The following is a 288,358-nucleotide window of genomic DNA, read 5'->3' on the forward strand; positions in this document are numbered from 1 at the left end:
TATTCTTGAGCATTTCCTATGTTTATGATTTTCTCTGTTGCTTCCTTGCTTCTCCTTGTAATAGGTTTATTCAGCTTGCAAAGATCATTTGGGCTCATGTGGTGTTGTATTTATTAACTCTCACACCCTTGATCTATGTAATCATCTTCTTCCAAGAGGTGATCATTCCTCTTCCCTCTTTCACTCTTTCTCCTTGCACAAAATTCCACCATGTCAGGGCAGCTCCCTACATTTTTGACTTGGCAACCTTCATCTTTTGGTTGTCAGCAATGTCTTCACATTCAAAAAAATTGGTCAAGGACTCTATCCAGTCCATCGCTCCATCAACATCCATCTTCCCACTAAAAATAGAAAGGCTTGATTTCTGATCCATGGTTCTCCTCTCCACAAACTTCAAGGCATTAACCAGGTACCTATGCTAACTTCCTCTTCTTCCTTCCCTTGTGGGTTCTCCTCTTCTCCCACTTCCTTTGAGCCATCAGGTCCTCTCTCTATCCTACCTTCCAAGTTCTCAATCAACTTCCTAAGATGATCATTCTCTTCTCTGTTCTCTTGCACCATTCTGGAAAGTTCCACATTTGTCATCTTTAGAGGCATTCTTCTAGCCTCACCCCCTGACTCTTCTGCTAACATGTACTATTCTTCTTCCCAAAAAGATTCCTCCTTCGCTCTGATACCAATCTAATGTAGAGATCCCGGTGTCAATATAGGATAGGTTCCCCTAATCCAAGAATACACCAAGGAACCTAGCAATCACACAACACTCCAGGGCTTAAGGAACATCAGTTTGACAAGTCCCACATCCCTTTCCCTAAACAAAAGACTACCAGTACAAGGTCTCTTTCATTTACCGTTATAAAGCCTCTATGGTCAGCAATGGTTTGGTCCCTTCTCCAATGAAACAATGGCTAATTAAGGTTTGTTTTTAATTCCCCTATGTCAGGGAGACCTCCTTCAATCATTAAGTTCAAGTTCCCTCTACCGATTTGGATAACTGCTGCAACAAGACCTACAAAACCTAGTAACCATGCGAGACCAGGTTTCTACACTTAACTCTTTATGTCTCCAAAATACTAGACAACAAATCTTGGATTTGGATACCCTTTTTGAGGTCACAAGACATATCCTAAGGGTCCTTACCGGTAGGGAACACAAGAATCCAAACCATACTTTGTTAGGAGACTGATATAGCCCAATTAGGCCTATTTTACAAAAGAGTGTGTAGACACAAACCTTAACTCACCAAAAAAACTCAAGGAATACTCTTAAGCCATTGGAAATACACCAATTCCTAAGTCTTAGGCCATGATCGGACCTTAAACCCCTGATGTGAGACCTGTTTGCTTACACTTGTTGGTGGCCACATGGAGTTGCCCACCTTAATGCATCAAACCCTTGCCTCCAACTGGTCCTAACCTACAAAAGGCCTTTAAAATCCTAAAATACATTGGCCATACTTGCATCCCCTCCAAAGCCATGAACCACCAATGAAGGATCAGCAGGGTAAGGCCATTTCTTTGTAAACCCTAGACAAAACTGTCAAACCTAGAACACTTCCAGAAATTTGCTGATTTCTTCCTTGTCTTGGCGAATTAGGACCTCAGACTTGATGCATCTGAAATGTGATTGGCCACTATAACACATCCCACTAGTTTCCTAATTCAAAAATGATTATGCAGTATGGTATACCGTATAGAATAACGGGATTGCAGGAAATTCTCAGAAATATATTAGTTCAATGATGCCAAAAGTTTACAAATTCATTCTCTCCTACTAATGATGATTGGGGATGACATTTTATATGTTCCTCAATGATTATTAACCACCTTTTGAACCAAGGTGACCGTTGGAAAGAAGTTTCTATTTGCAACCAAAAGTTGTCACTAAAAGTTGTCAAGTTTGAGAAACTTTTGACATTAAATCTTTCTAAGACATCTCCAATACATAAACACCTAGAAAAATATTAAACCAAATTCCCCTAGGCCCATATTCCCATGGTGTCTTATCAATTTTCCAAATAGATGTCATTGGGTAACAAGGTGGGGTTTATTACAAATAAATTAAACATCAAACAAACAAGACTACCCTATTACATAGATTGAAAGGTCACATTCTCATGTGTGTCCTTTAGCCTTTATTGCTCCTGTTATCTTAGTCATGAGGTTCTCCTACACCACATTGTATCCACAAAAATCCTCGTGGGATAGTGGGGAAACTACTTGCTTGTTTCTCTTTACTCCGTGAGGCCAAAATGCTTCCTAGGATCACTGTGACTGCATGGAAAGGTTTGCGGAATGGCGGGATGACTATCTGCCCCTTCACATTATTATCTCATGAACCTTTCTTCCTCCCTGTTTTTCCTATGTGGAGAAATGATATCATAGGCTGAGATCACCATTCTGCTATCCCGTAGTATCATTTGCTAGCATTAGAAAAACTTGTGGGGTAGCAGGGCCAAAAAAATTAAGGGGAAACCACCAACAACCAGTAAGAGGAAAAAGAGGGAAACAGGCCCCGCTAACAACCAAGAGCCCTCTAGTGGTGAGTTTATTGACCGACCCGATCAACTCAAAAATAAATAAAAAATGGAGCTTGAAAGAAAAAGAGCTCCATCATTGCTTCTTAAACTATGCGCATAACATGCAGGTTATCCAGATGTGCATAATATGCGCGTTATGCAAAACAATTAAATTTGCTCAAATTGGATCTACAACATTGTTGATACAAAAAAGGTCAATAGTTTCACACATTTAGCAATATTATTAGTGCATAGGAAATTGAGTCGATAGAATAAAGGGAACAATTTTTTTGAACACCGTATCAATATAATACTAGCGCCTAAGCCAGTTCGAGACCTAGATCCATCAAAATACAATTCCCAAGTTTTGTTGAAATCTAAAGGAAGAACAAGATCATCTAGAAATGAATCTTGGTTAGGTAAAGTAATAGGAAAAGAAGCATCAACCAAATGGTCAATTAAATCTTGTCCTTTAATCACTTTTTGAGAAAGAAACTTAAGGTCAAACTCAATTAACAACATAACCCATTTCACTAACAATATAGAGATCAATTTTAGAGAAGAGATGTTTTAGAGGATCAAATTTGATTATAACATGTGTTTTGGCATTTAAAAGCTAATGCCTTAACTTATGAGTTGTGAAAATAAGATCAAGGCATTGCCCTTTCTATCACAATATATAAAACCTCATAATCGAGTAAAGTATGACTTATGTAATAAACAAGACATTCTTTACCATCACTATTGTGTTGTGCCAATTAAGCTATGAGAGAATGAGAAGAAGCAATATCATAAATAATAAATGGTTAATTAGGAATAGTAAGTTGTAAAACAAGAGGATTAGCCAAACATAATTTCAAATTCTTAAAATCTTTTTAGCAATCTTTATTCCATCAAAAGGTAGCATCTTTCTTAAGTAATTAAGTGAAAGGAAAATTTTGATTTGCAAGTTGTGAAACAAATCTATGAATAGCCTGATTTTTTCATTATAAGCTTTGCAATTGAGAAATATTTCAAGGAGGCAACATGCTCACAATAGAATCTATTTTCTTTGTACCCACCTCAATAGCATGATGTGAAATGATGAATCCTAATAATTTTCCACTATCCACACCAAAAACACATTTTCAGGGATTCAAGTGCATGTTGTATTTACAAATTCATAGATGTGGCAAATAGTGTTGAGATTATCTTGATGAGAGATATACTTGGCCAGAATATCATCAACATAATCATCCAAGATTTTATGTATATAGTCATGAAAGATAAGAGTCATAGAACATTACTAAGTTGCAACAACATTGTTTAATCTAAAAGGCATTCCAACCCAACAAAATATACCTGAAGGAGTTGGGAAAGCAATTTTATATTGATCTTAAGGATTAATGAAGATTTGATTGTATCCAAAAAATATATCCATAAAGGACAATAAATAATGACCAGTAGTAGAATCAACTATCATATCAATGTTCAAAAGAGGAAAATCATCTTTGAAAGAAGCCTTATTGAGATATTGAAAATAAATGCACATGTGAATCTTATTATCAGGTTTAACAATGACAACAATGTTCAAATTACAAGGAGAGTAATCAATAGATAGAATAAAGACAACATCCAAGAGTTTTTTTAATCTTATCTTTAATAAGAAATTCCATCTTGGGATTCATATTCCTAATCTTCTACTTAACAGATTTAGTATCAGGAATTAACACAATGTTATGAGTCACAATCTTAGGATAAAAGCAAGGCATGTATGAATAAGTCCAAGCATAGATTTTAAGAAATTCATGTTAAAGAGAAGAATGAGAATCTTTTTCATCATCTTCTAAGAACTTCCCAATCAAAATGATTTTTTTCACCATTTTAAGGATTCATCTTAATATCAATAGTATCACTCAAAAGAAGATTTCTTTATTGAGTAACATTCATCAACTGAGGAAATTCATGAATGATCTCTTCATTATTATTTTGTAATTCAACATCTTTCCCAAAGTATGCTTCCGCATTTAGACAATAGGGAAATCCATGATTATGATGATATCAAATAAGATTATCATAAACTCCTAAGAACTCAACTAAGGAATAATCAGTAAAAAAGACATCGAGGGAAGGAAAATTAGAATAAGAACCAATTAATTGAGGATTCAATATAGGAAGGGATTTAGAAGAGAATATGAAATTTACATTGAGAGATGGCTTTTTAGATGCTTTGGTGAGCTTGAAGGGATTATACCCATGTCCAAAAGATGTTTCATGAAGATGGTTTTCTATAAGAAATTTGATTCCTTGTTCATTTGTGCCATAACCATTTCCATTATATCCATGTTTAGCTAGGATGTCAAAAGTAGAACCATAGAGGGATGTCATATCCAAAAGAGATGGCAGAGCCTCATATGTCTCAATGTCGTAAGTAGATGAAATAGAAGAAGAACCATGTGAATTTGAAGTAAGCACAAAACTATTACTAATCTATTTGGACAAAGTGGATTTATTCTTAGGTTCCACCATATCATCATCCTTTTTAGTCTTAGGTTCTATTGGGAGGATTTTATATTCTCCTACAAAAGAAGGTGTAAAATCTAAGGACCCCCAATCTTCTTCTAAGGGTACCTCTTCAAATGAAGAAGTATCTTTAGGAGGAGATGGTGTTTCAATTTGAAGAGGAGAAGAAGAAGAAGAATGTGAAGGAGATTTAGGACTAGATGAATTTTACAAATTAACTTGTAAATTAATGTATGCATGTAAAGTACACATCTTATTTTCATAAATGAATTTGACTTGATGATGAAGAGTTGAAGGGACAACTTGCATAGCATGAATCCAAGGTTATCCTAAGAGGAGATTATAAGTAAGGTTATCAAGCATGACTTGGGTAGGTGTACGTAAAATAATAGATCCTTCCTTAAAGGCAAGGTTATAGTACCTAAAGATGCTCTAGAGACATTGTCAAAGCCACGAATAGAAAGAGAATCAGGTCAAATAAGAGAAGTATCCACATTAATAATATGCAACAAATAAATGATACAAACATTAAGGCTAGATCCATTGTCTACTAAGGTTCATCTTATAGCATTACCATTAATAAGGACAATAATTATAAGAGGATCGTATTGATTTTGAATTTCTTTAGGAGGTAACTCATTTTGAGAGAACACAATTTCAACATTAGGTGCCTTGATAAAATCAATCAAAGAAGTCATATTAATGAGTGTTATAGCAATTGGAACATATAATTTCTCTAAGGCATCTTGCATCAATCCTTGATGTGTAGATGAAGGCTGAATAAAATCCCGAAAGGATTGTATTACAGAAAAATTGGGCATAAATAAACTAGATTAAACGGGTCTAATCACCAAGACTCAAATCTAATTACTAAAGTCATAAAGAAAATGAAATAAATAATAAAAAACAATGAAATATGGAAATTAATCTAAAAACCCCCTCATTGATTTCATTCATGGCTTCCATTTATCTTCTCAATTGATATGGTCGATTGGATCTCAATGTTATGTTGTTAACCTGCATAAGAACGACATAATAATTTCGAAGATAGTGGTTGTTGAAATGAGATATGGAAGCTAAATTTATAGATTTTGGGAGGAGATTTTGAATGGTTGAGATTGATTTAGGAACAAAATCGATCAATGGTTGAGATTGCTTGACACAAAATTGATTGATAGATAAACTCATTTGATTGATGAGTTGACTAGATAGATTGATCAATCAAATGAGTTGATTGATCAGTTAACTAATTTTATTGATCTATTAGAAAAAGATGATTGAGGAGTTAACTGAATTGATTTCCCAGTCGGGTTTTGACATGTGTTGTAGGAAATTGACTTTAAATTCAAATCTCAATTGAATTTGATTTGAACTTGGATTTTTAAAATCATGAAATGAAATGCACATTTTATTGAAATTAATCGAAATTAACATTTGGGGAATTTTGGTTGAATTTACCCAAGGTTTAAAAAAAATGGAGAGCTCACGTGGAGGAGTATGTGGCAATGGAAGAATTCAAATTTCAAATTCTCTGCAAGGCAGTAACTCTAGTTCCAATGGAGGTAGTGGCCAGATCGATGGAGTTGGCCAGATGGGGAAGAAGGACAAGCCTCTAGATATTCTGCAGGCTGACGGTACTCTATCAGTAAAGAATGTGGGTCTCAGAAACCCGGTTGGGGGGTCCATCCCATGTGAAGCTATATTGGAGAATGGAAAAGAAATTAGAAGGTGGTCAACCCTCTTTGGAACTAGACCATCTGGGAAATATTCCCTACCTCCTATTCAGAACATATCAGACCCGACTGGTGGTAATTTTTCCATCTCTATTCCTGACTCAGTTTTGGATCATAACATAAGTAGTATGTCAAACTCTTTGGTGGGTAAATTCATGGGACAACGCCCAAATATTGAGGTTGTTAGGGCTTATGTTAAATGGAAATGGGCTTTGAAAGGCAATGTTGAAATTTCAGCTCTGCCCAAAGGCCTTCTCTCCTTTGCCTTTTCTTGTGAAGAAGACAAAATAAGGGTTGTTTTTGGTAGCCCTTGGTTGGTCGAAAAGACAACTCTGGTCCTCCAGAAATGGCACCCAAATCTAAATATGAGTGAATCTCTTCTGGTGCAAATCCCAGTCTACCTCTTGAATACTGGGCAGAAAGTATTTTCTCGGGTATTGCAAGCTCTTTTGGTGATATCCTCTCAATAGATCCGGTCATAGCCTCAAGAAGAAGGCTTACTCATGCTAGATTTTGTGTAGGGGTTGCCCACGATGTAGATATGCCTGAGCAGATAGACATTGTGTCTAAGTTGGGTACTTGGAAACAATAGATCAAATACAAATCCATCCCCTTTTCTTGTTTCCACTATAAAAAAGCAAGCCACTGGGCTAAACATTGCCCTCTAAAGCCCAGAAGTGATAACAAGAAAGCCAAAACTGCAATTAAGAGTAGAAATACTCCAGAGAAAATGGTCTAGCAAGTCAAAAATCCAGAAAACAAGAAAGTTGACCTAGCAAAGATCAACTATTTTGGATCCCTGGGGGAGAACAAGGATGTGTTCTCCTCAGTCTTTGTTTCTAAACATCATTCCCCCCAAGAATCTTTGAGGAAGAAATGTATGGGAGCAGATAATATCCTGGGAGGGCAGATCCCAAGAGAGGAAATAAAAGAACAACATGAATCTTCTAAAGAAACTACCCAGATGGTGATTACTGACACCTTGGCTAGTAAGGAAGCTTCCAATGAAGAGAATTAGAAGGATAAGGATATTAAGGAAGTGGAGCAATCTGAGGAAGGGGAGATCACTAGATCACATGAAGAGAAGGCTGCCTCTTCCCCTCATAAATAGTTCTGATTTTCAAGAGGCCCAAAATTGTGTTATCTTGGGACTGAATCTTTCTAATTTAGATCATGCCTCTAAAATAGTTATTAGCTCTTCACATGACTCTAGATCACCTATCTAGGGTAATGAAGAGGATATTTCTAGAATCCTTAGTGATCCTGAAGCAGGTTTTCAAAAAGAAGCCGAGTGGAAAATACCAAAACACGGGAACAAGAAAAGCTCCACTCCCTCTACTGCCCAAATAAGGAAGTCTAGGAGAATTGCTCAAGTTGATGTAGGGTATGTCTCCTCATCCCTAGGACAAACTTCAAACCACAAAGTCAGAGATCAGGAGGCTAGCAAGAACATAGAAGATGGGACTCAGAGGACTCTAAAGGAGTTAGGAATTGGTAAGTGATAATGAAGATAGTTTCTTGGAACATAAGGGGACTTAATAATCCCCACAAGCATGATATTATTAGGAATATGATTAGGGATAGTAAACCTGACATTTTTCTTATTCAAGAAACTAAGATGAGTAGAGAAAATGTTGAAGATTTGAATTTCTTTAAATCTAGTAGCATCTGTGGTGGTAGCTTTGAAGGTGCCTCTAGAGGCATTGCAATAATTTGGAATCACAATAATATTAGAGGTTAAGTTCTTATTCAAGAGAGCATTTTTTCTTGCATTAAGTTTGAGTATTTAAAGGATGACACCTCTTAGATCCTCACAAACATCTATGATCCCAATACCTTGAAAGACAAAAGCAAGTTTTGGAAAAAACTTATGGAAATAAGGGACAGCTTCAAGAACCTCAGTTGGCTGGTCATGGGAGACTTTAATACCCCGTTGAAAGAGGAGGAAAAATTTGGTGGTTGCCCTTCTCAGCTGGACAATAGACTAGCCCTCATGGATTGTATAAACACTCAGGCCCTTAATGATGTAGAGATGCAGGGTTTCAACTACACTTGGACTAATAGGAGGGCTGGGAATGACCTTATTCAAGTACGCCTTGACATGGCTCTTATATCTGATGATTGCTTCAGACATTATTTCTTCTCTCTATCTGCTCACATTTGTGTTGGGTCTAACCACTACCCTATAACTCTTATTGCTGACCCTATCAATAGGAGAAGGCCTATTCCCTTTAGGTTTGAAAAAATATGGACATTACATCTGGATCTGACTCATAAAATTCAGGAATGGTGGAACATTCAAGTTGAGGGTACTGCCATGTGTAGAGTTGTGAAGAAACTTAAAAGCATAAAAGATAACATAAGGACCTAGAATAAATCTAGCTTTGGGAATATTTTTGAGGCCAAAGGAAAAATTCAAGAAGACCTCAACAAAATTTAGGTCCAAATCCAAAAGGATGGATTCTCCATTATTACAATTGCAGAAGAAAATGAGATCCTCAAAAGATACCATGATATCATTGCAAAAGGAGAAACTTTTTGGAAGCAAATATCTAGATGTATTTGGCTGAAGGAAGGGGATAAGAACACCATATTCTTGCATATGTCAACTACCAAACACAAAGCTGCTAATAGGATCAAAAAACTAATGGTGGACAATGTGGAGCTGCTCAAGGAGGAGGAGATTAGAAATGAGGCAAAAAGTTTCTTCTCTGATCTTCTTTGTAGGGATCAGAGCTTGGATGATGATTCTCAAAATGCCTTCCTCCAGAACATTCCTTGCCTTATTGATGAGCATAAGAATTCTTTTTTGACTTCCATCCCTTCGAACTTGGAGATAAAAAATGTTGTCTTTTCTTTTGAGGGAAATAAAGCTCGTGGTCCTGATGGTTTCCCTATGTTCTTCTTCCAATAGTTCTGGGATATTGTTGGGAAAGATGTCTCCAATGGGGTTAAAGAATTTTTTGGGGCAAGAAGATTACTGAAAGAAATTAATGGCACCTTCATTGTTTTGATCCCCAAAATTCAAGAAGTTGACTCCATGGATAAGTTCAGGCCTATCAGTTTATGCAACTCTTTCTATAAGATTATTTCCAAGGTCCTCACCTCTAGACTGTTGAATGTCCTTCCCTCCCTAATCAGTCTTTAGTAGAATGGTTTTGTGCCAGGAAGACAAATTATTGATTCCATCATTACTATCCATGAGAATATCCATTCCCTTGTTATGGCCAAGAAGCAGGGTTTTTTCTCAAGCTTGATCTCTCCGAGGCTTATGACCAAGTGGACTAGTCCTTCCTCATGAAGGTTCTCTTGGCTTTTGGCTTCTCTAATAGATGTGTGGATCTCTTCAAGTAGCTTCTCTCCTCTACCTCCTTTTTTGTTCTTGTTAACGGCTCCCCCTCCCCTTTTTTGAAAGCCTCTAGAGGTTTGAGGCAAGGGGATCTCATCTCCCCTATTCTCTTCATCATTTTGGCTAAATGCTTTGGCAGGTACATGGGAAGTATGGTAACTAGAGGTATCTTTAAAGGTCTCCAACCCTCTTCTGTTGATCACACCTACTCCCATTGTTGGCATATGCACACTCCAGTGAGACATTGTAGGTGATTGAAGGTTTTGTCATTGATGGCAACCTTGTAATCCTATGGCTCCGGTAAGGCACATTACCGGAAAAGCATTACACTAACAAGTTAGTGCACTGACATTAGCAGATCACACTCTACATCGGCACTCAGGACACCAGCATCGACACAAAGAAAGGAAGTATACCGACACAGAGGCCGAAAAGATTTTGTTATATTATATTTTGTTTATTATTGAAAAACTTTGTAAGCCAACTTGGCATGTTGTAAAATGACTCTTATATATAAAAGAGATCATTGTAGACATTTTGTGAAAAATTAAGGAAGAAAGTGAACAAAGTGATGTATGCAGAATATTAAGGTAGACCTATTATGCGAAATATAGGTTGAAGGGTTTATGTAAGAAGTAGAGCAGCAACCGATACTGGATCAGGCATTATAGATGCTATTGTAAAGCAGTACAAGATATTGGATTTGTATAATCCACATTGTAAGTCAGTGAGAATTTCCATTGAGCAGTGAGCTCTAGGCAGTTGGCCTTCCTGCATGTGCAGGCCCCTATTGTAAGTAATATTCTCTTATTGGTCAGTGAGTGAATATTGTGAGTCACAAATCCCATTGAGGTTTTTCCCACACCGTGTTTCCTTGTTAAATCCTTGTGTTACGGTGTGCTTTTCATGTGGATGTTCTTAATTCTGTTTATTACATTATTTCTTGCATACCGGTACACTGTTATAATATGTTCTCCATGTTTTAAGTTAAGAAATTCTAATTACCGGTTAGATGCTGATTCACCCCCCCATCTCAATATCTGTGGGATTCCTAACAATTGGTATCAGAGCCTGGTCCTCTATTTTCAGAAGCCTAATAGCTTGAGGAAGATCTTAACATCGGTAAAGATGGAAAATCTGATGAAGCAACTTGAAGGAGCTCTTTCAGACTATGATGCAGAGAAATTGAAAAATATCAAACTAGAAGATGATTTAAGGGTAGCTCAGGATATCATTTAGGCACTTCAAGAGAATCTTACTGTTGCAAGAAATAAGAGAAGAGAACTTTGTGAAAAGTTGCAAAATGAGAATGATGAAAAGGAATCACTTAATGATCAGATAAGCAAGCTAAAACAAGAGAACATGACAACAAAGAGTGAGATGCAGGATATGACTATGAGATTTTGTAAAGAGATTGAGGATAGGAAGAAGAATGAAGAATAATTGACCAGAAGACTAAGTGATGCAGCAAATGAAAACACAAGACTTAGCTATGAAAATGACATGTTGAAGACAGATCTGATGCACACTTAGAATGACTCCAATGAACTGATGAGACAGAAAGAGGTCTTAGAAAGAGAACTAGAAACTGCAAATCAACATAAAGAAGAATTCAATAAAAGCTCAGAGGAACTTGGCACCTTGCTAAAGAATCAAAAACCTAAAGGTGACACTCCTGGAATTGGCTTTGAAGTTGGTGAAAGCTTTGGTACTACAAATACTCAGGATCACAGCAAACTGGTAAGACAACCTAATGCTTATAAATTCAATGGAAAATGCTTTAACTGTAATAAGTATGGTCATAGAGAAAATGAATGTAGATCTAGAAATTATCAGAATATCAACACACCCACCGATCAATGTTCAAAATGCAACAAAGTTGGTCACAACTCTGAAAATTGCAGAATGAATGTGAGATGTTATGTTTGTGGAAGATTTGGATATTTATCTAATCAATGCAGAACACAAACCAACATAGGTTATGGGAAAGCTATTCAAAAGAATAATGTGACTTGTTATGCATGTAACAAGATTGGGCATATTGCAAAATTCTATAGAAGTAAAGGATCACCGGTAGACAACAAAAGTTCTAGCTTGAAGGGTAAAGAAAAAGTTGAAGAGGTTAAGCTAGAATTCTCAAAACAATGGATTAGAAAAGTTGATCTAAACATTGGGATTACTCCTCCACTGATAGAACCAGTCAATGCTTCACCGACAGGATAGAGCCTTCACCAACAGGATAGAGCAGTGCTCCACCGATAAGAAGTTCTTCATCTAATTGAAGAAAGTTTCCTTGAGGGTTTGGAAATCTAATGACACATGTGCTATTATTCCCTCGATTAGAGATAAGAAGTTGGAAATTACTTATTATCGGCAGATAATGTTAAGTGAATACTTAACTGGCATGCATTTAATGTGGTAGATGGTGAAAAGACACTATAAATTTGAGGTTTTGGCTCCATTTAATTTCACCGAGATTTCAAACCTACGAAGAGCACAAAGATTCTGAGCTAAGGCATTTCGAGCAAGAGGCAAGAACACTCCAAGAAATCATCCATCCTAAAGGCAGTAAAAGGTATTTTATCATGGCAGCCACCTCTGTAATTGAATATATAGCGAACCCTACTATTGTCGAAGTTATAAAAAGACCTAGGCCCATATTTCAATTAGTTCCCGAGGTAGCAAAGAAAGATGATACCTTAGGTGCTTTTTCTCAAATTCCTAAGGGAGTTGTTTATGCTAAAGACCCCAGAATTTACATTCACTGTAACATTGAGGAACTAGGAGATGAAGAGATTAAAACCATGTTTAAAGCTGTCATATGTGATGAATTTGGCAATGTAAAAGATGAACATAAGATCATTAAAACCCTAGGATTTACAAAGATCCTTAGCATTCCTGAATTTCCCAAAGATGTGATTAGGATAGTCTTAAGCAGGGTACATGGTGAATTTTTCTGGCTAGATGCAATCCACAAAATCACTAAGGAAGCTATGAAAGCTGTCACAGGGTTACCGACCATCGGTAAAAGGCCAGACAAAACTAAGAAGGTTTCCAATGACCTAGTTACTTAGTTAACTGGTGTCACATCCAATAAAAGGTCCTTAAGAGTAAATGATGTAACAGACATTAATGTGAGATTTATCAGCATGATATTAGGTTATAAAGCTACTCATGCAAATAGACTTAATTCAGTTTCAATTTTATGCATTAAGAGTGCTTATGATATGGTCACAGATAATGCAAAGATTGATGTATGTGAGTCGTTAAAGGATGAATTAATTGACAACTTAGGCAAGATTAATAAGGACAAGAAAGGAACTTTTAGGTTTGGAAATCTGCTAGTATGTCTGATGCTACATATAACCAAACAGGTTCCCAGTATAGGCTACAAAGAACTTGGATATGATATATCGGTAGGCAAACAGTTAACATAACTATTCAATAATATGGGAGAAGACAAGGAAAACAATATCCATGATTTCTTTCAAGCACTAAAGGTCAAAATGAAGAAAAGAATCCGACTATCAAAAAATATTGTTGACAAATATAAGGATGAAATATGCTTTATAATCAAGAAGGATGAGATCTGGATGGAAGCGGTCATCCCTAGGATAGTTTGGGTAACAGAGATGGGTTATGAAACAGATGATCATATAATTGAAACATATGCTAAAGCACTTCTGGAAGCCCCTAAAGAACCTAAGGAAGAAGTAATTGGTAGTACAGAAACTATTGAAAGCCAAATACAATCCAAGAAAAGAGTGGAAAAGGTTGAGGCAGTTGTAAGAAAAGGTTCTAGATAGGAAAAAGCCATTAAAGAAGATGTGTTAAAACAAACCGGTATAACAGAGGATGAGTTAGCAGCTCCACAACCTGAAACTCACCTATCACCGGTAGGTACTTCTTCGAAGAGTGACATGCCTGCAACTTTCAAAAGAGTTGTAAGGAAAAGAGATCCCTCACTAGCAACCACACCCTCACCTAGGAGGAGAAGATAAAAACAACAAGCAGTGAGATCTCCAGTAAGACAGGCTACACCAAAGAAGAAGAAACTGACACCCAAAAAGAAGAAGAGGACAAACAAGGACTTGGCCCCTCTTGATATACCGTTGAATGAAATTATAGAGGAAGGCAAATTGAAGAATATAGAGAAAATATATGACACTCTAACAACTGATGAAAAAGAACAAGTAGAAAACAGTGTTATATTACATATGGATATGTATAAGAAATTTTTGACGGAAGTAGTAAATGAAATTCCAAATGAACTATTTAAGAGACTGGAAGCAAGGAGACAAGCAGTAATAGAACTAGAAAAGAAAATAAAGATAGAGAAGCTACTTGTTGTATATCTGGTGACTTCACCGAAATTGATGACTTAATTGCTCAAGCCAACCGGTCAGTATTTTCTACTGCACACTAGCACATTTCTTTAATGGTTGGAAGAGTTAATGATGTGACTGAGGAGACAGAAAATGGATGGGATATATTCCTAGTTGAAAAAGAAAAACAAGAAGAATACATGAGCCACAAACCTATAAAGGTATATCAGAAAGAAAGAGACAAGGGTAAAGGTAAAGTTGGTGGACCACCTAGTATCAAGGTTAAAGACAACTTACCCCCACCTCCTTTGATTACTCCACTGGTAAAAGCAACAGCTACAAAAGATCAACCGAAAGCTGAAAGTATGGATGTAGAGGATGGTAATCCTAATCTTGAAGTCTTATATACTGTGGATGTTGATACTCAAAAGATCAACATTGTGGTAGACAAAGATATAGCTGGTAAGACTGACATGGCTAGTGAGCCTCCGGTAGCTGAGCTAACTGATAACACACAAGAGAAACTGACAGATGACAAAGAGTAAAAGGTAGAGACTCAGACTCAAACTGAGACAATGCAACAAACAGAGAAACAAATAGAGCAAAAGGCTCCTGAATAGAACAACAACAGGAATAAGAACAAAAGGAAACAGTGCCACCAACAACTGGAGAAGTAGAAAAACCATTGCTTAAGGAAATGCAGACACAAACAGACCTACCAGAGGTCAATACAAGCTTGGTTACTTCCACTGGCAGTACTCAGAATATAAGTTCATCATTAGGCTACAAATCAACTAATGTGACTGAGGTATTATTAGACTCAATTAAAAAGATAACAGACTGCAACTCACAAGCTTATAAGGCAATAGATGATACCATACCAATTTTGAAGGTAATTTCTCCTAACTGTAATATAGATAATAAAGATTCTTTAGGACAACTTGATACCTTGTGTAAATGTATCCCAGAAAACATTGAGAAAATAAAGGAAGAGACATTGAAGGATAAAGTAGAAAATGAAAAGCATAAATTCTTTGATGAGCAAATAAAGAAGTGTAACAGAGATTTTGACACACTTCTACCGAAATTGTGTAACTTACTAAAAGAGTACAAGACTCTATACAAAGACACCTATAAGAAAAACTTCTTGATTGTAGATATAGATAAAAAGATGAGCAAGGTACATGATGAAATCAATAATCTTGCAGATAATTTTGTCAACTCACCTGATACACTATCAATTTTTGAGGAGAAGATAACAAATTTTGAAGAAGAATTACTTAAATTGGAAAGAGAAAAAGAGAGAATAGTGAATAAGGAAAAACATCTAAGATTAAAACTAAGTCCAAGATTGGACTATCTAGCATCACTACGGAAGGAAGTATTTGAGGCACTAATATAGGGACAAAAAACACCGGCAGAGCATTTGCAGCATCACACCGGTACAGTTAAGAGAACAGAAACAACAATAAGAGATAGTAAAAAGTTTATGGAGAGTATAAACTTGATTTTGGCGGATCTATTTCAAATTGTAACTACCCAATTACAATGTTGAAACTACAAACTCTACTAACATCTTGAAAACCTTTGTCATTAATGCCAAAGGGGGAGTAGTGGGATGAGAAAATTCAACATCATAGGAATCATATGCTCAGGGGGAGCACACACATTTTTGGTAACATTTTTGGACTTCACATTTTTGGATACACTTTTGAAATTTCTCATGAGTGTTGCCATCAATGCCAAAGGGGGAGATTGTTGGCATATGCACACTCCAATGAGACATTGTAGGTGATTGAAGGTTTTGTCATTGATGGAAACCTTGCAATCCTATGGCTCCAGAAAGGCATTATACCAGCAAAGCATTACATTGACAAGTTAGTGCACTGGCATCAGCAGATCACACTCTACACTGGCACTTAGGACACCGGCACCGGCACAAAGAAAGGAAGTATACCGGCATAGAGGCCGATAGGATTTTGTTATATTATATTTTGTTTATTATTGCAAAACTTTGTAAGCCGACTTGGCATGTTTTAAAATGACTCTTATATATAAAAGAGATCATTGTAGACATTTTGTGAAAAAGTAAGGAAGAAAGTGAACAAAGTTATGTATGCGAAATATTAAGGTAGACCTATTATGCGAAATATAGGTTGAAGGGTTTATGTAAGAAGTAGAGCAGCAACTGGTACTAGATCAAGCATTATAGATGCTATTGTAAAGCAGTACAAGATATTGGATTTGTATAATCCACATTGTAAGTCAGTGAGACTTTCCATTGAGCAATGAGCTCTAAGCAATTGACCTTCCTCCATGTGTAGGCCCCTATTGTAAGTAATATTCTCTTATTGGCCAGTGAGTGAATATTGTGGGTCACAAATCCCACCGAGGTTTTTCCCACACCGGGTTTCCTCATTAAATCCTTGTGTTATGGTGTGTTTTTCATGTGGATGTTCTTAATTCTATTTATTACATTATTTCTTGCATACCGGTACACTGTTATAATATATTTTGCATGTTTTAAGTTAAGAAATTCTAATTACCAATTAGATACTAATTCACCCCCCCCTCTTAGTATCTATGGGATTCCTAACACCCACTAGTAATTTGTCGATGATACCATCATTATGGGGGATTCCCGTATTTTGAAAGCCAAAATATTGAAGGACACCATGTGCAAGTATGCGTCTGCTTCTGGCCAACTTATCAACTGGGTTAAAAGTGAACTGTTTTTCATCAACACTCCTGAGAAAAGACAACATAGAATTAGCAGAATTCTGGAATGTTAGATTGTTGTTCTTCCTACTACCTACCTTGGCCTCCCCCTGGCCATCTCTCCCCCTGATTCCTTTTGGAGTTCTTTGATGGATAAATTTCAGAGAAAGCTTGTTTTGTTGGAAAGGTGCTCTCTTAAGTCAGGTTGGCAAGTTACAACTTCCTAAAGCATCCCTTCAAAGAATTCCTATTTATGCTCTTAGTCTCTTCAGAATCGTTGTTAAGTTTGCTGATGCTATTGAAAAAATCCAAAAAAAAATTCTTTGGTTTGGGGTTGAGGAAAAGAAGAGAATGGCCTTAGTGGCTTGGGACAAGGTTTGTAGATCAAAAATCAAGGGTGGTCTGGGTCTGAGGAGAATTAGGATTCTCAATGAAGTTCTTTTGTCCAAACAGATGTGGAGACTATTCCACTTTGACAATGAATGGTGTGAAATTTGGAGAAGTATCATCTCTTGTCTTCATCTCTTTTCTCTTTCATCAACTCTAATTTCAGCATCAATGGCTCTCACATTTGGAACCATGCTTTAAAGTGTAAAGACAACATAGCTAAAGGGGTTAAATGGAGAGTTGGTAATGGTAGGAAATTCAAATTTTGGGAAGATCCCTAGTTGCTTGATAAGCCTTTTCTAGAAATCCCCGACTGGGCCCCTTTTGCTGCCCCTTGTAAAAGAGTTTTTGGTTCCTTGGTTGAGGGGTACTGGATAGGTGACAAATGGCAAAATATTGAAGGTATACACCCTGGCCTCATCAATCTCAAGAAACACTTGTTTTCTACTTGGCTGAATAATGAAGAAGATATTATTATTTGGAAACTTGAGCCCAAAGGCAACCTTATTGTTTCTTCCATGTATGGAGTGCTGACTCCAGCCCCCTCAAAGAGCCCCTTATTGTCTAAAGCTTGGATCAAGGGTCTTATTCTGAAGATCAATATCTTCTACTGGACTATCCTCTAAAACAAAATTTTGACTCTAGATAACCTGAAGATTAGAGGTTTTAATCTCCCTTATAGGTGTGTTTTGTGTCATGAGGAGGAAGAGTCTGTGGACCACTTGGCTATTCACTATTCTTTCACTGTCTCTATCTAGGAAATCTTTCTTAAGAATTTTTGTATGGTATGGGTGTTCCCTAATTCTATTCAAGACTTGTTCCATTCTTGGAGCTACCATTGGTCTAATCCCTCTTTGAGAACTTTGTGTCATCTCTCTCTTCCTCACATCCTGTGGGGGATTTGGAAAGAAAGGAACATCTGCATCTTCAGGGATACTTCTCTCCCCCATGCTGTTGTTTTTCAAAAAATTCAAAGGGCTATAGTGGAGAACCTCAGGACCATTGGAGAACCTTGCACTCCTGTCATTTTCCTGGAAGCTCACATCCTCAACTCCTAGAACCTGAAGAGTGTTGTTAGGATTGATACTAAACAAAGTAAGAGACTAGAAGCTAAGTGGTACTCTCCCCCTCCTGGATGGCTCAAAATCAACTTTGATGGTGCTTCTAAAGGCAATCCTGGACCAGCGAGATGTGGTGCAATTCTCAGAGATGAAAATAGTATTTGTAAGGAAATTGTTGTTGTTCCTATAAACTGCCAAACTAACCATATGGAGGAAGCTATGGCTGCTCTCCAAGGCATCCTTCTAGATAAAAGGTGGAACTGTCCTTATCTCTAGGTCAAGGGAGACTCTAATAATATCATTAATTGCCTTAAAGGAATTACCAAGCCCTCATGGACTATTAATAATATTATTAAAGCTGTTAGGGATCTTATTAAAACCTTCGATAAATGTTTTATCTCTCACAATTATTGGGAAGCAAATGGCCCCAATGATTGGGAAACTAATGTGGCAATCATTCATGACATAATGATTACCTATAAGAGTGAAGATGATCTTCTTAATGATGCCAGATCGATCATTTTCATGGATCAATATAACTGCACCTCAAAGATTTTAAATGGATTATATAATCATTAATGACATGAATTGGAGGACTAATATTAATTATTATTATGTCAGTACCAATAATGATAAGATGAATGCCACCTTCTCCCACACTTTTTGGGTTTTTGGGGCTGCATCTAGAGATTTCTTTCCATTAGCTATCTGCAACTCTCGAGTTTCTGGTTTGAGCTATGAAATCATGGGAGGTAACAGGTGTCGCTATGAGCCCAGTAATTGTAAAGAATGGAAACAAAAGGAGGAAATCTGGAGTATCTTGCAGAAGGGTGGGCTAATGAAGTACATGGAAAGACTCCATGGGAGGGATGCTAAAATCACTAAGTTTTTCACCAAAAATTGGAGGAAGGGCACCCTAAAAATGGGAGATCAAACTATCACCATTGACAAAGACCTCATTGCTCAGGTGACGGGTCTCTGGAGGGAGGGAAGTAATTTCTACAGGGACAGGAAGCTTAACAAGGAGGCCATCGAGCAATACCCTAAAACTACTAAGGAGAAGAAATGCCTGATTAAGCTTAGCAAGACCTACTACCCTCCTAGGGCCTTTGCTAAGCCTTGGAGGGAGGTTTTATTTGCAATCATGTGCTATATCACTCTGGATGGCAGATTTACCAAAGTCTACGACTACCATTTCGTGTTGTTCAACCACTTCAGGTATGGAGACAAAGTTAACATGCCCTATTTCTTGATTTTCTCGATGAATGCCACTATCAAAGCCCACAAAGAGAACCCTAAGGGAGACATTGATATGCACCAAGTTCTAATGGTTCTAATCTATGAACATATTAAAGCTATTCAAATCACCCACCCCCAGCTTTTTGTCTCTGAATCTAAGGAGGAAGGGTCAGACTGAATTTTGTGTGGGTGAGGATTATGTCGGTGATTCAAAAAGTGAGACTGAGGAGAGCCTAGAGGACTCTAAGGTTGAATTGGGTAAGAAAAGAAAACAAGAGAATAGTAAGACATCCTCTTCCAAGGGTAAGAAAAAAAGCAAAGAGAAGGTCTTACAGATTCACTCTTCCTCCTTAGAGGAGGTCTCTGAGGACTTTGAAAAGGATTACTCTAAATCCCCTTGGAAGAAGAAACCTAAATCTTCTTCTTAGAAAAGGAAAAAGAAAAAAAGGCAGGGCAATTATGAGCCGGAGACGGAGGACAAAGAGTAGAGAAAGGATTCAGATGCGGACCAAAATGTTGAGGAGGAGATTACGGGGAATGGTTTCAACTAGAGTGTTGGTGGTGATGCCAAACAGAATACCGATGGTGAATACCCCAAAACTAATCAGGCCAAGGTTGGTGGAAAAATCCCCCCTTCTAACCCTTTTGTTGAGGGTTTGAAGGGGTTTGTGGACACCCTCGACTAGCTCATAAACAATCACAGAAAGCTTTGGAGGAAAACAAAAACCTGAGTCATAGGATTCAAATTCTAGAGACTATTAGCATCGGTAACAGTAAATCCATGGTTGAGCATGTTGATGATTTGGGAAAGACTATTGCTAGAGTTGAAGAGATTAGGGATGCCTTCAATCCAAGGTTTAAGCAAGTGGAAAAGGCCCTAGAGGAAATAAAAAACAATGACACTATTAGGGACCAGAGAATGGTGGAGAGCGTGGAGGACTCCGAGGTTGAATTGGGTAAGAAAAGAAAACAGGAGAGGAGTAAGCCATCCTCTTCCAAGGGTAAGAAAAAAAGAAAAGAGAAGGTCTTCCAGATTCACTCGTCCTCCTCAGAGGAGGTCTCTGAGGACTTTGAAAAGGATGACTCTTCATCCCCTTAGAAGAAGAAACCTAAATCTTCTTCTCAGAAAAGGAAAAAGAAAAAAAGGCAAGGCAATTATGAGCCAGAGATGGAGGATAAAGAGCAGAGCAAGGATTCAAATGTGGACCAAAACATTAAGGAGTAGATTACAGGGGATGGTTTCAACCAGAGTGTTGATGGTGATGCCAAACTGAATACTGGTGGTGAAGACCCCAAAAATGATCAGGCCAAGGTTGGTGGAAAAAGTACCCCTTCTAACCCTTTTGTTGAGGGTTTGAAGGGGTTTGTGGACACCCTCGACTAGCTCATAAATAGTCACAAGAAAGTTGTGGAGGAAAACAAGAACCTGAGTCATAGGATTCAAATTCTGGAGACTATTAGCATCGGTAACGGTAAATCCATGGCTGAGCATGTTGATGATTTGGGAAAGACTATTGCTAGAGCTGAAGAGATTAGGGACTCCTTCAATCCAAGGTTTGAGCAAGTGGAGAAGGCCCTAGAGAAAATAAAAAATAATAATATTGTTAGGGACCAGAGAATGGTGGATGCTGAAAATAGACTCAACAAAATCGATACCTATCTCAGAAGCATTGTTGAACACAGTTATAGCATTCTGAAGGCCTCCACTAACAACATCAAAATCTTGATCAGTAAGCTAGAGAATGAGAAGGGATCCTTGGAGCAGGAACTTGACATGGAGGGCGCGAAAGGTGTGAAAGGACAACACACGAGGACCAGAGGCAAGATGAGGGAGAAAAATCCAAACAAGGAAATCGAAGAGCTCAAAGTTGCTTCGGCGAATTATGACTTATTGGTCATCAAGGCTGCTGAACTTCTTAAGTATTTGTAGGTGTGGCTAGCTGTCTAGGTCTTTCTTTTTGGTTTTTACTGCTTTGTTGTTCCTAGTTTTGGGTTGTTCATTCGGGTTGTTGGCTTTCTTGCCAGTCTTTTGTATGTTGTCTTTATGCTGGTCTAGTTGATCTTTGCTAATCTTTCTTTTGATGTTTATGTAAAAGGTTTCGGGTCCTTAAAACCTATTTTTGTAATTAATCACAACATTTGGGGAATTTTGGATTTTTAAATTTTGAATTAGAAAAGAATGAATTAGGTAAAAAAATAACTTAAAAAAATATTTAATTATAAGAAATTGAATTTAATTAAATAATAAAGATTATTTAATTAAAGGTAATAATTCTAAAATAATAAAATTAAATATTTAATTAATTTTAAGAAAGGAGGTTAAGTGATTAATTGATTAAGATAGAAATTGAATAATTAGGATATGAAGAAATGTGATGATTAAATTAGTTTAGAATAATAAACATTAGATCAACTAAATAATTAAAAAATTATTTAATTAATAAATAGAAAAAAATTAGCGTGTTAATGATGAGACATTTTTTGGTGTCTACATTTGTCCCTCTTTGAGACAATGTCGAAACGATATTGTTTCAAAGAAAATGAAAAATTTTCCTGCCCTAGTGTGACCCAACAATAACAAGGTGTAATTGTGCACCCTTGGAAAATTTGGTCAAAAAATTATGAAATTGAGACCAATTTAACGATAATATGCTCATGAGTGATAGTTTCCGATTTCACAATTTTTTGAGCTTGTTTGACTGACCTACAAGTTCTTCAAAGTTCAAGGGGTCCATGGTCGTTTTGGAGGGGAAAACCCTAATTTTGGCCTATAAATAGAAATTACAAGGTTTATTGGGTTCATTTGCATTCATTAAGTTTAGAGTATCCACAACACTTTTAGAGATTTCTATGAGCATTTTGAGCATGATGGTAGATGTTGGAGCATGACAACACCTATCAAAGTGAGCTCAATCATATCAACATAGAGATGGCACATGAGGCATGGTAAGTATCTTGAAAATTTTCATCGATTTTTGCTTGATTTTGAAGTTTGTTCAAAATTTTCTGAATTTTCCAACTTTATCAGTTTCACACGCGTAGTTTGATATTTTCGCATTCATCATAAGTTTTTTGCATTTATGATTCTTGTTTTGAATTAGTTTTTTTGCATAGGACTTATCTTTTTTGCATAAGACATGATTTTTCCCATGCATTTCAAGTGTGTCGCATGGGTCGTAACTTTGTCACATATGTTATAAATATTTCACATTAGTGATAAAAAAATTCGCATTAGTGTTATCCTTTTCACATGCATTATGCTAATGAAAATTTTCAATGTTTTAGCTCCAATTTATGTCATAATTTGTTAGTTTTAGTAATGCTCTAATTTTTGTCCTTGCAAGAGATCCTTGATGTGCTAGGTACTCGACAAAATAGCCCTAGTGGCCTATCATTGTGGGATCAATTCACTCTAGTTTATATTGCTTTGTTTCACCATGTTGGACTATACCATGTTCTAAATCTCCCTAAGGTTGGTTATGACCAAAAGGAGTCTCAATACTGCATTGGTTGAGAGGTGGCATTCAAAGACATGCACTTTTCACTTGTTGGTGGGTGAGGCATCAATCACCTTAGACAATTTATGGATGATACAACACATTCTAATCCATGGAGAGAGAGTAGTGTGTGACCAAAAACCAGGTGTTGGATCTCTCTAAAATTTTTACGAGTGCACGAAGTAGGATCTAGGCATGGATGGTCAGTATGAGATTGGATGGGACCATCTACATCAAGAGTATGATGACTTGACTATTGTTATGTGCAACCTTGTAGTGGGACCATTGGTTCCAAATAGACGATGCCATGACTTTCTTGTAGGTTAGGGTTGGGTATTGGTAGGCATGACTGGAGAGAGGCGTGTATATGTTGAATATTCCAGACAACTGAGAGGGGGGGTGAATCAGTTGTATATTAAAAATGAATTTTTCCCACAAAAAAAAATCTAGTACTAAGTAAAATCATATAACATAACCATAAATAGATACATGAAATATGGAAATTAATCTAAAAAACCCCTCATTGATTTCATTCATTGCTTCCATTTCTCTTCTCAATTCATATGGTCGATTGGCTCTCAATGTTGTGTTGTTAACGTGCATAAGAACGACAAAATAATTTTGAAGATAGTGGTTGTTGAAAATGAGATATGGATGCTAAATTTATAGATTTTCGAAGGAGAATTTGAATAGTCGAGATTGATTTAAGAACAAAATCGAACAATGGTTGAGATTTCCTGAGACAAAATTGATTGAAAGATAAACTTATTTGATTGATGAGTTGACTAGATAGATTGATCAGTCAACTGAGTTGATTGATGAGTTAAGTAATTTGATTGATCTATTAGAAAAAGTTGATTGAGGAGTTAACTAAATTAACTGGTGAGATAACAGAATTGATTGCCCAGTCGGGTTTTGACATGTGTTGTAGGAAATGGACTTTAAATTCAAATTTCAATTGCATTTGATTTAAACTTGGATTTTTGAAATCATGAAATGAAATGCACATTTTATTGAAATTATTTGAACTTAACATTTGGGGAATTTTGGATTTTTTAATCTTGAATTAGAAAAGAATGAATTAGACAATTAAATACCTTAAAGAAATTATTTAATTATAAGAAATTTAATTTAATTAAACAATAAAGATTATTTAATTAAAGGTAATAATTCTAAAATAATAAAATTAAATATTTAATTAATTATAAGAAAGGAGGTTAACTGATTAATTGATTAAGATAGAAATTGAATAATTAGGATATGAAGAAATGTGATGATTAAAATAGTTTAGAAGAATAAACAATAGATTAAATAAATAATTAAAAAATTATTTAATTAATAAAGAGAAAAAAATTAGCATGTTAGTGATGAGACATTTTTCGGTGTCTACATTTGTCCCTCTTTGAGACAATGTTGAATTGATATTGTTTCAAAGAAAATGAAAATTTTTCCTACCCTAGTGTGACCCAACAATAACAAGGTGTAATTGTGCCCCCTTGGAAAATTTAATCAAAAAATTATGAAATTGTGACCAATTTAACGATTTTATGGTCATGAGTGATAGTTTCCATTTTCACAAATTTTTGAGCTTATTTGACTGACCTACAAGTGCTTCAAAATTCATGGGGTCCACAGCTGTTTTGGAGGGGAAAACCCTAATTTTGGCATATAAATAGAAATTACAAGGTTTATTTGGCTCATTTGCACTCATTGAGTTTAGAGCATCTAGAGCATTTTTAGAGCTTTCTACGAGCATTTCGAGCATGATGGCAGATGTTGGAGGATGACAACACCTATCTGAGTGAGTTCAATCATATCACCGGTGAGCTGTCACATGAGGCATGGTAAGTGTCTTGAAAATTTTCATCGATTTTTGATTGATTTTGAAGTTTGTTCAAAATTTTCTAAATTTTCCAACTTTATCAGTTTCACAAGCGTAGTTTGATATTTTTGCATTCGTCATAAGTTTTTTGCATTTATGATTCTTGTTTTGAATTAGCTTTTTTGCATAAGACATGATTTTTCGCATGCATTTCTAGTGTGTCGCATGGGTCGTAACTTTGTCACATGCGTTATAATTATTTTACATTAGTGATAAAAAAATTTGCATTAGTGTTATCCTTTTCGCATCCATTATGCTAATGAAAATTTTCAATGTTTTAGCTCCAATTTATGTCATAATTTGTTAGTTTGAGTAATGCTCTAATTTTTGTCCTTGCAAGAGATCCTTGATGTGCTAGGTACTTGACAAAATATCCCTAGTGGCCTATCATTGTGGTATCACTTGACTCTTGTTGATATTGCTTTGTTTCACCATGTTGGACTATATCATGTTCTATATCTCCCTAAGGTTATGACCAAAAGGAGTCTCAATACTGCATCGGTTGGGAGGTGGCATTCAGAGACATGCACTTTTCACTTGCCGATGGGTGAGGCATCAATCACCTTAGAGAATGTATGGATGATACTACACATTCTAATCCATGGAGAGAGAGTAGTGTATGACCACAAAGAAGGTGTTGGATCTCTCTGCAATTTTTACGAGTGGAGGGAGCAGGATCTAGGCATGGATGGTCAGTATGAGATTATGGGACTATCTCAATCAAGAGTATGATGACTTGACTATCATTCTAGATAGATGTGTGTGTGTGTGTGTGTGTGTGTGTGAAAAGTGGAATAAGTCTGTAAGCTGCAAGACACAACACTTCAATTAAGTCATTACATGTATGGTTAGATAGATATAAGAATGAATAATAAAACTATAACAAATTGACCAATTGCCTTCTAAAAGATGCGAGTATAGACTTTCTCTCAGATTTGTATAAGAAATACCAGTGACTAATCTACACCAAGATGAAGGATTTAATCTATATGAGCATGAGATTAAGCTAAATGGATGCAAGATTATGCTAGATGGATGAATAGTAAACTATATGAATTCAAGCAATCATGAAATATGCAAAAAGAAATTAAACTAAGATGCAATAATCTCTAAAGGCAAGAACAATATCTTCAATGACTCCAGAGTAAAAACTTTATAATAACAATAAATCTCCAGGGTGTTTTGAATGAGAGATGAAGGTTGAATTTATAGAGAATCACAAGAGAGATCAAGAAAAAGCACAATTTAGGATAATTGAAATAATTGAGAAATCAGATTCAGTTAACCTTGAGATAGATTCCAATTATACTTTAATTGAAATGCATTCAGAAAAGAAGTTTGAGTTTGCATTAGAGATATAATTCAATTAATTCCATGCACTTGAGATAAAAATAGGTAATTCTTTGATTTATTCAAGAAAAGAGTATTTTCAATGCAATGGAACTTCTTTTCTCAAAAGCTTTGAGTTCCATTTTTAGAGAATGATTAAATTCCTTTTAATTGCTTTTTTGATTTCAAGTTCTCAATTTAGAAGAAAGAAATAATATCTCAAGTTTGATTTCTCTTTCAATTCAATTCTTTTATTTTATTTTCAATTTAACTCTTGCTTTGAGATTAATTCCTCTTTTGTGATAAATTAATTCCATTTTTATGATTAAATGGAAAATTTATTAATTAATTAAATATTCTAAGATATTTAAAAAATTAAATAGGATAATTTATCAAAATGATTTTCTTGGAATGATTTAATTAATTAAATAAATATTTAATTAATATAGAATAATTCCCTTGTCATGTAATATTTGATGATTGAAGAATTAATTAATTGTGTGCTCAAAGTTGATTTAATTGCCTTTGGTTAGGACCTTGGTGATGTTGTTGAGATTAGGGGCCCATGGTTTAGGTGACCAATTTTAGGGTATTACATTTGCCCCTCTTTAAATTAATATGCGAGCAACGCATTGGTTCAAAGAATAGTTGTTGTCTAGGAGATACCAGTTCTAAACTTGATTGATCACGAACCGGATGAAGAGCGAGGTGTTTAGCTTGATTTGAAGCGATGAAGCTAAACAAAGTTGATTAAAGCCAAACCGATCCCGAACTTGATTGAACTAGGACCGATAGAGAGCAAAGATACTGAACTTGAACTTGATTGATCAAGAAGCGGATCTTACTGATCTAGAAATTGATTGAACTAGACACAATGAGAAAAGATAAAATTGATCTTGAACTTGATGGATCAAGACACAATGAGTGAAGATAAACTGTCGAGCTTGATTTGATGCGATGAAACTGAGCACCTGCTTAGATTGAGCGTGTGATCAAAGATACTCTTTAAACTTTTGATTGAGTTTAAATGAATAATCAGCTTGATGAAAAGAAATGAAACTGATTAATGTTAAGAAACTGATTTAGATGAAGACAAATTCAGCTTGAATTGAAGTGATGAAACTGATATTCCCCTAGCGATTGGTTCAATTCAGATGAACGAGAAATATCAACTTGATATGAAGCGATAAAGTTGAGATGCCCCTTAGCAATAAGAATTTGTTTGATTTTCAATTAATTGAAAATATTTTTGCTCAACTTTTGATGAAGATTTGAAAATTTTCTCAACTTTGAAGGTGTAGGTCATGAGGTCACGAGTATGCCCCCTCAGGAGTGAAATCAAAAGATAGCGAGGGTACATGATTTTAGGCAATTGTTGGCGATGATAATGACTTGAGCACAAAAATTTAGTCAGAGGAACATTTGTGAAGATTTAGCATTGATTACTGAGAAATTGAGCGTGAAGTTGATTTGTAGAATAAATTGAGATTCAACATTGATTCATTAGAAAGTGAGTGCAAATTGGAGAAATAATGAGCATTTGATGAAAAGTGCTAAGTGGTCCAAATTGTATTGAAATTGACTAGGAGAATGATCTCGGATTTTGATTTTGATCCCAAAAATGGAATCAGGATGGGCAAATTAGCTAAGGGTACAATTTTCATGTCCATCGGAGCAAGTTGAAAAATTAGGTTTTGGGCTATATAAGGGGTCAAAGTGTCATTTTCAATTCATTTTAACCTCTCCAAGTTTGAAATTTGAAAAGCCTTCTGCAAAGAAAAAATGGTCATTTTGATCCAGGAGCACCGATTTGAGTGCTAGAGATGTCATAATCGACCTCAGAACTACGAGCCAACGATAAGAGTCTAATTTTTAGCCCTTTCATTTCATCAATTTTGAAATTTTTTGTTGATTTTTTTCTTTTTATGGCGTTTAAAAGTCATTCGTTTTTGATTTGTCGTGCGAGATGATATTTTGTCTGGTACGAAAAAATTGTGCTTCTGTGTTTTATCATTTAAAGCCATTAGTTTTGTCATTCCAGACACCCTCTTGTGTCATACAAAAGTTTGCTTGATAGACCGTTTTGTTGTGCGAATGCATGTTTTGTGTCGTATTAGAGTCTTTTGTCATCCTATAGCTATTCCTAACTCGTACAAGTTTCTGCTTACTCTATAAAATGTCGTATGAAAAAAAGTGAGCTTATTTAAGGGTGCAAACATGAAAATTTGATTTTGCAATTAATGTATTTGGATTTGCATGATGTTTAAGTTGTCTTATAGTGAATTTGAATGACTTTCTGATGCTCTATTATTTGATTCTTGCAGGTTTGATTACCACATGTTCTTTTCCAATGCGTCTATCCTCCTACTATGAGGCTAGTTTGTGAGTCATCCGATATAGATAGAGCACATATTGACTTTTGCGGGTTTACCCACCTTCTACAGATGCCAGATATCCATGTGAATCATGGGATGCTCACAACACTTGTGGAGAGATTTCACTCTGAGTATAACATGTTCCATTTACCAGTTGGGGAGATGACCATCACTCCCAAGGATGTTTACAGGATTATCAGGATTCCATTCATTGGGGATAAGGTTGATTAGTATTTTTGCACAACATCCTGGCTTACTAGCTTTGAGATAGGTATTTCACAATGAGAAAATCCTTATGCAAGCTATCAGTTGGGATGATATGATGACCAGGTACAGTAAGCAGTTTCCACTAGCTTGTGTCTTGGTAGGATTTATTGGTTTCTTTGTTATGCCAGATAGGGGACAACAAGGTTTCTTATGCGGCTGGGCTAGGATGTTGCAGAGGCTTGTGGATCACTTTGAGAGATTAGGATGGGGTTTGTGTGTTTTAGCCCACATGTATCATGAGATGCATGAGATTGTATACAAAGAGGGGAAGAGCATGGCTACAGGGGTATTGATTTTACAAATATGGGTCTAGGAGCATATTGCAGTTTGCATACCTATAGTGGATGATGCCAGAGATCCACAACAACCGATTGTTTATAGATATTTTGGATACATTACTTAGTCCCATCTGGGCAAGACAGAGTATTGGAGATGACAACTGGATGACTTGATAGTTGTCGTATGGAGATTGTACAGGGGTCTAGAGCTTTGGGATGACTGGAGAGTTGTGCAGAGAGATATGTTCATTACTCATCCTCTAATGGGTAGATCTGTGACATTCATTGAGTGATTTGTTGTATCTCGGGTTATGAGGCAGTATGGTAGGCCGCAAGGGATTTCATGGGAGTTTACTATGTATGCTCATTATGCAGATGAGGAGAGATGAGGATGGGTCCCTAGGTTATTATATGCATTGAGCATGCAGGAGCTGACAGGGTTACAACAACTTAGGTGGGATTACTTGGATGACATCGCAGATGCAAGGGTATTGCCCCAGTACAGGGATTTGTTCCAACAGCATCCATTCCCTAGATTTATAGATCTAGTGGAGTAGGCGCCTCTCATAGAGAAGATTGAGGATGATGCCCCTACATAGGCACATGGACAGGGATGGAGAGCAGAGGCTCCTAGGTGGGTAGGTGGTGATCCTAGTGTGAGCAAAAATAGGGTACAAGCTGGGGGGAGACAACAACCAAGAGGAGAGGGAGGATCCCTAGGAGCTGTTGGTGTGAGGCTGAGTAGTGTTAGGATAATGAATGGTGGAGGAGAGGAGGAGCGAGTATCTCCTAGACAGGTATGACAAAGGAGGGATGAATAGGGTGGAGCTGGAGGTAGAGATGGAGGTGGAGAGCCTGTGAGGGATCAGGGGGTAGCTGATGCAGCATGGTCGATGAGAGCGAGATTAGCAGGTTTGTAGTCACAATTGATAATGGCTCAGACATAGCTTGCAAAGTGGGATCGACAGTTGGTGGAGTTCAGAGCAGAGCACAATCATCAAGTCATAGAGATGAGGGTAGAGCGAGATCGACAGCTAGTGAAGCTCAGAGAAGAGTGCGATCGTCAGGTTGCAGAGATGAGGGCAAAGCGAGACACTCTTCAGTAGGAGGTTTTGCACTAGACTAGTTGGGCATCATATTATGTGGTAGCGTATAGTGTAGCTATTCTATTAGCATAGCAGTTTTTCCCCTACTCTCAGTACATGGCACAATCTGAGGGAGCTCGGGCACTGAGGCAGGATGTCGGTCAGTAGGCTCCACATCCTCCGCCACCTGGCGATGAGGGAGAGGTAGAGATCTAGATTTATTATAGCTCTTAGATTTTGTTAGATACCCCATTTTTTTGTAGCTCATACGATTCTTGCTCCAATGGGAGATTGTATATGACAATTATATCACTTGTACTCTGAGATATTGATGATTATATATATGAGATCTTGATTTGATTTCATTGTACTTGTGTCAATTGGTTTATGAGATGCTTTCTTCTATATTCTTTGTTCTATATGTATGCATATCTATTCAGTATGGATGTATGTAATGCAAATGAATATGAATGTTTGTTTTTGTTTCTTTTCATATGCAAATAAATGATGAAAATGAGTAACTAGTAATGCAAAAAAAATAAAAATTCTATGCAATAATGTGAATGCAAATGAATGTATGAATCTATATAAGATGTGTATGCAACTAACATCTCAATACACAAGTACTTAATCGGAGAAATGATGAAAAAGAGACCACTTAGCTTAGAAATGATGATAATTCAAACTCTCATTCAGAAGATAAAGAGATCATTGTTACCATACCAAAATCACTATAAATGCACCAAATGAAAAAATTAATGCAACCTAAACTTAGTCACTAGATTTGGAATGCTTAATTTTCATCATTGAGTGTTTACAAACATAACAGGCAGATTAGTGTTCCTTCCTTTTCATGTGCAATATTAATTATCTTGTCTGCAATGACCCTTTTTTCATTCATATCCTTGGATAGATTATGCATGGACCTAGATTGCTCTTTAAAGAAATTCCCTCAAAACAGATAAATAAATGATGAGAACCTCCCTGTAGCATACAAATAAGTGGAGTTGAGGTATGTGTAGCGATTTCACCTTGATGTGAAGGCTCTTATCACAGACAACCAGCTGATTAGATGTTTCCAAATCATCAGAATCATTCCTACAAGCAAAAAACAAAGAAAATATTATGCCCCCAATCCTTGCTCCTCTTAGTCAAGATAGACTTCCTCAAGTTACTCAGAGGGAATAATAATCGAAAACCAATATAAAAGAAAACACACAAAGAAATATTTCATTCATATCTCAAACTGTTTAGTGATTGTTTTCAGTAATGTTGTTTTGCTTGTGTACTCAGTGATAAAACTCTTCAATAGTTAGGAGATAGGTGATTGACTCATATTGGATGATCAGGTATCACTGACAAAATGATGACTTGGTTGATACTGCTTAGGACACGTAAATTGCTCAATCGATTACCCTAAGACTAGGACATTGATCAGTTTCAAGCCATGAGGGTTCTAGAAGAACCAGAATGTCACAAAAGCTACTAAAGTATATGTACAAGTGAAAGAAAAGATGCATGAAAGTAGGAATGCCAACGTTGCATTGATAGATGGAGCGTTTGAGTACAAGAGGTTCTTGTTTGCCAGGTTTTCACCTACTTGGCAAAGGTTTTTTTCTTTTTTTTTTATGACTTTTTATGATTTTTAGATTTTTTCAGGACATTTTTCAGCTGTACAGGTTGTTGGAGTAGAGAATAATAAGTGAAGAACTTTTTCAAGTGGATGGTGTTAATCGATCCACGAAGCTATTCTCCTTTTGATGTTGAGAGGTGATAGGCACCAGAGCTAAAGACTGCAGTAACGATGTAGGGACCTAGCTAGTTGGGTTCAAACTTCCCTTTGTTATCTCAAAACTGTTGATTTTTAGGATTTTCTCTCAAAACAAGGTCACCAACCTAAAATTCTCTTTGTCAAACCTTCTGTTTATATCCTTTAGACATTCTCTTTTGATACACTCTCAAAATATCAAATGCCACTTGCCAACGTTCATCCAGCAACTCGAGCTCTTGCAATCTAGATATTTGGTAGTCTTCATCAATAACAATACCTTGCAAAGAAACTCTCAAAGATGGTATTTCCACTTCAATAGGTAAGACTTCTTTGGATCCATACACCAAACAAAAAGGTGTAGCCCCAGTAGGTGTTCTAATACTTGTTCTATAAGCCCACAGTACAAGATTGAGCTGCAGATGCCAATCCCTCCTAGATTTGTTCACTATTCTGTGTAAGATAGTCAGTAGGTTTTTGTTAGATGCTTCAGCTTGTCCATTTCCTTGAGGGTAATATACAGATGACCAGTTCTATTTGATTTTGAATTTCTCACAGAGCTCATCTAGATCTTTATTCTTGAATTGTCCTCCATTGTTAGTCACAATGGATGAAGGTATCCCATACTTGCAAATGATATAATTAAGTATGAACATAGCTACTTGTTTATTGATTGCTTTGATGAGCGGAACTACTTCTACCCACTTGGTGAAGTACTTAGTGGCAGTTATGATAAACTTGTGTCCATTGGATGATGCAGGATATATTTGACCAATGAGATCAAAGGCCCATTGTTGAAAAGGCCAATGTGTAATGAAGGGTATGAGATCCCTTGCTGGAGCATGTATGAGATTCCCATGTAGCTGACACTTCTCACAAGTTTTAGAAAACTTTATAGCGTCTTTCTCAATGTCTGGCCAATAGTAGCCAACCCTTAGTAGTTTCTGAGCTAAAGTAAGACCATTAGAATGAGATCCATAAATACCTTCATGGACTTCCGATAATGCACGTTGGGACTCTTCAGTTTATAAACACCTAAAAAAAGTACTATCTAAACCTCACCTAAAAAGGTCATTAGCAATGATGACGTATCGTGAAGCATTTTGGATTAGGTTCCTTTTTCTCATTATGGGTAAGATTTTCTAGGATAATTTGGTCTCGTGGATAAGAGTAAATATGGTTGTAATGAGATGAGTCATGTCCAATAATAGAACAGACCATCTAGGACTTAGGAAAATCATAGGTAGGGTAATGTAACTCTTCCACCAGGAATTCAAAGTGAAAATTAGATTCTTGTAATTCTGGTATGGATGCCAAGGTGGCCATAGCATCTGCTGCTCTATCTACAGATCTGGGAATTTGCTAGAATGATACAAAAGTAAAATATTTCTTGAGATCATCCACCATTCTCTTATAAGGCTTCATTTTCTCATCTAGATTTTGATATGTATCATTGATTTGATTGATGATTAGCTGAGAATCTCCATAGATGTGTAATTCCAAAACCTTCCATTCGATAGCCAGCTTGATCCCGTTTACCAAATCTTCATACTCTACAATGTTGTTTATGCAAGGGAAAATAATCTTATAAGCCTTTGGGATTGAATACTTTTGAGGAGTAATAAAAAGTATTCTAGCACTGGCACCATGTTGAGTGAAAGACCCATCAAACAACATCTTCCATGATTGTTGAGTAGGGTGCATTATTGATTCATTTGGAAATTCTATATGTAGCGGTTGAGTGTCTTCAAGTGAAGCATCAGCAAGTTGATCTGCAATTACCTATCCTTTGATGGCTTTGTGTTCCACATATTCAATATCAAACTCTGTAAGAACCATAACCCATTTAGCCAATCTTCCTATAAGTGTTGTTTTGTTGAGAAGATATTTGAGCAGGTCAATCTTAGCTACTAGCTTGATGGAATGTGCTAACATGTAGTGTCTCAATTTTTGTGATGCAAAGACCAATGCCAAGCATGCTTTTTCTATTATAGTATAGTTCATTTCATAAGACACCAATGTTCTACTGATATAATAGATAGCTATCTCTTTTTTATTTTCATCCTGTTGTGCCAGAAGTGCCCCCAATGATGAATAAGTAGCTGATATATATAAGATCAATGGTTTACCTTGAATGTTCTGCTGATATAATAGATAGCTATCTCTTTTTTGATTTTATGAAGGTATTTTTCACATTCTTGATCCTAGTTGTATGTTTCTCCTTTCCTTAATACTTTTGTGAAAGGTTGAGCCTTATCTACTAGCTGAGAAATAAAGTGTCTGATTGACTGGAGACATCCTTGTAGACTTCTCATTTGACTAATATTCTTTGGAGGTGGCTTTTCCATTATAGCTTGGACCTTCTCAGGATCAACCTCAATTCCTTTCTTTGAAATGATGTAGCCAAGTAATTTCCCCGATGTCACTCCAAATGCACACTTTTTAGGATTTAGTCAGAGCTTGAATTTTTCCATTCTATCTAATATAAGGCCTAGCTCTTGAATATGTGTGGATCTCTACATAGTCTTCACTAAAGTGTCATCAACATAATCTCCCATATTCTTATGCATAATATCATGAAAGATAGTAGTTACTGCTCTTTGGTAAGTTTCTTCTGCATTATTTAGCCCAAATGGCATGACGTTCCAATAGAAGGTTCCCCATGCATAGGTGAAAGTTGTCTTTTCTTCATCCCTAGGAGCTATTTTGATCTGGTTATAACCAAAGAATCCATACATTAGTGAGTAAATCTCATATCTAGCAGTCATATCTACTATCATGTCGATGTTAGGCAATGGAAAATTGTCTTTCGGACATGCTTTATTGAGATCCCTGAAGTCTGTGCAAACCCTAATAGATTTGTCTGCCTTTGATACATGTACTATTTTTGAAATCTATTGTACACAATCTACTGCTCTGATAAATCCATCTTTTAGCAATTTTTCTAGCTCAACTTTGACTAACAATTCCACATGAGGGTGCATATTGCAGAGTTTTTGCTTGATTGGTTTAACTTCTAGTGTAATAGAAAGATGGTGCATGATGAGATCAAGATCTAGACTTGACATATCAGATTATGTCCATGTGAAGTTGATCTTCTTTTCTAGGAAGAGATTGCTGAAATATTTAAACTCTTCTGCTGAAATATTTAAACTCTTTTGCTGATAATGATTGAGCTAAGTGGATGATATGTTGTGTCTCTTGACTCCCAATATTTACTGGCTGAGTTGGATCAATCAATATAGAAGACCTTTCCTAAAAATGACTTGGCAGTATATCAAGTATCTCACCTTTAGGTGCCTCAGAGAGGTTTTCACCCTTAGGTACGTCCTTTATTTTTTCTCTTTTTGATTCTGACACCACCACAATGTGGTTTTCGCCATCAGATCTTTTGATTTTCTTCTTTTTTATTTTTGCGACTAAGATACTTGATATATGTTTCATTCATGTTATCACTTTGTTCGCTAGTGGAAGAGTCCATTGGTTCAACTGCATTAAGGTGCTAGGCTAACATATAGTCATTGGAAAAGATAGGTACATTCATAGGTTGGTTTTGGATACTACAGTCAATTAGTTCAGGATGTACCAAAGATAAAGTTTGGATAGGTTCAAGAGAGTTCACGATATTATCATCATAACTTCGGATCGACAAGTCGAGTTCTAGAAAACTACCTTGCGTAAATGTCTCAAGACCAAGAATAGTTACAACATGATTATTGAAGTGCATGTTAATATTTAGTTGACCAAATCCAATAGACCTACTCATAGCATCATTTACTATGCTAGACTAGACTACATAATGTGGTTCGACAGTAACAAGATCAGTAGATAGATTCTCAACATCCATGACAGAGGAGTCAGAGTTTGATGTTGAATAGGTATTATCATCAATAGGACTGTTGTTGGAGTGATCAGAGTCATAAGAGGAAGTTTCTGACTCTTCTTCAAGTGATTGAGTGAATGTATGTATAGTGTCAATACCTGCATCATTTATGTTGCAAGTTCCTTCATGATCAGGTTCATTTATCACTTGTATCTGACATACCTGTTGACATAACCTTGATGGTTCTATGAATTTTTGTCTTCTACTCCATTCAACTTCTTCTAGACTAATGACTGGTTCTATTTTTGTAGCTTCCAATTCTTCTTGTGTAGTGCCATACCTGATTTTTTTGTCCTATTAGAGGGAGACACGGTAGGTAAAGAATTTTCTTGTGTCCTTCCTTCTTTCAACTTTTGTTCATAGTCTGCCTATCTTTTTAGTCTGATTTCTTCTATCTTCATTTATAGTTTTAATTGTATCAGTTCTTGAGTTTCATCTATGATATCATTGGAATCTTCTAGAGTTTCTGCACTAGATGTATTTGAGAGATGATCTGTACCCCATTCATACTCATTTGAGTCAGTTTCTGAATCATCTACTTGTTGTCTACCAATGTATGTGACTAGAATTTTCAGTTGTGCAAACAATTCCCTGATTATTTCAACCTCTTCTCTCATATCCTCTAGGACTTCTACTCCTTGTAATGTTGTAGTTGATATCATTGGGACTTGAGTACTAATTGTTTCCTCTCTTGATTGTCATTTCTTTTTGTTCTTTTTCATACTCTTCTTGAGTTTCTTCGAGCCCCATAGTGGGCGCCAGAAATATGTGTGTCAAAAGTGAAATAAGTCTATAAGCTGCAAGACACAACACTTCAATTAAGTCATTACATGTATGGTTAGATAGATATAAGCATGAATAATAAAACCATAACAAATCGACGATTGCCTTCTAAAAGATGCAAGTATAGACTTGCTCTCAGATTTGTATAAGCAATACCAGTGACTAGACTACACCAAGATGAAGGATTTAATCTATATGAGCATGAGATTAAGCTAAATGGATGCAAGATTATGCTAGATGGGTGAATAGTAAACTATATGAGTTCAAGAAATCATGAAATATGCAAAAAGAAATTAAACTAAAATGCAATAATCTCAAAAGGCAAGCACAATATCTTCAATGACTCCAGAGTAAAAATTGTATAATAACAATAAATCTCCAGGGTATTTTGAATGAGAGATGAAGGCTGAATTTATAAAGAATCACAAGAGAGATCAAGAAAAAGCACAATTTAGGATAATTGAAATAATTGAGAAATCAGATTCAGTTAACCTTGAGATAGATTCCAATTATACTTTAATTGAAATGCATTCAGAAAAGAAGTTTGAGTTTGCATTAGAGATATAATTCAATTAATTCCATGCACTTGAGATAAAAATAGGTAATTCTTTTATTTATTCAAGAAAAGAGTCTTTTCAATGCAACTGAACTTCTTTTCTCATAAGCTTTGAGTTCCATTTTTAGAGAATGATTAAATTCCTTTTAATTGTTTTTCTGATTTCAAGTTCTCAATTTAGAAGAAAGAAATAATATCTCAAGTTTGATTTCTCTTTCAATTCAATTCTTTTATTTTATTTTCAATTTAACTCTTGCTTTGCGATTAATTCCTCTTTTGCGATAAATTAATTCCTTTTTTTATGATTAAATGACAAATTTATTAATTAATTAACTATGCTAAGATATTTAATAAATTAAATAGGATAATTGATCAAAATGATTTTCTTGGAATGATTTAATTAATTAAATAAATATTTAATTAATATAGAATAATTAACTTGTCATATAATATTTGATGATTGAAGAATTAATTAATTGTGTGCTCAAAGGTGATTTAATTGCCTTTGGTTAGGACCTTGGTGATGTTGTCGAGATTAGGGGCCCACGGTTTAGGTGACCAATTTTAGGGTATTACAAGATGATGGAATGACTTTCTTGTGGGTTAGGGTAGGGTATTGGTAGGTATGACTAGTGAGAGGCGAGTATATGTTGAATATTCTGGACAACTGAGAGGGGGGGTGAATCAGTTGTATATTAAAAATGAATTTTTCCAACCAAAAAAAATTAAGTACTAATTAAACTCATATAACATAACCATAAATGAATACATGAAATATGGAAATTAATCTAAAACCCCCTCATTGATTTCAATCATGGCTTCCATTTCTCTTCTCAATTGATATGGTTGATTGGCTCTCAATGTTGTGTTGTTAACCAACATAAGAACGACACAATGATTTCAAAGATAGTGGTTGTTGAAAATGAGATATGGATGCTAAATTTATAGATTTTTGGAAGAGAATTTGAACGGTCGAGATTGATTTAAGAACAAAATCAATCAGTGGTTGAGATTTCTTGAGACAAAATTGATTGAGAGATAAACTCATTTGATTGATGAGTTGACTAGATAGATTGATCAGTCAACTGAGTTGATTGATGAGTTAACTAATTTGATTGATCTATTAGAAAAAGTTGATTGAGGAGTTAACTGAGTTAACTGGTGAGATAACAGAATTGATTGCCCAGTCGAGTTTCGACATGTGTTGTAGGAAATGGACTTTAAATTCAAATTTCAATTGCATTTGATTTGAACTTGGATTTTTGAAATCATGAAATGAAATGCACATTTTATTGAAATTAATTGAGTTTAACATTTGGGGAATTTCGGATTTTTAAATTTTGAATTAGAAAAGAATGAATTAGATAATTAAATAGCTTAAAGAAATTATTTAATTATAAGAAATTTAATTTAATTAAATAATAAAGATTATTCAATTAAAGGTAATAATTCAAAAATAATAAAATTAAATATTTAATTAAATATAAGAAAGGAGGTTAAGTGATCAATTGATTAAGATAGAAATTGAATAATTAGGATATTTAGAAATGTGATGATTAATTTAGTTTAGAAGATAAACATTAGCTTAACTAAATAATTAATAAATTATTTAATTAATAAAGAGAAAAAAATTAGCGTGTTAGTGATGAGACATTTTTCGATGTCTACATTTGTCCCTCTTTGAGATAATGTTGAAACGATATTGTTTCAAAGAAAATGATAAATTTTACTACCCTAGTGTGACCCAACAATAACGAGGCGTAATTGTGCCCCCTTGGAAAATTTGGTCAAAAAACTATGAAATTGAAACCAATTTAACAATAATATGCTCCTGAGTGATAGTTTCCGATTTTACAATTTTTTGAGCTTGTTTGACTGACCTACAAGTTCTTCAAAGTTCAAGGGGTCCACGGCCATTTTGGAAGGGAAAACCCTAATTTTGGCCTATAAATAAAAATTACAATGTTTATTTGGCTCATTTGCATTCATTGAGTTTAGAGCATCTAGATCATTTTTAGAGCTTTCTACGAGCATTTTGAGCATGATGGTAGATGTTGGAGCACGACAACACCTATCAGAGTGAGTTCAATCATATCAGCGTTGAGCTAGCACATGAGGCATGGTAAGTATCTTGAAAATTTGCATCAATTTTTGCTTGATTTTGAATTTTGTTCAAAATTTTCTGAATTTTCCAACTTTATCAGTTTCACATGCATAGTTTGTCATAAGTTTTTCACATTTACGATTCTTGTTTTGAATTAGTTTTTTTGCATAGGACTTATCTTTTTTGCATAAGACATGATTGTTCACATACATTTCTAGTGTGTTGCATGGGTCGTAACTTTGTTACATGCATTATAATTGTTTCACATTAGTGATAAAAAATTTCGCATTAGTGTTATCCTTTTTGCATCCATTATGCTAATGAAAATTTTCAATGTTTTAGCTCCAATTTATGTCATAATTTGTTAGTTTGAGTAATGCTCTAATTTGTGTCCTTGCAAGAGATCCTTGATGTGCTAGGTACTCGACAAAATAGACCTAGTGGCCTATCATTATAGGATCAGTTGACTCTTGTTGATATTGCTTTGTTTCACCATGTTGGACTATACCATGTTCTATATCTCCCTGAGGTTACGACCAAAAGGAGTCTCAATACTGCATTGGTTGAGAGGTGGCATTCAGAGACATGCACTTTTTACTTGACGGCGGGTGAGGCATCAATCACTTTAGAAAATGTATGGATGATACTACACATTCTAATCCATAGAGAGAGAGTAGTGTATGACCACAGAGCAGGTATTGGATCTCTTTGCAATTTTTATGAGTGTAGGGAGCAAGATCTAGGCATGGATGGTCAGTATGAGATTGGATGGGACCATCTCAATCAAGAGTATGATGACTTGACTATTGTTATGTACAACCTTGTAGTGGGACCACTGGTTCCAGATAGATGATACCATTAATTTCTTGTAGGTTAGGGTAGGGTATTAGTAGGCATGGTTGGTGAGAGGCTTGTATATGTTGAATATTCTGGACAACTGAGAGGAGGGGTGAATCAGTTGTATATTAAAATTGATTTTTTCCCACAAAAACAAATCCAATACTAATTAAACTCATATAACATAACCATAAACAGATACATGAAATATGGAAATTAATCTAAAAACCCCCTCATTGATTTCGTTCATGGCTTCCATTTCTCTTCTCAATTGATATGGTCAATTGGCTCTCAATGTTGTGTTGTTAACCTACATAAGAACGACACAATGATTTCAAAGATAGTGGTTTTTGAAAATGAGACATGGATGCTAAATTTATAGATTTTGGAAGGAGAATTTGAACGATTGAGATTGATTTAAGAACAAAATTGATCAATGGTTGAGATTGCTTGAGACAAAATTGATTGAGAGATAAACTCATTTGATTGATGAGTTGACTAGATAGATTGATCAGTCAATTGAGTTGATTGGTGAGTTAACTAATTTGATTGATCTATTAGAAAAAGTTGATTGAGGAGTTAACTGAGTTAACTGGTGAGATAACTGAATTGATTGCCCAATTGGGTTTTGAAATGTGTTGTAGGAAATGGACTTTAAATTCAAATTTCAATTGCATTTGATTTGAACTTGGATTTTTGAAATCATGAAATGAAATGCACATTTTATTGAAATTAATTGAAATTAACATTTGGGGAATTTTGGATTTTTAAATTTTGAATTAGAAAAGAATGAATTAGATAATTAAATAACTTAAAGAAATTATTTAATTATAATAAATTTAATTTAATTAAATAATAAAGATTATTTAATTAAAGGTAATAATTCTAAAATAATAAAATTAAAGATTTAATTAATTATAAGAAAGGAGGTAAGTGATTAATTGATTAAGATAGAAATTGAATAATTAGGATATGAAGAAATGTGATGATTAAATTAATTTAGAAGAATAAACATTAGATTAACTAAATAATTAAAAAATTATTTAATTAATAAAGAGAAAAAAATTAGCGTGTTAGTGATGAGACATTTTTTCGGTGTCTACATTTGTCCCCTTTTGAGACAATGTCAAAACAAAATTATTTCAAAGAAAATGAAAAAATTTCCTGCCCTAGTGTGACCTAACAATAACAAGGTGTAATTGTGCCCCCTTGGAAAATTTGGTCAAAAAACTATGAAATTGAGACCAATTTAATGATAATATGCTCATGAGTGATATTTTCCGATTTCACAATTTTTCGAGCTTGTTTGACTGACCTACAAGTGCTTCAAAGTTCAAGGGGTCCACCAAATAAGGAAAAAACCACAGTCAATGTTAGTTCTCAATATGAAAGCACTTGTTAAGGTGACATCGGTTAAGGTGTTTTTTACAAAGGTGGCTCAGTACTAGAATTGCTCACTGCCTAGCTAAAACTCCCAAAAAAAGGAGGGCTCACTGCCTAGAGGAAGAAAGAAAGAATCCACCACAAAGGCATAACAACCAAACTACTTCAATGCCAAAGGAAACCTTAGGCTCACTACCACTGGTATCAAACAACATCAACAAAAAACCACACTAATCAACCACTTCACATCACCAAACATAGATTTACCTTTTACAATCAATTTCTTTCTTGAATCCTTCCTTGTCATATATTTTATTACAATCATTCTTTATATATACCAATCTCCAAGATAGATTTTTCAAGTTGGCTAAGGAGATAATAAAACATAATTCAAAATAGGTATTAACTAAGAATTCCTATGGTGGAAAGGAATGAGAAGTGGACCATACCACAATGCAACAACATGTTATCCAAACATTGGAATCACCAAACCAAAGAATAGAGCATCTGAGGTTTATCAAACTAGGAAAGATCATGGCCAAAAATACAATTCTGGAGCACACCAACACACCAAATCATAATAATAAATATGTTTGCATGAATAGTATAAATCCAAAGATGCAACAAGAGAAATGAAAATGCAGAGCTTTGCAAACTCTACTAGACAATCATTATCATCACTATATAGACTTCCAGATCATAGCTTTTGGACCTCTAAAACAAGAGAGTAGAATCTCAAGACAATCTTCAAGAGCATACCAATACATCATGAATATATCTACAACAGGTCAAAACATCTAAAGCAAAAACAAACACTAAAATACAGAATTAGTACGTTAACATCACTAACAACCATGATGCAAAAGGACTTATAACTTGTCAAATACACAAAACTTTTGGAGGTTATCACCAACTCCAGCATAGGTGCAAACTAAGTGCTCTACCCTAGACCATTACCATTAGCTTACTTAGGAAAATTCCAACATCCCTCCTCAAATGACACTTACAAATCTTGTCACAAGGCAATAATGGTCATACACAACCCTCATGTAGAGACCTGCAACAATGCAACAACTCCTAGGAAATACCATTCTAATTTTTTTCAATCTAGGGGAGACACTTAATGGACCAACGAAAAACAACCACAAGTTTGTTTCAATGACTCAAACTTTGACTTGGAATATTCTTACTGTTGGCATTATGTGAACCGGTATGTGGACATAATGACATTGTATGTTGTCATTGATGTCAATATGTTGAAGAGGTGTGAACCGGCATATTGAGAACTGGTATAACACTGTGAACCAGCATTTGTGCCAAAGTGAAGCGGTGTGCTTGTTCATGATGAACTGGCATATAGTTATGGGAACCAGCATATGGAAGTATTATATGACTACCAGTTGGTAGTCTCAACTTCAGGGTTTTCGGTTGATGTACTTCAAGCCTGTGTGGCTCAACTAGTGACATTGTGTGATGAGTTAGCATTGTAAAGAAGAACAGATCATGTTGCTATGTAAGAATGTGTGCATGAAGGATCTTGCATGAGGGAGATTGTTCCTATCTACCTTGGGAATGTGCGAAGTCTATAAAATGATGATAACGTGTGATGGGTTATCAGCCGCCATAAAATCAGTGAAAATGGACGATGGAGAATGTCTTGAGTTTGGATCAAGATCTGTTGCATTTAATGCAGTGTGCTCAATGGTCAAGATTGAACCGTTTGAATTCCTTAACCGAATAGGTTTAGGGTTTAGGGTTTATGCTACCGACCTATCTATTTTTTGATAAGGTTGATGTTGTGTCTCTTTTTGAGGTTGTTGGAAAAAGTTGTGTGTGTGTATCCAAGAGAAGGGATACATGATTCTTGCCAGATCAAAAGGAGAGAAGTGATACCTATAGAGTGTAAGTGCAGAAGGTGAAGAGGAGCTTAAGAAGATCTACATTGGCATTGAGTGCCATTACTAGATCATTGTAATACATGTTGATCTCTAACCACCTCAACAGTTGGAAAATCCCTTAACAGGGTAGCCTTAACCAGCTTGCTAAAAATCCCTTAACAGGGTAGCCTTAACCAGCTTGCTAAAAATCCTTTAACAAGGTAATTCAAAGCTACTGAGTTTAGAATCCTTTAGCTATTGAATTCTTGAAATCCTCTAACAAGGTAACCTTTAATAGGGTTTAACCCTTAACCATGTATTGTAGCCATCCCTTAACCAGGTGATCTCTAACAGGATTAGTTACTAGCAGAACCTATTGTAATGTCTGTAATAGGACAAGGCTTCTAATAGATCGGACTTCTAAAGAGTTCAAAAATAGCTTGTGGGTATTCATCCCCACCATGGTTTTTCCCAGTTGGGTTTCCACGTGAAAAACATGTGTGTCATGTGTGATGCTTTGCTATTGTCTATCAAGCATATGATGGTTCTATGTTTTATGCCTGTCAATAAAACATGTTGAACTAACTGTTATTATGATATGATGATAGATTACCTATTTATGCATAAGGGTGAAATGGTAGTATAGTCTTGAGTTGAGTGGAAAGCTAAGTGAGTAACCAGTTAATGCTTGTCTCAAACATTCTTAGCTTTACCAGTTGCACTCTGTTTCAAACCGGTGTTGATGTTTGCCAGTCATTTGGAGTGTCTGCTGTCAAACCGGTTTAGGACTGTATTTTTTGTCTGTACTGATTTACCCCCCCTCTCAGTACTAGTTTGGTACTATTCACTCATCATTGAGTTATCAATTGGTATCAGATCATCCTCCAGGTCCTTTGTGTTTTAAGGTTAACTACTTGAGGTAAAGATCCTAGTCAAATGATGAAGAAGGAAGGCCCAAAGTTTAACAAGGAAAATTTCAGTATATGGAAAGACAAAATGAAGATATTCATTAGAAGCATGGGTGCTCAACATTGGAGCTATGTTGAGACTACCTATGTTTCTCCTACCGGTACCCTTACCGATGACCAAAAGAGAGAGATGTAGGAGAATGGGAAAGTCATGGAAGCCCTAATTAGTAGTTTATCTGACATTGAGTTTATTGATGTTCATGATAAGATAAATCCCAAAGAGGTATGGGATACTCTTGAAAATATCTATGGTGGTGATAAGCATGTAAAACAGGCTAAGGAAGAAAGCCTGAGAGGGAAGTTTGAAGATATGCGGATGGTTGAAGGTGAGACCATTCAACAGTATGGAATAAGAATAAAAACCATTGTTGGAGATATCAAGAGTGCAGGTGGTAAAAAAGAAAGATTCCATTGTGGTAAGCAAAGTCCTGAGATCCCTATTGCCGGTCTATGCAATAAGGGTTGCTGCTATTCAGGAGCTGAGATCAATAGACAAGCCTAAGGTATCCCTGGACTCCATATAGCAAAGTTGACAGCCTATGAGCTAAATAGTTTTGATGGTAGTATTCAAAAGACTAAATCAGCTTTTAAAGCTTCTGTTGTACCATCCAGAAAAGGAAAAGAAGCTAGCACTAGTGGTGAACCAAGACAAAGTAGAGAAATGGATGATGAGGAGATTTTGATGACATTTGAAGCTCTCCTTGCCAGGAAGCTTCCTAAAGGAACCGGCAAATACAAAGCTAAGCTACCTTTGAAATGCTTTTCTTGTAACCGGATATGACATATTGCTGTAAATTGTCCTAATGGCTACAACAAGGACAAATTGGAAAGGTTCAAGAAATTCAAAGGAGGAAACTGGAGAAACTATTTTGTGGCAGTTGATGAAGGTGTCACAGATGAAGAATCAAATGATGAAGAAAATGAAGATATTGTGTTTGTTGCTGTCAAAGAAGATGTGTCAGACAAAAAGGCTCTTGTCTCCCGGTTTGATAATTCCAATGAGTGGATCATTGACAATGGTTGTTCTCACCATATGACTAGTAACCGGAGCAAGTTTCTATCCTTGGAGGAGTATGATGGTGGTGTGGTTTGCTTTGGCAATGATGCACGATGCATGGTCAAAGGCAGAGGGTCCATCTCTCTAAATGGAAAGAGTAGTGTTGACAATGTGTATTGAGTTGATGGTCTGAGACACAACCTTCTGAGTGTTGCCCAGCTGAATGATAGTGGCCTCACTCTGGAATTCAAGAATGGAGTCTGTAGAATCAAAGGAAAGAATGGTGAATTGGTGGCCACTAGCATGAAAACCAAAGGTAACCTATTTCATCTGAATGCAAATATAAGTACATGTCTTATGGCTAAATTTGATGATAGTTGGATATGGCATAGGAGACTCTGCCATGTAAACTTTGATAACATTGTGAAGGCTAGTAAGATCAAGGTAGTTAGAGGGTTGTCAGTGCTAAGAAAACCAGATAATACCTTGTGCAGAGAGTGTCAATTGGGGAAAATGTCTTCCTCAACCTTTAAAGGTAAATCTTTCACTACCAATAACTTGCTTGATCTTGTGCATACTGATTTGTGTGGTCCTATGAAAACTAGAAGTGTGCAAGGTGATAGGTACTTTATGATTCTCACCGATGACTGCTCAAGAATGATGTGGGTCACATTCTTGAAGGACAAGTCTGAAGTCTTTGTAAAGTTCAAAGCTTTCAAAGCATTAGTGGAGAAGGAAAGCAGTAAAAGGATCAAGTGCTTGAGAACTGATCAAGGAGAGGAATTCACTTCCAATGAATTCAACAAGTACTGTGAAGAACATGGCATCAAGAGGCAATTGTCTGCCCCCCAGACTCCACAGCAGAATGGCCTAGCAGAGAGGAATAACTGGACTGTGGTTGAAGCAGCTAGAACCATGTTGATTCAAGGAAAGGTAGCTCACACCTTTTGGAGAGAAGTGGTGAGCACTACAGTCTACACAATGAACCGGGTACTCATCAAGAAAGGTAAGGATAAAACTCCTTATGAGTATTGGACCGGTAAGACACCTGTGGTTAGCTACTTTAGAGTGGTTGGTAGCAAATGTTACATCAAGAGGAGTGAACACCAGAGAAAATTTGATGCGAAATATGATGAGGGAATATTCCTAGGATATTCCACCAAGAGAAAAGCTCTCAAGTGTTTTAACAATAGGACTCAGAGAATTATGGAAAGCATCAATGTAAGAGTTGATGAAACCTCTGAGAAAACTGAGGAAATTGGTAGTGAGCAAGTGATAAGTGTACCTGTTGCAACCTTCTGGGAACCAGTTGTCAGTCAACCAAGTACCAGTAACAGTGTTCCTACACCGGTAGATGTAGATGCTGATACTGATGGAGATGAGGATGAAGAAGAAAAGAAAGAGGAATCTATCAAGACCATTCCTTGGTATGTCAAGCTGAATCATGATCCTAAGAAGATCATAGGAGATAAGGATGCAAAAATCCTTACAAGAAGAAAAGTTAGAGAAAACTCATGTATGATCTCTGAATTTGAGCCGAAAACATTCAAAGAGGCACATAAGGATGAAGACTGGATCAAGGCAATGGAAGAGGAACTTGACCAGATAGAGAAAAATGGTACATGGTCCTTGGTACCCAGACCAGAGCACAAAAATTTTATTGGTACCAAATGGGTCTTCAGAAATAAGCTAAATGAGGATGGCACAATGATTAGAAACAAAGCCAGATTGGTGTGCAAAGGATATGCCCAAGAAGAAGGAGAAGACTATGGAGAAACCTTTGCTCCTGTAGCCAAATTGGAAGGAGTTCATATGCTTCTTGCATATGCAGATTTTAAAGGCTTCAAAGTATATCAAATGGATGTAAAATTTGCATTCCTAAATGGTGTACTTGAAGAAGAGGTGTATATTGAGCAACCAGTTGGGTTTTCCCTATCTGAAGATAGTGACATGGTATGTAGGCTACATAAAGCCTTATATGGGCTAAAGCATGCACCTAGAGCATGGTATGAGCGCCTGCATTCCCATCTTGTGAAGATTGGATTTGAGAGAACAAGTGAAGATTCAAATATCTACTTGAAGTCTGAAGGAGATCAAATCTTGATCTGTGAGGTATTTGTTGATGACATTATCTTTGGTGGAGATGACAAGATGAGTCATGAATTTGCAAATGAGATGAACAAAGAGTTTGAGATGTCACTCATAGGGGAGATTAAGTTCTTCTTTGGACTGCAGATCCAACAGATGAAAGATGGAATCTTTATCACTCAGTCCAAGTATGTCAAAGAGGTGTTGAAGACCTTTGGCATGGAAGATAGAAAACCAGTTGGTACACCGATGGTGACCGGTTGTAAACTATCCAAAGAGGATGACTCTACATTAGTTGATGAGAAGGAATACCAATCAATGATTAGTAAGTTGCATTATGTAGTGCATAGCAGACCGGATATTGCACATGCAGTTGGCATTACTGCAAGGTTTCAGAAAAGTCCAAGAGAATCCCACTTGGTTGTAGTCAAGCAAATTCTTAGGTATCCGAAAGGAACTATTGACTATGGGTTATGGTATCCATACAATAATGATTTTAACCTGAAAGTGTTCATAGATGCTGATTGGGTTGGTAATGTAGATGACCGGAAGAGCACAATCGGTGGTGTATTCTTCCTTGGTGGTAGACTGGTCTCATGGATGAGTAAAAAGAAGAGTTGTATTTCTCAGTCTATAATGGAAGCAGAGTATGTTGCAGCTTTCATGAATTACACTCAGACAATTTGGATGAAGCATGTATTGAATGGATTCAAATTTCCTGTATCTGAACCGGTAAGTATATTTTGTGACAATACTAGTGCAATTAATATCTCCAAGAATCTGGTTTTACATTCTAGAAACAAGAACTTTGAGCTTAAGTATCATTTCTTGAGGGAAAAGGTTCAGAACAATGAGATTACATTGGAGCATGTTTCTAGTAAGGAGCAGTTAGCAGACATATTCACCAAGCCTCTCCCAAAGACTACATTCATATACTTAAGAGGTGAATTAGGGGTACTGCCCCTTCCGAAGGTGAACTAAAGGTATATGCTCCACATCAGTCATGTATTGCATAGTCAAATCTTTCTTCAGGATTGATGTGTGAAGGATGCTACTCCTTAGGGGGAGAAGCATAATGGAAGAGGGAAACTTGTGCCTCCACTTTGGCATTGTTGTCAAGGGGGAGAAGATGTGAAGTAGAGAGATATCTTTGTATATTGCCATCAATGCCAAAGGGGGAGATTGTTGGAATTATGTGAACCAGTATGTGGACATAATGACATTGTATGTTTTCATTGATGTCAATATGTTGAAGAGGTGTGAACCGGCATATGTGAGAACTGGTATAACATTGTGAATTGACATTTGTGCTAAAGTGAAGTGGTGTGCTTGTTCATGATGAACTGGCATATAATTATGGGAAGTGGCATATTGAAGTATTGTATGACTACTGGTTGGTAGTCTCAACTTCAGGGTTTCCGGTTGATGTGCTTCAAGCCTGTGTGGCTCAACTGGTGACATTGTGTGATGAGTTAGCATTGTAAAGAAGAACAGATCATGTTGCCATGTAAGCCTATGTGCGTGAAGGATCTTGCATGAGGGAGATTGTTCCTATCTACCTCGAGAATGTGCGAAGTCTGTAAAATGGTAATAACATGTGATGGGTTATCAACTGCCATAAAATCAGTGAAAATGGATGATGGAAAATGTCTTGAGTTTGGATCAAGATCTGTTGCATTTCATGCAGTTTGCTCAATGTTCAGGATTGAACCGTTTGAATTCCTTAACTGAACAGGTTTAGGGTTTAGGGTTTATGCTACCGACCTATCTATTTTTTGATAAGGTTGATGTTGTGTCTCTTTCTAAGGTTGTTGGCAAAAGTTGTGTGTGTATCCAAGAGAAGGGATACGTGATTCTTGCCAGACCAAAAGGAGAGAAGTGATACCTATAGAGTGTAAGTGCAGAAGGTGAAGAGGAGCTTAAGAAGATCTGCATTGGCATTGAGTGTTGTTACCAGATCATTGTAATACCTACTAGTCTCTAACCACCTCAACAGTTGGAAAATCCCTTAATAGGGTAGCCTTAACTGGCTTGCTGAAAATCCCTTAACCGGGTAGCCTTAACCGACTTGCTGAAAATCCTTTATTAGGGTAATTCAAAGCTACTGAGTTTGGAATCCTTTAGCTATTAAATTCTTGAAATCCTTTAACAAGGTAACCTTTAACAGGGTTTAACCCTTAACCGGGTATTGTAGCCATCCCTTAACTGGGTGATCTCTAACACAATCAGTTCCTAGCAGAACCTATTGTAATGTCTCTAATAGGACAAGGCTTCTAACATAGCAGACTTCTAAAGAGTTCAAAAATAGCTTATGGGTATTCATCCCCACCGTGGTTTTTCCCAGTTGGGTTTCTACGTGAAAAATATGTGTGTCATGTGTGATGCTTTTATCTTGTGATGCTTTTCTATTGTCTGTCAAGCATATGATGGTTTTTTCTTTTATGCCTATCAATAAAACATGTTGAACTAGCTGTTATTATGATCTGATGATAGATTACCTATTTATGCATAATGGTGAAATGTTAGTATAGCCTTGAGTTGAGTGGAAAGCTAAGTGAGTAACCGGTTAATTCTTGTCTCAAACATTCTTAGCTTTACCAGTTGCACTCTGTTTCAAACCGGTGTCGATGTTTGCCAGTCATTTGGAGTGTCTGCTGTCAAACCAGTTTAGGACTGTATTTTTTGTCTATACTGATTCACCCCCCCGTCTCAGTACCAGTTTGGTACTATTTTCTCATCATTGAGTTATCACTTACATCATCTTGTGTAACTTCAAAGAGTGCTCAATCCAAAACATACACCAAATGTTCCAACCTTGCCTTCTACCAATCTCTATCATATATTGTCCTCTCAGAAAAGTCAAGCATTTCTCTTTCCAACCCACACATAATGGTCTGAAACAATATGAGATAGGTTTATAAGACCTTTATACACATTCCTCTTTCATTCTCCTATGATGAAATGACCAAACTATGCACTGTTACATCCAATCTTACCCATTCATTGTCTTCCCAGTCTGATGTGCCAGACAAATTAGACCAACTGTCAATTGGTAGCACATGCAAACCATGTCTTCAATCCCTACAATATTGGTATATTATAAATAATTTCAAAACATACTTTATCACAAAAAATTTTGGATTTTCACCATACCAAATGGAAGATATGATTTTTTTTGTTTTGTTGGAAACCCTAGCTTCATCATAGACCTACTCTCACCAAAAATGACATAACTCATGCAAAACTTTATGAAATTTGATCAACCCAAAATATTATAAAAATAGACTAATGTATCCATATTCTATTATTGGTTACAAGTCCATACTGAAGCATACAAGACCATACCATTCTTTTTTGTAGGCTACAACTTTTTAGAAAACCAAACTTAGAGACCTACCCTCAATGAAATTGCCATTTATCACTCAAAACTCAATGAAATATTCTCAAACCAAAATAAAATGAAAGGCAAGAAAATCCTATATCTATTAAAATTGATTGTTATGTCGTACAAACATGTATAAATCCATACAAAAGCATTTTACAGACTGTAATGTATGAAAAGCAAAAAAAATAATGTGCAAAACAATGAAAATATTCTTCTTCAATCTTCCCCCATCTCGGAATTTGAGTTGAAGGGAAAATTTATTCATTCTCCATAATTCCACAATTTTTCCAACTACCATATAACCATATTTGAACAATTACAACAATTTGACAACTTTGTTAGCAACTTTGACAACTTTTGTTGCAATATTGACAATTTTGTAGCAACTTATACAATTTTTGACAAATGAACCTAAAACTTTCCAAAATGGATCAAAATGATCCTAAATGGTCTCAAAAGACCTTATTAGACCCAAAAGACACCTAAACACACTAAAAACCAAAAATAACATAATGCATGCTTATGAGGTTGTTGATGCCCCTGCATCAAACCATACTGATACATTAATAAACTTCACATTTGCAACAATATTTTCCTTTGTCATTGATGGAAACATTCTTCAAAGACAAACAATTTCTCCAACAAATCAACAAGATTTCCCAAAAATACTTCTCCTAAACATATCAAGCTCAAAACTTCTCAAACTTCTCCCCCTTTGACATCAAGGACAAAGGTAAACAACAACTCAACTCGAAATTCACATAGCTCCCCCTGAGAGGAATCCCAAAACATTAGCCTAGACTGAAATATGCATGAAATATATTGGACTAATGCAATGCCAAATGCACTTAGTACAAACTAGGAAGGAGTATAACCCCCAACATCTATTAGAGATACTCAAAATTATATTTTCACAATGCCTTTGTAAAGACATCTGCAACTTGTTGTTTGGTAGGTACATATTCAAGTTTTACATCATTGTCTAATAATTTTTCTCTCAAGAATGATACCAAATAGAAATATTCTTTGTTATAGAATGCAAAACTAGGTTCTTAGAAATATTGATTGCACTTGTATTATCAAACATAATTGAGTAGGTTCATCAAACAATCCGGAAATATATATCAATGTTTATTTTGTCCAAATTACTTGACTACAACATGAAGCAACTGCAATGTAATCAACTTCTATGGTTGATAGAGATACAAAATCCTAATTCTTACTTAACCATGCAACTAACCAAGAGCCAAATAAAAATACTCCACCACCTGTACTCTTCCTATCACCAACACTTCCATCCCAATCTACATCAGTATAAGATTTTAGAGTAAATTCTAATCCTTTGGGATACCACAGTCCAAAACCTTTTGTTCCTTTTAAGTATTTGAATATCCTCTTCACTGTAGCAACATGTAACTCTTTTGGTTCTTGCTAAAATCTAGCCACAAGACAAACAACATACATGATATTTGGTCTTGTAGAAGTTAGTTATAGCAATCCTCCAATCATTGATATGTACTTTCTTGCATCACTCTTCAGAGATTTATCATCATTAGTTAACTTGCATCTGATAGTCATAGGAGTACATACTAGTTTAAAATTCTCCAATCCAAACTTCTTCAACTCTAACATATTTTTGACTAAGAAATGAAAATGCCTTTACTATTTTGATTCACTTGCAATCCAAGAAAGAAATATAACTCACAAATCATAGACATTTCAAATTCCTTCTACATTTCACCAGCAAACTCCTTGCACATGTAAATGTTGTATCCAAAATTTATGTCATCCACATAAACAACAACAATTAAGATCTTGATTGAATTTTGAAGTAAATATTGTTTCCAGTTGACCCTTTTTGGAAACCTTGATTCAATAGATACTTATCCAATATTCCATACCAAGCTCTAGGAGTTTTTTTCAATCCATACAATACCTTCTTTAATCTGCAAAAAAAATCTGGATCATCTGATAACTTGAATCCTTCTAGTTGTTCAATGTAGACTTCTTCTTTCAAATCTCCATTCAAAAATGTTGACTTCACATCCATTTGATAAACTTTGAAATCCTTATATGCTACAAAAGACAAAAACATCCTAATAGCCTCCATTCTAGCAATAGGAGCATAATTATTTTCAAAAACAATTCCTTCAACCCATGTGTAACCTTTGCATACCAATATTTTTTTGTTTCTCACAACCTAACCACCTTCATCCAACTTATTTGAGAATACCCACTTTGTTCCAATAACATTTTTATTGTTTGGTCTAGGTAATAATTCCCAAGTCTAATTTTTCTCAATCCAATCCAGCTATTCCTTCATCACTTTGATCAAATTTTGATCTTTGTGGGCTTCTTCAATTATCTTAGGTTTGGATTCAAAAAGTAAAGACAGATGAACTTTCTCTTCAACAAATTTGCTTCTTGTAATGACTCCTCTATTTTTATCTCCTATAATTTGATTCTCAAAATGATTTTTCTGTACATACCTTGAGGTTTTGGATATAGTTGTTGGATCAATCTAAGTTTATTTTTGCTTGTATTCATCTTCATTCTTCTCTTCTTCATCATCAAATTCATACCTTGCTTGAATGCCCATTTCTTTTGAAATTTTCTCATCAACCTTCACATTTTCACTTTCAACAATTTTATTCAACCTTTTGTTATAACATCTGTAAGCTTTTCTCTTTGTACAATAACCAATAAATATACCTTCATCTACTCTGCTATCAAACTTTTCAAGATTTTCTTCATCTCTCTAGATATAGCATGTGCTTCCAGAAATTTGAAATACATTACAAGTGGGATCCTTCCATACCGTATGATGTCTTTCCAAACTTCTTCCTGAATAGAAATCTATTAGTGTGTGTAGCTTCTCTCCAGTAAATTTCTAGTAGATTTTCTTCTTTGGTCGTAGTTCTTGTTGCCTCTTGAATAGTCTTGTTCATTCTTTCAACTATGCCATTCAGTTAAGGTGTTTTGGGAGATGATAAATATACTCTAATTCCATATTTCTCACATAAAGTATCAAATTCACCATAAATAAATTATCCTCCTTCTTCATATGTCAAGCATTTAATTCTTCTATCAACTTCATTATCAACTCTACCTTTAATATATTGAATTATTCTAATGCTTCTGACATATGATTTGAACATCGACTATTAATCAACCATTCATTTCTATCTCTCCTAGCATGCAAAAATAAAGAAATTATCTCAGCAATCTTAGAATTATTGGATTTAGGTCTATCCTTATCTACCATGAATAAACAATCACCATCCTCATAATCTGACTCATCATCTAATATACCAATATCATCTCTAACATAGTAGGCTTTCTTATAGAATTTTCCTTTGTTTTCCTTTTTTGTTTTGTTTTGATCCTCTTTCCAGAGATCTAGATGCATAATAACCAATCTTTCCATATTTAAAACATTTAAGAGGTAACATACCTTTATACTTGTCGATTCCTCTCTTTAGTTTTCTCACAAAGTTTGCTTCCATTTCATCTAGGCTCTCTTCAGCATTTGATTCTTTATCTGCATCTTTTGATGCTTTCAAGGTTGTTTCTAATTTTGCTTTGTCTCTACCAAACTTTCTCATCTCAAATGCATTCAAGGTGCCAAACAACTACTCTTTAGTGAATTTTGATGGATCATAGGCTTCCTCAATAGCTGAAATCTTGTCAGTATAACTCTCTAGTAAAGTCCTCATGATCTTCTATATCACATCCTTCTAATCCAAGACACCACCAAAATATCTGATCTCATTTACAACACTGTCAACCTTTTGAAAATAGTTTTCTACTCCTTCACCTTCTTCCATTCTTGAATTCTCATAAGTGCCCCTATCAGTCTACATCATAGATAGCTTGACTCTTTCATTTACTTCATAGATACTTTTCAACCTTTCCCAAACTTCATAAGCAATATCTAGTGCAACAACCTTTTTCAATTCAATTTTAGATAAAGCATTAAAGATAAGATACCTCGCTTGCTCATTTTCTTCATAGGCTTCAATATCATCCAGTGTAGTAGGTCCATTTGTTGGTAGTGTATACTTAGTCTCCATAGCTTTCTAGGTTTTGTAACTCAGAGAAATCAAATATCCTCGCATCTTTACTTTCCAAAAACTTTAGTCGCGTCCTTCAAAGCTAGGAATAGTCAATTTATGTGTCAATGGATCTCCTCAAGTGGTTAGTCTCACTTTCTAGGAACCAAAGCTCTGATACCAATTATTGAATATTCTGAATAGCTCAGAGGGGGGGTGAACCAGTTGTATATTAAAAAAAAACATTTCCCACAAAAATAGATCCAGTACTGATTAACTCAAATAACATAACCATAAATAGATAAGAACGTGAAGGAACACATACATGAAACACCAAATATGATGTGGAAAATTGAAGAAAGGAAAAATCATGGAGAATGTTAGTTCTCAATATGAAAACACCTGTTAGGGTGACACCAGTTAAGGTGATTTTTTACAAAGATGGCTCATTGCAGGTGGGCTCACTGCTTGGGTAAAACTGCCAAAAAAAAGGAGGGCTCACTGCCTAGGGGAAGGAAGAAAGAATCCACCACAAAGGTACAATTGCCAAACTACTTCAATGTTAACCACCTCACCTACCACCAAGTCATCCTAGAGAAGGATGGAGCAGACAGGCTCCTGACAAGGGTATCACTAGTTGATACTAGTTAGACATTTATTGAGACTTCGGGCCTTCATGTTATTATACTCTTGACACATACATTTTTGAGCTATATGTATGGGATGTAGTTTTCGCAATGTTCCTATATCCATGTGTTATGTTTTAAGATTTATGTTGCTTAGTTCTATAATGCATGTATGATTGTGATGTTTTCATGGACTTATGCCTATTTTACATGATGTTGTTTATGCATATTATAATGATTTACCGCAATCTTGCTTATGCATTCTCTAAATGTTCTACATGATATGTTGTGATGATGATGATGATGTGATGATCTACATGAACAATATGATATGTTGTGATAGAAGTGTTTATATATGTGTTCTACGTGACATGGAATCTAATGAATGGTTTTGTATGCAAACCTAACGAAATGAATAAATGAATGCATGTTTAATGATTTAAAAGTGCCTTTATATGAAATGCAATATAATTTATATTATTATGTTTTAATGATTCTATAATGCAAGATGCACCTAATATAATGAACTTATATTGAAATGTGGCTAAATGCAAATGATTTGATTTTTTGTCATGTGTGTTGGAGTACATATTTGTTCTTTGATTATATGCCCTTAGAAGAATTGTTAGTAAATTAGTAGGTTGATGAGAAATTATTTGAGAGAGAATTAAGAGAGATGAGAAGATGAATTAAAGATTGGAAATGATACAACCACAGATTCTTTTGCCTTTTTTTTTAGTGAAACATATTCATCATTGAGCCTTATTATGTTTAAATTGAGCTTTGCACACCATGGTATAAGGAACCAAGGTATAAATGATATCCAATTGCAAAAACAAACACATGGCAGACAAGGAGTGAACCCCTCCATTCTAGGTGTAACACTAAGGGTTGAGGTATGTGCGCTAATCATAAGCATCGCTATCCTTGATATTTTGTATAGGATACTTGTTGAATGAATGTACCAACACATACACCTAAAGTACCATTTCCCCAAAACTTCATCCATCCACCACACAAATAATAAACAAAGAAAAAGGTCATGAACCATCCCAACCCCTCTAGTCACTTGTGGACATCCTTGAGTAGCAAAGGGATATGACCTTTTACTAATTGATAAAAGATAAAGACTAACTAGGACAAAAAATCCAGTAAACATATTGATCTGTTCTTTCATTTTGATAGTTTGATGTGATGGTTGATGTCTAGTCTCAGAGATTAAATACCCCATGTAAGACCGATTTGTTTGATTTCAAGTGTAACCTTCCCTAATTAAGACAAGATGATGTTTGATTGATATGGTTGGTTGATATGATTGATAAGATAGTTCGATTGGTTTGATTGCAAATTTTGATAAGATAGTTTGTCTATTGTTGACTTTGTGTGAAGTATTTGTTGAACATCTGATCAAGTGTTTGATCTCTGGGAGATGATTTATTGCTCTCATTTTGATTTTTGGTTTTTTCGATGTTTTTATGCTTTTTCTTCTGGATCATATTTATTTTTTGTCTTTTTCAGTATCATTTTATTCGACTTTGTTTTGTTACAAATACAAAATTGTTAAGGTGAATGCAAAAATATGGACATGAATGTGGAATTTCATACCTGTAACCTACAAACACACACAAAATGCAGAAATTAAAAGACCACATTGAGAGCTAAAAATAAGTATGGATGGTTGGATAACTTCGAGCCTTCGCATGAAATATTGATGAAATTCATGATCTTAATTGTGAAATAATTATTGGTCTTTGTTGCAGCTGGTTATAGTTTTAGGACAACAAGTAGAACTACATCATTCTGGTGTATCACCTCCATTAGAATAGGTTTTTCATCACATGCAAGCCTTTTAACGCTTTTCTCACAAAAAGTTAGTTGTCAAACATTCATCAAGATAGGAAGTTGGCTTGGTATCTAGAGTTCTACTTTCAATATAGGCAACCCACAGGCCTGAAAGTATTCTCATGTTTCATAGGATTGCTAGGTTTCACACTTAGCATTTTCAGGCACAATCCTTCATGACAACATGACCAAATTTGGGAGAGGATAAATCATAGATATGAATGAAAGGAAGAGATAAGTTATCATCATGTGCATGAAAAGGGAACATTATTAAAATCTTGAATATGACTTGAAATTGAACTAGCAAAATAAGATAGCAACTCAATATACACTTATGATCAAACAAGAAACTCATATTCCATATTAGATATGTAATGTAATGCCCCACCAAGGAACCCTAGAGGACAAGAGAAAAAAAAAAAAAATTACATGGAATTTTTTTAAAAATAAATAAGTTTCATTCATTTAACATAATGAATAACAAACTCTCGAATATCTAGAAGAAACAACCTGTCGATACAAGATAATGCACATGCGGAAGACAAAACATAGTAAACACCAATAGATTGTGGGGAAAGGTCTCTAAAACCATAATATAAAGTTACTAAGATGATTAAGGTCACTCAAGACCATCCCCCAAGTTACAATACTAGGATCAACAAACAGGACCACCTACAAGGTCCTAGGTGTCTCCAATGAGCTCAATGAAACCATAATCACAAATAGGAGCCCTTGAGACTAGCCAAAGAAACTAAAACTAAAACAATACACCTCTAAGGGTTCATAGGCATCACTACCTTTGTAACACATCCTAAATTTGGTCAAACCAACATCCCTAGCTCCTAGAATCATCTTCAAACCAAAAAACAATGCATAGTCTCTAAATCATAACCTAGACACCTAGTAGGACATAAGTGCATTTTGAGGACACTAGCATAGTGCACTGATGAACTTATCTCACACTAGTTTCCTTGGCCTACTCAGGCATCCTTGACCCACCCTAGCATCCATCGAACTGGTGAACTCGCACTAACATCCCTGAGACAAGTGTTCATACAAACCAGAGAGCCTCCCTGGTTGGATAGTATAACGTTCTAGACATATTGAACCCCTCGTTGAAGTCATAAATCCCTCTCAACACCTAAGTCAAGAGAATTGGACAAAATGTTGTCAAAAAAAATAAGAACATTGCCTCCAACTTACCGGATGACACCTACAAGGCAAGATAACATTGGGAGATGACTAAATCAATATTTGTATCTACTAAAGCATCTACATTCATTTTAGTGCATCAATTGAAGTGTTCTTATGATAAACTACGATACAACATCAAAATCACAAGATAGATGATACAATACTCTTTGTGCCACATAAATCTACTTAACCACATTAATCATTCTATTATTACATTTCCTTTCGCAATGAAGGTCCAATATACATAATTACATGATTATAGAGCATGGAACATGAGTCCTCAAGGTATGTATACATAACCATGAAATAACTTAAACAAGAGAATAATAGAAGGAGAGAACAAGGAGTAGGAGTCCAATGTCGAATCCATAGTTGTATCTTTGGTCCCCAACAATGGTTTTCAAAGCCAACCGACCATGTGGAGCCCTTAGGTCCACTCCACCATGCTCATGGAGATGATAACATAGCCCAAACACATCAAGCAATGAAGAAACTAGAGAGAGGAGGCTCACACACACATCATTCAAAGAGTACACTCATCAACCACTAGATCATAAGAGAAAAACAATATACACATGGAGTACAATAAATCAAGGGTAGTACTCAAAACTATATTGGGCTAGGTGATAGGGGAAGCAATAGGGAAGTGCCATCATGGAGAACCAAAATCTCACGTGGAATGGGTAATCCTCTTGTGAAGATGAGGAGTCAACTACCAAAAAACTATCTTTCATGGATGGTATCAAACCCCCAACTCATCCCAAGCCTCAACAAGTACTTAGAAATGATGGGGAAAACACATACCAAATGATACACATTTCATTGCCACGAGTATATCTCAATCACTTATTGACAGTTACTCCCAATGAGACACATTCCAAATGTCCCTATCAACTATAACCAAGGTTCATCGTGCTCTTCATGAGCACGGATTAATAATAACAATCATAAGGGTAATCCCAAGATAACAATCATGTAGTGTCCACCCTTGATTTGACTTATTTTGACTAGAATTGACTTTTATATTATGCTTCATAGACTTATCTAGACTATATTTGATGATTTGGATGATGTTTACTCATGTGCTTCAGTGACTTATTATTGATGTTAGACATTATTGGACATATGCTATTTTGATTATCTATATGGGTGTTGTTACTATCATGATTGATCATATGATTTGATGATATGTGTACTTGATGGATTGTATATGCTCACTATGTGATGGATTATTGATAGATTAGATTTATCATAGTTTTGATGATGATTATGATTATGCTAACCCTACTTCATGATTACATATGATGAGATGTTTATGAGATGTGTTTGACTATTGTTTGACTATCTTCATGATAGAGACGATTCCATATCACTCATTGCGAGCGGGATGTGTCATCGCGATTCTGTATCACTTGCTTGTTCTATATATCTATATGTATATGTGGTACTATCATTTTGTGGTTGCAAGATTTTGTAGGTACCAGACATCGACTCCACCTGGCTTCACAAGTCTGAGCATGTCTTCCGTTCCAATGGCTTATGTGGTTTGGAGATGGCATGAGTTCCCCTCACATACTCTAGGTCTATGTTGTTCACCGTGAGTAGTCAACATCTTGGCATAATTCGCCTTGTTAGTTAGTAAGCTTGGTCTTTTGGTATTGTGAGTTCAGTTTATGCCAGTTGATTTACTTGATTATGTTAGAGTAATTATGTGGCTCTTGATGTACATTTTTATATTTGGTAATGTTAATTTTAATGTATTTAATTTATAAGGTTTAAATATTTAATTATTTGGTATTTATATTTAATTGATAATTAACGTTTATTGATTTTATGATTATTTAATGGTTGATAAGCTTTATTGTTGATTAATATTTATTTTATATTTGTGATTTAATATTTAATGGTATTTGATTATTTAATTATTTATTTGACCTTCTATGGTTTGATATTTATTTGATATCTTATATTTATTTGGATCTTTAAATTATTTTATTATCTTTTGGTTTATTTGATTTTAATCCCCATTTGGATTATTTATTTACAACTTATGTTTATTTAATAGTTTGACTTTTATTCCTAAGTGGGGTGTATGAACACATTAAATTAAATAAAAATAAAACATTCCCACTTAGCTAGATAAGTATATTTTATATTTACTTTAACTGTTGGCATATGTGCAGAATATGTTGACATGATGATATTGTGTTGTCATTGATGTCAATATGCTGAAAGAGAACTGGTAATATGCTGAAGAGTGAACCGATAACATGATGAAGAGTGAACAGGATTATTGAAGGTAAGCAACTGACAAAGAGAACTGGTATGATGTTGTGAACCGACATATGTGAAAAAGTGAAGTGGTATGCTTGTCCAAGTGAACCGATATGATGTTGTGAACCGAAACTGGTATGTCAGAACGAGAACCGATATAAGGAATGTTTTGTATCTAGGGTTCATATGACATAACTACCGGTTGGTAGTCTCAGCTTCAGGGTTTTCAGTTGAAGTGTTTCGAGCCTGTGTGTTTCAACTGATGGCATTGTGTGATGAGTTAGCATTATAATGGAGATCAGCTCGTGTTGCCACGTCAGCCTCGTGCACGTGATGGATCTTGCATGAAGGAGATTGATCTTATCTACCTCGAGAATGTGTGAAGTCTCTGCAAATGGTGGAGAATGTGTGATGGGTTATCACCTCCAAGAAGAGGTGAAGAACGAACAATGGAGAATGTCTTGAGATCTGTTCAAGACCATTGTATTCAAAAGCAAAGTGTTCAATGGTCAGGATTGAACCGACTAAATTTCTCAACCTAAGTTTTTAGGGTTTAGGGTTTATGCTACTGACCTATCTGTTTCCTATAAGGTCAATGTGGTGTCTCATGCTGAGGTTGTTGGCAAATGTTGTGTGTGTATCTATGTGTAGAGATACGTGATTCTTGCTAGACCAGTTGAGAGGATTGATACCTGCATAGTGTGTGTGCAGAAAGAAGGAACTAAAGTGGATCTACATTGGAATTGAGTGCTATTACCAGATCATTGTAATACCTGTTGATCTGTAATCACTTCAACAGTTGGAAAATCCCTTAACAGGGTAGCTTTAACCAGCTTGCTGTAAATCCTTTAACATGGTGACTCAAAGCCATTGAGTTCATAAAATCCTTTAACAAGGTAACCTCTAATAGGGTTTAACCCTTAACCAGGTATACTAGCTATCCCTTAACCGGGTGATCCCTAATAGGATCGGTTCATAACAGAACCTATTGTAATAGTCTTTAATCAGACTAGGCTTCTAATAGAGTGGACTTCTAAAGAGTTCAAAACAGCTTGTGGGTATTCATCCCCACCGTAGTTTTTCCTAGTTGGGTTTCCACGTGAAAAATATGTGTGTCATATGTGATGTCTTTTTCATGTGATGCTTTGTTGTTGTCTGCCAAGTGGTGAATCATGTTGATCTAGCAAGCTATTATATTTCTGATGATAGATTATTTGTTTATGCATAAGGACAAAGTGGAAATGAGGGAGTAGGTTGTATGAAAAGCTAAGAAGATTGACCGGTTCATGTCTTTCACAGTTGCATTGTGTTTAACCGGTAGTAATCTAGTTTGGACCGGTGTTAGGGATTTCCAGTAGTTTTCAGTCTGCAATCAAACCGGTTTAGGAAATTTTTTTGTGTTTGTACTGATTCACTCCCCCCCCCTTTCAGTACCAGATTGGTACTCACTATTCATCATTGAGTCATCATTACCTACCCTTTACTCTCATTGGCTAAATTCAAAATGGGAGAATAAATTATATTATATGGTGGGTTGGTAAAATATATTCTAAAATGGAATATTTTGATTGGCCGAGATTGAGGCTATGGTTTTTTTATTATTATTGCTTTTTATTTTCATTCCCGTGAGGTTTTTTTGGGTTGGGCTATTCTCTGGAAATTTATCTGGCAAGTTTTCTTCCTTGGTTTTGGATTCCTTCACTCTTGGTTTTGGCTGGAGCTTGGTTGGATTTTGGTTTGGATTTGTGGGAGCTCTTCTTCAACTTCATTCCATTACTTCAGGTTGCAAGTTGGAGCTTGAGCCTATGTATTTTAATTTTAATGGCTTCTCTGTGTATGCATCGTGTCTTCAAGTCTATTGGGCTTGGGTTGAAAGAAATATATATTGCATATTCTATAGTCTTAATATAGTTTTGGAAATAAATATTTGGGGACAAACTTTATGTTATGTGGGTTTTTGTATAGTTTGTTGGAAATTATATTTGGGTTTTTTTGAGAATGCGTTCACGGCTCTGTAGATTTTTGTTCTCTGTGAATGTTCTTCTTGTGGATTCCGTTCAAGTTGTTTGAGGATATTTTTGCAATCCCCTCCTGGAGTGTGATTATTTTGTGAGAGTTTTGTTGGGTTATTTGGAGATTTGCCAAGTTTATTTGGTTCTCTTTGTCAGTATTGTCGTGAGAAAAACTTGATATATTCTGATTTACACTTGGTTAGATTTTATTTCATTTATGCCCTTTATTTCCATATTTCTGGGCGACCTTGTTGGTCTTTGTTTCGTAAAATTTGGTTAAGTGTAAGATTTTATTTTTCTGTCATAAGTTTTCTGATTATTTCCTTCAAATTTATGCATATGTGTTGTTTTAACATATGCGCAAACCTGTTGAACATATGTGCAAACCTGTTGAACATATGCATGAACTTGTTGAACATATGCACAAACCTGTTGACAAATGTGCTAACCTATTGAACATAAGAGCTAACTTGTTGAACAAAAGAGCGCAAACCTGTTGGGAAATGCAAGAATCTATCTAATTTATGTGTTTTCATAGTTTTGCTTATTTTAATTAATTTCCCCGAATTGATTTTTGTACCAGAGGCTTTATTTGAGGTCTGTTAATATTTTCCAGATCCGGCTTTTATCAATTTGGATGTATTTTGATGGTTTTATGTATATTTACTTTTCTACACCATTGTGGGTATTTTTAGACTCTCTTCCATGTGGATAGGCCATGGATGATTGAGATGATTACTATGTTGTTTTGGACCAGCAAGTGAGTAGGCCTTGTTGTGATATTTTTGATTAAAGTAAAAGTAGGTTTTGAAGGGGCCTCGAAACCCTTTACAAAATGATCTTACAAGATAAAAGTATTAAGAAACCAGGAGGAACATACTTTAGGAAAACTAGCAAAATTACTAGAAAAAACCAGCAAAAGCCCCAAAAAACCAGCATAAACCAGCCAGACCAGACAAAAAGGAACTAATTTATATTTTTCAGGGCATTATCTAAGTTACTGCTAATCCCATACAGTCCTTTGATATTATCCCTAAGATTAGGGATTTCCTTAGTAGATGCAACAACAACTTTCTTAACACTCACTCTAGTTCTCTTTGCAGCTCCACCAAGTGTAGCTTCCCCACTTCCAATCTTGATTACATCTTCATCCATGTCGAGGTCCACCACTAGTTTGGGAGAGCTGGAGTTATCGAGGACCTTCGAGATATCCTCTAGGTTCTTTGTAACAACAGACAAGATATTCGAGATCAAACCCAACAGGTTTTTCATCACCACTTTCCCTTCTTCTAGATAGTCAATCTGAGCTATCATTTTTTTAACTTTTTCCTCCATGTCCTACTTCCATTTCTTCTGACTCCTATCATCTTCCTTCCTTTTCTCATCCATTTGTTTCCCATTTTTTTCCAAGTTCTTCAATAGTTCATAAGTCCATCTATCATAACCCAATCTAGCCTCAGTGATTTTTTTAAGGTTATCCAGGAATAACCCTTCTCCAGTGCTCTCCTTATCCTCACTCAAACTATCTTTAGCCATTTCCTTCTCGGGTTCCTTGTTCTTCTCCCTCTCAGAATTCATATCTTTTTCCTCAATATCCTTATCATCCTTATCCACCATAGGCTGGATGTTGTCGTTGCCTAAGCTAGCACTGTGAATTGGACTATCATTGTCAGACTCATTCTCACCTTCTTCTTCCTCTGCACCCACGTCCTTATCTTTCCAACTTTCCTCACCCTCTGACTCATCTATTTCCATTTCACTGCCCTCTTTTCTAGTTTCCTCCGTATCATTCTTTTCATCATGGGCTTTCATCCCAGTGGTGCTCTTTCTTTTTTTGCTCGGCGTAGCCTCCTTCTTGCTAGGTTTGCCTTCCTCCAACTTTCTCTTGCCTTTCCCTGGAGAAGCAGACAACCTCTTATTTTCCTACATGGCAAGGATTTTATAGTGCTCATAAATGAGCAAAATGAGCCCACAATGGAGAACCGAGTTCGAGGGATTCTTGTTGTGTTTATTGAGAGACCTAGACAGGGACCTAAAGAGATAGTAGGGCAGGGAAACCCTTTTCTCATGCCTGAAGTGGTTTAATAACACAAAGTGATAAGTGTGGGCCCTGGAAAAGTGGCCCCCAACAATTATGTATTCCATGATGGTATTCAAAACCTAGCCCCAAATTTTCTTGATGTTGGAGGCTTCATAATAACCCCCAATGGCTTTTTCCAATTTTAGCCCTCTCCTTTTCCTTACGCGAGAAAATATTTACTACATTATTGGAAACTTTAAGATCTCTAAAAAAATTGAGCCCTGAGTGGGGAATACCTGTCATAGTCGTGATGAGGCCTATGTCCAATTTGAACCTCACACCATAGATTTTGAAAGACCCATTACTCCAATTTTCAGTAATTTTGGAGACTGCGAGATTTACCCTACCTTTGTCATAATCAACTAGCTTCTCCATGAAACTCATTAGGGACCCTTTTTCTAGCTTTGCCCAAACTTTCGGCATATCATTAGGGCCTTGCTGTGATGTTATCTTTTATTTGATGGCAGCATTTGATGGCTTAATATGTCTTTGTTTATTGCTAGCCAAGAGGCTCATTTTGCTATATTGATGTTGTTGTAGCCTTGCATATGTTGTGAGAGTATGTGTGGAAGTTTTTGGCTGCATTGAGTATTATTTTCATGTACTTATGCTGGTAGAGCCTCTGGTGATTTATTGTTGGGCCATGTTAGGAGGAGTGGGCTTCCTTGTGATGAACGGGGTCACAAGAGATAGGCTTGCATGAGGTTCCTTGTAAGGATGCATGAAGTCTAGACCATCAGGGCACATTGGAGTTTTCCATGATTTGTAAATAAGTGATAACCTAATAATTGATGGGTTGGGTAGTTAGATTAATTAATAAGATGATAAATTGATTTGTGCCTCATGACTTAGTCCTAGGGAGGATATTTTTGGATAAGCATGAGAAGGTCATGAAGATGGTAAGCTAATCTCCCTTAGTCTCTCATAGGTTGAGATGGCTCCACATGTCCATCAGGTTAGTGCCTTATGTTATTATGTTTGAGGATGACATGTGATGACACTCCATTCCTACATGTGTTTTCCCTTATGATTTATGATTATTCCTATTGGATGCATTTATGTCTTATTGAGTTTTATGCCTTTGGGAGTTCATTCTTGTTGCATTGTGTGGGTTCTTATTTGAGAGTCCTTGTGTGGTTAGTCTCTTTGGTTAGAGTGTCATCTTAGGTTTAGTGTGTGTGTTGGGACCTTGTGTCATCTCCTAGCATGGGGGGTTTCTCCTTTGGTTCCATGTGGTCGGGAGGTTGGTGCTTTTAGCCATTGGGATGTTCTCTTGGATTCTTCTTCATGGATGTGGATTCTTCTTCATGATGTACTATGGATGTACCTTGTAGCAGATTTATGTAATGGATAAGATAGAATGTATGTAATGTAATATTTTTGTATATAGTAGATGGAATCTTGTAGCAGAAAGAGATATGCTCATAATGTATTTAATGTACTTATATTTGTAAGATGAATTGTAGTTGGAAATTGGAATTTAGGCATATTTGTATTTGTACTATTGTAGAGATGTGACCTTATGAGTCATGGAAATAAGTGGATTATAGTTGGAATAGAATGGAATTGAATTATGGATCAGTTGTATTATTTCATGGAATGTTTAGAGGCTAGTTAGAATGTTAAATAATCTTGAAAGAGGAATATTCATAGATTAATAAGTGAATATGTCAGAAGATATTAATTGGATCTAGTAAATAGGAATGATTCACATAGATGCATTGGTAGAAAGGAAATTATGTATATCATGGGGAATACATAATGTTGTAGGTTGCATATCTCATGATTAGAGAATTAGAATATGATGCATTAATGAAGGTGAAATATACCTATCATGTGTGTAGTATGCTATTGTGGTAATGAATTAAGTAATGATGTTGAAGTACCCTAGGGAAAGATTAATGATATTGTGTTATTTCCGCTTGCGTTATTTCATGAAATGAGCAATGATGTATGCTCATGTTGGTTAATTGATAAATGAATGTAAATAGATGGAGATGTTATGTGTTGCGTTAGTTGTTATAAGATGTTAATTAATAAAAAATTTATCTCCATTTGCATATTCTTGTTTAGTTTCTTTAGGGTATTTTGGCGAGCATTACAAATCACAATTTTATTTCCAACAAACACATTTGCATTCATCCCATTACATTCATCTCATATGCTCATATCATAAGGCATCATTCCATTTACACTTAAGGAGACATGAATCAATCATCAAGAACAACTTCAATAAATTCAACATGCTAAGTAAACCACTTCCCACTATATTTTACCATTACACATTAAGATCAATTATCCAACATACATTTTCTCATTCACATTTCAATGTCACTATTCACATACACATCCAATCTTCAAATGGCCATAACTATATGAAAATGAACATAAATCAAGTCAAATAAAAAGTCTTACTATTTTTACCTTTAATTACACATACTAGCATGACTTCAAAACACTTAAATTCTACTTTTTAATAAAACACATTTTTGGACAAAAACTAGTCCAAGAGACCATCCTCCATTGGTGGACCCCAAAAAAGCTTAATAATTCAAAATGCTTGAAATGAAAATCTAAGAAAACCCATTGGTCTAAATCCACCCAATAATACCAAAATGCAATGAAATTTTCCATCCCATTATCCAATAAAAATTCGGTAGCATTTCCTTTAAAATGATGCAGGAGCATCCCCAGTCAATGTGCAATCTTGTATCAACCAAAACTATTTCCTTTCAATTTGTTCTTGTTTAGTTCTTGTGCATTTTTTTGTGTTCTTAACAATATGTACCGGTAGTTTCTTGTTCTTTGTGGTAGATCTTATTTTTTAGTTTCCAGATGGTTTCATGTGCTTGATTCTAAATTTCCAGTTCATTTGGGTTCTTTTCTGGTTAGTTATCGCTTCCAGTTGACTGTTTCTAGGTTCCGAGACAGTTCTTGTGCTTACCGGTTGGTTTTCCTTCTTTACCGGTGTGATTCTTGGCATGTGGATTCATCTTGGGTCTTGTCTGATATGCTTTGGCATTTTTCCAATGTGCTTTGGCATGTGGTGGACCTTTTTGCTGAACCACATCACTTGGTTCTTATTTTCGAGAAATATTTATCTAAATCTTAGGGCCAACCTAATTACACATTTTATTTTCTTGCATTGGTGAATGTAATCTTATGAGGCCGACCCAGATATGTTCCAACGAGTATAAATATGATGTCATGCAATCATTTGTAAGGGGAAGAGGAAGTAAAAATCAGAATAAGGATTGGGATTTGCATGTTGTGATCCGGTTGATTCTTAGAGTCCCGATTGGATTGTATTTGGCTTGAAGCCTGCATGTAACCGGTTAACTACTAGATGTTCTTTGATGATAATATGAAGGTTACCAGATGATTTCCAAAAGTTCTAAGGCTATAATATGATATGTTTATGTGAATTTGTTGTGTTTTCTTGCTGCTTTTGTTGTGTCTCTCTTGTTGCATAAGTCGGTTGACTCTTTTGAGGGTTTTTACTAGTTATGGATGCATCGTGTGGTATCAAAGTTGGTTATGGACTGGCCGGTGGAAGAATCATTTATGAACATTGAGGCAATCATTAGGGTGGAAAGACCACTGATTAGAGGTAGGTTGTGCGTGTGTTCAATAGATCGCCAGGGGGAGGCAATTAAAACTGGTAGTCACATCACCGAGTTGAGGTAGTTCACTAGAGTGAAAGAAGAGATGTCGTCAAGGAGGATGAACCCCCAGAGGGTAGAGCAGATGATGGAAGACTTCAAGAATGAAGTAAGGAATGAAATCTGAAATGCTTTGGCTAGTTTGCAAAAAAACCCTAATTCTGAGGATGAATATGAGGAAGTCGGTGAAGAGCTTGAGGAAGCTGAAGGACCAAAAGATGAAAGATAGGAAAGATTCCTAAGAGCAGTGGCACAAGCAAGTGAGGTTCATAAAGTTGAGGTTTCCAACTTTTTCAGAACACTAAACCCAAAGGATCTGATCCATTGGATCAGAGAGTTGGAGGACTACTTTGAGTTTGAGGATGTCAAGGACCCATAGAGAGTCTAGTTGGCACAAACCAATTTGAAAGGGCATGTTTCCTTATGATGAAAGAAATACATAAAGATAAATTGGAGAATGGTGAATTGAAGATCACCTGGTGGAGATAGATGGTTGCAAGATTGAAGGCCAAGTTCATACCAGAAGACTATGAATTGGAGTTGTTCAAGAAGTTGCAGAACTGGAAATAGAGAAACATGATTGTGAAGGAATATACTGAATTCCAAGGTGGTGATTAGATCTGGATATAGAGAGATGGACAGAGACAAGGTGGCAAGGTACATCAATGGACTTTCTTTTAACATTCAAGATGAGATGAGTATTTTGAAGGTTTCCACAGTTGAAGAAGCTTACTGGTATGCTTTAAAGGCTAAGGAGAAGGTAAGAAGAAGACAGCCAAATAAGGGAAAGGAGAAATTCAAGATGAGTGATAGTATGAAGAAATCGGTTGAAGAAGAGGAGTCAAAACATAAGTGGAGTAAAGAACTGGAACATAAGACACCAATGAAAGGTAGCAGCATTACCGGTAGGAAATTTCCTAGGAAATGTTCCAAGTGTGGAGAAACCAGACATAGATCCTATGAATGTAAACAAGGGATGGCAAGAAGTTGTATGGCAAGTGAAGAACTGGATGATACCAGATCTGACTATGCACCAGAGAAAGGAGATCCCTTATATTCAGAAGAAAGGATACTAGATCTACTCAAAGGAAGAGTCTTTTTCGGACTGTGTGTAAATTAGGTGGTAAATGTTGCAAGGTCATTGTAGATAGTGGAAGTACTGATAATTTAGTATCTGAGGAGATGGTTGTGAAGCTTGGGTTGAATAGGCTTAAGAATCCTTATCCTTATGAGGTGAGTTGGTTACAAGATGATCAAAAGATAGAGATAAAAGAGCAGTGTTTGGTGAGTTTCAATATTGGGCCTTTCAGAGATGAAGTTTTATGTGATGTTGTGTCCATGAGTGTTTGTCATTTCTTGTTGGGAAAACCTTGGCAATATGATAGAGGAGCTATTTATGACTGTAGAAGAAACCTGGATACTATTGAAAAGGATGGGTAGAAGTTCACATTGATTTCTTTGAAGGAGAAAGAGAAGGAGGTGAAGAAACTAAGTCCTAAGAGAAGTTGCACTACTGAAGAACTAGTGGTAGGGGCTATACTAGAAGGTTTGATAGAAATAGTTGGAGAGGTTATATCAGAGGATGACATGGGTTTGCAGAGGGATCTGACAGTTGAGCCTGAGGGACAGATGGAACTGGTCAATAGAGAGCTTATGGTGACAAACCAGATGAAGTTATGTGGTAGAATCAAATTAGAGTTGCAAAAACAAAAACAATGTGCAGAACTGAAGCAAGGAAAGAGTGACATAGGGAGTCAAAGGTTAGAGAAGTCCGTTGAGGCACCAGAGGAGCTAAAGAAGAGGTTGGCAGATAAGGAAGATGTTTGAATTAGAAATGAGCATGGGATCTTCATTCTGAATCCTTTTAGATGTTCATGAGTTGCTTCTCATGGAACATCTTTTTCTACCTGGGTTGTCTGATGCATGAGCATCCCTGGTTGATGTGCAATCTTGCATCAACCAAAAATATTTCCTTTCAGTTTGTTCTTGTTTAGTTCTTGCGCAGTTGTTTGTGTTCTTATTGGTATGCATTGGTAGTTGCTTGTTCTTCATGGTAGATCTTATTTTCACTTTCCAGATGGTTTCACATGCTTGATTCTATATTTCCAGTTCATTTGGGTTCTTTTTCGGTCAGTTATCTCTTTTGGTTGACTATTTTTGGGTTTCGGGACAATTCTTGGGCTTACCGGTTGGTTTTCCTTCTTTACCAGTGCAATTCTTGGTGTGTGGATCCATCTTGGGTCTTGTTTGATGTACTTTGGCATGTGGCCGACCTTCCTGCTAAACTGCATCACTTGGTTGTTATTTTCTAAAAATATTTATCTAAAGCTTAGGGTCGACCTAATTACATGTTTCATTTTCCTGCAATGGTGAATATAATCTTATGAGGTCGACCCAGATGTGTTCCAGCTGGTATAAATATGATGTCATGTAATGATTTGTAAGGGGCAGAGGAAGTAGAACTCAGAATAAGGATTGATATTCACATGTTGTGATTCGGTTGATTCGTAGAGTCTCAGTCAGATTGTATTTGGCTTGAAGCCTGCATGTAATCTGTTAACTATTGAATGTTCTTTGATGATAATATGAAGATTGTCGGATGATTTTCGAAAGTTCTAAGGTTGTAATATGACCTATTTATATGAATTTATTATGTTTTCTTTATGCTTTCATTGTGTCTCTCTTGTTGCATAAGTCGGTTGACTCTTTTGAGGGTTTTTATCGGTTATGGCTGCATCATAAAAGCCCATGTTTTATAAATTAAAAACATACAAATTCAAAACTCACTCAAATAAAATTCTACAAAGAGAGGTTATGCCTTAATTTATCCTACAATTCATTTGCAACTGATTTTAAACCAAAAGAGAGAGAAATAAAGAAGTTATGTGATGCCCTACTTTTTCCTTCCAAATGAAAATGCATTGAACTCCACACATACCAAATGAAATTACAAATCCCTTGGACAACTTGAAGCTCTTCAAATTCCTAATCTAATGCATTCAATCTCACAAGAATCCATCCACAATCCAATCCAATCTCCAATTTTCAAAAATCAAGAAAGGAGAAGGTTTTTCCTCTCAAAAATTGGCTAAGTATCAAAATGCACTATATTTCTCTTTTAAAAGAATGTTACTATTCACTTTTTGAAAGAATTAAATAAATAATTAATTAAAATGCATTTCTCAAATCCCAAATGGCCCAAATTACTCTAATTATGTGATGCCTATCATAATGAGAACTGAAGAAGTTGAGAAAGTACAACTTCTGAGATCCCAAGAGTACCTGCAAGCAAAATACTTGTCACAAGAGAAGATTGGAGACATAAACACAATAAAGGCTCTGAAGAAAAAGATTATCATTCAGAGAGGGAATTAGTTAAATGAAAAATACAATACAATCCTTATAAAAAGATATTAGCAACCCTAAAAGTGTGCAACCCTAAAGAAACTCTAAAGGGATAATGTGTATTTAATAATTAGAATAATTATTAAATACCTACAATATTATTAAATGCCTAAGTTTAGCTTAAGCGTAGAGTATAATAGACTAATAATTAAATAAATAATTATTAGCTAATACAAGATAACTCTAACAAGAACAAATATGTCCTATAAAGATCTTTTAAATATTCAATAATATCTTTTTAATTATTTACTAAGCATTTACACTATAATTTTTTTTTTTTTATTACATTGTAGTTTAAATTGACAATTTTTCCCTTTGCAACCCCGATTGATCCCAGAACCCCCAAACTGTCATCCAGACATTATATCATCATAAAAAAATCATATATAATATTCTATTAAACTCAATTAATAAAAAATAATCATTAAATAATTATTAAATCACAAACAACACTATTTAAATAATTAACTAATATAAGCAACAAAATTCAAACAAATGCATAAGGACATAAGACACGCTTTATGAGGTTTTCACAAATGGTCGGGGTTATTGAACATTACCAATTATAGTTTCCAGAATAAAACACAAGTCTCAATAGGATGAATCACACTTAACTGAGTGCAACAAACAAGGCTAAGGAAATTGGCCAACATGCCATCTCCTATTAACCAATGTTGGGGATATGAGCATGCTCATACTTGTGAATTTAGGTGGAGTCAATGCTCTATACCTATAGTTAATAAAACATTCACACATCAAGAGCATCTGCTCACACATATATATGAATAGTTGAAGTAATTAAAATCCTCAAAAAGGGAATTTAACATCGCATGGCTCTCATATATTTGAGTGATGTGATATCACCCATTTCCATCTAAATATCCATATAAACATAACAATACTACTCTCAATTAATTTCTTTGATTGATAACATCATTAATATTAACCCACTACCACTATGAACATATAACTACTCCCTGAATGACCATCACATCATTATATAATAAACTTCTAAATCTAACATACATTATCCTCATACAGATCAATACTATCTAACATGTATTTCTAATAACATTGATAAGGATTTTAATATCAATTATACTTACTTTATAACATTTGAACAAAGGTGCAGTATCATAATACCTCCTTATGGATAGCAAGGTTAGAGGGGTGTTGCATCCTCCCCTATAGGGCTCTGTTATGCTCTACATACTCTCCCCCTCCATTTTTGCCTTGGAAATTGGGTCCCCCTTTCCTTTTCTTTGTTTTCCCTTTTTTTTCCTCCTCTTTCCCCACTTTTTGTTTTGCCTCTTCGGGATTCCGGGTTCCCAAAATCTTGGAGTTCTTTGCTTCTTCCCCGCACTCCAAAACCTCAAGTTCCTGGGATCCCAAAGTGCATTTTTTGCCTTTGGTTTTCTGTTGACTTCAGGATTTTGGGTTCCTAAAACCCTAAAGTCTATCATTTTTTTTCTCTTCAAGTTTCTTTGGGACTCCAGGTTCCCGAATCCCAAGGCCTTCTTTTGTTTTGCATTCTGATTTCAAAACTCTAGAATCTCGAAGTCCCAAAATCCTTCTATCTTGTGTTTCAATTTCAAAACTCCAGAGTTCCCTAGTCCTAAAATCCTCCCTTCTCTTTTTTTATTCCACTCCAGAACTTCAAAACCCCAGAGTCTCGAAGTCACTTGGTTTGTGACCCCAAAACTTCAGAACCCCAGAATCATGAAGCTTGTTTTTGTTCTTCGTTCCCGGGGAGACTATAAATTTCCCTCTAATTCTGATCCAGACTCATTTGTGCATGACAACTTCTTGAGTTCTCTCTTCTCTTTGGCGATCTAGTCTTCCTCTTGCACATGTTTTCCCTCCCTGCTCTCTTTCCTCATTTCTTTTCTTGTTCCTTCTTTTTTTCTTATATTTTCCTTTTTCATGTGCGTGTTTTTGGGTTGTTGGTTTTAGTTTTTTGAAATAAGCCATTTCTTAGCATAGGGTTTTCTTTTTGGTTTGAGAACTTTGGGTTTCCAAATTTTTGAAGTCCTTCCTTTGGTCTTCTCGTAAGCTCTAAGACCCTGGGTTTTCGAGATCCCAAAGTTTGCCTTGTGTTTCCCTCCTACCTTGGAACTCTAGAACCCTGGAGTCCTAGAGTTTGTTTTGTTTCCTTCTCCAAGATTTGGGACTCTTGAACTCCAGAATCCTAAAGCCTTTGCCTGAAGTGCTTTAGTTATTTGTGGATTGTGGAACCCCAAAATGATTTCCCTTTATGAGATTTTGAGCTCCACGATTCAGGAATCCCAGAATCTAGCATTCTATGCTTCTTCTGACCCTAGAACTTTGGAACTCTGAGATTCTGGGTTTTTGTGTAAAAATTGGTCTTTCAAGGTATTGATTATGAGTATTCTTTCATGTAGGTTAGGCAAATCTTATGGAAACATCAGCCACACCCCAAAAGAAGACAATGAGCAAAATCAAGCTTGAGAAGAATCCTCCAACCTGCATTAAGTACCAGTACTAGGGACAGCCCTTGGTCTCAAAGTTTGATAATGAAATCTAATGGGTCACTGAGATATAAATTAGCCACAATGAAATCAAAGAAATTAGAAAAGAGGTAGCTTAGCCAAACCTTGAGGCACCATACAGGAGAATTAAAAGATTAGGGCTAGTGGAAGTGACCATCTTTCCTCAGGCAATGTAGACACCTGAACTAATCCTTGTCATAGCACAAAATTATGACAAAAACTCTAGACAATGCAAGGATGCTAATGGGAATGTGGTAGCAAACCTCTCACCAGACATGCTTGGCATGACATTCAGGATACCCCAGTTTGACAAAGTTCTACAACCCACTAAGGATGAGGTTGTTCAGATATTCAACCAAAATTCTATAGCTCATAGAAGACACATCAATGAGGCATGGCTTGAAGATCTAAGGGTTTCAGGATTGAAGGCCTTTTACAAAATTATAAGGGAAAATTTCAAGGTTGTCACAATGGACCTAATTATTATGCTCAGCCAGGCCTTCAGGAAGCCAAACTGTAGACATTTCCACTTATGGATGTACCATTACATTCACACTATATTGATAGGAAAAGAGTACTTTTATTGGGCTCAAATAGTTTTTGATAACATTTATGACCAATTGTTCACAATCTCATAAACAAATAAGTTTTTTATGACTTCTTATGTGACATGGGTAGTGGCCAGAAGTGGAAAATACCCTAGACTGAACATAACAGGTAGGTTAGTAGATGAGTCAGGCCAAAAGAGAGTATGGGAAAACTAAACACAAATTCCAATCCAGCATGCCAAATTACACTTTAAAAGAGTAGATGATGCTTTCATTTTTGCAATAATTTGTAAATTGATAGGTGATGTCGGGTACTACATCTCTCTAGGAGAAATGAAAGTAGTACAAGAATGGGGTACCTGGTTCTTGCAAAACCAACATTCTACCTACATCTGAGTAAGTGGATTCATAGGGAAACCCTTCCTCCTTCTCAAGTATGCACTGATCAAGTCATCATTCTTCAATATTCAAGGAAAATTGTAAGACTCCAATCTCTTTTATCTCTTAAGCACAATACTGGAGTTACATTCTTGATTGTCATTGGACATTACACCTGCCAAAATATACAAGCTGCCAAGTCAGCCATACATGAATTGTAGGATCTTAGTTTAAAATAATTTGATTATGCTAGGGAGAGATATGATCCATTTGGTAAATTGAAGAAAATGATGCCAATAGCATTCTTGGGACATATTCCAGCTTTAGAAAACTTTTGGGCAAGCATGCAAGACAACTTCAAAGCGAGGGAAAGAGGATACCATATATTAATAGTCCCTCAAATTAAAATTTTTAAAGTTGACACCAATCTCCCCAATGACCTCAGAGATGATGGAGAAGTACTTGATCTGATCTATAAAGAAAATGGGATTGATAAAAAATCCTCTTTCACCAATGAGGTGGTCAGAGCAAGAGAATCTTGATATCGATACAATGATTGAGAAGGTATTAGATAGAATAATGCAATGGATTAATTTAAGGATCCATCCCAGTGCTTCCAAGGAGAAGAAGAAATAAAAAGCCTCTAGTAATCCTCAATCAAAACCACCAAGGAGTATGTCAGGAGGACTAGGTCTGAATCAAGGAATAAAATTCCTGTTGACCCCGATGCCCCTACCCAAAACACTAGAAAATATAAACTAATGAAGCAACTTGATGCAAAGATGCGGGAATCCCAACTCCAAAAAACTATAGTAGAATATGGAATAACTACTAGACTACAGGTAGTGCCATAGGCCTCAATCACTCCTATTGTGCCTACAATTGGGATTGTAATGGGAGAAGGTACATCACAACCAAAGGAAGTTGAGCAACAAGCTCCTCCTCCCTCTCAAGCCTTGCACCAACCATGGCTATGAATCAAGAGCAGGTTATCATTCACAATATTGATATTGATTCAGATGAGGACAATGAGTCTATTGTAGTGATAGCTCGCAAAAAGAAAGGTGAATCAATATGGAAACAATCATCTCCCAAACGGGTCCATGAAGAAGCAATACTGCAATAGGGAGATCCTCTTAAAGACCATGAGGAAAATATTGGTCAAATATAGGTAGAAGGAGGTCATGAGGAAGCCATAGAGGTGGATGAGAAAGATGAACACACGATGCTAGCTCCTAAGGATCAAGAGTGGCTTCTAAAAAAATTAAAAGGGGATAAGAAGAAGAAACAAGAAGAGACCGAGAAGAAAGCATTTGAACAAGAAGTTGGCAAAAAAATAGAAGAATATTCTCATCAACAAAAGATTAAATAGGTCCTCTCAGCGAACCTCGCCCAACAAGTCTCCTCAATACTTCACAACAAGAGGATCCCACATCTCAACAGATACATGTGCAGCTTCATGAGGAGCAATGAGAAGATAACGAGCAAGAACAATAAGTAGAATCACATCTGGTCATGGCAGAAGTGACAACATAAGGTGAGGATCATGATGAGAGCATGCCACAATGGCTAAATTTTAACTTTCAAAATAAGAAGAAAGTAGTCCTCCCCAACATCACCCTATAAGATGCAGTTGCTGAATCACCAAGGTAGGTCAAAAGTGCCAAAACTCTTCACCATTTGTCAAGAAGTGAGTCAGGTGATGTCATAGCTAGTGTTGTAACTCTGACACAAGAAGAACAGGAAGGAACTCAAGGATCCCCAAGGTACCATATTTCACAAGTCAATCTTGGCAAACAAAATAAATGGGGGGAGATAGCATCCTTGGATGCAACCACTACCCCAATCAAGACAAGAATGGAAAATTAACATAAGTTGAAGAGTGAGGTTAAAGCATAGTTGCAGCAATATAAGCAGCTCCTCATTAATATGTCTAAGCCCTTGGATTCAAGGTCATGAGATTCTCTACCTTCTACTTTGTCACTCCCTCGGGAAGAAGTCAAAGCATTATATGAGATGAGAAGAGCTGTGTCAGCTCTCAAGATTTGGATCGTTGATCAACTTAGTAAGGTGAGGATGTTCCTTCAAGATACCATGGAAATATATGAAGATGCTCACCTTCTGGAGAATGCTCTCATCCTTCCTAGTAAAAAATGGAAGAAACAATTAGATGGATTTGTAAGGGTGACCAAATTATTGAGGAAGGTCAAAGGATTGGGTAGAGATGTGATAATGGGAGAAGACATATTAGGAGGAGAAGATATCAACAACTTGCAAAAGTATAGTGATATCTTAGAGTTGAAGGTGGACACAATGGATCAATCTCATATCAAATTACTTAAGGAGTATCAACCTCTCTTGGATATTTTGGAGAATTATGAGTAGTATGTGGTTGAGCTATTGGTCAAGTATGGAATGGGTTTAATGCAAGACAAAGTGCTCAATTCTAAGGAAGTCATCAAGAAATGGGAAGAATATGTTGTCTAATACTTTTCTTCAACCATTGAGTTTGACACAATAGTTATGGACAGGTTTATTCATATGATCCTCCAGTCCCACCAAGCAAACCAAATAATTTATAACCCAATTGACAAAGTGGAGAAAGTGAAAGAAGCACTGAGGGTGGAAATTTTTTGCATTAAATACATACTTAACCCACCATTCACTTTCATTGACTACTACATAAGCAACTACTACAGTTACAGGAAAAGCAAGAAATAAATAGGTAGCTAACATACATATGCATGTGTAAGGAGGCGCCACCTAAGGAGATCACTACAATTGACTCATAGTCTTCCATTGCACTTGTCATGCACAAACATGACCAACAAGAGGTAATGCATGCATGTAGATTGCAAAGTCACAACACTTGGGAGACAACTTATGATGACACTAGTTTAGTGGTAGTAAAGTGGAGTTCTAAAAGCAACACCTTGCATGTCGACTACAACTCCCACCATTTCATAAATAGGTCATAGGCATGTTTTTTTCCTAGAATGCAAGGGGAATAGAAGTATGAATATGATGAATTAGGCCATTTGAAGGGTCCTAAAATTCAAGATTTGAGGCCCTAGCTTAGGATTTCTTTTCATTTCCATCTTTTAGTTTAAAACTTTGCTAAACTTCTAAGTACCAGTGCTTGTTGTTACACTCATTCTTTCATCAATGATCAATGCAAGCTATTGTTTTTGGATCGCATGTTCCATGAACAATGTTGAATTGAGTTAGTATTTCTTCTATTATGATATCTTCTCTTAATTTGGATGGCATGAATGTTCTAAATGTTGTTCTCAAATTCTGATTTCCCTAATCCCCTTTGTAAGAAAATTGAAAGCCTTTGTTGCATATGGAGAGGACAACAAGAAAATAGAACTCCAGAATAACATATAACAAGGTTTCTACAAAACCTTCTACACTTTAAGCTTATCCTAAGTTTAGGTGGGTATACCTCTTGTGAATACTTTCACAATTTTAATATAAGATCCATAGTAAACTAGTGTTAAAAACCTACGAACCTCATCACCTCAACAATACTGAAACATTAAAAGAAAACATGTGTTCATTTTCAGTCTTGACCACAAGAAAGATAAAAAAAACTCCACAAATGATATCAGTGCCTTATCTGGGCTACAGAGTCACCCAAATTAAACAAGAGTTTTGAATTTGGACATTCACATACATCCTATCACTTCAACTTCATCAACTTAATATATGCCTGACATATATGTAACTTTTTCCTTTATGCTAAACCTGTTCATCAAATTCAAGCAGAAAACACTATTGATTCAATAATAGAGGGGTTTTATGTATATTTAATTCCTCCCCTTGAGAGAAAAACCTAAAACACATATGTAAGCTTTCCTTGCAATCCCCATCCAATCAAATAACCCTTGATTATTTAAAAGAACACAGTAAATCAACAAATGCATGCAAGAAGACAACAGAAATATGAGCTCCAAGTGATCTGATCTGTATATTAATATCTATTTTAAAAAATCATACATAACTCGAGATCTTTCTGAAAAACCAGAAGACCATATGTTAATTTTGGTAGAGTTTCTTTACAAGTTCTTGTGATGTTCTTTCCTAAAGTCCTATTATCCATTTATAATGATATGGATACAAACAAGCTTCAGAATTCCCTATGAAAAGTTTGTTACAACCGTGATTCCCGTGAAGAAGTTACAATCATTTTCATTCCTAATGACTTTGAAGTTTGTTATACCACTGTAGCATTAGCTAATTGTTCTTGAACCTCCACTTCTTGCATCGCATATTTGCTTTTCCACTCTTGGAACACATCATCACCAGGCTAGGAGAAGTTAACAATTTTCTTCTTCAACTTATTCAATCTTTTCCATGTGTTTTTTTATTGCTTAACCTCTATCTCCAAAAAACCATAATGTGACTTCATCTTCTCAATTTCTTCAATTGTCCGAATAAATAAAGATGTGTCATCTAAATTGATGACTTCATTTATCCATTGAGACAATTTATGTCCTATCTCATCTAGCCACACTTTTTCATCTTTAAACTCACTTGTGCTGACAAAACCTCCAGGAAATATTTCAAATTTCTGGTTAGCATATTCCTTTCTGTATAGATTTGCCTTTCTTTCTAGACCAGCTCTTCCTTCTACCAACCTGGTCATGCCTTTCACTAACTCGTAGATGGATTTAATAGTGGCATAAGCATTTTCTTCTTCATGGGATGAACACATGAATTCCAATTCCACCTCCCTAGGCATCCACTTATTCAAAATTGGCTCTAGAACAACCTTATCCTCCTTTAAACCTGTCAGCATGTTCAAAATTCTTTGCATATATATATGCATAATAGAAGCCCCTATTGTGTCAGCAAACTTCAAAATTGTGCCTCTAACCTTTTCCTCGTACTTGCAAATAGGGCCTGAGCCTACTTCACCTTTTCCACTTCATCTTGTATGGTCTTAGTTGATTGAAAACCAGAAGTCATAGGAGAAGGGGGAAATTCAATGATTGGACTGGTGGATGGAGGTTTTTCTGGAGAAGAGGTAATGATTAAGGTTGAAGATTCACCTCTCTAGTATTGCCCTGCTAATTGATTTTTCAATTTGGCAATGATACTATCCCTGAGGGCTATCTCCACTTTGGCCTCATTATAACCTTTTAGAATCATCTCCAGTTTTACCTAAAGATCAACATTTTCCTTTGCTTCCTTTTCGGCTACTGCCACACTAAACTTTTTTGATTCCAAAGTTGTGCTAGCAGCCTCTACTACCCCTGTATCCTACACACTCTTCATAATCATACCTCCAAGATATCTGGACTCTCCCTCCTTAGAGACCACATGACCAAAGAAGCATGGTCCTTGCTAAATGTCACTCCTTCCAAGGGTTTTGTTTCTTTCCTTACTACTTCAAGCACTAATGCATCTGTTATATCCCACTCAGGAAGAATTAATACACCAGTTTTTGCTACCATTTCTCTCCCCTGCTCAAGAGTAATGGCTTTTAATTGAGTCATCATTTCTTGTTTTACTTCTTCTTCCACCATAGATGTATCATTCTAGTGATGTTCACTTTTCTTCTTCTCACATTTTGCTTTAAATTGTTCTATATTTTGCCTCCAAACAAATTGCATGAAAGATCCTATTGTAATAAAATTATTATCAGCCAGAAATTCCTCACTAGCCTATTTGATGACAAGGTCTAACTGTTTGCCTTTAAACTCCTTTGTAGTCAAGTTCCTTTCAACATTTGGTGGTTCTTGAGGCATTACTTCTTGTACTTCTTCATAAGTATAGGCAATCTCCCCAAGACTTCCTAGCTGCAACAATTGCTCAGCCACTGCATGTTCATCTCCCACATGGATTGGGGATTGGGATGGAGAATATAAAGGCTCACCTATTTGTACCTCTTTTTCCACCATTTTCCTTTTAGGGGAATCTTGGATTTCAACTAAATCTTCTATTCCTCTTTTCCCTTTTGAAGTAGAAGGCTCACCCCTGATTGGCACTAGCACACTGTATTTTGGCCTCTTGTGCATCACATATTCACCTAGAGGGATTGCCTTGGCAAAGGTAGGCTTGGCTAGAACCAACTTAGCCTTTTTAGGGTCATTTTTCAATATAGTTTCCCTCTTCTCCTTTAAGGTTTGCATTAAATCTTCAAAATAAAGTATTAAGAATTTAGCATTTTCCTCAAAGGGAGTAAAACTAGACAAAGGATCATAACCACTATCAAATTGATGGATAAAATCCAAAGCCCTTTTATATGCTATCCATTTTTCCTTAATCAATTCCTGTTCATCTAGATTGAATTCATTTCTAATCAAATCCTTAGGAAAATGGAACTGATGTGCTCTACCTTTACATACGGCTCTCTTCTTGAACATGCCATTAAAGAAATCCTCTGGATCAGAAAATCTGGCCACTACAGTAGACAACCTATAGGGTTGAAAGAAATCATCAAAATGTGTCCAACCACCCTTGGTGATTACAAATTGATGTGCAATGGTGACAATTGGGAAAATTGTTCCTTTACCCCTACTGGTCAATTTTTCTTCTTGCAAACCTCCAATTTGCCTTAGGACCTCTGCAATTCCTATCTTCAATGGAACTTGATAGGGGAGAATATATGGAGTTCCTCTGAAACCATAAACTCTAAACATAGTAGAGACATGGTACAAATATGTATCACCCTAGTTGTGAACAATTTTGATATCTCCAGCAAATTCCTTAGGCCTAAGGAATTCAAGGAGAGCTTTAGGAATTATAGGGTTATGTGGGTATAAGACGATCCTAATCCTAGATTCAAAACATCTATCAAACTTCAAGTAGCTCGCATCTTCTCTATCCCAAAACAAAATTGTGCTCCACAATTGAACGGGCATCTCCTCACCATCTTTTTCTTTGATCAGGTCCATTTCATTAGCAAAATATTCAGCACCTTTAAATAGAAACATGTGCATAAGGAAAGAATAACACCCAAAATGTCTATCTACCTCAGCATTTTTTATCCCCATCAATCCCTCATGAATGGTATTAGTGAGATAAGATGCAAAATCAAAAGTTACTGCCAGAGATGGATTCAAAATATGTGCTATCATGAGCATATAGTTGTTTGGCATAGTTGTTTCAGTGTCTTCCACAAGAATCTGACATAGGGACCAATACACCCCTTTAGCCCTCAAAGTTAATAGATTTAGAGAGAAGGGTCCCATGGTGCTAGGGCCTACAACAGTTAGTCCTCCTATTTTGACAAAAAATTCTTTCAGAGGGCCACTTCTAAGGTGATCTCTCTGAGCCTCATACACCTTTGCTAATGTTTCAAAATTGATGGGCTCTAAGTAATTTGATACTTCACTAAGCTCGAAAACTATCTTGAACTCATCATCATTTATTTCGATTAGTGACCCCCCATTTACATTTCTCACACATCTAGTAACAGGGTCATAGTTATTTGCAATCTGGGTTAACAGGTCCACATCCATAAAAACCCAGGGACTATGAGCTTTCCAACATCTAACTCCCATATACTATTCATTGGAGCATGGGATTTTTTCTAGCCAAATCTTACTTTGAAAAGTCCCAAACTTGATATTCCTATCTGAGAATCTCTTAAGCAATTTCCTTTGTCATACAAATCGTCACCAATTCTCAAGTGAGGAGCTTTGGGCACCAATTCTTTCATATTAGCTGCGACATTAGTAGACACAGTTAATTGTTCTAAAATGTCATCACAAATGGCTCTGTCCTGATAATTTACCTTCCCTGTGAAATCTGTTCGTGGTGCCATCTTGGAATTACAATTTTTTCAATTAAAACTTAGATAGACTTATGAGAAATCAAGCACCCAGTGATACCAATTCAAACTGTAATTGTCAAGCAATATGCAGAAACTTACTTGTTGCCTGAAGAAATTCACTTTGTGCACCGGTTCCTCTGCAAGACTCTTTGAAATGACACCAAAGTTTCAGCTAATGTGAAGCTTATTATGGCAACTGAGCATTGAATAGAAAGATTAAGACACTTGCTTCGGCAATCAATTCATAATTGAATTCAAAAAATTGCTCCAACGGACCACAAAGAATTTTCTAAGTGTCTTGTTTTTTCGCTGCTTTGCGAAAGATAAAAACCTTGCATCTTTTCATTGCGAAAAAACACCATCCATTGGATCCTGAAAGATGTGCATGTTCTTTACCTTACCTGAGTCATCCTGCTTAGAAATGGGCCCCGCCTTCCTTTCGCTGCTTCATGAAGGATAAAAATTTTGCATCTTTTCCATGCGAAACAACGCTAACCGTTGGATCATCCACTATCTACTAGACTGTTATTCTTCATGGTGACCGCTTCTCTATTCAACAAACCATGACCGCCACCACTAGTGGTTCTTCGCTACTTTGCGAAAGGTAACCATCTTATCTTCACCATGTGAAATAGCGCAAGGCACCCGATCAACTTGAAGTTGATCAGTCTTTAGTCTCTTTAGTCTTTGAAGTGGGCCCTCTTAGAAAATTTACTTGTCTGCAAACTCCCTTTAAGTATCTTCCATGTGGCTATCACTAATTTGTCCAAGTGATCTAATAGTTGCCACATCCGAACTACCACGTGTTTCACTATACCATGCATTTTATCAACACCGCCCCTTTTTCGAACAAACCGATCCTGAAATCTAGTTGGAGCCATGTGTCCCATTGACTAATCACCTTTTAAAATAGTCAAACATCTAGCTGTATTGCCACCTCATCCACCACGTAACCGCCAGCTCCTTTTCGCTACTTTGTGAAGAGTAAATTTCATGTTACTTTGGGCTGCAAAACAACGTGCACTGTTAGATCTTCTCAGAGATGCACTTTCTTTATCTTGCAAGCCACCCTTTCACTAGGCCCACTACCTTTTTGGTACTTCACAAAAGGTAAACTTCGTGCATCTTTGCCATGTGAAATAGTGTCGACCGCTAGATCTTGTCAAAAATGTTCGGTCTTTAACCAAGGGATCCGCTTACCTTTGGGGCCCGCCATCCTTTTGCTGCTTCATGAAGTATAAACCTCATGAATCTTCCCTTTGAGAGACAGTGACAACCGTTGGATCATGAACAAGATGCATGATCCTTAACTCATTCTTTAGCTTACCTACTGGGCCCACCAATCTTTCGTTGCTTCGTGAAAGGTAAACACCAGGTTACTTCCCTTTGCAAGACCACACACATCATTAGATCAACTAGAACTTGCATGATCTTTACGAAGCCCGACAAAGAAATGAAAACTTAGGAGAAGGTGAAAAATCAAAAACATTATTAATGACCCACCTAAGGCAAAACTTAAAGGGGGGACCTCTTCTCACGACGGACCGACCGTTCCACCTAAGTGGAAAAAGTAACAAGAAAATAGAAAGCAGGGATTTCAAGATGGATAAGGTGAATTACAAAAACCCTATGTCGTGCCCAAACTTTAGGGCACAAAAAACGGAACAACAATTTTTATTTTTTTGACGTCAAGAACTCGCAATATATCCTAATAACATAATAACTTTATTAAATTTTTTTTTGCCTTATCTAGGATGTAAATAAACTTACTTCTAAGGTTGGGTAAATTAACCAACTCGAGCGAGCGACTTGTTTGGTGGAGATTAATTAGCATCGCGGATTAGTTAGCTAGCTCAATTACCTAAGACAAGATGTCGCTAATTAAATCAAGGGATAATTGATTATCTTAATGTATTATATCATTCCAAATCCATATAAGGATAATGCTATTAATTAATTGATGCACATGCGAAATTATTATATACATCCAACCGACGAAGGTTCAAATTACTACAATGTCATTTGCCCACTAAAACCGACAATAAGCTAAGGCCAATTCTAATTTTCCCTAAATCCCTTGATTTTGACAATTAAATTTCAATCCGACCAAAATCGGTCTCAAGGGCTTAAGGTTCATAAATTTACAAATTCCTCCTTTTTAAATTTTCCTAACGTCCAATTATATGGGGGGTAAGTCCATTGATTAATTAAATATATTGCTGGATTAAACATATAGTTTATCCCACTATAGTAATCCTTTATTATTAACCCCCTTGAATTAACTATATTAAAATTTAAATTTCTAAAGAATGGAAACATATAATAATTCAATTAGTAATTTAACCCCTATTATATATATATTAAAATCAAAGTATAAAATTCCATAATATTTCAATTATTAACTTAACCCCAAATATATATTAAAATCTAAGTTTAAAATTCAAATTTAAACCTCCCATATATATATATATATTATTAAAATGCTAACCCTAACCCGAAATTGGGTTAGGGTTGCATTTTTATATATTACTCTTGTTTTATTTTATTCATCATTTTATACCCTAACCCGAAATGGGTTAGGGTTTATTAAACCCCTTTATTTTATTGTTTGTCCCCCTTTTTTTTGTGGTTTGGAGATTGCAGGTACGACGAAGCTAGGGCACGGCGGAGGGTAGCAAGTGGAGTTTTTTTTTGTAGAGGGGGGGAAATGAGAGGAGGAGGCGGCGCGGGGCTCTCCCGGTCGCCACTGTGTTTATACACAGTGATGACAGTGCCGTCCACTGTGTATAAGCACAGTGGCGGCCGCGGACCGTCCACTATGCTTACACACAGTGGCGACACCCTCCGTGACGTCCACTGTGGGTAAGCACAGTGGCGCGGCCCGAGCGCCACCCACTATGTTTACACACAATGGCTCGGCTTTAGCGTGCCGTCCACTGTGGGTAAACACAGTGGCGCGGCCCGAGAGCCGTCCACTGTGTTTACACACAGTGGTTCGGCCAGTGTTATTATTACTCCCTTTTTTTTGTTTTCATTTAAATATTTCGTGGGGGTAAAAATTATGTGATGAGTTTTTTTTGAATGTCAAATGTATATTATATATATATATATATATACACACGGTGCACAATATCATTTATGAATATGAAAATATTTTCTTCTATAGGCATCCACAGAGTATATTTTTAGATGCAGAATATATATATATATATATATATATATATATATATATTAAGAAGTTTATTATGCATTATATTTTAAACACAACAGTATATAATCTTTTATATATTCTGTAACAGGGATGCACAAGTTCAGAATGTATCTTTTTTTGTTGTTACAAGGGTATGCACATACAGGAAGCTTATATATATATTTATATATATATAGGTATATATTTTCAATATATATACTTATATACCTATAGATATATATAATTATATGTTGGAATAATAGGGCTAAAAACCCTTATATTGATTTGAGATTTTAACCATTTACATTCTATTTTTAGTCTTCTAACAGCATTTAGAATAGGTCTATTTTCTTCTTCCTTTTATTTAAACTTTCTACAGAAGTAAAAAAAATCTGGTTCTCCCTTTTTTTTTTGTTTTAACAGTCATTAAATAACAGAATTTAAACTATGCAAGTAAATAGGGAGTCCTAATGCATTTTTCTTTTCCTTTCTTTAACATTGCAGTAAATAAACTAGTGAATAGACCAGATTTAAATGTAGGCTACAGCAAACACATTAGACATCAAAATATAATAAAAGTTACATTGCTTTCCAGAATGATAAGTTACAATAGCCCAAATAAAAAAAATGGGTAAATAATCTAACAGTCTCCTTTTTTTTCTAATCTTTACACAGCAAATAAAGAATACATTTATTTAAACAGGAAGAAAATCAACTTAGCCCTATATTTACGTATGCACTTTCTCTTTTCCCCTTTCTTTTTTTTACAAATCATAAGGTTACATTTCTTTCTTTGCTTTTCTGCATTTAATGGAAATCTGAAATCTGAACAAAACTCTGCAACAACACAATCTGCAACTCCTAGTCTGTTTCCAAGCCACCTGCAAGTAAAATTTAGGACTGTGACCATGGGATGCTCACCTCCCAGCCTAGGCTTACCAGAAGCCACCCCCGAGCTAGGAGAATCAAGACCTAGACAGGGTTACAACCAAGCAATACAACACAACAATAGGGCAAAAACACAAACATACACCTTCCCATCCCAAGCTACACTTTCACCACACTTTGTGATGATCAATCTATGGGTGGAAGTGGACCAAGTACCATTGGGGAGACTGCAGCCAAAATATAACTCAAGCCACCTCATGGCAACACAAAATACACAACAGATTCATCCCACACATGTTATGCCCCCCAAAGGCTCAAAGCCATATTCTCTCCCCTTATGACCCCCAAATGCATACACAAGGCTATGCAGCAAGGGTCACAAAGGACACCCTTGAGACCACTCTCCTTAAGGAGAGCCTCTCACCCAAGGCTATCATGCTTCTTCCACCCCAAGATCATCCTACTCTCCCAAGAGTAGAAGATCTTGGACACTCCCAAAACAAGAACACAAACAAAAAACATAGAAATGAAACTACACTTTTTTTTTTCCAACAACAATTTACATAAACACTCCCTTTACAAGCATTTCTTTCCTTCAACAAACAACATAAACAACATAAACAAGAGGAGATAAAAACCAACCTTATTCTGCCAATAGGTATGCTAAATTTAGTTGGAGATGAGCTGCCCAATCCACACAACTTTATGCAATTCTTTGGCCCCCAAATTCCCTATTCCTAAAACTGGTTTTTCCTCCCAAGTTTTTCCAAAAATCTCCAAGGATGGAGAGTGGGTGATTAGCTCACTAAGCTTCCATTCTTAGCCTAAGAAGGCCTCTCTCACTCCTTCCAACCTCTTGGATAGAGTGAGAGATCCCCCATTGGGTTGGTCTTCCCTAGGTCTTACACACTCCCTAACCTAGGTGTCTAGAGAAGGGAAATGAAATGAGGAAGAGGGATTACTATCTCCAAGAAGGTTATCCTACCAAGGATGGCACTCCTATAGATGGAATTCGTCCATCTTGGTAAAACCACTTTTTTGGGTGGTTAAACAAGTCCTAAGGGAAAGACACATGGCCAATTTTAGCCTTCACCCATAGGTACCCCATGAGGCCTAATAGAAAAGCTCTAAAATTGACTTTAGGAGTTGATTTGACCTTCAGAAAGTCCACCTGAAGTTAACCTACGGGTCAACTCTGAGTTGACCTTCCTTGTGGCTCACTAACCTAGATTTCTTGGTTCCTTCAAGGATAATTAGGAGATATAACAATTAACAAAATTAAAACTCTCAAAAAGGTGACATGACAAATTGCCAACACAACATACTACATAGGTGTCAAGTGACAATACAAAATAATTCCACATCACAATATACACATGGCAATTGTCCCTTAAACAATTAAAACAATCCAATAAATACAAATTACACTCATGCAACATTTTACATTTATGAATAAAATACAGTACATATGGGGTGTTGTCTCTCCAAATAGACAACCCCTGGTTTTACTAACGCACATTGGCCTAGGCTTGATTCTCCATAATATTTCCATGGTCACATGGATAATTTCCTGCACATCTCAATTTAAGCATTAGTACTTCCCAAATAACCTCATATAATATATAACACAAAATCAGAATACAATACATTCATTCCACAAAGGCTCATCATTATAAAATATGATTTATCACAAATCAAAGCAATTTATTATAATCCTCAAAATTTGATCCATCTACAAGATATGCAAATATTTTTCTAACATTATAACAAATTCTGAAATTCAGATAATAACCTGCATCATCACAATATTACCCTAATCTAGAATCATATAATATTCTATCATCCACAAGGCATAGAAATGAAGCATCCATATATATCAATGTTACCGAAATCGCGGAACCATGAAAAGTTCTATATCCATAGTGTGTCAAAACTAGCATCCAAAATAGTTCCAAAATGAAAATAACTGAAGAGATAGGATGGGTCAGGGTAGGGCCTCACACCCTAAACCCTTAGACCAATAACCCTCAAAGGTATAATGAAGAAACTAAACACTATTTTGCAGATTTTAATGGATTAAAGAACAAAAATCACCCAATAATCAAAATAGTGATAACTATGACTCTGATTGGGGATGGTTGATTGCAAGATCAACACAAGAACACAGAAAAATTAGGAGAACAAACCAAAAAACAAGCCCAAAAGAAACCAATAGAAACAAACCTAATTATGTACAAACTACAACCTATTGTGCATGGACTTCTAAAACTTAAGAGAAGTAATGCTTCAAAAATTGTCCATGCACTGGAAATTCCTATACCTCACCATTCATTATCTGCAAGAAGTATGAGTCTTTTCCATTAAGATCAGAAACAATAGAAGGGCCCATCCATAATGACTCAATTTTTCTGTGCTTGCCCTTATCTTATCCTCTTGTGTTCCATTGAAGAACCAAGTCACCGATTTTAAAATTCCTCAATGTGGCTCTTTTGTCAAAAAGATACTTGGACTGCAACTGGATCTTCAAATTTCTTTTATGAGCCTGAGTCCTGATTTCTTCCACTTCCACCATTTGAACCATTATGTCTTCCATGGGTTCTGACAATTCCAACTCCTCAGCTTGTAGGAACTTATATACAGGGAGAATGTTATTGACTGGCACCCTAGTTTGTATGTCATAAACCAATTCAAATGGTGATACACCAATTGCTTTCTTCACAGTAATCATGTTTGCTCATAAGGCCAATTTTAATTTCTGATCCCAAGACCTTTTGGTCTCCTCAAGGATTTTCTTAATAATATTCAAAAGGCTTTTATTGCTGGATTCTGCTTGTCCATTACCTTGTGGATGGTATGGTGAAGAATAAGACATGATTATTCCATGGCTGGTACAAAATTCAGTGAATTCCTCTGATCTAAAGCTCATGGCATTGTCCATTATCAGTTTCATAGGAACACCAAATCTTTTTATAAATTTATCCATCAGAAATTCAATGGCAACTTTACTAGTGGCTCTTTTAGTAGGTATAGCCTCAATCCACTTAGTGAAGTAATCAGTGGCCACTATAATCCATTTGTGACCTCTTCCTAACTTCTCAACTATTTCCCCAATAAAGTCAATGCCCCACTAGACAAAAGGGGCTTCCACTATAACTGGGTTAAGGGGCAAAGCTCCTTCATACTTTAACTTGAAAGAAATTTTTTGGCATGGGTCACACCTCCGGACATGCTCATGGGCATCTTTGAACAAAAAAGGCCAATAATATCCAGTCCAGACTATCTTGCCAGTTGTGGTCTTGGCAAAGTAGTTGCCTCCACATACTCCATTATGCATTTCAGTTAGCATTCTTATAAGTTGGGATTTATCTAAGCACATCAACAATGCCCCATCTCTATTTTGCCAATTTAGATCACCCTAAATAAGGACATACTTTTGAGACTTCAGTTTCAATGTCCTTCTCTATTTAGGAGTCATTCCCTCCGAGTATGCTGTATCCCTTGAAAAATGTACTATTTATGAATACCAGGGTTGTGTTTCAATACTTGTGACCATGATATTCTTAATTTCAACATTGTTAACTTCAACATCAAGGAGATTTGATTCAGCCATCAACTTAGCAAGACCTAACCCTCTTACCAATTTAGTAATCTTGATTTCGAGATATAACTCTTGAATCCGAGTTATCCACCTGCACCTCTTGCTAGTGACCTCGGACTAAGATAAGATGTCCTTGATAGCCGCATGTGGGACATAAGAAACTATTTGTGCATTCACAAGATATGGCCTAAATGCTTTTACAACTTTAACCAAAGCATATGCTTTCTTCTCCATGATTTCATATTTCAGCTCTGCAACTTGTAGAGATTTGCTATAAAAAGCAATAGGGTGTTCATATCCCTCAACATTCTTTTGAAGAAGGACTATAGCCACTGTATGATAAGAAGCAAAAGAGAACAATGAAAAGGGCTTACTATAATCAGGGGACTTCAACACTAGTCCCTCTTGAATAGCCTTTTTAATTTTACCAAAATCCTTTGCAACTTCTTCATCCCAATAGAACTTTGCATCTTTCTTAAGAAATTTAACAATAGGTTTGACTATTTCAGAAAAGTTAGCAATGAATCATCTAACAAAATTCACCTTTCCCAAGAAAGATTGAATACTTTTGACATTCTTTGGCTCAGGTATATTGTTTATGGCTTCAATCCTTTTAGGGTCTATTCTAACCCCTTCCTTGGAGACAATATGCCCAAACAACTTCCCTTCAGTAACTACAAAATGACACTTTTTTGGATTTAAGGAAACACCAAACTCCAGTGCTCTGTTGAAAACCTTTTCCAAGTGCCCACAGTGGTCATCTGCTCTTTTAGAGAAACATGTTAAATCATCCTGGTACACAACCATGATGATGTTGATAAATTCCTTGAAAGCTACATCCATTTCTCTCTGAAAAGTAGCTCCAACATTTTTTAAACCAAATGGCATCCTTACATATACATACATCCCCGAAGGGGTGGTAAAAGAAGTCTTGAACTGTTTGGACTCTTTCACTAATACTTGATTATATCCCGAGAACCCATCCATCATGGACAAAAAATCACACCCAGTTACTCTTTGCAACATTGCCTCCATATTGGGGGAAGAATAGTTGTCTTTCAAAGAAGCAACATTCAAATTCTTGAAATCAACACAAAGCTTTATGTTCCCATTCTTCTTTCTAACTGGGACTAAATTAGACACCCATGATGAATGTCTTATAGGTTTAATGATCCCCCCTTCCCTCAACCTGGTTAACTCTTATTGCATTTTGGTTTCCAAAAGGGGGTTGATAGGTCTTTGCTTCCATCGAAAAGGCTTAGCATCTGGATGCAAAGGGACTTCATGTTGAAATAGATCATGTCTATATGCCTTCAGGTCCTCATAAGACCAAGCAAAAACATGTTTATACTTTCTCAATAATTTAATGAGGTTGGCCTTAATGTGAGGAGCCAAGTTCTTCCCAATATACACCAACTTAGGGGATGATTTTGTCCCTAAATTCACTTCCTCCAATTCTTCTAATTTGGTGGTTGACTGTTGATGCAAATGGCTATCACTGTGACTGAACATACCTTCCAATTCTACCAATCCTCTGGGGATTTCATTTTTTTCCAACTGGACCATGTCATTTCCAAATGTTGTTTCTCTATCTTCCACTACTTCTACTAATGCATTGCAATCAATTTTATGTCCATCATAATCATCAATGCACTATATGAATCTAAGAATATCTTCATCATCCGCAAACACTTTCCAATTATATACATTATCGGGGATAGCAGGCCTAGCTTTTATCTCAACTATAGGCACACTGGTTAATGTTACATCATCATTCTTTAATGAAACATTAGCTAAGAAATAAGCCATAATGTTCTTTGATCTTTCTATCCAGTTAATAGAAAATGCACAAATATGCTCAATCACATCCCAAACAACATGTTTATATCTTTTCAAACAATCATTTTTGGATGCATATTTAGACCTTATATGAGAAACCACCAAATCTGAATCCCCAAATACTCTTAACAACTAAATTTCATGCTTCTTGGTAATTTCAAGCCCCAATAACAAAGCTTCATATTCAGCTATGTTATTTGTACACTAGAAAGCTAACAGAAAAGAGTATTTGAAAGTCATACCTGATGGGGACACAAAAAGAACTCCTGCTCCAGATCCTTCCTTAGAGAAAGCTCCATCAAAGTACATATGCCATAAACCCTGTTGCTAAAATTCCAATTCATTAACAATAGGATAAGTATTTTTTAAATGAGGTAGAATTGGTTGTACTCTGAAGTTATCAAGATCCACATCAATCATACAATTCAACATATTAGGGTCTATCTTCTCAATTACCCTAGGAGTACGTGGTTCTCTATACAACTTAACCTGGCTTCCATTTACTAGGATTGTAGCATATAAAAGATATAAATGAACATTTCCCCCCACTGTTGCAGCCCATTGTCTAGATAATAGCATGCCATAATGAGGTTTTGTATTAGTTACTATGACATCCATCTTATATGTTGCTTCAAGAAATGTAGCTATCTTTACCTTCAAATCTTTCATTGTACCTACCACAGGTACTTCTCTATTATCCATAGCATAGCACTTCCCATAAACAGTACTTACTGATAATCCCAACTCCTTCATGACACCATATGGCATCACATTTGCAGCAGCACCAGAATCTATCATACAATTCTTAATTAGCCTATTATTGACTAATAAGGTCACATAAAATGGATCCACTTGGGAAGGTTCCTGAGTAATTATTGTTCTGACATATACTTTTGGAGTTTGCATCTCATGATCCTTTTCATCCTTCATGGTGTTTGTAGGCAAAGATGCACTATTATCTGATATATTAGAAAATAAAGAGAGAGCAGCTTCTCTGTGTTCTTTTATTTTCAACAGTTCTACCAATGGGACTGTAACCTTCATTTGGGTCAGAGCCTAAGTCATATCAAAAGTGGAACTGTTAATTGGCTCAATATTAATTTTGGTCTTTTCTGCTTTAGGTTGACATGCCTTTTTAGCTGTAGCAGTCCCTTTTAAATCACTAGTAGTATTATTATCTTCACTTTTGGCTATATCTTTGGATTGGTCACCTTTTGTATGACGGTCTTGAGGCAGAGCATTATTGCTTGTTGTCTTTTTTTGAGATACTTCATTCATAAACAAGGAGTCAGGTTCACCCTGATCTCCATCCCTTTTACTACTTCTCAGATTGTAGTTATTGTTGGCATTTTTGTTGTTTATGTTGTGATTGTCATTGATGGACACACACTTGTATCAAGATCCCCTTTATATGTATGAGCTCATGCTCAACTGGTATTTGTTCCAACCAGTATGTTTTATACTAGTCTCTAGACTAGTGATTTTGCAGAATGTGTTTCCCGGTCTGAAGCGGCATGTCGACCCCAAGCGGTATGAGGGAGAAAAGCAGCACAACACATTCTTACCAGTCTTCATTTTTGTCAAACCAGCAACCGGTATTTTGTATGAACCGGTAATACTCTGTGATGAGTAACCATCTGGCATTTTGTGATGAGTTACCAATCCACAGATTGTTTGACGGTGCCAACACATTGACGGTGATTCTTGTGTCATGTTACTAAGTATGTCTAGATTCATTGAACCTAGGAAATTGTAATGTAATCCTATTGGACGGACATGAAATCAGATTCCTTTAAAAAGGACATCATGTCTAGGGTTTTAAGTTGTTGCTGAAAGGGTTAATGTTGAGCTAGGGTTTGAGGTAGAAGTTGAGTTGTTGTGAGAACAATCTTATCTGAGAAGATCAAGTTGTAATTGTGAGAGAGAGAGAAGACTAAAGTAATGCTGGAATGCATTAGCTGTGAGCAATACTGGATCTAACCAAGCAGTTTGTGCTATTAGATAGAATCAAACACTTGTTGATTACTCACATCTTTGACAAGTCTGTAGCCCTTAACCGGGTAGGCCTCAAAGCCTTTGTAAAATCCTCTAACAAGGTGGTTCACCCATGTGAATCAAAAATCCTCTAACAAGGTAGTCTTTAATCGGATTTATCTCCTAACAGAGATTGAGATTCCTAACAAGATCTGTTCTAGTGAAGAACATTGTAAGACCTTAACCGGCCTAACCTTAACCGGTCTGGTTTCTATTCTGTAGATAGTGACTTGTGAGTTCTATCTCACCGTGGTTTTCCCAGTTGGTTTTCCATGTCAAATATCTTGTGTTATGGTTGTATTGTTTTTGTGGGTGAATGCTTTATTTGCATTTTGGTTTGCATGTGTGGTAACTAGTTTGACTGTCAGACTGCTTTACCAGTTTATCTTTAGACTGTGTAAGTGTTTTAGTGCTGTAATTATTGGCATACTAATTCACCCCCCACTCTTAGTATTCATCAGTTATGCTTGACTTTGGCTATGGTAGCCTTGGTAAGATTTTTTACCTCTTCATCACTAGGTCTTCTGAGATGAACTTCCTCATCTTCAATGGTTACCACATTTAAAGTGGGATGCCAATCAATTTTCAGCTGCCCTTGATAACATTCATTATAACTTAGTGCATCACACTCACTAGATTCACTTTGTAAAGACTCATTATCACTTTCAACAATAGTGTCAAACATGTTGATATCAGGCTCACCCTCCTTTCTCATGGATTCTTCAAGAGCTTGAGCTAAAAAACATTGATGAGGAGAATGTGGCCCATCATAGGCCATGCACCAAGGAGTATTTTCCATGTTATGTACATTTCCTCCCTTTAAAGGATCTGGGGTGTCCTGATTTTGTGTGTTCTTTAACTTATCATTATGAGGTTTGCCATCCTTCCAAGTAGTGTTGTATGGCATATCATGTAATCTGGAAGGCCTATCTTTCCAATTATAATGAGGTTTGTCATTCTTACTTACCTTAGCAGTAAGATCTTTCATAATAGTCATTAACTTTTCTATTGTGTCTTCTTCCTTGGCAACCTTATTAGGCTGTTGTTTTGATTCTTGCCACAGTCTACCATCGGTTCTCCTTCCCACCTTTCCAGATGATTTCCTATTACTTTCTACATTGATGGAAATTCTAAAAGCATCTCTCAGACTATGTGGGTTTTTATCCCTTAGAATGTAATCCATTTTAGAATCAAAAGAATTATAGTAAGTGTCCAGACACATATTATCATGTAGTCTCATCACTTAGTAAAGCCTATGCATTGCTTTCTGAAACCTTGCATTGAAATCTATGACAATTTCATTATCAGACTTCCTAATGTTATTGAGCTCATTGAGCATAAAGCTCACATTCATTTTATCACCATATTGCTCTTGGAAGAAATTCTTAAAGTCCTCCCAAGAACCAATGTTATTTATGGGCAGACCTTTGTACCAATCCCTTGTATCATCCACCAAGGATTGTACAAATAATTTCATGATGACATCTTCATCTACAATCTCATAATCATTTACCAGGTCACCAAAAGATTTTAGGTGCTCTTCTACACTTATAGCATTATTGCTGGCAAACTTGTGAAGCATGTCCCTAAATTTAGTAGGAACATGGTTAGGGTACCCTAGGATTCCCTCAAAGAAAAGTTGTCTGTACAACTCCAGATTAATGGGTCTTCTCTGGAACTGGTTCCCAGTAGGGTTATTACCCATGTTCATTTTCACATTAAGACCATGAGTTGGAGGGACTTGGTTACTTTGATTGGTAATAGGGACTTGATTAACTTGGAATAGTACTCACAGGCAAGGTTGACTTAATTTTGACTGGAGGGAATGAGGCATGTTGAGGTAAAAGCTTATTTGGGTCTTTTGAAGGAAAAATTATGGGAGAAGCCTTTAGATAATTAATTTTTCTTTTAACCTCTTTATTGGTTGCTTCTAATTCAGCTTTCTCCAATTCTCTTTGTAGATCTTCCTTCTCTTTTCTCATCCTATCTTTCTCTCTCTCATGTGCAGACAACTAATGAGAGATTTTTGTTGTAGTCTTAGACCCAGACCCATTTTCCATGCACTTTTGTTTTCCTTTGTCAACATTATTTCTAGCAGGTTGTGGGTCACTAAGAACCTCCCTACTAGGTTGCACAACAAATTTGTGTGCAGGGTTGATCTTGGCAGTCAAATTTTCTCTGATGATTGGACCTTCCGCCTCACTCTTAGTTTTCTCTTGGGTGAACAATTCAAGATCAACAATTTGCCTTAAAATCCTATCTCTCTTAATCAATTTAGCCTTATCTTCCTTCTCCTTATTTATTTATTTTTGTGTCCTTAGGGAGATCAATTGATGAACTCTTCTATTAAGAGCCTCAATTTCTTGGGACACTTTATCTTCATTAGGGAACATCTCTTCAGAATCTGACTCATTGACTTGATTGATATCAATCAGACTAATATTCCCATCTATAGTTCTTGGTACAGAGTCCATCTTAACATTAGAACTATTTCTATCCTTCCCAGATAAACTAGCATGAGAAATCCTCTAATTCAGAACTTGGACATCCTCATTATTACCAAACAAACCAGAATGAAAACCCAAAATGTCTTGCTCTGATTCATGGGAAGAAGAATTTGAATTCACATATATGGGTCTTTCAAATGACTTACTCGTATAAATGCTTTTTAGTATCTAGGCAGCACTAGATGGCTCATGTGCAACTGATCTTTTCTAGCCTCTTCATTCCTACTCAAGCAATCCCTCTTGCAATGTCTCTCGAGGATTTCTCCTCATTAATGATATGGTGTTCTTTCCTCACTGCATTCACTTATTTTCCTTAAAATGAATTATGCTTATTCAAGAGCACTAGTTATTTTATGTTAGAGTCGCCACCCAAAATTATGGGAAAATAAGAAAGCAAGCTTGACAAATCACTTGCAGGAGACTACAAAACAAGAAGATCTTCAGAGAGAGAAATGAAAAAGATCAGGGATAAAATGGCCTGCTACAAGGACCAAACGCACACAAATTCGAACAAACTTTCAGACAATATAAGCACTAGATCTGCAATACAGAATCACACTATGACTCTCCCCAGCATAGTCGCCACTTTTGTTGTTCTCAAACTCTGATTTCCCTAATCCCCTTTGTAAGAAAATTGAAAGCCTCTATTGCATATGGAGAGGACAACAAGAAAATAGAACTCCAGAATAACATATAACAAGGTTTCTACAAAACCTTCTACACTTTAAGCTTATCCTAAGTTTAGGTGGGTATACCTCTTGTGAATACTTTCACAATTTTAATATAAGATCCACAGTAAACTAGTGTTAAAAACCTATGAACCTCATCACCTCAACAATACTAAAACATTAAAAGAAAACATGTGTTTATTTTCAATCTTCACCCCAAGAAAAATAGAAAAAACTCCACAAATGATATTAGTGCCTTATTCGGGCTACAAAGTCACTCAAATTAAACAAGAGTTTTGAATTTGGACATTCACATACATCCTATCACTTCAACTTCATCAACTTAATATATGCCTGACGTATATGTAAGATTTTCCTTTATGCTAAACCTGTTCATCAAATTCAAGCAGAAAACACTATTGATTCACTAATAGAGGGGTTTTACATATATTTAATTCCTCCCCTTGAGAGAAAAGCCTAAAACATGTCTGTAAGCTTGTCTTACAATCCCCATCCAATCAAATAACCCTTGATTATTTAAAAGAACATAGTAAATCAAAAAATGCATGCAAGAAGACAACATAAATATGAGCTCAAAATGATCTGATCTGTATATTAATATCCATTTTCAAAAATCATACATAACTTGAGATCTTTCTAAAAAACCAGAAGACCGTATATTAGTTTTTGCAGAGTTTCTTTACAAGTTCTTGTGATGTTCTTTCCTAAAGTACTGGTATCCATTTATAATGATATGGATGCAAACAAGCTTTGGACTTCCCCATGAAAAGTTTGTTACAACCGTGATTCCCGTTGAAAAGAAGTTACAATAATTTTCATTCCTAATGGCTTTGAAGTTTGTTATACCGCTACAGCATTAGCTAAATTTTCTCAAACCTTCGCTTCTTGCACCACATATTTGTTTTTCCACTCTTGGAACACATCATCACCAGGCCAGGAAAAATGAATAATTTTCTTCTTCAGCTTATTAAATATTTTCCATGTGTTTCTTAATTCCTTAACCTCTATCTCCAAAAAACCATAATGTGACTTCATCTTCTCAATTTCTTCAATTGTCTGAATAAATAATGATGTGTCATCTGAATTGATGACTTCATTTATCCATTGAGACAATTTATGTCCTAGCTCATCTAGCCATACTTTTTCATCTTTTAACTCACTTGTGCTAACAAAACTTGCAGGAAATATTTCAAATTTCTGGTCAACATATTCCTTTCTATATAGATTTGCCTTTCTTTCTAGACCAACTCTTCCTTCTACCAACCTGGCCATGCCTTTCATTGACTCATAGGTGGATTTAATAGTGGTGTCAACATTTTCTTCTTCATGGGATGAACACATGAATTCCAATTCCACCTCCCTAGGCATCCACTTATTCAAAATTGGCTCTAGAATAGCCTTATCCTCCTTTAAACCTATGAGCATGTTCAAAATTCTCTGCATATATATATGCACAATAGAAACCCCTATTGTGTTAGCAAACTTCAAAATTGTGCCTCTGACCTTTTCCTCATACTTACTTGCAAACAGGGCCTGAGCCTGCTTCAACTTTTCCACTTCATCTTGTATGGTCTTAGTTGATTGAAAACTAGAAGTCATAGGAGAAGGGGGAAATCCAATGATTGGACTGGTGGATGGAGGTTTTTCTAGAGAAGAGGCAATCATTAAGGTAGAATATTCACCTCTCTGGTATTGCCCTGCTAATTGATTTTTCAATTAGGCAATGATACTATCCCTATGGGCTATCTCCACTTTGGCCTTATTATAACCTTTTAGAATCATCTCCAGTTTTACCTGGAGATCAACTTTTTCCTTGGCTTCCTTTTCGGCTACTGCCACTCTGAATTTTGTTGATTCCAAAACTGTGCTAGGAGCCTCTACTACCCCTATGTCCTGCACTCTCTTCACAATCAGACCTCCAAGATAGTTGGACTCTAAGGTGTCCTTCCTCTTTCTACTCTCATCCCTCCTTAGAGAACACATGACCAAAGCAGCATGGTCATGGCTAAATGTCACTCCTTCCAAGGGTTTTGTTTCTTTCCTTACTGCTTCAAGCACTAATGCATCTGCTATATCCCACTCAGGAAGAATTAATACACCAGCTTTTGCTACCATTTCTCTCCCCTACTCAGGAGTAATGGCTTTGAATTCAGTCATCATTTCTTGTTTTACTTCTTCTTCCACCATAGATGTATCTTTGTGGGGATGTTCACTTTTCTTCTTCTCACATTTTGCTTTAAATTTTTTTATATTTTGCCTCCAAACAAATTGCATGAAAGATCCTGTTGTAACAAAAATATTATCAGCTAGAAATTCCTCACTGGCCTGTTTGATGACAGGGTCTAACTCTTTTCCTTTAAACTCCTTTGTAGTCAAGTCCATTTCAACATTTGGTGGTTCTTCAAGCATTACTTCTTGTACTTCTACATAAGTATAGGCAATCTCCCCAAGACTTTCTAGCTGCAACAATTGCTTAGCCACTGCATGTTCATCTCCCACATGGATTGGGGATTGGGATGGAGAATATAAAGGCTCAACTATTTATACCTCTTTTCCCACCATTTACCTTTTAGGGGAATCTTGGATTTCAACTACATCTTCTATTTCTCTTTTCCCTTTTGAAGTAGAAGGCTCAGCCCTGACTGGTACTAGCACACTGTATTTTGGCCTCTTGTGCATCATATAGCCACTTGGAGGGATGGCCTTGGCAAAGACAGACTTGGCTAGAACCAACTTAGCCTTTTCAAGGTCATTTTTCAATATAACTTCCCTCTTCTCCTTTAAGGTTTGCATTAAATATTCAAAATAAAGTATCCAGAGCCATTTTATATGCTATCCATTTTTTCTTTCTCTATTCCTGTTCATCTAGATTGAATTCATTTCTGATCAAATCCTCAGGAAAATGGAAACGGTGTGCTCTACCTTTACATATGGCTCTCTTCTTGAACATGCCATTAAAGAAATCCTCTACATCAACAAATCTAGCCACTGTAGTAGAAAACCTGTAGGGTTGAAAGAAATCATCAAAATGTGTCCAACCACCCTTCTTAATTACTGTTGGTGTAAATAATTATTCATCATGGATATTATTACACTTACTTAAGTTTACTTAGGATAATGCATTTCATAGTAGTTTGGATATGAGACACTTGGGTGTTTGTGTCACATTGGGATAGTGTGTGTAGGAGAAATTCCACCTCTTATGGTGTTGATCTTGTTATTACACTATCATATCCACTTATTGTGGAGTGATAATTCCACCTTCGGTGGGTGATCCACCTCATGTGGAATATTATATTATTTCTCCTACCTACCCACACCTATTTCCTACCTACCCTTGTTTCTTATTGAGCCACATGTCATATTTGTGTGCTCATACATATCCCTAGCCTTGCCTATATAAGTAGGCTCATCTACATTGTATGTGACAACAATTATTGATCATTTTCTATTGATGAAAATACAGTTTATTCTTGTCCCATATTATGTCTCTATCTTGTACATTTCATTGACCTCTTGATCTTGGCAAAATCCAACATGGTATCAGAGCTTTTGGAGCTTCATTGATTCGTCTTGAAGAGGCATTATTGCGACGTCAAGAGGCAGATCTGAGGAGCAGCATCTTTTGGAGGCGTCCTAGACCAGATCCGACCTCTCCATTGCGTCCGGAAGGCCATTTCCATGAATTTTGGTTATAAAGTTGGCCTATTTTGGTGAGAAATTTTTTTTCTCCAGTTTTGCCTATATCGTACGGATTTCGAAATTTTTTTATTAATATTCAGAAAAAAAAAAAAAAAATTCTTTCTGAATTATTTTTCGAAAAATATTTAAAATAAAAAAAAATCAAAAATCAAAAAATTGAAAAAGCGAAGCAAAAAATTGAAAAGTGAAAAATCAAAAAAAAAAAAAATATATAGTTTTTGGGGGGTCCGCAGACCCCCCCCCCCGTGATCTGCAGTTTTTTGCAGACGTACCAGTCTGCGCATTGTACCCGTGCCGCCCGCAGAGTACCCTGCGTAGTGTACCACGCGTCGACCGTACGTCATCGCTACCGCCCGCCAAGTCCTCCGGCTCCGCCCGTCTGCTCCCGGTCACCGCCGCTGCTCGTAAGCAGCGCCGTCTGCCACCCGAGCCGCGTCCTCACTCGCCGTCTGCAGCATCGTTCCCCTCACGACCTCGCAGGTTCTCCAGCAGCCACTGCGCCTCTCGTGTCCGTCCGAGTGGCGCTTCCCGCCACCAGTCTATGCAGACTCCAAAAAGACTCCACCTGCGACGGACTCCGGTGTGCCTCTGCTCGCCGCCGACGCGCTTCCTCCCGCAGCGCCTCCACCACCGCTGCCGTCCGCTACCGCCGCCTCTCGGCTCAGCCAGCTCCTCCGCCACGTAGAGTCTAGGCCGGCGAATCCATGCCCGCCACGTGGTAGGAGGCCACTGGCCCGTGGACATAAACTTGCCACGTCATATCCGTATGGGAGACACATCATCTGCCACGTCAACAGTACGGACGGTACAGTCAGCAAACCAAGTCATTCGTTCGTATAGTACTGACGTCCAGTCAGCAGGGCGAAGTTTTTGCGACGTTCATATGGCCATCAAATTTAATCCAGTGAATTGCTGACGTCAGCACCACATCAGCAGGGTTTGAAAATTTTTGGACCCCCTCTCATTTGCATTTTTGATTTTGCAGTTCAACTTCAAATGGCCATAACTTGCTCATTTTTGCTCCTTTTTGGGTGCAATTTTTTTTGAAATGGGCTATAATTTCGTACTCTCTGCAGTGGTGAAAGAATTTTTTGATTTTGATGCATGGATTTTTCAGAAAATGCAGTTTTTGGTGACTGTCCCTGAGTAATCCCAGTTTTTGCAACTTCAGAGGCTTCGTTTGGGGTCATCCGACCTCCTTTTTAGGTGCCGTTTTTTTTGAAAGTGCATATTTTTTCATCTACTTTCACATGATGCTATCAGATTGATGTCATTGTAAGTAGAAATTGTACTTTCAGATCTTGGCCATTTTTGGCTCTCTTGGTACTTGTATATTTGCTTGAATCTCAGTTAGATTCATTGCACTATTGATTGAAGTCTCTTGTATCTCATTTGAGAAGTTGTAAAATTTGCATCATAAGTCCACTTTGCCTTGTCTTGCAAGTGGCTCATTGTAATCGCACTAAGTATAAAGTGCCAAAATCATCACTTTAGGGGGGGTACTTTGATTGATTGAATTTGGGGGGGTATCTCTTGTGCTTTTGTGCTCTTGTGTTCTTTCCTTTTTTCTTCTATGGGTTCTTCTAAGTTTCCTCTCTTAACTCCACATAATTATGCTACTTGGAAAATTGATGCATGGAGTAAACTTATGGAAAAAGGACTCACTCATTACATTGATGGAACTATTGTTGCTCCAGCTGATCCTAAGGCTGATCTAGTTGGTCACTTAGATTGGCTCACTAAAAATATCATGGCAATTGGTACCTTAAGAAAGTATGTATCAAAGGATCTCATTTTTCATATTGAGAAATGTACTCTAATCAAGGATGCTTGGCAAAAGTTTCAAGACTTGTATGGTCAAGTTGATGAGATTAGGGGATATCAAATTGATAGTGATCTCACCATGTTAGATCCCAAGAACTTTGATACTATACAAGATTATGTCACTAAGGCAAATGAGTTGAGGGCACAACTCAAAGATTGTGGCATTGATAAAAAGGAGACTCAATTGATATTCAACTTGATAGGCAAACTTCCACAAGAATATGCAGCATTTGTTTCTAGTTTCCAAACTCATAGGATGACAATGGGTTCAAGCTACAAAATGCCTACATTTGATGCTTTCAATGAAATGTTGATGATGGAACAAACTAAGTTGATAAGCATGGGCATTCTTAAGGCTTCTTCTAAGTCTCAAGCATTAGTGGCAAATCAAGGAAACAAAGGAAATCAAGGAAAGGACAACTCAAACAAGAAGAAATGGCAATCAAAGCCTAAAGAAAAAGCACCATCTTCTCCACAACAAGGAGATTCATCCTCTTCCAAGAGAGATAATTCACCAAAGAGAGAGAGACCTACTTGTGCCTATTGTAAAAAGATTGGTCATGAGGAGCATCGTTGCCATACTAAGAAGATTGATGAGCTCACACATATCATCAAAAAGCATAACATTGATTTGCCTAAAGTCTACAAGAAGGATGATTCATCAACTTCCACTTCCTCACATTCAAAAGGAAAAGGGCAAGCATTCATGGCTTCTACAAGTGGAAAGACTCACTCTTTTGGAACAAGAAAAGGAAAAGCTCTATGTGCTACTATTAGTCATGATTCAGAGAGATGGCTTCTAGATTCAGGGGCTTCTCATCATATGGCATCTTCACAGTCTTCTCTACATTTGAGCCTTGCACCATGCCACAGATTTTGATGGGCAATCATACATACATGGATGTGATTGGGAAAGGATCTATTGACATTGGGGATAACTCCTTCAATGATGTGTTGTTGTGTGTACCCCACTTGACAAACAATCTCCTTTCTATCTATCAAATCACACATGGCGCAACTAAGAGAGTTGTGGAGTTCACACTTGACTCAGTTTTTATTAGAGACATGGAGACTAGAGCTATCATTGCAACTGGGGTGGTTGATCATGCATCTCGGTTATACTCCTTTTCAGATTTTGTTGATGATGATGATTTCACATTTGATGATTCTACACATTATGATCACACTTATTGTGATGATTCAGATTTTGAGGAGAACTTTGGACACTTGAACATGGGGATTCTCACATGTGACCCCATTCTTGAGTCTTGTATTTCATCTTCTCATATTGATATCACATCACCTATTGCACCTGATGATGCAGATAGTGCGACAGTTTTGCCTTCATGTGATTCAGTGCAGCAGGATATTCATTGTCTACCAGCTTCAGATTCATGGGATGATTACTTGACAGACATTACAGGTTTATTTGTGGAATCCTACATTGCAGATTTGGGAGACATCATTGATGACATACATCTTCTCTTTGATGAAGGTGATCCTTCTTCGATTGTTGCGAGGGCACACTCTGACCCTCTTGTTCATTCTCTACATGATCATTCTTTCGAGGTTGACATGATTGTGGATACTTATGTACAGCAGTTAGAGGAGGTCTCTTTGTTCTTTGAGGAGACACATGAGTCTTTGGACATTGTTCTACATCCATCTCCACTAGATCTTGGAGTGCCTTTTTCAGCAGTGTGGCACAGTTTACCACCTTTGGAAGGGGTATCTTTCAGCATCGACATGGGGACACTTGAGTAGTTTTCAGAGATTCCTTTCATCATGAGTTTTCTTCATACATCTTCCCTTCATGATTGGGGAGACTTCATGGATACACCTTTGGTTTTGTTTCTTCCTAAGGGGAGGAATGTTGTTCGACGTTCGTGGAGCAGTTTCTTCATACATCGAGCTTCTATCATTGGTGCAGATTCTTCATTGAGGGAGGATCACAGTTTGACTTCTCTTCTTCTCTCATATGGGGGGGACTTTTTCCTCACATGGGGTTTTGTTCCTCACATTCTTCTTTGAGAGTTTTTTGTATAGCTTTCATCTCTCTTTTGGGGGAGGGTTTTTTCCCATTGGGTTTTTCTCTCTTTCCCCACTTTGTGAGAGATTTCATTGCATTGGTTTGCATGCATTTGCATTTGTGCATGGGTACCTAACATGGCCTCGTAGCCGGGACCCATCTTGCATTGCTTAGTTGCATTGTAGACTTAAGTGCATTCCCCTAAGTTGCACTTAAGGGGGGGTGTTGGTGTAAATAATTATTCATCATGGATATTATTACACTTACTTAAGTTTACTTAGGATAATGCATTTCATAGTAGTTTGGATATGAGACACTTGGGTGTTTGTGTCACATTGGGATAGTGTGTGTAGGAGAAATTCCACCTCTTATGGTGTTGATCTTGTTATTACACTATCATATCCACTTATTGTGGAGTGATAATTCCACCTTCGATGGGTGATCCACCTCATGTGGAATATTATATTATTTCTCCTACCTACCCACACCTATTTCCTACCTACCCTTGTTTCTTATTGAGCCACATGTCATATTTGTGTGCTCATACATATCCCTAGCCTTGCCTATATAAGCAGGCTCATCTACATTGTATGTGACAACAATTATTGATCATTTTCTATTGATGAAAATATAGTTTATTCTTGTCCCATATTATGTCTCTATCTTGTACATTTCATTGACCTCTTGATCTTGGCAAAATCCAACAATTACAAATTGATGTGCAATGGTGACAGTTGGGAAAATTGTTCCTTTCCCCCTATTTGTCAATTCTGCTTCTTGCAAACCTCCAATTTGCCTTAGGACCTCTACAATTCCTATCTTCAATGGAAATTGATAGGGAAGAATATATGGAGTTCCTCTGAAACCATAAACTCTGAACACAGTAGAGATAGGGTACAAATATATATCACCCTAGTTGTGAACAATTTTGATATCTCCAGGAAAATCATTAGGCCTAAGGAATTCAAGGAGAGCTTTAGGAATTCTAGGGTTCTATGGGAACAAGAAGATCCTAAGCCTAGATGCAAAACATCTATCAAACTTTAAGTAGCTCCCATCTTCTCTATCCCAAGACAAAATTGTGCTCCACAATTGAACGAGCATCTCATCACCATATTTTTCTTTGACCAGGTCAATTTCATTAGCAAAATATTCAACACCTTTAAATAGAAACATGTGCATAAGGAGAGAATACCACCCAAAAGGTCTGTCTACCTTAGAATTTTTTATCCCCATCAATCCCTCATGAATGGCATCAGTGAGATAAGGTGCAAAATCAAAAGTTACTACCAGAGATGGATTCAAAATATGTGCTATCATGAGCATATAGTGGGTTGGCATAGTTGTTTTAGCATCTTCCCACACAATCTAACATAGGGACCAATACATCCCTTTAACCCTCAAAGTAAATATATTTAGAGAGAAGGGTTCCATGGTGCTAGGGCCTACAACTGTCAGTCCTCCTATTTTATCAAAAAATTCTTTCAGAGGGCCACTTCTGAGGTGATCTCTCTGAGCCTCATACACCTTTGCTAATGTTTCAAAATTGATGGGCTCTAAGTAATTTCATACTTCACTAAGCCCAAAAACTCTCCTGTCATCATCATTTATTTCAATTAGTAACCCCCCATTTACATTTCTCACACAACTGGTAACAGGGTCATAGTTATTTGCAATCTGGGTTTACAGGTCCACATCCATGAAAATCCCAGGGACTATGAGATTTCCAACATGTAACTCCCATATACTATTCATTGGAGCAAGGGAATTTCTCTAGCCAAATCCTACTTTAAAAAGTCCCAAACCTAATATTCTGATCTGAGAATCCCTTAACCAATTCTCAGGCGAGGAGCTTTGGGCACCAATTCTTTCATCTTAGCTGTGGCATTAGTAGACATAGTTAATTGTTATAAAAAGTCATCACAAATGGCTCTCTCTTGATAATTTACCTTCCCTGTGAAATCTCTTCATGGTGCCATCTTGGAATTACAGTTATTTCAATTAAAACTTAGATAAACTCCTGAGAAATCAAGCACCCAGTGATACCAATTCAAACTGTAACTGTCAAGTAATATGCAGAAACTTACTTGTTGCCTGAAGAAATTCACTCTGTGCATTGGTTCCTTTGCAAGACTCTTTGAAATGACGCCAAAGTATCAGCTGATGTGAAGCTTATTACAGAAACTGAGCATTGATTAGAAACATTAAGCCACATGCTTCGACAATCAATTCGTAATTGAAGTCAAAAAATGGCTCCAACAAACCACAAAGAATTTTCTAAGTGTCTTGCTTTTTCGCTGATTTGTGAAAGATAAAAACATCGCATCTTTTCATTATGAAATAGCGCCATCCATCAGATCCTGAAAGATGTGCATGTCCTTTACCTTACCTGAGTCATCTTGCTTAGAAATGGGGCCCGCCTTCCTTTCGCTCCTTCGCAAAGGATAAAAATCTTGCATCTTTTCCATGCGAAACAACGCTAACCGTTGGATCATCTACTATCTGCTCGACTGTTATTCTTCATGGTGACCACTTATCTATTCAACTAACCATGACTAACACTGTTAAGATTCCCAAAGATACTGAGAGGGGGGGGGGTGAATCAGTATCTAACTGGTTTATGGATTTTATAAACTTATTAAATGAATTGCATGCAAAAATAGTGTACCGATAAACCATAAATAATGCAATAAATAAGATTAGTAAACACAACATAGAAAACACACCATAACATAATATCTTTAACAAGGAAACCCGGTGCGGGAAAAACCTTGGTGGGATTTGTGACCCACAATATTCGCTCACTTGCCAATAAGTGACTATTACTGATACAATAGAGGCCTGCACATGCAGGAAGGCCAACTGCCTAAAGCTCACTGCTTAAATACAAAAAGGGAAGTCTCACTGACATACAAAAGTGGATTATGTAAATCCAATGTCATGTACTGCTTTAGTTCAACATCTTCTATGCCAGGTTCAGTACCGGTTTAAGCTCATACAACTTCAAAAACCCTATTCTAAGGTCTGCCTTAATATTCACATCTACCTATTACATTCCTTCCATATATTCTGCATCTTACAAATGATTTACAAGATCTCATACTTATATGAGTCCTAATAAAATTCTCCTTGTCATCTTACAAAAATATTTTACAATTAAATACAAAATACAATAAATAAAATCCTGTCGGCCAGGGTGTCGGTAAATATCTTTGTTGATGTCGCTGCCAGTGTCTGTGCCTATACCGGTGTTTGTCGGTGCCATAGGATTGTAAGGTTTCCATCAATGACAATACCTTCAATCACCTACAATTTCTTATTGGAGTGTGCATTTTTCAACAATCTCCCCCTTTGGCATTGATGGCAACACTCAAGAGAAAAAGCCAAAAAGTATATCCAAAAGTGTTGCCCAAAACTGTCAATGTGTGCTCCCCCTGAGTAGATGATCTCTTCTGTCATACATTTTTCTCATCCTTAGTCCTTTTTCTCATCCTCTACTACTCCCCCTTTGGCATCAATGACAAAGGTTGTCATTCAATGTCAATTGAGTGTAGTTCCTATTATGAACTCTGTAACCGGTGGGGTTACAAAAGCAACATTTAGACTATTGTAGAATCTTTCACTGTCCTTTAGTGCTTCTTTAGTCCTCTGGATTGTACCAGTGAGTAAGTGCATTTTCTCTTCCGGTGTCTTAAGTCCTAGAACAAGAGCCTTAGAAATCTCTTTTCTCAAAGAGATGAGGATATCTAGTTTAGGACCTAGTCTGCACTTCAGTTCCTTTGCCTTAAATCTTAATCTCTCTTTATCTTTTTCAAATTTTTTAATTTTCTCTTCAAAGCTAGTAATTTCTTGTTCTACTACCGATATTGAATCTGATGAACCTATTAAATTATCAGCAATATCATTGATTTCCTTTTGTGCTCTGCTGATCTCTTTATCTAAATCTTCTATCAAAATGTTTGTCTTACATGTGTCTCTATACAATTTCTTGAAGTCCAAAATTGTCTTTCCTAGTGCCGGTAATAATGTATCTATATGTTCCTTACTCTTCTTTACTGTCTCCTCAAAGAATTTTTCCTTCTCTTTATTCATTTTCTCTCTGAAAGTCTCCTCATTGATTTGATCAATTGTTAGAAGATTGCTGGTTATGTATTTAGACAATGTGTCTAATTGGCCTAAAGAATCTTTATTCTCTATGTTACAGTTGGGTGCAATTATCTTCAAAATTGGTATGGTGTCATCAATAGCCTTATATGACAGTGCATTACAATCTGTTATTTTCTTGATTGAATCTAATAATACCTCTGTCACATTAGTTGGTCTAAATTCGATCATGGAAGTTCCAGATGACTATCTAACTACCTTCACAATTTGTAATTCACTGGTGGTAGTAATAGCTTTACTTTCCTCTTTCTCTAGAGGGCTAGTTTGTGTCTGCATTTCAACTACCAAAGGTTTAGGTTTTTCAGTTGTAGCCAGTGGTACTATCTCTATATGTACCTGTAAATGAAACTATTGCTCTACCTATTTCTCTATATGTGTCTCTACTGATGGTTTCTCTGATGGTGCCTCTGATGATTTTACAGTGGTATCCACTACCAGTTTTTCTATTTGCACCTCAGTACTATCCACTACCTTTATCTCAATAGATTTTTCATTACTATCAGTTGTTGGTTGCTCAATAGATACATTAGTGTGTACACCAGTGGTATCTGCCATTCCTGTATCTAGGGAATTAGTTGCCTTTTTAGTTTGTTGTTCAGTCCCAATTTCAATGTTTCCAACTGTATTCTCCATATTTGTCTCAACTGTAGTATCTTCTATCGGTGGCTTAGCTACCACATCTCTTTTCTCACTTGTTTCCTTATCCACCATAATGTTAACTTCCTGTGTATCAATATTCATTGTGTACAACACCTCAGAATCAGGATTTGTGTCCTCATATGGTGTTTTCATACTCTCTGTTGTCGGTGGTGTATCAACATTTTGTGCCAGTGGAGTATCAGAAAGAGGTGGGGGTGAGTATCTGTTATATTTATACTTGGAGGACCACCTACTTTACCTTTCCCCTTATCCTTATCCTTTTTTTTTTGATAGACTTTAAAAGTCTTTGGTCTCTTTAGCTCTTCTTGTTTTTTCTTTCTCAACAAAGAATATATCCCATTTATCCATTGTCTCTTTTGTGATCTCATTAACTCTTCTAGCCATTAGTGCTACATGTCGGTGATCGATTGAAAATACAGTCCGGTTAGCCTCACTTATCAGCTCGTCAATTTCTTCTATTGAATTTACTGGGGGAACTGCAAGTAGTTTTTCTATCTTCATCTTTTTATCCAATTCAACAATTGTTGCTCTTCTTTCTTCTAACCTTCTATACAACTCATTGGGTAAATCATCTACAACCTCAATCAAAAATTTCTTGTAGATATCCAAGTGTAGGATAACACTGTTTTCAATGCTTTCCTTTTCATCACTGTTAAAAGTATCATACAACATGCTAATGTTTGTTAAGTTACCATTTTCCGTTATCTCATTCAAAAGGTTGTCAAGTGGAGGAACAACTTGTTTTTCTTTTCTTTTCTTTGGTGTTAACTTCTTTGTCGGAGGCCTAACTGCCCATTGTTTTTGTCTTGTTCTCTTAGGTGTAGGAGCGAGTACCGGTGAAGGTTTCCTTTTCCTTACTACCCTTTTAAACTTTGCTGGTATTTCACTGTCAGAGGAGGTAGCAACCGGTGAAAGATGTGTTTCTAGTTGTAGTCCTTCCAATTCACTCTCCTTAATACCATTTTTATTCAATACATCTTCCTTGATTGCTTTTGCCTGCCTTGTTCCTTTTCTAACTATCTATTCAGTTTCTTTTTATTCTTTTTTGAGATTGAATACTGCTTTCAATTGTTTCCGCATTTCCAAATATTTCTTCAGTTGGTTCTTTAGGAGCTTCTAGGAGGGCTTTTGCATAAGTTTCAATTATGTTCTCATCTGCCTCATATCCCATTTCTATAACCCAAATAGTCCTTGGGACCACTGCCTCCATCAAAATCTCATCCTTCTTTATTACAAAGCATATCTCATTTTGATATTTATCTACTATAGATTGAGATAGCCTTATCCTAGTTTTCATCCTATCCTTCAATGTCTGAAAATGTTCATTTATGTTCTTTTCTCTGTCATCTCCCATGTTGTTTAGAATGTCCAGAAGTTGTTTTCCTACTGGTATGTCAAAACCAAAATCCTTTCTACGAATATCAGGTACTTCCTTGGTAATATACAACATTAAACACACAAGTAAGTTGCCAAATCTGAATGTACCTTTCTTATCACCTTTGATCTTCTTTAGATTGTCTATTAGTTCATCCTTCAACCATTCGCATATGTCAATCTTTGCATTGTTGTTTACCATGTCATAGGCACTCTTGATACATAATCTAGAAACAAAGTTTAATCTATTAGCATGTGTAACTTTGTATCCAAGAATCATGTTGATGAACCTTACATTGATATCCTTTACATCATTTACTCTCAAGGATCTCTTGTCAAAGGTTGCGCCAGTTAGGGTTATTACAGTGTCATTTGGAACCTTTTTAGTCTTGTTAGACCTGCTACCGATGGAAGGTAAGCCGATCACTGCCCTAACTACTTCTTTGGTTATCTTATGAATTGAATCCAACCAAAAGAACTCCCCATGAACTCTTCTTAACACAATCCTTATAATATCCTTTGGAAAATCAGGGATACTAAGAATCTCCACAAAACCTAGGGTTTCAACTATCTTATGTTCTAGTTTAATATTTCCATTTACATCCAATATAATAGTCCTATACATATTCTTAATTTCATCAGCTCCTAGTTCTTCTATATGACAATGTATGTAGTTTCTAGGATCCTCAGCATATACAACTCCTTTAGGTATTTTTGAGAATGCTCCTAGGGTATCATCTTTCTTCGCAATTTTGGGAATAATCTTAAATACAGTTCTAGGGCACTTAAAAACTTCAATTACAGTAGGGTTTGCAATGAATTCAGGTGCAGAGGAGGAAGCCATTGTTATAAATACCTTAATCTGCCTTTAGGTAAGAGTGCTTGAATGATTTGCTCCACTTCTCGCTATGGATGCCTTCGCTCAAGATTTTCACGCTCTCAGGAAATTTGAATGCTTGGTGAATGAAAAAGAGCCAAAACACTTGCTTTATAATGTAATTTCCTTCAACTACCACATTAAATGCCTATCGGTTAAGTGAAACTTAACACATCTGCCGGTAAAGAAGTATTTCAACTTCTCACCATCAACCGAGGGTAAATTAGCATGTTTTTCAATTGGTTGCCATACCCCCAAAAGGTTTCTTTTCAGTTAGATGAAGAATATCATGCCGATGGAGTGATACTTTGTTCTACCGGTGAAGAAATAGCTTCATTAACATTCATATCTGACTTCCTGATCCATTATTTTGAAAATTCTTGCTTCACTTCTTCAACCTTTTCTTTACCTTTCAAACTAGGTCCTTTGTTATTTGTCGGTGATACCTTACTTCTACAAAATTTTTCATTATGTCCAATCTTGTTATAAGCATAACAAGTCACATTGTTTTTCTATATCCTATGTCGGTATGTGTTTTGCATTGATTAGATAGGTGTCCAAATATTCCACAAATATAACATCTTACATTCATTCTGCAATTTTCTAAGTTATGACCAATTTTATTGCATTTAGAACATTGACTGGTGGGTGCATTGGTGTTCTGATAGTTTCTAGATCTACATTGATTTGCTCTATGACCATACTTGTTACAGTTAAAGCATTTTCTATTGAATTTGTAGGCATTAGGTTGTCTTACCGGTTTACTATGATCATGATTGTTTGCAGTACTAGAGCTTTCACCAACTTCAAAGCCAAGGCCATTAGTATCTCCATTAGGTTTCTGATTTTTCAACATGTCATCAAGTTCTTCTGAACTTTTCTTGAATTTATCCTTGTGTTGATTTGCAATAGGCAACTCATTTTCTAAGAAATATTTCTTTCTCAAGAGTTCAATTTTATCATGCTCCAAGTGAATTATATCTATCTTCAACATATCATTCTCATTGTAGATAGGAATCTGGAAATCATCAAAGCAAATAGATATTAAACTAGTTCAATCACAAAAACTCAAATGCAGTGATAACAATCCTAATTACACTCAATAAAGACATGAAAACAAGACATCAATTCAAACGCAAACCATTGCAAACTTGAATGTCTTCTTCATGTGGCTCCATTGTCCTTCTTTCTCCTTCAAATAGCTTTGTTATGGATCTCACCTACTAGTGCATGAGCATGATGTGAAAGCAAGTAGACAAGATGATAGCGCAAGAATACTCGAAGCATGATTGATTCGACCAGGTAGTAGTCTTGATTGAAGAAATTCATCCAATTTATAAACAAATTGGAGAGAGGACAAGATTAGCATTAAATTGACATTAGAGGCAATTGATTTCAAAAATGGCACAATTGACTAGAAAGAAGAAGGTTATGACACCTTCTATGTCATGAATTATGACATATTGCCAATGCAAAGGTTAGAAGACTAGAAGCTTATGACATCTTGCTATGCCAAAAGTATGACGCATGAGAAATTCATGCTTCCACCGAAGCACAAAAATAGGGAGAACTAGAGAGAAATTAATTAGGTGGAAATTGAATTTGACAAATTAGAAAATTAGAAAATTAGGAATTAGGAAAATTAGAAAATTAGGAAATTAGAAAATTAGAAACGATGAAATTAGAAAATTAGGAATTAGGAGAAATTAGAAAATTAAGTGAATTAATTAACAAGTTTTCACTCATTAATTAATTCACACAAAGAGAGGGAATTAATTAGCCAATTAAATAAACATTTAATTGTGACAAGAAGACTTAGGATAAATAAATAAATCATTTAACCTAAAGGGAATATGACAAACAAGATTAAATGAAATAAATCATGAAACCCTAGAAGATAAATTAGAAATGCAAGAACGAAAATTAGGTCTGGATGTAAGATTGATTTGATGTTGATTCGATCATGATTTTGAATTGATAAATGACCAATGCTGATAAGTGATTTGATTGACAAATGCACCAATTGACGAGGGACAATGACAAATTGATCCAAATTGACATGATTGAGAAGGACGATGATCGATGACAAATTGATCACAAAATGACAAGATTAAAAATGACCACGATCGATGACAAATCGATCACAAAATGACAAGATTGATAAGAGGACAACGATCGATGACAGATCGATCACAAAATGACAAGATTGATAAGAGGACAAAACCCTAATTAGGATTGACGATGTCCAAAAATGATGACAAATGAGCACACACATTTATATGACAGGATAAGATTGACTAAAAATCATGACTGAAGATTGTTATCTACAAGACCAAATTCAAAAATGAGACAACTGAAGAATGCAGAAGAAGGACTCGATGCTCGCAAATGATAAAGACCAAGTGCGTGACATAGGAGAAATGTTAATGCGATGCAAAAACCCTAAAATAAGGCAATGCGCAAATGTTAAAGTATGATTCCGCAAACGTTGACCATTTTTAGATGTCTACACTCATGACTGAATCTTAGATTTTCATTTCCAACATCATTGATTCTCCTAGCCAAGTCATCTTCATTCTTCTTTTGGTCTTCAATGTCTGTACAAAACCTCATAGTCATATCTTGTATCTCATTCCTCAAGGCCATGTTATCATGTTTCATCTTGCTTACAAGATCATTAAGAGTTTCTTTTTCATCATCATCACTCTGTATCTTCTCATGAAGTTCTCTTCTTTTGTTCCTAGCAATAGTGATATTTTCTTGAAGTCCTTGAATGATTTCTTGTGCAACCTTCTATAATGCTCCTACCCTAGTCGGACTTGTAAAACCCGTTTGACCTTGGTTGACTTCCTATGTGGCATTCTTGAATGGTAGGTTAACCGTGATGCAATGTGTAGTTTAGATAATATAAATGATTGTGCATACCTATTATTGTGCTCTTGCATCGATTCTTGTCTAAATGTAACTGTTTCCTAACTCTTGTGATAAATCTCGAGCTAACGCCTTCATTGAATATGTATATGTATATGTATGCTTGCGTGATTCATGGGTGCATGAGATTGTAGGTACAACACTGCCTAGGGCGAGGTTCATCTCCTTCGGGATTCGCAGGGTTGATTAAACCTCCTCCATCCTTAGAATTCAGATTCAGGGGTCATAAAAATCTCGTCTTGCCTTAGCCATGGTCAGGTGAGCGTCGTGTGTGGTTCATGGGGCTTTCTTTTCATTGGGTTGCGTGTCGTGTGATTTGGTGGACTTCCTCGGTTTGCATGCCTTGCGCAGGGTAAGTGGAGTTTGTTATCCTAAGTATTTAATCCAATTTAATGTGAGGATGTACGCATTTGTAATTTATAAATTTAAAATAGGTAGTTTTCTCCTATATGATTAATCATTAATTTAAAGAGATCGCTTTAATTATAATTGTAGCAAGCTTAAAGCATTTAAATTGAAATAATGTGTTCATTTACGCATTAGTAGTTGAGAAAATTAGAATAAATAGATTTCTTTCATGAGATTAGTCATTTATTAAAAAGGTTGCTTTATTATGTTATAGCGAGTTAATTTAATAGTTAATTTTAATAATAATGAAATTCAATGAGTTATGCGCTTTAGAAAGGAAAGATTTAAAGTCATTGGGAAATAGAAATAAATTAATCATTTTCGCATTTTGGAAGAGAAAGGGTAAATTTTATTATTTAAAGGAAATTCCTCTTTTTACTTGTAAAGTTGATATAGTATAAAGGATTGATTTTTGGAAATTTAAATTAATTTAAATACCTTACCCTTGTTAATAGTTCAAATTATAAATGTTGGCTAAAGTAATATGGAGAAATTAAAATTAGAATTAAATAAGAAATAGAAGCATTTTAATTTTAATAAGAAAAGCGAATAAGATGTATTGAATAATGGAAAGGAATGATTTCCATTTTTCATTTTCTTTTATTTTAAAAATAAATGCCTAAATTAGAAATTGAAAATTAGGTCAAAAAAATGGGGTTTCTCATTTAACCTAGTTTTTGAAATATTTTTGGGGGTTCTTTCCTTTGGTGATTTTTTTTTGGGAAAAAAAGGAAGAAGAAGAAAAGAAGGGAAGAAATGGAGATTTTCTTGCAGGGGGTTGGAGCTCATCTTTGAAATCTTGCCCGAAAATGCGATAAAGGTAGGATTCGAATGCACTTTTTTTTTGTTTCCTTTTAAAATTTTGAGTATAACATTGAAATTGGTTCTTGAAGATCTCTTACTCCAAATCTCCATGATTGTTGTTAAACTATAGATTTCAGTTTTGGAAAAATGGGTTGTTCTTTGGTCAAAAAAAATTTGGTTTTAGTGGATTCTGTGTTTTAGACTAGTTGAGAAAATAATTTCCCATACAATTGTTTTGAACAAACTGGAAAAATATTTGTGACTATGACAGAAAAGGGGTCAGGGGTTTTTATGTTTTTTTTTTTCATCATTCCATTTAGTTTTATTCAAGATTTAAAAAAAAAAATCGAAACTGGAACTATATTAAAAAAATGTATATACAAAGAAAAAAAAAAAAAAAAAACAGAAAATAAAAATTTGGGGTTTCGGGAGGGGAACCGAAGCTCAACCCGCCCCTCCCCGTGGTGCCGCCGCAGCCCATAGTTCTACCTATGACCACAATGTGGCCCGCAGCGAACCCCGCGTCCACATTGTGGGCTGCAGGGAGACCTGCGACCATAGTGTGGCTCACGGGACCTGCATCCATGTTGTGGGCTGCAGGGAACCTACAACCACAGTGTGGTTTCGTAAGACCCGCATCCACACTCTGGGCCACAGGGACCTACGTGTGGGTTCCTACCACTCCCGTGATGGGAGGTGGGACTCGTAGGTTAGGGTTCCCACAAAAAAATAAATTTTTATTTTATTTTATTTTTATAAAAGAAAAAAAATATAATATTTACATTTATACAATGAAAAAAAAAAATATAAATGCAATGGGATATGTATAAAGAAGTTGTAATATAATTGTAGAAAGATCTATTTTATTTGAAATTAGATTTTTATTGCTAAATATTATTAATATATATATATATATATATATATATATATATATATATATATATATATATATATATATATATATATATATATTAAATACGAGTTTTGCGTATATTTAAATTTGTTGATTTATAAAAAAAATTCATTTATCATGGATTATTAAATCTATATTAGTTAACATTTAATTTTGGAACCAATTCTAATAGGGAAGTAATCTTTGGAACAGAGACTTAATATTGTCTTTATTGGAAGATCTTCGAAATAATATACTTTTGTTAACGTTTGGTATTACATTTTAATGAAAAGTTTTTATGGAATATGAATCTAAATTTATCTTCATATATTTTGTTATTACTTCAACGATATGATAGCAGAGTGAATGAAAGTTGATAATGTATCAGTTTAAAAAGAAAATTGTTGTAAGTTTAAATTTTGTATTTGCCTTGTTTAAAGTGGTGGCAAACCTTGATGTATTTGTTTGGAGCCTGTCATTGTTGGAATTGGGGCACCTGTTTAAGTCTTAGGTCTCTAAATAGAGTACCGTTGGGCAATGGACCTTGTACTTTCTTTTAGCATACTCAGTTGGTTCTGCCTCTACGTGGAAGTCAATTAGGATTTATGGTCCAAAGTGGTCATTTGTATACTGTTTGTGTTCGCCTAAGTGGCAAAGATGTAAAAGACATGTAATTATGTATTCCTAACTATATTAAATGCCAGAGGGTTCTTGTAGTTGAGCAGACCCGGAGATGTACCCCTTTAGGGGTGAACTCCGAGATCATAGCTGTGTTATGCGATGTGTTTAGCCTCCTTTGTTTCATGCTTTAAGTTATCATGTATGGTTGTTATCTTGTATAAGTGTATGGTGGAAATTTAATGAATTTAAATCAAAGTGCATAAAATTATTCATCTTGATAAATGCAGTAATTAGGTTCATAAAACATTGTAAGTATGATTATGGAAAAGAATTTGATTTATGTTAATTAAAGGAAATAATGGTGGAAAGAATCTCATTAGGATGCCTTTATTGTTTTAGCTTGATATAAGTTGGTAAATGGATCGAATGTGTATGGGTAACAAAGTTAGAATTAATGTCATAATTTCTAAATTTGAAATCTAAAGGATGAACATCATATAGGTATTTACCTCTTTATCTTAGTAAATGAGTATCGCCATGTTAATTACATTTCACTATATTGGATAAATTTATTTAGTTATTTATGTGGTAATCATAACAAATAATCCTTACCAGATTAATTTGATAATTGGGTGAACTCAACTAGTTATCCATGTTATAACCCTATTAAATGAATTTCTTTATGATTAGCTAAAATTGAACTAAAATGGGAAGGTTTCAATTAGTTGTTTATATCTTAATCTTAGTAAATGTATCTTTTCATATTAACTTCATTTAACTAAAAAGAGTGACATGCAATAAGTTAGTTATATTCAAATCCTAATGGGAGAACGTCACTATGAACTTATATTTTAATCCTGTAATGATGAATATCATCTTGCTAACTATATTTTAATTTAAAGGATGAACTCATGTGTTCCTAATACCTTTTCACCTTAATGAAATTAGTCCATTTATTTGCATTATTAAAACTTCAATGAATGAACTCTATGGCTACTTGCATTCTATCCTCCATAAAGAACTACGACTCATTAGTTGGTTATGCTTGAATTCAAATGATGGAACCTCACTCTATTAATGGAAGTTTAATCCTTAATGAACGAATCTCATCTTATTAGCCATACTTTTAATATTTAAGAAAGATATCAAATGTGGGTGGTTATCTTAAAACCAATGAATGAACTTCATTATATTAATCACATTGAACCTTAAGGGAGGCCTCTAAAATTAAATAGGTGTTAATGTGCATTGAGTAAATAACCTCATGATGGCCTCCTAACCACCCAAAGTAAATGAACGCTTCCTAAAATTCTAAGACATCAATTCATTGAACATACATATGACCATGTCGAATGCATTATCTCGTAATTAAGTTATCCAGCTTAATTGGATCGATTGTCGCGAGATGAGTTAAGTGTAAGGTTACGTAATCGCGTTGGGAAACTCCTTAGGTTCATTTAGCCTTCCGCTATGTTTTCTAGTTTTAGATAACTCCAAATTATCTTGATGTTGTAACTAGTCAGTAATACTCTTAACTATTATTATAAAAAAATTTAAAAAAAAAAAATATTTACACTCTATTTGACTGTTTTTAACTTAAACCCCTTTGGGGTTTCCTGGTGGGGCATTACACTTGGTATCAGAGCCCATGTTGCAACACTGGGATCTCTGGTTTCGCTTGTGCCCTTAGTTGGTGTGTGTGTGTCTACCTTATGTTGTATGCTTGTTCACCTTGATGTGAGGGTGTGATTTAACAACCCCTACTTGTGTGTAACGTGTGTATTCACACCTTGTTTTCACCTTATTGATGTGGGTGTTTTGGGAATAATTATAGGTGTTTTGTCTCCTTATTGAGGTCTTGGTCTATGATTTCTCTTACTTTGAAAGGGAGTCATATGTACCTTCGATCTTGACTTGTTTTACTCTTTTGACTAATCCATCTCGGATTGGTTGTTAATATCTTGAATCTAAAAGTACGATATGTGCTTGTTTATGGTATTGATTGATTTTAATGATTGTCCACTTGAAAGGCTAGTATGGCAAATGTTAATTCTTATTATGTAGTACATTGAGTGATTATGACTCTTCTTCTTCTCTCTTTCTAGTAAACTAAAAGGATTTGATCTGGGTAATTATCTCTTATTTAAGTTTTCTTATTGCAAGAGAAAGGATGGTATTTTTTGAGCCCTTGTGTGAGCCTCATAATGTTTTTGTGTTTTAGATTGTGAAAGGGATTGGTTTGGGAGTTAATTTTTGGTTAATGATAGAAAATGGTATGTTTGCATTAAAGGGTTCTCCATGTTCTTGGTAGGAGTAATATAATTAAATTCCATCTTAAGTAAGGTGCATTAAAATGCGCATAGTGATTTTGTGAAAATTGCTTGTTGTGAAAGGAATACCAAAAGAGGACATGTTGTAGTAGCTTCAAGAGTGTATTAATGTGCTCCTCGAAAGATTGTTTTATGTGCTTATTCAACTAGTGTGATTTAGGACCTATTAAGTGACGCACCATTTAACTTGCTTTGGATATGGGTAATTGTCTTATTATGTTTCAAAAAGAGTAAATGAAAGACTTGTTAATTTGTATGCATTAAATGTGTAATATCTAGTAGATAGCTCTTCATTTACCTTCTTGTCGTATTATGAATTTTCAATGTTAGATTTGATGTGATATTGTATTGTATTGTATTACGAATAGTGATTGTTCTCAAGAAGACTTGTATTACAAAAGAAAATTTGGTTGTCTTGAATTCTTGTTCGGAAAACTAGAACATTATAGTGCAACAATAATGATTAGAAATGTCATGTTAGGATGCTTTGACACCTTCCTAAAAGATAGCGAAATGAAAATTGTGCAACTAAAATGATAGACTTATGTCCGAGCATATGGTGTGATCTTGAAATTCTTGTGTATTCATAGGAAATAGTTGATTTTCCAACTCTTTTCCTCCTCTTGCCTAAAATATAAGATTCGTTGTTTTTAAAATACTATTTAGAATGCAGTGACTTAAAGGAAATTCTTATAACGCAGGTGAAATTGTATGTTGCTTTGGGCTTCTAATTGAAAGGGGAAAGTTTTTCGTCTTGGAAAGGGAATTGCATAGTTAGTAATGTGAATGAAAATGCTTAGGGGAAATTGAGAAAGATATCAGGATGATGTTATTTCTTTGTGTAAATTTGAATTGTTGAGAATTTCAGTACGTGTATCTAGAGTAAACCTTATTTAGTGATTCTTGTGTAAAGCATAATTAATACTTCCCTTAAGTATATGTTAGCATAATGTAAAGTACTCCCCGTAAATGTGACTAAACCAGTAATGGTGCTATTTTGTGTGTGTTGTAAGAAACCCGTACTTGCTATGTGTGCCCATGGGATGGTGAAGTAATCAACCATGGGGAATATGTTTGCTTATGAGTATGGGAAACCATACCTATCTATGTGATGTTGCTTATTTGTTTCCTTATTGAGTGTTAACCCACGGGTTGTTGATAAGTCAGTATGTGAAGGGGTAGTAGTAGAAGTCACCATTCCTTGGATAGTATGAACAGCGTACGAGTAATGTCGATGCGAAGCGACTTTAGCTTCCCTATTTTGAGGAAAAATATAGTTTTGTAATGAAACTGTAACATAGGTGAACTCAATACTTCCCCTTGTGATGAACCGATTTACGAGGTTCATGTGTTCTAGCCTACTTCCTATCCTTTATTTTGAGCATATAGATGATAGTTCTTGAGCATATGGATGGATTTTATTGGAGCATCTTTTGCCTTGTCTTCATGAGAGGCGTGTTATTTTTCTTACATGAGTTGCCAACGGACTAGTGTTGGTAGACTTGTGGGTAGACCTTAGCCATGTATACCTCTGGCTTACGATGAGTATCCTGAGAGGAACATTTCTATGCGGAGTGTGACTGGCGCATACCTTATCCGCGGGGTACACTGCCATGTGGGATACGTCCATTGCGTGCCCTGTCTGCTTGGAGTATTGCCATGCCGTGTCGAGACATGATGCGGGATGTAGTAGACATTTCCATGCGGCCTACCGATGGGTATAGGGTAGAGCCATGCCGCGTGATGACATGACACGGGGTGATGTCGAGGTGCACACTGCCATGCCATGCGGATGTGTGACTTGACCACACCACATGATGAGCTACTAGGATAGCTAGACGATTGTCCCTTCCTTCCTCATTGGTGGCTAGCTACTAGTCACGTAGTGATGTAATGTGCACTTATGATTTTCTTTTTTTTATTTATTTATTTCCTTGTGGGCCAGCAATTTATTTTACTTTGACCTTGACAGTTTAGCCACGATCTTGCAATCTTGATCTTACTTGATTTGATGTTGCAAATCTGGAAATTATTTTCTTGTTTTATTGTTGGAATTGACAATTATTATCTTTATTCTTTTGTACTTTGGTGGCTAAACTAGTTTATCCTTGTTGTTTTTGTATGCTGGTCTTGTGTTGCAATGTGAATTCCTCTCCAAGAACGTAGGAGACGGTCTTGGATGAGTGTATACGAGGAAGTAGATGTAGGGAACCTTGAGGATGGAGGTATGTGAGGCTGTGAGACAGCTAGGACCCACTACCTACCTATGACTGGTGACTATCTCTTGGAGGATAAACACCTTACGCAACAAGGGGTATTCATGAGGGACTTGCATGGAAGGTAGCACTGCTATGGTGTACCCTAGCACCATCAAGCCCTTGAGTGAGATGATGGATATTGTTGATCATGTATTTGTTCTGAGAGCAGACATAGAGATGTTGATCGTATATGTTACCTTTGACCGAGCATTAGACATGCTCACATGTGGCCTTTTGTGTTGTGCAAACCAGTCTTGTGGATGGATATTATGTGTAATCATGGATTAAATGGTATTAACTTGTCACTATGCTATGGGGCATAGTCATTGGAAAGGTTCTTGTATGTCTGAAAAGTGTAAACAATTGCATTCTTATGTTGCTCTTATTTGTCAAAAGTTAACTTGGTTGTAGAAATTGATACTTGAAGCTAGTTCTATGCGATAAAGTTTTGCGAAAGAGATGAATTGGTGAAAGAAATTGACCTTGAGAGCATTTTTTCTTGTCATGTTTGATAAATGAGTATGATAATGGTGTCTATATATTTAAATTGCTTAAATTTGGTGTAATAAAAAGGGAAAAAGTCTCATTTCTCTACTATGATTGTGTGTAAATTCTAGAATATTTTAAGATGTGAATGATGTTAGATGCATTCTGCTAACGGATAATGACATTCATAGAGGATTTATAAATAATGTCCTAAAAAGTTGACAAAATAGTTGTTTGTGCAAATTGATAATTGTTAATTGAGTTTAAGGGCTAATACGTGTTGTATGACTTCTGTTTAGCCTTGCGACGTCCAGGAGTAAGTCAGAGCCTAGGGGGGGAGAATGTAACGCCCCTACCCTAGTCGAACTTGTAAAACCTATTTGACCTTGGTTGACTTCCTATGTGGCATTCTTGAATGGTAGGTTAACCGTGATGCAATGTGTAGTCTAGATAATATAAATGATTGTGCATACCTATTATTGTGCTCTTGCATCGATTCTTGTGTAAATGTAATTGTTTCCTAACTCTTGTGATAAATCTTGAGCTAATGCCTTCATTGAATATGTATATGTATATGTATGCTTGCGTGATTCATGGGTGCAAGAGATTGCAGGTACAACACCGCCTAGGGTGAGGTTCATCTCCTTCGGGATTCGCAGGGTTGAGTAAACCTCCTCCATCCTTAGAATTCGGATTCGGGGGTCATAAAACTCTCGTCTTGCCTTAGCCATGGTCAGGTGAGCATCGTGTGTGGTTCGTGGGGCCTTCTTTTCATTGGGTTGCGTGTTGTGTGATTTGGTGGACTTCCTCAGTTTGCGTGCCTTGCGCAGGGTAAGTGGAGTTTGTTATCCTAAGTATTTAATCCAATTTAATGTGAGGATGTACGCATTTGTAATTTAGAAATTTAAAATAGGTAGTTTTCTTTTATATGATTAATCGTTAATTTAAAGAGATCACTTTAATTATAATTGTAGCAATCTTAAAGCATTTAAATTGAAATAATGTGTTCATTTACGCATTTGTAGTTGAGAAAATTAGAATAAATAGATTTCTTTCATGAGATTAGTCATTTATTAAAAAGGTCGCTTTATTATGTTATAGCGAGTTAATTTAATAGTTAATTTTAATAATAATGAAATTCAATGAGTTATGCGCTTTAGAAAGGAAAGATTTAAAGTCATTGGGAAATAGAAATAAATTAATCATTTTTCGCATTTTGGAAGAGAAAGGGTAAATTTTATTATTTAAAGGAAATTACTCTTTTTACTTGTAAAGTTGATATAGTATAAAGGATTGATTTTTGGAAATTTAAATTAATTTAAATACCTTACCCTTGTTAATAGTTCAAATTATAAATGTTGGCTAAAGTAATATGGAGAAATTAAAATTAGAATTAAATAAGAAATAGAAGCATTTTAATTTTAATAAGAAAAGCAAATAAGATGTATTGAATAATGGAAAGGAATGGTTTCCATTTTTCATTTTCTTTTATTTTAAAAATAAATGCCTAAATTAGAAATTGAAAATTAGGTCAAAAAAATGGGGTTTCTCATTTAACCTAGTTTTTGAAATATTTTTGGGGGTTCTTTCCTTTGGTGATTTTTTTTTGGGAAAAAAAGGAAGAAGAAGAAAAGAAGGGAAGAAATGGAGATTTTCTTGTAGGGGGTTGGAGCTCATCTTTGAAATCTTGCCCGAAAATGCGATAAAGGTAGGATTCGAATGCACTTTTTTTTTGTTTCCTTTTAAAATTTTGAGTATAACATTGAAATTGGTTCTTGAAGATCTCTTACTCCAAATCTCCATGATTGTTGTTAAACTATAGATTTCAGTTTTGGAAAAATGGGTTGTTCTTTGGTCAAAAAAAATTTGGTTTTAGTGGATTCTGTGTTTTAGACTAGTTGAGAAAATAATTTCCCATACAATTGTTTTGAACAAACTGGAAAAATATTTGTGACTATGACAGAAAAGGGGTCAGGGGTTTTTATGTTTTTTTTTTTTATCATTCCATTTAGTTTTATTCAAGATTTTAAAAAAAAAATCGAAACTGGAACTATATTAAAAAAATGTATATACAAAGAAAAAAAAAAAAAAAAAACAGAAAATAAAAATTTGGGGTTTCGGGAGGGGAACCGAAGCTCAACCCGCCCCTCCCCGCGGTGCCGCCGCAGCCCATAGTTCTACGACCACAATGTGGCCCGCAGGGGCCTGTGTCCACAATGTGGGCTGCATGGAACCCCGTGTCCACACTGTGGGCCGTAGGGAGACCTGCGACCATAGTGTGGCTCGCGGGACCTGCGTCCACGTTGTGGGCCGCAGGGAACATGCGACCATGGTGTGGTTTCGCAGGACTTGCATCCACAATGTGGGCCGCAGGGACCTGCGTGTGGGTTCGTCCCACTCCCGTGATGGAGGTGGGACCCGTAGGTTAGGGTTCCCACAAAAAAATAAATTTTCATTTTATTTTATTTTTGAAAGAAAAAAAAATATAATATTTACACTTATACAATGAAAAAAAAAAAATATACATGCAATGGGATATGTATAAAGAAGTTGTAATATAATTGTAGAAAGATCTATTTTATTTGAAATTAGATTTTTATTGCTAAATATTATTAATATATATATATATATATATATATATATATATATATTAAATACGAGTTTTGCGTATATTTAAATTTGTTGATTTATAAAAAAAATTCATTTATCATGGATTATTAAATCTATATTAGTTAACATTTAATTTTGGAACCAATTCTAATAGGGAAGTAATCTTTGGAACAGAGACTTAATATTGTCTTTATTGGAAGATCTTTGAAATAATATACTTTTGTTAACGTTAGGTATTACATTTTCATGAGAAGTTTTTTATGGAATATGAATCCAAATTTATCTTTGTATATTTTGTTATTACTTCAACGATATGATAGCAAAGTGAATGAAAGTTGATAATGTATCGGTTCAAAAAGAAAATTGTTGTAAGTTTAAATTTTGTATTTGTCTTGTTTAAAGTGGTGGCAAACCTTGATGTATTTGTTTGGACCCTGTCGTTGTTGGAATTGGGGCACCTGTTTAAGTCTTAGGTCTCTAAATAGAGTACCATTGGGCAATGGACCTTGTACTTTCTTTTAGCATACTCAGTTGGTTCTGCCTCTACGTGGAAGTCAATTAGGATTTATGGTCCAAAGTGGTCATTTTTATACTGGTTGTGTTCACCTAAGTGGCAAAGATGTAAAAGACATGTAATTATGTATTCCTAACTATATTAAATGCCAGAGGGGTCTTCCAGTTGAGCAAACCCAGAGATGTAGCCCTTTAGGGATGAACTCCAAGATCATAGCTGTGTTATGCGATGTGTTTAGCCTCCTTTGTTTCATGCTTTAAGTTATCATGTATGGTTGTTATCTTGTATAAGTGTATGGTGGAAATTTAATGAATTTAAATCAAAGTGCATAAAATTATTCATCTTGATAAATGCAGTAATCAGGTTCATAAAACATTGTAAGTATGATTATGGAAAAGAATTTGGTTTATGTTAATTAAAGGAAATAATGGTGGAAAGAATCTCATTAGGATGCCTTTATTGTTTTAGCTTGATATAAGTTGGTAAATGGATTGAATGTGTATGGGTAACAAAGTTAGAATTAATGTCATAATTTCTAAATTTGAAATCTAAAGGATGAACATCATATAGGTATTTACCTCTTTATCTTAGTAAATGAGTATCGCCATGTTAATTATATTTCACTATATTGGATAAATTTATTTAGTTATTTATGTGGTAATCATAACAAATAATCCTTACCAGATTAATTTGATAATTGGGTGAACTCAACTAGTTATCCATGTTATAACCCTATTAAATGAATTTCTTTATGATTAGCTAAAATTGAACTAAAAGGGGAAGGTTTCAATTAGGTGTTTATATCTTAATCTTAGTAAATGTATCTTTTCATATTAACTTCATTTAACTAAAAAGAGTGACATGCAATAAGTTAGTTATATTCAAATCCTAATGGGAGAACGTCACTATGAACTTATATTTTAATCCTGTAATGATGAATATCATCTTGCTAACTATATTTTAATTTAAAGAATGAACTCATGTGTTCCTAATACCTTTTCACCTTAATGAAATTAGTCCATTTATTTGCATTATTAAAACTTCAATGAATGAACTCTATGGCTACTTGCATTCTATCCTCCATAAAGAACTACGACTCATTAGTTGGTTATGCTTGAATTCAAATGATGGAACCTCACTCTATTAATGGAAGTTTAATCCTTAATGAACGAATCTCATCTTATTAGCCATACTTTTAATATTTAAGAAAGATATCAAATGTGGGTGGTTATCTTAAAACCAATGAATGAACTTCATTATATTAATCACATTGAACCTTAAGGGAGGCCTCTAAAATTAAATAGGTGTTAATGTGCATTGAATAAATAACCTCACGATGGCCTCCTAACCACCCAAAGTAAATGAACACTTCCTAAAATTCTAAGATGTCAATTCATTGAACATACATATGACCATGTCGAATGCATTATCTCGTAATTAAGTTATCCAGCTTAATTGGATCGATTGTCGTGAGATGAGTTAAGTGTAAGGTTACGTAATCGCGTTGGGAAACTCCTTAGGTTCATTTAGCCTTCCGCTGTGTTATCTAGTTTTAGATAACTCCAAATTATCTTGATGTTGTAACTAGTCAGTAATACTCTTAACTATTATTATAAAAAAAAAAAATATTTACACTCTATTTGAGTGTTTTTAAATTAAACCCCTTTGGGGTTTCCTAGTGGGGCATTACACCTTCAGATCATCTTCAAATTTTATATTCTTCAATTTTTCTACATCATAATCTGCACGAGCTATTTCCAATTGCTTTCTCAAGTTTTCCATCTGTACCGGTGTCAGAATCTTCCTCAAGCTTTTAGGCTTTTGAAAATAGAAGACCAGACTCTAATACCAATTGTTAGGATTCCCAAAGATACTGAGAGGGGGGGTAAATCAGTATCTAACCGGTTTATGAATTTTTTGAACTTATTAAATGAATTGCATGCCAAAACAGTGTACCGATAAACCATAAATAATGCAGTAAATAAGATCAGTAAACACAACATAGAAAGGACACCATAACACAATATTTTTAACGAGTAAACCCGGTGTGGGAAAAACCTCGGTGGGATTTGTGACCCACAATATTCGCTCACTAGCCAATAAGTGAATATTACTAATACAATAGGGACCTACACATGCAAGAAGACCAACTACCTAAAGCTCACTTCTTAAATACAAAAAGGGAAGTCTCACTGACTTACAAAAGTGGATTATGTAAATCCAATGTCATGTACTACTTTAGTTCAGCATCTTCTATGCCAGGTTCAGTACCGGTTTAAGCTCATACAACTTCCAAAACCCTATTCCAAGGTCTACCTTAATATTCGCATCTACCTATTACATTCCTTCCATATATTCCACATCTTACAAATGATTTACAAGATCTCATACTTATATGAGTCCTAATACAATTTGCCTTGTTATCTTACAAAAATATTTTACAATTAAATACAAAATACAATAAACAAAATCCTATCGGCCAGGGTGCCGATAAACATCTTTGCCGCTGCCGTTGCCGTTGCTAGTGTCTGTACCTATGCCGGTGTCTGCCGGTGCCATAGGATTGTAAGGTTGCTATCAATAACAATACCTTCAATCACCTACAATTTCTCATTGGAGTGTGCATTTGCCAACAACCACCGCTAGTTATTCTTCGCTGCTTCGCGAAAGGTAACCATCTTGCATCTTCACCATTCGAAACAATGCGAGGCACTCGATCAACTTGAAGTTCATCGATCTTTAGTCTCTTTAGTCTTCAAAGTGGGCCCTCTTAGCAAATTCACTCATCTGCAAACTCCCTTTAAGTATCTTCCACATGGCTATCACTGATTTGTCCAAGCGATCTGACAATCGCCACATCCAAACTGCCACGTGTTTCATCGTACCATGCATTTTATCAACACTGCCCCTTTTTCGAACAGATCGATCCTAAAATCTAGTTGGAGACATGTGTCCCATTGACTAATCACCTTTTAAAATAGTTGAACATCTAGCTATATTGCAACCTCATCCGCCACGTAACCACCAACTCCTTTTCGCTGCTTTGCGAAGAGTAAATTTCGTGTTACTTTGGGCTGCAAAACAATGTGCACCATTGGATCTTCTCGAAGATGCACTTTATTTATCTTGCAAGACACCCTTTTGCTGGGCCCACTGCCTTTTTGCTACTTTGTGAAAGCTAAAATTCGTGCATCTTTTCCATGCAAAATAGCGCCAACCACTAGATCTTGTCGAAAATGTTCGATCTTTAACCAATTGAGCCGCTTACCTTTGGGTCCTACCATCCTTTCGCTGCTTCATGAAGCATAAACCTCATGCATCTTCCCTTTGCAAGAAAATGACAACCATTGGATCATGAACAAGATGCATGATCCTTAACTCATTCTTTATCTTACCTGTTGGGCCCACCAATCTTTCGCTGCTTCGTGAAAGGTAACCACCGGGTTACTTCCCTTTACGAGACCGTGTACATCGTTAGATCAACTAGAACTTGCATGATCTTTATGAACCCTGACAAAGAAATGAAAACTTAGGAGAAGGCAAAGAATTAAAAACATTATTAATGACCCGCCTAAGGCAAAACTTAAAGGGGGGACCTCTTCTCATGACAGACCGACCCTTCCACCTAAGTGGAAAAAGTAACAAGAAAATAGAATGCAGGGATTTCAAGATGGAAAAGGTGAATTGCAAAAACCCTAAACCCTTAGACCAATAACCCTCAGAGGCAGAATGAAGAAACTAAGTGCTATTTTGTAGATTTTAGTGGATTAAAGAACAAAAATCACCCAATAATCAAAATAGTGATAACACTAAATATTATGAATTTCATTGTCGTGTTCCTAAGATTGCTTGATTAGCTCCACCTGCACATGAGATTGTAGACCTCACATGTGGATTGAAGTTTTATGTGATGCTATCTAAATTATTATTAATAATATCTAATTGTTGGAATTCCTTTTCTCTGATTCAACAAGTTTGTGTGGTTATATCTCTCTTTTACCCTTATATCTTTTGAGTTTTGTTTCTAAGAGATTTGTGTGAGAATCCTCTGTAACCAGCAATACCACCTTAACGAACAAGTGACATAGACCCTGAGTTACCCAAGCATCATTGTGACCCAACTAACAGGACCTTGGGGAGAACAGAACTAAAAGGCCCATCAATAGAAACTAGCAGTAGAAGGAGGGCCTTTCAATAGATGATCATGAATTCATAGAGATTACTACAATATGACATAAAATGGTGCTTCTAGGGGACAATCTCCTCCTAGTGCCACAACCAAACCTTGGATTTGACCAAGAAGAAATCATCTCAGAACTGTATCCTCTTGCTTGGAATTGTAAGAAGAACTGCATTGATTGGTTGTGCATGCGTAGAGTGTTGGACAAGGAATGAAAAAAGGGTAGATGTTTGGAGGCTCAAGCTCAAAGAAAACTCTCTAAACAAAGAGCCCAGGCTCAGCCACTTGAGCAGCCTCAACCACCTCAAGCGCCCAATCCTCTGTCCAATCAAAATTGAGAAGTATCAACCTAGAGTGAATTAATTCCTTCTCTGAAAAATTTGAAAGAGTCCTTCACAATGTTGCGAGTCCCAAGAAATTTATGGATTTGGGACCATCGAATGGGCAAAGGAAAGATAAAGGGAAGGATAAATCACATGATACACCTATCCAGTAACCCCATACAGTCTGCTCTCCAAGCCAACTTATTCCAAGCCCTCAACAAGTTGTAGCCCCTTTTGTAAACCAAGCTCTTCCACCTCCTCCACCAATGGCATTTCTCAATCAAGCTCAATCTCCTTTAGGAGCCTTTCCCAATGGAATTCACAAACTCCCCAAGAATCCTAACAAATTTTGTACCAGGTTTGAGTTTAGGGGAGTTAGGATAGTTAGGGAACACATAGAAGCCTTCAAAGATTCCTTAGTACAAAACAATCTTCAGCATGAGGATGTGGCATGACGTATCTTCTCTTATTCACTAGGAGACAATGAGTACATGTGGTACCTCACCATGCCTACAAACTCTATAACCAGTTGGAATACACTCGAAGAGGCCTTCCTTTCACAATTCAAGGTTTACATAGACCCTACAACTCATTATCATCAGTTCGCATCACTAAGGAAGCTGCCCAATAAACCCTTGACCATCTTTAACATGAAGTTCTAGAGAGCTTATAAAAGGTTGCATAATTTGTACAACATTTCCCAAGATGTGGCTATTGAAGCATACTTTCAATCTATTGACCCATGGATCACAATGTTCATCAAGCAGGCTATCTAAGAGTGAGATAGAGATACCTTAGCCAAAGATTATTCTCTCACCTTAAAGATGAATCGGCAGTTGAACTAGACTCTAGGAGGGATTGGTCACAACTTTCCTTTAGGTTCCACTTATGGGGGGTACAATCAATTTCCTATAGCTAACCCAGCCACGGTTGACATAGCATCGACTATGAATCAAATTTTGTTGTATGCACCCCAGCAACCTATAGTACAGCTACAAGCCACACTCACTTTACCATGGTTGAACACTACACCTACCCGTATTAATGAAAACCCTTATGGAATATCTTACCAGCAAGAAATCAACAATGCTACAATTGCCAACCAGGTACCAGGGACATCTTTTGCTGATCAAACCAATCATCTCTCCATGGAAGTGGAGGCACTTAAGAAGATGATATCTCAAGTCACTACAGAATTGGGGCACCTCAAAGTTAATCCTTCGATAGTACAAAATGAGGCCCAACCTTACAATAATCAACAGAATTACGAGAGTCAAGGTCAGAACTAGAGATATAACCAAAAGACTTACAGTCAACCTTGGAACACTGAACCCAACAATGGTGGGGTACCTCATGATCATCCAGACACTTGTGATAACTCCAATCCAGGACAAAGTGTCAACCTGGCTGACATGAACCTGATGACTAATTGGTGCAAACTCCATGATATCACATCACACTTTGAAGTCAACTGCGCCCAAGTGGAGAAAGTCATTTTCATAGTTCAAGATGACACACAACCAAGGGGACAATGTGAGATAAGGGAACCTAACAAAATCAACACTATCATGCTAGCAGACACCTTTCTCTTCAGAGAAGAAGCTTCAGCAGATCTTGAACCACCAGTGTACGATTCACAAGCATTCCAAAATACAAGAGCTCCCTATAACCCAAGGAGTCAGGCTTAAACACCTTTGACTGAACCTTCTTCACTTAAAGATGGACAGACTCCTCCTAATCCCAATGCAAGTAATAAACCACCACCACCAAAAGGTCCCTGAGCTCCACATATAAAAGTTGAGATGAATAGAGAACCTACTAGTAGACGCTCCTATGATGTAACTAAGGAGATGGAGAGAGCTACCACCACTATGTCTCTCATGGACGTGTTGTTGTATTTCCCCAAATAGAAGCAATCACTCTTAAAGAAGTTGGAGGAATTGGAGTCTCATGCCAATGAAGTCAAGATGGCTAAGACAAGAGATGTCAATGCAGCTTATTATCCTGATACTGTTGAGAATCCTCCATTCCTCCTAAGTCTCAAGGTCTATGGGAAAAAATTACATAACTGCTTAGTGGATTTTGGTGCCTCAGAGAATGTCATGCCCTACTCTATATGTTAGAAGTTGGGACTCAACCTTTCTCATACAATTAGCAAGATCATCCAACTGGATAAGATGAAGGTCAATGTGATTGGCGAGCTGAAAGATGTCTATATACAGTTGTCAGCTAACCCTCGCATTTCAAGATACATAGACATCTAGGTAGTTGATATTCTAGAAGTCTATGGGATGTTGCTCAGTAGGGATTGGTTGAAGATGTTGCGTGGTTACTTCCCTACTTGTTTCACTTACTTGTGGTTTCCTGTGGAAGGGAGTCAGTAATCAAATCCGAATTGATAGTGAACCCAGGCTTAATAAAATGATTACAGATTATGGAGCTACTAATGAAGTATCTTACCTCAAAGTTATCCCAAGGGTCTATAAAGATAATGAAATCATGACATTGACTGCAACACCCATTATTGATTCACCTCAAGAGGAAGAACCTGAACAACTGATGAGGGTCAATAAATTCACTACAACAATGTAGTGAGGGATACGACACCTGGGGGTTGATATTCATTATGAAGATCTTTTTCTACCCAAGTGGTGTAGGATCCACCATGAGGAGCACTCAGAAGTATCTTGTATCCCTCGCAGGAACAAAATTACTAAGTTTATGGGTTCTGAACCTCCTAGTGACACAGATTATGATACCACCCTAGAAGAATGGAAGACTACTATAGTATCAGACTTAGCAATCCACCCTATGGAATATCACTCCTCCTCTAGTGAAGAAGACAATTCAAAAGGAGAAGTCCTAGTGCCTAAAGACACATCAGGTCTTTGTGAAGTACCTCTGAAATTGCAATCACCTAAAGTGCCTGCTCTAAGCCAACCACAACAAGAGGCTACAACACACCCTTTCATTGCAATCAAGTCCAAGACAAAGAAAGGGAGTCCAAAAAATGATCTTTGGCTACTAAATTTTGATGGTTCTAGATCGAAGCAAGGTAGTAGAATGGGTGTTAAGCTCATAAATCCCAAAGGTACTATTTCTTGCTTCATACCATCTTCAATTCACCCGCACCAATAATGTTGTTAAATGTGAAGCCTTGATTAGAGGATTGTTGCTAGCTCTTAAGAAGGGGGCAAAAGCTATTAAGGTGCAAGATGATTCTAATCTCATCATAAAATAGGTATGTAGCTAGTATGCCTCTCATGATAAAATGTTGTTTTCCTATCAAAATTGAGTATGGAGCCTCATCAAAGATTTAGATGCCTTCAACATCCAACCGGTGCCCCACATTCAAAATTATGTACTAGATGCATTAGCGGTAGTAGCTAGCACTCTTGAACCAGTCAATGAATCACCACTCAAAACAATTTCTATTGAGTTGGTTCCTATCCCAACAGTTCCTAATAATGTCAAGCATTTACAAGTCTTCAAAGATGATAGGCATATTTTAGCCTTGCAAATTCAGGAGCTTTTGATGACCAAATCATTGATGAAGATGACAGAGAAGAGGTATGTAATGAGGAAGATAATGAGGGTATCATGAACCTTACCTTGAATGTCATCCCCAAAGGGATGGTCATGCTTGAATGTCTCTTTTACTCTGATCCTAGAGTAAAAGAAAATTTGACTATGGAGTCTGAGGCTAGGAAGTATGAGCCTTATAATATTGGCCCTAGGGGACAAGAGAAGATAGTAGTCATTGGTAAGACCTACACTCAAGCTAAAAGGGAGAAAATTATTGAGATCTTGAAGGAGTATATAGATATCATAGCCTAGGGATATGAGGATCTAAAGACTTTTGATACTTATATCATCCCACATACAATTCCCTTGAAGCTGAATCTGAAACCCTTCAGATAGAATCAACATCTAGTAAACCCCCTTATTGAACCCCTCATCCTCAAAGAAGTGCAGAAACTCCTCACAACCAAGATCATTTTCCCTATTAGACACTTCACTTGGGGTGCTAATTTTGTTCCTGTCAGGAAAAAGAATTGGGAAATCCAGTTATGCGTGGATTTATGTAACTTGAACAAAGCATCTGAGAAAGACAATTACCCATTACCCTCTCTTGACGAAGTCTTACAAATTGTCAATGTTTCTTAGATGATGTCATTCTTAGATGGATATTAGGTGTTGGTCAATTATGAGGACCATTTTAAGACGACATTCACCACCAAGTGGGGAACTTTTGCATATCAACGTATGTCATTTGATTTAATAAATGTCAGAGCAACCTTTCAAAGAGCCATGGACACAGCCTTTAAAGAGTTGATTAGGAAATTCATTATTATATATATGGATAACCTCATAGTGTTTTATAAGAGCCATGAGGATCACCCCAATCATCTTTGTAATTTTTATGAAAGGTGTCAAAAACATGGGATATCTCCCAATCCCAAGAAGTGTATATTTGGGGTATCTAAAGGAAAATTGCTCAGTCATGTGATTTCTAAGAGAGGTATATATATTGATCCTGATTGAGTAGAAGAATTGTTGAAACTTCAAATGCCTAGGAGTAAAAAGGAAATGTGGTCTTTCTTTGGAAAGATAAATTTTGTGTGTAAGTTCATTACTGGGTTTGCATAAATTGTCAAGTCTCTAAATGATATGATGAAGAAAGATGCCAAGATTGAATGGATTCAAGAGGCTAAGGATGCTTTCAATCAAATCAAGAAATCAATTGTAGAAGGACCTATGCTGACCAGCCTAGATTACACACTGCCATTCCATATCTATTCTTTTGCTTCTTTGTATTTGTGTGCCGCATTGCTCATACAAAGAAAGGATGAAGATGAGAAACCAATCGTTTTCATGAGCTCACCCTTTAAGAATGATAAGGAAAGGTATACAACATTAGAAAAGAAAGAATTCACTTTAGTGCATGCTGTTAAGAAGTTTCGACACTATATCCTCATAAGCAAAGTATATGTTATAGTGCAAAATCAGGTGGTGAAGTCATTACTAATGCAAAGTGAACTAGGTTAGCATAGAGGAAAATGGATGGCTATTCTCCTGGGGTTTGATTTGGAGATGCAACCAATGAAGTTAGTCCAAGGATAGGGATTTTCATAGGCACTTGTATCAAATGATCCTCATATTTAGTGTCAGTAATATACGTTGAATTCCCTTACCCAGGATCCATGGTACACTGATGTGATTCATATTATCCTTAATAACAAGTGCCCTGAAGGGATGACTACTCCTCAAAGGAGAGTGATGAGACTCAAAAGTGCCAACTACATGATCAAATACTTTTTCTATACCACAAGAATTATGAAGGCATCTATCTTAGGTGTATAGATTGATAACAAGCTCATAAAATGAGAAGAATTCCATGGAAATTATGGCACTGATCATGGGTCAACTGATGCAATAACCCATCAAATTATCAAGGATGGTTATTATTGTCCCACTATATTCAAGGAAATGCATCACCATGTTCAACATTATCACACTTGTCAGACCACTATCACCAAAGAAAGAAACCCAGCCATGCCCCTACAGCCAGTATATGGAGTTTGACCATTTTCTCAATGGGCCTTGGATTTGATCAGAGTTATCAATCCTAATTCATCCATTGGACACAAGTTTATCCTTGCTAGCATAGATTATTGCACCAGGTGGACAAAAGCACAAGCTTGCAAGCACTGCACTGTGGAGACCATCATTAAGTTCCTTAAAGATAAGATCATCACCAGGTTTGGAATGCCATTTTCTCTAGTATGTGATAACGGCCCTACCTTTACTTTGGCACAATTGATGAAATGGTCATATAAATATAAGGTAAATCTTAAGTTTTTTTTCAACTATTACCCATAAGGAAATGGGGTGGCAAAATCAACCAACAAAAATATTCTAGATGTGATCAAGAAACTACTAGAAAGGAACCCCAGGGACTAGAAATATTAGTTCAAATATGCCCTCTGAGCTGATAGAACCTATATCAAAGTTTCCCTTGGTACCTCCCCTTATTACCTAGTGTATGGTCAAGACCTTGATTTTCCTGTCAATCTCCAAATTCCTGTACTCCAACTCATCAAAGGCCTAGAAATTGGAGATCAGGTGGAATTTCACTTGCTCAACTTGTTAAAATTGGATGAACAAAGGACTCTTGCCTCGCATCATTTTTCCAAACACCAGGTTGTAGTCAAATGATGGTTTGATAAGAGAGCCAAGATAAAAGCCTTTAGAATTTTTGACTTACTCTTATTATGGGACAAGGCCAGAGAAAAGAAATGTGAACACCATAAATTTGAAAAGCTATGGCTAGGACCTTATCAGATTGCTGAGATCTTAGGAGAGAACACCGTCAAATTGAGCACCTTGATAGGAGATCCTCTACCATTACCTATGAATGGTCAGTTTCTCAAGCATTATTTTGGATGATCTTTGCTGAACCCTGCTAATTTATACCATATTAGTTAGTTTCTTTTCATTTTGTTTTGTTGTCCTTTCTTTTTCTTAGTTCTTGTTGTTTTTTTGACTTCTTTGGTTTCTTTTGTCTTTTGTTCCTCGTTTGTCTTTCTTTTGTTTTGGGGTTTCTCGGCTCTGAACTGGATGAAGAGAGTGTTCTTTGTATCACAATGTAACTCCTGGGAGACTTTCTCCTAGCTCTTTATAACTTCATTACCTTACAATTTTGACATTCTCGCTACATTTGCTTAAGTTAAATTATAACAGCTTAATCCCAGTCAAGGCTTTAGGTGTTCTTGGGGTCTAGGTCTATTTGAGTAGCTTATACCTTCTACATATCTAAACATATGCCAGGCAGCTTTGTGAGATGTTCAAGAAATTCATATGAAAGTGAAAATCCAAAATATAAAGTTCTCTCGCTGTCCATCTTGATTCCCAACCTAGTTTTATGATCAATGCTAAAAGAGTTGAGTAACTCCCAAAAATAAATTCCCCACCAATGCAAAAAAAAAAAATTACCATTTTGTGGGAAAATAATTACATAAATCAATAGCCCGACTCACTTGGGTGTTTCAAGTATCTCCACTAGGGCTATAGACACCCGACTAGTACTGGAGAAATATTTGATAGGGACCAGAGGTAACTCTGTCAAGGCTATGGATGCCTGACTGGTAGTAGAGGTATACCTAGGGCAACATTGTATGAGAATTATACAATGATTTCACTCATGTAGCTTTCTTACAAATTCATTCAGATAATTTTGAAGCTGCTATGGTAGGATAATTAATCACTGCACACACCTACGAGCTTCTCAAACATGATTTTGCTCCATCTCTACCTTGGGTTTAGCTGTGGATGATCTTTTATATTTTCTCTTGGGAAAAGTAGTATTGAATGACAAAGGTAGGCATAAATTCTGAAGTTCTAAAATGCCTCATCATTTTTCCCAGAAATTCACCATTTTTTATGCTCTGCATACTCTCCCCCTCCATTTTTGCCTTAGAAATGTGGGTCCCCCTTTCCTTTTCTTTGTTTTCCCTTGTTTTTCCTCCTCTTTCCCCCCCTTTTTGTTATACCTCTTCGGGATTCTGGGTTCCCTAAATCCTAGAGTTCTTTTATTCTTCCCCACACTCTAGAACCCCAGGTTCTCGGGATCTTGAATTGCATTGTTTGCCTTTGGTTTTCTACCGACTTTGGAATTTTGGGTTCCTGAAACCCTGAAATTTGTCATTTTTTTCTCTTCAGGGTGCTTTGGGACTCCGGGTTCCTGGAATCCCAAGGCCTTCTTTTATTTTGCGTTCTAATTTTAGAAGTCTGGAATCTCTGAGTCTCTAAATCCCCCCTCTCTTTGTTTGTTCTACTCTAGAACTCTAGAACCCACGAGTCCTGAAGTCACTTGATTTGTGACTCTGAAACTTTGGAACCCCAGAATCTCAAAGCTTGTTTTCATTCTTCGTGCCTAAGGAGACAATAAATTTCTCTCTAATACTGATTTAGGCTCATTTGCATGTGAAGACTTCTTGAGTTCTCTTTTGTCTTTGGTGATCTAGTCTTCCTCTTGCGCATGTTTTTCCTCCCTGCTTATTTCCTTCGGGTTGGTTTCTTCGTTTCTTTTCTTGTTCCTTGTTTTTTTCTTATCTTTTCATTTTTCAGGTGTGTTTTTTTGGGTTGTTGGTTTTAGTTTTCTAAAATAAGTCATTTCTCGGCATTAGGGTTTTCTTTTCAGATCTAGAACTTTGGGTTTTCGAAGTTTTGATGTCCCTGCTTTGGCCTTCCCCCAAACTCTGGGACCTCAAGTTTTTGGGATCTCAGAGTTTTCCTTGTGTTTCCCTCCTACCCCAAAACTCTAGAACCCTAGAATCTCAAAGTCTTTATTTGTTGCCTTCTCCAAGCTTCAGGACTCCAGAACCCCAGAATCACAAAGCCTTTGTCTGAAGTGCTTAAGTTATTTTAGGATTTCAAACCCCTAGAACCTCAGAATGATTTTCCTTTATGAGCTTCCAAGCTCTAGGATTTTGAAACCTCAGAATCCCATGATCCAACATACTACACCTTTTCTGATCCCAAAATTCCAGAACTCCAAGATTCTAGGTTGTCTTGTTTAAATTGTTCTTTCAAGGTACTAATTATGAGTATTATTTTGTGCAATTTAGGCAAATATTATGGAAACATCAACCACACCCCGAAAGAAGACAAGAAGAAAAATCAAGCTTGAGAAGAATCCTCCAACTATGAAGTACCAGTACAAGGGACAAGCCTTGGTCTCAAAGTTTGATAGTGAAATCCAATGGGTCACTAACACCAAAATTGGCCACATTGAAATTGAAGAAATCAGAAAATAGGTGGCTCGGCCAAACCTTGAGGACCCATACAGGAGAATTAAAAGATCAGGGCTAGTGGAAGTGACCATCTTTCCTCAAGAAATTTAGTCACCTGAACTAATCCTTTCCATAGAAAAACATTATGACAAAAATATCAGACAATACAAGGATGCTAATGGGAATGTGGTAGTGGACCTCTCACTAGACATGCTTGGCATGACATTCAGGATACCCCAATTTGACAAAGTTCTGCAAACCACTGAGGACAAGGTTGTTCAAATATTCAACCAAAATGACACAACTCATAGAAGACACATCAATGAGGCATGGCTTGAGGAACCAAGGGTGTCAAGATTGAAGGCCTTTGACAACATTCTAAGGGAATATTTCAAGGTTTCCCCAATGGACCTAATTATTATGCTCAATTGGGCCTTCAAGAATCCAAACTAGAGACATTACCACTTATGGATGTACCATTACATTCACACTATATTGATAGGAAAATATTACTTTGATTGGGCTCAAATAGTTTCTGATAACATTCATGACCAATTGTGCACAGTCTCAGAAATAAAGTTCTTTCTAACTTCTTATGTGATATGGGTGGTGACCAGAAGTGGAAAATACCTTGAATTGGTTACAACCGACAGGTTAGGAGAGGAGTTGAGCCAAAATAGAGTATGGGAACACTACACATAGCTTCCAATCTAGCATGCCAAATTCCACTTTAAAAGAGAATAATTCTTTCATGTATGTGGTAATTTGTAAATTGATAGGTGATGTGGGGTACAACTTCTCTCCAGGAGCAATGAAAGTAGTACAAGAATGGGGTACATGGTTCTTGCAGAACCAACATTCTACCTACATCCCAGTAAGTGGATTCATGAGGAAACCCTTACTCCTTCCCAAGTATTGCATTGATCAAGTCATCATTCTTGAATATTCAAGGAAAATTATTGGACTCCAATCATTTTTAACTCTTAAGCACAAAACTGGAGTTACATTCCTGATTGTCATTGGACATTACACTAGCCAAAACATACAAGCTACCAAGTTAACCATACATGAACTGAAGGATATCAATTTAAAATAATTAGATTATGGTAGAGAGATATGACCCATTTGATAAATTGAAGCAAATGATGCTAGTAGCATTCTTGGGACATATTCCATCTTTAGAAGACTTTTGGGCAGGCATTCAAGATAGCTTCAAAGTGAGGGAAAGAGGATACCATAGATTAACAGTCCCCCAAATAAAATTTTTTTAAGTTAAAACCAATCTTCCAAATGACCTTAGAGATTACGGACAAGTACTTGATCCGATCTACAAGGAAACCGGGATTGATAAAAAGCCTATTTCGGCCATGAGGTGGTCAGAGCAAGAGAAGCTTGATATACATATAGTGACTGAGAAGGTAGTAGACAGAACAATGCAATGGCTTAATTTGATGATATGTTCTAGTTCTTCCAAGGAGAAGAATAAAGGAAAAGCCTTTGCAAATCCCCAGTCAAAAGCCACTAAAGAGTATATCAGGAAGACTAGGTCTAAATAAAGAAAGAACACTCTTGTAGACCTCGAAGTTGCTGCCAAAAACACTAGCACAGATGAACTAATGAAGCAACTTGATGCAAAGATGCGGGAATCCCAACTCCTAAAAACTGCAGTAGAACATGGAATCACTACTATTGTGCCTACTAGGTCTGAATCAAGGAAGAACACTATTGTAGACCCCAAAGATGTTGCCCAAAACATTGGCAATGATGAACTAATGAAGTAGCTTGATGCAAATATGTGGGAATCCCAACTCCTAAAAACTATAGTAGAACATGGAATAACTACTAGACTATAGGCAGTGCCATAGGCCATAATCACTATTGTTGTGCCTACCATTGGGATTGTACCAAGAGAAGGTACATCACAACCAAAGAAAGTTGAGCAACAAGCTCCTCTCTCTCAAGAACCTTTACCAACCATGGTTGTGCATCAAGAGTAGGTTATCATTCACAATATTGAGACTAATTCAGAGGAGGAGGATGAGCCTATTGTAGTGATAGCTCACAGAAAGAAAGATGAATCAATACAGAAATAGTCAACTCCCAAATGGGTCCATGAAGAAGCAAAATTGTAATAGGGAGATCCTCTTAAAAATCTTGAGGAAAATATTGGTAAAATATAGGTAGAAGGAGGTCATGAGGAAGCCATGGAGGTGGATGAGCAAGATTAACACATGGTGCTAATTCTTGAGGATCAAGAGAGGATTGTAAAACAATTAGAAGGGGATAAGAAGAAGCAACAAGAAGAGACCGAGAAGGAATCATTTGAACAAGAAGTTAGTGAAAAATTAGAAGAATCTACTCAGCAGCAAAATATTGAATAGGTTCTCTCAGCAAACCTCGCCCAACAAGTCTCCTCAGCACTTCCACAACAAGAGTATCCCACATCTAAACATATAAATGAGTAGCTTCGTGAGGAGGAGCAACATGAAGATAATGAGCAAGAACAACAAGTAGAATCACACGTCTTCATGGTAGAAGTGACAACTCAGGGTGAGGATCATGATGAGAGCATGCCACGATGGCTAAAATTTTAACTTTCAAAAGAAGAAGAAAGTAGTCCTCCTCGGCATCACCCTACAAGATGTAGTTGTTGAATCACCAAGTCAGATCAAAAGGGCCAAAACTCTTCATCATTTGTCAAGAAGTGAGATGGGTGATGTCATAGCTAGTGTTGCAACTCCTACATAGGAAGAATAGGAAGGCACTCAAGGATCCCCAAGGTACCATATTTTGCAAGTCAATCTTGGCAAACAAACTAAATGTGGGGAGATAGCCTTCTTCAATGCAACCATTATCTCAGTCAGGACAAGAATAGAAAAGGAACATAAGTCGAAGGGTGAGGTTAAAGCACAGATGCAGCAATATAGGCAACTCCTCATTGAGATGTCTAAGCCCCTAGATTCAAGGCTAGGAGATTCTCTACCTTCTACTTTGTCACTCCCTCGGGAAGAAGTCAAAGAAGTATATGAGATGAGGAGAGTTGTGTCAGCTCTCAAGACTTGGACTGCTGATCAACTTAGTAAGGTGAGGATGTTCCTTCAAGATACCATAGAAATATATGAAGATTCTCACCTTCTAGAGAATGCTCTCATCCTTTGTAGTAAACAATGGAAGACCCAATCATATGGATTTGAGGGTGACCAAATTATTGAGGAAGGTCAAAGGATTGGGCAAAGATGTGATAAAGGGAGAAGACATATTGGGAGGAGAAGATATCAGCAACTTGCAAAAGTATATTGATATCTTAGATCTGAAGGTGGACACAATGGATCAATCTCGGAGAAAATTACTTAAGAAGCATTCACCTCTTCTAGATTCTTGGATCGTTATGAGCAATATGTGGGTGAGTTATTGGGAAAGTATGGAATAAGTTTAGTGCAAGCCAAAGCGCTTAAGTCTGAGGAAGTCATCAAGCAATGGGAAGCATATTCTGCCAAATACTTCTCTTCAACCATTGAGTTCAACACAATAGTTATGGACAGGTATATGCATATGATCCTCCAGTCCCACCAAGCAACCCAACTAATTTATAACTTGGTTGACAAAGTGGAGGAAGTGAAAGAAGCATTGAGGGTGGAAAAATTCTGCATTGAATACATACCTAACCCACCATTCACTTCCATTGACTGCTACATTAGCAACTACCATAGTTACAGGAAAAGAAAGAAACAAAAAAGTAATTGACATACAAATGCAAGTGTAAGGAGGAACCACCTAAGGAGATCACTGTAGTTCACTCACAGTCTTCCATTACACCTATCATACAACAAAACTGCCAATAAGAGGTACTGCACGCGTGAAGATTTCAAAGTCACAACACCTGGGAGACAACTTTTAATGATGCAATATTGGAAAACTAGTTGAGAAAAGGGAGTTTTGTGGTTTAAAACCTTCTTCGGCAGATCAAATATGCTCTCATCAGTAGTTTGTTGATGATTCTATAATAATGGGAAAAGCCACTGTGAAGGATCCTAGAAGACTAAAAAAAGCTTTGGATATCTATGGAGAGGCTACTGGTTAGCTTATAAACTGGTCTAAAAGCTTTGTTTATTTTATCAATACCCCAGAGAGAAGGAGGATTAAAATTAGTAACATTTTGGGTCGCCAAATTGGTAGCTTGCCTACCTCCTATTTGGGGCTCCCTTTAGGTCAAGATCCTCCAGATACCTTTTGGGGAGCCTTGGTGGATAAATTCCATAAAAAGCTGTCTGGATGGAAGGGAGCTCTACTTAGTCAAGCAGGTAAGGTTCAAATGCTAAAAACCACTCTTCAAAATATCCCTCTCTATGCCATCAGTCTGTTCAGGATTCCTACTAAGTATGCTGAGGCTATTGAAAAAATACAGAGATCCTTTTTAAGGACAGGGGTTGAGGAGAAGAAGAGAATGAACTTAATTGCTTGGGAGAAGGTCTGTAAGCCTATGAATAAAGGTGGTCTAGGCCTTAGAAGAATAAGAGACATAAATGAATACCTTATGGTGAAGCAGATTTGGAGAGGATAGAGAAATCAAGGAGAGTGGAAAAAAATATGGGACAACAAATATAAAAGCCAATGTCCAAATCTTCAAAGTTTCCTCAAAGTGGAGATTATCCCAATTGGATCCAATATTTGGATAAATATCTCTAGGACTAGAGACTTAATTATCAAAGGTACAAAATAGAAGTTGGGGAAAGGGAATCTTATTCAGTTCTGGGAGGATCCTTGGCTTATGGAGACCCCTTTAAATGAAAACCTTGAGTGGAATAGATATCAGAACCAATGCAAGGAAAGATTTGGAACCAAGGTGGAGGATTATTGGAAAGATGGATAGTGGAAAGACTTATCTCAAGTGGATCAGTCTTTGGGTAGTTTGAACAAAGTCATGAACTCAATGGTGAGGATTGAAGAAGAAGACTAGTTAATTTGGAAACTTACTGCTAGTGGTACTTTTACTGTGGCATCTCTTTATCATCAACAGTACAATAACATGGAAAGTCCTTGTTGGGCTAAAGCATGGGTGAAAGGCCTTACCCCCAAGATCAACATTTTATTTTGGATAGCCCTCCAAGACAAAATTCTAACAACAAAGAATATAAGAAAAAGAGGTATCAACATACCAATTTTCTATACTCTCTGTAAGCAGAATGAGGAGACAATAATTCATATGCTCTTTCATTGCCCCTTCTCAGCTAATGTTTGGGGAAGCTGTTTGGATCAATTCAATATCAGTTGGAGCTTCCCTAACTCGATTCAGGAGATTTTCAAGTCATGGCATCATCCTTCAAAAAACAAAACTACTACCTTGCTATGGAGAATTGCTTTACCACACATCTGCTGGGGTATATGGAAAGAGAGAAATGATAGGATTTTCAGAGAAAAGTATAATAAGGCTAACATTGTGTTTGAAAAAATAAGAAGAAGCATAGTGGAAAATATGAATATTATAGGTGATATTGATAATCCTAACACTAAGGAGGATCAATTTGTCTATAAAAAATGGAGATTAAAAGCTCAAGAGAGTATCCAGAGTAACCCTAGAGAGGGAGTGATATGGACCAACCCACCTAGGGGATGGATGAAAATCAATTTTGATGGGGCCTCTAAGGGAAACCCGGGGGTTGCAGGATGTGGAGTGGTCCTAAGGGATGAATGGGGAATATGTAAAATCATAAAATGTATTCCTATAGGAAAACAAACCAACCATGTTGCCAAAGCCATGGTGGCTTATCATGGGATTATCCTTGCCAAAGAAGCCAAATGCACTAAATTTTGGTGTGAAGGATACTCCTTAAACATTATCAATTGTTTAAATATGAAATTCCCACTGTCATGGTCGATTAGTAATGCTATTAAAGCAACAAGGAAAATCAGCGAAGAGTTTGATGTGTGTTTTTACACATGTTTATAGGGAGGCCAACTCTTGTGCTGATTGGGCAGCCAACCTGGCTTGCCAATTGGAAAAAATCATCACTAGTTATGGTGAAAAGGAGATTGCAAGTGAAATGAAATCCTTGCTCAATCAGGATGAGGATATACAAGGAAACGTGGTACTTTTAATCATTATTTCTAATGACCTTTCTGCCTTTTTCGATGTAGGGCTTGCTTGAAGATAATGAGCTATTAAATAGGTGTCATATCATCATTATTTGGCACAAATTATGGGTGCCCTTACAAAATAACCATAGAAACCAGAGGAAAATTTATCAAAATGAGAGAAGGCATTGCAAGGAAGGTGCTGGAAAAATGGGAGGAAACAAGAAGAGATTTGAACCTACTTCCTACTCTGAATGGAGAAAGAATGAAGAAGTCCGGAGTATCCTTCAGCAGGGGGGGCTCAATGTTTTCATGGAATGACTAAATGGGAAGGGCCCCACAATTACCAGCTACTTCATAAAGAACTGGAAAAATGGAAAAGTTTTGATTGGATCACATATGATGAATGTAGACAAAGAGGTTATCACTGAGGCCATGAGGATGACTACCGAGGCTATGAAATTTTACAGGGACAGAGGGATATCAGATAAGGCTGTAGACAAGTTTCCTGTTACGGATGGTGAGAGAAGAAAGATGATTAAAATTGACAACTCCTACCACTCCCTGAAGAGAATTTGTAGGCCATGGAGGTTTTTCTTATTTGCTTCTATTGAATATATTACCTTAGATGGTAGGTTTACCAGGGCTTATGGGCATCACTTCGTCCTTCTTAACCATTTCTGTCATGGTGAAAGGGTTAGCCTTCCCTATTACCTGGCCTGTTCAATGGATCATACTATAAAGGAGATCCAGAAGGACCCTAAAGGTGATCATGCCCTCCACCAGGGGCTCATGGTCCTAGTTTACAAAATGCTAAAGGGGAAGTGCATTGAAAAGCCTATTAAAGGCAAAAATGCCAGAGATGAAACTACGGAAAGTAAGGATAGTGGTTTCAACTTTGATTCTGAGACTGAGGGAGAGTCGGAAGAAACTAGCAAAAAAGGGAGGATTAGGGCTAAGAAGAGGAGGATTATGGAATCTAAAATGTCGAACTCTAAAACTGATTCCCTTGAGGAAAAACCTGTTAAAAAGAGGAAAGGGAAAGCCTTTGGAAAGAAGGCTCAGAAAAAGAACACTAAAAAGGGTAGCAATTCTGATCTCAATTATGTTCTAGTTGAGTCTGAGGAGGAGGATGATGATATTAAGAGGATTGATAGTCAGGAAAAAGAAGGGGAGGGTAACCTGGTTAAGGATAATTTGGATACCGTGGAGACTATGAAAACCACTAGACTGCATAACGAGGAAAAAGGGGGTCAAAGTGATAGTGGTGACAAAGATACCATTAAGGATTTTTGTGAGACCATCACTACTCTAGTGAAGGATATTAATAGTTTGAAAATAGATACACAGGCCATGGCAAGAATTACAGTTGGTGACAAGCCCTTGGTGAAGCATGTTAAAGAGTTAGTGGTCATTCTGCATAATGTGCAAGCTATTGAATTTATGGGTAAAATCTTAGCCATGGAGAAAAAGGTCAATGAGATGGGAGATAGAAAGGAAATGGACAACAAATTGAAAGATTTTGGCAGCAGAATTGACAAGCTGGAGCACAATGTCAAGCAGCTTGCTGATCAAAATTTCCAAATTCTTAAATCTTCGGTGGACAACATGAACATCTTTATCAACAGGTACAAGAACAATGTAGAGAAGGAAGGTGATAAAGAGTAGGTGAACAAGAAGGTTCATGAAAGGAGGACTAGAGCCAACACAAAGAATAAGGTTGACATTGAAGGTCATGAGCTGGAGGATATGAAGACCTCAACAAACAACATGAAACAAATGGTTGTTCACGCTGAGGAGATCCTGAATAGTATTTATTTCCAATTGTTGTCCTTGGTTCTGTCTCTTTGTTGTCTTTTTCTTTCCTGTTGCTATCTGTTCTGAGTTTTATGTAATTATGTAATGATGTTTTAAGCTGTGCCCATCCGGTGGGTTCATTTTGACTTTTTGAAGTGATCAGGCACTTTTTTATGCTTTTATGTTCTCTTGGCTTGTAAAAGGTTTGGGTACCTTTCAAATACCTATTTTTACTTAATCAAAACTTTTAATGATGCTAGTTTAGTGGTAGTAAAGTGGATTTCTAAAAGAAACAAATTGCATGTCGACTGCAACTCCCACCATTTTGTAACTAGGTCATAGGCATATTTTATTCCTAGAAAGAAAGGGGAATATCACTATAAATATGATGAATTAGGCCATTTGAAGGGTCCAAAAATTGAATATTTGAGACCCTAGCTTAGGATTTCTTTTCATTTCCAGCTTTTAGTTTAAAACTTTGCTAAACTTTTTGAGTACCAGTCTTTGTTGTTACACTCATTCTTTCATAAATGATCAATGCAATCTATTGTTGTTGGATTTCATGTTCCATGAACAATGTTGAATTGAGTTAGTATTTATTTTATTATGATATCTTCACTCAATTTGGATGGCATCAACATTCTAAATATTACGAATTTCATTGTCATGTGCTTGAGATTGCTTGACTAGCTCTGCCTTCACATGAGATCGTAGACCTCACATGTGGATAGAATTTTTATGTGATGATTTATGAATTGTTATTGATAATATCTAATTGTTGGAATTCCTTTTCTCTTATTCAACAAGTTTGTGTGGTTATATCTCTCTTTTACCCTTATAGCTTTTGAGTTTTTTTTCTAAGAGATTTGTGTAAGAATCCTCTATAACCAGAAATACTGCCTTGATGAACAAGTGACATATACCCTGAGTTAACCAAGAATCATTGTGACCCAACTAATAGGACCTTGGGGAGCACGAACTTCACAATCCGTTCTCTTTTCAGGAGAGGTTCCGCTTCTGAGAAACCTACATGTAGGTGAGTATAAAAGGCCCATCAACAGGCTTGACTTACTCCTAGAAGTCGCAAAGGCTAAGATGGAACATAACACACATTAGTCTTGAAACTTATTTGATCAACATCAAATATGCATCCATTTCTTGGATATATGCAACAACATAAATAAATTCCCATGAAAAATGTTATTGAACATGTATAAACTTTTAGATCCATTCGTATCACTACCACTTACCACAATTTCAACTTCAAACATGGGAGTATAATAAGAATTTTCCTTTCGTCCACCATTCAATATTCATACATTATTCAAGATAAGCAACAAGATACATTATTTTCCCACTAATTCAAGTATATTAAGCACAACCATTCAATTAATTTCATTCAATATACCATTGTCTCCCACAATTTCATATGAAGCAGATACATTAACTACTCAATACTTTTAAGAATATTATCATTTCCATGCATTATTATTTATTTTCTAAGGACATCCTTTCATGATATAATTTTCAATTTCAAAATTTCATAACATCATTGACATTCAATGCCACAAAAATACAATGAATTTACACTTTTCAAGCATGGTAATCTATTTCAATCATTAGTAAGTACAATAAACATTGATAACATGCATATTACACATACACATACTCATCCACGTCACCGAGAAGTGCACAATACAAGGCTACATGAGAGGGCATGCCTCTCCAGACAATTCCCAATTCTCTATCGCATCTGAATAAATAATCTATATCCATAATCCATATCCATAATCCTCACATATCACTTGATGGCTTGGTGGTGTCGGGTCATGCACACATATGGTGAAACCATCTATACAAGACCATTGTGCCCTATCCCTTGTTTGTGTGAGGTGTTTAGCCTCCAACAGATAGTCACCATACATAGGTGGGTAGTCTATCCTAGCTACATAATAGCCTCACCTACCCCCATCCTCAAGGGTTCCCTATGTCTTCTTCCTCATATACACTCAACCAAGTCCATCTCATACATCCTTGAAGAGGAGTCATATTACATCATAAGACCATCATTTGAAAACAATAAATATAAACTAGCTTAGCCACCAAAGTTCATAAATAAGAGAAAATAATTTATCGATTTCAACAATAAGACAAAGAATCCATGAAATTTGCAACACTAAATCAAATGTAACCATGATAGCTACATGAAAAGAGATTCACAAACTATGGGTAAACTATTACAAACAAATATAAATAAAAATTTTTGGTCCTCACAAACAAGATATAATCATCAATAAATTGCACATTACATCACTATGTGATTCGAATTAGCCACTAAACAAGGAAGGAGGGAACAATCATCTGGCTATCACAATAGCCCATCATGTGGTGTGGCATGGCCACACTAACCACATCACATGGTAGTGTACACCTCAACTACACCCCACATCATGCCATAATGTGACATGACAATACATCAAGTGGAGAAGGCACACAATGGTCATATGTTGCATGGAAATGTGCCTCACAAAGAAGGCACGCTTAGGACACATCTCGCATAGTGATACCTCATGGAGAAGGAACACAAAGGATATCATCATATATAGAGGTATACATGGTTAGGGCCCACCCATATGCATACTAATACATAAATAGTCAAGAAACCATGGGTGCCCCTTTTCAATTATGCAAGCATCTCCATATCACTCTACATCAAGTAGGAATACACAACATAGATATAAGGAGCCATCATGTATCTATGTATGTGGCATCGTGTCCTTAATATTATCTTGCTACCATTAACAACATGGCATTATCACCAGCACTATGTCGAAACATCAGTGGGGCATGGCATCATTTCTATTGCATCATGTCAGAAGATGTGTTGATATAGAATCTATCTCAGCATTGGTAAAAATCTTCCTCCACATGTTGGATCACATAAATATACATGTATACATGATACAAAAATGATCACAAATCTATTGATGCTATGCTAAATAACTATGGGGTTTAGGCTAAACACATATGAACCACACAAATCGGTCCATCTTAAAGGGGAAGTAGTGAGTACTTTCCTTGTGAAGTGGAAGCTAAGGTCACTTCACACTGCTATTATTCGTATGCCATTCCAAACAACCCAAGGAAATTTTTTTCTTCTACTACCCCTTCACATACTGACTTATCAACAACCCGTGGGTTGTCAATCAGTAGGGTGACAATCAAGCAAACAAACACATTGATGGTACGGTATTCCCATACCCATATACAAAACATAAATTCTATGGATGGGTACATACTTCACCATCCCATGGGTACAAAATGCAAGTATTGGTTAATCACAATATTCAACATAGGTACTAGTATTGGATGTTCACATTCACAGGGATTACTTTCCAATAACAATATCATTATTATGAACCAAAATTTTTATTACCTTCCATATGAATAAGAAAAATTAATTCCGCATTGCTAATTACAAGTACTCCCAACATCCATGATATTTCTCTTTCCAAGATAGCATCACCTATCATTCACAATTTCTTAATCAATATTTTCACAATTCTTTTTTTCTCATCATAACACAAAGCGAAATACCAAATCCATATTCATTATCAATTTCACTTCCACTTTCACGTGGCATCACACTAATTCATATCATATGCAAGTCAAACATATTTCTTTTCAATGCACAAGACACTAGAATTTATCATCATGATAATTTTCAATAACTCATAAGGAAACCCATCAATCAATAGCATGTTATATCAATATTCACCTCACTAGGAATTCATTGAAAGAGAACACAATTTTCATTGTTCAATTATAGAAATATGGTAACATCATTACTTAACATATCTACTTGATCACACATAGCATTAATATTTCACTAAAAGGCATTTTCAACTCTTACCAAGTTAAGGACATTAAAATTTTCAAATCAAGCAAGGACATGTAGATGGTTTCCCATTTCAAAATCACAATCTTTATCACACAATGCATCAAATTTACCATGTTGGCATTTTTGATGTTTATGATGTGATTGTCATTGATGGACACACACTTGTATTGAGATCCCCTTTATATGTATGAGCTAGAGCTCAACTGGTATTTGTTCCAACCGGTATGTTGTATTCTAGTCTTTAGACTATTGGTGATTTTGCTGAATGTGTTTCCCAATCTGAAGTAGCATGTCGACCCCAAGCGGTTCGTAGATCTCAAGTGGTATGAGGGAGAAAAGCGGCATAACACATTCTTACCAGTCTTCATTTTTGTCAAACTGGCAACTGGTATTCTGTATGAACTGGTAATACTCTGTGATGAGTTACCAACTGGCATTTTGTGATGAATTACCAACCCATCGATTGATTGACGGTGCCGACACACTGACGGTGCTTTTTGTGTCATGTTACTGAGTATGTCTAGATTCATTGAACCTAGGAAATTGTAATGTAATCCTATTGGACTGACATGAAATCAGATTCCTTTAAAAGGACATCATGTCTAGGGTTTTAGGTTGTTATTGTTGCTGAATGGGTTTATGTTGTGGCTAGGGTTGAAGGTGGTTGTTGAGTTGTTGTAAGAGCGATCTTATCTAAGAAGATCAAGTTGTAACTGAGAGAGAGATAGAGAAGATTGAATTAATGCTGGAACGCATTAGCAGTAAGCTATACTGGATCTAACCAAGCAGTTTGTGCTATTAGATATATCAAACACTTGTTGATTACTCACATCTTTGACAAGTCTGTAGCCCTTAACCGGGTAGGCCCAAAAGCCTTTTGTAAAATCCTCTAACAAGGTGGTTCACTTTTGTGAATCTAAAATCCTTTAACAAGGTAGTATTTAATCAGACTTATCTCCTAACAGAGATTGAGATTCCTAATAGGATCTATTCTGGTGAAGAACATTGTAAGACCTTAACTGGTCTGGTTTCTATTCTGTACATAGTGACTTGTGAGTTCCATCTCACCGTGGTTTTTCCTAGTTGGGTTTCCATGTCAAATATCTTGTTTATGGTTGTATTTCTTTTGTGGGTGAATACTTTACTCACTTTTTGGTTTGCATGTGTGATGACCGGTTTGTCTGTTAGATTGTTTTACTGGTTTATCTCCAGACTATTTAAGTGTTTAAGTACAGAGATTTTTGGCATACTAATTCACCCCCCGCTCTTAGTATTCATCAATTGGTATCAGAGCCTACCTTTCTATAAGTTTAACCACTTGGAAAGAGATATGGGGGAATACACCTTGACGGAACTTACTTAATGGCTCACTCAGTCTGAGCAAGCCTATGATGATCTTGTGGTCAAATACAAGGCATCTCAAGAAAAAATGAGAGAACATGCAGAGAAGCTGATGGAGCTATCTGAAAGTAGTTCTAAAGATGAAGCAAATATGGAAGCCATGATTGTAGAAGTAAATAAGCTGAATGATTCAAACTCCAATTTGAGAAAGGAGTTGGAAGGACTGACTATCCAATTTAGTCAAGAGCTTGAGAACCGGAGGAAAGCTGAAGATCTGGTAAAGGGCAGAGATCATGAGATCTCCAAGTTGAAACAAGAGATTAGTGCATTGACTGCTCGCCTTCATGTGAGCAGAATGGAAAAAGAAGGAGTACAAGATGAACTGAACATAGCCATCTCTAAAAATGTAAGCCTAATGGAGACAAATACTGCTATTTCCAAAGAACTCTCTGAGTCAAAGGAAATACTTGCTAAGTTTAGCAAAAGTACTATTAAGCTAGAGAAAAAGCTTGAGTCATCTAGACTGGTAAAGAATACCAATGGATTTGGTTTCTCTAGACATGAGGAAGGAGAATCCTTAGGAACAAATGCTAAAGCATCAAAGAAACAACCGGCACTCAAAGGAAAAGGTAAGAAAAAATTCAAACCTGTTTGCTTTAACTATCTTAAAGAAGGACACACTGCCAATGTATGTAGGAGCAAAGCCTACAATAATTTTTCATATTTTATCAACAATGTACCTAGATCCAATAAGTTCAATGGTCATTGTTATGCATGCAACAAGTTTGGGCATAGAGCATCTGAATGTAGGTCTGTCATGAACAATATCGAAAGATATCCTCAGAGGACCCAAGGAGCTGGTTTGAAATCTTTTGTAAACCAGAACCCTAACCGGTCTAATGCTTACAATTATCCATCAGGCAACAATGGTTATCAATCGGCAACTGGATGGAGAGAAAATTGTTGGATTTGTCATGGACATGGTCACACTACTACTACATGTGGAAGGAAGAATGGAAACATGAACAAAGGACCCTGGAGAGCACCTGGATTGGTTTGCTATCACTGCAACAAACCGGGTCACATTGCAAGATTCTGCAGAAGCAGAAAGAGTATATCTGATGATATATCGGTCACTTAGAAAGAAGAAGTTGATGTTGAAAAAGTTCAAGCAGACATGAACAAAACCTAGAGGAAGAAACCAACAATGTTGGAAGAGGAACCGGTTTCTGCGCCAAGTGTGGAAATATCAGAACAGGCAAACTAAGCTCCAAAGAGGCTTAGGGGGAGAAAACAATGAAATGATTGTGAACCCTCGGTTACATCGGTAAAAGACCTTAACTAGTATGTGATACCTGTCACTTGGCAGAAGACCGGAAATGGTAAAAGAGACAAATTAGGGTTTACACCCTAATAGAGGAGCATTAATGGCGGTAGGTGAGAGACATGTATAAAAGCATATTTCAAATCATTTCTCACTATCTATTTTCGAGTGAAGAAAAGTTTTCAAAGTGCAGAGTGAAGAAAAGGTAATTTGAGCTAAGATTTCAAGAAATTGATAAATCTTGAAGGAGATTCAAATCCAGTTTGCAAGTGGTCGTGGAGAACACAAAGTGGTGATTTGGCAATCGATGGAGAGTGGAGTGAAGCAGAATCAGGAAGCCCTAAATTTGCATTGTAAAGGTATTTTTTTGTGTTCTTGAAATACTCAACAATGGCTTCTGCATCTCATACTAGTTCTAGTACATCCATTGAGTCGAAAAGTTTTATCCAAAGGAAGTCCAAATATAATGCCTTATCACAAGTTCCAGCTGGAGTCATAGTTGAAGAGGGAATTTCAGATTATATTGATTGCAAAATAGAAGTCCTAGGGTCTTTAGCTATTCACACCCAGTTAGGTTTATTTTGTGGCAAGGACAAGAAAATCAAACCCGAGTTTAGTATCCTAGAGAAGAAGAAACTCCATAATGCAGTATACTTTCTGGAAGATTTTATGGAGGATCATATCAAGATCATTTTGAGCAGAGTCCATGGTGACAAGATGTACCTGGAAAGGATGCATGATATCACACCATAGGCAATTTAGGCAGTCACCGGTTTTTGCAACATAGGGGAAGTGCCAACCCTAAGAATGATAAGCAAAACCAAAATGGCCAAGCTCATCGGTTCAACAAGTGACTCACGGGGTATGACAGTTAATCCTATCAAGGATGATCTAGTGAAATATGCCTGCATGGTGATAGGCTACAGAACATTCTCAGCCAACAAGATTAATTATGTATTTGCTACAGTGGTAAATGTCGCTTACCAGATGATTAAAGAGGACGCATCATTTGACCTATGCACCGGTATGCAGAGACAACTCCTATCTAATCTAAAGTCAATTAAATAGGATAATGCATTGAGATTCAAATTCAGACAACTATTGGTTGGGTTGTTTTTCTATTTCCAAGGCTACTTTCCTAGAGTAGGAGATGTCCAGTGGTCTCCTGACCAACCGGTGACCAAGCAGATCAAGGAAAGCATACAAGCCATTGGAACCGGTTACCTTGAAGTGCTGAACAAATATTTTGATGAGTTCAGAAGGAAGATGAGTCAAAGGGTAAGGATCTTAGGTGATATTGTTAAGAAATACGAAGATGACATCTGTTTCACCATTCAGGTGGACAAATGCTTAAAGGAGTCTATTGAGCCTAGAATGGAAGAAGTGGAGCCAATGGGCTATAAGGTGATGTATGACATGTTGGAAGGGTATGCCTCAACCCTTATTGCCTCACCTCTTGATCCTAAGGCTAAAAGGACCGAAACCTACTTGGAGAGGATTGCACCGGCTGAGGAACCATCTGTTCAGAAAGGAAAAGAACTAGCTGCAAAGAAAGCAAAGGTAGTGCCTGCAGCATCGGCACCGGCTACCACTGCAACTCCAAGAGTGACCAAGTGGTCACCTGCAAAGAAGAAACTAGAAGCAACACTGGCAAAAGTCTTTGAAAGAAAAAGGAAGACTAAGACAAATGAACCAGACTCTGAAGAGACCGAGTCTAATGAAAAGCCAAAGAAGACCAGACAGACAAAGAAAATGAAGAAGAATGAACCGGCAGCATCCGCACCGGTAAATATTGATATCTCCTCATACAAACCTTTGACACATTTTCAAAGGGTAGTTAAGAATATTAGGAGAAAATTAATTCATGATTTAGTAGATTATTATGATGATTTTAGTGATGAGGAAAAAGAAGAAGTATTATAGGAAATCATTATTTATTTGTGTAAAAATGACCAGTCGCCATCAAAGATTAAATCTCAGACACCGGATTCTTTATTTAAAGCATTAGATAATAAATGGCACATTGCCATTGAAAAATAATAGGAGATTAGGGAGAAAGCATTGTACAGTACTTTCCTGACCTCTCAAATTCAGAATTATTTGATGTGTTGGACCAAAATAAAGGACTCTTCTTCACAAGGAGAAGAAGACTCTGGCCGTTGGAGGGAAGAGTTGATGATGTTGAAAAAGAGACTCATCAGTATATGAATCATGCTATTCAAGCTCAAAAAGCATGAATGGTCAACTGATAAGCAGAAAAAGAACCGGTCATATCCAAACTGGATGAAGTCTTTGATGAAGAAGGAAACCCGGTTGAAGAACCAATCGACACTATTGATGTCGATGCCTTGGATGTAGAAGATGTCACTCAGGACATACCTTCTGAGGGAATAGAACAAGGGTAACAATCCAAATAGGGCAGTGAGCTAGCCAAGGACACACAGGAAGTGGCTAAGGAACAGGAAGAGAAGAAGAAGAGGGATGAAGATGAGAAAAAGAGAAAAGAGGAAGAGAAGAGAAAAGAGGAAGAGGAGAAATGAAAAAATGAAGAGAAGAAGAAGCAAGAAGATGATAGGAAGAAGAAAGAAGAAGAGGACAATGAAGAAAAGAAGAAGAAGGAAGAGGAAGAAGAAGAAGAAGAAGGAAGAGGAAGAAAAGAAGAAGAAGGAAGAGGAAGAGAAAGAAGAGGAGAAGAGGAAGGAAGCAGAGAGGAAAAAGAAAGAAGAGGAAGACAAGGAACAAGAATAGAAGAAAGAAGCAGAGAAAAGGAAGAAGGAAGAAGAAGACAAGGCAGCGAAAGCAATGAAGAACACATAGATGGATACTCCAAAGGAAACTGGGAGTCAAGCCAAACCGGCTGATATCTCTAGTCCTATCAATCTCCAGTCTGCAAGTGAGTCAAAGCTTATGCAAAGCATCAAGGTTTCTCAAGAGCACCTTGAGATCATTTGCAGGAAAAAGGAGCAGGACATAATTCAAGTGGTTGTAGACACCCTTACTGGTTTAATCCCTGGTACCAATCTTCCTAACACCGAGTCATCACTAACACGACTCAAACTACTATGTACTATAGTGGATGATCAGGTGTAGAGCCTAGAAGAAGTAGCTGAGGCAAATGTCAAGAAAGAGCACCAAAAGGCTCTTAACATTGCTCTGGTGAAAAAGTTGAATGAGCTCCGGTTTGAACTTTTGAAAGACCAAAAGGATATAAGAAATGCTTTGGATGAGGGAAACTTGCTACTAAGCAAAATCTATCAACCTCATCTATTCTACGATGATGTGCTAGCTCAGAAGCAAAAGCTTCAAATGGACTTACAGTCCTACTTGAGCACATTTAAGCCTCCTTATGATTCCTTTGCAACTTATGGGCAAACTGTTCACCGGTTCCAAATCCAGTCAACCAAAATGGAGCAAGAGATCAATACATGATCTAGAGATTTGCAAGAGCTACAACTAGTTTTACTTCCATGTCTACAAATTCTTCAGAAGTGTTATCTGAACCTAGATGCCTTGACAGTTATAGAGGAGCTTAGCATAGTTGATGCCATGGAGGAACAGGTATCCCAGATGCAAACAGAGAAAGAAGTGGCCACCTCCCTACTTGAGTCCTGGTCTCTATCCATGAAATAATTTTTGTAGGACTATAAATCAGTTTTTGACAAGTATTATTCATTGTTGTCATGAACTTTTATTATTTCAATATCAAATGGAAAAAGGGTTGTTCAATGGTACTTTGTCATTGTTGGCAAAGGGGGAGAAGTACTCTATCTATTTTGGAGACAAATAGGGAGAAGTATCTATTTTAAAATTTTGATATATGTTTTGATATATGCTATGTGCTCTAATATATCAATGTTTATGCTCTATATGCAAAATTGCTATACATTGTGTTGATTAAGGGATAGTGTATATGCTTAGGGGGAGCAATTTTGTTAATGGCATGTTTTTTGTTGTAAAATACTTAGATGTCAAAATTTTATTTTCCTAAGTGTTGCCATCAATGCCAAAGGGGGAGATTGTTGGCATTTTTTATGTTTATGATGTGATTGTCATTGATGGACACACACTTGTATTGAGATCCCCTTTATATGTATGAGCTAGAGCTCAACCAGTATTTGTTCCAACCGATATGTTGTATTCTAGTCTTTAGACTATTGGTGATTTTGCAGAATGTGTTTCCCAGTCTGAAGTGGCATGTCAACCCCAAGTGGTTCGTAGATCTCAAGCAGTATGAGGGAGAAAAGCGACATAACACATTCTTACCAGTCTTCATTTTTTTCAAACCGGCAACCGATATTTTGTATGAACCAGTAATACTCTGTGATGAGTTACCAATCGACATTTTGTGATGAATTACCAACCCACCGGTTGATTGATGGTGCCGACACACTGATGGTACTGTTTGTGTCATGTTACTGAGTATGTCTAGATTCATTGAACCTAGGAAATTGTAATGTAATCCTATTGGACTGACATGAAATCAGATTCCTTTAAAAGGACATCATGTCTAGGTTTTTAGGTTGTTGTTGTTGTTGCTGAAAGGGTTTATGTTGTGGCTAGGGTTGAAGGTGGTTGTTGAGTTGTTGTAAGAGTGATCTTATCTGAGAAGATCAAGTTGTAACTGAGAGAGAGATAGAGAAGACTGAAGTAATGCTGGAATGCATTAGCAGTAAGCTATACTGGATCTAACCAAGCAGTTTGTGCTATTAGATAGATCAAACACTTGTTGATTACTCACATCTTTGACAAGTCTGTAGCCCTTAACCGGGTAGGCCCAAAATCCTTTTGTAAAATCCTCTAACAATGTGGTTCACTTCTATGAATCTAAAATCCTCTAACAAGGTGGTCTTTAATCGGACTTATCTCCTAACAAAGATTGAGATTCCTAACAGGATCTATTCTGGTGAATAACATTGTAAGACCTTAACCGGTCTGGTTTCTATTCTGCAGATAGTGACTTGTGAGTTCCATCTCACCGTGGTTTTTCCCAGTTGGGTTTCCACGTCAAATATCTTGTGTTATGGTTGTATTTCTTTTGTGGGTGAATGCTTTAATCACTTTTTGGTTTGCATGTGTGATAACCGGTTTGTCTATTAGACTGTTTTACCGATTTATCTTTAGACTGTTTAAGTGTTTAAGTACAGAGATTTTTGGCATACTAATTCACACCCCCCCCCCTCTTAGTATTCATCATACCATACTTTCAACACTTTGATTTTTAACAAGACATACTAACCAATATTTTATAAGATCTCCTAGTTTATCAATTCAATGACATTTTATCCAATTTACTCATTTTTTTAGGGTCATGAATGCAATTTGGGGACTTACATCCTTTACCCAAATATTTATTCTAATAAAACATTCCTTTTATACATATGAAGGTTGTAATAACGAATGAAAACTCAATGATTCTAAAAGACACAAAATACACCACCAAGTAGTATCCTTGTTAATCACATATCAAAATATGGAGAAGAGAGAGAGAGAGAGGGATACTTCTCAAGCAATATACACTAACCAAGTTCATCTTATAAACATCATGATCATACTAAACATAATTCATATATATTCCTTTTGCACATCATCACATCATTTCATTTTCCATGAGGGGAAACATTCTTCTTTTCAACATAATAAGGCATATATACACAAATGTATCACAACTCATCATCTTATAAATACATGGCATCATCAATAAAGAGTACATACAATTTATTTCTATCAGATAACATGATCAATCATTTTCCTAATGCAATATTTCACATCTAATAAGCATTAGAAATCACAAGGGAAACTCTAGGACTCATAGAATCAAATCAGTAATTGCTTGTAACCATAACGCAAAGCACCAAGAAGGAATATACATGATGTCAAATAAATAATCATAATCCAAGAAGAGACTACACAAAGCATACAAATCTTGACTATCTCCAAGTTCCTCATGACATTCCATAAGCATGAAACAAAGAGATCAAATGAGGGTAAGTTAGGCAACATGAATTTCACCTTCAATCCACAAGAATTCTAAGGCCCACTAAGCTTGGGAGGCTTCTTCTTTCGCAACAAGGAACAAGGTTGGTAATCCTCAACCATCTAACACCATACTAAGGCCCATAGGTAAGAAACACTATGAATAAATCACTACAAAAATCACACCACAAAAAAACCATGGGTAACAAAATTAACTAGAGATCCCAGTGCTGCAACATGGGCTCCAATACTAGATGTAATGCCCCACCAAGGAACCCTAGAGGAAAAAAGATAAAACAATCAAGAATTACATGGAATTTTTTTTTTGAAGTAAATAAGTTCTATGCATTTAACACAATGAATAACAAACTCTAAAAGCTCTAGAAGAAATAACCTATTGATATACAATAATGCACATGTAGAAGAAAAAACAAAATAAATACCAACAAATCATGGGGAAAGGTCTCTAAAACTATTATATAAAGTTACCAAGATGATTAAGGTCAGTCAAGACCATTCCCAATGTTACAAGACTAGGATCACTAAATAGGAATACCTAAAAGGTCCTAGGTGTCTCCAATGAGCTCCAGTGAAACCACAATCACAAATAGGAGCCCCTTACACGATCCAAAAAAAATAAAAAATAGAAAAAACACCTCTAAGGATTCCTAGGCATCACTACCTTAGTAACGCATCCTAAACTAGGTCAAATTGACATTCTTAGTGTTGTCTTCAAAATATAATTCACTTCAACATCCTTATAATGACATGATAACTCTATGTGCAGAAGGGATATTAAAGAGAAGGAAACTTCCAGGACAACATATGACAAGGTTTGATTTAACCTTCTACACTTCGGACATACTCAAAGTCCAGGTAGGTATACCTTTGTGAACTAAATTCACACTTTTAAAAGATAAATCCACAACAAACCAGTCCAGAAAACTAGTGGATCTAATCACCTTAAAACTAACTGAAACAAAGGAATGAAAATTATACTCATATTCAGTATTGACCTAAAAAATATGTAATAGACAATGTTGATCTATACCAGTGCCTTATCCAAGGTCACAGAGTCATCTAAGTTCAAACAATACTCCCACAATCAAATATCTATACATATCCCATTAGTTTGGCTTCTGTAGATCCCTATATATGCCTGACACACATAAGAAGTTATTCATACCAAGTTAAACTGCGCTCATCAAGATTCAAAATATCTCACAAGGAATTTACTGGTAGAAGCAATTCCTGCATATTTAATTCCCCTCCTGAAGAGAAAAGCTAAGAAACATATCTACTGAAAGTTTCCTTACAACCCCTATTCAAACGAAATAACCCTGGGTTATTTAGAATGAAACAATAAACACTTGCAAACACATTTGAAGACAACACAAAGTTTTTACTCAAAACCAATGGTCTGTATATTGATATTTTCTTCAAAAAAGTATTACAAGAAACCCTCGAATATTCTCCATTAAACTTGGAAAAGCTCAGATAAATTTCCACAACATTTTCTTAGAATTCTTTTGCGATCATTTTTCTACTAGTCCTAGTGTCCATTTATAACAACATGGATGCACATAGCTTTGGACTTTCCTAGGAGAATTTGTTACAATCATTTCTTCTCAAGAAGAAGTTACAAAATCTTTTACAAATGCGGTTACAAGTCTTTTTCAACCTCCGCAGCTTCTTCTACTTGTTGTCCAGTTGCAACCTCTTCTAACGGCTCCACATCCTGTATGGCATATTTTATTGTCCACTCATTGTATACATCATCAGCTGGCCACGTGAAGTTAATCACTTTTGCTTTTTCCTTGCCTAACCTTTTCCAAGAATTACTCATTTTGTTAACCTCTAAATTGAGAAAACCATAATGAGATTTGATTCTCTGTATCTCCTCAATTGTTACAACAAAGAAGGAAGCATCTTCTAAGCTAATAATTCCTTTTATTCTAGCTGACAATTTGGCTTCTATTTCCTTAAGCCATACTTGTTTGTCCTTCAATTGGTTAGGGCTGACAAAACCTCCTGGGAGCAATTCAAAAACCTGATCAGTGTACTCCTTCTTGTACAAATTGATCTTCTTGTCAGCATTATCTATTCCTTCTACTAATCTTACTAGATCCTTTGTGGTGTCACAAGTGGATTTGATGATGGGATCAACCCTTGCTTCATCATAGGATACACAAATAAGCTCCAAATCCTACCCTCTAGGCTTCCTTTTGTCAAAAATAGGCATTAAAATGGCCTTATCTCCATTAAGTTCATTCCACATATCTATAATCTTCCTCATGTTGTTATACAATAATGAGGCCCCTATGGTGTCAGCAAAACTTAAAATTGTAGCCCTTACTCTTTCCTCATATTTCTTTGCATACAGGGCCTGAGCCTATTTTAAATCCTCCAATTCCTGAGGAGTAATCTCAACCAATTGAGAGCCAAAAGGTGCTGGGGATGGTGGAAACTCAATAATGGGGCTAGTAGGTGGAGGCCTTGCAGGAGAAGAGGAGATCATAAGTGTTGAAAACTCACCTTGATGGTACTATCCTGCCAACTGGCTTTGTAGCTTGGCAATGATGTTGTCTTTACTCCTTACCTCTTCCTTGGCATTATTATAGGCTTTTAAAACTATCTCTAGCTTAACCTAGAGATCTGCCTTTTCCTTGGCCTCCATTTTTGCTACTGCAACACTAAACTTTGCAGTCTCTAGCACAGTGCTAGCAGCTTCCACTACCCCAGTGCTCTGAACTCTTTTTACTATCATTCCACCCAAGTAACTTGACCCTGGGGTGTCCTTATTTCTCTTATTCTCATCTCTTTTAAGAGACCACATGACCAGTGCAGCAATGTCTTTGCTAAAAGTGACTCCTTCCATAGGTTTGGTCTCTTTTCTTACTACCTCCTATACCAAGGCATCTGCTATGTCCCATTAGGGGAGAATGAGTACCCCAGCCTGTGCCACCATGTCTCTTCCCTACTTAGGAGTGATGGTCTTAAAATCATTAGTCATTTCTTTCTTTATTTCCTCCTCCACCACAGCTAGATCTTTGTGAGGCTGCTCACTTTTCCTTTTTTCACACCTAGCATTAAACTTATCAATGTTCTGTTTCCACACAAACTGCATGAAAGCTCCTGATGTGACAAAGTTATTGTTAGCCAAGAAATCTTCACTGGCTTGTTTGATCTCAGGATCCTACTCCTGGCCTGTGAACTCATTAGTAGTGATGTTCATTTCAGTAGTAGTGGGCTCTTCTGGCATTCCCTCTTCTACTTCATCGTATGTGTTTTCTATTTCTCCCAGACTGCCTAACTGTAAAAGTTGCTCAACTGCTGCCTGTCCATCTCCTATATGAATAGGGGATTGAGATGGAGAATACAAAGGTTCATCAGATTGTATTTCTTTTCCCACTCTTTGTTTCTTTGGGCTATCTTGAATGTCAATGACATCTTGTATCTTCCTCTTTCCCTTTGAAGTAGAGGGCTCCCCTATTGTAGGCATCAACACAATGTAATTGGACTTCTTATGCAACATGTAGTCACCAGGAGGGATTGCTCTAGTGGATGCAAACCTACTTAGAACCAGTCTTTCTTTCTTAGGGTTGTTTTTAATTACAACCTCTCTCTTTTCTTTCAAAGTCTGCATCACATCCTCAAAACAAAGAATTAGGAACTTTATCTTCTCCTCAAAAGGGTGGAAGCTAGACAATGGGTCATAGCTGGTATCAAATTGATGTACAAAATCTAAGGCCTTTTTATAAGCAACCCACTTTTCCTTCGTCAACTCTTGCTCATCTAGATCAAACTGATTCCTAATGAGGTCTTTAGGAAACTGGAATTGGCGGGGTTTACCTCTGCATATTGCCCTTTTTCTAAACATGCCATTGAAGAAGTCTTCAGGGTCAGCACATCAGGAGACTACAGTTGACAAATGATATGGTTGAAGGACATCTCCAAAACACTTCCAACCTCCTTTAACTATCACAAATTGGTGTGCTATGGTAACTGTAAGGAAAATGGTCCCTTTACCTCTGCCTATTATTTCTGCCTCCTACACACCACCAATCTGCCTAAGGATCTCTACAATTCCCACTTTAAGAGGGACCTGACAGGGTAACAAAAATAGAGTCCCTGTGAATCCATATACTCTGAAAACTGTGGAAAGAAGGTATAAGTAGATATCACCCCAATTGTGAACAATTTTTATATTCTCTGCAAACTCTTTAGGCTTAATAAATTCCAAAAGAACCTTGGGGACTCTTGGATTCTCCGAACAGAGGAGAGTCCTAATCTTAGATGCAAAATACTTATCAAACTTTAAGAAGCTTGCATCTTCTCTATCCCATGATAGCACTATACTCCATAACTCCACTGGCATCTTTTCTCCATCTTTCTCTTTTACAAGATCCATTCCACTTGCAAAATAATCGCCACCCTTGAATAAAAATAAATGCATAAGGAGGGAATACCATCCAAAAGGCCTATCAACTTTCCCATTCTTTATTCCTATCAATCCTTCATGGATAGCATCAGTGATAAAGGAAGCATAATCTAAAGTCACTGCAAGAGAAGGATTCAAGATTTGAGCAATCATTAACATGTAATGAGTGGGCATATTTGCCTCAGCATCCTCTCCTAAAATTTGGCAGAGTGACTAGTATAATCCCTTAGCCTTAAGGGTGAACAAGTTTAATGAGAAGGGCTCTTTAGTGTTGGGTCCTACAACTGTCAACCCACCTATCTTCACAAAGAATTCTTCAAGAGGCCCATTTCTAAGGTGGTTCCTCTGCACACTGTATAGTTGAGCTAGTGATTTGAAATGAATAGGTTCTAGAAAATTGGTAAACTCACTAAGCCCAAAAGCATTTTTGAACTCCTCATTATTTATTCAATGAGGGTTTTCCCATTTATATCCCTAATACTTCTTGTGACTAGATCATAATTGAGTGCAATCCGAGTTAGGAGATCCACATCCATGAATACTCCTGGAACTACCAGTTTTCCCACATCTAACTCCCAGATACTGTTCTATGAGACTGAGGAGTTTCTCATGCCAAATCCAACCTTGAATAACCCCAACCCAGACAACCCAACCTATGGGTCTCTCAGCCAGTTACCTTTATCATACAATCCCTCCCCTATTTTTAGGTGAGGATCTCTTGGCACAAGTTCTTTTACCTTTGCGGCTACATTAGTTGATGATGTCAACTATTCAAGGAAATCATCACAAATAGCCCTTTCCTGGTAGTTAACTTTTCCTAAGAATTCTCTCTTAGGTGCCATCTTAAAATTATGCAAGCAGTTTAACTATTACCCCCTACTGTTCTATGACAAATCAAGACCTTAATTAAAACACACTGCTAAGTGATTGCTAAACAAGAGTATAAGGGAACCTATTTTTGCTTGAAGGAATCCGCTTTGCAACTGAATAAATTTGCTTTGTATTTGAAGAAAATAGCTCTGCAACCACTTCTCTGCAACTATTCTTTAGAATGATACCTTCATTCAATTGATATGAGATCATATATGGTACTCAAGCTCTTAACTGCGACATTGTTACCGCATGCTTCGGCCGTCCCTTCACAATTGAATTCATGAAAGAATTCAAAATTTTCGCTCCAACGGGTCACAACACACCTGGACATTTTTTCCTTCTGCTCTTTCACCATTTCGCAGAGCATAACCTTTGAGCAATTTCTCCAAATGAAATCACGCCAGCTATTCAATCAAATGGAACTTAATCAGTCTTTACACTGTCTTAACATCTCTGCCCTTGCATCGGGCCCCACCTCTTTTCTCCACTTCATAGGCTTTATCCTGTGAGCACTTTTCTTTCGCAAGGCTACGCCAGGCATCAAATGGGACTCTAACTGCTTGGCCTTTAACTCTTACCAGAACCGTCAGCTTTTTTCACTAACCGCGCCTTATCTTGATGGCTAACGATTTTTTGCTATTTCGCATAGCGTAACCCACTTTCAACTTTGGGCCACGAAACAACGTGAAGCATTGGATCAATCATGAGATGACCATCCTTTAAGTGAGACCTTTATGATTGCATCGCTTCCCCGCTCTCCCATTGGTTACCAAATACCACGTGGCACTTAGCCATTAGCCTTGGAAAAATCTTTGAGTTTAGTTCAGAGTTAGCCACGTGTCCTATTTCCCTTATAACTGTCGGTTACACCTTGGCGGACCCTCAATTTCTTTTGAAACCACATGTCAATCGACACGTCACCATCTAGCATTACGCTGGGAAGAACCTTCTTTTTTCTTTTGCCATTTTGCGAAGCATATCCCTTTGTTAGTTCGCAGTCACGAAACAACGCAAACCCTTGGATCAAATCAAATTTGATCCCCTTTTACCTCCATGCTTTATTTGTTCTTCGAGGCCCAAAAACTTTTCATTGTTTCACTGGTTTTAAAACACGAGCATTTTACCTTCATGAATACACGTGGGCTGTTAGATTATATTTAACTTGCTTGATGCTTAACAACTTAACTAAATCCGACAGACGTGGGCCCTCTGATTCAACATTATCCACCTGGCATCTAGTCATTTCTGAACTGACATGTCAACCTTTTATTTGCTAAGAGGAAACATCTGATTCCACCTCATCCTTACCACCTGGATCTACCAAGTCACTTTCACACACCGTGACATGAGTCATCCTCTTGGACCCACCTTTTAAGCCTTAGATCTGACTTGCTGACTACTTTGACTTTCTTCAACCAACTAGACTGCTTGCTTGGAGCACCATGTCATTTCACTGCTTCGCGAAAGCTAACTATCGAGCACCTTCCTCCTGTGAAGCTGCGCTAACCATCGGATTAGATTAGACTTGCGCATCTGTTACGCTCCTATTAAAACCCCTTTTTCTTGGACCAAAAACCTTTTCGCTGCTTGGCAGAGCGTAACATGTGAGCATCTACTGGCCACAAAACAACGTGAACCATCGATCTCTTTTGAACTTGATCACCTTTTAGCCATTTGAAAAGTCTTCACTGTAGGGTCCCGCTAAACCTTTTCGCCATTTTGCGAAAGGTATTTCAGTTGTGAATCAATGCCAGCCATTAGATCTTGAGCGAGATGGAGTCTCGTTAAACTAGACCAAATGTGCACCATTGAACATGCTTTTCCCTTTCGCCATTTCACAAGTCTTAAAACACTCGCAACTTCGCCTAACAAAATGGCAAAAGCCATAGATCCATCTGAGAGCTGCATGACATTTACTGGGCCCGACACCATTAGAAGGAAAGAGACACAAGGCATAAATTTTACGATTATTTAACGACCGCCTAGGGAAATAACAAGGGGGAACACATCATACGACCCCAAGACCCATTACTTAAATAAATTAAAGTAGCGCAGGAATAGAAACCAGAGGGTTTTAGTCAGACATTAGAGAAATTTAAAACCAAAAACCCTAAACCCTTAAAGACTTAACACAGATTTAAAGAAGTTCATAGTGTGCTTAACTCAAAATTTCAAAAACTTAGCCAATTATGGGAAAAGAAAACCCATTTCTTAAATAGTGATAATAGCGGCTTTGACTGGGGATGGTTGATCGCAAGGTCAACACAAGAAACTCAGAAACTCTAGAGAAACAGACCAAAACATAGACCCAAACAAAACAATAGGAAGCAAACAAAATATGTACAAACAAAGGACCTACTATGCATGGACATCAAGAGAAATAATGTTTCAGGAATTGTCCATGCACTGGAAATTCCTATACTTCATCATTCAGATTTTTCACAAAATATGAATCCTTTCCATTTATGTCATAGACCACAAAAGGGCCAACCCATAATGATTCAAATTTCTTATGTTTTCTCTTGTCCTGTCCTTTTGCATTCCACTGAAGAACAATATCATCAACTTGAAACTTCCTTAATAAAGTCCTTTTATCAAAAAGGTATTTGGACTGCAATTGGATCTTCTGATTTCTCTTGTGAGCTAAAGTTCTGAGCTCTTCCACTTCCACAATTTGGATCATTCTATTTTCCATAAGTTCAGATAGCTCCATGTCCTCATCTTGCAAGAATTTATAAACTGGAAGAAGATTATTCACTGGCAATCTGACTTGTGTACCATAAACTAGTTCAAAAGGTGACATTCCAATGGCCTTCTTGACTATTATTCTATCTTCCCATAAAGCTAATTTCAATTTTTGATCCCAAGATCTCTTGTTTTCTTCCAGAATTTTCTTGATGATGTTCAAAAGACTTTTATTGTTGGATTCTGCTTGTCCATTCCCCTGAGGGTGATAGGGTGAAGAGTAAGACATGATTATTCCATGACTAGTATAAAACCCAACAAACTCTTCTGACCTGAAACTCATGGCATTATCCATTACTAATTTTGCAGGTATTCCAAATCTAGTTATAACATTATCCATCAAGAAATCAATGACAACCTTACTTGTAGCTCTCCTTGTGGGAATAGCCTCAATCCATTTAGTAAAATAGTCAGTGGCTACTATGATCCATCTATGACCTCTTCTTGATCTCTCAACAATCTCTCCAATAAAATCAATGCCCCACTGGACAAAAGGGGCTTCCACTGTGATTGGATTTAGGGGTAAAGCTCCTTCATACTTCAACTGGGATGAAAACTTTTGACATGGGTCACATTTTTGGACATGTGCATGAGCATCTTTGAATAAGGTAGGCCAATAATATCCAGCCCAGATTATCCTACCAGCAGTTGTCTTAGCAAAGTAATGGCCCCCACATACTCCATCATGCATTTCAGTCAATACCCGTTTAGCTTGGAATTCATCCAAACACATTAGCAATTCTCCATCTCTTTTTCTCCAAAATAGATCACCTTGAATGAGAACATATTTTTGTGACTTGATTTTTAGAGTCCTTCTCTGATTATGTGTCATTCCTTCTGAAAATGTAGCATTTTTCAAAAATCAGACTATCTCTGAATACCAAGGTTGCCTTTCAATACTAGTGACTGAAGTACTTTTGACTTCAACATTATGTATTTCAATATTCAGAAGATTAGACTCAGTCATGAGCTTAGCCAGACCTAAACCTCTCACCAATTTGGTGATCTTTATTTCCAAGTCAAATTCTTGGATTCTATTAATCCATCTGCATCTTTTTCCTGTAACTTCAGACTGGGACAGAATATCCTTAACTGCAACATGTGGGACATAAGCAATGATTTTTGCATTCACCAAGTATGGCCTAAAAGCCTTGACAACTTTAACTAGAGCATAATCTTGTTTCTCCATGGTTTCATATTTTAATTCTGCTGCTTGCAAAGACTTACTATAGAAAGCTATGGAATGTTCATATCCCTCATTATCCTTTTGTAACAACACTGCAGCTACTGTATGATATGAAGCAAAAGAGAACAGAGAAAAGGGCTTACTATAATCAGGAGATTTTAACACTGGTGCTTCCTAAATGGCCTTTTTAATTTTAGCAAAAGCCTCTGAGGCTTCTTGATCCCAACAAAATTTGGTATCCTTCTTGAGAAACTTGACAATGGGCTTCACTATCTCTGCAAAGTTTGCAATGAATCTCCTAACAAAATTTACTTTGCCTAGAAAGGATTGAATACCTTTAACATTCTTTGGTTCAGACACTTTATTTATTGCTTCAATTCTTTCAGGGTCTATCCTTACCCCTTCCTTGGAAACAATGTGTCCCAATAATTTTCCTTCAGTGACCCCAAAATGACATTTCTTGGGATTTAATGACACACCAAATTCCAAAGCTTTATTGAACACCTTTTCCAAATGTCCACAATGATCATCAGCCCTTTTAGAGAAGCAAGTTAAATCATCTTGATAAACCACCATGATGATATTAATGAATTCTTTGAAGGCCACGTCCATGGCTCTCTGAAATGTAGCTCCAACATTTTTCAATCCGAATGGCATTCTTACATAGAAAAATGTTCCCCATGGAGTAGTGAAAGTGGTTTTAAACTATTCAGATTCCCTCACTAACACTTGATTGTATCTTGAAAAACCATCCATCATGGATAAAAGATCACAACCTGTTACTCTCTGCAACATAGCTTCCATATTGGGAGAAGAGTAATTGTCTTTTAAAGAAGCAACATTTAAATTTCTGAAATCCACACACAATCTAATGTCCCCATTTTTCTTTCTTATAGGGACCAGATTGGAGACCCATGAAGAATGCCTTATAGGTTTGATAATCCCCCCTTCTCTTAACTTAGTCAGCTCTTGCTGCATCTTAGTTTTTAACAGGGGATTAATAGGTCTTTTCTTTTGTCTAAAAGGCTTAGCATCTGGAAGTAAAGGAACTTCATGCTGAAAAATGTTGGCATATGGACACTCCAATGAGACATTGTATGTGATTGAAGGTTTTGTCATTGATGGAAACCTTGCAATCCTATGGCACCAGAAAGACATTATACCAGCAAAGCATTACACAGGCAACCTTGCAATCCAATGGCACCGGCAAGACATTATATTAGCAAAGCATTACATAGGCAAGACAGTGCACCGGCATCAATAGATCACTCTACACTAGCACCGTCACAGAAGAAAAGATGTATACCGGCACAGAGGCCGATAGGATTTTTGTTATGTAATATTTTGTTTATTATTGTAAGCTGACTTGGCAAATTCTAAAATGACTCTTATATATAAAGGAGATCATTGTAGATGTTTAGACAAGTGATGGTAGAAGCATAAAGGAAAATATTAGGTAGACCTAATGTGTGAATTATAGGTCAAAGGTATATGTAAAGAACAGAGCAAGAACCGGTACTGAATCTGGCATTGGAGATGCTATTGTAAAGCAGTACAAGTCATTGGATTAGTATAATCCTTATTGTAAGTCAGTGTGACTTCCCATTGAGCAGTGAGCTCTAGGCAGTTGGCCTTCCTGCATGTGCAGGCCCCTATTATAAGTAATATTCTCTTATTGGCCAGTGAGTGAATATTGTGGGTCACAAATCCCACTGAGGTTTTTCCCACACCGGGTTTCCTCATTAAACATCTTGTGTTATGGTGTACTTTTCATGTGGATATTCTTGATTTTGTTTATTGCATTATTTCTTGCATACCGGTACATTGTTATATTATGTTCTGCATGTTTTAACTTAAGAAATTCTTATTACCGGTTAGATATTGATTCACCCCCCCCCCCTCTCAGTATCTGTGGGAACCCCAACAAAAAGGTCTTGTCTATATGCCTTTAGGTCTTCATAAGACCAAGAAAAAACATGTTTATATCTCTTCAATAAATTAATAAGATTAATTCTGACATGAAGGGGTAATTTCTTTCCAATGTATACTAACTTAGGGGATGACTCAGTCCCCAGGTTTACCTCCTCCAATTCTTCCAACTTAGTGGTAGACTGCTAATGTAAGTGACTATCATTATAACTGAACATGCTCTCTAGCTCTACTAACCCTTTAGGTATCTCATTTGTTTCCAACTGAACCAAGTCATTTCCAAATACTATTTCCTTGTTGTCAACCACCTCCACTAGCCCATTACAATCAATCTTCCGTCCATCATAATCATCAGCACACTAGATGAACCTAAGAATATCTTCATCATCAGCAAAAACTTGCCAATTATACACATTATCAGGGATGGCAGGCCTAGATTTTATCTCCATAGTGGAGATTTCGGTTAGTGTTGCATCATCATTTTTCAAGGCAACATTAGCTAGGAAATCTGCCATAATATTCTTTGCTCGCTCAATCCAAATTATAGAAAATGCATCAAAATGCTCAATAACATCCCAAATAGCATGTTTATATCTCTTTAATCTATCATTTTTGGATGCATATTTGGATCTTACCTGGGATACAACCAATTCTGAATCCCCCAACACTTTCAATAGCTAGATTCCATGCCTTTTTGCAACCTCAAGTCCCAATAATAGGGCTTCATACTCTGCAGTAGTATTTGTGCATTGGAAAGCCAATAAGAAAGAATACTTAAAAGAAAGACCAAGCAAAAACATGTTTATATCTCTTCAATAAATTAATAAGATTGATTCTGACATGAGGGGGTAATTTATTTCCAATGTATACTAACTTAGGGGATGACTCAGTCCCCAGGTTTACCTCCTCCAATTCTTCCAACTTAGTGGTAGACTGCTAATGTAAGTGACTGTCATTATAACTAAACATGCTCTCTAGCTCTACTAACCCTTTAGGTATCTCATTTGTTTCCAACTGAACCAAGTCATTTCCAAATACTGTTTCCTTGTTGTCAACCACCTCCACCAATCCATTACAATCAATCTTCTATCCATCATAATCATCAACACACTGGATGAACCTAAGAATATCTTCATCATCAGCAAAAACTTGCCAATTATACACATTATCAAGGATGGCAGGCCTAGATTTTATCTCCATAGTGGAGATGCCAGTTAGTGTTGCATCATCATTTTTCAAGGCAACATTAGCTAGGAAATCTGCCATAATATTCTTTGCTCGCTCTATCCAATTAATAGAAAATGCATCAAAATGCTCAATAACATCCCAAACAGCATGTTTATATCTCTTTAATCTATCATTTTTGGATGCATATTTGGATCTTACCTGGGATACAACCAATTTTGAATCCCCCAACACTTTCAACAGCTAGATTCCATGCCTTTTTGCAACCTCAAGTCCCAATAACAGGGCTTCATACTCTGCAATATTATTTGTGCATTGGAAAACCAATAAGAAAGAATACTTAAAAGTTATACTTGATGGGGATACAAAAAGAACCCCTACTCCAGATCCTTCTTTGGAACAAGCTCCATCAAAATACATCTGCCATAAACCATACTATTGTGATTCTAATTCGACCACAATGGGGTCAGTATTCTTCAACTGGGGTAAAATTGGTTGTAATCTGAAATTATCAAGATCCACATCAATCATACAATTGAGCATATTAGGGTCTACACTCTCGATTAACCTAGGAGCATGTGGCTCTCTATACAACTTGACCTAATTCCCATTTATTGGAATAGTGGCATAAGACAAATCCAGTTGGACATTTCCTCCTATTGCTATTGCCCACTACCTAGATAACAACATACCATAATGGGGTTTAGTGTCAGTAACAATAACATCCATTCTATAAGTTGCCTCAGGGAATGATGCTATTTTTACTTCAACATCTCTCATTGTACCTATCACAGGTACTTCCCTATTATCCATAGCATAACACTTTCCATATACAGTGTGTTATCACTGTTTAAAAAATAGGTTTTCCCTTCCCATAAATCGGCTAAGTTTTGAAATTTTGAATTAGACATGCTATCAATTGCTTCAGCTCTGTGTTAGGTCTTAGGGGTTTAGGGTTTTAATTTTAAATCATTCAATGTTTTATGTAAAAACCCTCTGGTTTCTATTTCTTTGTTACTTTATCCACTTAAGTAATGGGTCTCAGGTTCGTAGAAAGTGTCCCCCCTTGTCATTTGCCTAGGCAGTCATTTGAATTAATCATAAAATTTTACGCCTTATATATTTTCCTCCTAATGTTGTCGGGCCTAGTAAGTTGTGCGCATCTCTCAGGAAGATCTATGGTTTTTGCTATTTCGTTAGGTGAAGTTGCACGTGGTTTAAGATCCGCAAAATGGCAAAAAGGAAATGTGTTCTAAATGGTGATTTTGGTCCGGTTTAAAGAGGTTTCATCTCTTCCAAGATCCAATGGCTAGCGTTATTTTGCAGCCTGAACTTGCAAGTGAAATACCTTTCATGAAATGGCGAAAGTGTCTGGTGGGACCCTACAGTGAAGACTTTCTAAGTGATTAAAAGGTGATCAAGTCCAATTTGATCAGATAGTTCGCGCTATTTCACAGAATGAAAATGCTCGACAGTTATCTTTCGCGAAGTGGTGAAATGACGTGGCACTCCAGGAAGATAGTCTAGCTGGTCGAGAGGGCGATTAAGATGGTGGCATGTGGCAGAGACCACAATAGTCAACAAGGTGGGTCTAAGGGTTAAAACAAGGTGGGTCCAAGAGGTGAGTCATGCCGTGGGAAAAGAGGTGACTTGGTAGATACAGGTGACAAGGATGAGGTGGAACCCAGTGTTTTCTCTCAGCAAATGAAAGACTGACATGTCAGATTTGAAAGTGACTAGATGCTAGGTGTTTGAGGTTAAGTCGGAGGGCCCACGTTTGCCGGAGTCAGTTCAGATTGTTAAGCATCGAGCAAGTCAAAAATAATCTAACAGCCCGCGTGAATTCGCAAGGGTAAGATGCTCATGCTTTATGCCTTGCAAAATGGCGAAAAGGTTTTTCGTCCCCAAAGACAGATAAAACATGAGGATAAAGGAGGATCAACTTTGTTTTGATCTAATGGATGGCGTTATTTTGCGGTTGCGAGGTGCTTGAAGGATATGCTTCATGAAATAGTGAAAGTAAAAGGGGTTTGTCTAGGTGTCAAGTTAGATGGTGACGTGTCCATGGACATGTGGTTTCAGAAGAAGTTGAGGGCCTACCAAGGTGTAACCGGCGGTAAAAGGGAGAGACACATGGCTGACATTGAACTAGGCTTGGTCGAATGCCACGTAGTAACCAGTAACCAATGAAAAGGCGGTGTAAGTAAAACACACATAAAGGTTTCCCTTAAAAGATGGTCATCTCCAATCTGATCCAACGCTTCGTGTTGTTTCATGGCCCGAAGTTGAAAGTTGTTTAAGCTTCATGAAATAGCGAAAGACCGCTAGCAGTCAAGGTAAAGGCGCGGTTAATGAAGATGTTGATGGTTTTAGTAAGAGTTAAACACCGAGCAGTTAGAATTTCATCTAACGTCTAGCGTGACTTTGCAAAGGAGAGGTGATCGAAAGATAAAGTCTGGGAAATGGTGAAAAGGAGGTGGGGCCTAGCGCGAAAGTAAGACTGTTAAGTCAGTGTAACGGTCAATCAAGTTTCTTTTGATCGGACGGTTGGCGTAATTTTGTTTAACAAAATTGCCTAAAGGTTATGCTTCACGAAATAGCAAAAGGAAAGAATTGCAAGAATGTTGTGACCCATTGGAGCGAAAATTTGAATTCTCTCAGGAATTCAATTCTGAAGGGATGGCCGAAGCATGTGGAATCAATGTCGCAGTTAAGACCCTAGGTACCATATATGACCTCCCGTCGATTGAGTAAAGGTATCATTCAAAAGAATTGTTGCAGAAGAGTAGATACAAAGCTATTGTCTTCAAATATAGAGCGAGTCAATTCAGTTGCTGAAAGGATTCCTTCGAGCTAAAATCAAGTTTTCTTGTACTCTTGTGTGGCAATTTCTTTGTGGTGTTTTAATTAAGGTCTTGATTTGTCGCTGAACCATTTGGGGGTAATATTTTGATTGCTTGCATTTTCAAAATGGCACCTAAGAGATAATTTTCTGGGAAAGTTAATTATCAAGACAGGGCCATTTGTGATGATTTTCTTGAGCAGTTAATGTTGTCAACTAACCAAGCATCAAAAGTAAAAGAATTAGTGCCTAGAGCTCCTCGTTTGAAGATAGGAGAAGGGCTATATGATAAGGGCAACTGGTTGAGAGATCCACAGGTCGGGTTGTCTGGGTTGGGGTTATTTAAAGTTGGATTTGGAATGAGAAATTCTCCAGCCCCACAGAATAGCATCTGGGAGTTAGATGTAGGGAAGTTGGTAGTTCCAGGGGTATTCATGGACATGGATCTATTGACTCAAATTTCACATAATTATGATCCAATCACAAGAAGCATTAGAGACATAAATGGGAAAGCCCTTATAGAAATCAATAATGAAGAGTTCAGAAGTGCTTTTAGGCTCAATGAGTTTACAAATTTTCTTGAACCCATTAACTTCAAATCATTAGCTCAAGTATATGGTGCACAAAGGAACCACCTTAGGAGTGGGCCTCTTAAGGAATTTTTTGTGAAGATAGGTGGGTTGACAGTTGGAGGACCCAACACTGAAGAGCCCTTCTCATTGAATTTGTTCACCCTTAGGGCTAAGGGAATGTATTGGTCACTCTGCCAGATTTTTGGAGAAGATGCTGAGGCAAATATGCCCAATCACTACTTACTAATGATTGCTCAGATTCTGAATCCTTCCCTTTCAGTAACATTCAACTATGCTTCTTTCATTACTGATGCTATCCATGGAGGGTTAGTAGGAATAAAGAATGGAAGGTGGATAGGCCTTTTGGATAGTATTCACTCCTTATGCATCTATTTTTGTTCAAAGGTGGTGATTACATTGCAAGTGGACTGGACCTCATAAAAGAGAAAGAGGGAGAAAAGATGCCAGTGCAACTATGGAGCACTATGTTGTCATGGGACAGAGAGGATGCCAGTTTCTTAAAATTTGATAAATATTTTGCATCAAAGATTAGGACTCTCCTCTGCTCAGAAAACCCAAGAATCCCCAGGGTTCTTTTGGAATTTGTTAGACCAAAAGAATTTTCAGAGAGTATAAAGATTGTTCATAATTGGGGTGACATTTATCTATACCCAGTCTCAACAGTTTGCAGAGTTTTTGGTTTTAGAAGCACTCCATTCTTGTTGCCCTATCAGGTCCCTCTCAAAGTGGGAATTGTAGAAGTCCTCAAATAGATTGGTAGTGTACAGGAGGCAGAGCTGACAGGCAGGGGTAAAGGGACTATTTTCCCTACGGTTACCATAGCCCATCAATTTATAATAACCAAGGGAGGTTGGAATTGTTTTGAAGACTTTCTCAAACCTTATCATTTGTCAATTGCAATATCCAGGTGTGCCGATCCAGAAGATTTCTTCAATGGCATGTTTAGAAAGAGAGAGGTGTGCAGAGGTAGACCCCATCAATTTCAGTTTCCTAAAGACCTCATTAGAAATGAGTTTGATCTAGATGAGTAGGAACTGAGGAAAGAAAAATGGGTGGCTTATAAGAAAGCCTTAGATTTTGTACATCAGTTTGATACCAGCTATGACCCATTATCTAGTTTTTTCCCTTTTGAGGAGAAAATAAAGTTCCTAATTGTTTGCTTTGAGGATGTAATGTAGACCCTGTTGGGTCTCAAATCAACAGATTGGATAGGTTCTAAGGAAATGCCAACTCCTATGATCAAACCCTCCAATTGACTTGGCCAACTTATAGAGTGAACCTATTTGGTTACTAACTCTCTCACTTTAGGCTCTGCAGGACCTAGGCAGGTATACCTACTCACTAGTTGTTCCTTCAACTAATGCTTTTTATAGCAGATTTAGTGTCTTAATCTGATATCTCCTAGTCTCAGAATGGCATAAGTTTCTTAAATAGACTGATTTCAGATGTGTGTATTGATCTATGTATCTTACAAAAGTATATATGTTACACTTTGGCTAAATTACCTACTATATGTACTCTACTAATCCTAATGCTTAAAGGTAAAGGGTAATTGGTATGGTTAAAGGGTTTGTTTACAAATGATTAGTGCCTTTCCTCCTATTTGGGCTACAGAGTCTTATATTTCTTCAGGACTTATTGTGTAAACTTATGAGACAGTTTTTACTCCCACCACCTCTCGATGAGTCTGTTAGTTACTGTTTCTTATGAGCTCTACTTCAATGTCTATATTGTAAACTGCTCGAATGAATTTAACCCTAACTTTTAAGAGACCATCCAAGGAAGAAATACAAGGAACAATTACAATTCGTGAGTAAATCTTTTTGATCCAAATCTACAATATAAAACACAAAATTTTACTGGAAGAACACGAATAACCTTATCCACTTTTAGATAATATCATAAGCAACTGCCTTCTAAAAATATGTTAACTCTCAACACATATGAAAAAGAAAATGCAACTGGTTATTTTTGATAAAAAGTTTAAAAGTACAAAATTGTCTCCACATCTTCTATCTCTATTCTATGTTTTTCCTCCCTCTTTACATTTTACATCACACATATATATGTGTTTGAATGGTTTTCATACCCCTTTGGGTGAAAAGACACCCCCCTTTTAAATAAAAATAATTCCAAATCCCGAAATTGCCTTAGTTTATGTAATTAATTGTCACTTTACAAGTTGTTTAGGCATATTAGAGGTATTTTAAGGCTATTTTATGGGTATATAATGGATAAATGGTCTTTAAATGATGTAAATACCCCCTTTGGTGTTTCACACTCCATTTTTTATGCCCATTATTGTGTTTATGTTATGGTTTCATATTGTGCAACAAATATAAAATATATTACTTGTACCTATTCAATATATATATTTAGAATTTTTCTTGCTCCTTGTCTTGGAATTTGGAATTCTAAAAATTGCAAATTTTAGGGTTCCAACAGTGGCTCTGTCTAGGGATGGATGCCCCTTGTGGGCATAGCAAGAATTCAGATCTCTAGTAGAGTAGACCATGTGCCTAATTCATTGACCTGTTTTGGTGGCCTCAACCCCAAAAAATGAACACCAATTCTTTCCTCTATCAAACATTTGATTCTCATCATGAAGTAGTATAAAAACTTTGAAATTAGTGATATCACCTAATTGGCAATTCCTGTCATAAGATGCATTATCCATCCTTATTTTATAAGGATTCTTTATTTCACCTGGATTACCATTATCCCCTATTCCATAGGAAATGGTATTTATACTTTTACAAAAGTTTGCTTCTTGTGACATCCGCATATTCTTCATCTCTATTTTATTGGAATGTTGCATATTATCTAACTGGTACTTCTTTTCACCTTTTATTTTATCTCTATGTGATGTACCTTCCTTTTGTAACTCTCTTATTTTTGTGGTCCCTTTATCACGTGACTTAGTCATATTATTACCCATGTTGTCTTCACACATGTTTGTATTGTCAATACTGTCTGAAATGTTTTCTTCTTCATCATATAAAGGATTTGAGAATACATGAAAATCCTTTTCACACGTACTATGGCAATAGGGAATATGATTTTCCTCTATCACTTCATCACATAAGGGGTTTGAAAATATTTGAAAGCCATTTTCAAATTCGCATACCTCCTCTTTATCAATTGTATCATCAAGGTACTCAGGTATGGATTCACTCTCCTCATGACTGGTACAATATTCTTCATCAATGTTAGCAACAATTTCTTTAGGTTCTGACTTGTACTCACAAACATCATCAATTGCTTCTTCATCAGATGGGTCTTCCAAAGGGATACCTGATTCTTCTATATAATCATCTTCATTTGCATCTCTTATGTTGATGTTACTCATCTCATGCAAATCATGTAGTTTTTTATTCAATTCTTCAAGAATTGAACATGCTGATTCCAAACTGTCAGACCCACATTCTCTCACAATCAATTCCTCCAATATGGCTGAATTAAGTTGTATATTATAAGGCATTTGGAAATAAGTCACCATCATTCTGCCAATTAGTTTTTCTATAGATTCACCTTCCTTTCTTCTTATGTTGTAGATTGCATTGCCACAATCATAATCCGATTGAATCTGATTTTGGTATGGAGAACCAATTGAAGGGCTAGCGACTGAAGTGTTGTCCTCGATTACACTGTAAAATTCTTCCATGAACCACCACTCAAGTTCTTCCCATGATGAGATACTTTGTGGGGGTAACAAGCTGAATGACTGCTTTGCAACATCCTCCAATGTTAGCACAAACCATTTCATGATTGTTTCTTCTAAGTAGATTTTGAAGGTCTCAATAAACCAATAAAATTATTTTAGATGCCCAATTGGTGATTCCCTTTCATCTCCATGGAACCTCGGCATACAAATCTTTAACTCACAAGGAAATGCATATGGATACTTAGGGATGTTACCGAAATCCAATGGCTTAAAACTTCTTGGAATATTCTTGCCTCTTTGTGGTTGTGGTTGCCACTGTGCATATTTTTCTAAAGATGCTTCTCCATAAAAATATGGATATTGAAACATACTGAATGCTACTGATCTTTTTCATTTAATTTTCTCTTTTATAGAGTCGCCACCTCTTTCATAGAGGACATTAAGTTATTTCTTTCTTCTAAGTTCTCTCCCACAAGAGAGTCTTAATAATTCTTCCCCAGCAGAGTCGCCAATCTGTTGGGTCTCAAATCAACAGATTGGATAGGTTCTAAGGAAATGCCAACTCCTATGATCAAACCCTCCAATTGACTTGGCCAACTTATAGAGTGAACCTATTTGGTTACTAACTCTCTCACTTGAGGCTCTGCAGGACCTAGGCGGGTATACCTACTCACTAGTTGTTCCTTCAACTAATGCTTTTTATAGCAGATTTAGTGTCTTAATTTGATATCTCCTAGTCTCAGAATGGCATAAGTTTCTTAAATAGACTGATTTCAGATGTGTGTATTGATCTATGTATCTTACAAAAGTATATATGTTACACTTTGGCTAAATTACCTACTATACCTACTCTACTAATCCTAATGCTTAAAGGTAAAGGGTAACTGGTATGGTTAAAGGGTTTGTTTACAAATGATCAGTGCCTTTCCTCCTATTTGGGCTATAGAGTCTTATATTTCTTCAGGACTTATTGTGTAAACTTATGAGATAGTTTTTAATCCCACCACCTCTCGATGAGTCTGTCAGTTACTGTTTCTTATGAGCTCTACTTCAATGTCTATATTGTAAACTACTTGAATGAATTTAACCCTAACTTTTAAGAGACCATCCAAGGAAGAAATACAAGGAACAATTACAATTCGCGAGTAAATCTTTTTGATCCAAATCTACAATATAAAACACAAAATTTTACTGGAAGAACACGAATAACCTTATCCACTTTTAGATAATATCATAAGCAACTGCCTTCTAAAAATATGTTAACTCTCAACACATATGAGAAAGAAAATGCAACTGGTTATTTTTGATAAAAAGTTTAAAAGTACAAAATTGCCTCCACCTCTTCTATCTCTATTCTATGTTTTTCCTCCCTCTTTACATTTTACATCACACATATATATGTGTTTGAATGGTTTTCATACCCCTTTGGGTGAAAAGACACCCCCCTTTTAAATAAAAATAATTCCAAATCCCGAAATTGCCTTAGTTTATGTAATTAATTGTCACTTTACAAGTTGTTTAGGCATATTAGAGGTATTTTAAGGCTATTTTATGGGTATATAATGGATAAATGGTCTTTAAATGATGTAAATACCCCCTTTGGTGCTTCACACTCCATTTTTTATGCCCATTATTGTGTTTATGTTATGGTTTCATATTGTGCAACAAATATAAAATATATTACTTGTACCTATTCAATATATATATATATATATATGTATATATATATTTAGAATTTTTCTTGCTCCTTGTCTTGGAATTTGGAATTCTAAAAATTGCAAATTTTAGGGTTCCAATAGACCCTAAAGGAAAAGAGGGAAGCTGTGATTAAAAGAAACCTTGAAAAGGCAAGAATGATTCTAAGTAGGTCTGCCTCCACCAGAGCAATCCCTCCTAGTGACTATACACTGCACAAGAAATCTAGTTATAGTGTGCTGATGCCTACAACAGGGCAGCCCTCCACCTCCAAAGGAAAGAGGAAAATACAAGATGTCATTGACATCCAAGAGAGCCCTAAGAAGAAAAGAGTAGGAAAAGAAGTACAATTAGATACACCCTTGTACTCTCCATCCCAATCCCCTATCCACATAGGAGATGAACAGGCAGCAGCTGAACAACTGATACAGTTAGACAGTCTAGGAGAAATTGCCTATAAATATGATGAAATAGAAGAGGGGATGCCAAAAGAGCCCCTTGCTACTGAAATGAACATCACTACCAATGAAATTAAGGGCCAGGAGTGGGATCCTGAGATCAAGCAGGCTAGTGATGACTTCTTGGCTGATAACAATTTTGTTACCTCAGGAGCATTTATGCAGTTTGTATGGAAACAAAATATAGACAAATACAATGCAAGATGTGAGAAGAGAAAAAGTGAGCAGTCTCACAAAGATCCAACTTTGGTGGAGGAGGAAATAAAACAAGAAATGATGGAAGAATTTAAGACCATCACTCCTGAGCAAGGAAGAGATATGGTGGCGCAAGCTGGAGTGCTTATTCTCCTTGAGTGGGACATAGCAGATGCCCTGGTTCCGGAGGTAGTGAGGAAGGAAACCAAGCCCATGGAGGGAATTAATTTCAGCAAAGATAATGCTGCACTCATCATGTGGTCTCTCAAGAGAGATGAAAATAAGAGAAGCAAAGATACCCTAGGGTCAAGTTACCTTGGTGGAATGATAGTGAAGAGAGTGCAGAACACAGGGGTGGTAGAAGCTGCTAGCACTGTGCTAGAGATTGCAAAATTTAGTGTTGGAGTAGCAAAAAAGGAAGCAAGGAAAAAGCAGACCTCCAAGTCAAGTTGGAGACAATTTTGAAGGCCTATAACAGTGCTAAGGAGGAGGTAAAAGGTAAGGATGGCATCATTGCTAAGTTGCAGAGCCAGTTGACAGGACAGTACCATCAAGGTGAGTCTTCAACACTGATGATTTCCTCCTCTCCTACAAGACCTCCACCTAGTAGCCCCATCATTGAGTTCCCACCATCTCCAGCACCTTCTAGCTCCCAAATGATTAAGATAACTCCTCAAGAATTAGAGAATCTAAAATAGGCTCAGGCCTTGTATGCCAAGAAATATGAGGAAAGAGTAAGGGCTACTATTTCGAGTTTTGTAGATACAATGAATGCCTCACTGCTATATAATAATATAAGCAAGATTTTGGATAGGTGGAATGAGCTCAATCGAGAAAAGGCTATTTTGACACCTATTTTTGACAAGTGGAGGCCTAGAGAGCAGGACTTGGAGCTTATTTGTGCATCTTATGATGAAGCAGGGGCCAATCCTATCATCAAATCCACTTGTGACACCACCAAAGACTTAGTAAAATTAGTAGAAGGGGTGGATAATGTTGATAGGAAAATTAACTTGTACAAAAAGGAGTATGCTGATTAGGTTTTTGAGTTGCTCCCAGGAGTTTTTGCTAGCCCAGATCAACTAAAGGACAAACAAGCGTGGCTCAAGGAATTAGAGACCAAACTGTCAGCTAGAATTAAAGGAATTATTGATTTAGATGATGCTTCCTTCTTTGTTGTGACAATTCAGGAGATAGAGAAAATCAAATCTCATTATGGTTTTCTCAATTCAGAAGTCAACAAGATGAGAAATTCTTGGAAAAGGTTGACCAAGGCTAAGACAAAAGTGATTAATTTTGTGTGGCCAACTGATGATGTGTACAATGAATGGACAAGAAAATATGCCATCCAAGATGTAGAGCAGTTAGAGGGCGCTCCTGAACAGTTAGAAGAGGTTGTAACCGAACATCAAGTAGAAGAAGTTGCAAGGGTCAAAAAGGACTCGTAACTATTTTTTTAAAAGGCTTTGTAACTTCTTTTGGAAAAGAAATGATTGTAACAAATTCTCCTAGGAAAGTCTGAAGCTATGTGCATCCATATTGTTATGAATGGATACCAGGACTAAGAGTAGAGGGATCGCAAAGAATTGTAAGAAAATGCTTCAGAAATTTATATCTAAGCTTTTCTAAGTTTAATGGAGAATATTCAAAAGTTTTTGTAATACTCTCTTGAACAATATATCAATATACAGACCATCGGTTTTGAGTGAAAACTTTGTGTCATCTTCAAATGTGCTTGCAATTGTTTACTGTTTCATTCTAAATAATCTAGGGTTATTTCATTTTAATAGAGTTGTAAGGCAACTTTTAGTAGATGTGTTTGCTAGCTTTTCTCTTTAGGAGGGAAATTAAATATGCGGGGATCACTTCTACCAGTAAATTCTATGTAGGATACTTTGAATCTTGATGAGCATAGTTTAATTTGGTATGCATAAATTCTTATGTGTGTCAAGCATATATAAGGATTAACAAAAGCCAAGCCAATGGGATGTGTGAAGATATTTTGTTTGGCGAGTATTGTTTGAATTTAGATGACTTTGTGACCTTGGATAAGGCACTGGTATAGATCGAAGTTGTCTATTACATGTTTTGTAGGTCAAAATATTGAATATGATTATAATTTTCATTCCTTTGTTTCAGTTAGTTTCAAGGTGATTAGATCCACTATTTTTCTGGACTGGTTTTTTGTGGATTTATCTTTTGAGGGTGTGAATTTAGTTCACAAAGGTATACCCACCTGGACTTTGAGTAGGTCCAAAGTGTAGAAGGTTAAATCAAACCTTGTCATATGTTGTCCAAAGAGTTTCCTTCCCTTTGACATCTCTCCTACACAGAGTTTAATCATCTTATTATAGGGATGTTGAATTGAATCAGATTTTGAAGACAACATAGTGGTCACTGACAATCCTAATTCTTTCATGACACCATAGGGCATCACATTAGCAGCAGCTCTTGGATCTATCATGCAGTTTTTTATCAACCGGTTGTTTAGTAACAAAGTAACATAAAAAGGATCTACCTGTGAAGGTTCTTGTGTGATAATGGTTCCAACATAAACCTCTGGGTTTGGAGTTCCTGATCCTTTCCATTTTTAGTTGAACCGATGGGTAGGACTGTGTTACTGTCAGATATATTAGAAAACAAAGACAAAGTTGCATCCCTATGTTCTCTTATTTTCAGCAATTCTACTAATGGGACAGTAACCTTCATTTGAGTAAGAGCTTGAGCCATGTCAAATGTAGAACTATTGCTTAATTTAGTATTAGCTCTATCTCTTTCTGCCTTAAACTGACTTGCTCTTTTTGTTGTGACAGCTCCTTGTATATCACTGGTATTTTTATCATCTGTACTCTTGGGTACATCTTTAACCTGTTCCTTCTTTTCTTGACCAATTTTAGGGACAGTAGTAGCACTACTTGTTCCCCCCTTTTGAGTAATCTCTTTTATGAACATGGAACCAGGTTCACCCTGATCAGTGTCCTTCTTGGTGCTCCTTAAGTTATAATTGTGTTTTGCTTTAGCAATAGCAGCTTTGGTGATTTTTTTAACTTCTTCCTCACTAGGCCTTCTAAGATGAACTTCTTCATCTTCAATTGTTACCACATTCAAGGTAGGATGCCAATCCAGTGTTAGTTGTCCTTGAACAAACCTTTCATTATCCAACACATCACTGTATTCACTTTGTATAGATTCCTCATCACTTTCTATAATAGTCTCAAACATGTTAATGTCAGGCTTAGCTTCTTGTCTCATGGATTCTTCAAGAGCTTGAGCTACTACGCACTGATGAGGAGAGTGTGGCCCATCACAAGCAATGCACCAAGGAGTATTTTCTATATTATGGACATTTTTCCCTTTCAAGGGATCTGGAGTATCTTGATTTTGAGCAATTTTAGGCTTCTCATTCTAGGGTTTACCATCTTTCCAGTTGGTATTAAAGGCATATCATGCAGTCTAGGGGGTCTATCTTGCTAGTTATAATGAGGCTTGTCAGTTTTGTTTACCTTGGCAGTCAAATCCTTCATTGCAATAACCAACTTTTCTATCTTGTCTTCCTCCTTAGCAACTTTATTAGGTTGTTGTTTTGTTTCTTGCCATAATCTACCATCTGTTCTTCTTCCTAACTTGTCGGATGCTTTTCTATTACTTTCTACATTAATGGCAATTCTAAAAGCATCTCTCAAGTTATGTGGATTCTTATCCCTCGGGATATAGGCCATCTTAGAATAAAATGCATTGTAATAGGTATTCAGACACATGTTATCATCTAATCTCATCACCTGATACAATCTATGCATGGCTTTTTGGAATCTAGCATTAAAATCAGTGACCATTTCATTGTCAGATTTTTTGATGTTATTAAATTCATTGAGCATGAAGCTCACATTTGTTTTCTCACCATATTGTTCTTGAAAACAATTTTTAAAATCTTCCCATGACCCAATGCTATTTACTGGAAGACCTTTGTACCAATCTCTTGCATCATCAACCAGGGACTAAACGAACAATTTCATGATAACATCTTCATCCACTATCTCATAATCATTTATTAGGTCCCCAAAAGATTTTAAATGTTCCTCAGCACTAATTGCATTATTTCCAGCAAATTTATGGAGTCTGTCTCTTAACTCAGTAGGAACATGGTTGGGATATCCTGGGATCCCATCAAAAAATGGTTGCCTATACTATTCTAAATTGATAGTCTCCTTTGAAAAGGGGAAGCAACATTATTATTTCCTATGTTCATTCTGACTTTTGGAATTAGGGACTGGGATACTTGACCATGTTGATTGTTCACAGGGGTTTGACTCACTGATGTTGTATTAGCAGGCACAGTAGGCTGAATTTTAACTGGGGGAAGGGAAATTTGTTGAGGATTAGGTTTACTAAGATCTTCTGATGGAAAAATGATAGGGGGAGCTTTTAAGTAGCTAATTTTTCTTTTCACTTCCTGATTAGCTGCTTCCAATTCAGCTTTCTCTAGTTCCATTTGGAGATCCTCTTTTTCCTTCCTCATTCTTTCCATCTCTCTCTCATGTGCTGACAGCCTATGAGAAATCTCTTCAGTGTTTTTAGGTCCAAGTCCATCATCCACCCATTTTTTCTTTCCTTTATCAACATTATTCCTAGGAGGCTGTGAATCACTGAGCATTTCCTTGTTTGGCTGGATTACTGACCTATATGCTAGCTTAGCCTTGGGGATCAGAATTTCTCTGATTACAGGGCCTTCCTCATCACTCTTTTCTTTTTCTTTGGCCAATATTTCAAGATAAGATATTTATCTAAGAAGCCTATCTCTCTCCATTAATTTTTCTTTGACCTCCTTCTCCTTATTTGCTTCTTTTTGGGCTCTTAGGGAGATTAAGTGATGAACTCTCTTATTTAAATTTGCTATTTCTTGTGACACTTCATCTTCATCAGGGAAATTCTCCTCAGAGTCAGATAAATTGACTTGATCTATATCAATCAAGCTAATGTTTCCATCAATTGTCCTAGGAACAGAATGTCTAATTGCATTTGAACTAGTCCTATCTCTCGCAGACACACTAACATGAGATATATCTTGATTTACAGCATGAGCATTATCTATATTTCCAAATAATCTAGAATGGAAACCTAATATATCATGTTCAGATTCTCTAGAAGAAGAATTAGACTTTGCATAAATAGGTTGATCAGGTATCTTACTGGTATTGTTATTCTTTTGCACCCAAGTAGCATTTGATGGTTCATGAAGCACTGATCTCTTCTGACCTATTCGTGACTATTCTGGCAAACCTTCTTGCAAAGTTTCACGAGGGTGCTTCTTCATGAATGATCTAGTGTTTTTTCCCTCCTTGCATTGTGCTTGTCTTCCTTTCTTTTTGTACTTCACAAGGACTGGTTCCAAGATAATAGAGTCGCCACCCACAAGACTATGGGAATTATGAAAATGAGCTTTGAAAAAAAAGTTGGAAATCTTCAGACCAAAATCATATATCAAAGGAAAATAGAGGGAACTTCCAGATAGAGACCTCCAAGCACCACTGCTATATTCACTAACACACCGATCTAATCCAAAAACACACAATGATTTTCTTTATAAATTTAAGCACAAATCTACATCTGAATCCTTATTGTGACTCTCCCCAGGAGAGTCGCCACTTTTGTTGTCTTCAAAATCTAATTCACTTCAACATCCTTATAATGAATGATAACTCTATGTGTAGAAGGGATATTAAATAGAAGGAAAATTCTAGGACAACATATGACAAGGTTTGATTTAACCTTCTACACTTTGGACATACTCAAAGTCTAGGTGGGTATACCTTTATGAACTAAATTCACACTTTAAAAAGATAAATCCACAGCAAACCAGTCCAGAAAACTAGTGGATCTAATCACCTTAAAACTAACTGAAACAAAGGAATGAAAATTATACTCATATTCAGTATTGACCAACAAAATATGTAATAGACAACCTCGATCTATACCAGTGCCTTATCCAAGGTCATAGAGTCATCTAAGTTCAAACAATACTCCCACAATCAAATATCTATACATATCCCATTAGTTTGGCTTCTGTAGATCCCTATATATGCCTGACACACATAAGAAGTTATTCATACCAAATTAAACTACGCTCATCAAGATTCAAAATATCTCACAAGGAATTTACTGGTAGAAGCGATTCCCGCATATTTAATTCCCCTCCTAAAGAGAAAAGATAAGAAACATATCTACTAAAAGTTGCCTTACAACCCCTATTCAAATGAAATAACCCTGGATTATTTAGAATGAAATAGTAAACACTTACAAACACATTTGAAGACAACACAAAGTTTTTACTCAAATCCAATGGTCTGTATATTGATATTTTCTTCAAAAAATTATTACAAGAAACCCTTGAATATTCTCCATTAAACTTGGAAAAGCTCATATAAATTTCTGCAGTGTTTTCTTACAATTCTTTTATGATCATTTTTCTACTAGTCCTGGTATCGATTTATAACAACATGGATGCACATAGCTTCGGACTTTCCTAGGAGAATTTGTTACAATCATTTCTTCTCAAGAAGAAGTTACAAAATCTTTTACAAATGCGGTTACAAGTCTTTTTCAACCTCCACAGCTTCTTCTACTTGTTGTCCAGTTGCAACCTCTTCTAATGGATCCACATACTGTATGGCATATTTTCTTGTCCACTCATTGTATACATCATCAGCTGACCACGTGAAGTTAATCACTTTTGCTTTTGCCTAGGCTAACCTTTTCCAGGAATTCCTCATTTTGTTAACCTCTGAATTGAGAAAACCATAATGAAATTTGATTCTCTGTATCTCCTCAATTGTTACAACAAAGAAGAAAGCATCTTCTAAGCTAATAATTCCTTTTATTCTAGCTGAAAATTCGGCTTCTAATTCGTTAAGCCATACTTATTTGTCCTTCAATTGGTTAGGGCTGACAAAACCTCCTAGGAGTAATTCAAAAACCTGATTAGTGTACTCCTTCTTGTACAAATTGATCTTCTTGTCAGTATTATCTATTCCTTCTGCTAATTTTACTAGATCCTTTGTGGTGTCACAAGTGGATTTGATGATGGGATCAACCCTTGCTTCATCATAGGATACACAAATAAGCTCCAAATCCTACCCTCTAGGCTTCCTTTTGTCAAAAATAGGCATTAAAATGGCCTTATCTCCATTAAGTTCATTCCACATATCTATAATCTTGCTCATGTTGTTATACAATAATGAGGCCCCTATGGTGTCAGCAAAACTTAAAATTGTAGCCCTTACTTTTTCCTCATATTTCTTTGCATACAGGGCCTGAGCCTGTTTTAAATCCTCCAACTCCTGAGGAGTAATCTCAACCAATTGAGAGCCAGAAGGTTGTAGGGATGGTGGAACCTCAATAATGGGGCTGGTAGGTGGAGGTCTTGCAGGAGAAGAGGAGATCATAAGTGTTGAAAACTCACCTTGATGGTACTGTCCTGCCAACTAGCTTTGTAGCTTGGCAATGATGTTGTCTTTACTCCTTACCTCTTCCTTGGCATTATTATAGGCTTTTAAAACTATCTCTAGCTTAACCTGGAGATCTACCTTTTCCTTGGCCTCCCTTTCTACTACTACAACACTAAACTTTGCAGTCTCAAGTAGAGTGCTAGTAGCTTCCACTACCCCAGTGCTCTGAACTCTTTTTACTATCATTCCACCCAGGTAACTTGACCCTGGGGTGTCCTTATTTCTCTTATTCTCATCTCTTTTAAGAGACCACATGACCAGTGCAACATTGTCTTTGCTGAAAGTGACTCCTTCCATAGGTTTGGTCTCTTTTCTTACTTCATCCAATACCAAGGCATCTGCTATGTCCCGTTCGGGGAGAATGAGTACCCCAACCTGTGCCACCATGTCTCTTCCCTACTCAGGAGTGATAGTCTTAAACTCATCAGTCATTTCTTTCTTTATTTCCTCCTCCACCACAGCTGGATCTCTGTGAGGCTGCTCACTTTTCCTCTTTTCACACCTAGCATTAATCTTATCAATGTTTTGCTTCCACACAAACTGCATGAAAGCTCCAGATGTGACAAAGTTATTGTCAGCCAAGAAATCTTCACTGGCTTTTTTGATCTCAGGATCCCACTCCTGGCCTTTGAACTCATTAGCAGTGATGTTCATTTTAGTAGTAGGGGGCTCTTCTGGCATTCCCTCTTCTACTTCATCATATCTATATGATATTTCTCCCAGACTGCCTACCTATAAAAGTTGCTTAGCTGCTGCCTGTTCATCTCCTATATGAATAGGGGATTGAGGTAGAGAATACAAAGGTTCATCAGATTGTATTTCTTTTCCCACTCTTTGTTTCTTTGGGCTATCTTGAATGTCAATGACATCCTGTATCTTCCTCTTCCCCTTTGAAGTAGAGGGCTCCCCTATTGTACGCATCAACATATTGTAATTGGACTTCTTATGCAACATGTAGTCACCAGGAGGGATTGCTCTAGTGGATGCAGGCCTACTTAGAACCAGTCTCGCTTTCTCATGGTTGTTTTTAATTACAACCTCTCTCTTTTCTTTCAAAGTCTACATCACATCCTCAAAACAAAGAATTAGGAACTTTATCTTCTCCTCAAAAGGGTGGAAGCTAGACAATGGGTCATAACTGGTATCAAATTGATGTACAAAATCTAAGGCCTTTTTATAAGCCACCCACTTTTCCTTCCTCAACTCTTTCTCATCTAGATCAAACTCATTCCTAATGAGGTCTTTAGGAAACTGGAATTGGTGGGGTTTACCTCTGCATATTGCCCTTTTTCTAAACATGCCATTGAAGAAGTCTTCAAGGTCAGCACACCGGGCGAATGCAGTTGACAAATGATATGGTTGAAGGACATCTCCAAAACACTTCCAACCTCCTTTAACTATCGCAAATTGGTGTGCTATGGTATGTGTAGGGAGAATGGTCCCTTTACCTCTGCATGTTAACTCTGCCTCCTGCACACCACCAATCTGCCTGAGGATCTCTGCAATTCCCACTTTAAGAGGGACCTGATAAGGGAAAAAAAATGGAGTGCCTGTGAAACCATATACTCTAAAAACTGTGGAAATAGGGTATAAGTAGATATCACCCCAATTGTGAACAATTTTTATATTCTCTGCAAACCCTTTTGGCCTAATAAATTCCAAAAGAACCTTGGGGACTCTTGGATTCTCTGAACAAAGGAGAGTCCTAATCTTAGATGCAAAATACTTATGAAACATTAAGAAGCTTGCATCTTCTCTGTCCCATGACAGCACTGTACTTCATAACTACTCTGGCATCTTTTCTCCATCTTTCTCTTTTACAAGATCCATTCCACTTGCAAAATAATCGCCACCCTTGAATAAAAATAAATGCATAAGGAGGGAATACCATCCAAAAGGCCTATCAACCTTCCCATTCTTTATTCCTATCAATCCTTCATGGATAGCATCAGTGATAAAGGAAGCATAATCAAAAGTCACTGCAAGAGAAGGATTCAAGATTTGAGCAATCATTAACATGTAATGAGTGGGCATATTTGCCTCAGCATCCTCTCCTAAAATTTGGCAGAGTGACTAGTATAATCCCTTAGCCCTAAAGGTGAACAAGTTTAATAAGAAGGGCTTTTCAATGTTGGGTCCTACAACTGTCAACCCACCTATCTTCACAAAGAATTCTTTAAGAGGCCCATTTCTAAGGTGGTTCCTCTGCACACTATATACTTGAGCTAGTGATTTGAAATTAATAGGTTCTAGAAAATTGGTAAACTCACTAGGCCCAAAAGCATTTTTGAACTCCTCATTATTTATTTCAATGAGGTTTTTCCTGTTTATATCCCTTATACTTCTTGTGACTAGATCATAATTGAGTGCAATCTGAGTTAGGAGATCCACATCCATGAATACTCCTAGAACGACCAGTTTTCCCACATCTAACTCCCAGACACTGTTTTGCGGGGCTGAGGAGTTTCTCATGCCACATCTAACCTTGAATAACCCCAACTTAGACAACCCAACCTGTGGGTCTCTCAGCCAGTTACCTCTATCATACAATCCGTCCCCTATTTTTAGGCGAGGAGCTCTTGGCACAAGTTCTTTTACCTTTGCGGCTACATTAGTTGACGATGTCAACTATTCAAGGAAATCATCACAAATAGCCCTTTCCTGGTAGCTAACTTTTCCTGAGAATTCTCTCTTAGGTGCCATCTTAAAATTATGCAAGCAGTTTAACTATTACCCCCAACTGTTCTATGACAAATCAAGACCTTAATTAAAACACACTGCTAAGTGATTGCCAAACAAGAGTATAAGAGAACCTATTTTTGTTTGAAGGAATCCGCTCTGCAACTGAATAAATTTTCTCTGTATTTGAAGAAAATAGCTCTACAACCACTTCTTTGCAACTATTCTTTAGAATGATACCTTCATTCAATTGATACGAGATCATATATGGTACTCAGGCTCTTAACTGCAACATTGATACCGTATGCTTCGACCGTCCCTTCAGAATTGAATTCATGAAAGAATTCAAAATTTTCGCTCCAATGTGTCACAACACACCTGCACATTTTTTCCTTCCACTCTTTCACCATTTCATAGAGCATAACCTTCAAGCAATTTCTCCAAATGAAATCATGCCTGTCGTCCGATCAAATGGAACTTAATCGGTCTTTACACTGTCTTAACATCTCTGCCCTTGCATCGGGCCCCACCTCTTTTCGCCACTTCATAGGCTTTATCCCGCGAGCACTTTTCTTTCACAAGGCTACACCAAGCGTCAGATGGGACTCTAACCACTCGGCCTTTAACTCTTACCGGGACCATCAACTTTTTTCACTAACCACGCCTTATCTGGATGGCTAACGGTTTTTCGCTATTTCGCATAGCTTAACCCGCTTTCAACTTTGGGCCATGAAACAACGCGAAGCGCTGGATCAATCCTGAGATGACCATCCTTTAAGAGAAACCTTTACACTTGCATTTCTTACCTTCTCTCCCATTGGTTACCAAATACCACATGGCACTCAGCCATTAGACTTGGAAAACTCTTCGAGTTTAGTTCAGAGTCGGCCACATGTCCTATTTCCCTTATAACCACCGGTTACACCTTGGTGGTCCCTCAATTTCTTTTGAAACCACGTGTCAATTGACACATCACCATCTAGCATTACACTGAGAAGAACCTTCTTTTTTCTTTCGCCATTTTGCAATGCATATCCCTTGGTTAGTTCGCAGTCATGAAACAACGCGAGCCCTTGGATCAAATCGAAGTTGATCCCCTTTTACCTTCATGCTTTATCTATTCTTCGGGGCCCAAAAACCTTTCACTGTTTCACTAGTTTTAAAACATGAGCATTTTACCTTCGCGAATACATGCAGACTGTTAGATTATATTTGACTTGCTCAATGCTTAACAACTTAACTAAATCTGGCAGACGTGGGCCCTCTGATTCAGTATTATCCACCTGGCATCTAGTCATTTCTGAATTGACATGTCAACCTTTTATTCGCTGAGAGGAAACATCTAATTCCACCTCATCCTTACCACCTGGATCTGCCAAGTCACTTTCACACGTCGCGACATGAGTCATCCTCTTGGACCCACCTTTTAAGCCTTAGATCTGACTTGCTGACTACTTTGACTTTCTGCCACGTGTCTTTATCTGATTTGCCATCACGACCAACTAGACTGCCTGCTTGGAGCGCCATGTCATTTTGCTGCTTCGCAAAAGATAACTATCGAGCACCTTCCTCCTACGAAGCTACGCTAACCATCAGATCAGATTAGACTTGCGCATCTGTTATGCTCCTATTAAATCCCCTTTTTCCTGGGCCAGAAACCTTTTTGCTGCTTCGCAGGGCATAACACATGAGCATCTACCGGCCATGAAACAGTGCGAACCGTCGATCTCTTTTGAACTTGATCACCTTTTAGCCATTTGAAAAGTCTTCGTTGTAGGGTCCCACCAAACCTTTTCACCATTTCGCGAAAGGTATTTCACTTGCAAGTTTCAGCTGCAAATCAACGCCAGCCATTAGATCTTGAGTGAGATGGAGTCTCGTTAAACCAGACCAAATGCACACCATTGAACACGCTTTTCCCTTTCGCCATTTCGCAAGTCTTAGAACACTTGCAACTTTGCCTAACGAAATGGTGAAAGTCATAGATCCATCTGAGAGCTGCGTGACATTTACTGGGCCCGACACCATTAGAAGGAAAGAGACATAAGGCATAAATTTTATGATTATTTAACAACCGCCTAGGGAAATAACAAGGGGGAACACATCATATGACCCCAAGACACATTACTTAAGTGAATTAAAGTAACGCAGGAATAGAAACCAGAGGGTTTTAGTCAGACATTAGAGCAATTTAAAACCAAAAACCCTAAACCCTTAAAGACTTAACACAGATTTAAAGAAGTTAATAGTGTACTTAACTCAAAATTTTGAAAACTTAGCCAATTATGGGAAAAGAAAACCCATTTCTTAAACAGTGATAACACTTAGCTCTTAGAATCATCTCTCAACCAAACAACAATGCATAGGTTCCAAACTGGAACTTGGACACCCAGCAAGACATGTGCACATTTCAAGGATTCTAGCATTGTTCATCGATGTCCTTGTCCCACACTAATGCCCTTGGCCCATGCACACATCCTTGACTCATGATGGCATCCATCAGATTGGTGAACTCGCCTTGACATTGCTAAGACACACATTTGTCCAAATCAAAGAGCTTCCTAGTTGGATAGTATAACATCCCAAACATATTGAACCCCTTGGTGAAGTCAAAATTACCACTCAACACTTGAGTCAAGAGAATTGGACAAAAAAAGGTCAAACAAAATAAGAATGATGCCTCCAAGTTACTAGATGACACCTACAAGGAAAGATAACATTGGGAGATGACTAAATCAATCTTTGAATCTACTAAAGCATCTACATTCATTTTAGTGCACCAATTGAAATGCCCATATGATAAACTAAGATACAACATTGAAATCACAAGTTAGATGATACAATACTCTTTATGCTCGGTACCAACACTAGTACACATAAATCTACTTAACCACGTGATTCATTCTATTATTACATTTCTTTTCACAATGAAGGTCCCATTTAAATAATTACATGATTACAGAGCATGGAACATAAGTCCTCAATATATGTATACATAAACATGAAATAGAATAAGAAAGAGTATAAGAGAAGGAGAGAACAAGGAGTAGGAGTCCAATGTTGAATCCATAGTTGAGTCTTCAGTCCCCAACAATGGTTTGAAATGCCACCCAACCATGTGGAATCCTTAGGTCAACCCCACGATACTCATGGAGATGATCACAACCCAAACACATCAAGCAATGAAGACACTTGAGGGAGGAGGCTCAACCACATATCAATCACAGAGTGGAGTCACCAACCACTAGATCATAAGAGAAACACCATATACACATCAAGTGTTGAACAAACCAAAATACTGAGAGGGGGGTGAATCAATATTCCCCTTATAAAAATTAAAAATTGAACTTCTAAAACTTATCTTATTATCAATTAACCTCAACCCAAAAGAAATGCATGCAACATAAATGAAAGAGATATACAACCATAAGAGTGATACCAAATTTTTATATGTGGAAAACCCAAATGAGAAAAACCACAGAGGGTTAACTATGAAGATAATATAACTAGCTATATGATATTATAAGGCTCACTATTGGAGGGCTCGCTACCTAGAATACAATGACTTACTGTCGAAAGGCTCACTGCCAATAAAGAGAAAAAAATGAAATAAGAAAATTGTATCTATATATGCATAAGTTCAACTCCAAATAAGCTCAAATGTCTACACAACTGCTTCTAGCAGACCCTGTCAAGAATCTCTGCAACTCTAACAAATTTTTCCTGCTCTAATTCACTATCGCACCAAATCTGCCTTTCTCCTTCAACATACAAACACACAGACACTCTCAACCATACTTGCACACTTACACACTCATACTTCAAGATCATAACATGAATGGTCTCAAACCCCCAACTCATCCCAAGCCTCAACAAGCACTTAGGAACAAGGGGAAAAGAACATACCAAATGATACACAATTCATTGCCACAAGTTTATCTTAATCACTTATTGAAAATTACTCTCAATGAGCCATATTGGGAGCCACTTCCCAAATGTCCCTATCAACTACATCCAAGGTTCATCATTCTCTTCATGAGCACAAATTCACAATAACAATTTTAAGGGTAATCCCAAGATATCAATCACAATTTTATTTCCAACAAACACATTTACATTAATCCCATTACATTCATCTCATATGCTCATATCATAAGGCATCACTCCATCAACACTCAAGGAGGCATGAATCAATCATCAAGAAAAACTTCAATCAATTAAACATGCTAAGAAAAGCATTTCTCACTACATTTTATCATTACACATTAAGATCTATTATCCAACATGTATTGTCTTAATCACATTTCAATGTCACTATTCACATACACATTCAATCTTCAAATGGCCATAACTATATGAAAACAATCTCAGATCGAGTCAAATGAAAAATATTACTATATTAACTTATCATTCCACATAATACCATGACTTCAAAACTCTTAAATTCTACTTTTTAATAAAATAATTTTTTTGACAAAAACCAATCCAAGAGGTGGTCCTCCATTGATTGACCCCCTAAATGCACCCAATAACACAAAAATGCAATAAATTTCCCTTCTCATTATCCAATAAATTTTTTATAGCATTTCCTTTTAAAACTCCATGTTATATAAATTTGAAACATACAAATTCAAAAATCAATAAAATAAACTTCTACGAAGAGGTGTTATGCCTTAATTCATCCAACAATTCATTTGCAATTATTTTTAAACCAAAAGATAGAGAAATGGAGAAATGGAGATTTTATGTGATGACCTACCTCTTTTTCTTTTAAAATGAAAATGCATTGAACACACAAACCAAGCAAAATTCCAAATCCCTTGGTATCAAAGCCCATGTTTCAACACTAGGTACTCTGGTTTTAAATTGATCCCATTCAACTTGACCTTTAGTTAGGTCTTAGTGTTTGTGTTTCCCTGGTTAGTATCCTTGTTGTAGATCTAAGATTTTTCTCTTGTGAAGTGTTAGGATTATGGCTAGGAAAGCCAAAGGTGGAGGTCGTGGAGGTGGTCACTATTGAGGTAGTGGTGGGGGATGTGGCCGAAGTTTAGGTCATCATAGTCCTTCACCATAGCCCACTCATGAGAGTGTGGAGTAGGATCATTTTGTGCATCAGAGTGAGCAGCACACAGTAGAGAAGGTTCCCGAAAGGGAGAAGCTGAGGTAGATGTTTCAGGAGGTGTTATCCAGACTTGGCCCTAGACCTAAGGCCGAGCAGCCTATCCATGCTCAGATGGGTGAGTCTCACTAGAAGAATCTTGAGGAGAGGGAGAGAGAGATCTCCCAGGAGGAGAGAGGTCCTAGTAGACTAGGATTCAGTTATTATGGGGCACATGAGAGATCTGATGAGATCTCATCCTCCTTCCTTTGACGGATCAGGTACCAGACTTGAGGCAGAGACTTGGTTGATTGGTTTGGATAGGTGTTTCACCATGCATCCGTATGGTAGCAACACCAAGGCGAGATGTGCCATCATGCATCTTGAGAGGTTTTCTTTTATTTGGTGGCAGTTGGAGGAAGAGAGGATCGGTTTAGACATTAACACCGTGTATTGGGAGATTTTCTAGGAGTTTAGGGCACACTTTCTCTCAGCTCAGTGGAGACAGTGTCAGGCAGATGAGTTTCATGCATTACGCTAGTTTGGCATGACTGTGGATCAGTTTTTATGAGCTCAAATAGTATGTTGGTATTGGGAATGATGAGGCTATGTTAGTCCAACACTTCTTGAGAGGTCTGAATGACCGCATCAATGGAGGTGTGAGAGTATTTGAGCTTGTATCAGTAGAGATAGTCATGGTGAAAGCCAGGCTAGTAGAGAAGAATCTTAGCCATGCTCATGGTGGTCAGTCTGGAGTACAAATTGGGAGTATGCCTTACAATGGCTCCAGAGTTAGAGGGAATCAGTCCTAGACTGCTGAACCTTTTAGGAGTTTTCAGGCACCCACTAAGGGTGGGTAGCAATAGCAACAGCAGAGTTTTCAGTCGAGGTCGAAGCAGTTTTAGGGCCAGCAGGATGGCAACTCTTAGCCTAAGAAGATTAGGAATTAGCAGAGGAGTAGGCAGAGTTTCCTAGGATAGTCCTCTTAGGGTGCTTCATAGACCCCTAGTAGGGGAAGTTTCCAGTAGTTCAGTGGGCCATCTGGAGGTAGAGGACCTAGTAGGGGAGCTTGTTTCTCTTATGGTCAGTATGGCCACATAGCTACTCTGTATCCTTAGCGTTCTCATCAGATAGGTAGTCAAAGATCTACAACATTGGAGCCTACAGTGGGGGATGTAGGTAGATCCCATAGAGTTTTCGCAGCGGTTGATGAATACCAAGCTGAGCACCAGGGTATAATGATCAAGACTTCAGGTGTGTTGGGTGGTATTTCTATCTCTATACTATTTGACTTCGGTGCTTCTGATTCTTTCATTTCTTCCTCCATTGTGGAGCGGTGTGGACTCGCGTCTGCTAGATAGGTGGATAGGTGGCAAGTAGAGTTGGCTACTGGTTTGCGTGTGGCCATAGATTCCTTCATTCCTAGTTGTGAGTTGGATCTAGGACCCTTTGTTACCATAGTTGACCTTCGAGTCATTCCTTTTCGAGTCTTATGGAGTTGTGTTGGGGATGCATTGGTTAGCATCTCACAGTGCTTGTGTAGACTATCATCAGAAGACAGTGGAGTTTTTAGATGATCATTGCAGCAAAGTGGGGATCATTGGGGTTCAGAGATCGATATCATTATGTATGATTTCCTCTATGAAACTTAAGTGGTGTATGCATCAAAGGGTGTTAGATTTTTGTAGTTACTCTTGAGGATGTGGATGAGGAAGAGAGTCAAAAAATCTCTCTTGATAGTCAACCTATTATTTGAGAGTATGCTGATGTGTTTCCTTTTAATATTCTCGGTATGCCTCTGAAGTGGGACATATACTTTCACATTGACTTGGTTCTTGGTGCGGAACCTTTTTTGAGAGCACCATATCAGATGACTACTCAGGATTTGAGTGAGTTGAAGTTGCAGATGGAGGAATTGTTGGCCAAGAGGTTCATTTGCCCTAGTGTTTCTCCTTGGGGTGCGTGATTTATCTTCATTAATAAGAAGGATGGTTCTTTTCGGTTATGCATTGATTACCAATAGTTGAATAAGGTAACCATAAAGAATCGATGTCCATTGCCTTGAATAGATGATCTTTTTGATCAAGTAAAGGGAGCCAAGGTGTTCTCTAAGATTGATCTGAAATCTGGGTATCATTAGTTACGCATTCATGATGCAGAAATTCATAGAATGACTTTTCGTACCCGTTATGGTCACTATGAACTCACAGTGGTGCCATTTGGATTGACGAACATGCCTTAATTTTTCATGAGCCTCATGAATGGGGTTTTCCACACCTACCTTGATTGTTTTGTCCTTGTTTTCTTGGATGACATTTTGATTTATTCTAGATCTATGGAAGAGCATGAGGGCCACTTGCGATAGGTATTGCAATTCTTGAGGGAGAATCAACTTTATGCCAACTTGGTGAAGTGGGATTTCTTCCAATCTGAGGTGAACTATCTTGGTCATGTAGTTTCAGAAGAAGGTGTATCCGTGGATCCTTCTAAAATCCAAGCCATTGTAGATTGGCCAGTGCTGACCAATGTTTCTGAGGTTCAGAGTTTTATGGGTTTGGCCGGATATTACTATCGCTTTGTTCAGAGTTGTTTTTGGATAGGTCGCCCGATCACTTCTCTTCAGAGGAAAGGGAAGAAGTTTGTTTCGTCAGAACAGTGTGAGACAACTTTTTGTACCTTGAAGGAACTCCTTGTTAGTGCTCTGATTTTGGCAGTTCTTGATCCATCCAGAGATTTTATAGTTTGCACGGATGCCTCTTTAGAAGGCATAGGAGAAATGCTTATGCAGGATGGTTGTGTGGTAGCCTATGAGTCTCACAAACTCAAGGACCACACGATGAACTATCCAGTTCATGACTTAGAGTTGGTAGTTGTAGTTCATGCTTTAGGCGGATGGTGACAATTTCTGTTGGGGCATTTGTTTGAGCTACACAGTGATCACCGTAGTTTGCAGTACATTTTCACATAGCCGAACTTGAATGCTCAACAACGAAGATGGATGGAATTCCTCTACAAGTATGGTTTTGAGGCTTGATATATTCAAGGGAAAGAGAATGTAGTGGTAGATGCTTTGAGTCGTAGGCAACATGAGGTTGCAGCATTATCCCTTGGGGTGGATTTGAGAGAAAGAATTCTTGGGATTCTTCCTCAAGACAACTGGTATTAGGATGTTAGAGTCATGACTAAGACGGGGAGGCCATTAGAGGGTAGATATTCTGGATATAACCTTGATGAAAATGGTCTTCTTCGACATCTTGGACGGATCTATGTACCTCCTTTGGATGGACTTCATATTTTGATCATGACTAAGGCCCATCATACACCTTATTCGGCACATCCTGGTGTGAAGAAGATGCACACAGATCTTAGACATATATATCATTGGGCTGGTATGAAATGTGACATTTCTGATTTTGTTTTGAAGTGTTTAGAATGTCAGTGGGTAAAGGTGGAGCATCAGCACCCTGCAGGGCTTTTACAGTCTAATTTGGTACCAGATTGGAAATGGGATATCATTTCCATGGATTTCATAGTGGGATTGCCTATTTCTTCATGTCGTCATAATGCTATCATGGTCATTGTTGATGGATTGACCAAAGTTACTCATTTTTTTCCTATTCGATCTTCCTATACAACAATAGTGGTGACACAAGATTTCATGGAAGATGTGGTGAGGTTGCATGGGATTCCTAGGCGGATCATTTCTGATAGAGATCATGTCTTTACTTCAGAATTATGGACCTCACTTTAGCATGCTTAGGGGACCCACTTGAACTTTAGTTTAGCTTATCACCCAGAGACCAACGGTCAAATCGAGCATGTGAATCGGGTTTTTGAGGACATGCTTTGCATGTATGTTATGGACCAGCAGTCACGGTTGGAGGAATATCTATATCTTGTTGAGTTTTCTTATAACAATGGATACCATAGCTCCATAGGTATGTCCCCCTTCTAGGCATTGTATGGTTGTCCTTGTCATAATCCTTTGAGTTGGGATCGGTTAGAGGATAGGGTGCATATAGGACTGGATATGCTTCGAGAGATGGAGCAATAGGCTGAGTAGATTTGTGGGAATTTGGTAGTTGCTCAGGATAGGCAGAAGAAGTATACTGATGCTCATAGAGTGGACTGTTAGTTTTCTATTGGTGACTGTGTGTTCTTGAGAGTGCATCTACCAAAGAGTTTGATCTGTTATGGAAAGGGTTCTAAGTTGGCACCTCATTTTGTTGGCCCTTTTGAGATCCTTGAGAGGATAGGACCTATTTCCTATTGTCTTTCCTTGCCACCGAGCCTATCCTGCATCCACGATGTTTTTCATGTTTCAGTCCTTAGACCTTATCATCCTGATGTGACCCATATTCTTGATTGGAATGCTTTGCAGGTCAAGGATGGACAACTCTCCATGGAGCCCGTGCGCATTCTACAGCGTCTGGCTTTTTTTCCTTAGGGGTCGCACCATCGACTAGGTAAGGGTCCTATGGGACACAAATGATGAGACCTCGACTACATGAGAGGATGTAGCGAAGATGAGAGAGCTTTATTCTTATCTGTTTTAGGCTTCTAGGAGTAAGCCTAGTTTTGGGGGGGAGAATTTAGTACCCCTTTCTCGATCAAACTTTTTAGACTAATGTTTGACTTTAGTTGACTTTTTTAGTGGATACATTATTGTGATATTTTACTTAGACTTAATGTGATGTTGTTATATGCTTTTATTTGATTTGTAGTGTATTTTTTCATGCAGTATTTCCTTATTGATGGTTAAATGCGATTTTATTGGATTACTCATATGGACTGACATATTCATTTTATACGTATGATGAGTTATATTCATGTTTCATGTTTGTAAGTGTATGTGGTGTGAGGAGATGATTTTCCTTCACTCACTTTGGTGAGACAGGGAACGCCACGATTCTCCTTCAACGGTGTGTTTTTTATGTTTGTATACATATGCACATGTGGTTCGTTGACGCAGGGAATTCTAGGCACAAGTACCGTGTAGGTATGGGGTATCATCTCCACTTGGCTCCACAAGTCTAAGAGTACCTTACTGATCCGATGGAAGTGGAGGAGATAGTCCTAAGACCTATGTTTTACCCTAGTCGTGCTTAAAGTGAGTGTCCCTGTTGTTCATTAATTTCTCCTTTGTCGGTGTGCGAGTCGTGTGCTTATTTGAATTATTTAAGTTGTGTTTAATGTGGGGTAAATTTGATTATTAAATCTTAAGTATTTAATTAGAAAATGTGTGTTATTGGTTTATTTAAATAAATGGATAAAAGTTAAATTAGATCCCTTAGTATTATAAATGATTAAATCAATTTGTTCTATGCATTAATATAAGAGTTGGTTAATTGATATTCTAAATTGTGAAAAGTAAATCATGTAATTGCATTTCTTTGAAAAGTTAAATAGAAATTTAAAAAAAATATATATCTTCCCTCATTGATTTTTGAATAGAAATTTGAGTTTTTAATTTATTTGAAAAATAATTGGGAGAGAAAATTTTCCTTTAAAAATTTACTTTATGAGGAATGATTTGGATTGGTTGAGAAAAATTTCAACCTAAAATAGTTTTAGGTTAAAAAAATTCTATTTTCTACCCTGCTCTTCACAAGAAGGAGAAGGCAGCTTTGTTGGGAAAAAAATTGGGTCTTCATCTGGTTGAGGAAATTTGCTCAGTTAGAGGAATCAGCTCTTCTCAATTGAACATCCAGGATAGCTATTCAAGGTTGGAATTTGATTTATACCTCTGTTTGTTTGAATTTGTTTAATTTAAAATAATTCCTTGTATGTGCATGTTTGTATTTTCTATTTTAGAAAACTCTTTCAAATTTGTCTGCAAAGGAAATGAGAGTTCAAATTTGGCTTTAAATTCTAGTATCTTGCTGCCAATTTAATTTGTCATTGTGGAAAAGAAATAATTCTTTTAAAAAATTAGATTTTTGTGTGTATCTGGGTGTTGGAAAGAAACAAGAAATTTCATTTGAATCTCTCATTTTAGGTTTATAATGGTAAAATTTGTTTGATTTTATGAATCTAGAGTTTGTAATTTGTTCAATTTTGCCATGTGTGGGGTTATGCTGTCAAAAATTGCCCAAATTTAGTAGCCTAGGAGAGAAACTGGCAAAAAAAAAAAAAATGTTCTATCTCTGTTTTTACTCAAAAAATTTATGAGTTTATTTTGTTTTGGATTTTTGTTTTAAAACATAAATAAATAAAAATATATTTCATTGCTGGAAAAATTCTTTTGCTAGAGAATAGTCTCAGACTGTATTTTAGCAAATTGGGGGAGTTTTTGTTTTGTTTATATTTTTAAAAAATATATATATTAAAAAATGTTTGGAGGGCACATGGTGGACCAGCCACCATGCACCCCATGAGAGGGGAGCCTGTGGCTTCCCCTTCCCATGGGGAAGGCATTGTGGGTGGGCAGCCATAGCATGGCCTCCCACCACAACCACAACTGTGTTGGGGGACCACATTGTGGCCCCCAACCACCGCCTCCCCTTCCCTTGGGGCTCGCATGGCCATGGGACCATGTGGGCTGGGAGAGCATTGGGATTTCAATTTTTTATTTTTTTTAGTTTTAAATTTTATAATCTTTTTAAAATTATATTAATTTATTATAGTATATATATATATATATATATAAATATATATATATATAGTTTATTTATTTATTTATTTATATTAAGTTAGTTTTTTTTAAATAATATATATAAGAAATTTTGGGTATGAAAATTATTAGTTGCAATGTTTATTTTTTTATGGAATTGATTATTTAAGTTTTGAGAAAATGTAAATAAATTAATTAATTGATATTTTTATATGTATTAGAAAATATGTATAATTGTGTAAAGGGAATTTTGGAGCTTAGTTATTGTGGAATGGTCATTTTAATGTGGCATTTTGATAATAAAAAAATATGTATTGAAAACCCTGGCCAATTGGCATTTTTTATATTAGAAGATTATTGTCAATCTAGATTAGCGAATATGTGTGTTTAATTACTATATTCGCATTTATTTTCAGAACTGCAAGTCCTTTGTCGAATGTGTCAGATGTGTCATGTGGTTGTTTTCATGGCTGTGACTGGTTATTGTCAAGGGCTTGTCGGTTAGTCAATCTTGTGTGACACTTGTTTAGGCCAAGTAGGTTTTGTTGAAATGTGGCAACTGATCAGAAAAGTACTGTACACTCAGCACGTATCCTTTCCGAGGTTCGGGGCTAGGCCGAGCCCCGAGCAGGGGTCTTGCCCCCGAGAAAAAAAAATTTGGGTATTTTTTTGATGAAAACCGACATTGTAAAAAAACCCTAAAAAGACCGACTTTGTTTTTTCCCTAAAAACGCATGTTATAAGTGGCTGGGATGCTTAAGGCATTGTAAGGTTGATGTACTTTTTTGCTGGATAACAAGAAAGATTGGACGACTGTGTATGGTGGACGTAACCCATTCTGGGTGAACCACGTTAAATCTCTATGTTATCTGTGTCCTATTTTATTTCTTTATCTTTTGTATTTAAATCTGCATATAATTGTTAGTTCATATTTGCTTTGGATCTGCTTGAAACCCTAACAATTCATATCAGAGCGAGGTATTCTGTAAATTGGCAAGACTCTCAGATTTGAGTGGGAGCAATGGAGGATTCCAAATTCAAGGTCGAAAAGTTTAATGACCAGAATTATCAGTTATGGAAAATGCAGATGGAGGATTACCTCTATCAAAAGGATTTGTGGTGGCCATTGGAAGGAAAGGAAAAAAAAACAACCACAATGTCAGATGAAGAGTGGGACATTTTAGATAGAAAGGCACTGGGATCCATTCGATTGTTCTTTGCACCATCTGTAGCATTCAATATAACAGAAGCAAAAATGGTTGTAGATTTGATGGCAACATTGGCTAAGTTGTATGAGAAACCCTCAGCTTCGAATAAGGTATTTCTTATGAAGTATTTGTTTAATTTGAAAATGAGTGAGGGAGGATCTGTAGCGGAGCACTTAAATGAATTTAATACAATTACCAGTCAATTGTCTTCGGTAAAAATTACCTTTGCAGAAGAGGTTAGGGCTCTCTTGATTTTATGTTCTTTGCCAGAAAGCTAGAATAGCTTGGTTATGGCTGTAAGTAACTCTGTCTCTGGTAAAAATACTTTGGTATTTGATGATATTGTTAGTGTTATCCTAAGTGAGGAAATGTGAAGGAAAAGCACAGGTGAGACTCCAACATCATCAAGTAGTGTTTTGAATGTGGAGAACAGAGGAAGATCAAAGGAAAGAGGAAAAGGCCCTTGGAATGAGAAGTCACGAGGGAAGTCAAAGAAAGGACACTCTCAATCTAGAGGAAAGAAAGATTGCTAGTACTGCGGAAAGCCTGGTCATCTAAAGAAAGACTGTTGGTCTCGGAAAAACAAAGAAGGAGACAAAGATGAAAATGACAGTAAGGAAGCTAATATTGCAAGTAATACTTTATAAGATGCTTTAATCTTATGTCTGGATAATGTTAATGATTCCTAGGTAATAGATTCCGGGGTTTCATTTCATGCTACACCCCATAGAAAATATTTTCTAGATTATGTTCAAGGTGATTTTGGATAGGTATATTTGGGTGATGATGAGCCCTATCAAATTGTTGGAAAAGGAAAGATAAAGATCAAGTTGCAGAATGGAAATGGTTGGTTTCTGCAGGAGGTAAGACATGTTCCTAACTTAAGAAGAAATTTAATTTCTACAGGGCAACTAGGTAGTGAAGGTTGCATAGTTACCTTCTCAAATAGTATCTGGAAGGTCAGTAAAGGATCATTAGTAGTAGCTAAAGGTGCGAAGGTAGGCACATTATATCTATGTACTGGTAACACTTACTCTACCTTAGCTGCTATAGATAAATTTACTACAGGGACAACAACAATAGATGTTGCAAGAACAGATTTGATAATGTGGCACCATAGGCTTGGGCACATGAGTGAGAAAGGGATGAAAATCCTTCACTCCAAAAATCTATTGCCAGGACTAAAGAAGATTGATTTAGAGTTTTGTGAAAACTATGTTTATGGCAAACAGAAAAGAGTCAGATTTCTTAAGGTTGGGAAAGAGAAGAAGAGTGAGAAGTTAGATCTTGTGCATTCAGATGTATGGGGACTGGCTCAGGTATCATCTCTTGGTGGCTCTTGTTATTATGTTATTTTTATTGACGACTCAACCAAAAAAACATGGGTATATTTCCTAAAACAAAAAACAGATGTTTTTGAAACTTTTAAGAAATGGAAAGCTTTGGTTGAGAATGAGACAGGGAAAAAGTTGAAGTGTCTCAGATCGAATAATGGAGGTGAGTATTGCAGCAAAGAATTTGAAGATTACTACTCCTTAAATGGGATTAGAAAGTAGAAGACAGTTCTAGGAACTCCACAAGAAAATGGTGTGTTAGAGAGAATGAATAGGACTATCATGGAACGTGCGAGGAGCATGAGATTGCATGTTGGATTGCCCTTACATTTTTGGGTAGATGTTGTACATACTATTGTCTATTTGATAAATAGAGGACCTTCAACCCCTTTGGATGGTGGTATTCCAGAGGAGGCATGGACTGGTAAAAAGGTAAATTATTCTTTTCTAAAAACCTTTGGTTGTGAAGCTTTTGTCCATGTTGATAAAGAAAACAGAACCAAGCTTGATGCTAAATCTCAAAAATGTACCTTCATTGGATATGGGATAGATGAATATGGCTATCGGTTATGGGATTTTGAAAATAAGAAAATAACTAGAAGTAGAGATGTTATATTTAGTGAGAAGGTTATGTATAAAGAACAGATGTAGGAAAAAAAGCATGAATAGGACAAGCAAGAATATGTGGTGTTGGATGAGATTCCTAAAAATGAAATGCCATAGGTACCTAATGCTCAGCAACAATAGAATGTCCCACAAACTCCTGCAAGTGTTAGACATTCTACGAGGTCAAGTAGACCCCCTGAAAGATTTTCCCCTTCTTTGTATTCTATATTATTAACTAATTCTGGTGAACTAGAAAAATATGAAGAAGAAATGCAGGTGGATGCCAAACAAAAGAAGGAGCTAGGCATGAAAGAGGAGATGGACTCCTTGATGAAAAATAAGACTTGGGACTTAGTCCCTTTACCTGCAAAAAAAAAAGCCTTGCCTAACAAATGGGTTTATTGGCTGAAGGAGGAGGAAGGAGGTCAGAAAAGATATAAGGCCAGACTTGTGGTAAAAGGTTTTGCATAGAAAAAGGGTATAGATTATGATGAAATATTTTCTCCAGTTGTAAAAATGACTTCAATTAGAACTGTACTTAGTCTTGTGGCTGCAGATGATTTACATCTTGAACAATTAGTTGTGAAAACAACTTTTCTCCATGGAGATTTGGAGGAGAAAATTTACATGTTGCAACCACAGAGATATGAGGTCAAAGGTAAGGAGAACTTGGTGTGCAAGTTGAAGAAAAGTTTGTATGGCCTAAAGCAAGCACCCCGACAATGGTATTTAAAATTTGATAGTTTCATGGCTGAACACGGTTATCATAGATGTCATTCTGATCATTGTGTATATTTTAAGAGATTGGATAATGGCAGTTATATTATCCTGTTGCTTTATGTTGATGACATGCTTGTTGCTGGTTGTAACATGGAACACATAAATGATCTTAAACAGAAATTAGCTAGGTCATTTCCTATGAAGGATTTGGGTGCAGCTAAGCAAATTCTGGGTATGAGGATTACATGAAATAGAAAAAATAGAACCTTGAATTTGTCCCAAAGTGAATATATAAAGATGGTGTTGAAAAGATTTAACATGCAGGATGCAAAAGCAGTTAGTACACCTTTGGCTAGTCATTTCAAATTGACTAAGGAGATGTGCCCAAAGGCATAGGAAGAAGTAAAGAAAATGTCTAACATCCCGTATTCATCAGCTATTGACAGTCTGATGTATGCAATGGTATGCACAAGGCCAGATATTGCACATGCAGTGGGAGTTGTGAGCAGGTTTATGAGTAATCCGGGTATGGAACATTGGAATGCTGTGAAATGGATCCTTTGGTATTTGATAGGAACCACTACGAAGGCATTATGTTTCAAAGGATCTAATGCTGCTCTAAGTGGATTTGTTGACTCTGATCTGGCAGTTGATATTGATTCACAAAGGAGCACTACAGGGTATGTTTTTACTATAGGGGGAACTGTAGTCAGTTGGATTTCTAGGCTGCAAAAGGTTGTTGCACTTTCAACCACTGAAGCTGAGTATGTTGCTGCTACAGAAGCCAACAAGGAGATGATTTGGTTACAATGTTTTCTGGAGGAATTGGGTCAGACACGGGAGGATCTCCCATTGTATATTGATAGCTAGAGTGCCATTCATCTTACAAAGAACTCTGCTTTTCATTAAAGGACAAAGCACATTCAACTCGGGTACCACTTCATCCGGACTATTTTGGAGGAGGGTCAATTACGGCTTGAGAAGATTCACACAAGTGAGAATCCTGTCGATATGTTCATGAAGGCAGTTCCACAGGAGAAGCTAATTTCTTCATCAGTTTCTGTTGGTCTTCTTGATTGATAATTGTGGAATTTATACCAGTCAAGTCCTAGTGTTTTATCCAGCGGATGTTGCATGTACAGTGGTGTCATCTAGTATCAGTCTCCAAGTGGGAGATTGTTTAGTGTGGAGCCTGATCAGTCTCCAAGTGGGAGATTGTTGAAATGTGGTGACTGATCAGCAAAGTACTATACACTCAGCACGTATCCTTGCTGGGGTTCAGGGGCGGCAACCCTCGAGAAAAGCGGGGGTTCAGGGGCAGGAGCCCCCGAGAAAAAAAAATTTGGATATTTTTTTGATGAAAACCGACATTGTAAAAAAACCCTAAAAAGGCCGACTTTATTTTTGCCCTAAAAATGCATGTTATAAGTGGCTGGGATGCTTAAGGCATTGTAAGGTTGATGTACTATTTTTGCTGGATAATAAGAAAGATTGGACGACTGTGTATGGTGGACGTAACCCATTCTAGGTGAACCACGTTAAATCTCTGCGTTATCTGTGTCCTGTTTTATTTCTTTATCTTTTGTATTTAAATCTGCATATAATTGTTAGTTCATATTTGCTTCGGATTTGCTTGAAATCTTAACAGGTTTTACTACCATATTGAACTTCGTGTTTTATTCCATGTTACACCTTGGGTGGGAGTTTGATTTTTTTTTGGTTAAGTGTCATATGGGAGAGTGGCTTTTGATTGGGGGTTGCACCCAAAGTGGTTGTAGGGTAACCCATCAAAAGTTTGTTTAAGTAAGTGATAATGTAATAATATTTAGGGGGCTTGGTAGGATAAGATAATTGTGCCTTGCTCATGGTTGAGTGCTAGTATAGACTCAGGATGCAATGAGAAGGCCTGGAATGGCAAACGAACAACCTTGTCCTCGCGAAAGGATTGTTTGGGTCCACATGAGACTTGGATAGGGCCAGGGGTTCGGGAGAGGTTACCAGAGTAACCCATGATGGGGGTCGAGACCTATGGAGGCCTGTTAGGATAACCATACCAAGTTATGTGATGACACTCTTCCCTTATGGTCACTAGTGTATAGTCTTGTTGATTTCACCTGTTTGATGTGGAGTCATGTTCTGCGAGTTTACTATCTGTGAGTTGATCCGATGTTTTGTGAAACCATGTATTCTTTCCTTTTTTCTCTAGTGGGTCTTAGTGCTATCTCCTAGCACAGAGGGATGGTTCTTTTCAACCACATGGTCAGGTGCTAGTGCCACTTTCCATCGGTATCATGTTCGCTCCTTCTTGTGAGGGTTGTCTTGTAAGTGTTCCAGTTGCTCCTTGGACTTGTTCATATTCTTGTTCCAATTGGATTCCTTTGGACTTCATGGATCCATTAATGTACCTATTTGAACCTTATGAGTTCAATGGTATCATTGTATTATTATGCCTTCTTGGCATGTTGTAAACTATGTAAATCAATATAAGATCTTTATTTAATTCATATGTCATCCTATAAATTAAATGTAATGTGATTGAAATACTATAGTTGGCAAATTTTGTAATGGTAATTGTCATGCCTGTGAAGTGTGATACCTGCAACTGCAACACAAACACTCAATAGATCATTACAATCATGGTTAGAAAATAATAAGAAAGCAAAGATGAACCATGACAAAGCGACCTATCACCTCCTAAGATATGCGAGTATGGCTTACCTCTCAGATATGGATAAGTAATCCTAGTGACTTGACTACACCTAGATACAGGATTTGAAATGATAATGATATGCAAAGATGATATTGATTATGCTAAATTGATCCAAGAGACTAATTAAGCTAATGATATGCATGATTAAGTTATGATGATGATGCAATCAATCTAGAAAAGAGATTGATTAAGCTACATGATTCAACAATTATGCTAGAAAATGATCAAATTAAACTAAATCTAAGATGCAATTGCTTAAAACAACAATGCTCAAATGATATGTCTATAGTAACAATGCATAAGATGAAATGATATGGGATCCTTATTGCTCCAAAATGGGGGATATTTATAGGATTTCCAAGGCCAGGGGTGAGGTGGCAGGAATCAACAATCAAGATTGAGTCTAAAGATATCAAGGGTGAAATTGGAGGAGGTTGGAGAAGAGGTTGGAGGAAGACACTTGTGATCTCTGTGGTGACAAGTGTCAAGGAGCTTTTCTCATAAAAGGGCAAGTGTCCAAGAGAGGAGACATGTGGCTAATGTACCATGTGTCTCAAGAAGAAAATATCCACACCATAGGAGATTAGGATAAGGAGGTTAGAATGTGCAAGATAGGATAGGGTTAGTTAAACCCAAGGTTAGGTGGAATGGGTTAGGTTAGAGGGATAGGTTAGAGGGATGGTCAGGTTAGGTGGTTAGAAGTTAGGAGGCATGTGGGTAATTTGAATTTAAAAATTCAAATAATAGGAAAAGACTAATTAATTCTCAACAACTCATAAATTGATTTGTTTTAATTAATTAGAGGATTAGAAGAATTGATTGAAGTGGGGGGATGATTAATTAATTTGAATTAATTAATCAAAGGGGACTATGGAAATGAACCTATTAAATAAATCCTTAGATTTATTAATAAGTAGATGAAAGGGATAATTTAATCAAATTGCCTAATGAATTTAATTAAATTAGGAAGGGGGATTAATTAAACAATTGCTTATTTAATTAATTATCTTTTGACCATTTTTAGGTGTATACATTTTGCCCCTCTTTGAAGCGAGGTGTGATGACATGTTGATTCAAAGAATAATCTCATTTTGATGATAATATTAGTTCGATAGGATGCCCCAGACATTGATTGATAAATTGCAGTATGATGATGCCCCCTCAGGAGATCAATTGAGATAATTGACCTTTGGAGTGTTTGGATTTTTGCGAAATTGATATCCCAATTAGAAATGATTTGATGTCTGCAACTGTGGTTGATGAAAATGCAAGTTCTATGATCATGGTGATGTAGTTTTTTATTATTTATAAGGCTTGATTGATTAGATAAGATTGAGATTCAGTTTGGTTTTAGGAATGACACTTCTTGTACAAGACACAGATGATCAAAGCATCTAGTTTCAGGAACGATATATCCTGTATAAGACATGATCAGAACATCCAGTTTCAGGAAAGATACATCCTGTGTAAGACATGATAGGATCGATTTAGATGCAATTGATTGATAGAATTGATAAGATTGATTAGATAAAGAACTGATAGTTTATTGATATCAAATTGCAGGAAGATTTAGATATGCTGATGTTGATTCTGTTGGTAGGGGAGTATGAGATTTTCACTAAGTCGATAATATCTGGATAGAGATGAGTCATCATTCTGATTACGTATACACCTATGATGATACATTGATGATTCCTGTGATAGATTTAACCTTGGATAAAATGAGCATGCAAGATCCCATGCAATAATGAAATGCAAGCTAAATACAAATGAAATACAACACGATGACTGGATCAGTCACTGGGTTATTGCATTTTGTCATCATTGAGATTATTAAATGTGGGACGTATGAAAACATTGATGCTATAATTAAACCATGATGACTTAAGAATGAATTTCCTGGATTTTGATATGGCAAGTTAGCATAAGCATCGAGGTATAATTGAACCAAGATGACCTGAGTGTTGCTTACGTAAAACATGCAGTATTAATCATTTCAATACGCAAATCGAAAATGTCTTCGATGATACTTTGATGATCATGTCTTGAGACAAATTTGCACATATTAAGGATTAATTTATAGACAATAGACAAGAAAAATAGCATGTTCCTTCCTTGTTCCTCTAGTCAAAGACATCCTGGAGTTACTCAGAAATCATGATAGCGAAAATCAAGATAGAAAAGTTGAACAATCATGCTAAAATCATTATCCAAAAGATACGATCCATGGAAAAGTGTGTGATGTGCTTAGACTCACTTTGTGACAGTTTGATGGTTGATAATTTGATCTCATGTTCAATGTTAGATATGTCTCAGTTTTCGCTTGATAAGAGTTGCCTGACTATTGTTCTACCTATTTGATTAAGCTCAAAATGATCAAAAATTTTGCTCCTAGCTAGGTGCAGGATTTTGCCCCAAGCCTAGAAACAAATTCATTATGATATACCCAATGATCCAAACCATGGCAAGAAGCCATCCGAGATGCCTGTGTATGTACAAAGGCTTTATTATGGATATGAACAACGTTGAATGAATGCAAGTGGAAGGATGCATGAACTAATAGATGGAAGAGCTAGCGGATAGATAGCGCCTGTTTGCTAAGTTTTCACCATCTATTTTTATTGCACTTTTTCTCATATTTGATTCTTTTTTGGATTTTCTGCTTTTTACTTTCTGTTTTTTTTGGATTTTTTTTTTTACTTTTTTGGGATTTTTTAAATTTTTTTTCACTGAGATTTTTTTGCTTTCTCACTGTTTTTGGATTTTCAGTTTTTTCACTATTTTTGAATTTTCTGCTTTTTCAGACATAAAATTTCTTTAGATGCATTCTATTGATGGGTTCCTTAAGTTGATCCCCATCCTGTGTTGATAGCTGATATGCTCCTGACCCAAATACTATTGTGATCACAAATAGACCTAACCAGTTTGGTTCAAACTTTCCTTTCTTTTCTCGATCTGCCTGGTTGCATGGATTTTCCTTTAGTACTAGTTCCCCAACTTGAAAGACTCATGGTTTGACCCTGTGATTATAACTTTGGCACATTCTTTGCCAATATACCTTTAAATGATCAAAGGAATTTTGTCTTCATTCATGGATCAATTCTAAATTGTGCAATCTAGAAACTCGTTGTTCTTCATCTGGGATAAGACCTTTTAATGATACTCGTAGATAAGGTATCTCTACTTATATTGGCAGTATTGATTCTGATCCATAAACAAGAGAGAAAGGTGTGGCCCCTGTTGGTGTGCGGATACTAGTAGGTAGGTCCATAGAGTAGGGTTCAGTTGAATATGTTAATCTCTTCCAACATCATTCATTATCTTTTTGAGGATTTTCAAAATAGTTTTGTTTGATGCTTTTGCTTTCCCATTCCCTTGTGGATAGTAGGGTGTGGAAAATCTGTGTTGGATTTTGAATTTCTCACATAGTTCTTGTACATCCTGATTCTTGAATGGTCACCAATTATCAGTGATAATGGTCATGAGTATTCCATAGCGATAGATGATGTAGTTCAAGATAAATGCAACAATTTGTTTTCCTGTGATATTTGTGAGAGGTACTGGTTCAATCCATTTTGTAAAATATTATGTAGCAACAAGGATGAATTTATGACCATTGGATGAAGAAGGATTTATCTTTCCTACTAGATCAAGACCCCATTGACAGAAAGGCCAAGATGTTTCCAAAGGATGAAGTTCTTGTGCTAGTGCATGAATCAAATTCCCATGTATTTGACATTGTTTGCATGTTCTAGCTATCTGAAAAGAATCTTGTTCCATAGTTGGCCAATAATAGCCCAAGAATATGAGTTTTTTCGAAAGGGTAAGACCACTTGAATGAGTGCCACAAATGCCATTATGGACTTCATGTAAGGCCTTCTCAGATTCTTCTTGTTCAAGACATCTTAAAAGAGTACCATCTAGACCTCCTTTAAACAGGGTTTCTACGACGAGAGTGTAATGGGAGGATTGGTGAATAGAGTTTCTCTTTTGATTTTTTGATAAGTCAGGAGGGAGGATATTATCTTTTAGGTATGTGTAAGTTTGGCCATAGTGGGAGGAATCATGCCGAACAAGGTGACAAATAGTTTGGGAATTGGGACAATTATGAGCAGGGTAAAACAACTCTTCCACCAGGTTTTCATAATGATGTTGATTTTCATGTGTCTGAAGGAGAGAAGCAAGTGTAGCCATGGCATCTGCTGCTTTGTTGCCATTCCTTGGAATCTACTAAAAAGTTATTTCTACAAATTATTTCTTGATATCATCAACCATCTTTTTATAAGGCATCAAATTTTCATCCTTTATTTGATAATCATCATTGATTTGATTGATGATGAGTTGAGAGTCTCCAAAGACTTGAATTTGTGTAATGTTCCATTCTATAGCCATTTTGATACCTGTAACCAAAGCTTCATATTCTGATGTGTTGTTGGTGCATGGAAAGATTAATTTGTATTCTTTTAGAATGGTATGACCTTGTGGTGTGATAAACAGAATACCTTCTTCTGATCCATGTTGTGTATATGAACCATCAAAGTATAATTGCCATGTTTTTGTTGTGATTGTTAGGATATCAACATCGGGAAACTCAATCTGCAAAGGACGATTATCCTGAAGTGGTGCCTCAGCTAGTTGGTCTGTAATGACTTGTCCTTTATAACTTTTCTGTCAACATACTCAATATCAAACTCACTCAGGATCATGATCCATTTTGCCAATCATCCTGTTAATGGTGCCTTGCTGAGTAAATACTTTAATGGATTGATTTTAGTTATCAACTTGATGGAGTGAGATAGTAGATAGTGTCTTAATTTTTGAGAAGCAAAAACTACTGCCAGGAATGCTTTTTCTATTGGAGAATAGTTGATCTCGTATCCCACTAATGTTCTGCTAATGTAGTAGATGGCTCATTCTTCTTCTTCATTATCCTATTGTGCAAGCAGAACTCCTAATGATGCTTCAGTGGTCAATACATAGATTAATAATGGTTTTCCTGGAATTGCGGACATTAGGACAAGTGGTTGCATGAGATATGCCTTGATCTTGTTGAATGCATCCTCACATTGATGGTCCCACTTGAAATGAACATTTTTGTGTAATAGATGAGTAAATGGTTGACATTTATCTTCCAATTGAGCAACAAATCCTCTGATTGACTAGAGTCTTCCTTGGAGTGATATGAGTTGACTTATATTCTTGGGAGATGCCATCTCGATTATTGCTTTGAACTTAGCTGGATCTACTTCAATACCTCTAGCTGAAACAATGTATCCCAATAGCTTGCCTGAGGTGACACCAAAGGCACATTTCTTAGGATTGAGTCGTAGCTTATATTGTTCTAACATATCAAAGATCTTTTCTAGTATTCCTATATGGTATTCTTTGTTGTATGATCTGGCCAAGATGTCATCCACATAGTCTTTCATAAATGTATGCATCATTTCATGGAATATTGTTGTCATAGCTCTTTGATATGTAGCACCTGTGTTTTTAGTCCAAAAGGCATGACGTTCCAGTAGAAAGTACCCCACAAGTTGTTAGCAATATAGCATTATAACAAACAATGAAAGATTGTTGGCATTTCATAAGGATATTGAGAAGGTTGTTGATGATTATGGATATAACTGATTAAAGATGTTTACTGTCTTGATATTATTATTTTATCATTGATGTCAAGAAATTGATTTTCTAATTCAGTATGATGTTGCCATATCTTGAGAAGTATGATTTGAAGATTATAAAGATGTCGGTTAAAGACATAGGAAAGAATATGATGAATAAGGGGATGAGTAAGGTATTCAATGGGCAACTAGTACCGGGTCAGACAATGATGAGATCATGATGTTTTAGATTGTTTTAACATCATACATATGCTATAAAATGTAAAGGTTAATACTATACTATGTTATCAAGAAAAGAACCTAGTCGATAAACCCTAAGGTTATTGCTATCAGTTAATGAAGGCGGAATGTCTACTGAGTGAAGTTTAGTATTCACTGAGTTGTTACCGAGTTGTAACCGAGCTATAATAGAATGCATTAAATGTTTGCATGCATTATTTAATGAAGGAAGCTGATGAGCTGGAACTGATTAAATTATTGGTGAGTCGTGAATGAAGTCTGTTAATCAATATAAGACAAAGGAAAGTCGGCATGAAGATCTATAGCTTAGATTGAATCGCAATACCCTGGCACAAGTTCCAAGAAATGTATGCAAGTTCCTAGGTGGGGTAAAACATTTTCAGATCGAAAGATGCATTGAACCTGGACAAGATCGAAGATCTGATGGCTATGATTGATCATGGGAAATGTGATCAAGGAGATTATGCGGTTACCTAATTGTTTATAAATAGGAAACTGTTGATAAACAATGTATGCAGGCAAGTGTATGCACAGGGATGCTACATAGTGATTACCGAGCACAAAAGCTAGAAGACTTGTTAGAATGATAGAGTATAGAAGCCCAACAGATAGACAAGATTAGTTCTATGTCTAGATTGTATTGAACAAATAGGAATTTGCTTTAGCATTTTAGATGTGAAGTTGAAAATCTCTTAACCGAGTGGACTTAATAGTCTTATTTGTAAAACCCTCTAGCAAGGTGACATTCTGATTGAGTTTTTGAAATCCTTTAACAAGGTCACTTCTAACAAGGTGAAGATCCTAACAAATCTGAAGGAAATCCCTTAACCGGGTCACATCTAGCAATGTGTTTGTAATTTTTAATAGGATTTTCTTTTAACCGAGCATACTCTAGAAGAGTATATTTCTTAGTGGGTCCAAAATCCCATAGTGGTTTTTCCCTATTTGGGTTTCCACGTTAAATCTGGTGTTATGAGGTTTATGATGTTTATATGCTTTTGAGTTTGCATGTTTGACAATTTTTATTACTGAAATATATGTTACCAAGGTTGAATCTGATGTTTTTATGGATGATTAAGTTTGTATGATTCACCCCCCCCACCTCTCATCTTGTTGGCTATTAGATATGTACTTATATTAAGTATTAGAACTATCACAAGCATGTGAAAGTTGTCTTTTCTTAATCTTTAGGTGTCATTTTAATTTGATTGTATCCAGAGAAACCATCCATTAGAGATAACATGGAGTGTCCAGCAGTTAAATCTACAATGATTTCAATGTTAGGCAAAGGAAAGTCATCCTTTTGACATGCATTATTAAGATCTCTTAAGTCTGTGCATATTCTGATGCTTTTATATGGTTTTGAAATAGGAACGATGTTGGATACCCATTGAGGATAAGCTACAGGTCTGATGAATCTGACATCTAATAATTTCTTTAGTTCTGCTTTGACTAGGAGAGCAATATGTGGATGCACTTTCCTTAACTTCTATTTGACTGGTTTAGCTCCGAGACTGACATTCAAGTGATACATAATAAGCTCTAGATCCAATCCTGGCATTTCTGCATATGACCAGGCGAAATTGATTTGCCGCCATTTGAATAATTCTATATATTGTTGCATTTCTTCTTCTGACAGAGAAATGGCTGGATGTAGGATCTTTGGTTGCTTTGTTGTCCCAATGTTAACTACCTCTATTGGTTCAATTAGAATGGATGACCTTTCTTGATAGTGTGCAGGTAAAGTGTCAAATCTCCCATCTTTCGATGCCTCGAGGATGTTTTCACTGTTAGATGCATCCTTTCTTTTTACTTTTTCTTGATCTAATGTTGCCAAGAAATGGTTTTCAACATTAGACCTGATATTGTTTTCTTTATTTTCCTTTTTGCGACTAGGATATTTGGCACACACTTGACTGGAAGATGCGTTTCTGAAATTCTTAGTGAGAGTTGTTGCGGGTTCGATTGCATTAAGGTATACAAATATGGCATGGTCATTTGGAAAGGTATCAATGGCAATATGTCCTTCATTTTCCCAATCAATAAGTTTGAGGTGAATTAGAGGTAGGGGGTCATCAGGTTGAGATGTTTCAAAAGTATCAAGAGTCATGATGGATGTATCAAAGTTTTCAATATGTATGTCGATGTCTAGAATGATACTCTCATCAGAATGACCTCACACAAGAGGTTCCTGATCGTCCTCGATTAAGTCCAAGTCAGTCGAATGTGATTCTGATTCAAGTGAAATAGTTCTTAACGTTTGCCTTACATACATGTGAACTACATCAACTCCTATATCTTCTTCAAAGCAATTTTCTTCAGCTAATTCTTTAGAGTGATAGGAATCCCATTCCCATTCATTAGAATCTGTATCACTTGCAGCCTACAATCTACAGATTTGTTCATATAGTATTTGATTTGTTTCTTCAACTTTTCTTGTTATATCTTTTCTTCTTTCATATTCAACCTCTTCGGGACTGAGATTGAGTTTTTTCAACCTTTCTATGAGCTCTCCTTGATTAGTACTAGGTTCATGCTTGTTTTGATTCAGATTTAAGGCTGCTTGAGAGGTACTTTTAGTTTGTTTTTTCTGTTGATTTGAAGCTTGCTTCTTTTCCCATTTCATGTTTGCTTGTTTTTGTTGCTTAGCTAATGTTTCTTCCCTTTTAATTGCCAATTGTTCTTGTCTATTTTCATATTCCTCTTGTTGTTGGCTAAAAGATGTAGCTTCTGGTAGAGTGACTTGTCCATACCCTAAGCCTGTTTTGTTTGTAGCCTGCTGAGTGTAAGGTTGGATAGGTTCTGATATACCTTCTTTTCTTTTCCCTATAGGACTTGTTCCAGTGTATCCCATTTTTCTGAGAATGTTAAATCCTTTTCCATACTTTTTTGTAGGTATGCAGACATTGTTGATCTTTTGTTGAACTTCTTCATCCTTGTGTAGCCACTATAGCACATCTTTGTCTTCTATTTCCTCTGATAAGGTTCCAGCACTAACAAATGCTCCATCAAATATTGGAAGATGTTTTACAATTGGTTGTTGTTTAGAGTTTGATGGTTTTCCAAAGGATTTAGGAGAAAGTGGTAATTGTGATATTGAATATTATCCATTCCCTTGATCTCTTAGCTACATTTGTTTTTTCATACTTGAAAAAATTGAGGTAAATGATTTTTCTTTAGATTGTGTGTTTGAAGATGATGCCTCCCTATTATGAGGAACAATGACTTCTTGAGCTGGTTTGAGATTACTACAATACTGAAATGGATTTGAATCTGTTGAGATCATGATTTCCTGCCCATTGTAGGGAAACTTTAAGCACTGATGATATGTTGATGGCACAACTTGTATATCATGTATCTAGGGTCTTCCCAAGAGTATGTTATATGATAAGTCCAAGTATAGAACCTGGCATGCTGTGTCTTTCTGTAAAGGTCCCACTCTGATGGGTAACATCACAATTCCTTTAGACAAGCACTCTTCTTCATCATAGGCTTTAATGGTGATCTTTTTCTAGGGATCAACTGCATCTTCTGAATAACCTAGAGTACGGACTAGACTCAAAGAGAAATTGTTTAAGCCAACTCCTCCATCTATTAGGAAAAGTTTAACTAGCATCTTATGAATGATGACTTTGATATGCAAGGGAGTGTTATGGGGATGTTGCAAGTACATGTCATCTTCTTCGGTGAATGATAAGTAGTGAGGCATTGTGAGGTGTCCCACCATGGTTTGGAATTGATCTATATCCAGATCTTTAGACACTGTTGTATCTACTAATGCTCTTTCTAGAATTTCTTTGTGTGCAGGTGAAAGCTTTAAAAGTTCCAAGATGGATATTTGTGTAGGTGTTTTCTATAATTGATCCACTAGATTGTATTGTCTGGTAATGGATGACATGTTTGTTATAGGACTCGATAAAACAACTTTAGCTTTGCTTCTTGTGATGGCATGAGAAGGTTCTTGATTTTTCTTTTCTTTAACTACAATCACATTTACCACATTATCATATGTATGAGCATAGTTTACCTTTTCTTTACCCTTACCATTATTTGTTATTGATGATTCACCCTTCTCATAGTTTGGAAGCAGAGTTTTAAAAGCTGTATGAGATTCATTTGTTGTATGTCCATCCATAGTTATTACTCCATTATCAGTCAAATCTTGGATGACATGTTTCAACCACTGACAACTATTTGTGTGATATCCCTTGTTTCGACGAAAATCGCAATAATGGTTATCATTCCACCAAGGTGGTTTGACTTGAGGTTCGTAGTTCCTTTCTTCTAGCAAAGTAATCAATTTGTTTGCGAGAAGCGTTTTTAATGCTGACCCAAGGGGTTCACCAATTTTTGTAAATTGCCTTCGAAAGAAATTTTTGATAGTTGCTTTTTGCTAATGATTGTTTTGCTGAGCCGGTGCTGAGTGATGGGATAAATTAAAAAACCGGTTGCTTTGGTTTCACATTGTTGTTATCCACTATTCCATCATTGACAACATTATGATTTCTATTACAAAACTTTGGCTTATCATTGTGATTGTTGTTATTAGTGTTGTTAGGAGGATGAACTTCGTCTTTGTATATTTTCAACTCACCTTTCTTTATCATGGCTTCCTCCATTCTGATTCCATTATCAATCATCTTTCTAAAACTTTGATTTCCTTGCATTTTTAGATGATAACTCATTTGATCATTTAGGTTGTCGATGAATATGTTCATTTTTTCATACTCTGGCACTGTACGAGGGTATCGTGAAGCTAATCGTCTCCATCTTTGTAAAAATGTCACAAAAGGTTCTCCACTCTTTTGTTTGGTGTTACATAGGTCTAGCATTGTTACTTCATGTTGTATGTTGTAAGAGTATTGTGAAACAAGCTTATCCACCAATTTTGAGAATGATATGATTCCAGGTCGAAGTTGGGAGAACCATTCCATAGCTAGTCCAGTCAAGCTTTTTGGAAATAATCTCATCAAGTAGGTATCCTCATGTACAAACTCCATACTCAATGTGCAAAATTCTTGTATATGATCTTGACGGTCAGTGCTTCCATCATATTTTTTGTATCTAGGAGTTTCAAAACCTATAGGAAATGGTATCATGTTTACATTTATGTTGAATGGATAAGGAGAGATTTCTTGAAGTGAGTATCTTCTAACATTTCCTCTCTGCATATCTTGAATTTGTGTTTGCAGTGTTTGTATTTGTTGTGTGAGAATTGTGATAGGATTATCAACATGATTTGTTCTTGCATAACCATGATTTTGAATTCTAGGAGGATCTGGATCTCTTGTTGTATCATCTCTACCCCTTCTTGTATCTTCATTGGGTTGAATGTTATTTAGAATTTCTACTTCATCTCTTTTGGGCATGTAAGTTTCCTCATTAGTTCTGGTATTACTAGGAATTGATGTGTCGTTCATTTTAAGATAAAAAATATCCTCATATTATTCATTATTAGGAGGAGGGTCACTTTTCTTTTGTGTCAATTTGTTCACATCAAAATCTTGGGGGAGTGTAGCACCAATTCTTGCTAACATTAGGAATTATTTTTCTTTGTCTCCCTCCAATATTTTCTCCATAAATTTATCGAATTGAGGATCTTTTTTGATGTGTCAGACATATTGTTATGTTTTTTCTTCTTCAACTTGTATTTCATCTTTGTGTTCCATGGTTCTATGCTCCTCGGTTATTTCCAATGTTTCGATTTCCATCTCTATGATTTTTCATCTCTGAGCTCTGGTTAAAATGCGCATGCACGTGTGTTAGATATTGTGCTCGGATTCGATTGTCTAAAATTTGTTTTTATAAGTGATCAATTGTCAACGTAAATGCGATAGAGAAATATGACACGAAAAGATGATTCAAGTTTTTAAAAGTTTGCAAGTTTTTTGATCTTTGGTTTTTGAGTGCAATGATGATGATTTTGATAAAAACCAAGTCCAATAGGAACGATATATCCCAGAGATCCCAAGAACACCTTTAGAGATCCCAAGAGTGCCTACATGCAAATACCTGTCACAAGAGAAGAATAGAGGCACATAGAGAAGAAAAGCATAAATGTTCTGAAGAAGAAATTATCATTCAGAAAGAGAATCAATTAAATGAACAAGTATAACACAATCCTTATAAAAGGATAATAGCAACCCTAAAGGGATAATGTGTATTTAATAATTAAATACCTACAATATTATTAAATGCCTAAGTTTATCTTAAGCATAGAGTTTAATAGACTAATAATTAAAATAAATAATTATTAGCTAATACAAGATAACTCTAACACCCCCCCTTAAGATGAACTTAGGGAGTAGCTAAAAAACTAAATGCATGAAGCAAAAAATGCAACTACATGATGAAGGCAAAAAATTGGGTCCCGGCAACAAGGCTTGATGAGGTTCCCAATCACAACCAAATCTCTATGAATTGGAGAAATAGAGAAAACCACATGGGAAAAAAACTCTACTCCAAAAAGAGATGGAAAAGCAAGAAGAACACCACTGAAGCATGAAAAAGATGCAAACACTGTCGAAGAGTAACTGCTAATTTGAAGAACCTCCACTAAAATAGAACATGACCAGGTAGAGAAGACTGTAATCTGCATGAGTGCCCTCAAATGACACTACTCGAATCAGATGGCAAACAAAGGCAAACAACTGAACTTGAAGATATAGATGGCATGAGACACCAAAGCCTGAAGAGCTGATAAATCAAACCAAGGAAGCATTAGAACCAACATGACAAACCTCCCCATAATGTTGAAAAGGGAGAGGGACAGGCACACTGAAAAGAACGACCAACAAGAACTGGATGACGAAGAACCTGGAACATCAAAGGTGCAGAGAAAGTACATAGTGTCATGGAAGGAACACTCACTTGACACACATCATAAGGCTAATGTCATGGAAGGAACACTCACGTGACAAAGGTAGATGGAAAAAAAAGGCAAACATCAACCCCCCCATGACACTTTATAATGTAGTGCATGTACAATAAGGCACAAGATATGCAAGATCCCAAGTATACAATGCATAATGGCACTTTATCTCAGTGCGTTTGCAAAAAAAGAAATGCTTACAAAATGATGTATATAAAGATAAGAAGATACATAATGCTAGAAACATAGAAAGAACAAACAAAGATGAGACATCCTACTCAAAGAAAGAGATCCCAGGACCTGAAACATCCAAGATATTCACCAAAGTGCTGAAAAGAAAAACATTGAATAAAATGTACCTGGAGTAAAATCTGGAAATAAAACTCATATGGCTGGAAAGTGCACAGAACAAGCTTTCTAACTATATAAAGTTTTCAAAAAATGGAGTTCGGATGCTCAAGTTATGTCTCCCGGAGTGCAAAAAGAAACTTTTGGATTTGACAGAAAAAAACACCATCAAAAAAGAAAAATCAGAAGATCAAACCTCCAAATCTGAAGAGAGTTTGAAAAGAGCTTTTTGATGATATAAAGTTTTTGAAAAAGTGCCTCCGTATGACCAAGTTATGGCCAAAAGAAGAAAAAAAAAACCCTCTTTTAGGGCATAAAGAGGGTAAAAAAAAAATTAATTTTTTTTTTTTTTTTTAACAAAAATTTTCTGACGCATTTGTAGGTACAGTCGTACAGATTTTTGTGTCTCATAAAGTGTGCCAATGAAAAAATCATGGGCTAGATTACCTTGTCACCGAAATAGGTCGAATTATATATCAAAATGACTAGAAACACCCATCAGAAGCCAACGGTGAGGTCGTTTTTTGGCCCAAACTACTCTAAATTTATTTTTTAATGATTTTTCTGATGAATTTCTCGAAATTCATGCCAAAAAAAGGCAAAACCAAAAAAATGTCCAGAACCCAAATTTGTCAAAATTTGACAAATTTAATATGAAAATGGAGGGTTTTGGGTATTCTGAGCTCAACGGTGAGGTTCGTTTGAGCCCAAAATGATCAAAAACAAAATAGTTGCCCTAGATCCAATAAAAACTTTGAAAAGGCTTGAAATCCTCCTCCAAAAAATCTTCTAAAAAATCAAGAACAAGGAGCAGCAGATGTAGGTTTTGATACCATATTGGAGTTGAGAAAATACAACTTTAGAGATCCCAAGAACACCTGCAAGAAAAATACTTGTCACAAGAGAAGAATGGAGGCAAAAACTCTGAAAAAGCTTGAAACCCTCCTCCAAAAAATCTTCTGAAAAATCAAGAACAAGAAGCAATAGATGTAGGCTTTGATACCATGAAGAAGTTGAGGAAATACAACTTCAGAGATCCCATGAACACCTGCATGCAAATACCTGTCACAAGAGAATAATGGAGGCACATAGAGAAAAAAAACATAAATGTTCTGAAGAAGAAATTATCATTCAGAAAGGGAATCAATTAAATGAACAAGTACAACATAATCCTTATATAAGGATAATAGCAACCCTAAAGGTGTGCAACCCTAAAGGGATAATGTGTATTTAAATACCTACAATATTATTAAATGCCTAAGTTTAGCTTAAGCGTAGAGTTTAATAACTAATAATTAAAATAAATAATTATTAGCTAATACAAGATAACTCTAACAAATGCGATAGAGCGAAATGACATGAAAAGATGATTCAAGTGTTTAAAAGTTTGCAAGTTTTTCGATCTTCAGTTTTGGAGTGCAATGATAATGATTTTGATAAAAACCAAGTCTAATAGGAATGATATATCCTATGATGTGGGACAAGATTGTCCTGACCAAACATTGTAGTTTTGTGATAAAGGATGATAGATCCTAATGAGAAACTATGTTTTGGGTGATTTGTTTATCAAAGAGGGTGATGATGCACTTTGAGATGTTTAGATCTTGAACTTGTTGAGGGTGAGTACTTGAAAATCTTGAGGTGTCTAGCTTTCGAATCAGATTTGACAAATGATAACTTGACCAAGTAAACCAATAAGACAACCCAAGCATAAAATGACAGATGATAGGTGTTTATGATCACTGTAAAATGACCGAGCAAATATGACAGACCTAAAAAAGATGTGCAAGAATACAACTCTGGACCAACAGAGATAGAAATCCGTACAACAGTTTAAGAAGCTTTAGACAACAATACATGCAGGCCCATGCAACAAATCAATAATTTCATATGACAAAGCAAAAGCTCGTACAACAATTCCCACTGAGAAAAATGATAAACAAGAGGCCTCGTACGATAAAACTTTCTAAACCATATGACAAACAAGAAGGCTCGTATGACAAAACTTTCTAAACCATACAACAAACAAGAAGGCTCATACGATAAAACTTTCTAAACCATACGACAAACAAGAAGGCTCATATGACAAAACATAAGCTCATACAACTCAAGACAAAATAGAGGTAAAAAATGTTGTTTGGATAGATTTTTTATCACTGAAGTTTGATGTTTTGCTTATGTTTTTCAGTTTTAAATGTCTAATTTTTTATTTTAGGGATGAAGACACAACAAACACGTGATATGATAAGTGACCTCAAGCACAATATGCTACCTAAGGTAGTTGGCTAAGAGAGAAAACCTTTGCTTGCAAACTTAGGTACATACCCAATAGCTAATCAAAATACAGCCACTGAGTCTCATGCAATGGATTCTCAACACCGTATTATCCGACTCCAAATGCTAATGGGGGCACGATATGGCAAGTGTCTTGGGAGAGTTACTATCTCTCTTGCACAAAGATTATCCCCCTTTCGGAGGTGAATCAGGTAGCTTCTAATTTAATCGGAACTAGTAAGGGATCTGTTCTACGTGTCGGGGTATAAACTCAATTAATAGGTCTCCAAGCCTTGAAAACCAAGGTTTGATATAACCGAAGGTACGAAGGAGAGCTATTATTGAGCATTGTCGTTGACTTGATTTTTATCAAATCACATTTATTTTATAGTGGGTTGGAGTACTTTGTGTTACTCGTTCCCACTTGGGTCGTTCCCCTCTCACTAAGCTTAATGGCTTAGAGTTATTAGCTCCTTGGGAGGGCAGGCCCGCTAAAGATATACACTAATGAAAGCAAAGGATGAGTCTGGCTTCTAATCACCTAAGAAAGGTGAGAGAATACTCACCTATCATCAAAACACATAATACACGATTGTTCATTTCCATTAGCAAAATCAAGTGTGCCTAGAAAATTTAAAGAAGACATAAAGTTTGGTTGAGTCATCCTAGGCAACCTGCAAAATAGATGCATTAGTAGTCATGATGTTTGGATGAAATGAATCTTTGACAAGCGTAATCTTCGACAATTCATCTTGCAAAAACCAGTTAGGTTGCCGAAAAACTCATAATCAGACCAGGGTTAGCATTAGTAATAATTAAATTGAAGCATGAAAACCCTAAAATGCAATCTGATTTGAAAACACAGAAGAAGAATTTCGTACGACACTATTTACTTGATCATACGAGTGTCTTTTTGTGACCGTACGAGTACAAAATGGAGTTTGTACGATAATTCGGTATCCTTAAAAGCTCATACTGTTAGAGTAAAGTAATTAATTAACTTTACTCTCCTCTTAAGATTTCACTTTATGCATATTAGTCATTTAATAATTAATATTTAATTATTAAATGCTCTCACCTTAGGGTTAGGTTTTCCTTTCGATGTTGATCTCCTTTATAAGGATTGATCTCTTGTATTATTGTCATTCTTCTTGATTCATTTTTCTCTGATAATAAATCTTTTCACTTTGTCAGAGCCAAAACCCTTGTATTCGTTCTCTCTCTTTCTCTGTGACAGGTTTCTTGCATGCAGGTTTCTTTGGGTTCTGTGGATTTGTATTTATCGAATCCTACATGGTATTAGAGCCATATCTGTTGTAGCTTGTTCAGACTTTTGAAAGATTTTGAGATCTAGGTTTTCGTTGCATTAGATCTGTGTTTGTCTTCTGTTTTTTATTTTGGAATAGGGGTATTTTTTTTCGGTGCAATTTGAGCCCAAACGGACCTCACCGTTGAGCTCGTAGCACCCCAAAACCCCTATTTTCATATAAAATTCATCCGATTTGGACACAGTTGCTCCAGAAGGCAAAAAAAATTTGCCCCAAGGCCGGACGGCCCCAGGGCACACAGTTCGATGCACATTCAAAAAAAAAAAAAAAAAATTAAAAAACAAAGCGCAGTTTTTTAAAACCATGCACGTCGTCAGTGAGCAGCCCGGCGACCACTGCCCTCTACCGAAACAAGCAGCGCCGCCCCCATGCCACCAGCCCCTTGCGCCAGCTCCTGGTCGCTCAGAGGACCAGGGGCCTCCTTTTTTTAAGCCCTTGAGGGCTATAAGAGCCCATCTGGGCCTTTTTGGAGCTGTTTTACAAAATCGAGCATTAATTGGGCGTCCGATCTCCATTTTTCAAAAACAAATAGGCATTGGAAAGCTGACTCTGAGCTCATTCTAATGGTGTAGGAATTTTTTTCATATTTCTCCAGTTTGATTGCATTTTTTTGCAGTCAAAGTCTGATGAGCCTTTTTGCACTCCGAGGGGCATAACTTGCTCATTTTTGCTTCGTTTTTCGAAAGTGAATAGGCATTGGAAAGGTGGTTCTGTTCTCTTTCCAGATCTATAGTCTATTTCATCAGTAAATTCTTCAAGTGCTCAAAATTTTGTCTCAACCCGTTATTGCTTTCTATCATTTTCAAGCTTTCAGTTTGTACTGGGGATTAATTTTTTGCATTGTGGGGGGGTGTTTTTTCTTGCTTTCTGTTATTTATATCAAAAAACTAGAATCTACAAACACCAAAACAAAACAATTAAACCCCTTCTGCATCTTTTGTCTAGTTATGAAAGACCACTTAATAAAATTAAAAAAATACAGAGCAGTTGAGGCACAGTTCACAGGATGGCCAACAGACCTATTGACTCTCTCACACCGCATAATTACCACACTTGGAAGGGTCGCATGATGACTCTTCTCCAGTCTCGAGGGTTATGGTCCTGTTTGGATGAGGTTCAGCCTCAGTTGACACATCCTTTTGAGGTTATGCAGCACAGGAACAATATGGATCAGGCTATTGGATTGATAGCTTTACACATTTTTGACAGTCTCCAGTTTCATCTTGAGGGTTGTCTCACTCCTCGAGCCATTTGGACCAAGTTTGATGGAATTTTTGGTACTGTCAACAAGTTCAAAGCTTTGCAGCTTGAGGCAGAGTTAACTTCCTTGGTACCTGATTCGTTTCCCTCTATTGAGGACTTTCTGATGAAGTTCAAATAGTAAAGATCTATCTTGCAGGGTTGTGGTAAGACTAAGACTGATACAGAGTGCATTTTCCTGATCCTCTCCAAGCTTCGGGGTCCATTTCAGATCTTCTCTTGGACCTTCTATTCCACCATGGATGCCTTGGGTGATCGACATGTCATGCCTTCTTTTGAGGTATTTTGTGATCGTCTAACTCGTGAGCAAGCTAAACTTAAGCAGTTGGATTTACTTTTCAATTCACAGAACCAAGCATTGGTAGCCCAGTCCTCTAGAGGAAAACAGAAGCAAAAATCGAAGCCTAAGAAAGATTCAGAGGCTAGTGAGAATCCCTCCAAGCCACCACCTAAGTTTGATTCAAAACCACAGTCCAATTCTAAACAGGGCAAATCTTCAAAGTTTGGTGAGTCTTCCTCCAAGACTAAGAAGAAATCTGGTGATCCTTGCAGTTTTTGTGGCAAGGAAGGACATCCCGTTTCCAAGTGTTGGAAACGTTTAGAGGCTTTGGAGGAAGCCATGCAATAGCATAATATCAGTGCACCTCAGCCTCCTTCATAGCCCACAGGGAAAGGTCATGCTCTTTCTGCACGAGCATTGTCCTCAGCATCCACATGGATTCTAGATTTTGGTACCTCTCACCATATGACACACATAGAGGATTTGGTCACCGCTCTTGCCCCTACAAGCACTAGACATATTGCAGTTGGTGACTCAGCACAACTTTTCATTTAGGGTTCTGGTACTATTTCATTGGATGGTGGTTGTCTTCAGGATGTGCTTTTGGTTCCTGACATTTCGACAAACCTTCTATCTGTTTATCAGATTTGTCACTCTGGCTCTGGTAAGACAGTTGAGTTCTCACCTCATGATGTGTTTATTCGAGATCTTCATGATCCTGACTTGGTTGTGGCTACTGGGAGTGTGGATTCTGCATCTCACATATATAGTTTTGATGGCTTTGAGAGTTCAGACACTGTTGGTTCCTCTCTTATAGCACATGCAGATTCAGTGAGCAGGCTTTGGCATGAGCGTTTTGGCCATGTCAATTACAGATATCTACAGCAGATGAGTACACAGGCACTTGTGATTGGGCTTCCATAGATTTCTTGTACCGATGGTGTATGTCGTGGTTGTGTCCTTGGCAAACATCATCGAGATCCTTTTCTCAAGGGTCGAGCCTCTCGTGCTAGGGCAGCCCTAGAGTTGGTACACAGTGATCTTATGTCCTTTCCGACTCCTTCCTTTTCAGGGGCCCGTTATGTGCTCACTTTTATTGATGACTTCTCCAGACGTACATGGGTGTACTTTCTTAAGTACAATTCTGATGTCTTTGACTCATTCAGGATTTTTAAGACATTTGTGGAGAAGCAATCTGGACTTTCTATCAGGAGGATACGCACAGATAATGGGGGGGAGTATGTTAATCAGGCTTTCAGAGATTTTTGCACTAAGCATGGTTTACAGCATCAATTTACCATTCCTTACACCCCTTAGCAGAATGGTGTTGCTGAGAGAAAGAACAGAACCTTATGGGAGATGGCAAATTGTATGATACAGTCTCGAGCTATGAGTTCTTCATTTTGGGTTGAGGCAGTCAATTGTGCCAATTATATTCAGAATCGGATGCCTCATAAGGCATTGCGACATATGACTCCTAAGGAGGCTTGGACCCATGTCAAGCCTGATGTTTCTACATTCTGAGTTTTTGGTAGTGAGGCTTGGGCATTTATTCCTGATGCTCAGCAGAAAGCCATGGAGAGGAAGAGCCGACCACTCATATTTGTTGTCTATTGTGAGGATGTTAAGGCATACAGGTTGTTTGATCTTGATTCTAGAGAGGTCTTGTTTCGGCGGGATGTCCAGTTTGATGAGTGCTATCCTCAAATGGATTCTCCATCACCAGCTTCTCCCTCATTTCCTACTCCTTCCTCTTCATCTCTTGAGGATTACTTCTCTCTTGAGGATGATGTAGATGATGATCCACCATCTCCACCACCACCAGTTGCTCCATCTTTGCCGAGGTGGGCCCGTGACACTGTTGATGCAGCTGGTTCTTTGGCAGGTGATCCTTCAGATACTCGTCGCACTTGTGCTCAGACATCTGGTTCTAGTCTTTTGAGTCATGCCATTTTAGCTGATCCTCAAAATTTTTCAGAGGCAATAGGACACCTTGAGTGGGATAGGGCCATGGATGAGGAGTATTCTTCTTTGATGAAGAATCATACTTGGGATCTTTGTCCTCTTCCTAAGGGAAGAAATTTGGTTCGGTGCAAGAGGGTGTATCGTACCAAGTATGCTGCAGATGGTTCTATTGATAAGTATAAGGCCCGTCTTGTTGGGAAGGGGTTTTCTCAGGTAGAGAGTATTGACTACTCTGAGACCTTTGCTCCTGTCACCAAAATGAATTCTATACACCTGGTACTTTCACTTGCAGCTTCACAGGGATGGACAGTGTTTCAGATGGATGTGAAGAGTTCCTTCTTGCATGGAGACCTACATGAGGAGATCTATATGGAGCAGCCTCAGGGATTTGTGCAGGACACTTCTTTGGTTTGTAGACTTCGACGTTCATTGTATGGTCTCAAACAAGCCCCCAGGGCTTGGTATGAGAAGATGGACCCTTTCTTGCTTTCCTCTCACTTCACACGCTATCATTCCGATCACATAGTGTATATTTAGCGTCAGGAGGGTGATCTTTTGATTCTTGTGCTATATGTAGATGATCTCATCCTTATAGGTAGCTCATCCTCCATGATTCAGAATGTTCAGAGAGCTTTGATGGAGCAGTTTGAGATGATAGATCTTGGTCTCTTGCACTTCTTTCTGGGTCTACAGGTTATTCAGTCTTCGGATGGGATTTCCATATTTCAGGAGAAGTATGCTCTTGATATGCTTCAGCGATTTGGCATGCTTGATTGCAAGTCTGCCCCCACTCCATTTTAGTTAGGTGTTGTTTTGTCTTCCACTTGCTCTACCCTTTTAGTAGACCCCACTTTATATAGGCAGTTGGTTGGCAGTTTGTTGTACCTAACACATTCTTGTCCTGATCTTTCCTTTGTGGTTGGCCTTGTCTCTCGGTTCTCCCACGATCCTCATGAGAGCCATTGGCAAGCGGCCAAATGTATTTTGAGGTACATTTGGGGCACCACTCATTATGGCATTCACTACACTTCAGGATCCCCTCACATCATTGGCTTCACTGACTCTGATTGGGCTGGTGATGTCAATGATCGGAAGTCTACTTTTGGCTTTGTTTTTTGCCTTGGTTCTAGTCCTATCACATGGTCTTGCAAGAAGCAGTCTGCTATTACATTATCATCTACAGAGGCTGAGTACCGAGCAGCAGTGTTAGCCAATCAGGAGGTTTTATGGCTTCGGCAGTTGATGACAAAGTTTGGGTTTCCTCCAGATTGTCCCACTATTCTTTGGTGTGACAATCAGAGTGCCATTCACATTTCTCACAACCCAGTGGAGCATCAACGGACAAAGCACATTGAAATCCACATGCACTTCATCAAGTAGTTGATTCATGATGGTTCTCTCATTTTGGAGTACATTCCTACAGAGGAGTAGGTTGCAGACATCTTCACTAAACCTTTGGCATCTCTGCACTATCTTCAGTTGCGCTCCATGCTTGGGGTGAAGGAAGTTGTCCTTGAGGGGTCTCAGTGAGGCCTTCCTTCCTTCATGTTTTCTTTTTAGCATGATTCTTTATCTCTTTTTGGAGAGGAGTTTTTTCCCACTGGGTTTTCTCCTTTACTCCGCTTTATAGAGATTTTCTTGTATTCGGGTACCTAATCAGGCCTTGTTGTTGAGACCCTCTTTTGCATTGTAGTTCCTTTGCTTTCTTCTGCATTGTTTGTAGCTGCATTGTATCTCATCTTAAGGGGGGGTGTTAGAGTAAAGTAATTAATTAACTTTACTCTCCTCTTAAGATTTCACTTTATGCATATTAGTCATTTAATAATTAATATTTAATTATTAAATACTCTCACCTTAGGGTTAGGTTTTCCTTTTGGTGTTGATCTCCTTTATAAGGATTGATCTCTTGTATTATTGTCATTCTTCTTGATTCATTTTTCTCTGATAATAAATCTTTTCACTTTGTCAGAGCCAAAACCCTTGTATTCGTTCTCTCTCTTTCTCTGTGACAGGTTTCTTGCATGCAAGTTTCTTTGGGTTCTGTGGATTTGTATTTCTCAAATCCTACACATACAAGTAAGAAAGAATTATGGTCTAGGTGCACAAAGGAGCTCATACGAGGCTGAAAAGGAACTTGTACGAGATTCTGATTCAAACCCGGCCAGAAATGAAGATTTGATGATGCTTGAGAGGCCAAAAATGAGATTTTCGGCCCCACGGTGGGTGCCAAAATGTCGTTCTTGTGAAGTGTGATACCTATAGCTACAACACAAACACTCAATAGATCATTACAAGCATGGTTAGAAAATAATAAGCAAACAAAGATGAACCATGACAAAGAGACCTATCACCTCCTAAGAGATGCTAGTATGGATTTGCTCTTAGATTTGGATAAGCAATCCCAGTGACTTGACTACACCTAGATGGAGGATTTGAAATGATAATGATATGAAAAGATGAGATTGGTTATGCTAGATTGATCCAAGAGACTAATTAAGCTAATGATATGCATGATTAAGCTATGATGATGATGCAATTAAGCTAGAAAATGATCAAATTAAATTAAATCTAAGATGCAATTTCTTAAAACAACAATGCTCAAATGATTGCCTATAGTGACAATGCATAAGATGAAATGAGATGGGATCCTTATTGCTCCAAAATGGAGGATATTTATAGGATTTCCAAGGCTAGGGGTGAGGTGGTAGGAATCAACGGTCAAGATTGAGTCTGAAGATATCAAGGGTGAAATTGGAGGAGGTTGGAGAAGAGGTTGGAGGAAGAGACACTTGTCATCTCTGTGGTGACAAGTGTCAAGGAGCTTTGCTGATAAAAGGGCAAGTGTCCAAGAGAGGAGACATGTGGCTAAAGTGCCATGTGTCTCAAGAAGAAAATATCCACACCATAGGAGGTTAGGATGTGCAAGATAGATTAGGGTTAGTTAAACCCAAGGTTAGGTGGAATGGGTTAGGTTAGAGGGATGGTTAGGTTAAGTGGTTAGAAGTTAGGAGACATGTGGGTAATTTGAATTTAAAAATTTAAATAACAGGAAAAGACTAATTAATTCTCAACAACTCATAAATTGATTTGTTTTAATTAATTAGAGGATTAGAAGAATTGATTGAAGTGGGGGGAGGATCAATTAATTTGAATTAATTAATCAAAGGGGACTATGGAAATGAACCTATTAAATAAATTCTTAGATTTATTAATAAGTACATGAAAGGGAGAATTTAATCAAATTGCCTAATGAATTTAATTAAATTAGGAAGGGGGATTAATTAAATAATTTCTTATTTAATTAATTATCTTTAGACCATTTTTAGGTGTATACAGTAATAATGAGGTTATTGAATGTTTTATTGTAATTAACTAGATGTATGCAATCTTTAGTATGTAATTGAAGCATGTCTAATTCGGTTCTTTAAATGGATATCATTGCAATGTATTAGGGTTAGTTGACATGCATCATTAGTGGTTAAGTGAACCTTAATCTTTCAATTTCTTTCTTAAGTAATCTTCGTTGGGAACACTTTAGGATTTGGATAAGTCTTCTGCTTCTATGTTTAACCAGTGCAATGTTAACTTAATGCACCTTAATTATATGTTATGTTTAAAACAAAAATTATTTCCGCTTTTATTCCTTTGTTTTAGTGTGATCCTTTTGGGTTTCTTGGCGGGGCATTACACTTGGACATCTTGAAGCTCTTCAAATTCCTAATCCAATACATCCAATCTCACAAGAATCCATCCAAAATCCAATCAAATCTCCAATTTTGAAAAATCAAGCAAAGAGAGGGCTTTTCCTCTCAAAAATTGGCTAAGTATCAAATTGCACGTTATTTCTCTTTTAAAAGAACATCACTTTTTACTTTATGAAATAATCAAATAAATAGTTAATTAAAATGCATTTCTCAAATCCCAAATGGCCCAAATTACTCTAATTATGTAATGCCTATCATAATGAGAACAAATATGTCCTATAAAGCTCTTTTAAATATACAATAATCTCTTTTTAATTATTTGTTAAGAATTTACACTATAAAATTCATTTTTTATTAAATTGCAATTTAAATTGATGCTTTTTCCCTTTTCAAGCTCGATTGATCTCAGAACCCCTAAACATTCATCTAGACATTATTTCATCATGCAAAAATAATATAATATTCTATGAAAATTAATCATAAATAACCATTAAATAAGAATTAAATCACAAAAATCACTATTTAAGTAATTAACTAATATAAGTAGAAAATTCAAACAAATGCATAAGAACACAGGACACCCTTTACATAGCTTTCACAAAGTGTCAGGGTTACCGAACATTACCAAATATGATTGCCATAATAAAACACAAGTCTAAAGAGGACGAATCACACTCAACTAAGTGCAACAAATGAGGCTAAGGAAATTGGCCAATGTGTCATCTCCTATTAACCACCATTGGCGATATGAGAATGCTCATACTTGTGAAGCCAAGTGGAGTTGATGCTCTATACTTGTAGTCAATAAAACATCCACACATCAACAAAATTTTCTCGCACATATATATGAATAGTCAAAGTAATTAAAATCCACAGAAAGGGAATTTAACATCACATGCCTCTCATATATTTGAGTGATTTGATATCACCCATTTCCATCTCAATATTCATATAAACATAACACTACTACTCTCAATTTATTAGCTATATTGATAACATTATCAATATTAATCCACTACAACTATGAACATATAACTACTCCTTGAATGGGGTCAACTTAATTATTTAATAAACTTACAAATCTAACATACATCATCATCATAGAGATCAGTTGGATCTAACATGTATTTCTAATTTCATTTATTAGCATTTTAATATCAATTATACTTACTTTATAATATTTGAGTAAAGTTAGAATATCATAATAACCCCTTATCCATACTAGAGTTAGAGGGGTGTTACATGTAACCAAAGAAATGTTCACTCAATATATGCAATGAAATTATACAATATTAAAGTTAGAAGATGTGCCAATATAACAAGCGTTGGGTTCAACAAAATGTAATGAATGAAAATAGAATCGGGTGGGACTAAAACCAAGGTCCACTTTCATACAAACATTAGAATACGCAATTACCTAAAGGAGTGATCATATTTTATTAACTCTTATAGAAGAGAGTCAAATGACACTTCAAGCATTTATATTCCTTTGCTACTTTAGAAAATGAATGAACTATGGAGATATGTTGAAGCAATGTAAAACTATTACTAAACTATGAAGTAAATAAAAACTTATGTTCTTGTAATTGACTAATAAACAAACAAATATTCTATGAAAGACACAAAAATGGATATTAAATTTGACTGTGCAACAATACCTGCAATTTAGAGCTAAATTTGTGGGATCGGGACACCAAAAATGCCCTCGTCTTTTGCCCTATAGCTAGTTTCTAGAAATCTATTTTCTAAGACTAAGACAGAGTTTCTTGCAAAATCTAGAGGGAAACCCTAAGGACAGGGGCACCCCAAGTGCCCTGGTTTGGATAGGGGCACCCCAAGAACCCTAGTTCTATAAAACTGGTTCCAATTTCTTAGAATGGGTTTGTATCAATTTGTTGAAGGTCCCCTAAACTCGATTTCTCCATCGGTGATCTATACCTACACACAAGAGGAGAGAAAGGGTGATGCGGATAAGGGCTTGCACAGGTCATACCTTGGGTTTGGAATTAACACTGGTTGAAATTGAAATTGAAATTGAATTGAATTGGAAAACTTGCCTTTTGAGGGCAAGGCTAGATCTAAAATGGAAATACTTGATTGTAAGTGATTAGACCTTCAATAGGTGATGCAATACTCTTAGGATAAGTCATCAATAGGTTGATCCAATAACATGATAAATCACATAAAATCCATCATGAAATTATAAATAAAACATAATATGAATATGTTTTGATGTAGTTTGTTTCTCTTTGAACTAGATCTTCTTTTGAGGAAGAATAATTGCTCTTGAATTGGATGATAATGCTAGCATGAGATAAGATGTTGAAAATGAATTGAGGAGGGTGCCTTATATAGGGATTTCATAATTAAAATCACCTTAAGGGTGACCTAGATTTAGTTTATTTTTACACACAGATAGATTTTAATAGGGTAGGACCACCTTATTATCCTCCCAAAATTCAGGGCAAAAAGCATAGGACCAAGTAGTGTGAAGCGACCTAGTCCTGACAACCTTTTTTTTTTAAATTTTAGGGATGCAAGATAATAAGATTCTAATGCTAATTCTATCTTGGTGGCTTAAAACATGATGTATAGATATGTGAAATATGTTTTGGAAGTTGAAATTGGGGTAGAATAAGGATAAATTAGGATAATAAAAGATAAAGGGCACACCTAGATTTTAGGGCCCAAATAATAGTGTGATGATGTAATAAAGTGGAATAAAACCCATAATATTAAATTAAATATTGATTCATTACAATAAAGGTTCCATAATGCATAGAGGAATGGGAAATACTAAAATGAGTGCTAGGAGACTATAAAATTGGACACCCTAATTAAAGGTATGCATTTTACGATGCTACAGTCATCAATACACACAAGTGTGACATCAATGACAACACATACTCATGTTTCCAATAATCTCAACATCTCATAACTAACTGTCAAAGATAAAATCATGTTAGTATTTGGTAGAGGGAAGTCATCTTTTGGACATGCCTTATTTAATTTTGTAAAATCTTTGCAAATTATAATGCCCCCAGTTGTCTTAGTGATTGAGACTAAGTTGGAGATCCATTTTGCATAATCAATAGGCTGGATAAAATCAACACCCAATAGTTCCTTTAGTTCAACCTTTACTGAGAGAGAAATATGTGGATGCATTTTTTAAAATTTTGTTTGATAGGTTTCGCTCCAAGATAGAGAGGTAGATGATGTAGGCCTAGTTCATGGTCTAGTCTAGGCATGTTGGCATAGGACTAGGTAAAATCAATTTGAATCTCTTTGAAGAATCTAGTAAAATGTAATCTTCCTATTTTTATTGGAGATACAAAAAAGTGGACAATCTTTTGATTCTCTTATGTACCAAGGTTGACCTCTAGTGATTTATTTTCTAAGAGTGGAGATATTTCTTAATTTTTTGAGAGTACATCCATCCTTCCATCCTCAAGCACCTAAAAGAGGTTTTCACCCTTGAATGCATCCTTTATTTTCACATTTCATAGTTAGAAGGTTCCTTTTGATTTTCACTTGAAGACCTTTTTAATTTTTTATCTTTTCACTTTTACAACTAGAAGGTGGAATGGACTCTCCAAAGTAAGTTGTATTGTTAAGATTTCATGGAAAAACTAGCTTTGTGATCACTCAAGGGTAAATCTCATTTGAATTTTCATAAAATTAGTAATAGACTCATCATTTAAAAAGATATCCAAGTTCAAAGGTCCTTGTTGGTGCCCATCGACGAGTTGAAGGTAAACTAGGGAAATATTATTAGTAGTATTAGAAAAGTATATGGATAAGGCATCTAAGGTAAATATTGAGGAATTAGTAGGGTACCAAAAGGTTTCAATCTAGGCATAACCATCAATATATTTATTTTCATAGGAGTTTGAGTCAATATCATCATTAAATGTCTTGATACAATTACAAGCGTTAAAGTATTTATTCAAAAGTAACTTAGTACTAGGAGAACCCAATTTTAGTCGTGTAAACCCAAGAAGTTTATTCTTTGGAAAATGTAGAGGTTGCATGGGCTCCTTGATTCCTTTTTTTATTCCCATAGGCCAGCCATTGTGGTCATCATATCCCTTTTATTACATAATAGTGAATCCCTTACCATACTACTCAATAGGTAACTTAACCAGTAATAAATCTTCTTCATCCTTATAAATATAGGTGGAAACGTCTTCCTCTATGGATTCCTTATTAAGTTCACCCCACTTGGCAATGTGGTGGGAGGTTGGTACTATATGGTGACTTTTTTGTTCTTCTAGATTGGACAACTTGCTATAGGATTTGGGAAAGGTTGGCAACTTGCCAATGAAAAAAGATTCTTTATTAATGTACTCACTACAACCTTGGTCTTAGATTTGAACCTTGACCCCATATTAGAGGGAGATGTATTAGTAGACTTTGATAGTGATGAGATCAATGTAAGATGGAATAGAGGATGAGGTTGCTTGGTTGATTGGTATGAGACATTCAAGAATCCCTTTTAAGTTATTGGAATACTGGAAGGGATCGAGGTCACTTGATATAGTGATCCCTATGCCATTGTAGGAAAATTTGATGCATTGATGATATGTGGAAGGAGCATCTTTCATGACATGAATCCATGGTTAGTTGAGGAGGAGGTTCTATCCAAGATCAAGGTACAAGACTTGGCATTATGTGTCCTAAACTTGGTGCAGTCAAGGTAGGGATATCTAATGAAGGACAACCCATCCTTGCAGCCTAACACATAAACCATGAAAAATATACCGATAACCGGTAACAAGATGCCTGAAACAACAGAAAGAACAACTGGTAACATAACATAACACATAACCGGTAAACAATATGAATAAATATTATTACAGTCTGAAGAATTACACATGCCAAATGCTAGATCGCAATCCAAGATACAAATATGCTTACAACACAATTAGAAGATCCACAGATCCTCCACATATCAGATCGGCCTCTGGAATCAATTTGTCAGTTCTACCCTAATCTGGACCTCACCCTTCTGGCCTCAGTCCACTAGATCAAAATCTTGGTGGATCTACATCTTCTCTCGATCTCTAAGCTTTGTCTTTGATCTTCTAACTTATGCCCTCTCAAATTATTTGCAAGCTTCCATTTATACCGCCCGCAAATAATTATAACTTAATCAAGACTGCCAAAACACCAACTAGTTCATGAAATGTCCAAATGTAACATGTCAGCTCAAATCATTAAGAACAACTTCCAATGCACAAAACATCACGCGGTCTTTCAGGAGCATCGAATAAGACACAAAAAACATAAATCAATCTGCAAGTCCCGGAGATCAACCGCAACTCAATCCAACTTCGCTCAACACATTGCCAGAATAACCGGTAAGAACATATCAACCAAGCCAATACCAGAATTGATAACTCACTGGGATTAAATCCAAAAGCCATGAAAATTGAACACGACAAAGATGACAAACACAAGGGAATAAACCCAAAACCACAATGCTAAACACTCAAAAAAGAAGAAATTCCACGATCTAAAGCAATTTCATTGAAAACTGCTCAACCAGTAAAAACTAGATCGATGCTCCTGCATCAGACTCTCAGGATTAATTGAAAAGTGGGTCCCATCACTTGATTGGGTTTGGTGATCTATTAGAAGGTACTTGCAAATACCTCAGGGGGTTCGATGATCTGACTACAACTTCTGGTTGCCTCTCCTCAATGATCTACCAATCCAAACTGCAGCCTGCCTCAATCAGCGATATGTTCAAGTCTCCACTCACTAACTACATCAAGATCAAGCTCTAGGATTGGCGGTCTACCTACAAACCTTGCTCTACCTCATGATTGACAATCTAAACAAGTCCACAAGTTGCCTCAACTTCCTCTCTGACTAGACGGTGCACAATCAGTACTCTATCCAACAACAGCTTCACAAACAAACTCTGATACCACTTGGTCCAGTCAAGGTAGGGAGATCTAATGAAGGATAGCCCATCCTTGCATCCTAACACATAAACCATGAAAAATATACTAGTAACCAGTAACAGGATGCCAAAAACAACAAAAATAACAACTGGTAACATAAAAGAACACATAACCGATAAATAGTATGAATAAATCTTATTACAGTCTGAATAATTACACATGCCACATGTTGGATTGTAGTCCAGGACACAAATAATGCTTAGAACATAATTACAAGATCCACAGATCCTCCACATATCAGATCGGCCTCCGGAATCAATCTATCAGTTCTACCCTAATCTAGACCTCAGCCTTTCGGCCTCAGTCCATCGGATTAGAATCTCGCCTGATCTACATCTTTGCTCGATCTCTAAACTTTGTCTTTGATATTCTAACTTCTTCCCTCTCAAATGATTCACAAGCTTTCATTTATACCGCTCACAAATAATTACAACTTAATCAAGTTGTCCCAGAGACCAACCGATTCATGAAATGTACAACGGTAACATGTTGGCTCAAATCATTAAGAACAACTTCTAATGCACAAAACATCACACAATATTCCAAGAACATCAGACAAGATAAAAGAAACATAAATCAATGATCTGCAAGTCACGAAGATCAACCGCAACCCAATCCAACTTCGCTTAACACACTACCAGAATAACCGGTAAGAACATATCAACCGAGCCAATACCAGAATTGATAAATCACCGAGATTAAATCCAAAAGCCATGAAACTCGAACATGACAAAGATGACAAAGACAAGGGAATAAACCCAAAACCACAATGCTAAAAACTCATACAAGAATAAATGCCATGATCTCAAGCAATTCCACTGAAAATTGCTCAACTAGTGAGAGCTAGATTGGTGCTCCTGCATTAGACTCTTGGGTTTAGTTGAAAAGTGAGTCCCATCACTTGATTGGGTTCGGTGATCTATCAGAAGGTACTTGCAACTACCTCAGGGGGTTTGGTGATCTGACTACAACTTTTGGTTGCCTCTCCTCAATGATCTGCCGGTCCAAACTGCAGCTTGCCTCAATTGGTGATATGTTCAAGTCTCCACCCACTAACTGCCTCAAGCTCAAGCTCTAGGATCAGTGGTCTACCTATAAACCTTTCTCTGCCTCATGATTGACGATCTCAACAACTCCACAAGCTTCCTCAACTTCCTCTCCAACCAACTGATGCACAATCAGTACTCTATCCAGCAACAGGTTCACAAACCAACTCTAATACCACTTGGTGCAGTCAAGGTAGGGAGATAAAATGAAGGATAGCCCATCCTTGTAGCCTAACACATAAACCATGCAAAATATACTGGTAACCAGTAACAAGATGCCAGAAACAACAAAAAGAACAATTGGTAACATAACAAAACACATAACCAGTAAACAGTATGAATAAATCTTATAATAGTCTAAATAATTACACATGCCACATGTTGGATCGCAGTCCAGGATACAAATAATGCTTACAACACAATTACAAGATCCACAGATCCTCCACATATCAGATTGGCCTCTAGAATCAATCTGATGGTTCTACCCTAATCAGGACCTCAGTCTTCTGGCCTTAGTCCATCAGATTAGAATCTTGTCGGATCTACATCTTTGCTTGGTCTCTAAACTTTATCTTTGATCTTCTAACTTTTGCCCTCTCAAATGATTCGCAATCTTCCATTTATACCACCAACAAATAATTACAACTTAATCAAGTCATCCAAAAGACCAACCAGTTCATGAAATGTGCAATGGTAACATGTCAGCTCAAATCATTAAGAACAACTTCCAATGCACAAAACATCACGCGGTCTTCCAAGAACATTAGAAAAGACACAAGAAACATAAATCAATGATCCACAAGTCACGAAGATCAACCACAACCCGATCTAACTTCATTCAACACACTGGCAGAATAACCGGTAAGAACATATCAATCGGGCCAATACCAGAATTGATAACTCACCAAGATTAAATCCAAAATCCATGAAACTCAAACATGACAAAGATGACAAACACAAGGAAATAAACCCAAAACCACAATGCTAAACACTCAAACAAGAATAAATGCCATGGTCTCAAGCAATTCTACTGAAAACTGCTCAACTAGAAAGAACTAGACTGATGCTCCTACATCAAACTCTCGGGGTTAATTGAAAAGTGAGTCCCATCACTTGAACTGGTTCGGTTATCTATTAGAAGGTACTTGCAACTACCTTAGGAGGTTTGATGATGTAACTACACCTTCTAGTTGCCTCTCCTCGGCGATCTATCGGTCCAAACTACAGCCTGCCTCAATCAATGATCTGTTCAAGTCTCCACCCACTAACTACCTCAAGCTCAAGCTCTAGGATCAGCGGTCTACCTACAAACCTTGCTCTAGCTCATGATCAGCAATCTAAACAAGTCCACAAGTTGCCTCAACTTCCTCTCCAACCAACCGGTGCATAATCAGTGCTCTGTCCAACAACAAGTTTCCAAACCACCTCTGATACCACTTGGTGTAGTCAAGATAGGGAGATCCAATGAAGGACAACCAATCCTTGCAAAATAACACATAAACCATGCAAAATATACTAGTAACCAATAACAAGATGCCAGTAACAATAGAAAGAACAACCGGTAACATAACATAACACATAACAGGTAAACAACATGATTAAATCTTATTACAGTCTAAAGAATTACACATGCCACATGTTGGATCGTAGTCCAGGATATAAATAATGCTTACAATATTATTACAAGATCTGCAGATCCTCCACATATCAGATTGGCCTCCAGAATCAATCTGCTAGTTCTACCCTAATCCGGACCTTAGCCTTTTGACCTTAGTCCATCGGATCAGAATCTCATCGGATCTACATCTTCACTAAATCTCTAAAATTTTTCATCAATCTTCTAACGTCTTCCCTCTCAAATGATTCACAAGCTTCCATTAATACCACCCACATATAATTACAACTTAATCAAGTCGGCCCAAAGACCAACCGATTCATGAAACATGCAACGGTAACATGTCGGCTCAAATCATTAAGAACAACTTCTAATGCACAAAACATCACGTGGTTTTCTAGGAACATCGAACAAGACACAAGAAACATAAATCAATAATCTACAAGTCACAAAGATCAACCGCAATCCAATCCAACTTCGCTCAACACACTACCAGAATAATCGGTAAGAACATATCAACCGCGCCAATACCAGAATCAATAAGTCACCAGGATTAAATCCAAAAGACATGAAACTCGAACATGACAAAGATGATGAACACAAGGGAATAAACCCAAAACCAAAATTCTAAACACTGAAACAAGAAGAAATGCCATGATCTCAAACAATTTCAGTAAAAATTGCTCAACCGGTAAGAACTAGACCAGTGCTTCTGCAATAAAACTATTGGTCTAACTTTGATGGGAAGTGTTATTACACCTTTGGATAGATGCTCAACATCATCATATGCTATTATCATAATTCTATTTGATTTGTCTATGCATCCCTCAGAGAATCCTAGTGTTTTGACTAAATTCAAGGTACAAATATTGAGGCTTGCTCCTCCATCTATTGAAACTCATCTGATTTTTTGTTTGTGTACAAAAAATTTAAGATGGAGAGGATCATTATGGTATGGTTTGTGATGACACATCTTTCTCAATGAATGCAGCGTGGTGTGAGGTTGCAAGATGTCCTACCATGGCATGAAATTGGTTTACATTTCTATTAGCGGGAATTGAAGAATTGTGTAAATCTTTTTCAAGGATTGTCTTATGCTATGGAGATATATGCAATATCTCAAGGATATACATCTATGCAAGTGTTTTTCCTAAATTATCTAAAAGGTTGTATTGGATTGTACATTGTGACTTTTAAGTGGCCCCTTGGAGGGCCAATTTGGATTAATGGGTTGTGATAACAATATCAAGATTTTTATCTTGTATGTTGATGGTTGACACGTGATTTTTATCCTATTGGATATGATTCATTATGTATTTATAGGAGATGTTAATTTAATTAGAATTGTTGTCTTGTTTGTTCCTCAAACTAGAGGCCTTATCTTTTTTGTGATTTTGCAAAGGATATTTAAAAATTATGTAATTTGTGTTTGAGAATCCTGATGGATTCTCAACCTCTATGTCTCCCTGGTCAATGGGATATTGAATAAATTTCTTGTGTTTATAAAAATTAGAGGTCTTATGTCATTCAATCTTGTGATACTTGTAGAAGTCATTATTGCTCCACTAGGATGATTTGAAGTATCTCAGTTCATAGTGTTTTTATTGCAGGGAGTGTAATAGCATTAGACAATATAAGATTCTCCAAATCTTATTTGGTAAGTTCCCTAAGGGCGTGTATTTCTATCTTGGTATATTTTTATTGGTCCTAGAGGTACCATATTGTGAATTATTTTGAGCCATGTTTGTTGATTGATCATTATAATATGGTTGATGTATTATTTGTGTGTTTGCAAGTCCTTTAAGGCTAATAATGGACTAAGCCTTTTTACCACTTTAACATATACAACACCATCATTTGTAACATTTGTGTTGCATGACCAAATTTTGATTTATCATTTTTTGTATTGGGGTAACTATTTTTGGTGTAAATATTCATGAGTCCTTTTGTGATTAGGGATTTCTCAATGGATATTTCCTTTTTTATAATGTCATCAAATGTGTTTAAACACTGGACTTGGAGTTGAAACATCATCTCTTAATTCAAATTTTGAATGAATATATGGACTAGTTATTTCTTTGGTATGTGTCATGGACATTTTCTTGAATTATTTCTCCATCTTTGTAATAATGAGGCAAAAAATTCTCTATTTTTTATTTGGTGTTATAAAGATCTTTCATTAATACATCATGTTCAATGTTGTAGGAAAAGTGTGCAATACATTTCTCTACTAATTTTTTTCATGTTCGTATACCAAGTGGTAGGTGTGAATCCATTATATAGATTTCCCACCAAGACTCTATGGTAAGAGGTGCACAAGATATGTATCATTATAAGAAACCTCAAGGAAAGTGGTTGAGAATTCTTAGATAGGGTCCCTAGGATCTCCCTTTCCCTTGTATTTATTAAATTTTGATATTTCAAAGTTAGGTGTGAAAGATGGCATGTGTAATGTTTTTTGAAATGGATAGGGACAAGTCATCCATCATGTATGTCTTTTTATGTCCATTAACCTATATGTTCATCATTTGTTGCTATAAATATTACAATTTATGCTCTAGGATCTTGGTTTGTGATGTTCATATGTGAAGTTTGTTTGTTTGAGGAGGGAAATCCTGATGTTGATTTGGATCTATCAAAGGGTTTGTGTTGTTTTCAATTGATGGTTGATTGAATGTATGTGTGTTTTGGCTTAGTAGTTATGTTTTTTGGTTGAATGTGTGTTGTTGATTTAGGTGTTGGGTAGTCAAGTTAGATGAATATGTTGGATTAGGTGGAGGTGTGTATGTAGAGTGTGGGTTTGTAGATGTGTTATTGGGAGAAGTATGTATGATGTGTGTATGGAGGGTTTTGGTTGTAGGTGTTTGTAGCAATGGTGTTTTGTCATGATGGTGTAGGGACATGTTGGTTGAAGGTTTGGTTTGTTGGTGTCACATGAGTGTTTGAGGATTTCATATTGAAGGTTTGGTTTAATAATGTTGCATGAGTCTTTGAAGGTTGAGTGTTGGAGGTTTGGTTTAATGATATTGCATGAGTGTTTGAGGGTTGAGTGTTGTTTTGTTGTGGAGCATTAATTGTGTTTTCCTAGGATATGGAGGCGGCATGTTATTTTTTTTGTTGTCTTGGGCTGGGATTATTTTGTCATGGCTTGTGTTATGGTTTATATTGTGTTGGTGTATTTTAGGTTCACAATGTTGTTATTTGGGTCATCTGGGTCAAGAGGTGGTGTGTTGAAAAGTGGATTGGTTAATTGTAGGCTATATGTGGTCCATGTAGGGATGTTTTTTTGTTTCATGGAATGTTGAATATTTGTCAAGGGCACGATCATGTTTAATTGCTAAGACATGGGGTCATTTGGTAGTGGAGGTATGTGTGTGGATCCTATGTTTTGGGACATTATGCTAGCTGTATATTCTTGCACAACAAAGATATCATAATAAATAGGAACCTTGGCCCCATTTCATGCTAGAAACATAAAGTATCTATTGGGTAATTTGGACAAGAGTGCCTCCATAACTTTGAGAACCCTAGAATCTTGCGGCACATTTTCAATTTCCTCTTGATTTATGTTGTTTCTAATGTTTGTCAAGGAAAATTCATCAATATATGGTTGAAAGGTAGCTACCCTTTGAGGTGCATGATGTAACCCCAAGGATGACTTAAAGTGTATTGTATTGGTAGGATTGAAAGTAGGGTCAAATGTAGGGTCCATTTGTTTTCTTTTAGGTTGTGATCATGCATTAGCCATACAAGACTTATAGAGTATCAATTGTTATGCTAATGAATGCTAAAGATGCTAGGGGTCTTGTAGATGTATTATGATTCCAAATGCTTGTTTTGGGATTTTTTTCTTGAATTTTGGGATGCTTGATGTCAATTAATGCAATAATCTACTAAAGTGAACAAGGAATTTCAAGACCTCAAAAGGAACAAAGATCAAGATGTTGGTTGTTAAAGTCGAACCTAAACTAGCCTAGTGAGTTTTATTCCCAACTATTAATAGGATGATGTTGAAAATGTCATGAGGTCAAGACAATCCATGAACAAATAAGGTTTGATCATATCTATCTACATATCTTAAGTTTTTTTTATCGTGGGTGAATGTTGAAATGAGAATTTTGTCTAAGGTTGCTATTCTGGGATAAATGTGTGCAAGGATAATCCAAGGTGTATAATGTTATGTTGGGATGAACTATCAGGACTTTGATATCTGTGTTTGGTATCTAATAATAGGTCTAATGATCTAAATCACAAAAAAATTGGTTTAAACCCTAATTTTTCAATATTGAGGTGGATGTGATAGGTAATTTCATAGTTGTGGCGCATATTATCTTAGTTGTAATACATGATTGATCAATTGTGGTGTTCTACATAGGTTGTTCTAATAGAGGATAAACTGATGGGACAAATGTGTGGTAGATTTTAGCAGTAGCAATACAGGATGTCGCAACTTCATTACATGATTTAATGAATATGATATAGAATTGTTTAGCTGCATTATATGATTTAGCACACGTGGTACACAATGTGTCAATTGTAGTACAAGATATGTAGTTGCTTGAACTTAATCAGATTTGGCAATTTTGTCTTCTACTTGATTGTGTTTTATTTAGTGTAACATTCAATGTTTCAAATTTGGCAAGAATACATAGTAGACTATACAAACACAATGGTTGTTTTGACTTTTAACTTTAGGGTATAAGGCTAAGGCCAAAAAGAAGTCCAATGGCTTCATTGAATTGGAACAATTGAAAACACCCTTAAGAAAGCACAACCTAATTAATTGGATTTGTGTGTATACTCAATGTGGGCTCATAGTGAAAGTGCTAATACCTCAAAATGGTGTTAGACACCTTTATTTCACCTTTCTTTCAAGAGTGCATAGCTAGAGATCCAAACCTAGAGAATATTTCTCTTAACTCTCTCCTAGAGAGGCATACAAGATAAAGCCCAAAGATTCCTATCTCAACTTAGGGAAGTACATTGTAACTTTGGGGTATGATCTACATCCCTTGCATCACACTAAGCAATGACGAGAGGACCCTAGGCTACTAAAACAAGGTTTTGTAGTGGGGGACAACTGTAAATAAAGATCTCATGTGAAATATCCTGAGATCAAAGGGGTATCATCCAAATACTGACCAAACAAGAATTGGAGGATCGAGGGTCTTACAACTCATCTTTCAATGATACTAGCCACTCCTTGGGGTAAAAAAATTTCTCTCCCCCATTTATATAGCTCATCAAGAAATGTGCTTAAGGTCAAACATGAGGGTGATGAAATCCCCAAGTAGGCCTTCTACTAAAAATAAAAAAATTGGGGATATGTGTCTATTTCTCTTGCACCCAAGTTTGCATGGGCATGCAAGGAGAGATGATACTGTTGGAATCCAAGAACACTAAGAGGGGGATGAATCAGTGTTCTATCATTTATTGAATTTTTGAACTTATTTTTGACCAACCAAATGACATAATATAAAATTAAAGTGCATAAACAAATCAACACATAAGGCAATACCATAACAGAAATATCTATACATGGAAAACCCTATAAAGGGGAAAACCATGGTGGGACTAATGCCCACAATATCTATATACTTGATCAAGGTATACAAATATTACATAGAGCGGTATGCACATGCATACAGGCTTACTGCCTAGAGTTCACTACTCAAATACACAGATATGGAAGTCTCACTGACTTACAGATCATTACAAAATGATTTATAATAAAATTGAACTTAAATGATGCATCTAACCATGCTGGATAAGTTCTGTTTGTAGCTCTGATATCCTTAGCTGACCGGGTGATACTGATACTCTGTTTTGCTACCAATTATGATTGTGCACGTACAACTGCTCACATACACTTACATTCACTCATCAATTCACATACCATCAATCTCTGACTCATTTGCATCTCAAATTGCATCATATCAAAGTGTATAATCCATCGCTAAGTGATCTCCCTTATATACCCTTATAACTTGTTCATCATGTCGGCCTTCATAATGAAAATAAACATGTTAGCTTCCTTCCAAATCACAAAGTATATTACAAATTATCCCGATGATCTTGTTTTATGTTGACCTGACACGCTTCCTTCAATTCCTCAAATAACTTTACCAAGTCCCATAATATGAATTACCGATACCAAGAATAACTAGTTAACAAGTGTAAACCATAGGGTGTATACCGATTGGCCTTAAATAGATAAAATGATAAAGTGATGAATCTGGATAAAGAAATATCATCTCTTGAAGATGAGTTTCCATCAATGACAACTAAAAATGCAATTCACCTCAAAAGGTGACCATTGGATGAGTGTCAATTGCCAACAATCTCCCCCTTTGGCATTGATGGCAACACTCATGTGAAAAATGATACTACCTCTGAGTGTGATCCCCCTTTCCTGTACATCCATGCAACTATTTACATCTGTACTCTCTCCCTGTGATATTCATTCATTTTTTGTTGTAATCCTCCCCCTTTGACATCAATGACAAAGTTGGGTGAATATATACAACAAAATATGTACAAGTGAATTACACATATATACCGGTCCCTATACATATTTCAAAATCTCTGCATACAAAGTCTTCAAAAATGAAAAGTAAGTATCCCATCCTTCCTTAAGTGAATCTATAATGGAGTTGAACCCTTTCAAGAGACTAGCATAGTACTCGATATCCTGGGATTCAGTGAGATCCTCCTGTTGCATATTTGTTATACACTATTTTGTGGCAAAGCAGGTTATCTAACCAAGGATCTATAAAGTTCTGGAGCTCTGTGGCTCTCCTTATCATACTGTCCCTTTCTTTTTCTAACTTCAATATTTGATCCATGACTGCCAAAACTAGACCTTCAAGATAACTTGTTAAGTTTGCTACCAGATTGTAAGCATGTGAAATATGAATTAATTAGCCTTTACAATCCATAATCTACTTGTCTAGGGAGGCGCTGAGCTTTGAAAAATCTGGACAAGTTTTATATACTTTACCTCCTTCTGCTAAGGCTTCATCAATGGACTATAGACATGTGTGAAGTTTTTCCCTTCTGGTTGATATCATTTGCAAAAATGTTTGCTTCCTAGCCTCAACAAATTTGTCTTTGGCCTCAAGTGCAGAGATTTTAATTAAAGAATTATACTATTTAGGAATATACTCAATTATTTGTTGTAGTTTACCAGAAGAGCTTGAGCTCTAATCTGCTTGAAATTCTGGTACAGGACGGTTCAAAATATCAAAAGCGGACTGTATCAATTCCCTGTCCTTGGATTCTTCTTGAGCTAACTCCTGACTTGCATGGGCTTGGAGTACAGTAGTAGCCAAGACCTTTTCTATCGGTGACATCAAGTGGTAAGTCTTGTCAAAACTGATGGAAAATCCTGACACTTTCCCTTTGGCTTGTGTTAGAGATGTGTCAATTTCCAATCTAGAAGGGAAACCTGTCTCTATCCTTTTGCCTTTATCTTCAATAGAGGTTTTTAGGGGTGTATTTGTTGATTCCTTTTCTGCTAAAGTCTCCACCTCATGTGCATTGATTGCTTTGCCACTTGGTGCACCACCCTCTTTTGGTGCTTCCCTTAATTCCTTTTCTTATGAACCTTTTTCTTTTTCATCCTCTTCCTCAACATCCTATACATTTGATTCCAGAGCATTCTAAGTATCCTCAATGTCAAAATTTGACTCATGAGTCAGTGGAGTAGTAATTAATGGATCAGTTTTTACATTGTGTTCATCATTCTTTTCAGGTTCCTTATCCTTTGGTAATTGAATTTTCTTTGATTGTACAAAACTGGGACTAAGCTCATATCCTTTATTCAAAAGAATTCTTACCCATATATCTATAGCTTCTTTTTGGATCTCTTCATATTTTTCCAAAATTAAGTTGTTTATCCAGTGTTTAGGTTTGAATTCTATCAGAATTGCCTCACTTATTAAATCTGCAACTTCTTATGGAGTGATAGATGGGCAAAGATTAACTAATTCTATTTCTTTCATTTGTATGTCCAAATTTTATGCATGTAATTTCCTTGTTTCTAATCTATCATACAGTTCCTTGGCAAAATTTTCTCCAATTCCATCAATGTTCCACTAAATGAATCAATATATAAATCAATGGCCTCTTCTAACTATTTCTTATCCTTCTCATCATAAAATACAGAAATGCTTTTCAGATTTCTATCATTAATAATTTGATCTATGATTTCCTAAGCATCTGACCTCTTTTGCTTACCTGTTCTCTTCTTTGCTTCCGGTTTAGATATATCATCTCCTTTGGGCTTCTACTTGTATACAACAATAATCTTGAGAGTCTTCTTGGGCTGCTCCTTCTCTGGCTCCTTCCTTTGATCTTTCTTTTATCAGCAGAGGGTTGTCCTCTGACAACTCTTGCAAATACACCTTTCTTCTTTAGAGCTTGTTTGAATTCTTCATCTGATTTTGTCTCATCTGAAGATACTGCAACATATTCCCTTTTCAGTTTTTGTTTTCTTTTCTTTCTTCCTTAGGATTGGGACTAGTAAGCTCATCGGATGGTCCTTCTAGTTCTTTAGGTGGTTTAGTTATGACTAGGAAAACATTTTTTTGGATTGTTGGCATTGACAAAACCGGTCTATCCTGAAAACCGGTATATGTGCTAAGGTTTGTCATTGATGTCCAACACTTACTGGTGAAGACACTAACCAGTGAAGTGGTATAGGTAGAGTGGTGTTGTTGTTCAGTAAGAAATAGTGAATGGAAACAACATTGGTATTGAATGACAAAAGGTTACTTCAGCTCAAGGAAAGATAAATTAAGTCAACCGATCTATCACTCATGAAGATCGGTCACTTTGGTGGTGGTGAAGTCACAAAAGGTGACTTAGGCAAGGAAACTTGTTTGATCCAACCAATCGGTAACTCACTAGCAAACAAGGGTGAGACATGATGCTAGCACAACAAACCGGTAGACAAAGAATGAACTAGTAAAGTAAGAAGTGCAGTTACATACCGGTACATCAGTATGACAGAAGGAATATAGGTAGTCACCATAAATCTTAGAGCAGTGATCGGCCATTTAGTTGCGGTGGCAAAGAATGAGTTGGTAATCTTGTGTCTACGCCAAATCATTTGTTGGTAAAGTTAAATTTCAGTTATCATGCAGTCAAGCATGATTACATATGGATTCTCTGGTTCGTATTTATTTGACTGAACATGACTCAGAAGTTTCCATCCTTGGGAGATGCGGTGGCAGAACTAGTTGAACACTTGGCGAAATTGTTGAAAGATGCGTAGAGAAAGAGTGAGAGAGTTTGAATTTGAAATCTTCTGAAATCCTTGATTGATCTAATTGAGGATATGTCTGTAGGTGTCAACAGAAAATGTATAAAGAGTTCTTGAGCTCTTTCAAAAAGTTTTGATCATGAAATTTGAAACAAGGAAATCTTGTTGAAGGCGATCCAAGGTGAAGAGCAAAGTGAGAGAAAGTGCTAAGAGGTGCTAGCACAGTTGAGTGTGTCTGAGGTAGATCGACTTAGTGTAGAGTCAATAGGTAGAGAACCGGTTGAGTCCAGAGCCGAAGGAAAGAGAACCGGCTGAGGGTAGAGATGAAGGATAGTGGACTGGCAGAGTGCAGAGCCGAAGGTCAGAGGATAGGTAGAGTGAAGTGTCGAAGGAGAGGTGACCAACAGAGTAATTAGCCGAAGGTGTAAGAAGGAAACTGGTGTTGTGTAGAGAAGACACAACCAGTATCTATTGAGTGGAATGCATATTGAGATCTGATCAAGCTATTAGTAGCTAATTCAACAGATCATTCATCTATTGCTTTCTAACAACTGCAACATAAATCCCTTAACTGGGTGGACTTTAATAGGTCCCTATTGTAAAATCCCTTAATTGGGTAACATCTTAGCTAATGTTCTAAGTCCTCTAGCCAGGCTACCTTTAACACGGTAAAGGCACTAACCGTCCTTGATCAAAATCCCTTAACCGGGTGGAGCCTAATAGTGTCTTTGTAATCTTCTAACAGGGATATCTCTTAACTGAGCGTAGTCCAAAAGAGTGCAAATTTTGTGAGTTCCTACTCACGTCGTGGTTTTCTCCCTATTAGGTTTCCATGAGATAACTTCTTGGTGTCACTGTCAACCTTTCATGCTTGCATATTTTACTTCAGTGATTAAGCACAATGTTGGATCTTAGATGAATGAAGATTTAAGATAAAAGTTAAACTATGAAATTTTGATTGTATTGATTCACCCCTCCCCTCTCAACACCGGTTGGGACTAACAATTGGTATCAGAGCATCAGGTCCCTAGAATCAAAAGAAGCTTAATTAGTTTAGTGAAAGATCAAAGATGATGCGTAAGGAGGGTCTGAAGTTCTCTAAGGAGAACTACATCTTATGGTGTGGAAGAATGAAACTCTATTTAAAATCCCTAGGTGAACACTACTAGATTCATGTGATCACAGAATACAATGAACCTACAGGGACTCTTACTCCAGAACAGATCAAGGAAAGGCAAGATAATATTGCTGCTATGGATCTAATTGTTAGCACACTTTCAGATAATGAATTTGTTGAGGTACAAGATTTGAAAATAGATTTTCAAATATGGAATAAGCTGAAGACAGTCTATGGGGGAGATCCCCATGTTCAAAAGGCCAAAGTAGACAGCCTGAGAGGAAAATATGATGAGATGAGAATGCAGGAAAGTGAAAACATAGAGCAGTATAGTAAGAGGATAAAGGATGTAGTAAACTCCATTAAAAGTGCAAGAGGAAAACTCGAGGAGGATGATATGGTTAGCAAAATCTTGAGAACTCTGCTACCACAATATGCCATAAGGGTCTCTGCTATCCAGGAACTTAGATCCTTGGGAATAGTCAGTGTAACTCTTGACTCATTGATCGGCAAGTTGACTGATTTTGAATTGAGCAATTATGACAACATCATACCAAAGATTGATGCTTCTTTCAAAGCATCCATGATGTATGCACCCACAAGGAGAAGGAAAGAAACTGGTAGTAGCTCTACTACCACAAACCGAGCATTCCCATGAGAGTGACAATCTGCTTTCTGAGGAACAAGAGCAAGATGAAATTGAAGCTCTACTAGCAAGAAGACTGCCAAGAGGTAAAGGTAAATACAAAGGTAAATTACCCTTAAAATGCTTCTCCTGTAATAAGATAGGTCATATTGCCTCAAGATATCCTGACAATGATAGAGATAGAAAGGACAATTTTAGAAATTACAGTGACAAGAGCAAGAAGGAATGTTATCTTGCAAAAGAAGGAGTCACTGATGAACAATCAGAGAGATCTGATGATGATTGCATTGCCTTTGTGGTAGTCAAAGAGGAAAACACAAAAGAAGGAGATATGGCATTTATTTCTAGCACAAACTGGTGTGTATAATTGGTGATCAACAGTGGCTGCACTCATCATATGACTGGTGACAGAAGCAAATTCCTTAGCATGGAGGATTGCAATGGAGGAACAGTGAGATTCGGAAATGATGCCCCATGTGCAGTAAGAAGTAAGGGGTCTATAGCCTTGAATGATAAGACAATTTGTGATGATGTCTTTTGGGTAGAAGGATTAAAGTGTAGCTTGTTAAGTATTGCATAGCTTAACAATAAAGGATACCAGTTAGAGTTCAATAAAGGGATATGTAGAATAAATGACAAATCTGCAAGTTTAATTGCCACTGGTAAATAGTCAAGAGGTAATTTATTTCATCTAGACACCACCATAGGTAATTGTCTAGTGGCTAAAGTAAAAGACAACTAGTTATGGCACAAAAGATTGTGTCATGTTGATTTTGATAGCATAGCTAAAATCAGTAAGGCAAAATCTGTAAGAGGCATGCCTGACATAGTAAAACTTGAACATGCTATGTGCAAAGAGTGTCAACTAGGGAAGTTGTCCGAGTCCAGCTTCAATAGTAAAACCTTCTCATCTGAAAGTGTGCTGGACTTAGTTCACACAGACCTATGTGGTCCCATGAGAACCAGGAGCTTCTATGGAGACTAGTATTTTATGTTATTTGTGGATGACTTCTCAAGAATGATGTGGACTGTATTTTTAAAAGAAAAGTTAGAAGCTTTTCACATGTTTAAAGTGTTTAAGGCTCAAGTAGAAAGATGAAACGATAAGAATATGAAGTGCCTAAGATCAAACACAAGAGGAGAGTTCACCTCTCAAGAGCTCATGAACTACTATGAGGAATAGGGAATCATGAGATAAATGTCTACACCCTGAACTCCTCAGTAGTATGGAGTTGTTGAAAGAAGAAATAGAACTCTCATTGATTGTGCCAAAACTCTAATGATATAGAATGATATCCCACATACCTTCTAGATAGAAGAAATAAGAATTGTTGTATACACTCTCAACCAGATATAGGTAAAGAAGGGGACAAACAAAACTCCTTATGAATTATGGAGTGGTTACTCACGTAATGTTTTCTATTTCAAAGTATTTGGAACTAGGTGCTACATCAAAAGGGATGAGTACACTGGAAAATTTGATCCCAAGAGTGATGAGGGAACCTTCTTAGGTTACTCAACAAAGATCAAGGCATACCGATGTCTAAACAAAAGGACCGGTAAGATTGTGGAAAGTGCAAATGTCAAAGTAGATGAGTACTCTGAGAAAAATGAATAGGACAGTAAGAGTGAACCGGAGGACTATAAAGGGTTTGAGTACAATGTATCGATGGAACCTACTGAAGAAGCGGCTAATGTAGAAGCCTGTGAGATAGAACCTACACAATCAGTAGAAGAAGTTCCAAGGAGTGAACCGGTATTGGCCATATATGTCAGAAATAATCACTTTGTAGAAGATATCATCAGTGACAAGGATGCAGGAGTTCTAACCAGGAGAAGAGCAAGAGAGAATGAGTGTATGCTCTCCATTTTTTAGCCCAAAATAGCAAAAGAGGCTTTGAAAGATGATGACTGGGTCAAAGCCATGGAAGAAGAACTAGAGAAAATAAAGAAAAATGATACATGGACTTTAGTACCCAGACCGGAAAATAAAAATGTAATAGGCACCAAGTGGGTATTCAGAAATAAGATGGATGAAACTGGTAAGGTAATAAGAAACAAGGCAAGATTGTTTTGTAAGGGCTATGCTCAAGAAGAGGGATTGGACTATGGAGAAACCTTTGCACTAGTAGCCAAACTGGAAGGGGCTAGAATTTTGTTGGCCTATGCTACTTATAAAAGATTTAAAGTATACCAAATGGATGTTAAATCGACATTCTTAAATGGGGTGTTAGAGGAAGAAGTATACATAGAGAAACTAGAAGGGTTTGCATCTGAAGATGGGAGGAATATGTATGCAAGTTGCAAAAGGCTCTGTATGGGCTGAAACAAGCACCGAGAGCTTGGTATGAGAGGTTACACTCATATCTACTAAGCATTGGGTTCAAAAGAACCAATGATAATAGTAACCTGTATTTGAAGAGTGGAGCTGAAGGAAAACACCTAATTGCTGAGATCTTTGTAGATGACATCATCTTTGGAGGAGATGATGAGATGAGCAGAAGCTTTGCAAGACAAATGCAGCAAGAATTTGAGATATCCATGATTGGTGAGATTAAGTTCTTTATTGGCCTACAAGTCTCTCAATTAAAGAATTGCATCTTTATCAGTCAGACTAAGTACATAAGAGAAATTCTTAAGACTTTCAGAATGAAATATTGTAAACCTATTGGAACTCCAATGGTTATAGGTTGCAAGCTATCTAAACATGATGAGGTTGAAGAAGTGAATGAGACACTTTACCAGTCCATGATCAGTAAATTACAGTATGCAGTACATAGCAGACTAGACATAGCACAAGTTGTTGGCCTAGTTGCTAGATTTTCTACAAATCCAAAAGAAACTCACATGATGGCAGTCAAAAGAATATTCAGATACCTAAAGGGGACTGATCAGTATGGTCTCTAGTATCCACACAAAGGAGAGTTTAGTTTAAGTGTCTTCACTAATTCAAATTGGGTTGGAAACATCGATGATAGGAAGAGCACCAGTGGAGGAGCATTCTCTCTCGGAGAAAGGATTGTGTCTTGGACAAGTAAGAAACAAAACTGCATATCTCAATCTATAGTTGAGGCTAAGTATGTAGTTGTTGTAATTAACTACACACAGATAGTTTGGATCAAGCAACTGCTGGATGGAATTCAAGAAAAAGTGGCTGGACTGATAGTGATTCATTTTCACAATACCAATTTCATTGACATATCTAAGAACTCGGTGATGTACTCCAAAATGAAGCATATGGCCATCAAATATCACTATCTAAGGGAACAAGTTCAAGAAAAGGAAGTGGTGTTGGAGTACATACCAACAAAAGAGCATGTGGTTGATATATTCACCAAGCCACTATAGAAGGACACCTTTGACTATCTCAAAGGTAATTTGGGGGTCATGCCCTTCCATTCAGTATAATAAGCAAATAGGGTTCTACATCAATCTGGTATAATTTCAAGTTTTTCAAATAAAAACAACTAGATTGATGAGTGTGGACTACACCGGTTAGGGGGAGTAGTCTTGTAAGTGTTTAGAATGGACTCTTTGGCATTGTTATCAAAGGGGGAGGTATGTTTAGAGTGTTTGAGTATTGGTAGATATCAGCGATAGAGGGAGATAGTCTTCACTTAGGGAAAAATGACTAGACTGTTACAGAGATGAAGAAGCATGCATCTAATTAGCCAAAGTTGGAAGTGTTTGCCATCAATGCCAAAGGGGGGGATTGTTGTATTGTTGGCATTGAAAAACTGGTCTATCTTGAAAACCGGTATATGTGCTAAGGTTTTTCATTGATGTCCAACACTTATCAATGAAGACACTACACGGTGAAGTGGTATAGGTAGATGATTCAAAGAGTGGCAGGGTTCAATGCAACCGATGGAGCATTAACCCTAAGAAAAATTTCATCAACTGAAGTCACTCGGTTAACCAAATCCCGGTGTGATAGTAGATCAATGACTATCACTCATATTAAGGATGTTGAAGTAAGATTTGCCTCTACAGTGTTGGCTTACAAGGTATATCAATCAAGTCGGATGAACAGTGTGTCGAGCGGTGCCATCCATGCTAGATATTGGATTATCAAAGAAGACAAAACATATGATATATGCAAGATGATTCAAAGTCAGTTCATGGTGAAAATGGAAATAATAAAGAAGGATAAGAAGCAATTCTTCAAATATGGCTCTCTACTGGTATGTATATTCTTCTATTTGCTTAAATATTTTCTCACTAAGGGTAATGTAGTATGGTCACAAGAGAAACCTATCATGGTTCAAATAGGTGAAAATATTAGGGATCTAGGAGATAAATTTGGGGAAGCAATGTGGGGATACTTCAAAGAATTCCAATCTAGAATGCACAAGAGGGAAAGAATTCCAACTGGAGTAGTGCAGAAATACAAGAACAACATTTGTTTTCTTGTAGATACAAATTGATGTATTGTCCAAATAGTTGAACCCAAAACTTTTTGGGTTCCACCTATGGGGTATGAGGTTGTAGCAGATCTGGTTAAAATTTAAATCAATATGCTTCTATCTAAACTAGTAAATTTGAAGGTAAAGAGGTTTGGAACATATGAAGAGGCAAGTTCTAAAATAAAACAAGAACTTTAGGTGCCTATCATTAAAAGAAAAGTAAAGAAAATGATTGAGACCCTTGACAAGAAATATGGAGGTGAAGCATCAGGTTCCACTACCTCCACCGATGCAAGTGAGTAAGCAAGGGTCACACCTACCAAAGATGAATAACTGACCGGTGAAAAGAAGAAAGTGACAAAAACAAAACCAAAGGGCACTGTAGCAACTAAACCAGCAAAATACACAAAAGAAAAGAATCTAGGTACTCTGGTATCTTCACCAAGCAAAGATAGACCGGTAGGATTAACTTACACCAAAAAGAGAAAGAGTGACCCAAAACTTAAAGAGGATAAGAAAGAAGGTGACTTTGGGTCAGATGTGGAAGTAAAAGAGGTTAGAAGAAGTGAAAGGAATAAAGCTCCAACAATTGATGAGATGGTGCATGGCATCAATGAATTTGGAGGTTTGTCCAGTGTTGGAAGGAGATATTCTCTTAGTAATGATGAAGACAAGATGAAACTTGAGGAAGCTTTGATCAGGAACTTGCACACCTTTTGTAGAACTCCCAGTGAATTGTATGGCATTATTCAATCAGATTTGCTAGATAAAATTGAAGGAAGATGGAAGACTGCTCTAGCTATTGAAAAAGAGCTCAGAATAAAAGCACTCATGGAAGTGCAACATGAATTAGATTTTAATCAAGCTTCACTGGTGGTTGAAGCATGAATTCACCATTTCAAGATAAGGAACAAAACTAGAAGAGTGGCAGTAGATGAAATTAGAGAAGTGCACGCTGAAGGTATTGCCCTATGGTAGGAAATTATGGACCAACAAAAGAAGGTTGAAGAATAAATTGAACAAGAAACTAAATAGGACAAAGGGGGCAGTTGTCCTTGATAAAGGAAAAGCTAAAGACTCCACTGAAAGATTTAATATGTTCTCTGTTGAGGACATCATAGGAGATGTTGTGTCAGACATCCCCAATCTGACAACAGGTATTGAACAACCGGTTCATACTTCCCCGGTAGAGGAAGCTGATAAAACTAAATTGTCAGGTCAAGATGAAGTGTTAGTTGAAGATATTCCTTATGAGGATACACCTCACAAAAAATTGTCAACACCAAATCCTAATCTCTCTCAAGAAGGAAATGAGGAAGAGAAGAGAATAGAGAAAACAAAGACAAAAAATAAGAAAGAGAAAGAAAAAGAGGAAGAAAAGAAAATAGAAGAAGGAAAAGAGGAAGAAAGAAGACAAAGGAAGAGAAGAGAACAAAGGTAGGAAATGAGGAAGAAAAGAAAATAGAGGAAGGGAAGAAATCAGAGGAAGGAAAAGAGGAAGAGAAGATAAAAGATAACACCGTAGTGTTGGATACCCCTCCGGTAAAAATAAAATTAGACTTAGACAAGGAAAATGTAAAGAAAAAGGTAAGAATCATCACAACAACTAGCTCAAAAGCTGAGCCCTTACAATTTGAAGAAGGAATAGAGGACGAAGAAGAAGGTGATTCAATTATAGATATAAAGAAAATGACCCCTAAAAAGTTGATGAAAGTCTCAGAAAAACTAAGAATCCAAGCTGAAAAGGTAAAACTGAGAGAAAAGAAAAAGAAGGCAAGAATCCTCACCTCTACCAAAAAAATTCTCTCTGATCTCATCTCGGACATTGTAGTTGATGATACTGCATCTATTATTGATCAATTGAATACTCTGGTCAAAGCAATTAGTTCGGAAGAAACCGATCTGGAGAAGGTTGCAATAAGACAATATGAAACAAAGTGAGGAGATAACCTAATGGAACAAATATTAGTTGGAAAAGTTTCTCTATCAACCAGAACAAAAGAGGTTAAGACCACACTACAACAAGTTGGTCAACCCCTGATGAAATCTTCAAAATTTCTTGTCTTAATCAAAGATTTGGATGATAACATAAATCATATTCAAAAGGAGATTCAGGATCTGGTAAGCTCATTTGATCCTCTTAGTAGTTCAACATCAACTTTCACTGGAAAAATCAAAATGCTCAATCATCAACTCAAAAAGTTGAAAGATGAAGAAGACAAAAGAAGTCTTAGCATGTTAGAGCTCCAGTGCTATTTAGCACCAATTATAGACTTCATGCAACTGAACATTAAAGAGGCAAACCACTTTATTCATGCACCTGATTGCAAGACAGTTGACGATATGGAGGTCTTCATTGCAGTATTACATGGCAACTTTACTACCATGAAACAAATTCAATCTTCATGGGAATCTTCTTTAAAAGTTGCTCAAGAAACCTTTAAAGAAATTTTTACTTTATTTTGACAAATCATTTTTGATAGTCTGCCATTGATGGCAAAAGGGGGAATTTTGGCTTTTATGGAGTCTTGTCAGGAGTAGGGGCCATGGGATAGGCACAGTAGTTTGTAGAATTTCCCACCAATGCCAAAGGGGGAGTTTGTTGGAATTTTGATGCAATTTTGTATGACTGGTAAATGATATGGTTGTCATTGTTGGCAACATCATCTCCTTACTCTTCCCTATTCTTAGGGATCAACCAAACTGGGTAGTGAGTAAACAAGCAGACAGTAAGTATATCGGCAAGCAGTAGACATGCAAGTATTAGGCCAGCAAGTAGTAAGCTGATCAAGTAGCGATGAGTAGATCGGTAAGGAAGACGTCCACCAGCTAAGCAAAGACTAAACTAGTTCACATGAAGAAATCAGCTAGACAAGGTTGTGATCGGTTCACCAGAAAAGTCGGTAACTGACAGACTGGTAACATTTAGTTACAACCAATTAAATCGAAAGTCTTCTCTCAGTCAACCAATGGACATATCGACATGTTCAATAGTATTGACAGAGATTCCTGCATGATTTTAGAAGCATATTTTAAGGCTTGACAATGGAATTTTTAAATGTATGTTTTGGATGGAAAAGTTGGCGAGAGACTTAAGGATATATAAATTCACATATCTCATTCTTGAGAGGGTTGTTGTTAAGGTGAATGAAGTTAATGTGAATAAGGACACAAGGAGTTTTAGGGTGTGTAGAGCCGAGTGACAAAAGACCGGTAGAGTGGGGTTTCATAGAGTAGTGACTCAGGTGACAGAGAATAGGTAGTGCAGGATTCAAGTATCAACAAACTGGCAGAAGTTGGAGTAGTGAAGGATAGGCACAACCAATGTAGACCAAGGCTGATGCCTAATTGTGATCTGATCAGGTTAATGTGTAGCTTCATGTATCTGATCATTTATCTGTTGTTTTGAAATGATTGCAATATAAACCCCTTAACTAGGTGGACTTTAACAGGTCCCATTTTATAAATCCCTTAACCGGGTAACATCTTAACTAATGTTCTAAGTAATTTAACCAGGCTACCTTTAACAAGGTAAAGGTACTAATTGGCCTTGTTCAAAATCCGTTAACCAGGTGGCACCTTACCAGTGTCTTTGTAATCTCCTAACAGGGATGGATCTTCATCGGGCGTACTCCAGAAGAGTACAAATTTTGTGAGTTCCTACTCAAACCGTGGTTTTCTCCCTATTGGGTTTCCACGAGATAAATCGGTGTGTCTTTGTGTATCTTTTCATGTATTCTTGATCTTCTTTACTAAATGTGTACATTGGTGAAAGGTTAATTAGTTCATATTTAAAGCTAAAGTATCAATTAGTAAAAAATGGTAATGTACTGATTCACCCCTCCCCTCTCAATACCGGTTTAGCCAAAGTTTGAAGTGTTTGCCATCAATGCCAAAGGGGGAGATTGTTGGATTGTTGGCATTGACAAAACTGGTCTATCTTGAAAACTGGTATATGTGCTAAGGTTTGTCATTGGTATCCAACACTTACCGGTGAAGACACTAACCGGTGAAGTGGTATAGGTAGAGTGGTGTTGTTGTTCAGTAAGCAATAGTGAATGGAAACAACATTGGTATTGAATGACCAAAGGTTACTTTAGCTCAAGGAAAGATAAATTAAGTCAACCAATCTATCACTCAGGAAGATTGGTCACTTTGGTGGTGGTGAAGTCACAAAAGGTGACTCAGGCAAGGAAACTTGTTTGCTCCAACCAACCAGTAACTCACTGACAAATAGGGGAGAGAAATGATACTAGCACAACAAACCAGTAGCCAAAGAATGAACTGGTAAAGTAAGAAGTGTAGTTACACACTGGTACACTGGTATGACAGAAGAAAGACAGGTAGTCACCATAAATCTGAGAGCAGTGATCAACCATTTAGTTGTGGTGGCAAAGAATGAGTTGGTAAGCTCGTGTTTATGCCAAATCATTTGTTGGTAAAGTTAACTTTCAGTTATCATGTAGTCAAGCATGATTACATGTAGATTCTCTGGTTCGCATTTATTTGACTGAACATGACTCAGAAGCTTCTATCCTTAGGAGATGCAGTGGCAGAACTGGTTGAACACTCGGCAAAATTGCTGAAAGGCATGCAAAGAAAGAGCGGGAGAGTTTGAATTTGAAATCTTTTGAAATACTTGATTGATCTGAATGAGGATATGCCTGTAGGTGTCGATAGAAAATGTATAAAGAGTTCTTGAGCTCTTTTAGAAAGTTTTGATCATGAAATTTGAAACAAGGAAATCTTGTTGAAGGCAATCCAAGGTGAAGAGAAAAGTGAGAGGAAGTGCTAAGAGTTGTTAGCACAGTTGAGTGTGTGTGAGGTAGATCGACTCAGTGTAGAGTCGATAGGAAGAGAACCGACTGAGTGCAAAGTCAAAGGATAGAGAACCGGCTGAGGGTAGAGTCGAAGGACAGTGGACTGGCAGAGTGCAAAGCTAAAGGTCAGAGGATAGGCAGAGTGCAGTGTCGAAGGAGAGGTGACTGGTTGAGTGATTAGCCGAAGGTGTAAGAAGGAAACTGATGTTGTGCAGAGAAGACACAACTGGTGTGTATTGAGTGGAATGCATATTGAGATCTGATCAAGCTATTAGTAGCTAATTCAGAAGATCATCCATCTATTGCTTTCTAACAACTGCAACATAAATCCCTTAACTGTGTGGACTTTAATAGGTCCCTACTGTAAAATCCCTTACCCCGGTAACATCTTAGCTAATGTTCTAAGTCCTCTAACCAGGCTACCTTTAATAGGGTAAAGGCACTAACCGGCCTTGATCAAAATCCCTTAATCGGGTGGCACCTAACAATGTCTTTGCAATCTCCTAACAGGGATGGCTCTTAATCGGGCGTACTATAGAATAGTGCAAAATTTGTGAGTTCCTACTCACACCGTGGTTTTCTCCCTATTGGGTTTCCACGAGATAACTTCTTGGTGTCACTGTCAACCTTTCATGCTTGCATATTTTACCATAGTGATTAAGTATATTGTTGGATCTTAGATGAATGAAGATTTAAGATAAAAGTTAAATTGTGAAATTTTGATTAAGTGTTGATTCACCCCTCCCCTCTCAACATCAGTTAGGACTAACACATTTGGTGTGGCTTGAGCTACTTTCTTTTCCTCTCTCTCCTCTTTTCTCTTCTTCTTATGTTCTTCTTTTCTCTGGGTCTCAAGTATTTTAACTTTTTGTTCCACTTCTACCTTGTCATGACCTTCACTAATTAGTTGCTCAACTGCAACTCTTGTCATTTTCTTTTTAATGTTGGGTGCAACCTATTCCTGGTGGGATTTTAGTCCCTTCTCTAGTGAAGTTCCAAATTTATCTTCCTTTTTATCAACATGAGTTGTGAGTAGATTTTGTGCATATCCATCAAGTGTGGCCGCATCTACCTCATAGCCCATTGGCATAATCTAAATTGTTCTAGGCTGGATTGCCTCCATCATGCATTCATCCTTATTAACCATGAAATAGATTGTGTCCTTATATTTTTTCACAATTTATTTAGGAATCCTTACCCTACTCTTTATCTCTTCTTGAAATGTTTCAAAAAATGCTCACAAGTTAGCCTTCTACTGCTGGTCTCCCTATCGGTCTAGTATTTGTGCTATTTGAGTTGCAACCGGTCTATCAAATGCCCATTGAATCCTTCCATAACCGGGTACCATATTCAGAAATTAAAAGGTTAAACATATAATTAGAGAACCATGCCGGAATGAATTCTTCTTATCTTGCTTGATCTTACGGAGGTTGGTCTATAATTCCTTAAGCATCACACTGCATAAGTCATAATGTGCATCTTCTCTCACCATCTGATAGGAAATGTGAATGGTAGTTCCGGAGACTGAGTTCAATCAGTTAGATTGATAAACCTTATAGCCAATCACCATTGTGGCAAATTTCACATCAAGATCCCTAATATCATCAACCCACATTGATCTTCCATCATATGTTGCATTGGTGAGTTTGCATACATCTGTGTTTGATATCTGTTGAAACCCTGACACATCTTTGACTTTGTAAAGGCATGTGATATTCTTAATTACTTCTTCAGTTATCTTGTACAACCAATCTAACCATAAGAATTCCCCATGAATTCGGCTGAGGATGTACCTCAACCATTCATCTTTGTTAAAGGATGGAAAATCCATGAACTGGGTAAAACCCTTCCTCCTAAATTGTGCATATTCCAGTTTGAGTTGATTGATAGTGATAAGGTGATCTGTGAATACGCAGGACATCTCATAATCCCTGATTTCTTCGATATTGCAATGCATATATGCCCTGATATCTTCAATGTGAAGAACACCATGACATAAACTGGAAAATGCCCCCAAAGGATCATCCAAAAGTGATTTTTAAGGATGTTTCTTGAATTATGGGCATGGGTGATTCTTGATTTCAACTACCATAGGAGTATCAACATTTGATGAGGATGCCAGGTTAAATTTCAAGAGCTTTAGCAAATGATAAATACCTTGATAACTTTTTGGATGATGAAATGCTCTTCGAATGGAGATGCTTGCATGAAACGCCTAAGGACTCTTGATGTAAAGCTCTGATGCTAATAGTAAACAAGATGAGAGGGGGGGGTGAATCATAAAAACTTAATCTTCAATATATTCAACAGATTCAACCTTGGTAGCTTATACTTCAGAATACATAACCAAAATTGTAAAACATTCAAACTCATGAACAGATAACATCACAACACATATAACATCAAATTTAACATGGAAACCCAAATAGGGAAAAACCACTGTGGGATTTCAGACCCACTAACAAAATATACCCTTCTAGAGTATGCTCGGTTAAAAGAAAATCCTATTAAAGATTACAAACACATTGCTAGATGTGACCTAGTTAAGGGATTTCCCTCAGACTTGTTAGAGTCTTTCACTTTGTTAGAAGTGACCTTGTCAAAGGATTTCAAACACTCATTTAGAATGTTACCTTGCTAGAGGGTTTACAAATAAGACTGTTAGGTCCACTCGGTTAAGAGATTTCCTGTCACTTACAAAATAAACAACAGTAATAAAATATATCTGCAACTTCACATCTAAAATGCTAAAGTAGATTCTTATTTTCTCAAAACAATCTTGTCATAAGACTTATCTAATCCCTTGATGGGCTTGCTAGGCTTCTCAATTTGTTTTTCAATCAGATCTTCAAGCTTCTAAACTTGGTAAACATTCTTGTAGCATCACTATGCATACATTTGCTCGCATGTAGTGTTTATCAACAATTCCTTATTTATAAACAATTTCTAACCGCTTAATCTCCTTGATCACATTTCCCATGATCAATCTTAGCCATCAGATCATCAAACTTGACTAGGTTCAATATATCCTTTGATCTGAAAATGTTTTACCTCACCTTGGAACTTGCATTCATTCCTAGGATGCTAGGTTATTGCGGTTCAATCTGTGTTGTGGATCTTCCTCCTGTATTTTCATTGCCGTAGATTCTTAACAAACTTCTTGCGCGACAAACCAATCATTTATTCATCTCCAGCTCATCAGCATCCTTCATTAAATAATGTTTTTATCCATCCAATGCGATCTATTATAACTCTGTTGTTACTTGGATAATACTGAACTTCGCTCGATAGACATTTTGCCTTCGTTAACCAATATCGATAACCTTAAGGTTTACCGACTAGATTCCTTGCTCGATGACATAATATAGTATTAAACTTATAATCAACAACATGTGTAGGATATCAAAGATATCAAAACAACATGATCTCATCATTGTCTAACTCGGTAATAGTTTCCCATTGAATAACTTATATCTCCCCTTTATTATCACATTCTTTCTATGTCACTTATCGACCTCCTAATACTCATCAACACATACTTCTCAAGATATGGCAACATCATACTGAATCAAAAAATCAATTTCTTGACATCAATGACAAAATAATATTATTAAGACAGTAATCATCCTTCTTTAGTTATATCAACAATCTCCAACAACCTTCTCAATATCCTTATTGAAATGCCAATAATCTCCTTTCTATTGTAATGCCAACAATCTCCCCCTTTGGCATTGATGGCAAAACCAACAATTAAATGGTAATACCAACTTGATTTGTTCCAACTGATTTGGATTCAGATTGTTATTTAGTCTTCTCCTGTTATCCTTGAGCTGATCGAACCTTCTCCTGAAGTCTTCTCCCCCTGGCATTGGGTTTCTGTTATCTTCTCCATTTAGTCTTCTCCCCCTTTGACAACAATGCCAAAAATAAAAAGAGATAATTCATGGTTTCTTCCCCTGTGAAGTGATTTGCCTTGTTGTGTTACACATGTATTATCTCAGTCTCGGTCAAAGCAACTTGTCTCCAATTACTATTTCCTGCACACCTTTAGAAAACCTCCTAAAGTGCGTAAATCAGCATCAATCCACAAATAATATTCAATAGAGTCATCGAATTGATGCTTTCACCGAACTTTGTCAGTGAGTAGAAGATAGGGGTAGGACCCCTAACTTGCTTCTGAGATACTCAAAAGTGTCCCTTGGCAGTGGCTTTGTGAAGATGTCTGCTATTTGCTCCTTTGAACTAATATATTCCAGCACAACTTTCTTCTCTGAGGTAATGATACTTTATAGAGATATGTTTTGTCTTAGAGTGCATTACCGGATTCTTTGAAATGTTAATGGCACTAGTATTATTATAGAATATAGTTACCGACTCGGTAACTTTCTCATTTATACCTTCCAATAGTTGCTTGATCCATGCTATATTTGTACAATTCAATGCTGCAGTGACATATTCAGCTCCAGTTGTTGATTGTGAAATGCATCCTCGTTTCTTGCTAAGCCAACTTACTAGTCTATCTCCCAAGAAGAAAGCTCCACCACTTGTGCTTTTCCTATCATTAATGTTTCCTGCCCAATCAGCATCAGTATAAACTTTTAAATCAAAATCATTCCTCTTTTCATATACTAAGCCATATTCTTCAGTGCCTCTCAGGTATCTGAAAATTCTCTTGATTGCTGTCATATCGGTTTCTTTGGGATCTGCAGAAAATCTTGCAACTATTCCTACTACATGTGTTATATCTGGCCTGCTATGAACAACATATTGCAGCTTTCCAATCATAGATCGGTAAAGTGTCTCATCAACAGATGCAGATTCATCATTCTTTGATAGTTTACAGTTAGTAGTCATAGGAGTACTTATAGGTTTAGAATCCTCCATTCCAAAATTCTTCAAGATTTCCTTTATGTACTTAGATTGAGTAATGAAAATCTCATCTTTCATTTGTAGTATTTGTAAACCTATAAAATACTTTATCTCACCGATTAATGACATCTCAAATTCTTTGCACATTTCATTTCCAAAGTTCTTGCATAGAGAATCATTTCCACAAAAAATAATATCATCAACAAATATGGCTAAGATCAGTATTCCATTGTCCTCATCATTCTTCATGTACATATTGTTGTTTTCACTTGTCCTTATAAATCCAATCTTGATCAAGTAAGAGTGCAGTCGCTCATACCATGCTCTAGGTGCTTGTTTCAAACCATATAAAGCTTTGTTTAATTTACATACCTGATTTTTACTCTTGTCTTCAACAAATCCTTTAGGTTGTTCAATATAAAATTCTTCTTCTAGTATACCATTAAAAAATGCAGACTTAACATCCATTTGATATACCTTGAAATTTTTGAAAGCAGCATATGCCAACAATGTTCTTACTCCCTCAAGTCTAGCCACAGGTGCAAAAGTCTCACCATAATCTATTCCTTCTTCATGATCATAACCTTTGCAAACTAGTCTTGCTTTGTTCCGAATGGCCTCACCTTTTCATTTATCTTGTTTATGAAATCCACTTTGTACTGATTACATTTTTGTCCTTCGGTCTTGGGACCAATGTCCAAGTTTCATTCTTCTTGATTTGATCAATCTCCTGTGTCATTACATTTACCCAATCTTCATTGTTAAATGCCTCTTTTACTATTCTCAGTTCAAATTCAAATATCAGACATGTGTTTTGTCTTAGTTTGTTCCTTGTCATCACTGGATCATCCTTATCTCCTATAATCTGACTTGATACATGATTTCTTCTAACATATTTGGCTAATATAGGCTCGGTAGGCTCTGTATGATCTTCTTCATCACTCGGTAACTAGATATTATCTTCATTCTTCAGCAACTTTCTTGGTAGGACTTCTTGGTTGAACATAAACAAATTCTTCATAATTTTCTGGTTCTTTGGAATTTCCTTCATCATTTCTTTCTGCAAATTCATCAATTTTCACATTTGCACTTTCTACTATTTTGTTAGATGATTTGATTAGACATTTAAATGCTTTACTTCTAGAAGTATAACCAAGAAATGTTCCTTCCTCGCTTTTCTAATCAAACTTTTCATTTCTGTCATCTTTGTGAACATAACATCTACTTCCAAAGATTTTAAAATAACTTACATTAGGTTTCTTGTCATACCAGATTTCATATGGTGTCTTCATAGTTCCTTTCTTCAGTTGTACTCAGTGCAGGGTGTAAACAGCAATGCTGATTGCTTCTCTCCAAAATGTTTGAGGTACCCTCTTTTCTATCATCAGGGTTCTAGCACAATCTACAATTGATTTGTTTCTTCTCTTAGCTGTCCCATTTTGCTGAGGTGTTCTCGGTGCAGACACTTGCCTTTTTATACCATGATCATTGCAAAATAAGTTAAATTCATTAGAAGTGAATTCTCCTCCTCTATCAGATCTAAGATATTTCAGCTGTCTTCCTATTTCATTTTCAACTCTTGCCTTGTACCATTTAAACATTTGAAAAGCTTCTAATTTTTCTTTTAAAAACATAACTGACATCATCCTTGAGTAATCATCCACAAATAATATGAAGTATTTGTCACCATAATAACTTTGAACTTTCATGGGACCACAAAGATCAGTGTGTACTAGATCTAAATTCCTGTAGATGCGTAGGACTTACTTGTAAAGCTTGATCTTGTCATGTTACCCATCTGGCATCCTTGGCACATAGCATTCTCAAGTTTTTCCAGGCTCAGTAGACCTCTTACTCGGTGCTTCTTACTTATTTTGATCAGATTATCAAAATTTACATGACAAAACCTTTTATGCCATAACCAGGTATCTTCTATTTTTGCATATAGACATTTTTTCTGAGTTGAGTCAAGATGAAATGTATTACCTTTTGTTTGTGTCCCGGTAGCAGCCAACTTTCTATGTTTGTCATGAACTTTGACACATCCCTTATGGAATTCTATTCAGTATCATGTATTGTTTAGTTGTGCTACACTCAACAAATTATATTTCAAACCTTCAACCCAGTATACATCATCACATTTAGCATTGTCAAGAAGTGTTATAGATCCTTTACCTTTCACTTGACATGGTGCATCATTACCAAATCTTGCATATCCTCCATCATAGTCTTCTAATTTAACAAACTTGTGTTTATCACCTGTCATGTGATGTGAGCATCCACTATCTATGATCCAAGAATCAGTATTATTTATGTGAGATATTAGGGCTTTTTCTTTATACCTTTCTTCATTTGATCCATCTTTAATAGCCACATAAACAACTTCCTCTGTATCGGTTTCATCAGATTTATCATCGTTGGATTCCTCATCAGCTACTAGGCATGTCTTTCTGTCTCTCCTTCTGAAGTCTCGGTGTCCTCTGTAGTGATTGTCTTTATGTTTGTCTTCTTGGTATTCTCTCTTCTCACTAGATTCTTTGTCAAGGCAGTTAGAAGCCATATGTCCTATTTTATCACAATTGAAACATTTTAAAGGTAGATTTCCTTTATACTTACCTTTGCCTCTTGGTAACCTTCTGGCCAATAGTGCTTCAAAATCTTCTTGCTTTCTGATCTCCTCATATAGTTTCTGTACTTCTTCCATGTTTTTATGAAATCTCTCACTTGCTCCACTGTGATTTCCTTCGGAATACTTATTCATTCTATCATTATAGTCATCAGATTCACCAATATGAAAAGAACTAAATGCAGATTCTACTTTATTTACCGAAGACCCACTGTTATCAAAATTACTTAACCCAAATGCATGTAGCTTATCGATAGTGACATCCAAAGAGACTGGCATGTTTGGTACAGACCTTAATTCATTGATTGCAAAGACTCGAATGGCATAAGCAGGTAGAAGGGTTCTCAACAACTTACTTGTTACATCCTTCTCTTCAATAGTTCCTCCTGCTCCTTTAATTTGATTGACAATTTCCTTTAACCTTGTACTGTATTGGGTTATGTTCTCACCTTCATTCATTCTCATGGATTCAAGTTGTCCTCTTAGACTATCTACTTTTTCTCTTTGGACATGTTCATCACCACCATACACAGATATGAGCTTGGTCCACATTGCTTTTGCATCATTACAGCCTTCTAGATCATTAAACTCTGTGTCGGTCAATGCTGATGTTATTTCAATCATAGCTTGAATATGTTCTTGCTTTTCCTTTATCTCTTCCAAGGTCATCAGGTTGGTGCTAGGTGCTATGTAATCATTCTCCAAATTATATGTTGCATATTCTCCAATTCCTGATAAGTGCATCTTCATCCTTTTCTGCCATGTGGAGAAACTTGACTTGTTCAGCTTTGGTGCATCCCTTTTATACATCTTCAGATCTTTGCCTCAAGTACCTTTAAACTTTTCTTCCAGAGTCCATAGCTCTGATACCAATTGTAAAGCTTTGATGCTAATAGTAAACAAGATGAGAGGGGGGGGGGTGAATCATACAAACTTAATCTTCAATATATTTGACAGATTCAACCTCAATAGCTTATACTTCAAAATACATAACCAAAATTGTAAAACATTCAAACTCATGAACAGATAACATCACAACACATATAACACCAGATTTAACATGGAAACCCAAATAGGTAAAAACCACTCTGGGATTTCGAACCCACTAAGAAATATACCCTTCTAGAGTATGCTCGGTTAAAAGCAAATCCTGTTAAAGATTACAAACACATTGCTAGATGTGACCCGGTTAAGGGATTTCCCTCAGACTTTTTAGAGTCTTGCACTTTGTTAGAAGTGACCTTGTCAAAGGATTTCAAACACTCATTTAGAATGTTACCTTGCTAGAGTGTTTACAAATAAGATTGTTAGGTCCACTCGGTTAAGAGATTTCCTGTCACTTACAAAATAAACAATAGTAATAAAATATATCTGCAACTTCACATCTGAAATGCTAAAGCATATTCTTATTTGCTCAAAACAATCTTGTCATAAGACTTATCTAATCCCTTGATGGGCTTGTTGGGCTTCTCAATCTGTTCTTCAATCAGATCTTCAAGCTTCTAAGCTTGGTAAACATTCCTATAGCATCACTGTGCATACATTTGCCCGCATTTAGTGTTTATCAGCAATTCCTTATTTATAAACAATTTCTGACTACTTAATCTCCTTGATCACATTTCCCATGATCAATCTTAGCCATCAGATCATCAAACTTGACTAGGTTCAGTGTATCCTTCGATCTGAAAATGTTTTACCTCGCCTTGGAACTTGCATTCCTTCCTAGGAACTTGTGCTAGGTTATTGTGGTTCAATATGTGTTGTAGATCTTCCTCTTGTATTTTTATTTCCATAGATTCTTAACAAACTTCTTGTGCGACAAACCAATCATTTATTCATCTCCAGCTCATTAGCATCCTTCATTAAATAATGTTTTTATCCATCCAATGCGATCTATTATAACTCGGTTGTTACTCGGTTAATACTGAACTTCACTCGGTAGACATTATGCCTTTGTTAACTGATATCGATAACCTTAGGGTCTATCAACTAGGTACCTTAGGGTTTACCGACTAGGTTCCTTGCTCGGTGACATAATACAGTATTAAACTTATAATCAACAACATGTGTAGGATATCAAAACAACATGATCTCATCATTGTCTAACTTGGTAATAGTTGCCCATTGAATAACTTATATCTCCCCTTTATTATCACATTCTTTCTGTGTCACTTACCGACCTCCTAATACTCATCAACACATACTTCTCAAGATATGGCAACATCATACTGAATCAAAAAATCAATTTCTTGACATCAATGACAAAATAATATTATTAAGATAGTAATCATCCTTCTTTAGTTATATCAACAATCTCCAACAACCTTCTCAATATCCTTATTGAAATGCCAACAATCTCCTTTCTATTGTAATGCCAACACTTGATTGCCTTGGAAATCACTCTTGAGAATGCTCGATCGTTGTGTGAAGAAATGATTTAACTTTTTCCCCTTTTTATCACCATTAACCCTAATTTTCCATTGTCATAAATGCTACTGGAGAATCTGACCGGATCACATAATTTGTAAGTAGGTTCCAGTAAACACTTGATTCTTCTTGATTTTCCATCCGCAATTAGAATTCCCTAACTCCAAACCTAATCCAAGGTGTTTGCATGATCTTCAATGATTTGCCTACCCCAAAGGCAAAGTGCCTTAGTTACTGGTTGAAATTCCTGCTTTTAGTGCAACACCTGTTTGTTCTACCGGTTGATCTACCGATTGTGTTTCTGATTTTTGAACCCATCTTTTCTCATGCTATTTTCTGATATCTTCAACCTTTGTCTTTCCTTTCTCATCTAAATTTCCATTAGCTACCGAAGGATTCTTACTCCTGCAATACTTAGCAATATGTACAATCTTGTTGCATGCATAATAGGTAAAATTGTTCTTTTGAATTTCTTTTCTATACCCTTGAATATCTTTTGATCTGCATTGGTTAGCCATATGTCTATATCTACTATAAGCATGACATCTGACATTTCTAATACTTCTGCATTCTGCTGACTTATGACCATGTTTATTGCAGTTAAAGCATTGACTGGTGAATGATGCATTGTTCTAATTATTCCTATTTCTGCACTGACTTTCTACATGACCATATTTATTGCAAACAAAACATGTACCATTGAATTTATGAGCATTAGGTTGTCTTACCGATGATCTCTGGTTCTAGTTGTTTGAATTTTTCACATGATTATGTTTATGACTGGATAATTGATCTTGTTGTGCAGTTCCATGGCTTTCTCCTACTTCATAACCAATACCCCTCATATCATTAGAATCTCTCTGGTTTTTCAACAATTCATCAAGTCTTGTGGAGATGGCTTTGAACTTGTCTTTGTACTCATTTGCAGTGGTCAAATCATCTCTCATTATTATGATTTGTCTTTCAAGTTCCTGTTCATTATTCCTGGACTGAATCAATTCAAGTTTCAGCATATCATTCTCATGTATCAGTCGGTTGCATTCATTTGATCTATCCTTCAATGCTTGAGCTAGGTTTTCTTCATTCTTTTTTCTATCTTCAATCTCCTTGCACATTATCATGGTTAGGCCTTGCATTTCATTCTTCAAGGAATTATTCTCCTAAGTGAGTTTCTGACATTGATCTTTCAAGGCATCTTCTTCATCAGTACTCTGATTTTGTAGTTGATCATAGAGTTCTTTCCTCTTATCTTGAGAAGCTGATAGCTTCCCTTGTAATGAAATGATGTATTCTTTGGCTTGCCTTAGTTCATTCTTTAATTTATTGCTTTTCTCTTTTTCATCATCAAGATCATCAAGAGCAAGTTGGAGTTGTTGTTGCAAACCGGTTTCCATTGATTCCAAGTTCCGGATCTTCCTCTAGTTGTTAAACTTCTTCTAAGGAACTAGGCTCTGATACCAATTGTTGGAATCCAAGAACACTAAGAGGGGGGGTGAATCAGTGTTCTACCAATTATTGAATTTCTGAACTTATTGTTGATCAACCCGATGACAAAATATAAAATTAAAGTGCATTAACAAATCAACACATAAGGCAATACCATAACACTAGTATTTATATGTGGAAAACCCTATAAAGGGAAAAATCATGGTGGAGTTGATACCCACAATATCTATATACTTGATCAAGGTATACAAATATTACATAGAGGGGTATGCACATGCATACAAGCTTACCGCCTAGAGTTCACTACTCAAATACACAAATATGGAAGTCTCACTAACTTATAGATCATTACAAAATGATTTATAACAAAATTGAACTTGAATGATGCATCTGACCATGCTGGATAAGTTTTGGTTGTAGCTCTGAGGTCCTCAACTGAACTGGTGATACTGATACTTTGTCCTAGTACCGATTAGGATTGTGCACATGCAACTGCGCATATACACTAACATTTGCTCATCAATTTGCATACCATCATTCTCTAACTCATTCACATCTCAAATTGCATCATATCAAAGTGTATAATCCATTGCTAAGTGATCTCCCTTATATACTTTTATAACTTGTTCATCATGACGGCCTTCACAATGAAAATAAAACTATCGGCTTCCTTCCAGATCACAAAGTATATTACAAATTATCCCGATGATCTTGTTTGATGTTGGCCTAGCATGCTTCCTTCAATTCCTCAAATGAATTTATGGAGTCCCATAATATGAATTATTGGTACCAAGAAAAACCGGTTAACAAGTGTAAACCATAGGGTGTATATCGGTTGGCCTTAACTAGACAAAATGATAAAGTGATGAATCCGGATGAAAAAATATCGTCTCCTAAAGATGAGTTTCCATCGATGACAACCCAAAAAGTAATTCACCTCAGAAGGTGACTACCAGATGAGTGTTAATTGCCAACATATACAAATACACACCTTTAGATTATCAAAAATTGTGCAAGCACGTCAAACACCAATAAATAGAGGTTATTATCCCTTAATAAATCCAAATCTAAGCTAATCTAATAAAATCAAAGATGCATAACCTAGAATAGATATGTTAGTAGTTACAAGGTGATATCTTCTCCCAATGATCGCTAATGAGCTACACAAATCATATTAGTAACACAAAACCCTTGATCTATGTGAATAAAACTATTTGACATTATTAAAAATTTGAAAATCTTATACCTTAATTTTACCAGTAAATTATGTCACTATATTTGATAGATGTGTTGCATAATTCACTAGTCACAACCTAGGTACGATGACTGAGATGGAGGATTCAATGACTATGTGACAATTACATTGCAATATTTGTTTATTGCAATATAGAATTACACGATTTTGGTACATAATTCCTACACTAAAAAATGAAAAAATAAATACACAACTATGCCTAGAAAGCCAAATTCTATTGTTAGAGATTTAAAAAAATGTAAGATTTAAACTTCTTGCACTAAAATAAAAAACTGATATTCTTGGAAATCAATCAAATTTTGGAACAGATTAGCTATGGTGTTTATTTGGATGAGTGCAATGTTGGATTTGATGATTGCAATGTAGGATTCATGGCATTTGTAAAGAAAAATAGGCAATTGCAATGTTATTTAGGTAGTTGTAGTGCAGGATCTTGCAAAATCGTAACCAGATCTGTTAGTTTTAGTTGCATCATAGGTACTTTTACCTTCAAAACTATTTTTTTCTCAAAATTCCATTAATTTTAGGGATGTGGGTCACACCGAGCATGCCAAAATGTATGAGGGGGAGAATTTTAGAGCATAATGAAACCTTAAATGAGGCAACCACAAGAACTTATGATTTAAATTATTTCCAAAACCTCTGAATAATTGGAGTATTTATGAATGTGTTGGTTCCCAAACCAACAGTCCCTGATTCCTAGAGGAATTTCCACTAACTTGTCAACAAACTCGGGAAGGGATTTGGCCAATGAACGAGACTCAGTCACAAGATTGAGATCTCCTATAATTCTGGCTCTACGAGACCAAGGCAGGTGAACCTATGCAATGTCAAAACAACTAACAGCTTCACAATACTCAGAATATTACATGTACAATAGATCATTCCAATGAAAATTTACTAAGAAAGATGGTATAACTCTTGGTTATGGATTTAACCTTAGTTTCTAAGCATCTATGCACTTCATTGAGGGAGGGTTTCTACACTAATCCTACTCCTACAAACAAGAAAATAAAGAGACTTGAAAAGAGAGAGATTTTGGAAATGAGAAGAACATATGACCAGTGCCTTCATCAACTGGGAAGCAAAGTTATCCCTCAGTTTGTAGCTTTACATCCAAGTATTTTTCTTTGTAACCAAAGAGATCTAAGTGCTAATACCTTGTATCAACACCCATCAGCCTAGTCTTCCTGCAAACATGCTTAACAATTCTATATGCAACATACATTACTCAACATTCTACTTAAGCATTTTAATCTATTCCTTAAAGAGAAGCAAAAACAAAATGAACACCATCCTTACTGGGACAAAACACATGCAATCCTTGATTATGTATTTCATAAATAACCCAGTTACATATTGGAGACAAAAATAAGGAAAACCAATATCTATTATTTCCCTATTGATTACAAATAGTCAAGATATAAAGCCTATAGAAGCTGAAGATATACATTAACTATCATTACATCCCTACACTATACATGGACATCATTCAGAACCTCAATCGAACAGAACCTCTACTTAGAACCAACCCCTTCACACTGGCCCTAAATTCCCTTTTATAAGACAATGGATCAAAACAAGCTACAGTCCAGGTAAGACACACATGTCAAAATTTGATTGCCTGGGACAAAATACATAATGAGGTGTCCCTCTTCGTACTCTACATGCAATCCATCCGGAGACAATCAATGCAAGTGGCCATGAAGATAGCCTCTGGGATCTAGGACCATAAATCTGTAATGCCCCGCCAGGAAACCCCGAAGGGATAAAGCTAAAACACACAATTGGAGTGCAAATTTTTTTTTTTTATATAAGACTCAACATTAAGACACATTGAGTTATCATATATTTAGATAACATAGCGAAAGACTAAACAAACCTAAGGAGTTTCCCAATGTGATTACGTATCTTAACACCTAACTCAACTCACAACATTTGATTCCAATTAGGCAAGTTATCTTAATTACATGCTATTTCTTGAAACATGGATATAATTTGTTCAGTGAATTAACATTATAGAAATTAGGAAGCATTCATCTATTATGGTTGAAGATGAGGCTAACACGAGGAAATTTACTCATAGAAGTTAAAACATAGATAACATGTAAATTCATCCATTAAGGTTAAAATATGGTTAACTTGGTGAGTCCATCCATTTTAGTTACAATATACTAACATAACAAAGTTCATTTATTAAGGTTAAAATGTACATAACCAAATGGGTTCATCCATTATAGTTAAAATATAGTTAATAAGGTGAAGTCATTTATTTAGATTGAAATGTAAATAACCAATGAGTTCACCCATTATAGTTAAAGTATTTCTAAGAAGATGAAGTTCATTTATTAAGGTTAAAATGTAAATAACCCAATGATTTCATCCATTACAATTGAAATATAGCTAATAAGATGAGGTTCATTTATTTAGATTGAAATGTAAATAACCAATGAGTTCACCCATTATAGTTAAAGTATAGCTATTATGATGAAGTTCATTTATTAAGATTAAAATGTAAATAACTAAATGAAGTTCATCCATTAGAATTACAATTTAGGTAATATGACAAGTTCATCCAATAATTGTTATCCATTCATTACGTTCAATTATACATTAAACCCATGCCATGCATCTTGTTCCAAAATGCACTATAATTTCATCATAACTAATGGGATCTTTACATGCATACTTATTTTCATTTACATTAGCAGAATACAATTCCTCCATGATCCAATTTATTGCATTTAATAGACGACGACATACATGCATTATGATAAATCTCATCTAATCCACTTATACATTTTATCAAAATGTCATCCATACATACTAGCACTAACCATGAAACATGAGAAACGAAAGCATCACATAACACCGAGATGATCTCGGAGTTCACCCCTAGAGGGCTACATCTTCAGGTCTACTCAACTGCAAGACCCCTCTAATAATTAAATAAGTTAAAGGTACATAAGGTTCACGTCAGTTACTATCCTGCCATTTAGGCGAACGTGAACAAATATACAACGACCACTTCGATCAATAAATACATAAATGATCCCTACCTAGAAACGGATCCAACTAAACATATTAAAAGAAAGTACAAAGGTCCATTGCCCGACAGTACTCTATCTAGAGACCTAAGACATAAACAGGTGCCCCAATCAAACAACGATAGGGTCCAAACAAACATATCAAGGCCTTGCCATTACTTAAACAGAAGCGAAGACATAAATTAAACCTGCCATATTACCATTTGTCTATTTCACAATATCGAGGAAGAATATAACTAAAACATTTATTTTACTAAAAGAAGATATCATTAACTTACCAAATTTTCAATCGATGCATTATTAAATTTCTGATAATTCTATTAGCATATCATTTGAGTTTTCAGAATATCCCATGATGAACATTTCATTTTTCAAATACTTATATATTTTAGTATTATATTTCTAAAGTTCTCAGATGACCTATATCATTCAAATCGAAAAACAATGTGTTCATGAATAACATATTATTTAAAAATCATTAATTATTAAATATATTTTATTTCAACAATTTTCCGATTAAAATAATATTTTATCATTTTCCCAAAAAAAGGAGATACTTCCCCATTAATACTGATACCAAAATTAAATATTAATTAATATATATTTATTAACCCATGCTTAATAAAATATACATAATTAATAATTAATAATACACAATAATCCAATTAAATATTATTCAATATATATATTAATCTTCCTTAATAAAATATATATTACTAATAATATTTAATAACGTTCAAATTTCAAATTAATTATTAATTAATATATATATTAATCTTCATTAATAAATGTTAGAATATTCGGGTATTTATTTGATTAATTAAACATTCTTTGTTTAATTATTTAAGTTCCCTTTATCTCTTTTACACTTAAGCTAACTTTAGGTGCATATAATTAATTATTTTAATTAATTATTATGTGCAAACCTAGGTTTTCCCTTTTTAGGGTTTCTTGACCTATTAAAGGTTGAGTTCTTTCTTTCATTGTAACAATCACATTATATATTTTTGTGAATATTGAGCTCTCTCTTTTTGAGCATATTCTCTGTGTTTTGTATGTTCTTCAAATTTTGCTTCATTGCTTCTCCTTGTAACAGGTTATTCGGCTTGCAGAAGATCTTCAGGCTCTTGTGGTGTTGTATTTTCTCAACTCCTATATGGTATCAGAGCTCCAGATCTGCAGCTGCCTGTTCTTGTTTTGAGAATTTTTTGCTTTGGAAGCAGATCTGGGGTTTTAGGAATTTTTTATGTACCTAGGGTTTGAGCTTTTTTTTTTCTGAGCACTTTGGGCCTAAACGGACCTCACCATTGTGCTCAGAAGGCCCAAAAACCCCTATGGTCATATAAAATTTGACCTATTTTGGTTCCTGAGCCTCTGGGAGCAATTTTTTTTCTCAGATCCAGGTCGTACAGCCTTGGCATGCAGATCGAGAAAAAAATTTCAAAAAAATAAAAAATTTGCCTTTTTATGGCATGCAAGCCGAAATTTGTTTTTAAAAAAAAATTATTGAAAAAAAAAGGCGAAAAAAAAAAGGAGGGTTCTTAAAAAAAAAAATTTGGCACATTTTTTTTGGGTACCGCAGGGTACCGGACTGACAGGCCTATTAGACCTGTCAGTCCGACCCCCGCCAGTGGCCCCTCCATCCTTCTCCAGCCGCCGCCGGCCCGGTCTCCGACTCTCGCCAGCCGCTGCATGCTCCTCGGCCGCCCGCTGCACCGCTAGTTGCTCTGCTGGGGATAGCCCATCGCCATCCGGCCGCTGCTACTCCTTGCGCCTGCCGCAGCCGAAAGCTTCCACCGCCGCCGCCTGCGACCCTCCGCCCTGGCCCCCGCCGCTCCTCTTCCCAGCCGCCGGCAGTTTGCTCCCTAGGCGTCTCCTTTTTTTTCTGGCCGACCACTGCTCCACCACCGAGCCACCACCCGGCCACCGCCCTGCCACCAAGCCACCATTAGTGCGCCACCCACTGGCCACCGGACCACCAACAAGCAACCAGACCCCCTTTTTTGGCTTTTTCAGGGGGGGTTGGTTATTTGGCCCTATCTTGGGCATATGGAGTCATTTTTTTGAGAACGAATAGGCGTCGGAAAGCTGGTTCCAAGGCCAACCTCATGGTGTTGGTAATTTTTTCCAATTTTTCTATTTGACTATGTTTTTTCACAGTCAAAGTGAGGTCTCCTTTTTGTACTCCGGGAGACGTAGAATGAGCATCCGACCTCCGTTTTTCAAAAACTTTATATTTTCGGAAAGCGTGTTTTGTGTACTTTCCAGAAATATGAGTTTTTTTTTCCAAATTCTAATCCATGCATATTTTATTCAATTTTTTGCTTTTCAGCACTCTGGTGGATATTGTGGTTGTTTCAGGTCCTGGGATCTCTTTTCTGAGTAGGGTGTCTCTGCTTTGATTCTCGTTTCTATTTCCAGTTTTCTTATCATTGTAGCTTGTAATTATGCAAACGCACTAAGATAAAGTGCCATCATGCATTGTTTACTTGGAATCTTGCATATCTTGTGTCTCGTTGTACATGCACTGTTGATCAAGTGCCATGAGGGGGTTGATGTTTGCCTTTGTTTGCCATCTTCCTTTGTCAAGTGAGTGTTCCTTCCATGACATTCGCCTCATGATGATGTGTCTCAACACCTTTGATGTTCTTGGTTCTTCGTCATGCAGTTGTTTTTTGGCTGTCCTTTTCGGTGTTCCTGTCCCTCTCCCACTTCCACATTATGGGGAGGTTTATCCTGTTGGTTCTAATGCTTCTGTGGTTCAATTGATCAGCTCTTCAGGCTCTGGTTTCTCATGCCATCTGTATCTTCGATTTCAGTTGTTTTGCCTTGTTTGCCTCCTGATTTGAGTAGTGTCATTTGAGGGCACTCATGCAAATTATAGTCTTCTCTACCTGGTCATGTTCTAGTTTAGTGGATGTTCTTCAGATCAGTAGTTATTCCTTGACAAAGTTTGCAGGGTCTTCATGCTTCAGTGATATTCTTTTATCTCTTTTTGGAGAGGAGTTTTTTCCCACTAGTTTTTCTCCTTTGTCTCCATTTCATAGAGATTTCATTGTATTTGGGTACCTGATCAGGCCTTGTTGCCAAGACCCATCTTTATTGCTTTCAGTAGCTGTTCTAGGTTTTAGCTTCTCCCTAAGTCTAGCTTAAGGGGGGGTGTTAGAGTATTCGAGTATTTACTTGATTAATTAAACATTCTTTGTTTAATTATTTAAGTTCCCTTTATCTCTTTTACACTTAAGCTAACTTTAGGTGCATATAATTAATTATTATGTGCAAACCTAGGTTTTCCCTTTTTAGGGTTTCTTGACCTATTAAAGGTTGAGTTCTTTCTTTTCATTGTAAGAATCACATTACATGTTTTTGTGAATATTGAGCTCTCTCTTTTTTAGCATATTCTCTGTGTTTTGTATGTTCTTCAGATTTTGCTTCATTGCTTCTCTTTGTAACAGGTTATTCGGCTTGCAGAAGATCTTCAGGCTCCTGTGGTGTTGTATTTTCTCAACTCCTATAATAAATACATATTAATAATAATTAATAATTAATTAAAAACTATATTAAAGAAAAACTTTTATTAAAAATAAAATTTAAAAAAAAAACTTTTATTTATTTAATTATTTTATATATTTTTTTTGTTTAAGAAAAACAAAGGCCACCCACATGGGCTCCCTCCCAAAGGGAAGGGCTATGGAGTCCATGTTGTGGACTCCACACTGTCACGACTATGTGGAGGCCGCGCCATGGCTCCACATTCTGGCTCTCCCCTTGGCAGCCCAAGGCGTGAGGATTACGGTTGAGCCTTGGCTCTCCCATCCCACGTAATACAATTTTTTTTATTGCAATTTTTAAAAATTAAAAATTAAAAATGAAAAAACAAATAAAACAAATCTGCACCCCCCCCCCCGGCGCCCAAATGAGCAGTCACAGAGAAATTCCCAGTCAATTTCTGGGAAATAATTTCCATTTTGAAATCGTCAAAACATTTATATACATTTTTTTTTTGTTTTTATAATCTCAGACAAAACCCCAAATAAAATGTACTCAAAAATTTCTGAGACAAAACAGAAAATGAATTTAATCCATCTAAAACCCAAACATTTCCATTCCCAGGCAACCCATTCTGGTGAATTTTTTTTTTTTTTTTTCCAAAATGACCAAGAATACCCAAAATTGATTTTACAACTAAATCAACAAACCCATAAAATAAAAATAGCTAAAAACCCCAATTTGCAGTCTTAGACATATGATTGCACTTAGAAAATATGAAAACAAAAACAACCCAAATAAACATAGACTCAGTAATTTTCTAAGGCAAAAAATAAGAGAATGGATTTACACTCCTTCATCTACTCCATTTAAACAATCTTGAACCACAAAATCAACCATATTCCCAAACTAATACCTAAATTTTAAGAACATTCATGGAGGTTTACAGCAAGAAATCTTCAAGAACAACCATTTTTTTAAAGAGACCAACCCAATATCACAAGAAATCAAGAGATGCGTTCGAATCCTACCTCATTTCGTATTCCTGGCAAGATTTTGAAGAAGATCCCAACTTGCAGCTATAGAAAAATCCATCCTTCCAAAATCCCCAATCTCCATCAAAAATATCTTTTTTCCCCCCAAAAAAATCAACAGCCCCCAAAATATTTTTCCAACCTAGGTTAAAAGAATGAAATTTTGACCTAATTTCGAATTTAAATGCTTTTTAAATAAAAAATGAAAATAATCATTCTTTTCAACTATTCAAATAATCTAACTTGCTTTTCTAATTAAAATTAAAATGCTTCTCTCTCATTTAATTTTAATTTTCTCAATATTAACTAAGCTCACATTTATGTTTCACAATATTGATGGGGATACAATATTTTAATTTAATTAAATTCCCAAAATAAATCTTTAACACTATATCAAATATACATATAAATTAAACTTGCTTTTCTAATAAAAAATGATTTTCTTAAATAATAAAAATTAACCTTTCTTTACCAAAATGCAAAAGAGATTAAATTATTTATATTTCAAATAACTTTAAATCTTTCTCTTTTAAAATGCATCAATTGAATAAATTTGTTATTTAAAGTTAACCATTAAATTAAACTCGCTACAAACATACATAGAGCGATCTTTTTAATTACTGATTAAACACATAAAAGAAACCTATTTATTTTAATTCCTCAATTACTAATGCGTAAATGAACACACTAAATCAAATTAAATACTTAAACTTGCTACAAACATAAATAAAGCGATCTTTTTAATTAATGATTAATCACATAAAGGAAACTTATTTATTTTAAATTCTTCAATTACTAATGCGTAAATGAACACATTAAATCGAACTAAATACTTAGGATAAAATACTCAATTTTACCACATGCAAGGCATGCAAACCAAGAAAGCTAACCAAACACATGACCCACAACCCAAACGAAAAGGGAAACTGACGGACCACACACGACGCTCACTTGAGAATGACTAGGGAAAGACAAGGGTTTTACGACCACCTAATCCAAATTCTAAGGATGAAAGAGGTATATTCAACCCTGTGAATCCTGATGAAGACGAATCTCGCACCTAGGCGGTACTATACCTACAATCTCCTACAACATGAGTCATGCAAGCATATATATATTCAATGAAGGTGTTAGCTTGAGATTTATAACAAGAAGTAGGGAAACAATTAAACTTACACAAGAATCCATGTGAAAGCACAATAATAGGTACGCACAATATTCATGTTATCTAATCTACAACATTACATCACAGTAATTCAACCATTCAAGAATGCCACATAGGAAATCAACCAAGGTCAAACCGGTTTTGCAAAGTTGACTAGGGTAGGGGCACTACAAAATCACAAGGACAATCAACAGTAGGGGCTTTGAGCCTCACAGAAATCTACCACATTAAGTTCATCCTCTACTGCATTTTGACTTATCTCTGAACCTAGATTACTATATTTAGTAATCTATACCTGCTTTGTGTCCTTTCATCTTCTCAGTTGGAGACCCTTCGATGTGCTCAAGGTAGAAAAATCCCACTAGCAGAAGATCATAAGATTTCATTGAGCCTCTCAACTGATCCTCTGACTGATCCTCATTCAATGCGGGCCCCCTTGGCACCATCGTTGTTGTTTGATCAAATTTGGTCATAAAAATCTACCTGCAGTATGTCAGCACAATTATTTTCACTAGCATTGTCTCTTTTCTCAACAGGTGGAATCTGGCCAATCAATATGTACCATGTCCTCAAAATACTCCCCTTTATCCTCTAGTCAACCTCCATCAACCGTCCAAGTGGATAACTTGACCATCGGGTTCCATGGTGGTGTTTTTTGTGAATCGCATAACATGTGTATTATGCGTGCTATGATTCCATCTCATGGCCTTAGGCATCGCAGCATAACAAGTTACATTGTTCTCCTTGTTCTTACGTACCCCGTGAGCCCCTCATTCTATCAATTTCACATTGCGGGATAATGGGGAGCTCTATCTCCCTTTGTGGCTTTGACCTTTTCCTTATTCCCATGGGGATGTGCGGAATAAGGAAATTAATCTCTGTGTTCCTTCACTTTCCTATCCCGCAACCTTTTGCTACACCCTACTTGCCTTCATAGGATAAGCCCTTTTCATTCTATCTTCATATTTTCTTACTTTGTGAGACATTTTATGCCTCTTGAACACTGCGCGGGATAAGCCTTCTTTGATTTTACTTTGTTCAGCTTTGGTGTAGGAGTACCTAAGAACCAAGGCTATGTCTAAAATCCAAGACAGTGGAAGGTAAAACTAAGAAGGTAGATAGATACCTGAACGGTCTGAGAATAAACATTCAGGATGAACTGAACCTTTGCAACCCAGAGATAGTGCAAAAGTGCTATCAATTGGCACTGAAGGTCGAAGAAAATCTCAAGAGGAGGCAAGACCAAAATAGCAGGGGCAGAGGCAAAAAGGACTTCAATAATAGAGGTAAAGGAATGTCTAGTGGAAAGGGACAAAACTTCAGACCCCAAGGAGAGTCAAACCAAGAGAACTCACAAGGAGATAGCAATTCTAGAGGTGGATAGAGAGGCAGGAGATCCAATAGCAAAGCCAGATCTGGTGGAAGAAATGGAGGTCCTATGAGGTGCTCTAATTGCAACCAAACAGGCCACCATACCAATAGATGTCAGGAGAAGATGGGATCAAGCATGCAAGGAGATAGGAGAACAAACCTGATTCAGGAAGATGCACAAAGTTCCCACTCACCCTCAAATGATTTGGATCCAAAAGAAGGAGTATGCCTAATGATGAAGAGGACATTGCTGAAGACACCAGCACCACAAGAACCACCACAAAGGAAGATGTTGTTCAAGACCCATTGCAAGAGCCACGGTAAGGTCTATAAAATTATTGTTGATTCTAGTTCAACTGAGAATTTAATGTCTAAAGAAATGGTAGACAAACTCAAACTTGTAAGATACCCCATCCCAACCCATCCCATGTATCTTGGCTTAGCAAAGGCCAACAAACCCTCATAAATGAACAGCCTTGGGTTGATTTCTCTATAGGATAATATAAGGATAGAGTACTATGTGATGTTGTAGACATGGATGTGTCTCATTTATTGTTAGGTTTCCCTTGGCAGTATGACCTCAAGGAACAACATGATGGGATGAAAAACACTTATACCATTAACAAGGATGGAAATGTATACACCATGAAACCACTACCTGACCTGAGGAATGAAAAACAAAAGGAACCAATGGTATTATTGGTAGGAGAAAGGGAGATGGTAGAAACCATAAAAGAAGCCAAAGGAGCCTATGCCTTAATCTTGAAGCCCAAGGAGCAGGAAAACCCTAAGGAGGTACCCAAAGAAGTGCAAGAACTTCTTGACTTTAACAAAGGTGTAGTTGCGGGAGACATGCCAGATGCCCTACCACCCTTAAGAGATGTATGTCATCACATTGACTTCAAACCTGGTGCTTCACTACCTAACAAAGCAGCTTATAAGCTTACCCCTTATCAGACTATAGAAGTCTCAAGACAAGTCCAGGATCTACTGGATAAAGGGTTGCTTCAAAAGAGTAAGAGTCCATGTGCAGTCCCTAGTGTATTAGCCCCTAAAAAGGATGGCAAATGGAGGATATGCACCAATTCTAGGGCAGTGAACAAAATCACAATCAAATACAGATTCCCAATTCCAAGGATTAAAGATCTAATGGATCGGTTAGAAGGTGCATGTTACTTTTCAAAAATAGACCTTAAATTAGACTATCACCAGATCTAGATAAGGCTAGGAGATGAGTGCAAAACTACATTTAAAACCATAGAGGGATTATATGAATGGCTTGTCATGCGATTTTGCCTTAGTAATGCACCTAGCACATTCATGAGATTGATGAATGAAGTTCTTCAGGACTTCAATGGAAAGTTTGTGGTTGTGTATTTTGATGATATACTTGTTTTTAGTAACACCAAGGCAAAGCACTTGGAACATCTTAGTCAAGTCTTAAAAAGACTTCATGAATAGAAATTGTTGATAAATCTAGAAAAATGTGTTTTCATGCAAGAAGAACTAATATATTTGGGATTTGTGATATCCAAACGTACTTTGAATATGGATCCAGAGAAGGTAGATGCCATCTTGACTTTGCCAACACCAAGGACACCGGGAGAGGTGAGAAGCTTTCATGGGTTGGCGACATTCTATATGAAATTCATTAAGAATTTCAGTCACATTTGTGCACTACTCCTTGATACCATCAAGGGAGGAAGAAAGGTAAAGTTTGAATGGACAACCAAAGCAGAGGATGCATTTGAATACCTGAAAGGTAGAGTGGCACAATTTCCTATTCTTACCCTTCCTAATTTCAATAAAATGTTCACAGTAGAAACAGATGCAAGTAATTTGGCCATTGGAGCTATCCTTAGCCAAGAAGGTAGGTCGGTTGCATTCTTTTTCTAAAAAATTGAATGAAGCTTAACAAAAGTATAGTACATATGACTTGGAACTGTATGCAATGGTGCAAGAACTTAGAAAGTGGAGGCATTATCTTTTGCCCAAAGAATTTATTGTTTTCACTGACAACCATGCATTAAGCTTCTTGAATGGACAGGAGAAACTAAGTTGCAGGCATATGAAGTGGGTTGAGCAGCTGTAGGCCTA

The sequence above is a fragment of the Cryptomeria japonica genome, chromosome 11 (assembly GCF_030272615.1).
Source record: "Cryptomeria japonica chromosome 11, Sugi_1.0, whole genome shotgun sequence".
NCBI classification, from domain to species: domain Eukaryota; kingdom Viridiplantae; phylum Streptophyta; class Pinopsida; order Cupressales; family Cupressaceae; genus Cryptomeria; species Cryptomeria japonica.